The sequence below is a fragment of the Tyto alba genome, unplaced genomic scaffold, assembly GCF_018691265.1.
Source record: "Tyto alba isolate M040663 unplaced genomic scaffold, T.alba_DEE_v4.0 Super-Scaffold_33, whole genome shotgun sequence".
NCBI lineage: Eukaryota > Metazoa > Chordata > Aves > Strigiformes > Tytonidae > Tyto > Tyto alba.
The window spans coordinates 12,028,143-12,271,935 of record NW_024881308.1 but is presented as its reverse complement, the minus strand read 5'-3'; the positions used below and the strand labels follow the sequence as shown (position 1 = coordinate 12,271,935).

General features: G+C 38.8%; 6 protein-coding genes across 9 annotated transcripts; 3 read left to right on the top strand and 3 right to left on the bottom strand.

Moving 5' to 3' along the window:
- The first annotated feature begins 1,260 nt into the window (after positions 1-1,260).
- APCDD1L (APC down-regulated 1 like) lies at positions 1,261-20,003 on the top strand. Its single transcript, XM_042800755.1, has 4 exons — positions 1,261-1,904; positions 14,240-14,369; positions 14,915-15,473; positions 17,904-20,003. Exons 1-4 carry the CDS (start codon positions 1,868-1,870, stop codon positions 18,666-18,668), a joined length of 1,491 nt encoding a protein of 496 aa, XP_042656689.1. The 5' UTR covers positions 1,261-1,867; the 3' UTR covers positions 18,669-20,003.
- Positions 20,004-21,057: 1,054 nt separating this feature from the next.
- VAPB (VAMP associated protein B and C) lies at positions 21,058-60,952 on the bottom strand. The gene is made up of 6 exons (XM_042800756.1): positions 60,625-60,952; positions 44,260-44,412; positions 36,290-36,393; positions 34,122-34,202; positions 32,362-32,538; positions 21,058-30,197 (listed from the first exon to the last, which is right to left on the bottom strand). The coding sequence occupies exons 1-6, from the start codon at positions 60,680-60,682 to the stop codon at positions 30,039-30,041; spliced, it is 732 nt and encodes a 243-aa protein (XP_042656690.1). The 5' UTR covers positions 60,683-60,952; the 3' UTR covers positions 21,058-30,038.
- A 3,871-nt stretch (positions 60,953-64,823) lies between these two features.
- On the bottom strand, positions 64,824-87,469 carry RAB22A (RAB22A, member RAS oncogene family). Of its 2 annotated transcripts, none has more exons than XM_033010350.2 (7): positions 87,087-87,469; positions 85,136-85,215; positions 79,791-79,872; positions 75,649-75,720; positions 75,380-75,486; positions 73,440-73,549; positions 64,824-72,054 (listed from the first exon to the last, which is right to left on the bottom strand). In XM_033010350.2, the coding sequence occupies exons 1-7, from the start codon at positions 87,120-87,122 to the stop codon at positions 71,957-71,959; spliced, it is 585 nt and encodes a 194-aa protein (XP_032866241.1). In that variant the 5' UTR covers positions 87,123-87,469; the 3' UTR covers positions 64,824-71,956. The 2 variants fall into 2 exon arrangements, with proteins under 2 accessions (XP_032866241.1, XP_032866239.1); XM_033010348.2 differs by lacking the exon at positions 87,087-87,469 and adding an exon at positions 85,570-85,613.
- LOC104364854 (serine/threonine-protein phosphatase 4 regulatory subunit 1) lies at positions 87,436-114,330 on the top strand. 3 transcript variants are annotated; one of them, XM_042801262.1, is made up of 20 exons: positions 87,448-87,535; positions 87,664-87,708; positions 94,299-94,431; positions 94,790-94,896; positions 95,427-95,569; positions 96,092-96,238; positions 98,617-98,724; positions 99,839-99,904; positions 100,498-100,656; positions 101,170-101,363; positions 101,720-102,156; positions 104,017-104,249; positions 105,306-105,398; positions 105,924-106,109; positions 106,441-106,602; positions 107,225-107,325; positions 108,481-108,601; positions 109,304-109,438; positions 110,183-110,324; positions 111,218-114,330. In XM_042801262.1, exons 1-20 carry the CDS (start codon positions 87,529-87,531, stop codon positions 111,370-111,372), a joined length of 2,874 nt encoding a protein of 957 aa, XP_042657196.1. In that variant the 5' UTR covers positions 87,448-87,528; the 3' UTR covers positions 111,373-114,330. The 3 variants fall into 3 exon arrangements, with proteins under 3 accessions (XP_042657197.1, XP_042657196.1, XP_042657198.1); XM_042801263.1 differs by lacking the exon at positions 87,664-87,708 and having other exon boundaries at positions 87,436-87,535; XM_042801264.1 differs by lacking the exons at positions 87,448-87,535; positions 87,664-87,708 and adding an exon at positions 88,610-88,635.
- A 91-nt stretch (positions 114,331-114,421) lies between these two features.
- ANKRD60 (ankyrin repeat domain 60) lies at positions 114,422-121,792 on the top strand. The gene is made up of 3 exons (XM_042801265.1): positions 114,422-115,717; positions 117,144-117,274; positions 119,324-121,792. Exons 1-3 carry the CDS (start codon positions 115,543-115,545, stop codon positions 119,522-119,524), a joined length of 507 nt encoding a protein of 168 aa, XP_042657199.1. The 5' UTR covers positions 114,422-115,542; the 3' UTR covers positions 119,525-121,792.
- An 18,975-nt stretch (positions 121,793-140,767) lies between these two features.
- On the bottom strand, positions 140,768-144,976 carry CUNH20orf85 (chromosome unknown C20orf85 homolog). Its single transcript, XM_009969481.2, has 4 exons — positions 144,915-144,976; positions 144,149-144,230; positions 142,989-143,087; positions 140,768-140,923 (listed from the first exon to the last, which is right to left on the bottom strand). Exons 1-4 carry the CDS (start codon positions 144,974-144,976, stop codon positions 140,768-140,770), a joined length of 399 nt encoding a protein of 132 aa, XP_009967783.2.
- Between the last annotated feature and the right edge of the window lie 98,817 nt (positions 144,977-243,793).

Here is a 243,793-nt window from a genome sequence, read left to right as displayed (position 1 = left end):
TTGCCTATCCATTTGATAATTTATGTATTTGTAAATATAATAAAACCACAGTGGTTTGGACATTTACCGAGAATGACTGGTTTGGGGAATTCGAGAAACAAAAAGAGATAAAAACATCAGCTAGAAAAAGGAGTGCCTGCATTACAAATGGACTTTGTTATTTTTATCTTGGCAAGTATCATTAAACTTTAATTCTTTATGCACCCATGACAGATAAGTTTGTCCCACTTCGCATTAAAGATGTTATACATTATTTCTGACAAAGTAATAAACCCACTGCACTGAGACCTCACCCCTGCACACTGAAGCCTCTGCTCAGCAAGTATGTGACTGTAGAATTAGGCCTCAGCTTCTTCTCCTCATTGCAATCAATGGGATTACTGAGGTGAACTTGGAGCCTAGCTTTTTTTTTTTCCCCCTGGAATTTCTTTTTACCTAGTGAAGCAGCCAGTTTCACTAGGAAAAGTGAGTTTGCAGGGGCCTGGGGTTCTGCTGGGGGCATACATGTATGTTGATTTATTTGATTTGAAAAAAACAAACCTAGTTTTTCAGTCTGGAAAAAGGCACTAAACCTCAACTTTTAGTGCCAACACTGGCACGAGTGTGAGGCTATCAGAGCCATCACGGCTCAGCCTCTTGCCCTCACTGCTTCCGAAGACAACTGAGCCCACACGTTATCCCACCCATGTTGTTTTACTGTGTTTGAAGGTCAGTGAACAGACAGGTTCATTGCTAATCATCAATATAGACAAGGAGAAGCGTTGTTTTGTCCTAGACACGTCTAAGTTCAGATTTCTGCTTACCTTCATGCCAAGAGCAGGTTATCAGCCGTGACTCTGTCCCACAGGCCTTGTTTGGGTAATGGAGAGGGAACTGGCTGTCAGGAGCGCAAGGGCCCTGGGTGAGCTCTGCGTGAGGTAGGGGTTTGGGGCTCGCCTTCAAAGAGTCCTATATTCTTTCAGCGTGGCATGTTGAGAGGGTTTTTAAGGGCTTTAGGCTCTGCAGGGGACACTTCGGTGTCTCATGACCATCCCAGCAGACGAGGCTGAAGATAAAGGAGGGCTGACAGGTCTGAGGCAGCCATGGTCCATGGCAGACGGGGGGGCCTGGCCGTGGGGACACGGGGGTAATCCCCTCACTGCAGAGAGTCACCCCGAGCCCCTACAGTGGCGTCGGAGGGATCCGAGGCAGCCCGGCCGCCTCGGGTCGAGGTGAGGCACGGGTAACCGCCGCCCCGGCCCACCGCGGGGGCCCCGGCGGCGCAGAGCAGCCCGCCGCAGTCATGGCGCCCCGCGGCCAGGGCGGCCGTCGCGGCCGGTCCCTGAGGGAGAAGCGCCGCTCCCTGAGGGGAAAGTGCCGGTCCCCGAGGCGTGGGGTGCTGATCGCGATCGGGGGTGCCGGCCCCGGTCGGCCGGCGGGGCAGCCCTCCTCCTCCTCCCCCTCGTGTGCGATGCGCGGCCGCATGTGGGGCGCAGGCGGCGGAGTCTCCACCTCTTCTGGCAACTTGAACCTGTGGCTGCCAAGCTCCATTAAAGCTATCAGCAGTCGGGGGGGACGCGGTCCACAGCGAAGACGGGGTGGGTTGAGGTGTTTGTTTTGTTTTGTTTTTTTAAATATATATCTTCTCTCCCCCCACCCCCCTTCGTAAGGCTCGGGGCTGAGCAGGACGACCTCTCCGGAGTCTGCCCCGCCGCGCTCAGCCTCCCGCCGGCGGGCTGAAGCCGGGGTCCCGCCGCCGCGGGCACCGGAGCGCCGGAGGCGGCCCATGGCTGCGCCGCCGGGCGCCGCGCCCCGCTGAGCTCCGCGGGCACCGGCGGCCATCCCGCCTCTCCTGCCGCCGGCTGGGCGAGGAAACAGAGCGGCCACCATGGTCCGGTGCTGGTGGCTCGCCGGGCTGCTCGTAGGTAGGTGGCACCGTCGGTCGCTGCCAGTCTGGGGCGGGTGGAGAGGTGGGGGGGAGCGGGTGCGGGAGACGGGGTCGTCCCTTCGGGGGGCTCCCCGCCACCTCCCTCTTCCCTCCGGGCGCTGCGAAGGGAGGATTGGTAGGAGGGTGCAAAGGGATTGTATGGGGAGCGCAAAGAAGTAGCAAGGAGGGTGCAAAGAAATAGCGAGGAGCGTGCAAGGAGCGCGCGAAGAGGGCGCAAGGAAACGGCAGGGAGGGTGCAAGAGGTCTGCAAGGAGGGCGCAGGGAAGTCGCAAGGCGGGTCTCCGGGCGGCCGGCTCTGCGTCGGGGGTCCCCCCGGGGTGTCCGTGTCGGCCCGGGCCTGGCTGGCGGCCGGGCGGGAGGCACCTGGCGCCCGCAGCCCCGCTCCACGCCGCCCGCTCCGGGTGTCCCGGAGCGTCCGCGGAGGAGCCTGGGGCAAGGCTCTCCGCGCTGCTCGGCACCGTCTGTCGCCGTCCCCCTGGGGAGGGGACGGGGTGGGAGAGCCCCGGAGGAAGCCCGGGAGCCGTGGGGATGCTGCCTAGCTGTGGGGCCGGGGAAAGGGGGCACAGCCCCCCCCGCCGAGGGGCTTCCTTGAAACCTTTCCCGTCCCCCTGCTCCGAGCGGCGTGCGGAGGTGCCAGGAGGGCTGGAGGTCCGGTGCTGAGCTGCCCAGTGCGGTGCTGAGCTGAGGCTCAGCCTCTGCCTCCCACCAGAAGCTCCTAGAGCGGTGGGGGTTGCTGTCCCGTCGTCGTTCACCCCCACCCACCCCGAAACCCTGTCGGGCTTCCCTCTGTGCCGCTGCAGCTTGCTTCTGTCCGGAGCGCAGAGCACTCGGAGCGCTGGAGCTGGGTTTAGATCCAGGAAGGACTCAGAGGTGACTTTCAGCGGTGTTTCACCAGGAATTGGGAATTATCCCTGGGAGGATCCGGCACCTGCCCCAGCAAGGGACAACTTTTCACGAGTAGTCTCCTGCTCCGGGGACGTGCCGCCCAGCCCCAGATGTTCAGACTCTCTCTCAGAGCAGCGCAGGCTGCATCTTTGCGGCTCCCTTTCAGAAAGGCGTCTTTCAACCCCGCAGTTCTTGGAGCAGTTTCAGAAGAAAAGGTTCTGGCTTAAGAGACCATATGGGAGAACAAAGACAACAGTGCTGTGAAAAAAGGCAGTGATTCCAGTTTACAACAAAGAGCAGAGCCTGAGGGAGGCTCTTCCATCCTTGGACAGAGTATTTTCCTAGGAAATGCAAGGGAGGCTCTTGGTTGAGACTCTGCACCCCTGAACAGAAGGGGCAGGTAAAAGGCGGGGTGGGAAGGTGCCCCTGAGGCCCCTGTGCAGCCTGGACACTGGAAATCCAGACACCTGGGTTTCTGGCTGCTAGCTTCCTTTCTACCACTTAGTTTACTCATCTGAGGTTTTGGGCAGCAAAATATCACACTGAGTTGCCTCTCTAGCTCAGGGCTTAGTTTAGTGATCATTGCTATGGTATTATGTGTAACAGCTTTTGGACCTTATTGGCATTATGTGTAAAAGACCAGACTACAGAAAGCTCTAAGCAAGGTACTTCTTTAGAGTTCCTTTTCTGTTCTCCTTGTGTAGGGTCTTTGTCATGTTGTTCCCCCAAGATAAGGCTTAACAGGTTAAGAAATATATATTTTCCTTCATCATATATTTTATTAGCTCAAGTTGGTCTGCTCAGAGATCTGACATACTGCGTTATGTAAGATTACTCATGTCTAATTAGAATACTTATTTCTTAAATCTTCATACAATTTATGTTAGTCCAATCTAATTTAAAACCTGTGCTTCTTCCATCTGATGTCAGTGAGAGAATTCCCACTGATTTCAGTAAGAACAGAAGTTGGACCTTAAAATATATATTTAAATAGCTAAGTCTGATCCAGAACTCATTAAAATCAAAGCAAGATTTGCCAGTGATTTCACTGTGAGCAAAACTAGCACACTGTATTTTGCATAAAACTGAACATCAGCACGAGCATGACACCAGTGCATAATTAGTTGAAAAAGCACTTTAGTTAGGTAACTGGATCTGATTTTGGAGTCTCCTCCAGCAAAGAATCACTCATTCCTGGAAGTGTCTCCAGAGACTTGCAGAGTTTTACCTAAGCTTTCATTAAAGTCTTTACATTCCAATAACACCATGCTGATATTTTTCATGTGTAGCTTCTCCTACATGACTTTAACATAAAAGATCTATTCTTGCTTTTAATGTTTATTTTTAAGTTTAAAAATTACAGTGTTGGGGTAAGATAAGATCAACAGTTGCATTCAATTATAAGATTAGGAAGAGAATCCCATAAATGATAGTAGTACATGAAATATAGATATGTGGGTATGTATTTACACATGCATATATATCCACTTACTATTAAATTAACATAATTGTCTTTGGTTCAAATAGTGTTTGGTCAATGTTTACTTAGCTAATTTATTTTTACCAAGTTAGTGGGTTTTATTCTTAATTTCTCAAACTGGCCAGAAAATCAACAAGTAATGTATTATGCCAGATTGTGTGAGATGACTGTATTTGTTCTTTCCATAATTATAGGTTAGCCATGCTTCAAAGTACACGGATATAGATAAAAACAGGGCTGAGATGTAAAAAAAGCACAAGTGAAAAAAATATCCTGTGGTTTCTATATTTTCCCCACAAGCACAAATTGTTGAGTAAGGAGATTTTCAAAAGCCAGAAATTGCTACGAAGAAAACCAAAGCTGGAATCCAATGCTAGGGGAGGCTGCATCTGGCAGAACAAAGTTTGGAAAGAGATTTTGCTTTCAATGGGATCCTGTGTTTCCCCACAACATAGCATATGCCATCTATAAAGACAATGCTTTCATGCATGAGATAGATACAATCACTGCTAAAATCAACCTCAAAATTAGGAAGCACCTACACAATGCTGTTACACAATTCCTTTGGTTTTCTTATTTATTTGCTGAGGAAGATAAACTATGAAGCAAGAGAATTCCTATCCTCATGATTTTAAGATGGTGCATCTCAGATACAGTAATACCAAGAAACTGACAGTAAGAATGTGAGAATTTTAGTGTGTAACCCTTCTTCTGTAGGCTGAGTGCTGCCAGAAACTGAAAATATGATTCATAGAACAGCTCCTTCTCTACCTAGTCAAAATTGTGTAAGAACTGAGGGGTTAGTAATCTGCAATCTGTGGGTTTTTTTTTCCTTTAAGGAGTGAAAAGGTCTTATGCTCTAAAATGAAAAATTAGGAAAGTCCTGTTTCTGTATATTAAGAAACTCTGATGTCTATTTGAAATGCTAAAGCTCTGGTGTGTTAAGGGATAAGAGGGTTGAAATCCATCATTAATTTTGAGTTTTAGCAGGGTGATGGTGTGATGAACATGTCTTTCATACTGATGTTTTCTCATTTTCAGTGGATAGCTTATTAAATCATGATGGTTTTAATTCAGCTGAAACTGAGAATGCTGCAGTGAAGCTCAGCTCCTGTGGCACTGTTAGATAGACATTTGGATCAGTGCAACAGCAGCTCTCGACTTACAACTGGTGTGATGATACATAAGTCGACAGGAGAAGTCTCACCACTGAGTGAAGAGATTTGCTTGAATTTATTTTTTAAAACAATGCTTTAAACTTGAGTGCATCCCTTTGGTCAATCACTGAAAAGGTCCCTTATGGTTTCTACTGGGTTAACAGAAACATGGACAAATGTGTGACATTTTGGCCTTGTCTAAGTTGAAGACAGAGATCCTTGGAAGTGGGCTTTCACCCTGTACTCTGAGATCAATCTATACACCAAGCTTCCCACTGAGACAATTGGATTCACCTTGTTCACACCCTTACCAAATCCACAAGTGCTGGACATGGGCAGGTTATGGCTTTTAAGTGTCTCTTCTCCCCTGTTGATACAAAACCACAATGAGACGTTATTTTTAAAGCTTTTCAGAGACAGAATAATTTTTTCCAGTTAGACTCCCTGGAAAAGGCAGATGAAACTATAAATGACAGCAAAGTTTTGCTGCAGAAAAGCTCCCAAGTTTTGTTAGTTTTGAGTAGCGCGAGTCCCATTATTAGATTATGCAGCATGTAGGTTGAATGTCAACTTTGATTTTAGCATCTGTCCGCAGTGTTTAAGAGAACTGGAACACATCAAAACTTGGCTAATGTTGACAGGCAAAACAGTAGACTGAAATTTCAGGCTATCTAGAAACCACACCCAGACCCCAAAACACATGTTAGAAGTAACTTTAATTCTGTGCTTCAGCTGAACAAGTAACCTTTTTCTGTGGTCACTTGTGATTCTAAGTTAAACATGTGTGCGTATTTCTGGTGTGGGCTATGTATCAATTTTCCACCTTTCTGCAGAGCTTTTTTTCTGAGGATACCTTCCGCTGTGATTGCTTTTGAATGCCCTTCTCATCCTTGGCTTCACAGGAGCCAAGTAGCCTCAGACTATTAGATCCTATTAGATCCTATTTTTATTACTATAAACAGTATCCTTGCAGCAGCGCCAAGAATCCTGTTGTGTTAGGTGCTGAATAAGGAGAGAACAAAAGGATCGTTCTTGCTTTAGCAGGTTTATAATCTAATTTCCTGGATTTAGATTTTTGCTGGTGAGTACTTGACATTGCAGAGACCTACCAGGATTCCCAGCAGTGTCCAGCAGCTTAGTACCTATTGCAGTCATTTATGTTTTTACACACCTAAACGCCTTTGTGCATCTGGCCCCTATTTCTAGTCTCGTGGAAGCCAGGCAGTGATTTCGATGAGCGTGACGGTGGACAATGTGCTTACACAGGACAGCAGCTGTCTCCCGTGGGATCAAGGAACTGGGATGGCTCCATGGCCGTGGGAGACTGAAAGGCCACTCAGAGTATCCCACCGAATCCCTGCCAAGAGCGGGTTATTCCCTGCTGTACTAATGCTTTGTTCAATCCCTCAAAATCCTGCCAAGTAAGTGGACTTGCTCTGCCTACTAGATTGTGCCTCAAGAAGTTCACCCTGATATACAAGCCACATTTTTTCCTCTCCATTCACTCCCAACAGAACCTCTTTATTCACTGCAAGGAATTCCTTCCCTTCCTTGGTGTTTATGCTTTGTGAATATTTATAGGCGGTTATCATGTCTATCTTGCCCCAGCCGTCACTCAGCCGGGTTACATGTACTCTGCTCTTTTAATCTTGCTTTGTAACTCAATCCCTCCCACCCCCTAATAATTTTTTGTTGTTCTACTCTCAACTCCCGCCAGTTCTAGTTGCTCATTTTGCTTTGGGTAAATGCTATATTTATGTTAATATTATGTAGTGGGTGGTCTTTTCTGCACTCATGGTCCATGTGAGTGATTTAGACGTTCAAAATGAGGTTGGCATTTTATAGCCAAGCCATGGCCTGATTACTGGTTCCGCTCTTCAAAGCACTTCAGGAAAAAATATGCTTAGCCATCACTATTAAAAATGGCTGCGATAGCTGCTAATAAAGTGTCTGTGCAGGGGTTCGAGGGAGTTGCCAAAAACTGCATGAGTGCTCTATACATTCGAAATGACAGTGTGACATGAATTTCAAACCATGTGCTGTATTTTCTAATGATTTTCCAGCTCATCCAAATTAAGGAAGATAGATGTAATATTTCCCATTTGGTAAGAATATGAAATCCAGTTAGAATTTAACTGAGTCAGTTAGAATTTAACTGAGTCACAATATTGTTCAGCCTTGGACTGAATTGGTTTTTTCTTTGTTTTTGAAAATAAATGCTTTCCCCCATGAGTTCTTACCAGTCGCTCACCATTGAGGTACCCAGGGGATTAGAGATCATTTCCCTATGGTCTCACCTATCTCACCAAATTAAAAGTTAAACTTTCACCAGTGTTCAAGGAAAAAAGCTCTAGCATTGCCCATCTTTCCTTTGGTTTCTTTTGTTTTTTTGGTTGTATATTTCTTTGTGCCAAACTTACATGGCAATACCGATCAGAGTTTAACACAAGTCAAGATGTGTTAGTGTAGCCTGAACCCATTTGCTTTTTTTCAGTGCTTGCAAATGCTGAAAAAAGAAGGCATGTAGCAATTATCCCATGAGTTCTTACCTCTCCTGATTAACCATCCCTCTCCCTCCAGACCTTGTCCTGTAGGTTTGTGTCCTGTAGTGAATTGTTGCAGAAGCCCATTCTTAGCACTCCTGTCCACTCTCTTGGATGCCCTGGCTGGGCTGCCCGGTGTGGGGCTGGCGGCGGGGCAGGGATCTGAACTAAGGGCTGGTTCCCACATAGCCAGCCACAGTGGTTGGGCCAACTGGGTCATTGGCTATATAGAATTGCTCAGCTATTTTCCAGTAAATCTTTTGACACTGACCAATTTAGCTGTGGAAAAAGCATATGACTCCTCTTTCTGAGTCTGTGCAATATCTTCTGGGAGGTGGGAAGGAGAAACATGAAGTGAAATACCTCCTGTATCTGTCAGGAGAGCAACTATGTGGTGAGCAAAGCTCTGTTGTGTAATTGAAAAGTGTGGCGTCTTGATTAACTGTAGGAGATCTTTTGGGAAGATGTACTCACATCTGCCTCTGGGGCTTTTATTTGGCACCATATGTCCTCTATGCCAACCCTTACATGTCTTGCTTAGTTTACTCCATTTAGAATATCCCATAGCCCGTTTCTCCTTTGTATCCCATTGTTCTCCAAATGGAGTGTTTACTGTCAGTTTATGGGGATGGGCATTTTCTGAGTAAGGTGCTGATGCTGTGTTGGTACGGTCATGGGATCTTTCCTGTTCACAGACTCCAGTAAAAGTGGGATCAAGCCCTGCAATCCCATCCACAGTGTTAGGCCCAGTTTTCTTCTTTGGGGTAAACAGCCAGAGAGGGCAGTTTTAAGAAGCCATTTTATTTAAATGTAGTTTATACTGAAGATCTTTGAGGTGCAGGAAGGAATACCTTCTCCCTTCTCCCCTTCCCTGCCACACATCCCATGTGTCTTGTCTTCTATTGCTGGACATGACCCTTACAGGAGAAATAAATGATTCCATGATTCCAAGAACAAAATACTTACTTCTCTAGTGCCTTATAAACCTCCAGCCAACTCACCACAAGTGCATCACTGTTTTAATTGTGGATATGACAGTATCTGAATCTGTTTGCCAGTGTGTTGAAAGTATGTGATGAAGGTTATGTTTTGAAAATTTCTCTAAAATCATGAGCTGCTTGGGAGTCTTGAGTCAGCTGAGTTGCCTCTTAGGATCTGCAGAATTTCATATATGATTATACTCTGTTATGTACAGGAAACTCAAGGTGATGCTCTGCAATGATAGCTAACAGGTAATACATTTATTGTGCCATCCTCAAAAGAATAATTGAGAAACATCTAGTGAATTTGAAGCATTTTACAAATAGCATACGCTGAGCATCAGACTGGTGAAACAGCTATATGTAATTATACCCGTTTTACAGACTAATAAGGGATGAATAATAGAAATACTTTTCCAGAAGCCAAACAGTATTCCAGTGAAAGCACTGGCATCCTCCCTCAACCACTTGACCACATTCTGGCTTCAATTCAGGGAGGCATTACTAATCAGGAAAAATGCTCATGCACTGGCTTAATTTCAAGCACATGCTTAAGTTTCACTGAAACCAATTGGACTTAAGCATGTGCTTAAGTCCTGTCCTGAACTGGGTTCAGTTTGCAGATAGGCAAAATGCAAAGTTCTGCTGTGATACAGTTTTCCACCCCCAGTGTGTTATATTTAAGTTTTATAACTTTATAATATTATAATATAAACTGTATTGTTCTCTTGGGAGTGCCTTACTCTGAATTAAAAGCACCACTAACTTAACCTCCACACAAATGCAAGAAAAATTGATTTGCTAAATACAAACATTTTCTTTGCTTTTAAAAGAATGCCTATTCCTTTAGTGGCTAACCCAAAATCCATTCTGCATGGTCTCAGGCGAGAAAAATGCTGAAGAAACACTGTTTTGCTCTGTTAATTGAGTCTGTGTGGCTAAGTATAATTCTCTATTATATTGATATGCTTCTTATAGTCCATTTCATTCCAGTCTGAACATTCCTCAGAAAATATCAAAGCTTTTATGTCATCTCTAAATGAAGAAATGTGTAATGCTCCATGACTTCAGGCACTGATCTTATCCCTGTGAATGGGTGACTAACTGAAACATTAGAATTATAAATGGGAATAATAAATTCTGGCCATAGGAGGCAATAACATGTAACAGATTAAGCAATCTAGCTCTGGAGAAGAGTTGATCTACAGTAACTAATTTGGTGCAAGCTGTAATATATGCATTTTCTCCTACATTTTTAAGGAAACACATGTGTGACTCAAGCTTGCTTTTTTCCAAAGTCAGTCTGCTTGGAGGAGCACAAGATTTGTTTCCAACAAGGCATATTACAGTATTTCTCTCCTGGTTGGTATTTTTTTCCTTTAAAAGTGAGAAGTGGGTCTGAATCCGGACCATACAGAAGTTATGTAGCACAACCCCACTGGCAGGCTCTCATTTTCAGGCTTGGCCATTGCCTGGGAATCTTCCATCTTAATTTTACCAACAAATTGCTCTGCAGAGCATTTCCAGTTTTGCCTTTCTATCATTTGATGCTGTGGGTCTGATTTTTCTGAAAGTTGCTTATACAAATGAATATATAGAATAGTTTGTCAGTATTTGCTACTGCTATGGTCTCAAGCCTTGATCCAGTTTCTGCTGATTGCAGCGATCAGCCGCCGTTCCTGGTTACTGACATTCCTAAATGCGTGAGTGCTTGTGCAGCCCCATTGCTCGGAGACTTTGGGCCAGTATTTTGGATGCAGCACACACCGAAAAGCTGGAAGAAGATACTGTTTTGTCTAGCTGCTGTACTGAGGAGCTCTCTGGAAACGCTTGTGGTTAATCGATACAGACGGATGGGATAACGAGTGAGTGGAAGAGATCACAGTTGGGGATTTTTTTAGATTTTCCAATGAATGAGTATTTTTGTCTTGAAGATGAATTGTGAATAATTCCTTCCTCCTGCCCAAAAACTCTGTAAAGCAGTTAATTTGCGTCTCTCTTAAGACGGAGAGAGGAGCTGCTCTGATGTGCTTCACCAGAGGCTGAGTAACGTAGTGACATATGAGTGACAGCTACTTTATGCTGCTCTTGGAATAGAGATGTGCCCTAACTACAGATTTTAGGTCTGGAACGGAACTTTTTCAGCTTGAAAGGATGTTTGTATCTGGTGGGGCTGCGCTGGAGTATTTGAGGGAGAAAAGCAGCCACAAAATTTGGACACAAGCCAATAGCTTTTGTTTTGAGGATGCATCCAGCTTGGAGTCTTGTGTACAGTTAAGTAAGACAAAATCCCTAGGAATTCCCATCATGTCAAATATTTACATTCTGGAGGCTTTTTCTTTTTCTTTTTTCCCATGGAGTTTGATCCTGATTATAAAAATTCCCTCTTCTATTGAATGTGTCAAAATGTAGTGATTGCGTTGCCAAAGTGTCTGTGCTCTCAAACAATGTAGACTTTTAGTATTTCTGCCAAAAGTAGCACTAAGGGTTCAGTCAAATATTGAAGCTTCTGCTTCAATAAACACACATAGCGCACAGTTAGCGAGTTGAGAATGGGGCTATGTTCTGTGCTGTTATGTCGGTATAGCCATGGTCTACACCGATACCTCTAGAGTCTTTCTGTGGTTATGAGCAAGAGCAAATCTGACCCTTATAGTCCATTACCTCTAATACAAATACAGTTATTTTTTAGTTTACTGTATTCTCTAGGATAACGATTTCATGTTTTTCTTAACTGTAACTCAGTTTGGCCTGTCCTTGTACCGATGGCGCTCCAAAAGCTTTGCCAGTGATTAGGCCCCTTGGTAGAGCAGTCAGATGAAACTTGGCATATTCTGCAGGTGAGAATTAAAAAAAAAATGGGAGTAAGGAGCACATGGGATTAAATTTGCCCAAGGCCACACAGCAAAGTCATGGCAGAACTGGGGTTGAGGACACAGAGCCCCAACTCCTAATGGGCTCCACTAAATGGGAACCCATGGGGCAGCCTGAGTAGATGCTGCAGCTGCCAAATGGAAGGTTTAACTAATAGGAATGGGTTTTGTCATCCAGTATTTTCCCATTTTCACATGAAGACTCGAACTGCTTTTTTTAGGAAGCAATAGTTCAAGCAATTGTGAAGGAGCTGGCTATGCCTGCTCGCCACATCCAGCCCTTAAAGATGATAAAACCAGTACAACTGTGAGTCTGCTCCAAAAAGAGCCCTTAACACTAATAATGCGTCTTTCCAGCTAGTTTATGCACTCCAGTGCATGGTGAGGTAACAGAAAATCCACGGCTGGTTTCACTGGCCTTTGGGTAGGTAGGCTGCTTCTGTTGTTGCTCTCCTGCTTCACTGGGGGCTTCACTTTCCATGTGGTTATTCCCTTTGTGGGAGTTTCAGGGTTTGCGTGCTTAAATTGACACAAATATATTTTAAGGACCCTGTTACTGTGATGTGTAAAACCTTTGGAAATGGTAGCGCCATAGTGAACCGACTGAATTTGTCCATCAGACGTTAAGTCTTAAGTTATATATGACCAGATTAGTAATAAAATACTGTTTGAGTGGGAATCTGTCTGCATTGTCCCATGTTCAGGAGCCTCTGAACTGCACAGCAGATGTTTAATTACTGAGTTCCCATTTGACTTGGTCTAGGGCTTATATTTGTGGCAAACTAGGCTGCAGATTTGTAACAGGGATTTTAACCCTCTGTGTGTGTGTAGGATGTGTCGATGCCAGGGATGAGAGATTTTTGTCTTGAAATAAATGGGCTGTGAGAATTGGGGGAGCCTCCCTGGCAGACCCCAGCCGTGAATCTCACCCTGAGTGTTTATATGTGTGTTATATCCTGGGCCAGTGAGCTAGGGAATGTGACTGTTGTTGCTCAGCAGCTCGTAGTCTCACCCGTGGTTTGCAGCAGATCCGTACACATGAGCTTCATCTGCAAACACTTCTTGTTAGGAAGGTGATTGCACTCTCCAAGCCAGGCTTGGCCCTTCACAATCTCACCCATCACTTCTCTGATGTGCAGCCAGATGGTTGGGGTTTCTTTTCCCAGTGACAGGTCTGGTTTAGGCAAATCTCCCAGTAAAGACCACGGGATGGTTCAGGCTGTATAGAAGGACGTCTGTGGCACACAGGAACTAAGACAAGCAGATGTGACTCTGTATCTTGATCTCCCCGAGTGAGGCACAGGGTGTGCAAACATTTAGCATCCTCACTCTGTGGGAAGGTAATACACACACGTTAGGGCTTTCCATCTGCTAGGCAGGCTGGAAAGCAACATGTACCCTGACCATTGGCGTGTAGTGAATAAAAGTGGGCTTGAAAATTTCCAGCACACTACCGGGTAAATCGCAAAGCAGAGCTGGGCTTGGGACCCCCGGCCGGCCTGGGCTGGGCCCAGCACCGCCAGGCCGAGGGGCCGGGCCCGGCCGCTCGGCGAGAGCAGAACACTGGTGGGGTTTCAGAAGGAGCTTCACTGAGCCCCCGTTTCGTGGTGTTAGAAAGAGGTAAATCCCAAGTTTCTTACTGAAGCAAACTTGCGATGAGTGTAACAGACGTTTTGCTTAAGTAAAGAGTGAATAATATATAGGAATATACATGTATATGTGTGCATGCAAAGGTCTTCAGGATTTAGCTGAGTGTTCACACATTCCCTAAGCCAATAACATCCGTTGTTATGGGAAATGAGGTAAGTGACAGAATTACTGTCCTTATGGCGGGCGACAGGCGAGTCTAATGTTCCCATGCTGTAATTCCCTGTTTCAGTTACTGCTTCAACAATAGCTTGAGAGAGAGAGAACATGAACAAAGAGCACTCAGTTTTATTTGAAGATTTCATCTAAAAAATAGTTGGATTCAGATGAAACTCGAGTTGGAAAACAGTACAATAAAAAAAATCTGTATCCTTAACTAAGAGTTTGCTCCTCAGCTAACACTTTAAAGGTTTCATTCTCTAGCTAGCCCTAGTTAATGCAGCCAAAGGTGGTTGAAATGGCGTTTGAGATGTTTTTCTGCGCCGATGCAGCGGTCCCGAAACGCAGGTGCCGAGCACAGGGCAGGGCCCGAGCTGTACCTGCGGGTACCCGGCAGAGCCTCCGCACCCCGCGGGGCGGGGCAGCGCGGCTCTCCGCGGGGGATTTGGCGGGGCGCGTAACCCCCCTCTCAGCCGCTGCCTTGCGGGAGGAGACCCGCAGCGCGGAGAAACCTGCTGCCAGGGTGTGTGTAAGTAATGCTGAAGTGCTGACAGCCTTCCCCCCCCCCCGCTTCTCTCCCCCGCGCAGCCTGCGCGGCCGCGGAGCCGCCCCTGCGCTGGGAGCCGCGGTGCCGGCAGCAGCTCCGCCACCTGCAGGACGGCGCCAGGATCGCGGCGCGGCTGCCCCCCCGCCTGGAGGGACGCTGGGTCTCCACCGGGTAAGGCACCCCCCGGGAACGCACCCCCAGAGCCCCAGCCCCCCAGCACTGCTCCTGCACCACCACCCACCCTCCCACCCCCCCCTCCGTGCTGGGCTTGGCGGCGTGGAGAAAGCAAATAGCTGAGCGACAAAAAGCCTGTTCCCTTCTCCCCGCTCCCCGAGCACCCACCCCCGCCTGGAGGGAGGCCTGAGGGCCCCCCCACCCCTGGGTGCCCTTAGAGCCTCACGCCTCTCTGCCCCATGAGGGTGCAGCTGATGAGCACACCCTGCTGGGATGGGCAGGGCAGCCTTGATCCCCCCCTGCCCCGGGCGCTCTTCTCCCCGGGGAATGGCACAAAGGGTAAGATCCTCTGTCTGACACTGTCACGTTCAGGTAGCCCAGATCTTAAAATCACCCAAGGGTGGCCACCGGGTGTGGGAGACTGTTGCCCACGATGCTGCTCCCACCCGTGCTCGCCCCTCTGCTCCACCCTGGGGGAGGGATTTCACCCCGCGCCCCCCAGCCGCGCGCTGCGGGCGGCTCAGGACTGCTTTCCTCCCCAGGTGCGAGGTGCGGCCGGGACCCGAGTTCCTCACCCGATCCTACCTCTTCTACGCCAACCGCCTCTTCAAGGCTTACCAGTTCTACTACTGGGACCCCTCGTGCCGCGACCCTTCCTACTCACTGGTCATCAAGGGCAAGCTCCGGCTGCGCCAGGCCTCCTGGATCACCCGCGGGGCCACTGAGGCCGACTACCACCTCCACAAAGTCGGCATTGTTTTCCACAGCCAGAAGGCCATGCGGGAGGTGGCCTCCTGGATCAACCAGACCTCTGGCGAGGGCTGCAGCGGGTTCCTGCCCCCGGGCCGCACCTGGGCTCCCGGAGCCCTCTACGAACTGCTGAGCGCCAAGACCGAGCGCGACTGCACCGCCGCCTTGGGCTTCGCCATGCACGAGCTCAGCCTGGTGCGGGTGGAGAAGCACTACCAGCCCTTGCTGCAGCCGCAGCAGAGTGGGAGCCGGCTGGTGGAGGAGCTGTACCTGGGGGACATTCACACCGAGTGGGTGGAGAGGCTCCACTACCGACCCACCGGTTATCAGCGACCTATGCAGAGCGCCGTGGTAAGGACATCTTTACAGGGTCCCCTCGTCGGTTCACAGGCTTTGCCAAACATTTATTAAAATACCACCTGCCTGCACTTAACCCCCTCTTGCCCTAAGGACATGCGGATGAGGAGGTGCGGGGCTGTAGGTGCCCCAGCGTGCTCTGCAGCACATGGGATTCACCCTCTCCCCTACCAAGAGAGTGGGGCTGGGGTGGGTGAAAGCTCAGCAAAACCAACATCAGAACGTTGGCATGGGCCGGGAGTTAATGGCTTTTCTTTGGCTCTGTGTTTTCCTAGGAAATGCAGTTTCCTGGTTTCCTGCACCAAAGGCAGTGAAGGCTTTGGGCTGCACGTCATTAGAAACTGCCTGCTCTGTCGTTTGTCTTCCTCCCCCTCTCTTTCGCTTTGTCATGTCCTCCAGGTTGAGAAAGGAGCGAGGAAGCAACATCTGCCATTAAATCGTTAGTCCTTGGCGTAATGCCATTAGAAGAGGAAGTTGCTCTGAATACAATTACGTTATAACACAGAAATCAAACTTTGATTTTGACATAAATAAAACTGAGAAGGAGACCTGGTTGCCTTATATTGTATTTTAGATTTTATTTTGCCGCAGGTTAGTTTATTCCCAGGAAAGCACGTTTCTATCTGAATCGTAGCTAATCAATTCAGAACTGATACACAGTGAGATGGGGTGAAAAAACCTCCCTGAACTTTACCAGGTAGAACTGAATTAACTGGAAAAAAAAATTTTGGGGGCAACATTTCCCCACACCCCAAACTACACCAATTGAATTCTGAAAAACACAGAGCAACACTCCTCTCCCCCTTGAAAGCAACATTCTTAAATTGGTTAAACTTGTGTTATCTTGGGCCAAAACCATATATATGAGCAAAACCAGATGGTAAACATAAACACTTTTAAAAGTTAATTTAAACCCAAACCTAAAGATACTGAAATTCACTCTCTGAATATAGCACTGTAATTAATCAGCTAACAGCTCTCCAATGGACCAGCACATGATGTCACCACTTGGCGATAATTAGAAGCTGCCATACATTAGAAATAACTTCACACGACTGGTTTAAGCAAGTAAGATTTTTGGCTCCATGTCTATAGTGATAATTTTATTGGGCCTAGGATTTTTCTTCTTTTTTTCTTTTCTCTGAACTAACATCCATTTGCCTGTGCTGGTGAGTTACACAGCTATGTTAGGAATTATTTTTTAACCCTCTATGAAAATATCACTCCTTTTCCCTTAAATTTATATCTGTTTTAAAGAAACCCATTCTCCCCAAATTACCTTTCATTATCAAAGAATTTCCTGTCTGAGGAGAGCATATATATTTGCCAACTTCTGGGATTATTTAGCCATAATGTACTGTGTACTGTCAGCACTCATTAACGTGACAGTAGCAGTAAAGCAAGCTGAAAATGACTAAATTACAGTAGACTCCAATCAACTTGCATGTAAATTACCCACCCTATGGTTAACTACTGAGTTATTTAACCTCGTTGCATACGACAGCTCAGTAAAGATTAGCTTGTGTTCTAGAAAACGATATAATGTTCAAACCCTGGTTATTTAAAAGTAAATCAGTTGTGATATATGAAGTATAAGAAAAAGTTCCACGCTACACAAACCCCCCTCCTGGCACTGGATCAGCCGCGGGACCGGTTTGACTCAGAGCCCCGCACGAAGCACAGGCGGAGCGGCAAAGGTCGGCTCCTCGTTTTGCAGCGGGTCCTTTTCTTCTCGGTCTCCGGTGCGGTGCCCGTTCCGGCTGCTGGGCAGACCCGCCGCCTCCCTCCCGCCCGGCAGTGACCCACTCACGCAGCCGCGGGAGCGTGGCCGTGGGCGCCGTGCGGCCGCGCCGGGCCGGGGGCGAGGGGGCAGCAGAAGGTGCTTTTGGCCGTCCCGGGGAGGCTGCCATCAGCGCGGTGTGGCGCGGCCGTGGAAGCCTCCCCCGCGGTAAGGCTTCACGGCCTTTTCCATTGCCAAAAAGGCGGCGTTGTTTCTTCTGAACCGGGGCAGAGATGCGCTGGTGTAGCTGACGTCTTCCAGCACTCATCATCCTCACCCGTGGGTGCGTGCAGCAGCTTCTAGTGGAAAACTCGCGAGGGAACAACCGGGCTGGCCTGAGGGAGCGTCCCGTGCCCTTGGAGCAGCTCTGCCCTCGCCCTGCCCTGCCTGCAGCCTTTCCTCGGCGCCCCGGCACAGGGCAGAGCGCAGCCGCAGGGCTCAGACCTCTCTGTCCTTCCCAGCCGACCAGAATAGCAAAGAGCCAGGGCAGCGCTTTACCTCACTTAATCTGCTTGGGTGTCTTGGGCCAAGCTCACTGCCGTTGAACACCCTGGTGCGGAAGAGGGGAGTTGGAGCTTTTTAAATATTCCAAAAGTGTTTTTTGCTTGTCGGTTTACATAAACGTTGTTTTTTGTCTTCTGCAGCACCACGTTCATCCTTGCCCAGCCTGTGGGATTATATACAGAGCCGACGAGCACCACCCACCCATACTGCCCGTCAGAGCTCAGCTGCCAATGCAGCTCAGCGGCAGCTGGGTGAGCACCCACTGCGAGGTCCGGCCGGCGGTGCTTTTCCTTACCAGGTACTTCATATTCCATGGTAACAACCACACCTGGGAAGGTTATTATTATCACTACTCCGACCCACTCTGCAAACAGCCAACTTTCACCATCTACGCATCTGGGCATTACAGCCAAGGCATCCCCTCCTCCAAAGTGAGAGGCGGCACAGAGCTGGCTTTTAAAGTCACCCAGGCTCGGGTGACACCAATGGACCAGGTGACGGTGATGATGCTGAACTCGTCAGAACCTGGAAGTTGTGGGCTGGCAAGCTCCTGGAGTGCTGGGGTGGAGCAGGATATAACACCCACGAATGGATGTTTGGCTCTGGGCATCAAGCTGCCCCACACAGAGTATGAGCTGTTCAAAACGGAACAAGACACGAAAGACCGCAGCCTGCTGTACATTGGCGAAAGGCCCACGGACGGATCCAGTCCCGACAGTCCTGACAAGCGACCCACGTCGTATCAGGCACCTCTGATTCAGTGTGCTGGAGCATCAGGGGAATTTTCTAACTATGTTAGTCTAAAATACTCGGGAAGAAAGGATGCTAATGGGAATGAAGCACTAAAACCCCTGCCTGTGGCCTTTTTGTTGTTTATAGCACTTCTGTTTTTAAGATGGGACTAGTTATCTATTCAGGTACAGCACAGAATTCAGATAGTCTTGGTGCTAGCGTGATTTTTATATCCTTCGGTGAGCACATCTGGAATCAGTTTTGCTCAGATTTGGAAACACTTTTTAAAAACACCCAACTAGTGAGGACAAGGAGATATGCCTGACTACATTCTGTTTGTCCTGTGGCTATATTGCCTAATCTCCCCTCTTTGCATACAAATTTAATGTAGTGACATGGATGCGGTGCACATTGCAATAGATAATTTAGCAATATGAGGGGGGAAGAAAGCAACATCAATTACAGTTGCTGCTTTGAGCTTTTGACATTGCTAAGATTTAATCAAGAGCTTGATTCAGATGTAATTCAAACATCCGAAGTGTCAGCTGCTGAGTTTCTTTGGGGTTAAGCTCCCTCCCATCATACATACTCCTTATTGCTGTTCTTGCAAATTTAATCTGCAGAGTCAGTCAGCAATAAACAGTCAGCAAGTGTTCTTGATAAGGGCACAGTTAATCATGCCCTTCTCAGTTTACAGACATTTTCTGCAGTTTTCATCTGTATGTACACACACAAAGATGCAACGTACAATCTTTCACTTACGTACGTACAACAAGCCGCCCTCCCGGAGCATTCCCTCGGCAGACTGTTACGCCTGACCCTGGTCACAGAAGAAGATCCAGTAAATGGAAAATGCTTCTGTGCACAACTGCTCCGACCTCCAGCATTACCTGCCTGCAGGCGCTGCATCCTTGCTGCATTATTCTGGCTTCTCCAGTGCAGTACTGGCCTGCGCTTCGGCACGTGTCAGCACCAGCCCCGTGCCGCTGCCCGCCGTGGCCGGCAGGCACAGGCAGTGCCGGGCAGTCGCAGCTCCCACTCGCCACCCACCCAGCGAAGCAGAAGATCACTTACAAAGTCTTCTCGGGCCATCTGTTTTCTCTGTCTCCTTTTTCGTGAGCGTACTGCCATACCAGTTGTTAATCCAGCTCTTTCAATCCAAATGTCACTTCCAGCCTCATTCCTACGAAGATGTTTTATAAATCAGCCTGTAGTGAACAATGCGCTGAGGAGACACTCGAGTCAGACAGCAGTCAGGTCACGCTGATTTCTACTGACGAGAAGGACAAACTAAGAAATTATATTCCCTGTCTGCTGCAGCTAAGAAGCATATAACTTACTCAGTGAAGCCCTCCTCCCAGTAGCTAAATCCTCTCCAAATAAGCCTATATATCTTACTCACAAAGGATATTTTATTAAACCAGCTATGCAATAGCTACCTTCTTAATGCTGTATTTACGAACTTGCAGCTTGTACTTAAATAAATTATGGGTTTTATAACATAAAAATACTTTTGGGGGATCTGTACATTAATAATTCAAGCGAGATGCTTATTAAATGCATACAATTGTGACATAAATGTTGTCAGCATGTTCACATGTTGCAGGCATGATCAAATATTAATCACACACATAAACAGTTACACTTTTAAGATGATACACAAAAAGGCCAAGCTTGGCTTCATCACCTTCCTTTCCTTCTGCAGTCAGTGGAGAAGGAGCCTTCTCCAGGGTTTAGCTCAGCAGGCAAAATACCTCCCTGTTTCTAAGGGTGGATGTGTTTTGTTGCCTGCTACTGCGTGGAGATCCATGGGCAAACGTTTGAAGAACGGGAAGTGCATCTTGGAGAACGTGACGTCTCCTTTGGGATGTCCCAGTTGTGATCTGTGGATCAGGGCAGGTCTGGGGTGGCACAGCTGCACCCCATGTAAACCCTACACGTGGCAGAACGTTTTTGTCAGCAGAGCAGTTTCCCATCTCCTGCTAGAGCGGTCACACAGGGCAGCTGAGAAGAGCCCGTGGCTCAAAGCGGCAAAGCTGCACATTTTTGCGGGACCCAGAGGTGTCCATGGCAAGGACTGGGAAAAGCCTTGTGCTGTCTTTGGAGGGTGGGTGGAGGAAGGGGGAGGGAATTCCTGCCCTACATTTACCCCCAAGAATGAGATTTGTGTGCAGATACTTTTTTTTTTTTTTCATTTACATAGTATGGAAACGTATTAAACTTAGCAAGTGTTGCGATACCGCATAGTGTAAAAACTCCTCAGTGACCAGAGATCCTTTCGAGGTGGTGATGGGGTTAACATGACATAACGGGTTAAAAGACAACATCCCATACTTCTGCAACGCATGCAAGGAGCACTCCAGAAAGCGCCCGCCTCCTCCCGTAGCAGCTCAGCTGCAGCACTGGAGGCTTTGACACAGCTCCCCAGCTCTGCTCGACGGACGGGCTGTGCTGGCTGAACCTCCCTAGGAAACCCTCATCAGTCAGGAGCCTCTTTGTGCTTTGTTTCCCTCCCCCTCCACCTTAAGTATACTTCTGAAAGAAAAGTCATGAAAAAAACTATTTGCATAAATATCATAACTTTTATTGTTCTGTTCACAGTTTTTGGAGAAACATTCCTAAATTACACAAGTTATTCTCTCTCAAGAATTTGTGCCTTTTTCCAATTTGAATTTGCTTGGCTTCGATTGCCAGTCAGTGATTCTTGGTGGGTCACTCTCTTTAAGATCTGAGAGCTGCAGTGTTCAGTATTTTCTCCCTGTGAAGGTACTTGTGCACTGTAATCAAGACATTCTCAATTTTGGTAGATAAACTCAGCGAACTGAGTTTTCTCTCACCTTCTCTAAGGCATTTTCACACTCCACCAGTAATTTCTGAATCTTTTTTTCCATCCATTCCAATTACTCAGCTTCTCTTTTAAAATGTAAATATCCAAACTGCATCCCAAATTCCCAACTCTCACAGCTGAGACATACTGAAGTATAATCACTTACTGCTAACGGTAATTAAAACCAAGAACACGTTCTTACTCACTAGGCTTTTACCCTGGGACTGCACTGGGAACACGTGGAGCTCTTACTTTGGTCCTAGGTATGGGTATTTTTGTCATGTTACCACTTTAGCAGTAGTGATTCTGTACCTATTTTCAGCAGTGATCTGGAACCACTGCACCCTATCGGGTCCCAGCAGAACCCTTCTCTGAGCATCCCCCTTTTCATTTTGGTTCTCTTTGAACGACCACTTCTGAAATGTGTGACTCTCAGAAAACACCAAGCTTTGCAGGGGCCTAGATCTACTCAGTTCACTCTAATCCCAAAGAAAACTAAAAAACAAGACAGAATGAAATGACTTCCATTACGCTCCTTCGTTAACATTCATCTCCCTTTGCATCCCTTCCCCCAGGTGTCAGCTCGCCACATCACCAGGCTCACCCGGCCCTCTGCCACCCTTCTCAGCAGCAGGTCAGAGGCTGCCCCAGGCACCTCCCTTAGAAACACTCCTACACAGTTTCTAGACCTACTGAATTTAAAAATGTTAATTTTTAATATTAAGCATTGCTAATGAATGACATCACCTTTCCACTTCTCTTACATCATCACTCGCAGTTTTACCACCTGCATCTAGTAACAGTCCTTATCCTACCACAAACATTTCCTCTGAACTTCTGCTCTTTATCACCCTCTCCAAGCACTCCAACCTGTACATTTTCCTTTTCCTTTGGCTATTGCTTTCCTTATTAATTTTCTACACTTCATAACTCTCATTTTGAGTTGACTGCTGTCTGATTCCCTTTTTCTTATTTGTTTTATATTACTTTCCATCTAATTTTTCCCTTCATTTCATCACTGAAACGGGATGGGCAGTTAGCCAAAGTTGTCCCCCTTCTCGATTGAAAAATTACTGTGTTTTTGGCCATTTAATACCTTTCACTTAAAAAACTGCCAATTCTGATTCACTTTTCTATCTAATTTCTTCTTCACTACCAGATTTGATAAGAAATTTGCTCAGCTATGCCCTTTTGAAACAGCAATTACATTTATTAGCAGTTTGCATGGCTGTATGCCTAGCTTGAATGTAATCAGGATTCCAGCTTCTAGTTCTGCAATCCATTTATCTTTATCTGACATAAGACAAAAAAGGAAATAACCTTATGTTTCATGTCTAACACCGCATTAGGAAAACAGGTCTAGGACACAGATGATGAACATTAGTCCCAACTACTGGATTCCTTTCAATTGTGAAATAAATATGTACTTTTGTATTGTACCTGTGAAGAAAAAGCAAGTGAACATGAGCTGGCAGGTTATTACCAGCTGAAAGTCAATGGCAACAGGCACATGTGTCTTGGAAAACTCTTCCCCATTCACTTACTATATAATACTTTCCAAAAGTTTAATCGTTTTTTAACCACTCCAGAAAGCGGAGAAAAATAAAATAAATTGCAAACACCCTGAATACGTTTACTAGCTTCCTGCACTAAGTCTGAGCATGAAGTCTTTTGTACCTTCTTTAATATCATAAGATACTCAGACAAGTTGCCTTTGCAATTTTTTGCTTCTCGAGCAGGCAGAAAAAATTTAAAGCATGAGCTGGGTTTGCTGGACACAGTCATGGGTCTGATCTCTTCACAGCTCAATTAGAAGTAACTTATTTTTCCAATCAGTCATCTTCATGTTCCCCTGCTTAAAATAGCTTAGAATGTATTTTGCATTCTAGATTTCCCAAACAATTCTTAAAACTGACAACACACAAAAAAGTTGTAAAACACTAGGATATATGAACAGCATTGAGCTAGTTCTTTTGATAAACAACCCGTACTGAATATAAAAGCCTGTTATTTACTATAAATAAATATGCTGCATCGAACAGCAGAAGAAAAGCTGCAGACAGGAAGGAGATGGTTGACATGACTCACTGCTCCAAACTCTACATAGAGCAAAGAAAAAGGAGGAACAAATTTGATCGAAGAGGAAGGAGAAAGGTGAGTTGTTACCCGGGACAGGAAAAGGCCCCCGGGACCAGAGCAGACATCTGTCAGGGAACGCTCTGCAAGGGAGCTCCCGTGGGCCCAAAGTCTGGGACAGGCAGTGGGGGAAGAGCAAGACTGGAAGGGCGAGGGGAAGAGACTGACGTGGAAAATAAACAGGCAGCAGAGAAGAAGAAACATTTAAAGATGCTCAGCTGAACATTGGTTTCTTTGCCAAGGAACAGTGAAGGAACGAGGATGACTTGGATTGAACCAAAGGGCTGGGGGAGGGAACAGAGCAAGATTTGACAGCTCAGGCAGAATAGATCAGAAAATAAATTGGGCAGGAGAGTCTGCAGCCTTCACAGAACACTCTTTTGGGCTCAGAACTGAAGCAAAAATTCCTGGCTCCAATCACACTTCTCTGTGGCCTCCCAGTGAAATGTGAAAACAAAAATTGCTGCTTCAGCTCAGTTACTCCCCACATTGGATGCTTATGTCAAGAACGGGTGTCCATATGCAGAGGAAGAGGATTCAATGCTGACACACATGCAGGTTGCACCTAATACCACGATGCCATTTGTAAAGTTCAACTTTAAAAAACCTAATTATACACATCTTAAGAGAACTTAAGTTTCTGTAAGGTCAGGCACACAAAGGTGGGAAGTTTTAGACAACTTCAGGGCAGCCTTTGCTCACTTTCTGACTCTCTACTGAAGGCTTGATCAGATACTGCAACGTACTCACAAAAAGTGGCCAAACTAACAGTGCACAGACTTGGTTTTGCCATTTCCTAACTTCTGAGTGCTTGACTTTGTACAGCCTTAATAAAGGTCTTTTAAAAGTAGTTGTGTGTCGATAATTGTGTGTGGGAATCTTGCCAACTCAAACATGAGGGAGTTCAAGAGGCTTTTCTAATCTTGTGAGTTTATCCACTGAAGAAAAAGATTTGATTAAAAAAAATGAAGTACAGCTAAGCTGGAAACAATACTTTACTATGGGCTATTCCTCAGTTCTTCATAGGCACTTCAAAATCTTGGAAAAAAAAAACCCCACAAAATTAGGAACTTATTAAATAAGAATGAAATGTACTGATGCAGAAACATAAACAGAAATGCCAGATGTATAATGTCAACTTGTAATATGCGGCTTCAATTAATTCTTCTTAATTCATTTGTTTTCTTAACTTCTTTTATTCTGCCATCTGGAAAAGGCCATTTTCTAATGACAGATCATAAGAGAAAAGATCCAAAGTTCAAGTTTGCTTCAAGGAAAAGCAGCTTTGTTTCTGTGCTCACAGACTCTATGTTCATTTTTGTACTTTCACTCACGCAGAAGCTCCACGACAAACTTCGGCCTGGACTGGAAGGCAAAAAGATCTACATGGAAGTTTAGTAAAGTTTTCAGAAGTTTTACTCTTCAAAGTACAATTGTGAAAGCAGTTCTGTAAAAGGAAACGAAGCCACAGGAAACAGCAGAGTAAATGACAGGTATACAGTTATTCTGGAAGTGTGCAAGTGCGTGCTTATTAAAGTATTACATATAAGAGATTTCTGCCTGGCTCTTACTTGTGTTATTTTAAAAAATAATCTACATTTAACCGGTAAAAAAAAAATCAACCCATTAATAAAACAAACAAATTTTATAGTCAAGCAGATTTGAGTAGTGGAAACACACAATTACTTTGTCCTCTAAACCTAATCAAAATAAAAGTTAATAACAGCACAATGAGTAATGTCACTTTTGCACTGACACCCATTAGACAAAGCGATTCAGTATACACGAAGCTGTCAGCATAATATAAAGAAATCTTAATTGGACGTGGTCAAAGGATCAGCATTGCCCTGCTTCAACAATAAATCCCACTATTTATCTAACTGTAACGGATGATTTATACTAGCATTGTGTCCCATTGTCAGCTTTTAATGAAGTACAGCTAGAGAACTGCTAGGTTTCACTATATGAACACGCAGCCTTGCTCAGTAGTTGCTTTTCTTTCTAAACTGACTAAACATTGGTTTATACAAATATTTTCTACTTAGCGAATTAGATCTGTAGACATATATCTGATTATGAAGAATAGTAACTTCCACACACGATACTGAACTAGCTTTACTCCTGTACAGATTACTTTATTCTTTTTAATGTTTCTGACTCAAAAAAAAAAAAAAAAATATTCTCCAATATATACCCTGCAATTCACACACCACCTATCTGTCCCTTCCGAACTTGCTCACTTGAAGATTTGAGTAAGGGATGCTAACCTATTTTCAAACAATGCAAAAGGGGCTCTTCAACCCCAAGCTGCTCTAGTACTGCTGTGAAGTACTATTGCAGCTGTAACGCAGCCACAACAAACATGAAATTCAGAGTGCTTGTTTTACATGTTCTTTAATTTCAAACAGAGGGATTTTTGGTTGTGTTTTTTTCTCAGTTACTTTATATAGAAAACAGAACTCAGGATATGGCATTTCAGGACATCATGTAGAGCAAGAAAAGTATAGTTTCAAAAACTCCGAATACTACACTTAGTCACTACTGTGTCTGATAATTATGGAAGTGTTCCAATTAAGAGGAGTGTCATACACATTTTCTGAAGAAAAGGAAAGACAGTTTTCTTTCATTAGGCAGCTGCAACACCAAGTATCTTAAGACAATAACAATCCATTTTTGTGTGCATACCACTATGTAAATATGCTGACTGCTAAGTCAGGATTATAATAAGAACTGTAAGTTTCCATGTGCAGTGAATAGAAACCCTTTATAGTTTATTGGTGAGAAGAAACTAGCGATTTGCAAAGTGAGGTTTCAACTTTATCTCACTAACAGCATTTCAGGACAAAAAAAGTAACAAGGAATACCACCATTAAGCTATTACAATCCTGTATTTTTAGAAAATTACATTATGGTACATCAATCCCTCTCAACATGACACACATGGTATTATCTTGCTCTTCAATCCCTAAGGCTATTCCACAGTAACGAGAAACTGGGTCCCTAGCTTGCATATGCAATTGTTCCAGTTGTGCATTCACAGCTGACAACTGCCAATGCAGAGCAACAGTTATGATCATTCAAGCATGGAATACTTGCTTTAAGATGTGGATAGCTACATGAAAATAGTAGAAACCATTTTCCATTCATTTCCCAGTACTAGTCTTCAAGACATTTTAGGTATCTATTTATGCCAAATTTGTCCAAAAAGTGCAGAGAGGAGTGTAAAGCTCCACAAAAGACTACCTAAGCAGCCTCTACTGGCTCTTACAAAAATTAACAGTAAGTGTATATGCAAGTGGGCATCTTAAAATAACAGTCAGGACAATAATTAGATTAAGTAATAACTTGATTTCTACTATCATGTATCAATTACAGTTTTCTAATATCTGATGTTGTGTGAGGACACCAGATAATAATCGTATTTAGAAACTCTATGTTTCATGCATAACTACCTAAGATATACAATGCCCTCCAGAATAACTCGCTTTCTATGAATACTTCATGAAAACATTCTCTGGTGTCATCATGTAAGGAACAATTTACAAAAGATCCAGGTGGCTTAAGAACATCCATCCAATATATTTTTGCCATGTATCTACAGACTGGCCTTTTAGGAACCTTGGAAGAAAAAACATCCTTATATTTCTTTTTACTGCATATGAAAGAAGGGTCTGGTCGAAAATACAGGTAATAAGGAATCCAACTGATCAGTCATTTTATTTTAAGCTCAGCAAAAGCAAAGCACTACCCAGATAATTCAGTGCTGCTGTCTATTCAGGCTGTAGTCAGAAATGGTTAGGAAAGACCTCAAAATTTTGTTAAGTTTCAAAATATAAGCAGTTAATTTACAGCCTTTTTTAGGACTGATGGTGTGGGTCAGCCCCAACTGCAGGTTACAGTTGTTACCAACAGATCCTTAACTAACTAAGGTCCTCTGTTTGTTGGTCTCCTTGATTAAGCGTTTGTAAGACATCTAGCAAAGCATGAGTGTTTTCTGGGACCTCTTTATAATCCTAGCATGGAAACAACAGGAATAACTTTGCTCACAATGATTTAAAGTTATCACAGATCACTAAGAAGTGACTACTGAACACTGGATGGAGGACAGACATTCTGCCAGCTTTCCCCTTCATCTCGGAGCTGCCTGTGCCAGCAAAGTCAACTGTGGTAGCTAACAGTGTGTGTAAAATTTGCCTGGAACATTACTGCAGATATACTGACAAGAGACCAGTTTAAAGCTTCAATCCTCTCCCTTTCCTCTGCAAAGACAGGGATTTTATTTATTTTTTGTTGTTACATTTTTTTGAGGCTGTTTTTCAGCCAAACAAAGGGGTCTCAAAAAAAAAAAAAAAAAAAAGAAATCTCAAAAGATCAAGATATTTACAGCCTCTCAAAAAAACCAAAACCAACCCATACTGCACAGCTCAGTCTCCCTTTAGTAAAGGTTTTCTCAAATATATTCTTCAAAGCCAATATAATGAATTTTGCAAAATCAGTTACAACCTTGTCTTTCTGAAAAGATTCTTTTAAAATGTTTCATGTAGAAGTTTTCATTAGCTTCTACTGCCCAGAAAGTATCTTTTTCTTGATCGGCTCTGCCCAATTTGTCACACTGAACTCACTGCTTCATTCTTTCCAGCTCATCTCCCATCTTCTGTGCCTTTTACAGGCATACCTCAATAGCTTTCCCACTACCACTCTGAGCAGACAAGGCAGTAGCACTTTAAAATGCTAAAGATACACCTCTCATTTCTGTTGAATCTTTAAGAGGTACTTCCAGAGTTGCGTTCATAAGCTGAACACACCAGTTCAGATTTTTTTCCCTCAATTTTCTTATTAAACCTCACGTAAAATTTCCACTTATTTGTACTTGCAAAGCAGGAAACCCTTGAGACACAAGTGGAACAAATATAAAGGTCAACGAGTGTAGCAGACAGGCTGCAGCCCAAACAGCTTTCTCAAAAAATCACAGGAATAAGAAAGGAATGAAAGAAGTCACGTAGAATAGGTATCTTAATCCTGAAAGGTGCTACAAAAACTTTTGTCACCAAGGGCTTTTGGACCTACCATCCAAGAATACAGGAATTTACTTGCTCAAAAGCTATTTCATCTACTGAAATTCAACATGTTGAAACACACTGAGTTTATGTATTTTGTACTAAAAATATGCACAGAAAGAAAATTACCTTAACCTTACTTTCAACATGGTATCAAGCATCTCAACTACTGAACCCAACTAAACTGAAAAATAGGAAGTTACCTTGTACCTCAGCAGTCAGCATGGTTACTCTGAACAACACTTACGTATATCAGGCTCATGATGGGGTTGTTTGGATCGATTTTAAAACTAGGCTGGAAAAAAAAAATTCATCTTGAAACAAGGCTGCAAGTTTCCTTATGCCATAAACAAAGTTGACAGAGAATATTGTTTCCTCCTCGCTCTAAAACTGTGAGAACATGACAAAAGTAACAAAGGAAACATTAATTTGGGGGCTTTATTTAATTTTTCTTTTCTTTTTTTTTTTTTTTTCTTCTTTTTTTTTTTTTTTAAGATGCTACATAGTCAAACAGGATTGGTCTTTTACGGCATAGGACTAGTTTACTACTAATATTTTTTCCCCTAAATAGACTTATTTACATACAAAAACAGTTTCCTGACCACTGTTTCTCCAATGCTCAGATGATCAAAACTCCCAACAATTGTGTAGTGCCCAAAACACCAGGAGGCAGAAGAATCTCGCATCACTACAGCAGCAAATTTTTAGTTTTAGTCACTGGCTTTAAACAGGTGCCTTTTCATACCATATAGTATTAGTCAATTTCATGACAATAAGGAAACATGAGATGAAATACATTAAATAAGTTAAATATGCATTAAACATCTCTGAATAACATTTTAATTCAACTAAATGAACCAACAGCAATGTAGCTTGGTCCCTTTATGAGAACAAGGCATTGACCTTTATTCCAAATGAGCATCATACCAGTCAATATGTGCCTCTTAACGATGCCTAGCACATTCAGCATTGCCACATACAATTCTTTTCGGCTTCTCACTATTCATTTAAGTGCCAAGAAATTGATAACTTGCACAGAGTTGAAGACACTGACAGAAACTGTTAAATTTATGAGCAGAATGGTGGATTAACGTATTTTACAGGTTATCAACACCTCCTGCCTAACCCAGCTCCAAACATCCAATAGGGCCAGCTCCAGCAGTGGAGGAATAGTTTTTTCTGTTTTTCCTTTTTTTTTTTCTTTTTTTTTTTAAAAAGGTAATCCAGCAACATGTACCAGGGTCTAAGAATGTTTAAAATGACATATACAATATTCCATTGTAGTGTTAAATCATGATTTTCTCCCCCTCTCCATCACTGAAGCATATTCTCTTTCATTTATTCACTCATACATTTTAAACTTTCTAGATTATGTTACATAGTATTTGTGCAGGGGTAATTTAAAGGCAAGACCTGTGAGATGTCATACATTTTTTTTTTTTTTTTAACATTGTTATGAATAAATTTAATCCAATGATATGGCAGAACCATCAAACCAATTTACAATTTCCAGCATGCTGCCTCTACAAGGCTATTTTTCCTATAATTACACCAAAGACAAAGAACAAAACCACCAAAGCAAGTAGTCTGGAGCTGAGCCCTTCGTCCTTGACAACAGCTGCAGAAGCAGATATTGGGTTGTTTGTCTGGGGTGCCTTCCTCATCCGCAGTCCATCTTCTTCCTAAAGGAAGATATACTGATCATTTCCACTGACAAAAAAGCTTTAAACATTCATCCTTACAATATTTATTTCAGGTGGGCATAATAAAATAGGTGAAAACTAATTTACAGCTAATTTAGAGCTCTATTTCCTAGATAATCCTGAGAAGGAAAGGGTGGTGAGGTAGAAGGATTCTGTATCTACTTGATTAGCAGAGCAAGAGCTACATGCTCTTGAAAGTTTTCTCCTGTTGACTAAGACAACAGGGGAAGCAATGAGAAAGCCTGCAAGAACACTTGTCCAAAGTCTGGAGAAAGCTCCAGAAGTTGAAAAACACTGACAGAGGGAATGGCACGAAGATGCTTTTCTTGCTCTGTAAGCAAATACAGTGCTGTTGGGGAAAACGCTTTTCAATATAACTAAGAAGGGTTGTGAAAAACATGCAACCTGAAGGCAGTTATACTCATCATTCCCCTAGTTAGATGTCACGAGCAAATTTCATCAGCATTTGAAGGGAAATCGATTTCCTCTATCATATTAATGCTGACAATTTGACATGAAACTAATGGTAATAATTAGGACATTTTCTTGGTATGAGTTTGACAGCTCTCGATTCAAAGATGTATGAGACAACAGATAAAACAACATCATAACACCAGATATTATAATTTCAAGTGGAAACAATGTTCCCCACATCTTGATCTAACCTATCGTGCAGCACAACTGTGTGTTAGCACACTCCATTCCACACACACACACAGCACTTTAGGAGGTGGTAAAGTGAGCCTTCTGGGACCTAACTTGTACACAGCTGAAGCAACAATGTTAGACTTTTTTATGTAATACAGTATTATAGTGCAAAAGCATAAGATACTGAAGCAAAAGCCTCCCTTCCAAACATAAAAAAATACTCAAGAAATAAAATTGTAATAAAAATCACTGCAGCCTTAAAAATTGTCAGTTAAGTGAAATTCAAAAGGCTCAGTGTATGTCAGTGTTCTCACTTTTGAATTTAAAGGGGCACTTAAGGTTCTGGAGGAAAACTTTTTAAAAAAATTATTTATTAAAGACACAGTCTACCTGATACCTCACTACTGTTATAAGTCTAGACGGGGACAAGTGACTTGTAAACAATAAAAGGTTGTTTACCCATATAGCAATTTTATTGCTAGAAACAACACATCTTCAATATTTTGACTTCCTTTTGACAGTGACTCTAGCCTGACACATACAGCACCTGGTGGCTGGCAGTAGCTTAACATTGTTTTCTGAGGTTTACAGATGTTTCTAACACTCCACAAAGGGAACAAACAGCTCACCATTTCAAGATGTTACTGTGAGACATTATCTCAATTACAGGTATCTCCTGTAGCATGTTTATTCAAGACTGATTTGCAAAAAAATAAAATCATGTAATACTTATAGTATTGTAAGATGCTGGCAAAGCAAGAACACACAGAGAAGTTAAGGTTGTATCTCAGCTGTATAATTATGTTATTTCTATAGGCAAAACAAAACTGGTTTACAAACGTTTAAAGAATTTCTTTGTGCATCAGCCAGCCAAGCAGCATCAGAGCTGATAGAAAAGAGTTCCTTTTGCTGGGCTTCAATAGTCACAAATTCAAAATTTTCATTGGCGCTGTTAGCCGTGAAACTAAACATGTACAACAAATAAAACTATTGCAGAAAGAGTTTTTCAGCAGGGTGACAAAGGCTTCTCAATTACTTGATTTCACAGTGATGTGGTGAATATGACAGGAAGCGTATTTCCTACTATCTGTCTTATTTTGGTCATTTCAACTGCGTATTAAAGGTGCAATCACTAAAACCCTCAGAATTTTCACAACATTGCCCTCCTGCTCCCATCAGTTTGGGAGAACAGGGCCAAATCCGACACTGAATGCTTAATTCAGACTAAGAGAATTAGGTGGGAAAAGAAACAAAGAGAGGGAGTTCATTACTTTGGGTTGCTATCCAATCAGTTTCTCTGGCTGCACGACTTGTACACTCCTTTCAAAGGAAGCATTGATTTCATCACTTTTTCTCAGTTTATGGAGAGAAACCTAAATTATCTTTTAATTTATAGACAATATAAAAATATTGTGCCAAGGTCAGGTAGTGGAACCCTTAAGTTGGAAGCTCCTTTTTCAGGAAAGGGGTAAATCTGCAAAAATATTATCTTTACCTTAAACTGTTTATTCTCCTCCCGTAACCTCTGAACTTCTACTTGAAGTCTCTTATAGTCTTCCATTACTTTCTTAACTTCAGTGTCATCCAAAGAAGAACTTATTGATTTAGACATTACAGAGGAATCTGTCTTTGTTGCAGTTGTGGATACAATTTTATTTATTTCTATGTCATGCTGTTAAAAAAGGATAGAGCGACTTTTGGTTAGGTATTAACACCACACACCTGATATGTAGGAGAATCAGGTAAAATTGTCTGTGCACACCTGAAACACGCCTGTATCAAAAGAAATAAACAACTTTTTTTTTTTCCTGTAACCTTTAATTCTCCTTTCTGTTTCACAGAAAACATCAATCAGATCAGCAGCAGTAACTGCAGACAGAATGACCTCGACTTTTCAGTCCTTGCATACATAGACAAGGAAATATCCTTAGGCCGTGTTCCCCAACATGAATGGGAACTTATTTACTCACAGTCTGCTTATGGAGTATTAGTGCTCTCCTCACCTTTCCCTCCCCAAGCACAACACGAGCTGCTACTCCAGGAACCGGGGTATTGTCCAGAATTACCCACCTGCTCTGCTGCAGTTCCCTCTCTCCTCACTCCCCACAGCTGGCTATCACCTCTCCATCTTTCTGCACTTCTGTGGTGATGGAGGAACTTGCAACCCAAGTTAGGAAACTAGCTGCAGACCTCAAACCCTCCTCGCTTTCCTGACTTTGGATCCTCTTCATGCTCTGCACTTTAGCATGCAAAGGGCCTGGCTCTCATAAAAAACAAACCACTCTCTCCCCACCCAAACTGCCAACAAAGTCTTAACATGAAGATTTTGTTTATATGCATAAAGCAACAGGATCTTGTTACTACTTGTGCTTTGTTTTGCCCTAATGCATTTTAGGGATTATGGAAAAAGTTACGACTAAACAATAGCTGTTAGGTTTCATTTAATTCAGATTTCTTCCTTCCTCTCATCACACCTTTAAACTGGAAACACAGAAAGTACCCTGGCCTCAAACAAAAGCACCTACTTTTAAAGGAAATGCTTGCTGTCTGAAGCGCGTAGAAAGACATAGTGAGACTACAACAGTGACATTATAACAATACATAACCATAATTACAAGCTGTCCAGTGCAAGGCAGAATTGTGCCTCCAGTGCCTGCATACTAGGAAACATTTTTCAGTTTATTCAATCCACTGTCAGTTCTACATTTGACACTACATACTTCCACTAGAAATGAATGCGCTCGTTAGCCTAACAAAAAAGGATCCCACAGTATTATAGCTGATAATTGCAATATAACCCCTAACTGCATTTGTGTCTTCCTTACTAGCTTTCTATCAATTTACTTGCTAAAATCAGTGTTTTATCAAGGAAGCAAAGGGGAGCACTGAACACTTGTATTGCTGACTGGTTTAACTGCTTCAGTATAAACTCTGAGCTTTGTGACCATCACCATTTTTCAAATTTTTTAAAAATATTCTTTATCCTGTGATCCTTCACTAAATGAAAGCAGGTCAACTCAAAGACTTCTTTGGGCCTGTGTTGCACTTACATTGTTCAAATTAACTACTAGGTACATTAAGCATCTCTAGGATCTTAAATAGTTTATATTGTGTTTTCAAAGGGTGATGCCATCCAGGCAGTGAAACAGAGGGCTCTGTCTTTTGCTCGCATAGCTGTCTGTATAAACATGCCATTTTACATGATTTATGATGGTATTAAGTTAAAACACTCAATATACATCTCAAAATACTCACAGGCTTATCATTTTCCGCTGGTAGCTCAAACACACACCTAAGTTTTGAATCCATGAGTTCTTCTGGTTTTGCTTCTTTCCACTGGAATAATTTAATATTAAACATATTAGTGTAATAAGGAAGATGGAAAAGGCAGTGTAGTATGTAAACAAATCACATCATCTTACTCAGGAAAAACCCCACAGGTGTTTATCATGTTATGGTTAATCACATACATGATGAAAAATGAAACCAAATACGTAACTGAGTGGTATCAAAGAAGAACAAGGTACTATGAAGAACATAATTCTAAATAATCTGAAATTTACACAGGTAATTTATGAGAGAACTGGGAATTGTGTTAGAGTAATTAGTAGAGATAGGGGGAGCCATGGTCCTGATAAAAAAAAAAAAAAAAAGGTGCATTCAAATAAAGGGAGAAGTAACAAAAACCCAAATGAGTAACAATGTTAATTCTGAAGTCTTTATGCAGTGGAGATCCTATTCAAGCTTTTCAGATTTCACATGAGGTTTTCTTCCTGACTAGTATAAACTACAGGACTGTTTTTCCCCCTCATTTTCCACCTCCTTGTTTTTCAGCATCAATGTATAAACAATAACAGATGTGCTACATACAGAAAGGGATAGCTTCCCCTCTCATCTTTCTCAGCTATCCCCTCTCATCTTTCTCTCTCTCTCCAACTAGGGAGTCTGCCATAAAAAAGTTTCCTTCCAATATCTTTAATAGGGATTAACAGTTACAAATATTTGCTCGATGCCAGTGGTAACCCTGAACTGAAAAGACTGATTTATGGTAGTGATATACTGCAAGACGTGTCCACATTTAAGTCCTAGAGTTCTCACATGGTTCTCTTCACCATGACCATACTTCTGGTAGCATGGTATTGCTCAGCGTATCTCAAGCAGTTGACAAATTATGGCTAAGCCCTGTGCAACCTGAAGAAGTATTTGACTCATCCTAAATAGCTGAATTGTACTTCAGCTCTTCTGTGGTTGAAGTCAGTATTCTATTTCGAGCTTGCTGGCTGCCTGTGAAGTGTTGAAAGCTTTATAGTACTCCAGTAATTTGTCTCACCTGTTTATCCAGAATAGGAAGAGATTTGGAGTGTGGTAACAAAAACTGAGAACCGATCAAGTGTTATAGGAAAAGAAATCACATTGGTCTGGAGAGCTTTGGAAAACTGAAAGGGCCATCTAGGCTCTAAAAAACATTCTTTGATAGCAGAATAACATTTTTTGTGGTACAAAGTTACTCATAAAAATTAAAGAATTAGAAAGGAAGGCAGACTGGCTTATCTTTCTAGTGATGCAGACATTTTATTACTATTGGTGTTCCTCCCACTGGATCTTACTTTGAGGCCATTAAACAAATACAGTTCCACAAATCTCTTTCAGAAGGGAAATTCTTAACCCTGCAGAATGCCACAGATTTAAAAAGCTATTCAGAAGATCCATATTGTAAAGACTACTGTAAAAAAGCCATGATAGGTACTCGGAGTTTTTTGGGGTTGTTTTTTTTGTTTCTAAGTAATACGCATACATACAAACACACACAAGCCCCATACTTTAGAGTAATTGCCTTTTTAAATTTTTTATTGGGTGCTCAATAGTTACTGAGTATTCTCCCAACCTAACAAGAGCTGGACTACAGAAAGCTTCCTTGTGCTTTCTTGCAGTAGCAAATCTTGATGTATAGGAAAGCCACCAGTTGATATACTGGTTTGGTCCTTTTCACATCTTAATGTAGCCTGATATCTTATTTTTATGTCTTTTGTCCTTCTTGCTTCAACAACTACATGCTTCTGTTACTCTCATTTGTAAACCACAGGACAAAATCTGTGAGGGACTTTCATTTACCTAAACCACAACAGAAAAATACAGTACTTGTAAATCAAAGATTACAACTACTTAACATTTGTTTCATGGATTGGTATCCCATTACTGACAGCAGCATCCTAAAGAAGCAACCACAACTGTGTCTTTCAGTGCAAGATTCCTGGGGCTCAAAATAAACAGAAGACACCTTGACACGCAGAGATGGAAATCTGGCAAAGCTTGCAAGGATCATTCCAGTGTGGTTTGACAACAGCCCTTAAGTAACACAGTAAATGGTCTTATAAAATTATACAATCAGAAAGAAATCTGTTTTAATTCATTTCAATACTTACTACTGCTTCCATATCTGAAGTATCAGCTGGAGCAAACATAGATTGAACCATAAACTTGTGTTTACTTTTCTCATTAGGGTCATAGTCAAAAGGCTGTAGCATCACTGAAAGAAAAACCCCAAAACACATTATGTTAACATTGCTCTGATGCATAGTCATGCACTGATGATATAGTTACCACGTTTGAGAAATACAAACAGTAAGATGGTTTCAAGCTGTATGTCCGTTTTGACCAAAGCAGCAGCTGGGATCAGGAAGCTCACTTTAAAACTAAATTTTAGAAGATGAACAGACTTCTTCAGTCTATCTAGGTTTTTGTGAGAATTTTGGAAATGTTGATCACTGTACAATATTCCATACACAACTATGGCAAGACAATAATAGTAATCTACAGTAAATAAGATAATTTACGTATCTTTTGGGACAGAGGGAAAAATTCTCAAAGAAAGCATCTTTCTTCCTTCCTCTATCCTTGGGGCAGAAGTAACAAGCTGGCATTTTGATTAGCTGCACACACAGCACTGCTGACGGTTCCTGAGAAAAGCTACAGAGGCAAAGTCAAACAATTTAAACCTTGATGTTTAAGTCTCAGGATGGAAATTTCCTCTACAAAGTTCAAGAGCCTCATGGTATTTGTTTTATCAAGTACAAGTATTTCTCTTCCAAAAATAAGTTGCTGAAAGTTTGTTACCAATTTGTAGCTGAAGTTTATAGTTAAATCCTATATAAACTTTGCCTCTGAAAGGTATGCAAGAAATGCATTTCTCTCCATTCAAAAAACAAAAAACAAACAAAAAAAAAATAAATGAATCACAAACATTCCAGAATTTACTTATGCAGAAAATGACTGTGTTCAGGGGGCAGAGAACAAGGAACAGCAGGTCCAGGGAATCTGTGTACTTAACATTTTAAAAAATTTATTTAATATTAGGATTTTCCATGTCTTTTCTTTTTGGGTAAAGTACTAACACATTTAAGTAACTTGAAGAGGGAGAGTTATGTATTTAATTTACACGGAATAGTCTTTAATCACAGTGGCCACTTAGAACCCCTACGTTTTGCAAATGACACCTGTGTGCCACCTACTGTGACATTAACAAACCTAGGTTTGGCTTCAACACGAGACAGAACATATGTGAAAATAAGCAAAGCAGTTTACACAAACATGTTATTAGATACTGCAAAAAGCTACCACCCCCTCCAATTTAAAATTAAGCTTGCATAGCTACTTTAGTCCCTCAATTCTATCACTAAGAAGAGAAGCAGTTCAAGAATTAGGATTACTTTTAAGTACTAGTGCTGTTAACATTATGTGCCCAAATTCATACGCGCTAATTGCACGGGTTTGTCATTTGAAAGTGATAACTAAAGATTGCATTTATTGCAAACGAAGGGAAGTCAAAGCAATTTGCCTCCTTCAATGAGCCAAATATTATATGGCTGTGCCATCTTTATTATGCACACAATCTGTGGCTATCAACAACCACATGTCTTTTAAAGCCAGAAGAGAAGGAAGATGGCAAATTCTCTCAGACAAGGTGCTTTAAAAATTGTTACACATTTTCAACTCATCTTGCAGTAATCAAATACTAGCCCAAAACAAATGTTTGCAAATTAATAGCCTACTTCTGAAACTATTTTTCCTAACACAAGTGATTGTACTGTGAAAGCACATGTATTTCAACATTGCATGACACATCACTGAAAAGCCGCTGCGTAATTTTTTCTCCCCTGTAGCAGACACCTAAATTATTTCAAATCTACATAATGCATAAGATCCAACTGGGTAGTCAAAACTATCCACCGTTTATGGAACTTCTCCAGATCTGCAGTTTTATCAGTTTGCCTTGCTCAGTGCAACTATAAGCTCATTTGAAAATCATTATTTCCCAAGTGATAGTGCTGAAGCCATTCGCAAACACCAAACGATCACTGCTCTGAATTCCATTCACTGAATCATAAGAGCAAGCAGCTAGAGAGGGCTTGACAGTACAAGCGTTGTTAGCACTTGTATTTTTAGATCAATACATGAAAAGCCACACTGACACAAATTATTCACCAAATGTCTTGTAAGCCAGATGGGAAGCCCAAAAATATGTACTTTGTTCAGGAGGAAACTAAACCATTTCAACATTTATTCACATGCTATTGGGGGTTTCTGTCAAAGATCAGTTCCATGTAACTGCCCTAATTGCTAGAGAATTTGCTGTGAACGAGGCTCCTTTGTTTTGACTGGCAATTCCATACCTTATGCAAAAGCATATTCCTACAAAATGCCTTATCAAATCAGTCATCTCATCCGGTCAAAAGTTTCTGACCAGCTTTCATCAGAACCCAGAGAAACAAAATGATCTTCAAGTTTATTAGCACCAGCATCCTTTAGGCAGATACGTATTTCAACCACTTTCTAAACTGATCATCCTACAGCTAAAGGACCATAAATATTGTGTCACAAGCAAAAACTGCAAAGTCATTTAGAGATCAATGGAATGAGGAGTAATGCAAGTTATATTTGTTAGTCCTCCTGAGTCTCTCAAAATTCAAACATGAAGGATTGACCCTATATACATCCTGTTTTGAAGTGTTTCCAAAGAAATGGACACCAGTTCTCATACGTTACTGCTATACCCCCACAATTTTACACAAGACCCTCTGTAGGTAGCAAAGGAGAAGCGGTGACCACCTCATATGCTCCTTCCTTTCCCTAGAACAGTTTACTGCAAAGTTAATAACAATGTCAGAAGCATTATACTCTTCTGGTTTTCCTGAACTGAACCTGCTTTCTCAAGGAACAGAGGAAATGTTAAGCAAGGAACATGGAAGGAGACAAAACTCTACCCATAACACCTGCTAGGATCTAGCACTCCCTTCCAAGAGCAGAAGGAACAGAAAAGTCTCCCCACTCAGATAGTCAGCAACCTTTCTCTAGTTTCCATCTGAGTTTATTAATGGCCTGTTTACTTGATCCTGTACCAATACTGCCCTTATGCTTAAATATCAAAGAAGGGGAAGAGTCATTTACTTCTAGTGTACTCCAAGACATCAATCATGGTAACTCTTGGCCTTCTGGCAAACTAAATAAGCCAGACTCGGTGGGTCCTCTCTGGGCCAGGATCCCCATTCATTCTCTGCACCTGTTCTGGCCTGAACTGCTCTATATGAGCTACTCTAATTATACATCCAGGATTTTTTACTAGTGCCTTGGACAATAGCATTTATACCCTCTTCTCTTCCATTATCCAGCCTGTTTGCACATATTACATTTGCCTTTTTCACAGGCACATTATGTCAGCATCTTGGTCACCCTTGCCAGCTCCCTTCATTTAACAAGCTTGCAATTACAGCAGGAATATTTTATTCTCCAAGTATGCGAGTCTGCTGTTTTTCTGATGAAACTTATCCTGTTTCTCTTACTGTAGCCTTCAAGGACACCCAGTTCTGCTGCATATCTTCAGCCTCCCAACTCTAATATCAGCAGCAGCATTTTTAGCGTACTTTTTGTGCCAGAATTGCTTATAAAAACATTAAACAAGACTAGTACTAAGAATCATTCTCAAGAAATGTCACTAGTAACTTCCTACTATTACATTTCCATCCACCACATCACTGTTTACTCTTAAGTAGCCCATTCAATAGTCTGTGAATCTGTTTTTCTTTTCTAGCTTTATTGATAGTTTTCCCAAATGACACTGTATGATTTTTTTTTATGGCCTGGATAGATCAAATCTACCACCCTTATGTCACCTTCACATAAAACACCCCAACCAGCTACAAGGGCAGGCCTCAAGATCACTGTGCAATTTGATCAGCTCTGCTAGAGGTAAGCAAAGGACACTTGCATCTACAGAAACAGGCAGAATTCACTGCACCACTTCACATTTGTTCCATGTTTACATAGTTCTTTCTGTAAATATTTCAATAATGCTAAAAAATGTTGAATCTGTGAAGATAGATTCTTCTAAAGCAAGCAGACAAAACCAACCCAAAACCTGGTAGTCACTACGTAGTCCTGGGAGGCCCAGGGAAACAGCGTGCAGCAGTGACGTTGCCTTGGGAGAGTCGGGGGCTGCAGCAGTGGATGGGACACGATCGGTGTCTTAGCAAAAGGGGCAGACCCACGGCACCCAAAGAGAAGAGCAGCTGCAGAAGAACCCTCCAGAAGGCAATGCAAACTGCCTTTTCAAAGTCAGGCAAGTTTACAAAAGACTAAAAATCCCCCACGAGGATATTTGACAGCAACCTAAGGATAACATCAGCTTCTCCCCATTTTTAGGAAGCATGTTCAGACTGCTCCCTTCAGCAGGACAGTGTGTGCAGATGGTACCATCGGTACTTCCTCTCTCCCCCCATTACACACCTATCTGCAGACTCATCAGCATCTGCTTTTTTTTTTTTTTTCCACTTTCTCTTTGTAACCCATTCATGCCTTTTAGTTTGATTTCAATCTCTCAGAAGCCACAAAATTAGGTATGTTTGTTGAAATAAGACAAGTTTAACAAAACCAGAATGTGTGCAAATACTCTTCAAAGTATTTCAGACCAAATGCAATGAAATCAAATGACAGTGCACTCATACACTTCCCGACAGTTACATAAACTCAGCTGTTAAAATTACATGCCATTATATAACAGGTGAAAACAGGGGCTACAAACCTGACACCGCAGCAAGCAGCACATGCTGACAGGGCCTTAAATGCTGATATTGAGGAAAAGCTGTGATGTGGCAGAAGAAGCCAGTATTTGAGACTCCACTATAACAAAGCAAGTTTACTCTTGTAGCATTTTATATGCTTTAAATGAGCCATCATACTAGTATGAAATAAACGGAAATAATGTTCTGACTTCTGTCTCTATTTTAGGGCAGAATATCTTCTCATGTACTTACATCAAAACAGCACAGATTTAGTTTCACAGGAGTGTAACAAAGGCATCCAGTTACTATAGGTGCAAGGAAGGTAAGGCTGCCCCAAACTCAGCTTTGGTCAGTAATATTCTGAGAAATTAATAAATTGTTCCAGAGCTTCATGCCACTATACTTAGTCAGTGATCTTTTGGAGAGACAAGGTGCAGCACCACCAAGCTGCTGTGGTAAAGCCAGTCAGTAATTCGTAAGAGGGCAGATGACAAAATACAGCCCAATTAGTTTAAGTGTCCGGAAGTTATTACTGAATTAACCATATTCTAATAACTTCCCATCAGTAGTATAGATTTGGAAGAATTTGGGGGTTGGAACTAGATGATCTTTAGGTCCCTCTGAACCCAAACCATCCTATGATTCTATGATTTCAAGTCCTATTTATTCAAGTCTTATTTTTATGCCCTGTGCAAGACTTGAATTACATGACTGAAAAATAACTGATTCAGAGACAAAGCAACAAATTCTATTTATTTTTCATTTCATTAACTCCAAAATCAGTCCTCTGTTCTTAAGCAATACTACTCCAAAGCAAAAGTTAAAGACATCTCCCCACTTTCTGTGAATTCAAACCCAACTCTGTTCTGTAAGTTAATGAAAGTCCCCTCCTTGATCCCCCTATCCAAAAGATCCCTTATGCTAATCAGAACAAAAGACATTGTCATCTTCTAGTCCAAAATGAAGTCCCATGCACGGTTTAAAGGACCCAATAGAAGTGCAGTATATACAGCTCTACTAAAGAGAAACTCAACCACAGCACAAGGGGTTCAGCTTAGAACATTTTAGGAAATAAAGAATTAACATAACTCCAGAATTCTGTAACACATCCACCTATAAATTTACCTTAATATCTCACCTAAAGAACAATGAATGTATACTTCTTGCATTTTAAAATACAATGTTAATGTAACGGCTGGCAATTTAGGATCATTATTTATTATTACAAAGCTATTATCAGCATGAAAATATGCAGAACACAAATGTGAGCTTGTGATTAAATATACCATAGACATTTGCAAAACTAACTGAATCATAAATCACTACAAATAAAGTTATCGGGAAAGGGAAATTTTTCAAAGCTATGTAAGCAAGAGCAAAGCATAGCTTAGGGTTAGTAAAGTATCCTATTATGAGAGATTGCTGTAAGTCAAGTCTTGGACTAGATCCATATTCCAGCTGGTATGCTGCTGGGAAGAGTCGGGCTGGAAAAGCAAGTAAGATGTAGGCATGCTGGTAGCATAACATAAGATGGTTCATACAACACTCGCCTATACTACATTTTGCTCAAGGTAGAGAGAAAGGTCACTGTTAGCAGAAGTTTAAGAAAACACTCAATGTTGAGATGAAGACATTTAAAAAAGTATGGTATGTGCCTGCAAAGGAAGCGAGCTTTTAATTTTGAAAGTTCATCGAAAGATGAAAAGAATCCACATCTTTATAGCATGAAGATAATTTGTAGCTAGAAACCATGCTAATTTTCATTATCACTTCATTGATTTCTATGCATTTAATATGCTCGCCTGCAGCTAGTATAGATGACAGACAGCATTACTTTGGAATTGTCCTGAGTTTTTAAAATCTCAATTCCCCTCTAGAGAGCTTTTTCATTTACATATTAGTCATGTCAGAGCTTACTGGATACATGCTAGCCTTCTCCTGAAGCAGAAGTGCTTTACCTGCCCCACCTGTAGCTACCACATTGCACTGGTTATCTCCTCACTGTGACATTCCCCAGACATTAACTCCAAGCGAGGCACAATTCTGCAATCCTATGAACACTCCATTTGACACAATAGAAATCCCAAAGACAACAGATCAATGAGTGTGCAAATGTTGGCATGTATAAGAAGACTTACAGGATTAGAGTCTCTTAACGTTACAGTGCAAAGTATTTTGGGGATCAATTTTTATTTTGTTGAATTAAGTTCTCCAAGAGTGAGGTGTTAACATATTTTACATTTTAATAAGTAAAAAAACAAAGTCTTAATTTTTACGTTTTGATTTTTTTTTTTTTAAGTAAAAAGCAGTAGTTTTAGCTCCCAAAATTTTTTATTCCAGGCTAGAAAAGTTTGGTAAGAGACTAATGGCAAACCATATAACCTATCAGTAAGTAATTTTTTTTTACTGTGCCAATATGAAAATCTAATATAAATAATAAAAAATAATAAAACAAAGCTGCATGTTCACAGAAATGCTTTTCTTAACTAAAAGGTCAGACTTTATTCATGAAGGATGCTACTACTACATGCTTTGATAGAATTATTTGTTCAAAACATGGATCGGAGAAGTCAAAAAGAAAATACACTGCTTTCAAGCATGTATCATCAGCAAGTTAATAATATACAGACATTCTGTTTATGGGAAATACTCAGCTCTTTATGTTTTCAAAGTAAGCCACTCCTTTACTTTTCCATTACCAAACTTAGGCAAGTCAAGAGCTACTGACTCATTAAGAGAAAATCATTAACTTTTCCTATGGAACAGCAAAGATTTAGTCACTTGACATTTCTAACACCAAAGTATGTTGCATCTTCAAGGAACACAAAACAAGCACAGTTTGAAAGTGTTTTTGTTATTGGTTATATTAGGCAGTTTGGCAACAGCCAACACCAGTCTAACCCAGTATGGCTGCAGTCTGTTCAGTTTTATTCTTCCCTTGATGTGCCTGTCCAAGCACTTTGACCCTGCAGTGAGCTGGTTCAGGAAGTTAAGCTGGCAAAAAACCTAACCTTACAAAAATAATCACATGGTGAGGGCAGGGCAGCAGCTGAAATGGTTTGGATAGGCTGGCCAAGGCTGCTAATGAACTATATCAGTCATTTATGTATTTCTCCCTTTTTTTTTCCTCCACAACAAGATGTAAAACCAAACCTGTTACTACTGGACCAGGAATAAGGGAAATAAGGATATAGGAAATGGCTGCTTATCCATGGAATCACCACCTCTTGCTTTCACAAACATTCAACAAAATACTTTCAAATCTGAAAGCATTCCAAGAAATAATTGATTAGAAGCAGCTATTTTCAATCTCAAAAAAACCTGCTTGAATGACTTACCAGAAACATTAATTGATGTTCCTGCATCAATAATTCCACTGTTAGGCCTTACACAGTATCTACGTGGTGCTGTGGTCTTAACTTTGAAGCACACATTTCTGTCTGTAGGATTGCCAAGTTTCAGGTTTGTAGTGACAACATCTGTGAAAGGACCTGAGGAAGAGAGCAAAAGCAGACTTGAAATCACACAGAAAGTATTTTTCAAGCAGAGGCTAAGCAGGCTCTAAATCTCTGTTCACAGATCTTTTAAAGTAATTCGATGTTCGATTTCCATCTATGGCACACACAGATAATTGTGCACACAAAGCTGAGGATGCAGTGAGGCCTTGGAGCATTGTGATGTGCAGCATGCTTCGACACTCACAGCTCAACAGCTGAAGTTGATCATTAATAGCAAAACAAAAAGGAGGAAATCATTTATACATGGTGCCAACACAACAACATGGCATTCAAACGATGCCAAATTCTCTGCTGTTATCTCAGTTACTCCATTCTAACTACTGAATCCCAGTAAACCCAGGCTTACAGATACCATATATACCTATGTTATAGATGATAAATAGGGGAGTACAGTACAGTATGTTAACTAGAAAGGGAATAACAAAAAAACTGTCTACTACAGATTTATCTGCATATGCAAGCTGTACCTCCACAGAAGCAGGATTCCACTAGGTATTTAGAAATGCCTTACCATAACCAGCAAGATAAACATTCAGTGTGCATCCCCCTTTTCCTACCAAGTCTTAGTTATTTATTTATTTTTAAAATAATTCTCTTGGCTACTAGAAATGATAAACCAGGATAAACCTTCACAAAATTGCCTACCTCACCCAAGAGAGGAAATAGCCATGTGGAAACAGGAAAATTCTTGGATGCTGAGAGCACTAGCAAAGATGTCTACATTAGGAAAGCCAGAATCAAACCATTGTTAAGTTCTGCAACACCAAGTGCAGGCAAATCAATTTCTCACAGGCTCACTATCTAGTTTAAACTGCCAAAATCCCTCAGGTTAGAGGAAAGGCTAGTTACTAATTTTCTACAAGACACTGATAAATCAGACAGGTAGCATGCAACTGCAGTGCTTGCTCAGATGATAAAGAAGCAAGATTAAACAAAATATAACCACACTTTGATCAACTGTCTTCTGCATAAAAGGAATTAATTTGATTCCTGAATAAAATATCTTCATCTATCCTCAGGAGTAAAAGCAAATTGGTCAAAAAAAGCATTGAACCTTTCCTTGCAGAAATGACAGCCCTAAAATTTAAAAAGAATGAATGATGATGATGATAAAAATACCAGCAACATTACACCATCGTCCTCCTGCAGCATGGTTAGCTTAAAATAATTTAAGGTTGCTTCTTTTTCTACAAATTTATCACAAAAATATTTCTCCTAAGATGACATTTAATATAGATGTAAAAGTATTACAGTCCTGCAACCTTATCCTTGATCCAATTTGTTTTAAGTAATTAGAATGGGGGGGAAAAAAACCCAAAACAATCACATGCACACAAAAAAACAACCAGACAATGATGTAGCACCATTTCTATGTGCACTCTGAACAAGCCAGCTTTGCATTTATGATGCAACCCGGTAGCAAGCAAGCAAGCAAGCAAATACACAAATAAATAAATAAATAAATAAAATCAAAGCAATAAAATTTTCAGATCCCCTAAAAAAGATTTCACTAAACCTGTGCCTGGTGAAACACTGAGATTTGAAAGAAAATGAAACACAGCTGTCAAGTTTTCTCTGTGTTCTGCATGCAGAGAGAGACTTTAACGGAAAATAACTGGGCAGAAGCAGCCACGAGTTGTTAAATAAGTTAAACAAGCCAAACTATCAGAAAGATCCAGCAAACATCTAGGTGTGTAAAGACAGTAGCAGATCTTCAAGATAGCTTTAACGGGGAGAAGCCTAACATTTCAGAAAAAATTACTTGATGCCTAAGCATTAAGAATGTGTCTTTAGTAAAGAACTACAGCTTGAGCTATTCCCGCACAGAGAGAGGGTCGTCTGTACAAAGCCTGACATATGCAGCTGCATCCTCAACAGTGCTTTACTAGTCTGCATGCTGGGATAGATTTCCTGTGGGAAATACCATGTTTTTACTTGGCTGATCCATGAATGCATGCGGGATTTGTGTGCCCCAGCACAGAGCTGCTGTTTGTAATAGTAATACGACAACAATTCTGTGTGTAAAATAATTTCCAAATGGTGTTACTTATTGCTAACATAGACCATACCAAAATATTTGGCAGCAAAACCTTTCAGCAGACGGAATTAATTTCTTCTTGTGTGCTTGATGTTTCCTCTTCTTTTCTGTCCGCTAAACTTTAAACAGTTTCTTTAGATACATTTTCCCCAAATTACAGGTTTTACAGATCAGCCAGCACAACTGTACTAGAAGCCTGACGCCTGCTTTCAGCAACCTTGTGCGCAGGCATACAACTTATGGCACTGCTGTTCAAACACTGTATGAAAGCAGAACAGAGCAGGCAAATGCAGGATTAAAGTGCTATTATAGGTGTTTTGAAGCATGTAAAAAAGGAAATAGACAACAGAGTATTACTCAGGGGTAATTAGGGCATGGCAGTGAAATATTATCAGTTTGGTTGGCCTGCCTTTTAAGAGCAAGGCCCATGAACTGTCAACTCAGGCTGAAATGAAACCTTGATAGCCTATTGTTAGATTACTATAGCCTTGGTTAGACATTTTTGGGGGAGGTTGGGGTATGTGTGGGAACTGATCCCAGGATAAACACAAGCTAATTCTGTACTGGACATACAACTTTGCTTTCCAGCGTCTGGATTTGAGTACTGCAGGTAAGGTTACCTTGGGTATTAACAGTCTTACAAGACACACATCTACCCTGGTGCTTCATTTTTCAATGTAAGGCATTAGGACTCTGGGAATCATACTCACAGATACAGTAAGATAAAACGCTCTATACTTTTTTCCAATGCCTTCGTCCTCACTGCATGTGGATGGACTATTCATAATAGTATATGCAATATCTGGATAATGCCTGTACCTCTCTAAGGTGGGCTATGAGTGCAATTACAATCAGACTGGTGCATCTGGATGGTACTTGAAATAAAAAAAAGCAGCAAGTTAACTCTGTAGTGAAGACTGACCCTTACTGTGTGCTTAAACCAAAGCCACACTCTTAAAAACCACAACCTTTATTTCATAATGTTCAAAACAAAATAATGTATTTTTGATTGCTCTTAATATTTCTATATAATTAAAACTTATACTAAGGTGGTATGCTTTCCAAATAACAATTCACACTTGTTAGGGAAAAAAAAAAAAAAAAAGAACTATTTTTCTCCCGTGTTTTCAAAGATCATGAGAAAAATGCCACTGGTGTCATTCCAAGGACAAAGTTATGGGAAACTCAGGGTCTGCACATGCATTATCTGACATGGGGTTGTCATGGGAGCAAGCTGTCTAGAAGGAAGAATGTAGTAAATTGAACTTGGCAGTGAAAGTTTGGAATATTCCACAAGGGCCTGATGACTTTTTCCTGCCAGTTAGAATAAAGTCAACTTGTGTTAATGCAAACTGGGCATCTAGTGACATGCAAACTAGCAGTACTACTTAAAGAAAACATCACCTCATATACTCATGCAACAAAAACCAGTAAGAGGTATCATGGTTTTTCATAAGGCCACTTTTCAGCAGGGTTAGTTTCAAACTACAGCTGTAGCTTTCCACACAGGAGCTATGCATACAACTCTTCACATTTGAAGATCACAGCATTATCTCAGAATTTGCCATGCTCCATTTCCTATTCAAACACCAGTGCTGTATCAATCTTTTTCCTAAGAGTGCCATTCTGCAGTGTACTGCAATATAATATCCCAGATCATTTTAGTAATAATACAAAAGCCTGAGAATTAGGCCAAAAGAACATGATGTCAACTCTATTTAAATTTTAAATAATTCTCATTGCAATAAAAATTGCCTGTAATTGTACCAATAAGTCCAGGGTGATCACTTTTTGATCAGCACAGTACTTGCTGTAAAGCTTACTGCCACTCACTACTCACAGTAACTACATTACGCAGCTACAGCATTTGTACTGATTCTTAATATAATTGTTCTCACCTTAACTAAAATTTCATGCTTTAGTATGGCAAATAAACAATCCTCATACACATGCGCTTTCAACACAACAAGAACACCACTGCAGCACTGTTTGGCATGTGAAAGAAGTTAGCACAAGTATCAGCAGACATAAAGCTTTGATGGCACAGGCTCAGGCAGGAACATTCAAACCAAACAGGCAGTCCTCTGCAGATTTGTACGTGCAAATACTACTACATCTTTATAATTAACTACATGCATTATAGGTGGGCCACAGTCCCAGGGTTGCTTTATTTCTGCAATGTTCTGTCTCACTGCTGAGAGGGGAGGTGATCTGACCTCTCATCTCTACCTACTGCTCGTGCTAGCTGCACACTGTTCATCTGCTTGTGCTGAGCTGAGCCAGGGAGTTGCTTGGGCTGAAAATTAATCCACTTGCAAGACAGGGAGGGGGCAGTGGGGAAGAGAAAAAGGAGAATCAGTTTTCAGCCAGATGAAGCAGCACTCAGACACTGGCATCAGGGAAACTGCATCTTTCTGCACAGCGTTCTGCCAAATTAAGGCAACAAGGTCTCATATTTAATAGGTTAAAACTAGCACATCTGGGCTTATGCACTGCAGTCACACTTGTAGTGTTCAAAGTAATTAAGGCACATGCCTAATTTTTTTGTGTTTAAATCTAATGCAAATTCTCATCTGTTTAAAGCCAGACATCCCCTAAAAAATTTAGTGAACTGGTGCTTATTAGAGCAAAAGCACTACAGGAGAACATGATATAATCATAGTCATATTAAGCTGTCAACCATTGATAAACAAGACTAAGAATAAATTCTCATCAAGCTGCCCATGTTATTCCCAGAATGTTTTAGATGCACTTTCATCATCTTTCCCTAAACAACTTTTCTATTAACTCAGCACCACAGACACGTATCCAAAAGCAATTGGGAACAGGCTGAAATGCAGGCAGAGCTTCTACTGAGTCAACCCCCCTTGTACTGCCTTTGTGGAAAGCAGTGGAATGTGACAGTAGGAGGGGAAGGATGTATTTCACCATGGTTTAATCCCATCGATGTGTCAGATGAAAGTCATTAATCACCTGACATATTAATCAGCCATAGAAAGGTAACCAAGGAATCTTTAATAAGGGAAATGATGGAAAGCAGTAGAGGGGAAACTTAAATTGTTTTGTGGCTATTCTCAAGAGCTCAAATCTTACACATTGATGTGTCTGACTAGTAGATGTCCACAAGGCGCAATAATTTATCCAGTGAAAGAGCCAAGTTGACCCTGCATGTGTGAGATGGGGGGGAGTCAGTGGGGTGGTGTGAATGTGATACTTCAGGCTCCTTTCCTCATCACACACACCACACTGGCTCCTGCTCCCACAGCATGAAGAGCCTCCCCACCAGCTTGGTCAGCCCCTCAAACCGGGGATGCACCTCTCTCTGCTCTATCACGTATAAACCTACTGCAGCGTCCCAGCAGGAGTGCATTAGCAACACCAGCAAAACCATCACCACCCAAGAACAGAGTCATCTCTCCATGTGAATGTTTCATCCTTTCTCCGTACAACTTTTCTTATCATCATATCCAAGTTGTTTCTCAGTTCCTTCGCCATGCCTCTGACAGTACCCAATTTATTTCCAATTATTAGGTACTCTGACAGTACCCAATTATTTCCACAATTTCTCCTGGCTTTGGGGGTGTCTATCAGCAATAAAGGAATCAATAACAGGTGTAGAACTTGACTTACTGTACAATTCTTTTTAAAGTTATATGTAAAGTTGATGACCTTTTTTAGATAAATAATAAAATGAAAAAAGCAGAAATGTCAAGCAAGACATCTTGAGCTATCAGCCAGGTGCCTGTGAATCAAGAACACCCAAGATCCAATTAAACTCTCCCACCATCTTACTTGTCTTTAGACAAATCACTTAAGGGCTTGATCTTCTGCTAGTAAGAGCTGTAAGAGTTGCTAGCAACTCCAAAACAGAAGCAGGTTTGAACCCTTACAGTTTTCCTCTCTGTGAAGTCAGGAGAATACTTATCTAATTACAGATTCTTGTGAAGATTAATGTTTTAAAAAGCACTGTATGCCAAGTTTTAATCATCATCATCATCATCTGGCTCTGGAGACATTCATAATTAAGTGAGAATCCACAACTTCTGAAATCAAATAAGTCAAAGAATGACAAACAAGAAGTGCCTGTGTTCCATAAACATCTGATTTAGCAAGTAACTCACTGAGAGGACGCAACAACCCCAAATTAGGTAATTATTTTTAAGAAAAACTTAGGCTGATCTTAATCCTTGTGTAAACTACTCACAAATGGTTCCATTTCAGCTCAGATTTCAAATGGAAGTAGCCAGAAAACCCCACCCCCGTGGAATCAATTTCTTCACTCCTACCACAACTACCCTAACATGAAGATCCCTTGAAGCAAAGTAGCTGGAAGGAAGTGGTCATTTCCACTTCTGTGTCAAGCAGTAGAAGCCTTGATGAAAAAACTATTACAAAAATAGAAGTGCCATCCAAATCACTCCCCATGATGTATCAGATGCAGTGGAGTAACTTTTTTTTTAAAAAAATATGTAATCAATAAAATTATCTAAGGGGAAAAAAAAGATGATGTAGAAAACCAACAAAATTACATGATCCAGATGCCAAAGTTGGAGCAAGGTTGCCAGCAAATGACTCCATTCGGATGGATTAATCACTGTCCTTCTCTGGCCTATTTTGGCACAAACTATTTTTTGCCAGAGCACGCTTCACACTTAATGGGGAAAAAAAAAAAAAAAACAAACAAGAAAAAACAAATAAGACTGAAGACTATTTTCAGTGTATCTATTAGTATGTAATTTTTTGTCATCTTTTATTCCTCAGAGGATCATTAACAGTTTGACTTCACAGTTATAAGGACTGAGAGGCCACACATAAGCTTGCCAAGAGAAATGGAAGAATATGCCCTGCAAGTCATTTTGGTACCAGTGTCATTTGTTTTTTCCAACTGATCTCTCCAGAGTTTTATTACACCCAAACATTACTTACAGCAATCTTCAGCAACAAAATTGCACAACATGAAATATTTTCTCTACATCCTAAACTTAAAGCAGTTTTCCACACGATTGCATAAACAAGAGACTGATAGCGGAGCTGGCTAGCTTTTAGAGGTATATCTCTGTTTCAGCTATGCTTTCATATCCTTTTAGAACTGAATGCCAAACATATTGTATTACTGTGTTCATTCCACTCACAAATATCGCATGTACTAACTCTCTCCAGGTATGAAAACAGCTCAGAAAATAGTGGCATACTTCCTTTTGATAGTGGAATAGTAGCTACATATCTTTCAATAACCATGACATAGTAAGACCTACTTATAATCAGATACCTACTTATTCTACATGGCTAGAAGCCTCATTCATGGGGATTGCTGGGTGGATATTGAAAGAATACCGAAACAAAGCACAGGCCCCTAGGGAGAGTGGGGATGAGGCAGCAGAGAGCAGAGCGCAGCATGGTGATGGCCTGATGTGCAAGCTTCCCTGGAAAAACCAATGCTAAAGACTGAACATAAAGTGTCTCCCTGGAAGAAGCACTGTGATTTTAATCACCATCCCAAACCACACTTCTTCCTGGTCTAATTCCATCACTAATTTCCATTTCAGATGCACATTAATACGGTAGGGAAGGAGCAACTTAACTACTCTAATTTTATGCTCATATATACTCGGGAATTTGATGTGTAACTTAAATAGCAACTGAGCAAATATTTTAAGTGCAAAACTATGCATAAATTGCAAATACCAGAAGAAATATGCAAAATTAGAGATTTTGGGATGCACAGTGAGTAGTTTTTCTAGTAAGTAAAAAAAAAAAAAGTAGTAAGAAACTAATTATAGCTACAAATAAGGAAGAAATCTTGAATTTGACAAGATACATTTCTGGGGAACCACTTGAAAACTATCCTATTTATTGTGCTTCCAGAATCAAAGGAAAAAAAAAATACCAAACCAAACCAAATCAGCAATTTAGTCAGAAGCAGTGAGAAAACTTAGTAAGGGAAAAAAATACCTGACAGCTCATACTGTCTGGCATAGAACAAGATAAGAAATGTGAAGTTGTATTCTCCAAACCTAAACTTCTGTAAGCATTATCTGCACCACCATATGATGCCAGTAATCATCGTGTAAAAACAGCTACACAAAAAAAATATAAAATGTTACTGCTGTTACGCCTTCGTTCTTAGTCTGGTGAAAATGTAGGAAGGCCAGAAGACATTGCAAACCAGAGGAAATTATGCATGCACATATTTTGAAAAGATGCAAAATACATTGTTAATTCACATATCACAAGAAGCAGCAGTTGCAAATATAAACAGGCAACAGTGGCAGTCCAAACATGAAACTGCATACGGGAGGGCTCGACTCCTGCTTGTGAGAAACATTAGAAGCACCAGTAAGGATGAAGTAACTGGTGAGACAAAAAGGAGCAATCATGGGAAAAACAAAAAAGTGCAATTTTTTTTCTGAAAGAATTACATAGTCATTTGACATGCCTTCTATAAGCACAACTAACTTGAATTAGGTCTTTAAGATTGTTTGCAAAAACATAAGGTTTGGCTCCACAGTGAGCCCCACACCTACACAATGTTATAATTTGCAACGTAAGTAACTGGATCACCAGGCAAACCTCCCCCTTCTCTATTTTTTCCATCCCCTGTGGAAACCAACCAGGGAAACAGGATTAAATTTAGAACGATAAAATCTTTAATCCATAGCACCATGGTATGAGGGACTTCATTTACAGCTCAGAGAACCAGACACTAAAGTAGTTTAGTAAAGAGATTATTTTCATAAAGTATTTATAATAATGTGGGATAAAGTACTGCAGGCGGCAGGAGTACCCAATCTGTACAAATGTTTTTGAGGCTGGAAGAATTACAGTTGAAGTAAGGAATTTACAGAACACCTATAATACAGAAAGGATAGACTCAGTCTGGATTGTCTTGCTAGTGTAAACACTCAATCACTTCAATCCATGTGCATTTTAATCCTGCATTGAATTAAACATGGCAATGGTGATTTGCTTTGCATACATTTTCAATGACAGCAAGATTGTGACAGCTGTTCCAGACTGATGGCACAAATACCTCTTTATGAAAGGTTGCCTAGCAGGCCAAGTCTTAAATTCAACAACATCCCAGACATCTCAGAAAATATCCTATATGCCTCTACAGACATCTCAGCCTACAAAGCAGGTATGAAGGGATTTATATATTGAAGAAATATTGGGTCAAGCACCAGAGGAAGAGCCTTGGCATAGTCTGGCCCCTAGCTTAGATAAACTGGTATTTAAATATTCACATATGTACGTAAAATAGGCTTCCTTTCTGCCTCTGGTCATCACACAGGAAGACAATCAAAGGAGGCTTCAATGTTACTTGGGGTAGGAACTGTCACACCAGTGTCTCAGCCCCTCATTCAGTGAGGAGAGGTCTAACTGGGAAAGAGTTCCTGACCTAACCAGATTCTCACTTAAATCAGTGAGGATTTACTGGGAGTAAAAAAAAGAAACGGCTTGCAGCAGCATGATGCTAATGTTAAAGATCACATTCTCTACACATACAAAGATGAAATTTAAGTCTGAAACAACAGCTGTTACCACAAACAAAACTGTTGCAAACATCATCAATAAAGCTTTCAAAGCCAACCAACTACACTGACAGAAAAAGTAAAAAGGCTGTTATTGTACCAACTATGAAATGCATTCAGTAGTTATTAGTCGTTCCCAGCAGGGAGCAAACATAAGACCAATATGGTAACAAGATAGTAGAAAATGAGTGTGACTGCAAGATGTGGGCAGAATTAGCAAGGGTCATTTGATTCCTGCATTGTCTCCAGCTAGGCAGAAAACGATGTTCAGAGGCACTCTAAAAGCACAAAACAAGACCAACCCTTGGTCACGCAGTTTTCTACAAAAATTGCATAATAACATATGTAGAAGTTGCTCATTTGATGCAATCAATACCTTCCAGAGCTGCATGCACACAACAAATTAAACTTCCTTTAAAATTGGATATTTGTTCATAGATATAAGCTGACCTGCGCTTATAAAGTTGGATCATTCGCTGTGGTGATGATGCCTTTTTTCCAGTTGAGTTTCAAAACAGATCTGACAATCTGTGTAAAGGTTTATATCCTGATTTTTACAAAATTAGAAAATCACATTTTCTGTACTGGAGTGCAATTAAGCAAAACTGAGCCTTGTATTCAAAGGTAGCTAGGCTATTTTAAAAGTAAAACATTGCATGATTACTGTTAAGTTTTTAATTTATAAAACCTGTGAAGTGAGGAGAAAAAAGGAAACAATTTCATTTCCAATGAGAAGAAACTATCGGAAACTCCTGTGCAAATTTCTATTCTAGATTCCTCTTTCATGGGTGGTAAGACACTGCACATGGCATGCAGGGTAGCAGCTGGTAAATACAATTTACTGCTAAGCATCTGTGTGAACCTGCACCCACTATGATACATTACCTGCGTCTGTATGTTGACATGATAGCCCCGATCCTAGGACTTACGAGAGCCACCCCTGACCTTACGCTTATGTATCTATTTTCAATATAGTTTGTTATCAGATATATTTTCTGAAGTGATGAATAGGACATGTCCCATAAACCAAATCAGACTGGCAGTCTGCCACCCTGATAAGCTTTAAATAACAAACTCGACAAACTTTTTCACGTATCATTGCAATGGTTCCATAGCTCAAAGTGAGCTGAAAATCGCTGCACAAACATGAGATTCCCAAGGAACAGGAAATTATGAATGTATGTGTTGCATTCCTTAAAACAAAGGCAAGCAGTCGATCATATTAAAATCACAAAATCCCCACAAAACTAAGAGAAGTAACCGCCAAATAACAGTTGCTCATGCTGATTTATCACTGTATTAGGACCTTCCTTGAAACAGTAATACTTCGATCCCATTAGTGCTTGTTACTTCACCTGCAATTTTTAAAACCTATGCAGTACAAAATTGTTAAAAAGCCCTTAACCCATAAATCCCATTGGCCAAAGCCTTCAAGCAGATTGTGAGATTTCTGGAAATAGTCTTGGGAGACCTAAATACATTCAATAAATTTAATTGAAAATGAAGCTAAACCTTCTTGACTGCTTCGCACATCTCAAGTAATTGTTATTTGGCTCCCTAACCATCCTATTCAAAGTTTCAAATTTCTGTTAGCCCCCACACATATAATTCCTCCCCCCCTTCCCAGTGGAGCTGTTAGTGCCATGTCTCTAGTGTACAGGACTATCTTCATCTTATTCCACCTTTCAAAAAATGAGATATTACATGAGACACTCACAATGCATCACTATCTTGCTTTTATCTTCAGCTCCCTTCCTCCAAACACCGCTCTTTTGCAGTAAAGAGTCTATGTAAAGCCATGAAGTAATTATAAAACTAATGGCACAGGTGAAATCAGAATAATTCAGTGAGATGCAGCAAGTCTGTACAGCTATAATGAGCACTGAATAGAATAAGCTGTTGATTTTTAGACAAGTTGCAAGAATACCGAGCCTAACATGAACTGCAAATATTTAAGTGTCACCAGAAAATTACTAATTTTGTTTGATAGTTGGGCTATATACTTAGATTTAGGAAGACCTCCTGTTATTTAAATATTATGTCTTCTTTTTAACTGGATAACTTGATAATCAAATTTAAGTAAGTAGAGAGATGTGAAGGTTTACTCATATTTAATGCAGTAACAATACTTTTACTAGGAATCAGGCTAGACAAAGGGAAGCACAGACTGATACATTTTCCAGCAGAAAACTAGGTAGCCATTGACACAGCAGCCTTCAAAAGAAATCCTAGTACTGACTGCTATTATGCTGTGAATACCAAGAAGGCTCTAATAGTTTAAAGAAAAGAGCATATAAATTTTCAGCTTAAAAGATGCTTATTAATTATACTAAACAGGCAACTTCTCACAACACTGCCAGTATTTTACATTCTTAAACACAGCCTGTTCCAGTGGCAGTGACTAGAAATCCCTATTTATCCAATACAGAACAGAATGAGCACAGAGTCAAATCCCTCCAAATACCTTCAGTGCCGGAGTGCTTCAATCATTACAGACCAGTCATGACAGGGACAAAGATGTAACTAGACAGTTTAGTTGCAGTGTCTAAGTCCTTAACCTCTCTTCTGAGACTTGACAACTGCAGGTTCAGTAAAGCCTAATCTTACGTCCCAAACGTTACTGAACTGCTGGACTGAAGCGCCTTAGCCTGATATCCCGTAAGAACTGGATATTCATGTCAGATATAAGAGGTTTTGCACGCCTACACTGCAATGAACAGATCTGACTATAGTTTACACAGACTTACCCGAAGGAGCACAAATGATCTTGCTTGGGAGTGGCAGCCACCTAACCACAGTAATGCAGGTTACACAAGCTGCATGGGTCTGTGGCTGAACACTAAATATTTCACTCACTGCGCTGCAGATGTACTGTTGGACTGAGCACATCTATTCGGGCTGAGCCCATACCTTTGGACTGCAGCTCCGATGTACCCAGGGGATTCACCTGAGCCAGTGACAGGTGATATCTTGGAAACAACACTGCTAGGCCTCAGGCCAGGTCTGAATCAGTACTATTAGGACTGGAGAGTATTGGCTATTCTGGTTTATTATTGTGCCCTTTGCAGAAAGAAAAAGTTACACAGTGACATATTGCATACATGCAGGTGCAAAATCATATACTGGGAAGAGGAAACAGCATTTCCAATTGGCAGCAACTTCCACGGTTTTGCGAAGAATTAATCCTGCGTTTGGCAGTACTGCTATTGGCCACTTGGGGAGCACTGCAACAGAGTGCTGAGTCATAAGTCCAGCCTAACCTGTAGCAAACCTCTAAAAACGTTGCTGAAATGTACCTCAGCCTAAGCCACGTCCGTTTTTCTGTGTCCCCTACTAAGCACCGCTCCTCTGATGGTGTGCATCTGCAAAGAATGCAGCAACATTTCAAACACCTAAAAGCCCAGGCAAGTTCTAAAATAAGTTATACTCTAACAAAAATTTCACTTGCTGACATTAAACAAATGATCTCTATTCCAGATGGGCACATTATGCTGAAATGACAGATCGGCCTCACTGGGTAGCCATCCTGTGAAAGGCACGAGGCACTGCCCTACAGCACAACTGTGGCACTGTAATTAACAGCTGTATCAAAAAGCACCTAGCAAAAGGGAGCAGCATTACACACCCTTGTCTAAATTTAAATTTAGTAGTTCCTAAAGTCAGAGCCTTAAATATTGTAATCTAACTAATTCTTGGCAGATTGTTGGATGTTATCTCCTAGATTAAAAAAAAAAAATATATATATATATATATAAACGGAAATGTTGTCATTTATAACAATAACACTCTTTTTCACCATTCATTACCAATAAAGTCAGAGTAATAAACCTTTAGTTCAGTGCTTTCTCACCTAGGCTGCAAGTCTGCAACAACCAAGAAATAGAGGAAGTCACTGGCAAGACAGTAAAGCTCCTATTTCAAATGGCATCAAAGACCAGGGCAAGGAAATGGGCACCTCCGGCCACATAATGGTGTCCTGCCTCCCACTATTCACAGCTGCATCTCAGCACAGCACATGCTGATACTATTTTGGTGCACGTGTGTTATGGTGTAGGAGATGCGAGGCGGGGAGGAAAGACAACCCCTGCTCATGTTCACATGCTGTGAAAAAAAATTCCTGCATGAAAAACTCCTTTGATATTTTTGCAAACAAGACACAAACAGTATTTTAAAACAGAGTGCCAAACGAATTTAGAAAATTCACTGTGAACCAAGGGGCTGCCAAAGCTTCTTAAAATAGGTCTTTCAACCCTTTACCAGTGAAGGCGCTGGCTAAGAGAGAGATGGCTGCGACCCCATAGTGACTGGGGCATGTTAAAGAACAAATCCTCATTTTTGTATCTTATTCCCCATATAATTTTGTAAACATCGTACCTCCCACTAGATTTTATATCTAAGAGCTATACAGAGCACTTTAACAGCATCAGAGCTAACTATTTTCTGCTTTTCCTACCTGTCTGCATTTTGACTAGGACCTTTATCCATTCCCAATGATTGAAAAACTTGGTTTACACTCCTCCTTCATTGACATTGCTGCCCTACATTAAGCACCAGATCTTTCAGCGCACACCAGCGAGGAAGCACAACTGTACCAGTTAGCAGTGCTACTGACCTCTGTCAGTTTGCATCTACTCATACAGTGCAAAGCAACACTCTGGAAATAAATGCAACTATTTACAAAGGTGAGAAGATGATTACTGCCATATTACCAGGCAATATGCCACCACAAAACCAGTAGGACAAGAAATGCTTAGAGCAGTGTTTACTTCATGAATACTTCAAATTGGCCTTTCCTGAATGAAGGACAGTGGTCAGCACTGCTTGTTAGAAAGGACTGTAAGAATTTATTGCCAAGGCATATGAATGCTATCCATAGCATTAAGTCTGTTTGAACATTAATATTTAAGCATACTTTTAAACTAAGCCATTTAATAGCTGCAGTGAGTCAAGTAACATTTTATGTTATAAGGAATATACGCTGCTGGCTAACGACCTGGCAACCAAAATCTATATGGTTAGTTGATATAACTTCAACAGTTACTGATTATTTAGCCCAGAATCCAAACTGAATGCCAGGCAGACTGACAAGTTATCTTTATTTCAACAAAAAACAGAGTTTGGCTGGGTTTATACCTGCCTGTGGTGAAGTAAAAGAAAAACCCACCAAACCCTGAATCACAATTATGTCTCATTAGTAAGTCAGTGCCAATTAAGGCCCCACTTTTTGCCCACCTGAGTTTGGATTTGCTTGCTTGTTGAAAGCAGTATTATTCAGAACAAGAGCTGATTTTCATCTAATCATACTTAACATAAAGAATGTTAAGACAGTAGTTTCCTTCTTAAGCACGTTTGATACTGCTGCCATAACAACATGCAAATACTTCAGCTTACAACAAAGATATATTCATTCGATCCAGTGTTCATTACCATGCTTTTTGATAAGCCCACTTTATATTATTACATCCGATATATATATATTGTGAAAAACAGGTAAAGACTTCGCCTACATTTTAAAGTGTAGATGAAAGCTTTTTAAAGAAGTATTATTTTTACCAGAAGCCAGTAAATAAATCACTATTTTTATAAAAAGCATATTTGCCAGATATTCAAATGAACCTATAAATCACCTCTGACTCCAGTAGCATAAATAAACTTGCAAAATGCTTATTTGTAATCCCAGAATATTGTGTTACAGTACTGCTGTCAGGCTACAAGTCAGGAATTTCAACGCTATCAAAAATCCAAACCCATTCACGATTTTTATTTAAAAAAAGGATGGATTTTCACACAAGCAGAGTATTCCCGACTAATTTCTCTAAATGACTTGTCGAATTATACTAACAACATGAAAAAGCCACGGAGCGCTGCCCAGCACCTGGCCAGGGGCCCTGTGTTTTCTGTCAGATCCGGGCCGAGCCGCCCGCACACACTCCGGGTGCCCCACGCCCCGGCTGCGTGACAGCGCGGGGAGGTCTCGCCTCCCCCCCGCCACAGGGCCGGGGGGCTCGCAGCCTGCCCCGGCATCAGCCCAAAAAGCCGCCCCCCCTTCTCCTGCCACCGCACCTCCGCGGAGGCCGAGGGCTGCTCCCGCCGTCTCGGGTATTTCCCCCCTCCCGGGCGGCCCCTCGGGGTGTGTGTGGGGGTGGGAAGGATCGGGCGCTGCCCGCAGCCCCCGGCGGGGGAAGGTCAGCGTGAGGAGAAAGGGGCTTTTCCAGGTCGGGCTGCCCCGCTACGGGCTGGAGAAAGCGGCGGCCGGGACACCCCCTCCCCCCCCCGCTCTCCCCTCAGGCCGCCCTCGGCCCTGCAGCAGCCGCCCGCGGCGCGGGTGGGGGCGGGAGGCGCAGCCGCGGCGGGGGGCAGGCCCGGCGGGGACCCCCGCGCCCCGCTGCGGCCCCGGGGGGCTGAAACGAACAACGGGCACCTCCTCACCCCGCGGCAGGCGGGAGAGGCCCGGCAGGGCGTGGGGGCGGCGGCGGCGCTGAAGGACATTTTAGCGGCTGGTGCCCAGCCCCGGCCCCCGGAAAATGGCTGCCGCTGGAGCGGGGCCGGAGAGCGGCCGCGCCGCCGGCCCAGCACGGGGAGGCAGCGGTGGGGATGGCGGTGGCCGCCTCGTACCTTTGAATTTGAGCTCGTGCTGCGGTTCGAGGCTGAGGACCTGCTCCGCTTTCGCCATGTTCCTCCTCCTCGGCAGCAGTGGCGGCACCAGGCGGAGAGAGGAAGGGACGGGGAGGGAGGGGAAGGGGAGAGGGAGGGGAGGAGGGAAGGCAGGCGGGCGGGCGGGGGACGGACACGCCCGACCGGTTTATTCACCCCCCGGAGCGTCTAAGGGAGAGGCGCTGCGGGCGGCGGAGCAGGGCCGGGCCGGGCGGGCGGCGGCTCGGGGGTTTCGCAGCGCGCACGCTGCCCGGGCAGGGACGCGGGGAGAGGGCGGGAGGCGGGAACGGGGGCGGGATGATGCAGCACGGAGGGGCCCGGGAGAGGCGGTGGCTGACGTCTGCCGCCCGCCCCCCGCCGCGGCTGAGGGGGCCGGCCCGGGCCCGCCGCCCGACTGCTTCTGGCGCAGGCGGGCTCCTCACCTCTTCTGGGCGCTCCTCGGGCTCGGGCCGCCTCCCCACACCGGTAACCTGATGGGTGAGGAAGAGGTCTAATTAATATTCATGAAGTCTAATCATCATTGAAAATCATGATTGATAATAAATGCCGTTTTATCCGGGAGCTGCCTGTTATTTTAGGCCGTGACTCGGTCTGTGTCGCCGCAGGGCTGCCCGGGGAAGGGAACGGCAGCCCCTGAGGCGGGCACAGCTGCCCGGGACCTTCCGGCGGGAAACGGGGGGGGACCCACAGCCAGGGCTGGGCGGGGTGGCCGGGGCCTCAGGCTTCCCGGTGTAGAACGACAGCCTGGGGCCACGGTGGTGTGATTGCAAGGCTGAAAAACGGCCACCACAGGACCAGGAAATCCTGGTAACTGGCATCAAGCCACAGGAAATACTTACTTTTTAATAAATAAGAGTTTCAGGCCATTTTAGTGATTTTAAGATACCCAATACCTCCCCCCCTTCTTAAGTAAACTGTAATTAAAGTTTTGGTGTGTTATGTTGGGGTTGGTTGGGGGCAGTTCTGTATTGTGTATGGTTTCTCAGTTTTTGTTCCTTGTTTTGGTGTGTTTTTTTTTTTTGTCTAAATATCACGATTTTTTTTTTTTTTTTAAATTTCGAGGTTAGTCTTAACATAAAAGACTTTATCGATAGCCTTAGGCCAGTGTAGTTACAATAGCAGTATCCTCCCCAGTTGTTTTAAACATTCTCAGTTGTTCTTAAATTATAAACCATTGCTGTAACCAAAGTCAGCAGTAGGTAATAATGAAGCAGGAGTTTAGGATGACCATGTTACCAGCAGAAAGGTGCTGGTCTTAAAAGCTGGTAATTTATATACAGCAGAAAGTACTCATTAAGCAACTGGACTTTAGGCATACAGGACTTCAGGAGGAGATGCCCTTTGCAGAGATTAAAACCAAGTGTTTAAAAACAATCAGCTTCCAAAGAACAGCAACTGAAAGTATTGAGTTATGTTGAGTAAGTCCAAATCAGGGCTGATTAGCAAGGAGGTAAGAGGTGAGTAAAAATACGGTAAAACATTGTGAAAATTCATTTCATCACACCAGTACCATCTGTGTGATACCGTGTGCCTCACACAAGTTCCTTATCCCATTGTTTTACATTGTAGTTGCCCAAAATGGATAAGATATCTAAAAAGATCTGGAATTCCTAAGAAGGTTCCTCTAGTTTCTGGCAGTAAAAGCAATGGCAAATGACTGATGTATATGTTAAAATTAACACCACTAAACAGGATGATGACATTCAATGCTCTACGCACATCTGTAGTATTTATACATCTCAACACTTCAGCTGCTCTTGTCCATGATAATCCATTTTCCAGCTTGTCTGCTTAACCACCTCCCATCCTGCTTTGGCTTTTGTTTTTGTTCTGAGATGTCTTTCATTCCATGCCAAAACAAAACAAACCCATGTACATATTTAATATAACTCTTCGCTTTGCATAATACAAGTGAAACCTGCTAACTCCTTCTAGCCATTACATCAGGAATAATTTTTAAAAGCTTCAGCAATGTACAGCAACACACTCAAATAACGTACTGCTGTTTTTCCTTAAATTCCTTCTCTCTTAGAGAAAAGATGGTCACATAAGGTTATCAAGGAGTGTATTTTCTTTTCCAGGTCCCTGCTATTCTACTTTACGTAGTTAATTAGATTTGGAGCCTAGAATGTTCTTGGCTGACTATTTCTGCTAGTTGTGAGGATTTAATTTATAGCATAAACTATGGATTATGTCATAACATTTTACTAGATCTCCATATCAGAAGAGCGTTGAGTTTACTTACGCTTTGGAGCGCTGTTTTCTTTGGCTTGTATTCTGGAAAGGTTATCTTCTTTCACTTAATCTCTTAGGTTTTATTTTTATAAACAGACTCTCTCAATGAGCTAGGCATTCTCAGTCAAGTAATTAGTAGAAAAGACAAGCTTTATACATACCTGCGAGTTAATTGGAAACTAATGGTGAGGAATAAGACAGAGGAAACTTTATACAATATATAGTCATACATAATAAAAAACCCTAAAGTAAACAACTGTTCAGTGTTGCTGCCCAGAGCTTTCCAAGTTCTACTTTTCCTGAAAGAAGTACAAAGAACACCCTTAAGCATTTGATGATCCACATCTTAAAAGGGTTTGCCAAGTTGTATCATCTTACCACAACTGGCAGCTCTGAACTTACCTGTTTGTATTTGAAGGGCTCACCCACGTTTTCATCCAGGCTGAAGTTTTTAAAGCAGAGCATTGCTTAAGTTGAAAATTTATGAAGTGTCATTAATGTAGGTTGTCACGTTTTTGCTATATGTAAATAATGTGTACCTTCAATATTGTGCATATCAGATTAATTGAAATGGCCATGCATGAAGGCCACCTGCAATATTACGTCTTTATCAATTACATAAAAAAACCTCACTTTATTAACAATTCAGTCACAACTAGACTAGAATGCAACCTGTGGCCAAGCTGAGTTCTTGATAACAGGAGAAAACAGGGATGAACACTACAGGGCAACTCTGAAGAACACCTGAAGGCTTTGTACTGGAGCAATTTTGAAGAACAGTTTAAGCTGTTATAACACTTTTACCATAAAAGTTATGAAAGACTTGATCCAACTAAAACACCATCTCATATTGTGTGTGTGTAAATTAGGTGGTTTAGTTATCTAGATTCCCTATGCAAACACATGTAAAATGTGTTTTTATCTCTATTCTAGCATGCTCCTTGTGTTTACCCTTTTTATGCTCACTCCAAGGCACATTCATACAAGCATATGTGACACTCCTCAAAAGCAGTTTTCACACATTTAAAAGGATAAGTTATAAATAGCAGGTACTGAACAATAAATTTAAGTTATTCCAGGTCTCTGTTATCTTCTTAACAGTATGTCTTTCCTGCATATGAACTGCAGCCAGTTGCTTAGTAGCAACTTTTATCCAACATTTTCAGGTAAAATAGCTGTATCAGAAACAGAACTTTTTTGCTTATTTACAGTTTTGAAGGCTGCTATTAACTGAACATGTTAGACTTGCATCACACATTGAAGCAAGAAAACTACATCTTTTAAGCATCACATAAGACAAGTGAGACGACTGTAGCCAACCCCCTATTTTTGTGCTCTACATAACCACCAAAGCAGTGGTTTAAAAAAAGCAAGTTACCAACCAGCTGTTAATTCTTAATAATTAAGAAAGGATCTCTTCCCAGCATGACAGGCCCCCACAATGCTATGCAGATGTTAAAAGCACTTTACAGTTTTGATTGACAGAAACCTGGCCTAAGCAGTCAAGAATTTTACATTTCATGCAGTCTGAGCTAAAAGCAATGTATTAAATAACTTGATCCTGGTAGAATTTGTCAGGCCTTGCACTGGTTGACAAGACTGTGTGTGGCCTGCAGTTTCTCAGACATCATGCTGCAAAGAAAGGAAGCATTACACAAAAGCTGCATTCTCTCTGCTGTTTTTCCTCATCCCTTCTTTGTACAAGTTCGTCTTCTGCCTTTGTCTGTGTATACATAAAGCAGGGAAAAGCTTCAGTTTCTGAATGACTGGTAGTCAGTACATTTGGAAAACAGCTATTTGAATCTTCCCTGAGAGTCACTTCTGCTATGTTATTGCTTACATTCCTCTTCTATAATTCTCTTTCTATAGAGACTATTTTTGAAGATGTTGAGAATTGTGGAAGCATTTATAAACAAGCCAGCACATTTATAAACAAAGCTTTTTATTAATAAAATGTTTACACCTTTTTTTTTTTTTTTTGCACAATACATCAGACTGGTAGTGATTTAGCATGTTATTACACTATAAAAGTTTATTATGAATGCTTAGGCTGAAAAGGCTGTTTACATTATGCCAAATCAACATTTCTTTATTTGCATTCTATGCACTATATGGGAGTGTAACAATTCAAACAAAAAGGAGAGAACAAAAGCCTGGTTTTCCTCATTAGCATCTACAAACCAACAATACAGACGAACCTGTACACACTCTCAGGACCAGCCCAAGAGAAGACTAAAAAAAGTCTCAAAACATTCATAAGCTTGGGAATTCATCACTACAATATTTCATCACTAGTAATCTGACTACATTTCATGCAGTGAAGCGATGGTTGTAAATTTGTGCAGTTTACAGTGCTGCAAATGCTCTGTAACTTTGAGCGGCTTAAGTTTCTTTTAATAAGAGATACTGTAATAAGAAGGCACAGACCTTTCAACCTTTGTTACAGGTTAACCCAATCCTTTAATGAAAAGGCAGAATGTTCTTAAGAGGGACAAGAATTGATACAAAGGTTAACCTCCACGCTTAATTTTACAGGCAAACATTTATTACACTGCAAGAGCTATATGCATATCAGGTTATTTTTGTGCCCTGAATACACAAATGGAAAAGTTTCCTATTTAGAAGAAACCTTCAGAATGATTTATTTTTCTCTTCATTGTACTGGGGATGGGGGATACAAGGGGGAAGACTGCCAGGAAGTCTTAGGTGTCTAACAGCTACAGAAACACCGTGTCTTAAATCAATTCACTGTGTCACAATCTCAATGTTGGATACACAATATTCAGAAACAGGAAGTACAAAAAGAAGAAGTTAAAATATAGAAGAGTTTACGCCATGTTACTAGAGCCTTATAATAATTTGCTCCCCCCAGGTGAATGTGCTTTTAGCCTTTGTTATGTGGTATAATACAGTAGCAGTACATGTCTCAGCTCCTATGTTTTCATAACAGTTTCATAAGGCTGTACTAATGAATTACCATTTTGTTTACAAACATTTGCCACTGTGACAGATACTTCTAGAACCTTTGAGGAGAAAAACACACTCACCACCTGTTCTTGGCTAAATCCCATAAGGAAACAAAGAACAAATTGTCAAGAAAACATAATAGATTTAATAGGAAATATATACTGTAACATGAGTAAAAGTGAGGCAAGATAGTAGCAGTGAATCTATCTAGGTGTCAGAGTTACAGCATACCCAAGTGCAACAACTGGATGGAGTATCACACACAGATGAAGAGTATGACAGAAAGAGTGGTCTGTATCCTTCAACATTTGAAAAAGAAGTAGCAGTTGGTTTGTTCAATACTACATATGTGAAAACTAGCACAGAAATGAAGCAAAGAAAAAAAACCCCAACCTTAGAAGAGTACCTTCACAAAGGTAATTAGCTCCTTGAATAAAATTCATTGCTAGTGTTTAAGTAAGAATTTAACAATCCCAACTTGCAGGATGATGTAATGGGAAAAGCAGAATTGTCTCTTCTAAGAAATTTTTATCCTAGACCGAGCACAGTTTCAGCAAATGCTGTCCAAATTTTTAGGAGACAAATCATCCTACTACTGCCTTGATTTTCCAGGTAAACCAGGAAGCACGAAATAACTCTAAGCCACTAGAACTTTTCTAAGTATTTCTAAATATCTGTTTATAGCATGTACACTCTGACAACACTATGTTAAAAACTCGGGACTGGGTGGGGGGAAATGGGAGAGGGAAGGAGGAAAAACCTGACCCTAGGATCATTTTGACATGTCAGAGACTAAGCCCATCAGTACTCCTGGGTTTCAGGAGAGTCCTATATCCCTTGAAAGACTTGTTATCTGTGACACTTTATAGATAAAATTTGGTAGTGCTTGCTTAATTTTTCCAAGTCATGCATTTTTTATTCTAACTGACCAATAAAGGATTTGCATTCAAACTTTTCAGACCTCCAAAATATCAGAAGGGATTTTTTAGAAACAAACACTGATGTCAGAAGGCCTAATAATTTTAGGATAATACATTTTGGCACCTGTTTTCTTGCATGACAAACAAAGATGTGGTTTCAGAAGTGTTTCTTTGACAAGATGGAGCCATACAACTCTGAAAAAGATAGCTGACATTACTTTTTTTTATACTAGAACCTGCATTTATATCTTAGATTGGTAACCCACACCAACATCTTATTTCCGCAAGTCTTCTGTCACCTACCATTACCAGGGCTGTGATCTATTAATAGGAATGTGATCTGAACATAACATGTTAACAGTTTTCTTTACAGAATTTTGTGCAGAACTTTTAGGAGCTTAATTTCAAGCACACAATTCTCCTGCTTCAAGTAACTGACCTGTGGCATACAAACAGTCTCAGGTCACTGTAAAATGACTTCTTGTTAAAAAAGTTAAGAAAGTTTGTCCTTCTCTCTTATCCATGAACAAAAGAATTTTTTTTAGAGGCTTAAAGTGTTTAAGAGAGATACATGAAGCTTTTTAGAAAATGAATAGGCAGTGTAGAAGCTTAAGTCAGTAAATTATTCAGGTTCTCCTTATGTTTGAGATGATTTTTTTTTTCTACTTGTTTGTAGCTATTGCTGTTTTTAAGTGAGGTTTGCTACAGGGTGACTAGCTACACAGCTCAGCCAGCTTCTGTCCTGTAAATCATCAATTCCCAAGATAGTCTTCGCAGACTGCTGACATAGCACACCACAAATAGACTACACCATCCTTAATAAACACTATAGACTATTTCACAAGAAAGTCAATCAAACATCACGGCTAAAGCTTTCTTTTCCAACTAATACTCAATATGTTATACTGGAAATTTACACTAATGGTAAAGAATAACTCAGGATTATCATTGTAACAAAAATCTTGTTGAGGCCAACTTAAACCATTCAATATATTCAGCCTGAATTATTTTGGTAATTAAAATGAAGCTTTAACCGTGAATGCAGACAGCTCCCAATGAATCCCACATCTCCCAGCCAGGTTTAAACTTCCAAATCAATAAGCAGGCGTTGTCTCCGCTCCTCTAACTTTCTTCCCAAGCATGTAAATAATCTTTCTTGAGCAGGCCAGAAGCATTAAATTGGTATTATGTACACCAACAAATCAAAGACTAAAGTCTGCATAAAACACCCCTCTATACTATTAACTGTCTGTTCCTGTAGCACTTAAAGGGTCTCACTGATGTCAATAGGGATTTCAAGTGCAATGACCTGTTTTGTTTCAACACCGACCTAATAACAAACACTTCCTTGGCAACAGCAGAAGTTGTTAGAATCGTCTTACAACTTTTCAAAGCACCTATAACAATTTTTAGTAGTCTGACCACTAGATGCTTCTGTTATTAAACATAAGCTTCCAGATTTCACCTACTTAGGCATTCAGTATGCCAGTTTTCATCATGTATATAAAACATACTACAAAACTACCTACAGCACAGATCAAGAGTCTGGCAAGTTAGCTAAGACTGTTGTAATTTAGAGAGTCAGATGAAGACACCCTCCAAAACTTAGGGAGCACATTTAAGTTGCTCCAAAACTTAAAGAACTAAACCTTTATCAAATGTTTTTTTACAAATCTGTAGCTTCTGTGGGAAAGAACTGGTGTTTTTTAGAAGCTGAAACAGTCATATTTTGTCAGTTAAAAAAAACGCTCTGTATCAATGCAATGACATGCACCTCATTACATTTTTATGTATATGATACTTTACCCTTCCAAACTTGTTTTGCAGCAATTAATTCCCTTTGAGAGTATCTGAAAGTCTAGTCTCTATGATGAACTCCATTCATTAAAAAGAAAGGCATAGTGGAATAAAACTTCAGTCCTGAGCTTTTTCAACAACTTCTTAAGAGAAAAAAGTTATTAAAAATTTAGCTGGAATGGTCAAACATAAGCACTCCAAACACTCAAAGGCTAATGTATCTCCAAATAGAGAAGCTATGTTAGGAGAAAATATAATCAATTTCAGCAAGCCTAGTGCAAGATGAAAGCAGATGGTCTAACAAATTATTAATACAGAAGAAACCATTTTCCTCCAACAAAAATGAAACAATGAACATGTGCATCTCATCCAGGGAAGACTGCATTCTGGCTTTCAACTAGGGCCAACTGATCAATAAACAGTTATCTTGGCTCAAAAGAACTTACATCAACAGTCTGTCATTTTAAATAGGTATGTGTTAAAAAGCAGCCTCACTCCAGTATTTGTAGTTTGGACAATCTGAAATACTGGCTATTTACATGTTTTTATTAACTGCAGTAATCCAAGATCAGAACTGCAAAAAGGGTATTAAGTATGCTCACATTCCACTCAGACTGATAACAAAAGGAGTCTGAGGCATTAAGACTTAGATACATTTGAGATGGGCTAGATTGTTGCTGCTTCTTTAGTGTTCTGGGGTGGGGTTTTTTGTTTAAGTGTAATTTTGATGTACAGCAAATAAGTGAAGAGAGATCAGAAAGCAGTTCATAAAGATTTGCTAAGATATATGGATCTCTCCCCCCTGAGTGGAGAGAACGATATTCACAATACTAGCCTCTCAGTCTTGCCTTGAGTCCAACATTTTCTTCTCAAGTCAATAGATCTTGGATAAATACTACTAAATCATTTTTGTTATCCCACTGAAAAATAGATTTAAGCTATATTTTTACCACATGCTAACAGGCAATAACTTTCATTTAGGAAGTCTGAAATTCCTTTTTGTACTAATCTACATAAAAGATATTCCCAAAATCTGAGACTTTCCTTCTCCTTCTGTGATCTTTGCAAGTTCAAGAATTTCCAGATTTATTACTAACCAACTGTAATAAAAGCAGTATATTGTGTATCACAGTAAGATACTAAAGCACCTGGTATCTTGGTACAGAATAGACTTTCTGAAGCACTGTGAAAACAAAATATTTAAAAAACCTAGTTGAATTCCATAATCACACAATTTGTTATTTAAAAATTTGCTGGGAGCAAGAATTGAGATATTTCAAAGAAATTGGGGATTTCCATGACTGCCACTGTGGAAGTTCTACATTTAATTGCTAACCTGCTTTTTTAAAATTAAAAATACGCCCAAGAGCAAGCTTATTCTGTGCTTTCTTTACTAATTATATTTCTATCAAGCATTTTGTAAGAGCACTAAAGTTTTCTGTTCATAATTTATTTGCATGAGTGACAGAAAAAATAAATCATAAATCAGGCTGAACACCAAACACAAATCAGTCTCTACTATGACATTCTTTGTTAAGGACCAATGTTTCAAAGGGGCTTCAAACAGCCTTTGGTTGATGAAGATATACTTCTTGGGCTCTCTATAAGCATGGTAGCCTGTAGAACTGTGGCAAAGAAGGACTAATTGACAATGTAGGGTAAATAAAAGGCATGATAAAAATGTAGGCACCAAATTTCATTAAAACATACTGACCCATTCAAAATCTCTCTGTGATAGTTCACCTGTTTTGCTCCAGAACAGCTCTACAGTAATTTTCACTAACACAAACTAATCTGAAGTACAAGTTCTTTCATTTCTTACCAACTCTACCTCATTTCCTTCAGAGAAAATACTTGAGATGATAGAAAACCAGATTATAAACAAATAATAAGTATCATCAACATGACCTCATTTTGATACTAAAGCTGAACAGCGTATTTTAGTACATACTTGAGTCTATTAAGCTCTTTTTCTTCAAAAGTATAGTTTCTCACTAGTGCTGGTAGGAAACAAAAAGTAAAAATAAATAAAGTATCACAAATGGGTATGGTCAACCTATAGTTTAATTGAAAGCATACTAAACCCAATACAGAAGAAGCTAAACACTGATTTGCTAAAAACCCTCACAAATGAAAAGCCCAGGAGCTAAGAGGTAACGATCTACATTACCACGTCTCTTTAAGGTTACTTCCTATTTATATTTTTGTGCCCGAAACAGGAAAGATTGGGTGCACTAGATGAAAACTTGTTCAACAGACAGACCTCATGCTGTATCAACAGCATTCTCTATTTGTCCTTTCAAATGTGATTGAAAGAGAAAGAATTTCAGTCTGCCTCTGGATGAACTCACAGTGACAATACCTGAAATGCAGGAAGAAAACCTGATGGAGATTCCCCAGGAGTTTATCCATAGGTGTGGAATGGAAAGAGTGTATAAGATTGCCTTTTTTTTTTTTTTTTTTTAACTGTTTTTACATAATTTATAATACTTTAAACACTGGTCTCATAAATACAATATGAACACTTTACACATGCCAAGCAATTAAAACCTTTCCCCAAAAACTTTTAGGTCTTATCAGAACCACTGGCAACATCTGTTTACAGCATCTGTTTTTAGTCAGTAACCACTTAATTTAGTCAGAACTACAAGTAGGTTTTCTTCAACCAACAGCTTAACATTAAAAAACTTGTACGAACAAAAAGATGCCTATAAGTATATCAGTTTGCCTTAAAGTGATTAAAGTCAGCATGAAAAAAAGATTGTCTGTGATTTAAGATCTGTTGCTCGTGTCCCCACCCCCGGTGCATATCATCTTTAAATAAAAAGTGCAAATGGGATTTGGGGACTGGATGGACTGATTTGCCTATTTGTCTTCAGTTGCTTATTCTGTAGCTACCTCACATCAACTGTCCCATTGTACTCTGGATTAGCTACAATTTAAAATAAGGCTCACTGAAGAAAAGGAAGAAATGGCATCTAACTTCCAGACTTCTCCCACCCCTAAGTCCCACAAAAGTGCTCATCTCCCTTTTTACAAAAACACCCCCAAAATCTTGATTATAAAACTACTAAACATTTCAGTTCTACCATCCATATAGTCACCTTCCTTTCAAGCAAGGCCAAAAAAGTGATGATGGATTCCCTTTGAATGCAAGAGATACTACACTTTTTGTAAGTAAACAGGCTGACATTACAATTGCAGTCTTTTCTGCGAGTGTACAGATGTCAGATGAACTGGTCCATTTTTGTGGGACCTCGGGTGTATGAACACCAGCAGATAAAGATCTAAGACCGATAATATAAACCCAACGTGAACTATTAACTTCCAAGACCACCTACTGTATAAACAAGTCTGATTTTCTAAGGGATCAGTCAACAGCAGCTGCGCTTTGTCACCGATGGCTGTCTTCTAAGTTTGAAGCCCTTACCACTAGACGGGGGGTTGGTGTCAGTTGATGGAATTCTGCGACCTACAAGGAAGCAGAAAAAAAATTTACAGCAAACATTATACTTGAAACTGATTCTAAGCATTCAGTATATGTTTTGTATACAAAATTGTGTCTTCAGTTAGTCATACGTCACTAGTGACAACACTCCTGCATAACAGAAGGATGGCAGTTAACAGTCTATACTATGTCTGTAAGAGGTATGGCTCCACAAAAGAAGAACAGAGGCAGTTTTAAGCTAATTTTGCAGTGTTTACACTTCAGGCTAATATAGACTCGGGAAAGCTAAGCTATAAAAGCACCCTGAAAACATACTTTGCAGGATGCAATACCATCTGGAATATCTTCATAAAGAACTACCATCTTGACCTGCATTTCCACAGTACATCACCTGCACCAGGCTTAGCACAGAAGTGGTTATAAAGATAGCTGCTTTAGTCATCTAATCAGTCTTTAACACTGACTACACCTGGTTGAGTATTCTTCTCTGAAAAGGATTTATGATTCTTTTTTCCACAGTTTATTCAAGATCAATTTTAGAGAGCAACTATTAAGTCAGTAAATCAGGAAGCTAATCTACAGCACATACTTTCTACATCAGCTTCAATAAATTCAACTGCTTATAAGGACCCTATTTTTTTTTTTCTTAAGTCTAATGGTTCTGTAAGTTATTCAAAGCTAAACTGCAGAGCACACACAGGAACAACTGCTGTTTGTCCTCTTTTCAAACAGGCTGACATACCTGCACACAGGTGCTGCTGCCTGAAACATATCCTGCAAATAATATTGCATGGAATTCACTGTGGAGTACTGTCTGCTTTTCATTCACACAAAAAAAAATTGTCATTGTCATATCCACCATGAATGAGAGAGAAAAGATTTGCAATTTAATTAAGAAAACCCAAGCTATCATAAAAATATTTGTGGAAAATCTGTACACAATAGTAGCTATTTCCCATTCAGTAATCTTGCATTTATGAATTCTTTTGTTTTGAAAATGCCCTGTTTTAGACTAAGTACAAACACTAAGAGTGAGAACTTAATTCCTTTTCTCAGTTGTATAAAGTTTCCATCTTCCTCATGTCATTTCCTTTCCCTTCATAACCTTGGAAGTACCAATTGAAACATTCAACAACAGATATAGTAAGATGACACTGACTTCTGACATGAGTGCCCTGCTTGCTATTTATCCCACAGCATCACAGTAAGCTTAAAATCTCTAGAAGGAATGTTTAGGTCATTAGATGACCAAAAATTTATGCGGCTCATTTTGCAGTTTGTATTTACGTCTGATTGTAACAAATTTAAGTCCATATACTCTCACCTAAATAGCACAAAAGTAATACATTGATCAAATTTCTACTTGAACTTCTTCCAGAAGAAAGCACATTAACTGTTTAAATACTTACTAATTTCTATAAAGAGTTCATTAATGTTTATTGCATTTTTCGCACTTGTCTCTACAAATATTGCATGAATGGAATCTGCATAGTCTTTAGCATCTTTTTCCATGACTTCTCTGGAAAAACAAAGCAAAGAAAAAACTGTGAATGCAAAAAAAAAAAAAAAACTGATCAAAATCTTAAGTGATAGATTAAGCTTTTAAGTGTCTCATCAAATGAGTATTTTGTATTTTACCTGTCATCACAGTGCTCCCTCATCCTGAAGTTGATGCTCATTCTTTACTCTATGCTGTCTCCCTACCTTGAGGTATGAGCACCACTGAAGCACAATCATAAACTAAACAAGGTTTTAAGCCATCTGACATTACAGTAGAGTTTGTTTCTTGAGTGCTCTAAGTGTAGGTCTGCAATCAATCATTAGGGGGTACTTGATTCTTCACATACACAACAGTTTATGATGTAGTGAAAAGATCCTAAAGCATTAGTTCCATTAATCCAGTGGATTTCCAACAGGTCTTTACAAAACCAAGTATCTCACAACACTGCAGAAATCATTAGTGTCGCATTTATTTTACATGAAGACATAGCTATAAACAGGAACATATTTAGACTGAGCACACAACAGAGCCAAGAAGGGAAGTTATTCTGCACCCCTCAATTGGCAAGTTGATAATGAAGTGAGTTTCCATAAACAACATGGAAAAAAACCAAACCCCAATAGGTAGAGACAGGACTGGACTATACATTGTATCACTTTACATATAATTTCTAGAAAACACAGGCTACTTGCAGTAACAAAGCATTTAGGGTATCAAAAGCACATACTTTGAATCAGTGACTCAAATATTGCCTCTGACTAAAGTACATGGAATCTTGCTCATTAGCTTGAATAACAATGTTTACATAATTTATGATGACACCTAAGCACCAAGAAATAAGCATGTGAGTCTTAAGAATACAAATACAAGGCATGTAGTATAAGTCATTTTCTCATAAGAGACATGCTACTTCTAACAAAAGTTACTATAGCTCACTAGATAACTGCTATATATTAATGATTTGTAAAACTAGACTAAGAACCAACTTTGCAGTGGTTCTTTTAACACATAACCATCCGTCTCCTTTGAGACAACAGCTGTGGTACCTTTTCCAATGAAATCTAAAACCAAGAAGTTTGCATATACGTTCTTTCTGACTTTTGGCTAATTTAACCAGGACATAAACAAAGAAGGGCTTCTTTTGTTTTTAGTACACGCCTTCTAGAAAGCTTGGCTGTTCATAAAGCTTCTGAAGTGCTTTTCCCACTCCCTGCAACTATTTCAGCCACAGCCAATTCCATCCCAGTATTTAAGTAGGGAAGGAAGGCACCTGAACAAGCAAGTCAGAAAAACCTACACAATGCTTTCCAACAGGCTGGATGTTTTTCCTAACAAAATGAGGTGCTACAGACTGACAGGGGTACTTCTTATGAAGTGAGGTAAACAGCTTGTATTACACTGTCGTTTCACAGGCAGTTTAGGCTTGTGTAACTTGGCACTGCCACCAGAAAAGGTAATCCTGTCGCCCTGTAAACTGCTCATTCCTAACCCTGCTATCCCACCTCTGTTATGCCAGCAAACGCTCATGGTGTGAGAAAGGTAAATACACTTGGATCAGTTTTCTTTTTTTCAAATGGTTAGTTTTTATCTGGATCCATTTCACAGCCCGATTTACTACCCAATCACACATGTACTCACACCAACACAGGGGACAAAGTGGGCAAGATTGTCCAAGGGCACATTAACCAAATCTTCTGACAGCTGAAACAGCTCAGACCCCTTGTGAAACTACAATGCTAGTGTAAAATAGCTTAAATTGCTCTATGCCTTTCACCTGCTTTGAAATCTTAAAATATTTAGCACTATGAACCTAAGTGAAAACCTGCAAACTGTCAATGGTTTTTTTACCTTACATCATTAAGATCACACTTATTTCCTGCAATAGCTACAACAATGTTTGGAGGTCCATGCTGTCGAAGCTCTTTAACCCAGTTCTTTAATGTTGAGAAAGTTTCCTGATGTGGAGAAAAAACAAAAACAAAAACAAAACAAAAAAAAAAAAAACAACAAACAAACAAACAAAAAAAAAAAACAGAAGGAATTACAAGTCAGAACTGTCCCACGACACAAAAAAATCCTCTGAAATTGTAATGCTGGGTCAAGATTAAATTTCTTACCTCTTTTGTGATGTCATACACTATAATGGCTGCTGCTGACCCTCTGTAATACATTGGGGCCAAAGCACGAAACTGAAAGACAGACATGACACATTATGGATCTGATCTCCCACTGACCTCCATGATTTCCTTATTAGTATTATTATTGAAAAAAGTGAAAACTAGCTTTAAAGTTCACATTAGTGGAAAACATTCCTTTACAATTACAGAGAGACTGTGCAGTAGAGTACGTAAACTTCTATGAAAGTACTGTTTTACAAAGTCCAACCAATAAATAGGGATCAGTAGTACTGCAAAAAACAGAAAGCCAAACTTCACTTATTTTGACTAGAAATGAATCTCTCATTTATAACACTGTAGATTATAAACAAACACAAACCTGCAGGATAGATGCTCAACTTTAAACACTGAGCAACGGGAAAATAGTCACAGTTGAACTCACTTCTTCCTTTAAGACACTCATGCTTTTGGACAAAAAGTAATTTCATAGCACATATTACCACTGATCTGAAATATTCAGAAGTTGGTGTCAATCTCTAGCCCCATGAATCAGTCGTGGCACTCTTAAATGCTAGAAATGTTGGTTTCTTCATATTCTAACCTACGGCTTTAGGGATTTTCCTTAATATTTTCCTCAAAAGTTAGAAGCCTGTTTAAAAACTGCAAAAGCCCACAACCATGTGACCTGCTGCAAACTGAGCTTTAAGGAACACACTAGATAGTAAAAGGCTGCAGTAATTTTATTGTAATTTTCAGAATTAAATCTACAGCAGGCATATTTGGTTGGTTGTGCATTTCAGGCTATAACCCAGGCCTGCACCTTTGCATGTGCAGAGTGTTATGAATCCAGGACTGAAAAAAGTGATAGAGGACACGATTAAGTTGCATCAAGAATATCAAACAAGCATTCTTAGAAACAGTGTGATATTCTGTCAATTCAGAAAGCACCAGACAACTAATCTAGCAACCAAAACTGTTAATGAAAACATGAAGTAAACTGCATGTACTGCTTTGATGTAAGCACATGTGACTTAGAGCTTTTGTGCATCTTACTACTCAGGGTAAAAATCATGAATAAAATACAGTTTTTCATAAAGGCTTATTTGGTTCTAATAAAATACCAATTTCCTTTTGCTTAGCACAGTTCAACTGAGAGCAATATTATAAATCATAAAAATCTTGCTATAAAGCAAAATTCCAGACCATTTACATTTGGCACTCAAATTCTGTTTTGAAAATAGGATTTTGAACACAAAGTTCAGAATATAAAAATATTTAATAATGGGAAAGGGAAGCATGGGCAGGCATTCAGTTCATGTTGGGCCATAATCCCTCTCTTCCTCCTAAGTACTAAAATGTAAAGGAAAACATATTTGGTAAACCACCACTTGGACTGGTTGCAACCTGGCTTTTTGACTATTTGACTATTTACATTGGGAATAAACCAACTTTCACTCACTGATTTTCTATCACTCATTTCCTGCCTGCTAACACTTAGATACTTTTTTCCACTTAAGAGCAGTCAACAGATAAAATACATTAACAAAACAGATGTTACCAGAAACACTGAATTTTCCTTTTGCTATTTTTCCAAAGACTTCAGCTTGCCTTCCAGCCTCCAATTGGTGTTTTGACAGAATTATTAAGATGACATAATGTAATTATCCAGAGACACTGTCAAAATTTTAGGTAAAAAGGCAAAAATCCTAATTGCTACAAGTAGTCTCCTATCAACTTTACTCAATGTAGAAGAAATGAGAGAAGAAATAAGGCATGTGTGTGTAGGTAAATGAGCTGTGTGAAGGGAAGTAGTGCACGTTTCCACCCTTGGAGTGAAGCTAGCCAGCTACTCCCTGAAGCCAAGGGGTTGCCTAGTGTAGCATAGAACTATTGGATGCTGGGCTTTTGAAGTGGAAAACAGCAAATGCTCCTCAAGAAGCCAGGACTATGAATTCTGTGCATTACACATTATGGCTCAGCACAGACATTTTAGTTCCAAGAATGGTATGGACATTTTTGGTATTCCAGATCACTATGGAGGAGATTCCTTTCACAATTCATTATTAGATGTGTCACATGACCGGAAAACTGTGCTACAGATTTCTGGGCAAGGCAGGTATACAGACCATTTGTGACTAGCAGTTAAGTGATAGTGCTGTTCTGTTTTGGAGAAAGAAACATCCATGAAGATAACAGCATAATTTCAAAGTAAATATCCCTGCTCCCATTTCACTGGTTTCCTTGGATATATGGGGACCTCACAATGACTTCTCTCAGGTGTGGAACATAAGCTTCACAGATACCACAGCTCTTGATTCAGAGCCCAGGTAAGGCATTTTTGATTTCAATAAATATATCATGCAACTCGTATGAAAGAAAATTAAAGAGGTATCACTCAGTCTAAAAACAGAAAGACAAGAAACATACTAGTCACATACAGAGATGTTTCCTCAGATTGTAGTTTGCTGAATCTAAATTACGGCATTCTCCTATTGCTTGCAAACACAGTTAAAGTGAACAGAATGGAATGCTAATATGTAACGGATGTTTCCTGCCAAGTTGTGGCAGGCATGTTTAGAAAGCTTTCCATTTAAGAGTAGCAGCTTCTCAAAATTCATACTCTACCTCTCAGAAGGCTCACATTCCAGCATTAACGTTTCAGAATGGGCTAGGATATTCACTTAGGGCAAACTATTTACAGCAAATGCTGATGGACTTCTAGTAATGGGAAGACTTTGATATTTCTGGTAACATGGATACTATTGGACATATCTCTGGGACACAGCCCTGCCAACATAAGTTTGCTTTACATGGTGCTGCTGGAAAGAAATAAATTGTCATTCAAAATCCAGAGCACGAAAATGCAATACAAATATACCTGAGTTACCTTCTAGCCATCGAGGTGATTATAAAGCTAAAAAGCTAGCAAGTCAGTTCCACCAGGACTCCAAAAGGTCAAATGACTCTCAACAGGGATGACTGAGCCTTTAAGGGGTTTTTAAATTTGTTTTCTTGGGGCAAGTTTTTTGTTTGTTTGTTTTGGTGGTAGTGGTGAGGGGTTTTTAGTTGTTCTGTTTGAGGATTTTTTTGATTGGGCTCTCCTTTTCTTGAGCCAATTATGAAAAATATTATAGCTGCATTTGCCATGTATTATCCTAAAGTAATAACCCAACCTGATCAAACTGACTCTTACTGGGGACAGCTCAGTGTCTACCTTTGTTACAGTTAGCTCACATCCTAAATAAACTCATCATGAGTAATTGATAGTTGCCAGTAGTTAACAGTCAAGACACTGAAAGAATAAGCACTATTATCACAGCTACTATAATTTCTACCACACCACTTCTACTAGTAATCCATAAACAAGCAAGTGAACTAGCATAGTCTTCCTTTTAAATTCTAAGTAAAAATCATGCAAATTAATTAACTGCAATTTCATTTGACTAGTCATTTTCTTGAAAGATTTTGTTGCCTCCCTTCAGAACTATGTATGCTGCAGAGAGCAAAACCCCAAGCTAACAAATCAAAATTGAAATTTCAAAACAGATTTCTTGACATAGCTTCTAACACTATGAGATTTGAGAAGTAAAACTTTACAAAATAATAAAAGGTCAGTTATCACCCATAACACTGCCTGAAACACTGCTTTTGAAAGCCTAAACCCACGTCCTACTCACAGGATGTGCTAGCAATTGTATGTTTTTCCAGAATCAGGGCCTTACTTGTACTCTAAAACACGATCATGCATTTCACTTTGATTCTCATGTTGCTGGTTGCACTGCCTGAAAATACTGCAGTTGAATTTTTAAAACTCAACTAGAAATGGTGCTAAACACAGCTGCTGGCTTCCCCCTCACCATGTTTTCTTTTGAAATGGCATTCCCTGTCAGTGAATCTAAACCCAATATTTTGTTTTATAAGCTCCTCTTCTTAGATAATCATCCTTAACTTTGTACTTTAACCATGATAACAAGGAAAAATAAACACATTTACAGCACCCATACCTTGATAGATGCCTGAATAGAAACCAATGTTCTGATACACATTTGTAAAACCAGATCACATTGTGACTTCCATGGGCAGGGCTGAAAAGCAACCCAAACTCTAGCCAGACTATCACCACAGATACTGATTCTACTTACTCGCTCCTGTCCAGCTGTATCCCAAATTAGGAATTTATGCAGCTCATTTTGATACTGTACAGTCTTGGTCATAAATGAGGCTCTGGAAAAACAAAATACAGCTTATGCTTTTCAGAATGCAAATATGTTCTTATTATCACCATGAACTTTTAAAAAATGTTTATGTTCCAATAAAAGTGCTTTCCCCACCCACACATGCAAAAAAAGATTTTCATACATAAAGGCTGAAATGAATGAGGCAATGGGTCTCAGAGGATGAAATTTCCTTTCAGAGGATGAAATTCAACTAACAAAACAGAAGGAACATGAATGCAAATAGGCTTTTATTGTTCATAAGGTTTTGATAATAATAAAGGATGTATGACCACAAAAATCTGGAAGGTTAGCCTTTTTAACAACATTCTTCCTAAACTGAGGAATCGTCACAGCAAATCACTGTATACCAGAAGCTTCCAGGGGGAAAGAGATCAAATCCTTCCCCTTTGCACCAGCTTTTTCTATCTCTGTACTATCATTCAGATAAACACTGGCAAGTCCATACTTGGGAATAAAATATGGGAGATTGATATCACTCTTGGTAGGTGTTAAGAGGACAGAGAAATCAATGATGAGTACCTTGCTTGTTGTCCACACTCTGTACAGCTCCCAAATCCTGTCTATCATTATATACTTCAGCCTGCAGAGGCTCTTGCACTTCCAGAAGACAAGCAAAAAAATCTCTTCCTATGCTCCAGCTGCCCACTTGCCCCTCTCAACTTCTAGATGTTTTACAGTGAAACATTGTAAGGCACTTTTGTGCTTTACTTGATCTGCTTTACATGAATCATTGTATTTCCCAAAAGAACAGGAATTCAGAGATATCTTTTACAAGAGGGAGTTCTTTGCTCTACCTATTACCCGTAAGCACATTTTTAGTAGGAAAGCCACATGCTGAATTAAAATCCTTGTAGAATTGGAACTATAGATGCCATATTTATTTTAAGCATATGAGATCTTATATTATTATCTTAAACACCTTCTGTATGCTTAATTCCTGTCACTTGGCAATACTGCAGACTTCCAATCTTGCTCTACTGTCAGTTTTGGAGAGGATGCAGGATAGGATCCTGGAGGTGGCCTGTACTGGAGCTTTTTACAGTACACATTAAGCTTGCTGTAGATTCTGAGTCAGAGAACAAGAGTCTTTTAGCATGAACAACAACGTTAAATACCTGAGTCCAAGACTCTGAACTTCAATTTATCTTAGAACTTAAGTATCACCAGGGCATAAATTTTAATTACGTCTGCGACACTTTTGTAGTTAATATAACCAGAGTCTTTGCACATGTTTCAATGTTATAGGAAGACAAAACAGTTATCTACATTTAAAAAAAAAGGAAAGGGATAAATTACACAAGCTCCAAAGTTAGTTACTCTTAAGAATCCAAACATAAGGTTGCAGCATCCCTAAAAATCAAGGGTGTAACTGTAATGCATTTCACAGTTAACCAGATGATGTATTTTAGTAACAGAAAATAGCGATAGGAGTATGCGTTGTAAAGCACAGCAAAGACTCCACTCCCTTAAGACTGCTGCAAATTAAGCATCAATGCTGAACGCTCTGACCAACATGGAAACAATTTCCTAAACCATAGATTCTCACTGAAAATTTGTCTTACTTGGTTCTATAAACCAAAATATTACTGTGCAGTCAATTTGAACTGAACAGCTGCATTGCTTTAATTCACATCACAACAAACATCCCAAACAGTATCTGACAATAAAAGTTAAATGCTTCTTGAAATTATTTGACAAGTGAAAGCTTCCATTGTGACAGATGTCAATTCAAAAAAAAAAAAAAAAAAAAAAAAAAAAAGAACAAAGAACAAGCAGCTCAGACAAACCACTTTCAGGTCAACAAAAGCCTCTGAACTAGAGCTATCCTCAACAACTCCTAGTAAGAAAACAGGCATTATCCCTGCTAAATTTCCTAGCTGCTTCTCCCAGCCAAGCATGCAGTATAATTACATGAACAAGATGCACCTGAAAGTAGTTTTATACTCATTCATAATTCCTTTTTGATGCTATAATGAACAACTAGATATCCTGCAGTACCTAGAGATGCTGGTCAGGCAAAGGAGAACGTGTCCTCAGCACCAACAGGACAGAAGTTGCAGAATTCTGACAGAGTTTCTACATCTGCTCATGTTTGAGCCTGAATGATGACCATTCATGACAAAGTACGATTGCTCAGATAATTCCAAAAGGAATGGAAACAGCGCATGAAACACAAGATTGTTTCATGAACTCAAAAACCCAAGAGTAAACGTAGTAACATTCTCAGCTTTAGTTTTTTAATATGCTCAAAACTTCTCTCTAATCCTTACTTTGTTCTTTCCACCTCCTATTCTCAATTATTGTCCTTGTTTTGGCAGGGTTAGAACTAATTGTTTGTGGGTTTGGTTTTTTTTTTCCTTCCTTCTTAGTATCTAGAACAGTGCTGTGTTTTGGATTTAGTATGGGATTTGGTATGAGAAGAATGTTGATAATACACTAGTGTTTTTAGTTGTTGCTAAGAAATCAAGGACTTTTCAACTTCTTGTGTCCTGCTAGTGCGCAGGTACACAAGAAGCAGGGAGGAGAGACAGTCAAAACAACAGACCCAAATTGGCAAATGGAATATTCCATATCATAGAATATCACGCTCAGTATATAGATAAGGGTTGATCACTCAGGTTTTCATTATGGTGGTTTCAGGATTCTCACTTCTCTGGGATCACTGGCTGGTAACAGCCTGGGCATCAGTCAGCAGGTGTTGAGCAATCACATTGTGCATTACTCATCTGTATTTTTTATTATTATTTTTATTTTATTTCAATTATTCATTTGTTTTTCTTTCAACCTACAAGTCTCTTTACCCTTAACACTACAACTCTCTCCCCCATTTCCTGGGAGTGGGGCAGTGTATGCAAGCAGCTGCATGGCATTCGGCTGCCAGCTGGGTTTAAATCACATCAATTAGGAAATAAGATCTAGAAAAAGTTTTAAAATTAATTTACTTAAAATGTTGGGATTGTATCTTGTTGGAGCTTCACACAATCCCTACATTTGGGCAAGTTTTGATTCATTTATTATTATAGCAAACTACCAAGATAGCAAGTCCTCAAACCAATGAATGACTTTAAGAGTGCTAAAAGATAGGTTTTTAATCTGTCACTTCAAGAAAGCATACTAACCCCAGTACTGTCATTCAACCCATGAAGACAAATTCTATTCTACACATTAGTCTCATTACCACAATGGCTAGGATCTTCTAATAGCACCTTAAGTTACTACATAGTATCTGTTACAGACACTCCCCTGGGAAGACACACCTGTGATCTCCTTGGGTTCCTGCCTTCAAACAGATAGGGGCTACATTGGAGAGAGTAGAAAAGAAGAAATCAACCCATTAACCACACAGACAGAAAACAACCAGATTAAAAGAAACTGACTTTGGAGGGAAGATAACAAGACTTGATGAAGTTCACTCCAGTCTCAGCCTTTCCCTGCCAGGAAAAAAAATAAAAAACAAACAAAAAAAACACCACAAAACCTGTCAAGCACAGTATTTTAGAATTTAGACTCTGAAAGCAGACTCGAAGAGGCTGCAGTTCACATGTGATCGAAGACATCATGTAAATTGCATACTGGAATATATACTCAAATGTTTAATCCATGTCATCTAGATGTGTGGTAACATGCCAAACTACAGAACAGAGCATCCCAACTGAATAAATAGGCATCTCTCACAATTGGAAAACCTAAGTCTGCATTACCATACCTGGTCACCTACTATTTAAGCAGACTTCTATCTCCCTTTTTTCCACCTCCTCTCCCCCAGGAACTGCATGCATGAACACAATGGCTAAATTTGGGCCACTGTAGGTATGATCTGTATTAGCCAACTATCTAACAGACTCTGTTTTTAAAAGTATGTGGATGATAAGTAATGAAGATGGATAACCAATCTCTCAAACACCTTACGTAGGAAGAAAAGCAACTGGATCTTTCAGTAGTGTTCATCTGAAGAATTTTTGCTTGCAGTTGATATCACTATGGGCAGTAGGTCTGAACTTTCTATACAAACTGAACTTAAACACTTAAGACAACCTGCCCTCCTAACTTAAGCAAACAGCAATGTAACTACTATCCACACATTAGTTTCATAGTCCTCCAGAAGAGAACCTCTACTCTAGTTAATTTGTCAGTAACTAAGAATGTTCAGCCCTTGAAGATCTAAGAAAAACTACTTCGTAATACATCTCAAAGGCTACCTTTGTTAACAGGGAAATTTAAACAAAAGCATACTTCTTACAGAATATTTTGCAATTTGGTACCAGTATTTACACTCAGAAAAAGAGGTAAGGGGCATAGGGGGCAGAGACAGAGAGATACCATAGGAACCACATATTTTTAGAACAGGATGAGACACAGCTGATCATTATCAGCAGGATCATTTTTGGTCAAAGCTGTAGTACAGCATGTGTGACACCTGAGACAGGAAGCCACAGTGACAACCCCACCCACACTTCCCAGCATCAAGTGAAGTCATGTCCTCCTGTAGAAAATTGCTTCTGAGCAAAGGAGCCCGTAAGACACTTGCAAAACAGAAAAGATGGTAAAAGAAACAAAAAGATCCGACCACTCCAAGAATTCCTGATGCTTGCTCTTCTTTCTACCCATTGGAAGATTTGAGCTCAGTAACACTGCTACTCTGAGGCTCAAATTTCAAATATCCTTACCTGTGAGACCAATTCCATTAACAATATAATGTTACTTTTGTGTGTGTATTGCATATAGATGTAGAACATTAGAACTAATTCACAAAGAGAAGTACAACCTGAATTAGTACGTTAACTACCTTCAAAAACATAGGAGACTTGTTATTGTACTTGACTCTAAAAAAGAAAAAAAAACCCACAACTTAATCATGTAGCTGCATAATAATTAGACTCTGAAATTTAAGAGTAGTGCATAACAAAAGTATGTTGTTCCTTTAACAGAAGCATCTATAGTGTCATTTGTTTATAACCCAGGACTCCCAGCAGGATTTTGTTAGCTTACATTAACAATACACGTTAGGTCCCGATCTTACCTACAAAAATGGAAGCTGCAGGAGTGCCTAATACACTTCTACATTTCCTAAGATAAATCATGAGCTAATTAAGGCTACAGTCGTGTTTATTACCACATTTAGCTGCCACACATGGAGAATCCCCAAGTGATCTATTCAGAAGGTACAAATATATATTCATATAATTCAGTTTTATTCTTGAGTAAGTCATGTTTATTTTGAGTAAGTCTTATTTTACTTTGTTTCTTACCCTATTGTTGGGTTGATGTTGGGATCAAAGCTATCTTCTACAAATCTCCACACAATACTTGATTTGCCCACACCAGTGTCCTAAAAAAACAACAGAAACAGTTGAAAGAGACATTAGTTACTATGAACAGATGACTCCTTTTGTCCTCAAATCTTGCAATACACTGTGCATGAATAACATGTTCCTGCAGAGACTCTCCAAGAAGTTAGATTCTGAAATACTTCAGGTATTATATTTATTTAGTAGAAAAATGAAAGGTCTCTGATACATTACAATTTTCTAAACAAAACTGTTAAGATGTTTTTATGAAGGACTATAAAAATCTGCACTCGTGCCTATTACCCGTTATTGAAGCTTTCTTCCCTTCCCCCCCCCCCCCCCCCAGCTATGTATAAATTGCATTTAAACAGGAGTAGGGAAAAACTGTTTATCACTTTTAGTAAAATATACAGCAATTGAGTGTGGTACTCCATCTTTGCAAGCCAATGGAGCATATGAAATTATACAAGTGTGACACATGCATTTCAACCTCTGACTAATACCGTCCCACCCTGCTTAATGAAAGACTTGAAATTTATTCTGTGACACACCTGAAACATGTTTCTAATGCAACTCTACAGAGCTATAAATGGTAAAAGGGGAAACATAACATGAAAATTCCGGTTTATGTATGTATGTGCAACACTGACTCCATAGTTTAAAAAGAGATGTATAGAAGGCATATTTAAGAGTGACATAACTCAACAAACTATCAGCAGCAAAACTGTTCTCAGTAGCAGTGGGACATTTTAAATTTTAATTAAGAAAGGTGAAGACATTTTTTTTGCCTTACATCTCCAGAGTCATCAAAGCTTTAAGGAAAAAAAAAAAAAAATACTTAGAAACTACTTCACTGAAAATGAAGATTTACAACATTCATGCATTTTCCTGAATCTTCTGAATACTGTAATAAATTTAGGCACATTATGTATGCTTGTGTTTATCTTTTCAAGCTGTTGTCCCCTCAAGAAAAAGTGTATTATCTCAGCTCTGTATTTCATGTTTGCAGTCTCAGTAAACAGAGCAATCTTAAAAAAGAGAAACATAAAAGCTGTCCCTGACACCGGAAGTTCAAGGACCAGTTTCTCTGGGTGCTTATTCTTCTCTTACATGACAAAAGATTTCTCAGGTTGGAGGAACACAAACAGAACCTAGTAGTTACCCCAAATGCCTTCATAATACCAAAAGCACAGAAACACATAATTCTTCCCTCTGAAAGGCAATGTGGCCATTTAGAAGCAGAAAACAAATCTGCCAGTCATACTCTGTGCAACACAGAATTTAGACACAGGTGGAGACAGCTGAGGCTCTGCAGCAAAGCCCTCAGACCAAGCCAAGCCAACATATAGTTTTATAATCTTGACTTTTTTTTCAAACTTCTACTTCACTTTGCTTGATATCGCCTTATTCCACCACCTGCAACACTTTAGCCACTTTCAAAACCTACGTATGATATTAAAAAAAAAAAGTTTAAGCCCCTCCCCCTCAAGTTTGATTTCAGGTGCTTTTATTTATTTACTACATGAACTCCAGGCCCGGCGCAGTTTGCGACTAAAAGGGAAGCATACGCTGGCTATACGTGCTTCCTCTCTTCTGTTTTTTAAGGAAAGGCGCCGGAAAAAAAGGAGCACTGTTTACATCTGGAGAACGCCTCCCGCCGTTGAGGGGAAGGTCCTTCCGGCCGCCCGGTCCCTTCAGGTGCCCGGGGTCGACCAGCAGCTCCGGCGGGGGCGAGGCCCACCCTCCGCCCAGGGGAGCACCCCCTCCTCAGAGCCTCTCCGCAGCTCACGCAAAGATCCTCCACCACCAGAGCCAGCCTTTCAAGCCAGTGCCTCAGCACTACTCCCTCCCTCCCTCCCTCCCGCCGCCCCCAGCCCGCGCCAGGGCCCCGCGGAGAGCCGGCCGCGCTTACCCCCAGGAGGCAAACTTTCAGCTCCCTCAGAGCCATGGCCAGGCAGACTGCGCCTTCAACGAGCACTCGAGACGCGGCCCAGAACGACCATAGCCCTTCCCGAGGCACGCGCACGCCCGAGGCCTGCGGGGGCAGCCCCCTGTCTCCCCCACGCCGTGGTTACCAGTAAACCTTCCTCCTCAGGCTCCGCGGACGCGCCGCCATCTTGGGCGGCCCGCCGGAGTCACCTGACCACACCCCCCGCCCAGCCGCGGTTGTCTTCCCTCTCCGGCGGCGACAGCGAGTGCTGAGGGGCGATTCTCTCACCCCAGGCAGCGCCTGTTTGTTAAACTGGTCGCGTTTCGGCTGCGTGAGGGTTGACCCGGGGGCAGGAAGTACTGGCGGCTCCTCCCTTTGCCCTCCCGCTCCCCTCCTCCTCCTGCTCGCCCATGTCCATTCCAAGATGGCCGGTAAGTGGGGCCGGCGGGCGGGCTGGCGGGCGGGGGGTGCTGGGGCGGCTCACCCGGGGCCGCCGCCGTCCTCGCCACAGCCTTCCGCAACCAACCCCCCGCTATCTCTCTTCTGTTTTTGTTTGTAGGGATCCCTTTGTATTTTGTGGATTTGCAGGATGACTTAGATGATTGTGAGTAACTGTTTTTTATTTTTCTGCTCCCTGTTTAGGCCCTCCCTCGCTCTCTCACCCCAGGGTCTCTCTTTCGCCCTCCTTCTCTCTCTACGTTTTTATCCAGGTTAGGGCGAGGGAAGGACTTTAGGGCTTTTTGTTCCTCTAGGAGAAGGCATACAGGGCGTTAGGGCTCGGGAGTTAGGAGTGTATTTGTGGGTCTGTAGGAGCGCGGCTCTGATGGGGGAATCGGGCTCGTTTCCTCCCTCAGCCGTGGGCCCTCGCCTCACCTGGCGTGTTCTACGGGCCATTAGGTGCCGGCTGACGGCGTCGAGCTGCCGAAAGATCCGCAGCCTCCTAGAACGGAGTTCTGAGGGGCAGCCGCTGTCCGGCCGGGGAAGGGGGACCCGCGGGCGGGAGGCAGGCCCCGGGCGGCCTCTGGGAACCGGCCTGCCGAGGGACCATCCTCGCTTCAAACGGCCGCTGAACTGTTGGATTTAGTGTAAGCAGCACCTCCAACAATGGCCCGCGGTGAATCTCTGGGAGAGGAAAACGGGTCTGGCCGGCGGTGGTTCAGGGGATTAGCTGCGTTGTTGTTTGTGGAAATCAGTCTGGAGTAGCCGAGGGATTTCCTAGCTGTGGTAGCTCAAACGGGGGAGACTTTTAAACGCTTTAGAGGCTGTGGAGGACGCCGTATGTTTTGCTGTTCCGCATCCCTGCGGCACAAGCTCGGCGGGACGCGGCTGAGGTGGCTGTGTGCGCACCTTGGAAGCGGGAATGAAAAAAAAAAAAAAAACCGCCCATGTACGTACTCCGGTTGGCGAACACAAGCCGGTGGTTTTAGGTTAAGTACTGTGTGGTAGGTCCTAGACCGGGCAACAGCTCCACCTCAAGCTGGTGTAGACCAGAGTTGTGTTGCAGGAGTAGAGCTGAACACCAGACAACTTGGTAAGAGCTGTTACTTGAAATAAATCTTTGACCAATAATTATATGAACTTGTATCACTTTAGAAAGCAGGTGTATACGTGAGGTGGTTTCGTTGGCGCTTTGGATGCTGGATTGGCTTTTTTATTAAAAAAATGAAAACTGCTGCTTAACTTTGTTTCTTGTTAGAGATTCTTTTTGTTTACCACAAGATCATTATTGTTTAATAGTATGTGAAAAACAGATGCCTTCTCAATTTGGCATGAATAAGCTAGTTTAGGGAAAAGGTGGTCTTCACAACCACTAGGGGAAATGTTAAAGTGAGCTCTAAAGTATTTTACTGGAAGGATGTGTAGGGACATTGCCTCTGTGGACAGGAGGTCGTTCTGTAGCGTTTTGTTAGCTGCTGCTCCTAAGTGTTGTTCTCGGTCTTAGAGGTTTCTGCATTTCACAAGTAGGTAGCAGAAAAAAAGTTTTTATTTTATTTGAGTTTTAGAAAGAAAAGTTTGGAGTCTTTTGTGATGTAAGTGATATATAATTGATAAGATTGTGTTTGTAAGAGTTCTTAGTTCATTCTATGTTTTTATTTTTGTGTATTTGAAAATATTTTTAACGTTTGTCTTAGATAAATTGTAACTCTGTGAGTCGTAATTAATTTAAAACTAATTAAAAAACATCCTTGTAAATACTGTTACCTCTTTGAAAAGCTAAAAATCTGTGTGGAGGATAGTACTTGAAATACACATCTGTAATACGTAGGGGTTTAAAATTTCAATAACACTGTAGGAAGTTGATGAAAAAGAGGTACTGAAGGTTATTGCTTGCTGCAGTAAGTAAATGTAAGAAGTTTGTAAGCATCAACTTAGATGACAAAAAAGCATGTGTGAAGTAGGATTTAAGTAAGAAGGATGTAAGCACACCAAAATGTATCAGCTAATGCTGATTAAAAGGCTGTTTTGCAGTGACTTGCTCTAGCAGAAGAGCTGAAACAGTTGTTGCTGTAGTACCTTATTTAAGAGTTGAAAATATCGTTCTCTGCTCTAATTTAAAAACAACAAAAAAAAACCCTTAAAAACACAAACAAAACCCTTGATAGCTCTAATGAATGGTTAGCTGTTTGAATTGATCCGGGGTTTCTGAATTGTTCCCAGTTCCCTTTCCAATTTTTTCTTTCTGTAATAAGAAAAAAAAAGCTAAACCAAAACAACACTAAACCCAAAACTAGTGTGTCATTTGAGTTCTGTTTGCTGAGTGTGTAAAGTGCAAGCAGTGGAAATAAGTTCAAACTTCCTGTAGTGTTCTGTGATGGGCCTTGGCCTTGAACCAAGGGTGACCATCACTAGGAGTTAAATGTTCCTTCTCCACTAGTGTTCAGTCTTTGGCTCTTCTGTTGAGACTAAGTAATGGATTTGTCTGGTAAGTAGATTACAGAGCTCAATGCTTGTAGGCAAAACTAGTTTGAGTCATGAAGTTAAATAATAAGCAATAATAAATAAACTTTTTATATAGGTCACTTAAAATTTGTGTTAAAAATAATCAATTGCAGGATGAGCATGTAAATAAATGTGCATTTTAGAGCATTGTTGAAATCTTATTTTAACATTTTAAAATATTAAGTTCATTAATTTGATAATGCATTTAGAATTACAGCATTGAAAGCTGTTTTTGTTACAGCAATAACATTCAGGTGTCTCATTTAGCCTGAGATACAGTTATGCTAATTTAGTGACTAGCAAAGAGTTCATGGTGCATTTTAGGAAAATCTCAGTGAAATCACTGGAACTGGATTTCTTACTCTTTAGACTAAAATGCTGAAATTCTGTTATACACATTAATGATTATTTCCATTGAAACAAGCAGAGGGTCTGGGGGATTCCTCTGAATATGGGGAAAAGCTGTAGTAAAATCTGCCTAAATTCATTGAGTACAGTTTGAAACTTGTTTTTTTGTAAGGTGAGATATTGGATCATCTGAAAAATAATTAGCATAATTATGTTCTTTTTACAATAAGGAGAATGTATTTTTTAAATTATTTTCCTAAAAAAAGCAGGAGGGAAACCCACTTCCTTGAGCTCACAGAAGCATTGCACTCTTCATTAGTATTTACTGTTTTGTATTGGAAAAGGTGGATCATGATACTAGCTAATGATGTTGAATTGCCTAGTTAAATCCTGTGACCCTGTAGGTGTTCTTACAGGCTCTAAGCAGCTTTTGAGACTAGGTCAAGTAAAGGCATGATAAACTCAAGTTCAGCTGTGAATACTGTTGCATTTATTCTTGTTTATAGGTGGTCAGATTTCAAGCTTGCTTGTTTAATATCATTAGAGGGAAAAATGCTGAGTATTTGATTCACCTATGAAATAATATTAGACAAGTTAAGAAATACTGGTTAGTTATTTTTCTGAAAATTAGTTTATAGTACTCTGGTGTATTCAGAGACTTGTAAGTGACTGACTTTTTGTAAGTGGCTATGATTTTATGGAAAAAGAAAATTAAAATTCTTGAGAGAAGACAAAATGGATTCTGCCATGACTATTCCTTACTTATGTGTACTGAGAGTGTGTGGAAAAAATTTTAGGTATTTAACTCTCTTGATCCTGAACTTAAGTAGTTTGTTCTGTTTTCCCTCTGGTCCTAGAAGCACTGGTGTGTGCTTAGCTAATTTAAATGAATAATAGGACTACTCCAAGTAGTAAAATTAATCATGTTCATCATGTTTACAAAATTAGTCCCAGGTGTAGTGTTGTAGTCAAATTTAGAATTGACCCTGAATTCATTGTCATTTGAATTGGTAGGAATTCTGAAATATTTGAAGTGAACTGATGAGAGCCTTCATTCTTAAACTGTTTCTTAAATCAAGAACAGGTGGGCACTAGATAATGGCAAGTATATTGATTTTTTTTTTTTTAAGCCCTAATAAATCTTACTTTGTATAACAGGTGGCTAGCCTCAAAAATTAGCTACTGAAAGAATGTCTGATCTGTGTGGATTTTAAAATACTTGTATATTATAATTGCATAGATATAGGATGGTCAGAGCTGGGTTTGGATATGGAGAGTTTGTTGCAACCTCAGAAGGGAAATCCGCAATCCTACCGAGGCTCTATAACTTCCTGTGAGGTTTCTTTTGAAGTGGCAAATCCTGGATGCTAACATCTTCAGCGTGGTAGGGAAACTAGCCCTAGAGCATGTGGACAGATCAATCCCAGACAGATCTGTGCAATGTAAATGATACATTCTTGTGCAGGCAAATGTTTTGAACCTAACAGAACTTAAAAATATATAAAGAGCAGCTACTAGAAATAATGATGACCAGCTGAATGGAAACAAGGGTGTCAGTACAAGACATAGTCATTATAACAGCCATGAATAATTAGCATATGCATATGTTTCTGATCAGGTAGCTGTGGTTCACTTGTAGTACCTGTATCTACATTTGAGATGTGAACATTTATTCTAATCCCACAGTTTTCTTCTGTTTGAATCCCATTTAAGTTGTTGGTCAGAGCACGTTGTCTGCAAGAGCAGCAGAATTCAGAGTTGCTCTAGTCTTTTAATTCAGCTTCCTTGGAGACTGTGTGCCTTCATAAACTAATCTGCTTTTTATTTTTTTCCCTGAAGACCCAGGTATAATATTTTGCTCCAAATATGTTCAGTTGATTTCTTATTTAAATGAGCTGTATATCTGAGAATGTTTTGGCTCATTAAATAATTAGAAAGCAGAGTTTTGTTTGTCAAATGAGAATTTTTCTGTAGGAAAAAAGCTGAGGCTTGATACTTCTCAGTAATAGAGAATTTTTTAACATAAGTGATTTAAAATGGGTATTAGTGTAGTTTAGAGCCAAAGTTCATTGTGCTGGGTCTCAGATTAAGGTATAATTTAGGGAAGGGTGTTTTTAATACAAAACTGGTAGAGTAAAAGTGAGGGAAGATCTGAAGCTTGATTATCCTGATTAAGGTACAGCCACTTCCAATCCTGAAGAAATTGTTATATCAGAGATCATGGGATTATGTATACACATAATTTAACTGACTGGCAGTTTCAGAATTTGTTATGAAATAATACAGACCTTCCTTTGAGATGTGCAAAAGCTTTGTACTGATTGGGGTGATGTATTGGGAAGGACTGTAATTTTTATTTATTTTTTTAATTAAACCAAAATACTGAAGATAGGGATTATATAGTATTTTGCATACACATTTCTTAATCTTCAAAGTGTGTCAGTGGGAAAGGATATTCCTGTTCTTCCCACTTTACAAACAGGAGAAACTGTTGCTATAAATGAAACTAGTCCTGGTTTGCTTTTAATTACTTAGCCAAAACTGTTGGTTTTTAATATGGAGGCACCATGTAAGTTGCCTGGAGACAGAAGATCTTTGCCGTAGAGGTATAACCTAGAGTGCCTAGATTATAGTCTCATAGGCACAATTTCAAATACAACCTATTTGACTTGTCATTGTCCTTTCAAGTTATTACTAGTTTTGTGCTTTCTATACTGATGTAAATACCTAATATTGTGTCCTGCCAAGTCAGAAACTGGTTGGTTGTCTTCAGTGGCTGTCCCGCTCAGCACATGCTGGTTTGAGAGACTACTACTTGCATGTGAACAGCTGCATAGGAACAATTTTCATGTACTTAAGTATCATCATATTTGCTATATTTGAACAAAGTACGCATAAATCTAGGAGTGGTTGGTTAGGAAAGATGTAAACCCAGAGCAGGAATATCAGCTACCTAGTGCAGTTATTTCTGTATGTGGTTGCTGAATGTGTTCCTATATCCATTGCTGAAATGAGATAATTTGTGAAAGATTGATGTGTTGCAGCGATGTTATTTCACTGTCTTTGTTTTAAGGATGAAGGATTTTTTAAAAAAAAATAATGTTTTGGCATCAAAGTTATCATATTCTCTCTCCTCTTCACGGTCTTACCTTTTGCCTGTAATCTGTAGTCAGGAGCATGTTACTGGACTACGTGACTATAAGACTTGATGAGGCAAAAATTAACAGTTAATATGGTAATATTTGGTTAAAAGTCTGAAGCTGCAAATACAAGAAAGATTTAGAACAGAGTAGCTTTACATGGGGGAATCTGTAGTTAATAGGTCTGCAGTAGGGAGCGCTCAGTATGTTCACAATCAAGGTAAAGTCAAAGTTTTTCCCAAAACTACCAGTCTGGTGTATGGGACCTAGTGACTACGGTGAGAAGAATGTACCTTGGTAACTTTGAAACAGACCCAAGAATTTGCTGATTTTTAAACAGTTTGGGAATTTGTCATTGTTAAAATTTCATTTTCTTTTAATGGGATTTATTTTCCTTCTGAGTGTGTCAGTTTGCGGCATGCAGTTTAGTCAGCTGAGCCCTCTTAACTCACAGTGCATGTAGTTAGTCCATGCAAATGTTAAAGTAAAATGTGTTAAAAGCTGAGGATTTTATTAAGGTTGAAATGAATTAAATTTCAAAGCTTGAATTTACAGGCTCATATACAAGGGTTGCTGTTGAGTTCATTAGGTACAATTTAAGATTATTTTTTTGTAAGCTCTTTCCAGTGACATGCAGATACTTTGAAGAATAGCTCTAAAAAGAAATAGTTATTGGTATCTTGTATTTTACACTGTAACATCTCTTGCTGAATCTTGACTTTTTTTCTTTTTTGTTTTTTTTGGGTTACTCTTCCTGTCTTTCAAGTTGGGTTTGAAGATTATGGACCAGACTGTGATAGCATGAGGATAACGGCATTCTTGGATATTCCTGGACAGGATAACTTAACTCCACTGGCTCGTCTAGAAAAATATGCCTTCAGTGATAATATATTTAACAGGTGAGGGTACAACGGCTATACTTGATGATTAATTGAGTCTGATAACATTGTGAATGTTAAGGTGCTGCTAGTTCTGTTATTATTCTCCTAAGTACATGCCTGGTATTATTTCTGTTTGAGTAACTTCTGTATAACATTTCCATAAGAGGAGGTTTTCATGCCTTGTTGTCCGAGTAAGATCTCTCGACTCTATCTTTGTTTTGTTGGGATGTGGAGAAACTATATAACTGGTATGTCTGAATGTTCAGAGAAGAGCTTGATCTTTTTTAAGGTACTCATCTACATTTGATAAGTTCCACTTGCATTCCATTTACATGTTGTCAGGATAAAGGCAATTAATATGTTGTTCACTCCACAGGCAAATTATTGCCAGAGGTCTTTTGGATGTCTTTCGAGATTTCAGTAATAATGAAGAAGACTTTCTGACTGTAATGGAAATAGTGGTCAGGCTCTCTGAAGATGCAGGTTTGGAACTTTGTTTTAAATTTTTGTAACTTATTTTACATAAGCTGCAATATTTCGAAGACAGTAACTTTAATTTTTGAGAAGGCAGTGAGTGAACTAAAGAAATTAAGTCATCTAACAACAATATGTGTCAGTGGAAACAGGATTTTTTGTTTTTGCAGTGTTTTGTATGGTAGGTGCGTGAATGAAATGCCCTTACTTAGTAAAGGGCCCAAAGTAGTATTTTTTTTCAGGGAATTCTGAACATGTGGTGTATGTGGTGATCAAGTTTTCTAGCTTATACTTCCATTTTTATCTGATATATTTGGGAACTGATCCCAAGTCTCTGGACTGTGATGATGTATGTAAAGCTGTTCTATTTTATTCAGCTTTCCTTTAAGAACAGGAAATCTCAGTGGTGATATTTTTTTTTGAGTATTTTCAATTCCCTCTGTTGTGGAAACATTAAAAAAATGCTACTTTTTTTCTTAAGGTACTTGATCTTAATTTGGTATTTACTGATGTAGTTTTGACTTTCTTTTTATTACTAGAACCAACTGTACGTACAGAGCTGATGGAACAAATACCTCCTATTGCTATTTTTCTTCATGAAAGTCGACCAAAATTCCCAACAGCATTTTTTGAATACCTTATGCCCATAGTAGTGAGATACCTCACAGATGTTAACAATCAGGTAGGAAAAACAGACAACATCAATTGAATCATTGGAAAAGTCTGTGTGGTTCAGTGAATTTAAGGCATGAGGAAGAGATAAGAGGAAATTCCGTGTTGATTAATACCTAGCTTTTATGGAATGCTTTCTGTTTGTTGGTTTTAGCCCACTTTGCTAGGGAGGTCTGAATTTTCTGTATGCTTTCCTTAGCCAATAATGGGAAACTTAGAGGATTTGCCTGGCAGCATACTGACACAGTCTGTTACGGGAACATAAAAGTTCCTGTAACTTAAAAGTCATGTCTTCTACTTCATCTTTTGGTTTCTCATCAGAATTTGATGAAACGCAATCTAATGATTTTATTGAACTTTAGTATTTATTACTAATTCTGTATGATGTTAGAACAGAGAGGTTCCTTCTGTGTGTTTTTTTTTTTTTTTAACTTATATGTGTGTGTTCATTGAAAACATGCCTTTTGTGGTTCTTGTATCAGTAAATGCTGTTTTTATAGTGATGTACTTTTTTGTTTGTTCATGTTACTAGGTTAGAAAAGCAGGTCAAGAAGCACTGTTTATACTGCTAGAACAGGATCTTGTTGCTCAGAGTGACATTGAAAATAAGGTGTGTCCGATTCTGTTGGACCTTTCTGCTCCTGACAGTGATGATGAGTACAAGGTGGAAGCTGTGAATGTAAGTGAATTTGGAAGGAATCTTCCTTTTTTCATTTCTTGTCATTTTTGTTCTTTATCTTTTGGCAATACTCATGTAAAGCTCTTTTAGAGTATAACAACTTTGTGTGAGATTTTTTCATGAGCATAAAACTGAGAAAATAAAAATTGTACTTGCATTCGGAATGTCCCTAGAGCTTCACATTAATCATTGAACTTAAACTTTCTATACCATCACTATTTCAGTTTGTTTTATTCCTTCTCTATTTGTTAGTTGCTCTGTTGTGAATTGAGAACCTGATGATGTGATACAGTTGAAGCTTAAGTGTACTAAGCTGTTAAGCCTTGAATGTGTAGGTTTCTTTGTGATTTGTAATGTTGAGCACCATTGAAACAATGTGAATATTCAAAGAATTGGAACAGGCTCAGGACTTTATACACTGTTCTGAGAGGTTAAAAATTATCTTATTTGAATTCAAGAAGAAAGCAAGGTTGTCTTGAGTACTGTTGTACCTAGTACTATTTATTAATGCCTATGAGTGTAGAAGTACTTTGGGTTATCTTTCTCTAGGTCCTGTACTTTTTGTGTGATGAAGTAGTCTGGGCTTCTGCATCAATTAAGTGCTTGAGGAATCTTTTTGAAATAGCACTGCATGAAAGTTGAGCTATAAAGTACAGTGATTTAGAACAAGAATGTTGTTATATGCTTAAAAATGTAAAGTATCAGATCTTCAAACTCAGAAGTTTTTCCCAAAATGATGAGGGGCTTTTTCCTATAGGTGATTGGTGTTGTATTGAGTACTTGAATTGAGTATTAACAAGAGCTACTACTCTGTTTGTATTAAGATGAGGTCTAGGAATAGTCCTGGCAATAAATAAAATAAGCAATCAAACCTTTTGTGTTTATTCATTAACATATTTGAATTTTTAGTGTAATACAGCAGGTATTTAATTTTTATTCTGAATTTTTGAAAAGATCAGGTTTAAGAAGACCATATTTATAATTCTGGATGCTAAATGATTGTCAAAATGATAGCCTAGTAACTTTAAAATGCAGTTGGTTCTTGGCAGCCTGGTTTTAATTCTTAAGATTGTTACGTTCTCCAGCAGTTTCTTTAAATTTACTCTACCAGGCTTTACAATAATGTTGTAAAAGAATGAATGATGACCTGATCTTAATTCCTAAGGATTTTGAAACAAACATTCCATGTTCACTTTCAAGAAATCAGTTAACTCCACAGAAAAGTGCTGGTGTGTAATTACATTTCAGCATGGATATCTGACACTTGACCTGTAAAACAGTTCTACCGGCTAGATTTTCCTCTTCCTTGTTTGGGAGTTGGGTATTGCTCAAGCAGTTTTCCAGGGTGACATATGAGCACCAGATGCTTTTTAGGAGTTTGAAAATTTGTGGGAAAGGCCTTGAATGGTGCTTATTTAGCATTCTATTAGGAAGGCAAATGTTTCTACAAATAAATCTTGGTTTTGTGGAGGTTAAAAGCTTCAATTAATCTGGAAGAATAAAATGAGTGTTGTTAATCAGACAACACTTACGTAAGCATTAAACTCCTGGTGCTGCAGGCAGAACGGTTGAGTAGAGAGGTGCAAAGGAGCCCTTTCCTTTTTACTGTTGTAAATATAAGTTATAGCAAGGTATCCCATAAAGTGGGAGCTGAAAGGAAACCTACAATCCAGAGCACCTAATTTTCACAGCAGAAACATGGTTTGTAATGGTAGTTGAAACTAACAGTTCCCGGAGAAAACTAAATTAATGAGCATGTTACTAACTTCAGTTAGGCTGCAATTTTTAACTCCTAAAATTTGAGGATGATTCCTCTAAAGTGAGCATTAGCTCACATATGTAACTAGTTTGTCTGATAGTCTCCTTTCTCTCCTGTTGTATGGCAAACTTTAATCACGTTGTCTGAGCCTATAAAGACCTGGGACTGTGCTTGTTTAACTATCTGAACAGCCTTGTTAAAGCCAAGGCAGCTTACTTGCATGCTTAAGCTTGAGATATTTCTAATATGCTTAAAGATTGTGATTTTTTTGTATGCTGGCTAGTGCAGTGGAACTTTTTGTCTTCTCCGTACAAAATGCCAGAGCATTGTAAAAGCCCTTGAAAATCCATTAATTAATAAAAGTCTATTTACCTGTATGAAAAAAGACAATTATGTGCAGAAATGTTACGTTCAGGCACAGTGGCATAGAGTGATTTTAAATAAAAACTATAGTTGTGTCTCAAATAAGAGGTGCATGGAAAGACAAATAATGTGTAATAGTTAAATCTATTTTGATGCTAGTTGCTCTCGCTCTCAGAAGTAATTTTTAGGAGAATATTTGGCTGTGCTCACAAGCTTTATAATTTTTCTTGGGTATATCCCCTTCTTGATTTTTTAGATAATATGTAAAATGGCTTCTATGTTGAGCAGAACTACAGTTGAGCACATGCTGCTTCCTCGCTTCTGTGAACTGTGCAGTGATGGGAAGTTGTTTCAAGTCCGAAAGGTTGGTGTGTTTTCAACCCTAAAACACTTAAAAATTAATTTGCATGTTGCTGTTCAAGTGCATTCCTGAATAATTTAGTCATAACTTTAGCTGATGAACTTTGAAAGTGTATGGAAGAGCAATTTTAATTTATTGACATGGTTCTAGTTCCTGTAGTTCAGTAAGAAAATAGATAAGTCCTTAGGGAATAACTTTAGTGTAGCAGTTAAACTGATCTTGCACATTTTAAGTTTTGCACAACCTTTTTTTTTAAGCCACTGTGCTTGGTTATAGGATGCAAACAAGTTGTCTGATCTCCACCATTTTATTTCAATATCAGAAATTCAGAAGCAAGATACTTGAGATCCTTCCTTTTAAAAAATGAAAAAAATCGGGTATTATTGGAAGGAGAAATCCTAAAAGTGTAAGACTCATTTTAATTCATGTCAGACTACAAAAGGAAACTTGTAGCATAAGAAGTCTTAAAATACTTGACTAGACTTTAGGGTCATGCAGAGCTTCATCTCGGTCCTTAACATAAGCTGCACTTGTTTGAATTTGAGCTCTGTTATAGCCTTCTCAATAAGCATATAGAATGAATATATCTTACATTAACACAATTCTATCTTAATTGATTTCCGTTTTTGGCAACATTTTTTTCCACCATGAGGCAATGTCCCTTTTCCCTTTGATAGTGTTGGTAATGTACTGTAAATGGCACCAACTTGAGACCGTGATTAAACTTTGCTTCAGCAAAGTACTTAAGCCGGTCTCAGCCATATCAAAGATAGTTCTGTCAGTACACCTAAGTCCTGACCCTAGTATCATATTTTAGTTTGCTTCGGCTTTGACAGCTGCTGTTCAAAGTAATTTAAGCTTTCAATTAGTCTTATTAGTCCCTTTTAATGATTACTGAAGTAGATGATGCTCTTCATGCAGAAAGCTTTATTGCTTACTCTAATGAGTCTTTGTTCAGGATGAGTTAATATTACAGGATGTAGTTACATGGCTGAAATTTGAACAGTCAAACATGTGCAATTGTTACATGGGATAAATAATGCATGGTGAAGTTGATAATAAAACTAATGCACTTGAAAGAGCCAGAATGTTATTCATGACTCTTTTGATTTTTTAGATTTGTGCAGCTAATTTTGGTGACATTTGTAATGCAGTTGGGCAAGAAGCCACAGAAAGACTGCTGGTATGTAAAAATGAAAATCCATTCTCAAGACTTGTATTTCTTGGTTCAAAAGGTTTAATAATGAGTTCATTTAGTGTCTTCTCTGTAAATCTGTATGCATGCTTTTTTTTTTTTTTTTTTTTAAATTGATTTGGTAAAGGTTTTGGTTGAAATTATACAGCAAAACTGGGAATGAATAGAAGTGGAAAGTTCTTGTTTAGCAAAAGATTTTTTTTTTTAGTTGACAGCATATATATATATACACACATACACTCCTGCACACTTCAGAATTACTGAGTCTTTTTCCCTGAATTTAGATGATCAGTCAAGTTACACTTTCAGGAAAAATAGGCCACTTAATAATCCTTCCTGTTTTTTCCTAGTGCATATAGTTATTTATAAAATGCAAATTAAGTAAATGACAGACAGATAGTTTTCCAATTTCTTCAATTAATACAGGTTTTTAATCTGTTTCCATTTCTTCTATTGTTCACTTATTCTAGTTTCCCCTGATTTATCACTGTCTCCAGTTTCCAAACACATACCTTGATAGTGAGTTGCTGTAATCTTTGTTTAGTTTTTAATTAGTCTTAGTTTCTGCTTATTTTTGGCAGATTCCCAAGTTCTTTGAACTCTGTTCTGATAGTGTTTGGGGAATGAGAAAAGCTTGTGCTGAGTGCTTTATGGCAGTGTCTTATACCACGTCCCCAGAAGTTCGCAGAAGCAAACTATCCCCGCTGTTTATCAGTCTTATTAGTGACACTTGCAGATGGGTAAGTAACTCACTCTGGAATTGATGCATCTTCCCAGGCAGATCATACACAAATAATGGGCAAGTCAGAAGTGCACTGTAAAAGTTTTCTAAACTGAATTTGCTGGGATTAGAGTCTAATCTACTAAAATCTAATCTTCTCTAAGATACTATCCTATTTTTCCTCTGTTATTACCTCGAATTTCTAAAAATAATTTTTTTTTGTAAGTGTAAACACTCTTCTCAGAATAGGTTGCTTGTGTTAAAGGTATTGGTTGAAGTAGTAGACAGTGATGTCCTTCAAATTTATAACTTCAAAAAAAATTTCCTTACTGTGATTGTAGATACATGCTGAATATTCTAACACTCTTTGCTTAGGTGTCACTTATTTTGCAAGTGATAATATACGGTATTAAATGAAGCTGTTATAGTAAGAGTCAATTGGGTCTTACTAAAAAATTGAACGAAATTTTTATTTTTCAGCATTAATTCTGTGGGAGTTGCATGAATGATGACTGGCTTTATACTATCACAGGTTCGTCAGGCTGCTTTTCAGTCTCTTGGCCCATTTATTTCTACCTTTGCAAACCCTTCAAGTGCTGGTCTTTACATTCGAGAAGATGGGACGCTGAGTATCCGACCATCAGCACAAGATGTGAATTCCAGTTCCTGTCAGCCAAGCCACAGCATAACTTTAGTGTCTTCCAGTACAAATGCTACATTGTCCAGGTAAAATCGTGGGAAAGATGTGGTGTAATGGAAGGGGGAAGAAGGAAGATAATTTTTTTAGTTCCTGTTCAGGGCTAAAAATGTCAATTTGAGAATATAGTTCCAGAAAAGGTACGAAGAGTGAGGTTAAGCATGTGTCTGAGTGGCCACATTATTGAAAAATTCACTTGGATGGCTTCACAGGAGGGTAAAAGGAAAACTGGTGAAAAAGCATAGTTGTAACATTGATTCTGTTGTTCTGCAGAAAAATTAAATTTCTGTAGTTATTGCTGTCTTTTTATGAAGTATTTCACTGAAAAGTATTGTTACAGAGTACTTCAGGTTTTATTTGGATAATTGTGTGTGTCTGTTACCAGTTCAGAACAACCAGTGGAAATCAAGCCAGAATCATCGACTGAGGAGACTTCAGCTGAAGTTAGTACAAAGCTCTCAGTTGAGAACCTAAATAAAGATACACAGGAAGAAAGTTCAGAGTGTTGTACCAATCCTGGAGAAGATGTGTCTCAGTTGTCTCAGGGTGACCGAGTTGCTGCTAGTGTCGTAGAAGTCACTAAGGACAGCAGTTTTCCTGGAACGGGCTCAAGGCTACAGTCTGCTGAGGATGTATTTAATACTTTTCTGTACTGGCGCCCTCCTCTGCCTGATATAAGTCAGGATCTGGAGTTGCTTCAGTTCAAGACTGAAAAGCACAAAGACAGCTGCTCTGTGCCATGTAATAACTGTGTTGCTAGTAGTGAAATAAAAAAAGTTCTAGAAAGCTTACAGGAGCACATAGATGATCCAGATGTTCAAGGTGAGACTCTAACAATAAAATCGTGTTTTCTCTGAGCATGTTTTCTCTTGGCCTTTACAAAACCCTTGACTGCATTTTAATTGGCTTGGTGCTCACAAGGTGATGAGTAGTAAATTATAGCAGAAAGTTCATTCAACAGCCTTTTTCACAAGACCCGAGTTACTTCTCGAACAGCTGGGGAAGTGTTCCTAGGTCCTGTTCACATGAGGAATAAATGGGATCTAACTACAAAAGGGAAAAGAATTTACTAACACTTGTTAAAACCGTTGTTAAGAACTATAAATATTGTGGGTTTAGGGATAGATCTACCTGTTAGAAGCTGAATTTGTCTAATATTTGGTTGAGTGAGAATGGCCCTAATTTCAAGTCAGCTTTCCTTAGCTCCTCATACAAGCCTATTGATGAACATAGTGAAGTGATGATAGTCTGATAGTGAGAAGTGTATGTGTTTCCAGGGCCAAATCCTTCTTGACAAGCCTGTCATCCATAGTTAACTTGGTTCCTTGTTCCACCAAGTCTCTTGAGTACTCTAGTGAATTAACAGTTTTCATCTGCCCATTTATTCATACCTTCTCTGCATGCAAAGTCAGATCTGCAGGAACCGCAGCATTGTTTGGATTCTTTGCTGGAGTAGTAAGCCAACTGGCAGCGTGGCATATTTAGGTCTCTCCCCATGGCCTTTCGGAAAGGTACCAGGAAAATAAAAAATTTTTCATGTGTGAGGCAAAGGATCAGAAAAAAAGGGAAGGATTTAAAAGAGGAAGAGGTGAAAAAAATACAATTTAAAGCAGTAAAGGAAAAAGTGGAAATCAAAATGAACAAATGAAAGGAGGGAAAAGGTGTAAATGAGTGTTGGGGGAAAAAAAAAGTCAGAGTAAAAGGAAAAGCGCAAAAAAAACCATTATGTAGAACTAAGACAAATGGAGAGGTGTTAGCCTGGCAGCTCTACAGTGAGAAATGAAGAGTTTGGAGAAGAATGGGAGAAAACAATGAGGAAGATTGCTGCCATGTACCCCCCTTACGACTTTAGCAGAACAGTTTTGCTTTCTTTCTCAGAATAAGATGTGGATGTTAGTTTCTGTGTTCTTCCCGCTCCGACTGCAACAACACTGATAAATATGCCTGTAATCCATTCTTGTGCCTTGAAGTTGTCCATTCCCCTCTTTTTCAAGATATTCTAGTGTTCTTCACCTTTAAAATATGCTCTGATGTTTCATCTTAAAACTACTTGCTGTGGGATTGTGCAGATATGTCTATCTCATAGTTTCAGCTTTCTGAACTCTTACTAACTTGATGTTTCTAGCAGCAATGTAGCATAATGTGCAAATACAGTTTGTCATAACTTTATTGGTGATACAGTGGTAAACCCAACCTTCTGTTTTCTCTCTACTTCTGCACAATGGTTCAGAGGTGGTTTGACTAATTCCTTCCTCTGGATAAAGTTTTTTCTGAGATGTTTTAAATGTGCTTTAATTCTTCTTCTAAGCAGTTGAATCAAAGAATGTAATAAAATAATTTGTATTAAAATGATTGACAGTATGAAGAATGGGAGGTGAGTCAGTATGCTGTGATACCTCATTACAGGGGATCATTAGAAATATCTTTCAGTAGCAGATATTAGTAGAATGCTTCTGCTGAAAATATTAATACATCCAAATGATTGCTCTTAATTTGCGATGGTTTTGTGGAAGAATAATTGCCATTTCCTTTCTAAGACCAAATGTTTGCTAATATACCATTTCTGTGCAGCTCAGAAGAAAAAAAGCTCTGGATTTCTTTTTATCTTTTTAGATTAATTACAAGTTTAATGCTTTCTAAGTGCAAAAGGGAGACTAAATAGTCGTCTTTTGCTTTATACAGCTCAGGTCCAAGTGTTGTCTGCTGCTCTCAGAGCTGCTCAGTTTGATTCTGTTGGTGACTATGAGACCAAAAAAATGGAAGAAAGCAGTGGCAAACTTCAGAACAAAACTATTTCAGATGAAACAGCTGTTTCAGATACTACCTGCAGCCAGGTGGAGGAAGACAGTCTTTCATCCCCTGCTTCCCAGGATAACATCAGTGACCAGTCTAGCACCAGTATATTGAAAAGCACAGTAAGTATGCATTGTACTCCAGGTCAACTACTGTGTGTGATCATGTAGTCCCTGCCATAATTGACCCACTTACGATCTAAAGCCTTTGAACATTAGTACGCTGTATTTATCATATGCTACTTACTTTAATTAGAAAAGCTATTGAGGGCTATTATTTCTGTTTGCACACGAATTACTGAAGAGATAAAGTTTTACAATAGTCTTGTAGGTTTGTTTTTTTTTTTTCAGTTGGAATGTACCAGCCACAGTCTTGCCTCTTCCTTTAATTAATCTAAAATTAGTTTTTTATCTCCAGACTGGAGGCTGAATCAGGTGGTGACACATACACAGTTCCTGTTTACTATTTCTTAATTATAATGTACAGATAGGAGTAAAAAGAGTTGTTTGCACAATATTTAATGTTGCTGGAGCTAATTGTGAAATATAAAGAAAAGCTCTCCTTGTCTGTGAACAGAAATTGCACATAAGACCTATATGAACAAAAATGTAAAATACTGTGTGAACTTTCAAACTTTGTATGTTCTTGGTCTTTCAAACCTTTTAATTCTTTTGAATCTGTGTTTTGATATTTGGGAAGTGGTGTATGCTTTGTAATTTGGTAGGCTTGGGGATTTCCAGCAGTATGTTCTAAAATAAGGTAAAGCTTTTATGATGGTAATGACTGACTTGGAGCAACTGCTAAACTATCTTGGCATGAATTTAAATTATATTAAACAAGAAGAAAAACTATTTAAGAGTACAGTGAAAGCAACCATTGGAAATCTGTGTGAATGTTTGGTTTATTCTGTTAAATTAGATCGCCTTTTTTTTAGAAGTAAATCTAACTACTGTCCCCTTTGTTACTGCTACAGTCTTAATAGTGTTTGTCTTACTGTACAAGTCTGTTGTCTTTTTCTACTTGTATAAACACACTGAGTAAGGCTTTGCCTATGCAAGGCCTTGTCTGTAAAAGGCTGCTCTGTATCTGAATTGCTTTGTTCTCTAGTGTGATGCTTTGAAATACCCCAGACCAGCAGTAAGTTGAATTCGTTTCACTAGCTGTACATCCTTTTACAGGACTTGGAGGAACAACACAGAGGAACCAGTGTATTTTTAAAGAAAGAACAAGAGAATGATCCACCATTTGAAGATGACAAGTCAAAATTACAGGTGATTAAAATAGCCTCTAACTGCTTTAGTGGAGCACTGGATACAGTTCATCTTATCTTTAATACAGTGATAGCTTTTGCAGTTGATCAGTTGCGGAATATGAAGAAATGCTCTGGGCATTTGAGGAGAACCCTATTTTAAATTAGAAAGCTAGAAAAATTCTCTTGCCATTTTGGCGCATTAGAGGCGATCTGTGCAACCAAGGGAAGCACTGACAATACTGTTTTGTTACTGGATTTACTGCTTGTCTTCAGCAAAGATAACATTTTCAGATTGGATTGATGCACCATGTTGATAAAGTAATAATTACTGCTCATTGCTGACTGCTCTGTCCTCATGAGAGGACAAATAACTATAAGGGGTCATTTACACTTTGTAAAGCTAGCCCACGAGAGGGAGGTCCTGCCACTGTTTGTGCTGTCAGGTGGTTGGTAGCAAGAGAATACTGTAGGACAATAGGTGTATTTTATTTCTTAAGATCTTAAAATAAAGTGTCTGTTGCTGAGGTAATGTCTCTCTCTATAGGATATCATACCTCAACCTTTATTAGACCAGTACTTGTCAATGACTGACCCTGCTCGAGCCCAGACTGTTGATACAGAGATAGCCAAACACTGTGCGTACAGCCTGCCTGGGGTGGCCTTAACACTGGGCAGGCAGAACTGGCACTGCCTGAAAGACACATATGAGACGCTGGCCTCAGATGTACAGGTAAAAAAAAAAAAAAAAAAAAAAAAAAAAAAAAAAAAAAAAAAAAAACAAACAAAAAAAACCAAAACAAACCTCGGAATTTTGAGTAGCTTTTTTGTTCACTTTTTTGCACTGAAGTTATAATATGCTTTCTTACAAGGGATTAAGTGTGCGCTAAAAATACAAAATTCAAGATTTAAATTGGACTTCATAAATAAGATTAACATTTTCTCCTGCTGTTTAACTTAGCCATGTTTCTTCTGCTCTCTCAATCCTCACAAAGGTGTAGTTCAAAAGCTTCTTTATTTTAGTTATGGTGCCTAATCTAGTTCCCTTGTTAAACTGTTCACAGTGGAAGGTACGTCGGACCCTAGCTTTCTCCATCCATGAACTAGCAGTTATTCTGGGGGATCAGCTAACAGCTGCTGATCTGGTGCCAATTTTCAATGGATTCTTGAAAGATCTGGATGAAGTGCGTATTGGTGTGCTCAAACATCTGTATGACTTTCTGAAGGTAGGAGAAAATGCAATTTCTCAAGACAGATATTTTTCTGACTTCATTAAGAGATTTATAGTGACATGTGCAGATATCAATATCTAATTATATGTTCAGTTTTGTGCAATACTGTCATTTTTTGTATGTGTCTAGTGAGGTTTTTTTTAAGGTCTCTCACTTCTCTTCTGTCTCATCACAACAAAATACCAAAACTAAAAACCCTTTGTAAATGTGATTGTAAATGCTCTTAGCTGTTGTAAAGGAACTAGTATTTTGTGCAATCCAGCTGGAAAGTTGTATCATGAGGAACTTGTATCTGGGGCTGGGAGAGAATGAGAGCAGATCTTGGTGGGCTGCTGCATAATAAACACAAATCCTTAGTTTTTGGTTGTTTCCTCATATGCCCAGAAATGGTGCTTTTGACATCCTTGTGGAATTGATGACAATGTGCTTTTTGGGATGTCAGTCTTGTGTGTCCAGGCACTCAGCTGATTGTGTTCAATTTTTAGTGTGTGTCTTGTGAGCGATCACATTCTTTCAAGTAGGAGAATGCACGTAGGTGTGGGTAGAGTAATATACCAGAGAACTGCAAGTAATTAATTTTATCAGGTTTTTTATACTGATAATGTTTTTCCTTTAGTTACTTCATGCAGACAAAAGGCGAGAGTATCTTTACCAACTTCAAGAATTTGTGGTGACTGATAACAGCAGGAACTGGAGATTTCGTTACGAGCTGGCAGAGTATGTAATTTTGTGAATTTGTGATTCTTAATCTATATTACTAACATAGAAATAGGTAATTCTATTCAGAAGTTAGCACGCCCCAATTAGGAGCTAAAAGATTACAACCATTCTTTATTAAGCAACAAAACTTAAAAGCCACTGGCTCTTTGGGCTTTTTTGGTTTTGGGGTCTTTTTTGGGAAGTTGTATTGTAATCAAGTGTGACTGAAACTTAAATGCCTGTAATGATACCGACGTGGAGATTGGTTTGCTTGCAGTTTATGAATTATGACAATCAGATAGAATACTATTCAGTGAGGCTTCAGATTTTATTAAGTTCTAGACTGCTTTGTAAAAATCAGTGAAATGTATGTACAAACTAATTTTTCTAACGTGTATGAAAGAAAAATTATTTCTTAGTTTATTCATTTGGTATTTCCATATGACTGGGTGTATAAAGGAGATAGAGTAATATCTCACAGTTCTTTTTTTCTACAAGCCCAGTTGATATTTGAAGCACCCAAAGAATGGTCATAGGCATAGTTTGCAGCTAAAATCTGACCTTTGTATTTATCTCATTGCTGTGTTTGGGCTGTTGAGGATTTACTCTCCCTTTGTAATTTGGCACAGCAAACTAAATCTCATTCCAGTGCAGGGAAGTTGTGCGGCAGTTCCCTGACATCTAGTGGAGAGCTGTCGCTTTGTGGCTGGGTTGTGCACGGCTGCTGGTAACACACTGGCAGTGGTGTGGCTAGAATGAGTTCTGTGCAGTTCCAAGATATAAACTGTTTTCTGAAATGTAGATTTCTACACCAGAGTAAATATTTGATTTTTACTTGCTGAGATTGTACAGGATTATTGGTCTGAAATTGCAAAGAAACTTCTCATTGTACTTCTGTTTGTAGCTTTTGTTATTATTTGGAATCATTCTGACTCATTGGTACATCTAGTTTAGATAAAAGTTTCTCTTTGACTCCCTGATGGAGTAAAGCATGTGCCTCTAATACATGTGTGCACCTTCATAAAGTAGAGAAGAGCAAACTGTTAAGTGCTTTGTAATAACTATGATATTTTCCAGACTCCAAATTGATCCTTCCTTATGTTTAACAGATGGTATAATCGGAACAGGTTAGTGTTGCACTTGCTAGAGTTAATCACTTTCTTTGTGTTCCAGGCAGCTGATCCTGATACTGGAACTCTACAATCCCAATGATGTCTATGACTACTTGAGACATATTGCACTAACTCTCTGCTCGGATAAAGTTTCAGAAGTTCGGTGGATCTCCTTCAAACTGGTAGGAGATTTAGTTCACTTCCTGGAAGGAGTGGAGGAAAATGATCCTTGAGTGTGATACCTGAAATAGCTGTTTTCTTTCAGACAAGTAGGGTGAATACAGATACGTTTTGATAAACATGGTGAACAGTATGGAAAAAAGTGAAATGAAAACTTTGTAAAATTTTGACTTGTCAGAATTCCACTGATATTAATGTCTTTCTCTGTTGGTTGTATGTGAATGATAAATGTATTTTCAACTGGATGACAACCAGGTTGTAGAAGATTTGGGACCTCTTCTTCCAGTTTGTGGAGGGGGGAAGAATTACCTATCTTCCCTCAAAATTGATTTAATTTGTTATGAACTTCATGATAATGCCATCATCCCATAGATGTCCTGAATGAGTAGAAAGATTCCTTCAATCTCTTTTTCTTAATGGCGCCGTGCAAAGGGGCATTATTTTAATGGCTGTTGTAATTTCTTCTAGTGTTTTTTGTTTCACCTGAACAAACAGCTTTTTTAGAGTTTATGCTTTCTTTTCTCCATAATAAGCACGGTAATTTACTAAATCCTGCAAGTGTGTCTAATTACACTGAGATTTTGTTGCCCTTTGTAGGATTCAAATGAGATTATGCTTTTTTACCTTTTTAAGGGTTACAACTGAAGTCTTATCTCTTCTTTTTTATCTCTCATTTTTCCCTTCCCCTTTCCTTTGCTTCACAGGTTGTAGCAATACTACAGAAGTTCTATGCAAACAATGCAAATGCATTGGGATTAAATTTCATTAATGAACTTGTAGTACGGTTTCGTCACTGCTCCAAGTGGGTTGGAAGACAAGCTTTTGCCTTCATTTGTCAGGTTGGAAAGTTATTTCTCTATATTTCTGTGTACAGTTAATTTGGTGCCAGTTTGGGGCTTTTCAGTAATGTGGGCAAAACTGAAATTTGGACTTGCAATTTTTTGGTCATTTTATGGGATCTGTTATTTTGTGGGTTGATAGTGGCAGAATCGGTCTCGTCTCAGTACTACCATATGGCTATCCAGTTTTGAAGCTGGGATCCTTGTTCTGGTCTGTCCCTCCACCTGAAATAACTGATCCTTGTACTTTCTGGTATCCCAAGAGCAAAGTCAAGAATGAAGTCCTAGACGGAGATGCATTTTGTAATACTTTGACATGCTAGGATAAAGGTTCACAAGAGCTCTTGAAACTGTCAGTGGGTGCTAGATACCAGGAACCTGTTCCCTTTTTATGTCCACTTACCCAATCCCCTCCAAACCAAAAATGCTTACTTCGGTAGCCGTGAGGAGCAAGGGTTGCATGTTGAAGGGCAAAAGGATGATGACCGGCAAGAGAACTGTATTTCCTACAATATAGCTGAAAGCAAGCTACCTGCTCTTGTTGGGTCACCTGCAGATGATCTTTAGAGTGGGAAGACATGTTTTCATTAACAGTATGTCAAAGGTTGTACTTATTTCATCAGCACAGGGTGTATTTGTTCAGTGTTAAGCACTGAGCAAATTAAGGACAAGAGGGAAAGGAATGGCAAACAGTGTATTTTTAACATAAACCTTGCTTTCTTGTGTTCTGTGTTTATCCTGTAGGCCGTAGTAGAAGAAGAATGTATGCCTGTTGACCAATTTGTTGAACACCTGCTCCCCAGTCTCTTAAGCCTAGCTTCAGATCCTGTGCCCAATGTGAGGGTTCTGCTTGCCAAGGCGCTGAGGCAGACCTTGCTGGAGAAAGGTGGGCTCCTTAACTGCCTTGGGGTGAGCGGCCCGGGGAATGCTGTTCGTGCCTCTGCCGGCCCCATTCGCCCTAAATTGGCTCAACTGGTCAAAGGCCGTTTGGTTCTGGTTTATACTGAGACCAGGATTCTACGTTGCAATCTGCAATACTGCGGTTAAATTCGGGGTCAGAGAGCGCGGGTTTGGGGGCGGGCGCGCGCGCTCCTCAGCGCCGGGCGGGGGCGTGCTCCGGCCGCTAGGGGGCAGGCTCGGCCGGCCTCGCGGAGAGCGGCGGGGGGGGGGGGGCGGTGTCCGGGACCTGCGCGGCGAAGCCGCTTTACTTAAAACGCCGCATTAGATTATTTTGCTTTATTTCATACCTTTATGTTAATGTAGTCGTCGTTGCGGTCCTTCAGGTGGAGTGTTGTACCGTTTTCTGAGAAGGTTTGCACTGTCGCTTCAGTCTTAAGCTAGCAGTTGTACTAGCAAAGAATTTTGTGTGCTGCTGCAGTTCCCTGTATTCCTTAGTAACAAAAACATCAGTTGATTTCTGATTAATCAGAAGAAGATGCACAGAAATATGCTATCTCTTTTCCGAGTGAAGTATGGAGAATGTTTTGTAGTGCATTGTACAGTGGCAGCTTCCTGAGCTTGCTTTTACTTGTTGATACGTTTACATTTAGGGCTCAGCAAAATAATTTCTCATAGAAATACTTAAGTACCTAATAAGATGAGTAAGAAGTCGCATAGTTCTCTTTCTCTGTCAGCTTCCTTAGCTTCCTGTAGCTTCTCTAAGGAGCTTATAAATTGGACGAGATACTCCAATGTTTTTGGCATCCTCTGTATTTCTTTTTCTTTGGGGTTTATTCTTTTGGCTTTGATTAAAATTGTCTTTTTCTTCTCTTATTCTAGCTTATTTTAAAAGTGTTGGCAATCCTCATCTGGAAGCTGCTGAAGAGACCATTCTAGCCCTGCAGTCTGACAGAGATCAGGATGTGTCCTTCTTTGCCACCATAAAACTGAAACAGGGTAATATGAACAATACTACCATTGAAAAACAAAACTAATGTCTTGTTCTGCAGTAGACACTGAACATCAGAACGGTTATTCACCTTATCTTCGTGGTTAGTATGAATAATGTGGACAAATAAGAAGGTTTTTGTTACTTGTTTGAGATGGAAAGGGTTTATTGAAAACTGTTAAAATCTTCATTTCATGACCCTGTTTCATCTACAGCTGTGTGTCTGATATGCATGAGTATTTCATTTTGGTTTTTTTCTTTGTAAAGGTGGGTGATAACTCTGATCTCACCTGCAGTTAAGTATTGTATGTGAAGTCTTACACCACACTCAGTGTTCAGTTCATATGTCATTTTTTAACAAAACATTGCCAGTAGTAGACCAGTATGCTATAAGTTTGAAATGGTTTCTAAATCTTGAAACCTGATTATAGCAAACTTACATGAAGATATTATTTCCTCGCTTTTATTGTTGTTTTTTTATTGTTTCAAGTATTGCATTTTAACTGAAAAAAAGTGTGTATATATGTGAATAGTTTTGAAATTTAACAAAAAATTATGAAGAAAATTCTGTAGCAGTGGGGGAAAACTCAAAAATAATTTCATTTTATAATGTAGTTACTTTACTAGAATTAAGGCATGGTTCATTTTTACTTAATGTTATATTTTTCAAAGCATGGAAGGCTTAAGATTCTTTGTATATTTTGACTTTTGTATTAATTTGTTGTTTCTGAGCTATACCCTTACAGGTGTTAACATGTCTGTTCTCATCGCTGCTGGCTCTTGCAGTGGTAGGTAGATTATAAATTTTACAAACTGTGAATTACTTATTCTGCCCCAGCAAAGTTCACTTCATTTAAGGGATTCTGTTCCTGCACCATGTGCTGTGTCTGTAGAAGGGTATTACAGAATTTTACAGACTTAAGTTTTTGTTTTACATACACACCTCACTTTAAAAAACACTTTTTAACTGGTCCAGTGTTCAAATCCCAACCAGCCCACTACTTTGTTCCTAAGAAACAAAGGACCTCTAAATTCTGAAAAACCCCAAATAACAAATGCTCAAGGGAAAGGTGGTGATGCAGTTTGCTCTACAACTTCTGTTAATTGATAAGGGCTGGGGCAAACAACAAATGAAGGTTACTGAGATGCTGAAGTAGGAAGTTTTGGAAGAAATTAAAAACATACATATAGAACAAATTTCCGATAATAAAATCAGATAGCTTCTGACCAGTGAAATTTATAAAGGTAATGCTTTTTGGTGGATCCTGTTTTCCGCTGTGTCCCAAATCTACAGATAATGTGGGGCCTGGGAAAAAAGTCTTTTTTTTTTCTAGATTGTGGATTGGAACTTTGTCCTGTTCAAAAACTAATGCTTGAATACTAAAGAAATGGTTTAATAACAGTTAACTTTCTCTCTGTGAACACAATACTTCATCACAAATAGACCTGTGTAAGTATTCCCCCTTATTTCACTGTTGTATTAGTAAGTAGTTCACACAGGTGAAGGTTTTTACAGAAATAACTTCTTTTTTGAGTTGTTTAAATCTGGTTTGTCTGCAATACAGCAAGGAGGTTCCTCAGCTGGGTTCTGTATTTTTGGAGGGCTCAGTTTTGTATAAGTTTAGCTAGTCTTGTATTATAATATGTACAGTATTTGTAATAAATTGTTTTCTTGTGAGATCACAAAATGCATTTTTGGAAGTTACAGGCAGAAATATAGCACTGCTATTACAGCAAACAGTATAAACTCTGTAAATTCTGCAACACTCTACATTTAATTTTTTACAATCTTTTTATAATTTAAAGCAAAGGCTTCTTCAGTACAGACTTTTTATGATTGCAATTTCTTAACAAAAAGATCCCTCGAGTTATTTTTTTTTTTCTAGTTCTACTATCTTTTTCTAATGCTGGCATTATACTGGTATTTTCTAACAGTTCAAATTTTCTAAGGCCTTTCTGACAAGGTTTTACTTCTGTTTTTATTATCAGTTCATTAAATTTCTCAGCACTGAAAAAATTTTTTTAAGTGTGTGCATATGTAAGTATGTTTGAAATGTACTGTATATAAATTAAATACTTTGAACATTAACCCAACCAGGTTTTCTGTTTGTCAGATAATGTTAGTTACAATAGTTGCAATAATCCACTGGAAAACACAAGCTTCCATATGTTTTAGCATGTTTGGTTAGTGTTCACTAAGTTTTTAATTAGAATATGTGTAAACAGTAAGGCACTGCCTATAGAAGTTCACGAAAAAGCTAAACAAAGTTCTTTGTTTTTAACAATATTTTGGTACCTCTCTGGCTCCAGAAATCATTTTTGCTTTAAGTGATATGATTTCAGTAGAGCAGTTAAAAACTTTTGATAAAACTCTACAGTTGCATGCACTAATGGGGGACACTGTAGTTTTGGGGTGGGTTTTTTTGTAGACAATGTGCTGTTCTATTAAACAGATTTACCCTCTACAAGGTTTGTCTTTTAGTTTTAAACTAGAAATTATTTCAGCATGACTAAAGACCGCACTTTACGTCTTGTACTAGACAAATGTATGCAATGATGAGTAAAGCGGTGTGTTCACATAAAATTCTCTGGGTTGTTTAAATTATGCAAAAATATGTATTTTAAAAGCCAGGTGGAGCAAAGTTTAGGTAGTTGATCCACTTCCACAACAGCAGTAAGAACATCACTTTTAAACATTTCTAGCTAAGGGACATGAAAATAATGTTAGTGGGTGCAATGTTGCTTGGATGCTGTAGGAAATTGTCAAGCACTTGTTATCCAAAGCATGTTAGTCATGTTGCTAAGAATTCAGGCTCACTGGTATCTCGTGTTCGAGACACGCTGGCACGGGTCAGGATGCTGCCCAGTGGTGGTTGTGTCTGTGCACAGTGTTGTTTAGAACCCAACTAAGTGGGGACACTCTGGAAGTGTCATTTGTCAGAATAGAGAATCTATGTAACTTTGTATTTATCTCAATAAATCCTGTGACTGTTTTATAAACCAACTTGTGGTAACTGACTTTTGTCATAGGTGGGATGTGAGTGTATTCTTTCAGTTAATGAATCATCTCCCTAGCGTGAGCACTGTCATCTGTCAAACCACAGTTGAGTGTGGAATTCATCATACGGTGTAGTAAAAATTCCATTAGATGTCCAGAGATTTGAAGTATCTCTTCCTGCACTTTTTCCTTGAAGTGAGCATGCCAAAAGTGCTTCAAAACTAAAATCATTGTGTCAGAACTGAAACTCTTAACAAGATGTATTTTAAATGAAGAGAACTTGTGTGTTCAGGGTGAGACTGGCATTCAGATCTTTATCTTAAAGCCTTCCCTCTCCAAACTTCAGCCTGGAAGGACATTCTGGACTGTTTCAGTGTGGTGTTGCTCTTGGACGTCCAACATTAATGGACCCTGTGCAGTTATTAGGTCTTGGGGAGGAGGAAAGAATAGGCGACACCTGGCTGGTTGGTTTTGTTTCCAGTTTCAGGAGTCTTCTATATCTTCTACTGCTGGAGTCACCCTTTTGGCTGTTTCAGACACTCACTGGCTGCTCCATCCTGTGCTCTAGAACTTCTGCCAACTGCTGCAAAAGAATACCTGAGCTCCCCTCTCTTTTCTCTGCAGGACTTTAGCTGATGCAAGTGATGAGAATAAACAGTCCCCACACCCCCCTGGTAAAGCTTACCCACGTGCTTTGAGTGAGGGCACAAGACCCCTGTGTGGTAAACTGGAAACACAAACAGCCATATAATCTTTTTATTACATGTTAGATGAAACGCATAGATTGAAATCTAGACCGCAGCAAAGAAAACAACAACATAAAACGCAGGCAACTTAGGGTATTTATTCGAGTTATACTTACTTGGAGAAACTAAGTAGTATGTCATCTTAGTGAAAAATCTAAAGATGGGCAGGAACAAGAACCTGTAACCCCTCTGGTGCATGACTTCCTGCGGTGCGCTCTGGTAAGTTCATAAAGGCTGTTCCATCGCACATGCAGACTAGTTCTGTGATGTCAGTTTATGCTGCTTGGATACTGTAATGTGCTTATGATACACAGGAAGATCTGTACTTGGAGGGCTTCAGTGTTAAAAGGGGAATGTGTAGGGGAAGGAGGAATTAATACCAGATCTAGACCCCTGCCCTTATAAAGATTCCAAGTTTTTTCTAAGAGGCAAGTCTCATGAACTCTTCCTCATCAGGAATCACTTCCTCACCATGCCGTCCTCGCCCCTGCGGACCTTTCGTGTCCAGCTCCATCTAGCTGAAACTAATGAGGTTTTTTCACTGCCTCAATGTCAGAATGACTTGACTGTGAAGAAGCTTAAGTCCCACTTAGAATTGTTGACTGGGATCCCCCTTCATTTCCAGCGGCTTCACTACCTGGATGAAGGTGAGAAGCTAACCTCTCGGATTCTTGGAGATTATTTGTAGTATCTCTTTACCTGTTAGTTATAGCTACGTTTAGGTCCTGGATGAAGTTCTGCTTTCCTCTTTTTACTGTACTGCACTTGGAATTTAGCTCTTGACTTAATGCTTAACTTTGCTTCCTACTCATTAAAAGTAACGGTCTAGTCAACAGAGTCTCTCTGGATTAGGGATTGCAAATACTGACATCTAAATTCCTGCTTAGCCTTGTCAACAGCCAATGCCAGTGCCTGGCTGGTTCACCTCAGCCCAGAACAGCTCTGCCAAGCCTCTGGTTGACCTCTTCACAGTTAAATTGTGTGGAGCCATGGGTTCTCCCATTACATCAGCTGTGTGTGGTGTTGGAGTACTCTGCAGGTAACAGAGACAGCCCCTGAAACTTGTTTAAACCTGCTAGTTAAAACAAAATAACTTCCTATTATCTGCTTTCTCAGATCAAACAAATGTGAATTAGAATAAAGACACCATGTATGTATGGATACATTTAAGTATGTGTCCTGGTTTGGGCTGAAATAGAGTTAATATTCCTTTTCAGGGACTAGATGAGTGCTGTGTTTTGGATTTAGCTTTGGGTTTGGTATGGGAAAAATACTGATAGCACACTGATGTTTTCAGCTGCTACCGAGACTGCAAGGACTCTCCGACTCCCCATGTCCTGCCCGTGCGCAAGGGCACAGGGAGCAGGGAGGGAGCACGGACAGAGCACCAGACCCAAATTGGCCAGTGAAATATTCCATATCATGGAATGTCATGCTCACTATATAAAGGAGGGGTGGTGGGGAAGGAGCTCTCTCTCTCTCGCTCGCTTCCGGGATTGCGATTGTGGGATCTTGGTATCTCGGGGTCGCTGGCCGGGAACGGGCTGGGGATTGGTCAGCGGGTGGGGAGCAATTACGCTGTACATTGCCTGTTTATATATTTCCTTTTTTTCGTATCATCATCATTATTCTCGTTTTATTACCATTATTAAACTGTTCTTATCTCAGCCTGTGAGTCTCCCTTCACCCCTCTAATTCCCTCCCCCGTTCCCAGGTGGCGAGGGGGAAAGGAGGGTGACCACCTGCAGTGGTTGGTTGCCGACCAGGCTCAAACCACGACAGGGTTTTTCCTACAGCCTTGTCACTTGCCATGTTAACTGCAGCGTGCTGTGGTTACAACCACCTTAGCCCAAGCACACTATGCTGTGGGCTTTTCTAGGCTGGGAGTGTGTCTGTGTATTCATAGCTTTAGCACGATGGGACCCGAGGTGACCTTGATGCATTATGGTAATAAAATCAGAGAACACCAGCATGGCTAAAAGAATTCAGTCACCATCTAACTTTTTTTTTAAAACTGGTTGTTCTGTTCTCTGAGGATACATTGACTTGCTTTTCTTTTCTAACTCCCTACAGTAGATCTGCCAGATGAGTCTACGTTTAAGGACAATGAGATTGTCCCTGGTGGAAGGATTATCATGCACATCTGGAGACAAGATGGCTGGGGGCATCTTGTGGCAGCTGCTGCAGAAGGAGAGACTGTGAAGGTTGATTCCATTACTTCTGTGAATGGGTGGGGTACTGGAAGTGGAAAAGCTAAAAGCTTTTTGCTGAAGGTCTAGGTACTCTTATAGAGCAAATGGTGGGGAAGTCTTTAATGGAAGAGACTTGCCATCGAAATTAAGTAGGTTAGTTGTACTGGCAACAGTTCACAATGAAAGTGGTAATTTCAAGGGAAGCTGGTAGTCCAGAACCAAGGAGTCAATCTCTAATGCAGTCTGTTCAATTTAGAAATAAGACTGCTTTTTGCTGTTACTAGTAAACAGCATATCCACTTGGAGTGCAAGTTCTTTTCATTGTTTTATAACTTTCTGTAGCACTGATGTGAGAATACTTTCAGATTACTTTTCTTGTTCCTGCTTATCCTGATGTCTGAAAAATGTTTGCATTTTTTTATTTAGCTGCCTGCCATTTTATTCTTCTGATGTGTTCTCAACAAAAGATACTTAATCCCAGTGTTTTTCATGTAGATAGGAGAAATTATACATAGCATTTAAACAGGGCCTTTTTCTTGAATATCTTAAAAAAATCATTAGGAGATTGGGATTATCTGTTCTTGGGTATTCTGGTGAGGCTGAGTGACTCGCCTGTTGTTATGGGAATCAGAGGCAGAAACTCTGTTTCACAGTCCATCCTCCTCTGGCCAGACTGACTCGAGAGTAAGAATGGGACTCAATACCCAACTACCAAAATCAAAAATCAGAAGGCATTTCCTTTCTCATCCACTTTATCTGGCTCTATCTTACAGACCGTCTTGAGTTTGCAATTCTGTCAAGTCTGATTAGTAAGAAAGCTTTGATTTTGATAGAAGAAATAGTTTCTGTGGTGCTTTGATAGAGGGCATGCTGCTTTCTTGATTTAGGACTGAAATGTTGTCTCAGCAGAAGCACAAGGTACTCAAGCTGATTTGTACTGTAAACCTTCAGGCCTGAACAGATGTGTTCATGAAATATCCTTTGGCACCTTTCGTAAAGAACCATTATCTGCATTGCCCTGGCCAAATTCCAAGCGGGCTAATCACATTCTGTTCCTCTGTGTTTCCCTCACCCCTGCAAATGGACACTGCAGGGTTCTTCGCTTACTTTCCTTAACTGTTGTGTAGTGTTGTGGTTCATTGGCAAGCAGCTGTTCTGCCCTGTGCCACAAATGGCTTGCATTTTCCTATTTGGTTTGGTTTTCCCCCCATGTTTTGAGTTTCCTGTGTATCAAAGATTCTTCCTACTCAGTGTAGAGCAAGAAATAGAAGGATGTGCCACAGAGACAAATGGTCTCCTTTGAAATTAAAGGTGTATTGTCAAAGAGCCCCACAAAAAGCTTGCTGACAGTTGATTTTTTCAAATGAAAGAAACCCTTCTTTTAAAGAAATAACGATACAGCTGTTCTAACAATGTGCTTCCACTTACTAGATGGAAAACCATGGTGCACTGTGGAAGATGTAGCCCAACATGGAAATGGTTTCTCAGGAAGAACAGCAGCATGAGGCACCTGAAAATTGTTCCTAAGAGGCTTCTCAGCAGCACTTTAGAACTGATGTGTTTGGATTTATTACCAAAAAAAGCTCCTTCTGGGAAAGAATGTGCTACCGGATTGTTTCCTGGGGCAGCTTAGGTTTACGAGTTGCCTGCTGGAATTGAGGCACAAAGTCTCATCTGCCTTCTAAGGAACCCAGACTAACATGGCCAGTGCTGTCTTTCTTCGTCCTCTTTCCCCAAAAGCTCAGGTCAGATTCCAACAAATTTAAGAGGAGGACAAGGGTCGCACAGAAACATTTTCTAGCAGATTGTGGTGCTTAATAACTACATACGAAAGGAAAATCCAAATTATTGTTCCCTCTAAGGAATGGCTATGAAAAAATATCATTAGGTAGTAGAGAATCAAGATGGGGCAGAAGAATAAGAAACAACCAGGTCTTATTTAGCCGATGATTTATGCAGTGTGCAAGCACCCCCTAAGTACACATATGAGACTTTGTTGATACCTAAAAGAATCAGGCTACACTTCTGAAAGAGACTAAAAGGTTTGTGTTTATTCTGCAGCTAGTCCATCTGGGAGTTACAGAGGACTTTGTGGGCACCACGCCATATGCAGAGTTACTGGGACCAGAGCAGAAGAAGGAATGGGTAGCACACCGAGCTTTCGTGGCACTGTTTATTGCCAGCCACAGAGGTCATGTTGAAACTGTCAAGTTTCTCCTGAGACACGGTAATATTCTTAAACCAATTCTTCTCTGGGTGTAACTGAGCAGCATACCACCTTCCTGCTTACCCAGGCCACAGAATTTTACCCAAATGGCCTCAGATATTTTGTATTTGAGGTGGAGAATGCATTCAGCACCTCAGTTCTGACGTACACTTGGAGACAACAAACACTTGCTAAGTGTAATGACTTTTGGTGTTAGAGAAATTCATATTGGAAAACAAGATTCTGATTTTTTACTTCCCTATCTGAGTCTCATTTATTTATGGCCCCTTTCTTATAAAAAATAACCATTTCTAGATAATCAGTCCTGTGCAGTGCTATATCAGACACTGAAATGCAAGAAGAGTTGTAAGTACTAGTTCTATGGCTCTGACATTTGGGCGCTTTTGTTGCTTTGCAGCTAAATAAGCCTTCTTTCCCCAGAAATCTGCATTTGCACAATGGACAGTCCTTTGGGTCAGCTGAGGTCACTTGATTGTCCTTAATGAAAGGACATTTGTTAGTGAAAGGACATTTGTTAACCGCTTTTTTTTATTCAGTCACTGAAAGCCAGCTCTGAGGAGGAAATCCCACCTTGTCTGACAGTGCTCCCTCCAGTCCAGGTTTGTGAGTCTGGCCCCCTCAAAGTTCGTTTCTGTTAAAGGATGTTGTCCTTTCCCTCTATGTGAGAGCTCCCAGTGCCAAAACATTGGCAATGCCAAATATTAGCAATGTTCCCCCAAACAGAACAAAGAATATCCAGTTGCTGTGTGTGAATTAAAGGCAGGAGCATATCTTCGCGAGACAGGTTTGTTAATTCCACTGATTAGACGTGACTAAAATAAACTGCATCTGTCTTCAGAAAAAGATTGTGCACTGTGGCCCGCAGGTGGCATTACCTCCTTTCGTATGCCTTGTCACGCTGGGCCTGTGTATGGTTCTTCGCAGGTGCGGATTTGCATTCCAGAACCCCGCTGGGAAGGACTGCCCTTCACAGCGCTGCTGTCGCGGGCCAGCGCGCCTGCATTGAGCTGCTCCTCAGCCACGGGGCACGACCTCTCAGCCCGGACGGCGAGGGACAAACGGCGCTGAGCCTTGCCCGGCAGTGGGGCCAGAGGCAGAGCGAACGCGCCATGGTTGGCTTCCAGCGGAGGAAGAGCCCCCCTGGCACTGTGCCACCCTCCAGCGCTGCGCGCCGGGCCTTGCGGCAGATGTCTGGTCCCACGTCCTAAAATACACACGGACTAACTCGGTTCTGGCAAATTTCAAGGGACGGGCAGTAACTTTCCCATAGACCAACGCTTCAAATATAGGTCACTGGGTGGGATTTGTAGGTTTTAGTTATGAAATAAACTCATGTTCTGGTGATGCTGCAGCTGAGATGACAACCAGCTTGACAGGACAGTTCTCAAACACGCTTTTAATTTGTAGCTTAAGTATTTACAATGCTGTTCCCTAGCCAAACTGGCCATTTAGTTAATATGTTTTGTAGGAAAGCTTGAGCCTGTCTGCAAGTTCTCTTTGGAATGCTCCTTGCTAGGGTAATTTCCTAATAGCTGGCACCAGACCAGGGCGATACAGTTTAATGGGTATTTCAGGGGACTGGAAATCCCTAGATCTTTAATCCAGTTCTGGCCCTGACTGACTTTATTGCCTCTGGCACATCAGTTAAGGGTTATTTTATAAGTAGGGCAGTTTGTCTGCCATGGGAGAGTGCAGGCAAAGTTGATGTGCATGTAAGTGGCTAATTATGATTGCCCAGTGCTTGCTTAGTGTCTCCAACATGTTAAGCCTCAGGGCTTTGAAGGTTGGGGTTTTCTGAAGCCACTGGTGGGGCAAAGTGACTTGCCCATCTGCTTTCAAAGTTTTGTAGTATCCCACATTCCTTAGACACTTTAAAAGTACTGCTGATGGTCTCTTTATGCCTCTGATGGTAGAAGGAAGCTGAGCTTCTGGTCGGTTTCCTGAGGGCTTATTAAGGACTTGGTGCTCAATTTTGAGCAGTTTTCATTGTTTTGCGTAAAGAGACATTTTTCCAAACAGCTTGGCATTTCTATTTAACCACAGAAGAGGTGGCTCTCAGTGGGAACTGAATGCTCCTGAGAACTTGGCCCACTGCCTTTTTGCTTGCAAAGACCCATGTGTAGCCAGGAGACTCTACAAATAACTAACTTTGAGTTTTTCTTGTTTCCTTGTGTCAAAGCATTTTCTTTAACTGATACCAGGATTGATTGCTACCTAAATATCCAGGTAATTAGTAAATTTTGGTCTCAATATTTAAGTTTGTGTTTCAGATCTGTGCCTGGGAGTAGCCATATCCATCCAGAACGTGATAAAAATCAGCATCTTGTTGTGCAGCATTGTCTTCTATGAATAGGTGAAATAAGGATCAGAAAGATGTTGGCTGTGAACTTGGATACCTTTAATTTATGTTCCTTAGGGGAGGGATTGTGGCTAATGATGTGAACTAAGAATTGACTTGAGTGCTCTGCTTCCAATTTGGCTTTGTGTGCACTGAATAAATGGAGGCAAGTTACACAGACCTAGTCCTGGAGCAAGGGTTGCAGAGCAGGACAGTGTACTACCCAAGCAAATGTACCTGATGTTTAAGAAAAAAAACAACAAAAAAACAAAACAAAAACAAAACAAAACAAAAAAAACAACAGGGGATCTGAATAATGTTCCCATATATGTTTCTTGTCAGATAGTCCCAGACAGAACTATGGAGGGTTGCTCTGGATAAGCACGGTAAGTGTGACATGGCAGGTATCCAGACATGTGGCTGCCTAGCTCAAAGATCGTTTAGTCTGTCCAGGGAATTGCTCGCAATCCTCAGCTTCCTGGAAGTAAGTCCCTAAGCCTACTTTCCATGTTAGTAAAGTTAAAATACTACCTGGAATGCTTTAAAAATGCAGCTGCATCCCCTATAAGCACTTGTCTGCCTCAGTCAGGGTGGAGGGTTGGATGGGTGCCTAGTCTGAAAGCAGGGCTTTGCGCCTGCCTTGGATGTTCCCTGCCACCGGACTGTGTGCTCTCATGAGAACAGTGTGTGTGAACCAGGAGTGGAGGCTGAGAAATGAAACCCACAGATTCAATCTCTAGAGCAATCCACTAAAAATACCCCTTTGTTTCAGCTTTCTTTTTTGTAAACTGAAAGAGCTTTGGGGTGATTGTTTTAGTTCGTTGATATTGCTTCCCTGGCCTTCAGTTTAAAAGTTTGCAACCTGAAGTGAAAATCCCAAGTTGCTGTTTTGAATGGCCTGAAGTTACACGCCAGGAGTGGGAAGGGGCTGCAGCCAGTAGGAGAGTGCACTCGGGCAGCGGGGCCTCCAGAGCTGGCTGCGGGACACGTGTGCCCTCTCGTCCTTGGGCCTGTGTCATGTTCACCATTCCTGCATGAAGAATAGCCCTCTGCTTTTCTTGAGCCACACCACCTCAGTTGCATCCAGTTGTGACGATAATTAACCCAGAGATTCCAAGGCAGCAGCCTTGTATTCCTTCTGAATTGGTAATTGTACTTAAAGTCTCTCCAATCTAAGATGATAAATACCTCTTATCTTTCAATTCCTTATTTTAATCAAGTAATAAAGCAAGGTTCAGAGCTTCAGGCTGCAGCAAGTGCCGCTTCTGAAGCCAGTTACTAGGAGTCCAGAGGACACATAGCAATGCCTACACATGCTGACATCAGTCTGAATAAATGATCACAGAATGCTTCCAGTTTGAGGGGACGCTTTCGTGGTATCATTTAAAGAAAGTTCACTTGAATAGGTTTTATGCTGATTGTTAATTCCATGTGACTTAAATATATAGCTATTTAATAACTGCTTAGGAGAATTGAGAGGATCACACATTTTATCAAAGGGATGAGTAGACAAGATATAAAAAGATGGTGCTTCTGGTATTTTGCTGAGCAGCTGAATATTGCAAGCAGGATTATACAGAAAAGTCCTTAGAAATCCTTTATTCTTTCTTTCTATTGTCTGTCTAGACTGTCTAATCTGTACCCAAACTTCTAGAAATGGGGGGAGGATTTGTAGTTGCCTTCAGACAGTGTGCAGCATGCTGCATATCTGAGAAAGAACAGGAAGTGTCATTTGGAGAGAACTGGGTAACCTCAGGACAAGGATGTGAGGAATGGCAGGAAATTTTGTACTATGTTATTATGTAGTCAGGGACAAATATGAAATATTTTTTGCTGGAAGCTGGAGACTCATCCTTTGGAAAGAACAGAAGTCACCAATGTGTTGCAGCTGGGAGATGTTTTTGTGTGTACCCATCCAAAATTTTATTGGGACAAATTAGTATAGAATTAATGTCTGGGTGAGAGAAGCCCTGGAACAATGTGTGCTGTTCTGGTTAGGTGAGAAAGGTGAACTCAAGCTAGACGAGACCCCTCAATTAATCAGGGGAAAGGGAAGAGTTCCTCTTCCTGAGAGAGCCAGGAGAGTGGGGCACAGCTTTCTGTGGTCCCAACAGAAAGGACCATACAAGGACAGTATTGCTCTTTATCAAAGATGATAAATGCCAGGGAGGTAAATAAGATATTTACACCAGGGGAAACTTCTGGGATAACAAGACCAGAAATCAGAATATGTTTTGCAGCTCTCGTTAGGGAGGAGTAGGGCAAAGACCTAACCAAATATGTGTGCCTTTAAGAACACTGGTGGCAGCGCTGTGGGATGCTGATTTTATTTGTTGCAACATTGTATTTGTTGTTTAAGGTTTCTATTCCAAAGATTAAAAATTGGATGTAGACAAAGCAGATAATATTGCCTGTGTTAAAGTAACCAGCTGTGCTGTAGTGTGCACCAGAAATAAACATCAGGGGAGCCAGCAGACCGAGATGCAGAGCCCAGAAAGAAATGTGACTGTTGAAGAGATTGAGGCTCTGGATTCCTGAAATCCATGCTTAGCTCTGCCACTGATTCAGATGCAATCTTGAGAACTTGATTTCTGTCTTGCATAGTATCAGGAATCCCTGCAAATGTTGTTTCTCTATTGCACTGGTGTGCAAAAGTCTGTTTCTAGAAGGGATGCTGTAATAACAATCTTTGCAAAGAAAGGGAACAAACAGGCAAACGAGATCTGTGCATTTTGCATTGCAACCGTTTTTTTCTCTTCTCTATGCTACAGCACAGGGAAAGGATCAGACTCCAGAAGACTTTAGTGAGAGCTTGTTAATGATCTTTGGGTTCCTCAGATAAAGAAACAGGGAGATCATTAGGGAGAAGAAAATGCACAAAAAATGTCTTGAGTCTAATTATGCCCAGGGCAGGACCAGTGTCACAACTGTCTCCTAATATTAAGAAATCCAAAGCAACTCTCTTGGAAGGACTGTGGTTCCCCTGGATGCAAAAGGCAGTAACTTAAGTAAAGATGACAAGCACAGGAATAATTCATCACACTTTATCATTATCAGCTTCCCCCCCTTTCCTTGCCTGGGCTGACTCCCAGTATTGCTTATTGCTCACAGCTGACTGCTGTTTCCCCAGAGCCTTGAGAAAACGAAGGCTCAGCAAGCCTTGAAAGAGTGACTGCTGCTATTGAGAAATAGTCACTGTAGCCAGGGAGAGCCTTGGAGGTCTCTGAACTGTCACCTTTCATGCTTTCAAACATTAAATGCTCCTCAACCCTCTCCCCTTTCTCTAGAAATGCTTCTAATTTCACCTGAGTTACACCCCAAACTTGCTTATGTTTACTTAGTTCCTCTGAGTGCCTCCCACATGGATGCTGCAGGAGAGGCTTGGTGCTGTTGTCAGAAGTGAGATGCTGTGAGGAATGCCTAGAGGTGAACGGATGGCTCTATAAAGGAGTAGAAGTATAGCAGAGTTTGTTTGTAGGATTAATTTTCAGGAATCTTGCTGCTTCATATACCAGGGCCCCCAGGTAAATGATATGTCTCCCTGGACCAAGAGCTGTGCTTCGCTTTAGGCAGCAGACAAGCCTCTCCCTCTACTCCCAGTTTATAGCCCTGAAACTTCTTTGGTATTAAAGTTTCTTTCAATTAAGACAGAGAGGTCATTTCTTTAAAAATGGGCCATTTATTGATGGAACTTCCCTACCTGTGGGGATATGGTCCCCTCCAGACTCAGACAACACCTGAGTAGAGTTCTCTGCTCATGTGTCTTACCAACACTCCTGGAAGCCTAACACCACTGTTGATCTTGTCTTACTTGTGAAATACAGCCTACAGCAGACCTCCCTATGGAAACTGAATATTGGAACTCTAGAGCAAAGACCTGTCATTACTTTGGCATTGCACAAATAACTTGTTAGCTCAGTGAATTTTTAAATAGAGAAAAAGATCAAGCTTCTTGTTATACCTGTTCCATATTTATCAATAGACAACAGTAATGCAGAACGCTGTAGCAATCTTTACATTCATTTCTGAAAGTGAATCAAATGAACAGAAATTGTTAAATGCCAGAGTACAATGTAGCTTATAAAACTCAACAGACACCAGGAAACTTGTACTGATTGGGCTCTTAGATGTTGTTTTCCTATTGCTTAGGAAAGAGAATTGTAGTCAGCTTGCAATCTCCCCGACATTGTTCGTGAAGGAAGCAGACAAAAAGTACCAACGAAACAGAAGGGCTGCAATTTAGTTAATTTTATGCAAAACACAATCAGCATTCAAACTGGGAGTTACCAAGCAGAAATGTATTGATAGAGAAGCCAAAATATTCTCTGTGCATAAATGGCAAAACAGTAAAACAAAATTTCAGAGACTCCTGCAACTCATGTAACTGGAGGCCAGAGAAGATGCAAGGGTGAAGTTTGACACTATCAGAGTGAAAAGGAGTTCGGAGAGGCCATGGCTGAATCCCTGACACCCTAAGCCATGCCTCAGTATGGTATGAACCAGGACAGCTCTGGTGTGACAGAAGACCTTGTATCGGTAAGGAAAAATAGAAACAACTTTTTCAGAAGAGTGATTAGGAGAGAGGGTGGTTGCTTATAAAAGATGGTTGGAAAGGATCTGTGCTAGAGGAAAGAGAAGAAAGTGCAATAAGGAGGTAGTAAAGGACAGAGAGAATGGAAAGAGCTGCAGATCAGCTGGGGAAAGTAATTATGAAGGTGACAGCTGTGCAGGGATCTGCCTTCTAGTCCTGGAGACCCCTGAACTGATGATGGTGCACATTGATGTCCCATTTTGTGTTTTACTTGGCATGACAGACTCCTCTTGGCACTGAAGTTAACTAAGTGGACACAAAATAATTTTGTGCAGAACAACGTGCACTACTCTTTCCCAAACCTCATGCAGCCCACTGAAATTTTCTGATTAATCAGTCTTTGTGCCTCAAATCCCTAAAGGCTCCGGTCCAGTGTGTGTAGTCTCTCTGTCTACAGCATAACCTCTGTCTATAGCAGAACCCATGCATGCATGGTTTCTCTGCCTTCATTTTTTTGAATTTGCAGTGCTTCTTGAGTTGTAACCACCAACTGTGTTCAAAGGCAACCAGAAGTTGGTTGTGAACCATGTCTGAGGATCATGCTGACCATTAACATTTAGAAAGGATAGCGGTTTGCAGAGGGAAGCCAAAAGCTATTCACTTTCTACTATGCTTCCAGCATCCCGTTTAGGTTGGTTTAATGCCTAACCTAGGCTGCAATTGAGGTTAGTGCTTTGGTTTTCCTTCAGGTTCCCGTTCTCCATACACTGTTCTGTTTGCAACATTTGCTTGACATGACTGTCTGGTATGGTCCAATGGTGTTTTGCTAGAATTCCTGTGTGTACAGAAGCTAATAAAGGAACTGTCAACTCAGAAAGCCCATCTTAAAATATGGTCCTACTGGCTCGGGATAAGAAGCACAGAGATCCCTTGCCCAAGCCTCTTCCGTGGAATTTGTGACGCTATTTCAATTCCTTTGGTTTCCAGTAACCAAACAGCCATTGGGGTCAAGCAAAAGTCAAGGTATAAAAAATGATTTCCATGGGCCTCCTTACCTCTAAGCTGGCTATGTGTTAGAGGAATGATCTGCACTATAGCAGTTGTCTTATACCTCTTGATGAGTGTTTGTATGCGTAATTCAAATGTGTATGTGTGTTTGAATTCCAGTTTGTATTGATTGAATTGGTCTCTGATAATAAACAGTATAAATAAATCAGATAGGAGTTAAAGCATTGGTGTGCTGTATGGGGGGGCGGGAAATTAAATTCAGTGCAGTGACCTTGAGCAGAATGTAATTTCAAAAGTGCCTTAAATATGCTGATGACATAAAATAAGGCTGGGGAAGTTGGAGGGGCAGGAGGATAGGGGACAGAGGAACAAAACAAACTCATTCAAAATGATTTGGATTTATCAGGATTACAGGCAGATAAGTGGCTTATGCAGTTTATTGTAGGGAAGTGTGAGGTAATGAGGCCAGGGACCAAAAGTAATCAGGCTCCAGTCAGAGTGAGAGCAGTGTGGAATAAAGATCAGAGCGTGATGAAAAGGGCACATGCAGCACTGGGGACAGTCTTGTCTAAGGTGAATAGCTGTCTTGGTGCTTCTCTTCTTACAGAGCTCAGCTCTACAGCTGCGCTCGCTGCACAGCTGAGAAATGGCTCATCCTGCTAAGGAGCTTCCTGGTCAGCATGGTCAAGCCAGGAACTGGCTTGTAAATAGGAGCTGGGTTTAAAATGATCTTTCTCTCTGAAGATCTCTGCGTGCAGTTGTACCTCTTTCTGGGAGCAAACCAAGTAAAGCAGAGAGGAAGATGGAGGGAATATAGCCATGCCAGCATGAATCAGAGGGACAGAGTCAGGCCTTATCTGTTGGTGTAAAAACATGAAGGAATCCTTTCATGCTGGTTTGACCAAGCAACAATCCTTCAGAGGCTTTAAGACGTGTGTCTGCTAGTTGCAGATGAATAGAGGAGAATTCAGCTTTTGATGTTATAGGAAACATGATCTGTAACTGAGCTGCCTAATAGTCTATCACACCAAATTTAGACTAGAAAAATTTGAAAATGTGTTGTTTCAGACTAATGAGCACCCTGCTGGGCCACAGTAAAGCAAAGAGAAATTGGTGATTCTTTCCAGTTGGCTAATCTGGAGGTAGATTCCATGGGTTTGAAAGTACTTGTTTTCTTCTGGTTTTCTTTTGTTCTTTTTAGTTCTAATTTTCATTTTTTAAATGTTTCATTTGTCCCCTAAATTGTAAGCTTTAGATTTTTCTCAGTAGTGGCCAAGTAGCTTTGGAACCCAATCAAAGGCAGAAATAATAAAAAGGAGAACTCTCTGTATTGAAGTCTGTTGAGGTCCTCGCAGCTTTTTTTATTCTGTTAGATAACATATTAACTGCCCCTGTTTAAAAATGCTTTCTCAAACTTGAGCCATATCTTTAAACATCATTTTTACACTTATTTTTCACACAACAAGTTAGATATTTGAAAATATAATCTTCCCGGTTTACCTTTTACTGCCCCATTTTATTTATGCCCAGAAAAATTCCCAATAGTTGATAATTTCCAGTATTTTAACACCTAGAGCATATCAATATCACATAGAATTCTCTTTTTCTTTGAGTCCTCCCTGTTTGGTGCTGCATTAGATGGATACCTATTATTGACTAGAAGCCATAGCTGGGGCAGTGAGGAGATACAGGGAAAACTGAACTGGGAAGGACAGAAGCTAAGACAAGTCACAAATGATAACATGAGCTTATAACCTAGTCTTTATGTCATATCAGGATTGAGTCATGAATGGGAACTGGTGAAAGAATTCTTGGGGAAATAGGAGATATACTTGGAATTTTTCCTTTTCTGAGTCTCTTCAGGCTTTTGTGGCCTCTGATTAACATACTGACCAGTTCAGTGTCCTTGCCTGGGATACTGGAAGCATGCTAGATGTGCTTTGAGATGCCCTCTACCCCCACCCACAAACATATATCTTCCTGTGATTGCTTATGTTGTGGTAGTAATAGTAACAAAAGCTAAATGATCTCCATGTTCTTGTACCCCATGTTTCTGTTCTCCATTGGCTCTCTACAGCAAATGGTCAGTGTTAGTTAGAATCTGCATCCTTGGAGTTCTGTTGTCAGTCTGCACTGTTGTCATACACTTAGCTAATACCCTCTAGTAATTTTATTGCTTATTCACATGCACACTTAATGTCCTTAGTCATTAGACTGAAAAATGTTAACCTTGTCATAGTTAGTGACTGGAAGTAGAAAAGTCCATTTAATTCTCAGAGGAATGAATTCTAATTTTCTGCTTGTCAGAAACTGACATTTTACATATTTTTCTCTTTTTTTCCACCAGTTTAGTGCTAAATTTAAATGTGTGTGTCATAGGAATAGACCTTTTGTCTGTGCTAAACACCCCAAAAGCTTTGGCGGGTATCCAATGTATGAGACTCTTGACCAATAGCTGCTACTAGAGCTCATTTCATGCACTGAAGAGAATGGGAGGTGAGAATGAAAAGTTAGAGATACGAGGTCATTGCAGAGGGCACATTAGCTTTGCATGTCAGAATGCATATTTTTTTCCCCTAGAAAATATGGATGAAAAGCAGCTCATCTGGAATAAAACATCCAATGAAGAAATAAATTATGTTAATCGAGCAAGCTAGTACTAATATTTGTCATTAAGATGTGACACCTTCTATTTAATGTCACAAACTACTGGGAGACTGAAAAATGTGCTGGTTGGAGGGCACGTTGTCTGCAGATACTGAGTTCACTGTTCTATGAAAAGGAATAACTTGTGTCTTGAAAAGTAGATGGCTTTTATGGCGAAGAGAAATAATCCTCCCACAGATTACAGCTGTTCACTGCATTGTTGTGCTGGTGGTCTTATCTCATCAGTGGATATTTTATAAGGTTCTTGTTTTGTTTTGTTTTGTTTTGTTTTTTGATACATTTCCATAAGGCTGTTCTGAGGAGGACATTGTGTGCTGGGAGCTGGAAGTATTTTGAGAAAGAGACACCACTACAAACAACTCTGAGTCTAAATTGCAAAGATGGAGGAAGTAAAAATGAGGGATGGTTATTTTGCTTTTTGCAGATGGGAACTGAAGCAGGGGAAGGTGACTGTTGTGGCCAAAGTCACCCTGGGAGTCAGTGGAATCACATCCTGATCTTTGAAGTCCAATTCCAGTATTTTTACCATATATTGTCTTTCTGTTCCCTTGCTGCTGAATGTAGATTTAATATGCACATGTGTAATGAGCCAAACATGTTCTGCATATGTTTAGCCAAATTCTGACCTTAGGGACATGAGGCAAGCTCTCCCTGATCTAGTTAGGAGTGCTTTCATGGCTGGGCTCAACCCAAGGAGTGCAAAACAGTGTTGCCATTTAGTTTATGAAACTAAAGTTACTCCTGAATTTGAAGTTCAATTCATCCACCTGTTTGGTGTTTTAACAAACTCAAGCTTCTCTGTGAGGCCTGGAGACGGGTTGGCAGGCCAGTGGATAATAAACTGCATGGCTGATTGTCTGGCTTCTTGTATTGTGTGCACACCAGATGCTGATTAATGATTAGCATGTAACAAATTAATAAATCAATACCATAAACAAATAACCCATCCATTACAGTGGCCTGTCAAGTCTGTCCCTCCTCTGGGTGTGGAGAGAGAGACTTGCAGGCATTACACTCTTCACTGTATGTAAATGCCTCTGGACTATGTGCTCTTTTGACACCTTGCAGATATGACGTACAGATGAGATCAATTATATTCCATAGGCAATTTGATATGTGCTGAAAAAAACATTTGAAGTTTTTTTCTTAGTTTTGCTCTATGCAGATGTTGTTGAAGGCAAGGGTGAGTGGTCAGCACAGTAAATATGGGCTCAGGAGGAACAAGTTCAATATGATGTCTTCCTGTACAGCCCTGGTGTCTTGCCTTGAAGGGGTTATCCACACTGCCTAATTTCACACAACTACCTTTGAAATCTAAAGATAAGATCTTATTGCCCAAGCTCCCTCTGTAGCTTTGTGGAGAAAGCAAATATCCTGTAGAGTATCATTTAAAGGTCTGAATTTGGACTTCAGTCCTGAATCATGATCAGAGAAATTTAAAGCTAATCCATGTGAAATATCAGACATCACTGATCTTCGTATCTCTGAGCCAGAATTAAGCAACAAATTGAGTTACTCTGTTGTCATCAATAGGCTGTTAGAAGCACAAAAACTTTTCTGCATCTGGCCTTATTTTTCAGAAATAAAAACCATCTAAAGGTGGTGTGATACATATGGAATACAGCTAATTAATGCCCTTGTAACAGTCAAAGAGAGATTCAGACAGAATTCAGAGGTGGTTTCTGAACCTGTACAAACACTTTCATATCCAGAATGGGATAGGGAAGTAAATAAATTGCTGATTGGCTTGGCTGATTTTTCCATTCTCCTTACTTGGGAAGTGTGTATATACTTCTGTGCAGTTCTCTGGGCATGATTTATATATTCAAATAAATAACAAGTATATGTGTTCGTAATTAGAAGGGACAATAAAGAAAAGCAGTTGATGAAATTGAATTATGCATAATAAAACTGTAATTTTATAGAGAAGTCTGTAGTCATCAGGAAAGAAAGTGAAGCTTACTTGTTTTATTAGTGTTACGAGACACCTGAGCTGGAACTACAGTCTTATAAGCTTTAATATTTTATGATGTCTCATTGTATTACAAAGAATTTATTTTCTAACTCTTTATTTCACCCATTTGTGGACCTTTCCTAAAGCAGCATATCCTGCCCTGCACTCTAATCTTACTCGTTTCCTATCCTTTTATGCTATTCTGGCTCTGCAGGCCCTGGGTCAGCTGTTGTCTAGGCTTAATTTAAGGAGCATTTGTGATTAAATATGGCTGTAAATCTATTCCCCGCGTTTTGGACAGATATGATCCTGCCTCATGTGGCAACTTGATTAGAGGATCTGGGAGTCAGCTGAAGTCTAAATTCAGAACTGTTAGAAGCACAGACCCGGGCGAGTTCACAATCCGGTCCAGTGCTGCCAGATAGCAGGTCTGATGTATTTTATGTCAGGTGTCCAAAACCCACCAGGTTTAGGTGAGACCAGAGGAACAGAACAACCTTTTGGAACCTGAGGTATAGGACAAACTGCAAACTGGCTGACAGGTGGCCTTATGGGGACCATTCAGCTGGCATAGGTTTACAAGGTAACTGTGTATTTATCTACTTCTTCATATTAAAAAATGTGAAAATCATCAGTACAGGGCCCTTCTTGAAAATAGAAAAAGATTTGGCTTGCTAGGTTTGAAGACCCTTTCTCATATTCAGATGCTTTTATCACATCCATGACTACTATCTGCGTGTGCATTATTCAGCTCCAAAACAACTATAGCAACACTGTCAAGTATACACATTAAATGAATATAAAATACCTTCCAAATAATTGCAGTATTTATTTAATCTGGTGTCTTCTGTGTTCCACAAAACCTAAACAGATTGTTAACTCCAGCAGAACCAGTAAAGTAAAGAGTCAGGGCCTATCTTGTGATGCTCTATGCTGTGAGGAAAGAGCAGGGGTTGTCAGAGTTCTCCTTCTTTCCAGTCCCTGGTCCAGCAGCACCACTGCTCATACACGCTCATTTTTCATGTGGCAGAAGCAGCAGGGCCAGCTTGACTTCTCAGGACTTGTGCTTAAGCAGGAAGGGCTATTTTGTTGCTCCTAAGGATGTGTTGCCACAGACAACTTGCAACTTTGCCTGTGACTGCAGCCAAGGAGGAAATTAGGTAGAGGACATCTCAAGTGAACCAATAAACTGTGTCCCTCCATGCTTTCTCTCCAGCCTGTCAGCTGTATCTTGGCTTCTACTAAGAGACTGTAAATATGTGGGGTTTGTTCATTAGGCAAGTATAATGCTAAGATGGAAGCTGTAATGCACATGATGGCGAGCACAAGAAATTACTACAGCATTCATTTAAACAAAGGACATGACTGTGCTCTGGCAATAAGAGCATAATGGCTGCTTAATTTTTCCAGACAGGGACTGTAGCTCACTGGGGTTTTTTTGGGCTCTTGCTTTGTTTTTGTTTTTGCTCCAGCTTTTAAGGATGAGAATGTTGTGTCTGACGCATGTCAGCAAGCAAAGGAGATTCACGAGCATAGCTGGGTTCATCTTGCTCCCCGGTGAGGCATAAAAGCATTAACCGTCTCTCACTTCAGGAGGAGAAGCAGGGGGGGCTGTTTTCAGCCTGTGAGAAGTGAGAAGGCATTGTCAGGTTTAGGTCAGGCTGGAGCACAGGGCTGCGTGGCGCTCTCAGCAGGACAGATTAGCTGGGTGTCACCCGGCAGCCTGGAGGCATTATTTGGAAAAGGCAAGAGACAGAAGTGTGTGCGTGCGGGGTGTGGGAGGTGACGGCTGCCATGTCTTGTTTTGGTGCAAGGCTGTTCTCTAAAACAATGATCTTTCTGGAAAGCAGACTCAGAAAAACTGTTTGAATAAAGAGCCTTTATCAAGGAAGCAGAGAGAGAAAATGGCCCCTTCTATATGCCCTATAATAGATCTCTAAATAATGCTGTTACTGGAGCTGTTAAAAACATTGCCTAACAAGAGTCCTGCCTAGCCACATTTAATCCCAATCTGGTACCTGTAAAACCGGATCCTGCAATCAATGGCAGTCAGTGAAGCTGGTGTCGGCAGAGCCACCTAACTGAAAAGGACTGTAGAGGGAGGAATGAATATTCTTTCTGTTCTGTTTATTTCTTCATGGTTGCACCTATGTTTGTGTTTTGAAGTTCTCAGGTTTATTTCAATCTTTAGTGAATGTTTAGTTTATTTCACTTTAGTGACTCAGATAAAGCATGGAGGGGGAAAATATGAGAGGAAGGGCCAAATTCAAAGTTGAGTTAAACTTGGGCAAAGTACACAACTTGCAATCAGAAGGTGTAATTTACATTAATAAAAACACATTGTACTGACTAATCACTTCAAAATTTTGTTCAGATTTCAACATAGCTATGTAACCACAGTGTACACCTCACCTAAAACAAGATGCATAAGGTTATCACATGATAACCTCATCGCACAAAGAAACAGTAGAGACCTAGTGAGCTGCCTGACAATAAAAATGGTAAAACTCCATTATTATAATTCATTTCCTGGACTTCAGGTTTGCTGATATAATCCCTTCTCTCCATTCCAAAACAATTAAATAAATAAATAAATACAAACTTGAAAATCCCTAAACCAGTATCTTACCTCATTATTGCAGTAAGTGTGCAATGGACATTGGATGGCTATAGATTTAAGGTCCTTTGATTTAGAGTGAATTCAGACCAAGCCTCAACAACTTCAGTCAGGTAAACTTAGTTTTTGCATGTATCTGATCTGAAGTTGGATAGGCAGCCAAGTATTCAAAGATTTGGGTGCCAGAGGGCTTTAGATATGCTTCAGTATAGTTTCTAGTGCAACACTGAAAATGCCTGAGGAATGTAAGGAACTTGGTGATGCTGCTGTCTTCTGGGTCTTACAGAGACACACAAAGTAGGACTGGAAGGAATTTTGAATTATCTTCCATTTTAGCCCTCTGCCTGTGGCAACATCAGTTTACACCTGTGCCATGTAATATCTTTATCCTGATTATTTTAAAAAATAAACCTAGTATTTTAAATATATTTATTTATTATGGATCATTTTAAATTATGAAGAAATTAAGAAAAAAAAAGTTTGTTACTAAGAAATGAAGAACTTAATATTTACTGAAATAAAAAAAAGAAATGCAACACTTGTGTGAAACATGATTACCTTTTTCTCAGCTATCATTAAAATCCTGAGCTTTTTGTTACTGACACAAGTCAGGAGTAATAAACTTAAATGACAGGTAATTATCCTCAGAGATACTCTCTAAAAAGGATACTTTAACGTATTGTACTGTAATGAACCTAGCACATCTCTTCCATAAAATGTAACATCTATTATGCATTTCCAAAGAGTAGGAAGTGTGCTTATTCTAAGCTCAATTTTTTCATATGCTCTCGTATCCCAAAAAAAAAAAAAAAAAAACCACACAAGAAGTAACAACCAGCCTTTGATGTATAATTTCCTGTGCTGTTGCTAAACACACAGTGAATTTTTTGTACTTTCAGAAGGTTTACTAAGGCTGTGTAATGTTACTTTTGAGATCAATGTACTGATTTAAGAATAACTACAGCATTAAAAGCTGGAAAAATCTTACACTGAGGATCAGACATAATTATGTTCTGAAGAATACATTGCCTCGTGTCCAGCTACAACTCTGCATGTTTCAGTAAATACAGCTGCATTTGCTTAAATGATAAGAAATTAAATTAACCTGCTATATTTACATTTATACTTATGAGATGGTCTGACCCTACCTCACCCTTCTCTGAACATCTGGTGGACTGCCTCCCTAAATGCCGAGATGCTGTCCATAAGCTACCGTGTTGCACGGTGGCCATCTGAAGCTGTGGCTGTTCATGGATAGCGCAGAGGAAAATGCAGATGCTTCAGAACACTCTTCATGAACACAACCTCCAGTTTCTCTACAAGCCTTGTGCTAGATGTCCAGTGGTTTACCACCATCCTGGGATGGTTTGGGACATTTCATACTCTGTCACAGCCTGTTAAACCCAGTGATCAGACTGAGAAGTGTGTCTTTCTTCAAAGGTGGCAATACTACATCTTTCTACACTGAGATGAATAGCTGCCCTGTAGTACTCTTCGGGTTATATCAGAGAATTTCCAGTTGGAAACCCAGGTGGAAATAAATCCACCACTGAGTCATACAGGAAAGAGCATTCTTTTAATCTCTTTGAACTGTTCTCTGCATAACAGAGAAAGTCTTGAGACGTGTGTGAGCAGCCTGAAACCCTAAGGTCAAAATTATCTCCAATTCATCTGACAAAAAGGATGACTCTTTCCACTGTTTGTTTCACTGGTGCAACATGAATCAGATTTGTGTTGCTTTCACTAAGTTTCTGGGTTTGTTTTGGATTTATTTCTCAATGCTGCTGGTCTTTTCCATGTATGACAGAGCAGACCTAAGGGGCAATGTTTTGTTCACTGGCAACCTGATGAGTTTCACAGCACAACGGTATCATTTTCCAGCACAGTTAAATTTATTACACTGTGGTCCTTTGAAATGGTTTGACAGGCTTTCAACTAGTTAAATAACAATTTGATGGGATGTGAAAACCACAGGCATCAGGAAGAAGGTAATATTCTGTGAGTGGGCCTTATCTCTCTTGCTACACTGACACTTATGGTTTCAAGGGGAACTAAATACAACACATTTAGGAACCTAATGCAAGAAGTGACCTGGGTTGGGCCTCCTGTGGGAGTAGAGATTTCTGGTCTAGTTGCCAATGACTATGTTAGACTAGTGTTTGTCTCTTTGGTACTTTGTAGAATGTGGAAACCACGAGGAATCCTTCACTAAATGGGGAAATAAGGTTTGTGAATGGGCAGCCTTAGGTCTCTGAAAAGAAAAGAGAATATCTACCTCCTCTGTTTTGTAAGGCAAATGGTCTCAGAATTAAAGTTACTTCAGGCTGACAGAGTAGCCAATAGCAGGAACTGGAGATAGTAATTTTTGCAGAAACTTACAGGTGCAGTGGGTATCCATTAGGATAGTCACAGCATGTAACTTTGTAGAAATGTCTCATGCAGAATAGTGAATACATTTATTCTCTAGGCAGACATCTTTTACAGTCACTAGATCAATTGGTTATGCACATGCTGTGGTTGCTTTTCATTTTGCTTCCTTCAAAATGTATACCAACACTTGTATGGTGACTGCAATTTGAGTAGTGGTACTTATTCAGAATCACCATTTCACTATCATCTAATCAAAAATCTTTATTCTCTGATGCAAAATGCATTTTAAATAAATAATAATCTTTCAACTCTGAGCTGCCAGTAAAATATCTTATATTAATGAAATTACAAATAGCAAGTGCCAGTTCTATGCCAGTTCTAACAGCACAGAAAAGAACACATTGTGAAGGAAAATGCACCAGGTTTTTGTCACCCAATTTTGTTGTTTATAAAGCAAGTGCTTGTGAGAAAGATAATTCTGATTTCATAGTTCTTCAACTTAAATACAACTGTCATTTAAGACTCTACTATTATTTCATCACACACTCAGGGAAGTATATGCAGGCACACATGCATGGTGGTAAAAGATGTATGGATGAACAATTTTCATGTCTTTCTGTGGTGACTGTGTATCACTGAGATTTTTGCATATGTAATTCTTAAAATATCATCCATAGTTCCTCTTTAAAATGAGCCTATTATCAAAGAACTAGCTTATCTGAAAACAATAGTCAAAAGACAAGAAAGCTTCAAGTTTCTGAAAAATTTTAGTCAACTAAGAAGGAATTGATATGCATACCACTTCGCTAATGTGAACCTTAGACCAGCAAAAGCTTTATGAAAGACTACACCGAATGAAATTTAGATTGATGCACAGAATACATCTAAATACACTTGCATCTTGTTTTCAAATTTTGGTTAAAAATAAACTGCATAATTTTTTATGTATGTTTAGAAACATCCCATTCTGCTCTGACTTGCACAGAAGCAGAGGTCTAAGACTTTTACATAGAATTAAAATTGTCTTGACTTTTGCTGTATTTTTAAAGTGATTTAATTTTGTTTTGATGCATTTGCCCAGTGTGTGCACTGAGTTTACTAACACTGTCCTGACCTTGGAGATGGTGTGATATTTTACAGTGTGCAGTGACATTTATGTGCCCAACTTGGCTTCAATAAATAGGTTAATATCTGCAAATTAAATGCCAGGTTTGAAAAATTACAGGGTGATTTAATAATTCTGTATTGGCCTTTTGGATTCACAACTGGGGCAATTGACTGGGCAGTCCTTTGTCAGCTGCAAATCCACAATTTCTATGCAATTTTTTCAGGTATAAAGGGTCAAACTAAAAGTGTTGGGAAAAGAAATAGTCAGGTTTATAGTTTCACATATTCTTCAATGCCAAAATCCCAAATATGTGGATCAATTAACAACTGACAGATTTATGCTAAAGGAATGGGTTCAAATTTTAGACATACTCCTTACACGTCCCAATTAGGCTATATTACAGTATCTCCTGAATAAAGGTCCCTTAAATGATGGAAAGTACAATAAAAAAACCTTACTGTTAATACAGAGTTAATATTCAGACATTGTGAATAAGATTCAGAAATGTCCAACTGTAGATTCTGGACAAAGAATTTATTTTGTTTTTCAAAATCAAACAATGACTCATGTGGATTTGGATCTCACTTCATAAAAACACCTACTGGATATTAGGTGCCAGCTTTGGTTCTTTAATATAACATTTTTAAAGAACAGTGGTCTGGAAGCTCTCCTTTTTTTTGACCTAAATTCATGTAATTTTGTTGCTACTAAATTACATATTAATCTTTACTATACCTGTTCATATAAATCAGACAAGAGTAAGAGGACCTATATGTGACCTTAAAATAAACTGTAAGACCATGTGATTAAAATAGATGCAAACCTAGGAATCACAAGAAAGCACACTGATTTAAAATATTGTTCTTACAATTATCTTGCTTGTCTAGAGAACCATTTACACATATTGTAGTTAATAGCTAAACTGCAATTTATCTTAAATTTCCAGAGTCTGATTCAAAGTTATTCTGTATTCTGTTTTTTAAGTAATGTGTCTGAAGTTACTTCTGCTGTGTATTCTCATTCGTGGATAATCTTTCCAAAGGATATGAGTCACTTCTTCATTATTTGTAAAGAATATGGAAAAAGTAAAATATTATTTTGTGGGCATTTGGAACTGATGTAAAAAAAAAAAAAAAAAAAAGGTGGGATGTTGATCATTGTGAGTCATTTCTTGGGAAGAAGTAAAGAACAAACACTAGCTGCTGACCTACTGCTATGAAAGCCAAGGATTTACTGCTGACTCAAGAAGTAGATATTGATAGATGCAGAATACAAAGAAGATCTTGCAGCAGGATTAAAAAGGAAAGTCTTTCCTCTTTAAGTAATAAGAAGTTATATGGAGCTGCCTGTGTTGACTTCTTGGAGGTTGTTATTTGTTTAAACAATCTTCTAGTTTAAACATGTTTGCCAATTAGAACTATATTCTACAGATCGTTGTTACAACTAAATGAGTCTTATTCTGTTTCCAAAAATCCTGGCAAATCTTTAGGTCCAGTGCAAGACTGAACTCCATAGGACTGAGGTAGCTACACTAGTAACTCCCAGTGCAGTCCCCTACTGTTTCAGAGTCTTTCACTAGCCCCATATTTTGGCGTAAGTATTGGTATAAACAAAACTGAAGCAACATAAATACTTTGTAACACATTTTCATTCTGATCAACTATTTGAAAAAAAACCACAAAACAAAGCAAATAAGCCCCAAACCAAAACAAAACCCTCCCATTTTGCTATTTTGTTACCAAAACTATTTTTTGAAAGTCACTTTGTATCACTGTGGCCTTTGAAGACTTTATGCCAATCAAGCAGCTGCACTGGAAACTACTGACTTACTTATGTGTGTAACTACACAAACTACCTGTAAAGCATGCACAACATAAAAGACAATGCATTTAATAATTATGACTTGACTACACTTACGATTTGCCTGGTTTTTTTTTCAGCCTTCAGTGAACACACTATGATGAAGGCTGATAATTACCTTTTCTGCAGGTATTTTTCATTTGTTTGTTTGTTTGTTTGTTGTGTTTTGTTTTTTAATGAGGAAAGCTTCTTTCAAAATGCAAAGATGCAGTTCCAGGGCAACCTTAGCCAATTTAAGTCATACCTGCTACTCTTCTCTGCCCCTTCTCATTCTTTCTGTACAAAAGATACGGTTTTGTGCTAGCACAGGCACTTGAGCAACTCAGTAATGGGCCAGTGCAGGGTGCTGATTGAAAACTAATCCTGAACACAGATTCCAGTACTGGTAAGTGATGAATTGGGAATGAGCAGCAGAGTAGGATTGCCAGGAACATGGCAATCTGTATTTATGTTTGAAAAAGCTGCTATGAAACTGAGTCTGAATGGAGGCTTTTATAAAGAAATAATTATAAAAATGTGCTCTGTCATTACAAAATGACAGTTTTTTAAAGACTTCCAATAAATATTTTAAAATCATAGTCTTACTAATGCTAATAAAAGTAGTGCCTGCTCTGTGATCTTTATATGAGTTTATTCATTGCTATTTCTAAGTAGACCTGAAGCAGTAGTAACAGCTTGGATGCCACAGATTTCAAAAAATCAGTAACAAGTAAAATGCTACAGTAAAATATTTGCACTTTAACCAAATGATTGTGTAACAGTCCAACAGTCCACTATAGAATGTCAACTTAAGGATGCAAATAGATCTATGTGTATGTATTAATGTCAGTCAGAGGGCTCACATGGCCACTTCAAATCCTTAAAAAAAGTACCTTTGCAGCTTTGGATTTGAAAACCATGTTCAAGTTCCAACCCCGGAACAGCTGATCTCCAGCCAATAAATCCCTGGGTAGTCTTAGGTACTGGAGGAGAAGGAGCCACCTGGAATAAACATAACATGTAGAATTCAATGATGAAAAGGTTTTTGTTTGTAATTTCTTTCATACAACATCTTTTGTGCTGTAGTGTGGATGGAAACAATAACTTACAAAAAATTATGGGTTTAAATGCAATTTGTTGAATTAATACCCTGAACACACACTGACATTAATGGAAGGAAATAAGAACTTCAAAAGATGGCCCAGTTGCATGCAAGTTTGATTTATAATACAGGATAGTTTATAATTTTAAGTGTCATTGGAATAATTTAAGTCCCATTCTATAGCAAGGCACACAGAAAGCTGTGCAGCTATGGAATATTTTGGGGACCAAATGCTAAAGATATTACTGACCAATCTGGCTTTTGCATCAAGACTTATTCATTCCACCTTCTTTCCACTTTAAAAGATGGGTAAGCATCAAGTTAATCTGCAACTAATCTAGCTAAAAAGAAAACAAAAGTCAACAGTCTCTGTTCACTGACTGCTGTGCTTACTTTGGCTGATCCATCTCAATTGGGCACATTATATCATTTTAGCATCTGGGGACTTAGAGAAATACACAGCAAGAGAACAATGTTTCAGTTCTCTTGCCAGAGTTGCTTCACTTTGTTCTTCAGCCAAGATTAGAAAATGTTTATGATATTTAGGTGGAGCTGTTCCTCTGAAAAGATAATTTTTATGGCCAAAAGTGCCACCCACTGAGCAGGACAATGAAGGAAATCATGTCCCACTTATGATCTGGGGGAAGGGACTATGAAGAAGCAATTATTAATTTAACCTAGAGAGAAAAACAGATATGATGACTGTTACCATGAAGGTAAACGTGCAGAAAGACACATAATTCTGAGTGGGGATTTAAGAAACTTCACTCTGAATATGTAAAGGGTGACCTAAATCACAGCTAATCCTTATCTTTCTTAGCAAATAAAGATTCTGAGGTGAAATTGAAAGTATGATCCCTGTTTCAGTATGCACCAGGCTATGCATATTACTTTAGCAGCTGATAACTGTGCAATTTGTTAACACGTATACACCCTCACTGTTCTGAAGCAGAGGTAGACTTGACTGAAATTGGAGGCTTGAGACAAAACTGAAGAACAAGTAGCACTAATGGCAGAAATGCTGCCATTTCATTTCTCTGCCACACTGAGCAGTAGCTGTTAATTTTTGTTTCAATTTAATCTCAGTAAAAGCTTTTAGTACTTCCTCACCTTCTTTCCCCACCCTTGGAATCCTTTGAAAGAAAACTAGTTCAGCAAGTAGGAATTTCCAATCTCTTTTGTTTCCTTAATCTTCTCCAAGTGGACTAACCCTCCTTTCTGTTAGCATATCCTGTTTCCCCTCTTATGAATAAGTTCCTCTCCCAATGCCACTGATTTAGCTGGCTGCATAGCTATCCTATTCAATCATTATTCTGATACTGTATATTTATAAATCAAACTATCAGTCACATTCCACTCTCATTTCCAGCTGTTTGACAACTTTTAGACTCTGAGTATGTGAATATAAATCATATAATACAAAATCAGATAGTTATGAAATGGCTCATTAGAATTGGCTTCTTACTAATTTGTGCCACTAAAAAAGACAGTGGCATTGTCTCTGCCATAAAGAAGACTGTCTTAAATAGCTAGAAAAATTACTGCATTGTAACCAATAGTTAAGGCTGAGAAATAAGGTTATGCTAAGCCTTGAAATAAGACGTGTATGTATATTTGAGCCATGAATGGTCACCAGTCATAAATGGCTCTGTGAGCACTCTTCTGTACTAAACTGTACAGTTGACTGTTCTGTTACTAGATGTCACAGAGGAGTGCACAGAGGAGGTGCTTTACAGAAAGATGATTATGTACAGTGAAAGCTCTGTGAACTAACAACCATATCCAAAGGGCAATCCTTGTCTTAAATGAATGCTTTTAAAGCATTGCTCAGGTTGCAAATACTTTGCAATTTACTTTGACCTTTAGTTAAAGTCCCACCTTTACAAGACAACTGATTTTTAGAGCTTGTGTGGTTTCTTAAGACAGATATTGCTGTACTGCAATTTAAAAATCGAATTTTCTAACCTTAATGTATTTTTCCACAGGTGTCACAGGTTGAACTTGCAGATGTTCTGGAAGCTGTATCTTGGGCTTTGTATTTTCTTTCTTTTCATCTTCAATCAACTAAAACCAAAACATTAAAAATTGGACTCTATCTTTTGAAATATGCTGTAATATCTGATACCTACACCATCCCCCTCAATGTTGCATCTGAACTCCCTGTTCTTTCCATCTAAAACAAGACTATTTATTGTAGTGCTTTGGAAATTATGATAATGTATTTTTTGGTTTCAGAAAGTGATGCAATTCTGAATTTCAGAAGAAAGGCTAAATTTTGATGAGTGATTATAACTCTCTTAACTACATCACTGGTTCAAAAGGGGCTAGAAATGTATCTTATATATATCTTATATGACCACAAAACAATGATAAATGAATGCTACATACACATGTTCACCAATAGTAATAATGCATAATTAGTCAGCTTTTTAGCTTTAGATCTATTAGTACTGTGCAAAGGTGGTATGCATGACAGACCATAGTTATCAAGGATGGATGTTGAAGCTTAGAGGACCAAAGTTTTCAAAGATGCTAACTTGGATGCCTACAGGGATTTTCAGTAAATCCTAGAACAGAGTAAGTACTTCTAGCCCCATGGAAAGTACATTTATAACTATTCAGGGGCTGAATCAATCCTGTTCTTTAGCAACAAAATACTGTGATTCCAAATGTAACATTATGTGCTACTATGTTCTAATATCCAAACATCACTGAGAATAGACATCTCTCCAAATATTTTCGTTTGTTGTAAATTCCCCCACTGAAAATTTAATTAGCCAGAACCTTTTCCCCTAGATTTTTAAACTACCATATGGATAGACAAAGGGGAAATATTTTCCTGTCAGTGTGCATCTAGTACTTGTTAACACTATTGGGAGTCATGTTTCTCAAGAGCAATATATCAGAATATGCATAGCATATAAATAACCACTTGCTGTATTTTATTCAGAGGACAACTGAAACTTTGAACCTATCTTAACAGTAGTGCACTTGTTACCTTGGAACCTAGCTTTGTAAAGCATACTCAGTACTCTTCTAGTCTGCTGTGCTTTCATAATTTTGTGTCCAGATAAATTTGTGTACAAGTAAATTTCATGTGTTGTTTATATACCACTAAATTTTACCTTCTTGGGAGGTGTTTTCAAGAATCCCCATTTGTGAGACCACCTTCTTGAAGCTTCTAGTTCACTTTCAATGTATTCTTTCCTGAAACAGAGAAATATTTAAGATGACTTTGGAAGCTTTCATTAAAAAAAACCCAACATGTAAAGCCAACAAGCCAACTACTAATGTCACAAAGCACAGCACTTGAGCATGAATCTTTAGACCTTTACCTCAAACCAGCAGGTTTATGTATGAATCAGCAATTGTCTGACTTGGAGGTAACGGGGAAATATTTTCAATAGGTTGGACATGAAACACTAGGTGTGAATGCACTCCCTTGCAAATTACGTTTATGTTAGGAATTGAGGAGGTCAAATTTGCTATGACACATTTTTTGAAAAACTTGAAAATGAAGCACCAATGTCCTTTCATACATACTTTCTGTCCTGGCCCTACTCCCCCTTATTCCTCACAGGCAGCGGGAGCACGGGCTGCTTGGGGCCTGGCACTTGCTCCTTCACCTGTCTGACTCTGTGGTATGACACCAGACGCTAATAAAAACTTTGGGCATTTTTTGCAGACGGCAGGCCCCTGAATGAACACACACACTTCATGAGAACATGTGAAGTGAACGTATGGACAAATCCCTTCAGTCTGAGAGCAGGCCCTGAGTGCGGAGCTGCCGGGGGAGGCTGCCTTGGCTGGGAGGGGAAGGAGGCGGCCGGGGGGGCAGCGACAGAGGAGGCCCGGGGCCGTCGGCTACGAGGACAGCGCTGGGGCCGTTACCAGCAGTTGTCCCGCGCCACGAAGTTGCAGGCCTGTGCCTGGTCGGTGCGCCGGTGCGCCATGTCCGCCGGAGGGGAGCGGCCGGGCCGGGGCCGGGGCCGGACGTTGCTGGGCGGTGGCCGCGGAGGAGGCGCCGGTGCCGCCGCTGACGGCTGCAAAAGGGCGGGAAGGGCCGGCGCGCGCTCCCTCAGGCGCTGCTTTTTTTCCCCGGCGGCCGCTCCTCGACTGCTTTGTCCCTCCGCCGTCACCCTCCCGGAGGGGTGCTGTAGCCGTGTCTCAGGTGAAAGGGTAGAAAAGGCCGCTCTGTGCTTTCTTTAGGTCCCTAAGGAAACTACAGGTGCACTTGCTGTTGTCAGTAATTTTTTTGGGGGGGTGTCTTTCAGTGTTTGATGTTTTTAAAATACTCTTCAGTAGCAATACATGTTTGGATCAAGCTGATGAAAAGCTGTTACCTTGCTCAAGGAGTTAGCCATATTTCAGAGGCAGGAGTGTTGTCTAACTTACTGATCAACTAGGCTCCCCTTAGCAGAAAACACAGTTGACACCTTTGTGGATACTGAGTTGTTAATCATTTATTTTAAACCTGGACAAGCAAGTTGTTCAACAGCCTAAAACTTGCAGTATTTTCAATCACTTGTAATGGATGTGAAAAATGGTTGAAGGATGATGGCTCTTTATTCTGATAAGAATCAGCTTGTTAATGTGTCCAAAGCTCAGACCGTACGTGCTATGATGGGTGTTTGCTTCTGTTGCCCAGTTTTTTTAACCTGCTATCTCCAGTTCTTGGGTCCTCTTGATATACACCAAAATTATCTTCTGCTAATTGAAGTGGGAAATAACATCAGTCTTATGACATACAGTATCCTTCTGATCTCTTTTTCTGGTGGATATTCTTTACAAACTACATGCTAATATTAGAAGTTCTGAGAAAGACCTCAACATACGTTATGAGTTACATGTGAGAACCCCCAAAATATTTATAGCTTGTAAAAAGTTCACTGTGTTCCAATATATTAATATTTTTGGCTCTCCATCAATTTTTTGGTAATTTTATTTTCTTGCAGTTGCTTTATAAAACATTTCAACAATGAATGTAGCCAACTGGCTCTTTGCCCTTATGGGTTTAAATAGTTCCCTGACCCCTTTGTTTTTGTCTGGAAACTGACTTGTGCAAACACACTGTAAATAGTTAATGTGACTTTTTTACACCATTGGACAGTTATTATCCTTATTATAAAATAAATACAGAAAGGTTTTGACCTAAGCTGAGTGGTTTATAGGTAGTGTGTTTGAATGCTTAATTGCTAGCTTATTTATTTATTTATTTATTTATTTATTTATTTATTTATTTATTTATTTATTTATTTATTTATTTAATAGAGCAAAGGATCTAAAGGCCTTAAATATTTGAGTACAAGAAGCCTGTACATACATTCATTTGTCATTTTAGTATTAAGAACCCGTTTTTGACTAAGAGGAGAAAAAACCTTCTGTAGTCCTAAAATAGCAATTAATACTGCTTTTCTGGGTCTCTAAAAATTATTATCAACAAATAGAATATTTCACTTAGATGCCATTTCTTGATTCTCTAATTGATAATTAGACTAGCAATTAAATCAGCTGGGTCTCCTATCACACCCATAAATGCTTACTCATTGTCCTACTTAATTAACTCTGGCTGCTTAGTCACATTTATCTCAGGAGCCCTCTTATTACAGCCTTGATGCTTTCTGTGAAAAGAATAATTTGTTGATGAAAACAATCAGATTTGTAGTTTACTATGTGTCAGGATTTAAACCGCAGTAGCGTTTGTCAAGAGAGAATGAAACTTCTTATACTAACATTGTGAAAATAGGACTTTTGAATATTCAGTCTTTCTCTTTTTGTACTTAACTGAATTATTTTTTCAGATGAGGGAATGCAGTAAATGAGTAGTTCATTTTTAGCTCTTACTAGATTCTTATGAGCACAGGAGAATATTAGAATTGCACTTGCACTATGAGAAAAGAAGTGAAATAAGACTTTAATGAGCTAATAACTATATTGAATGACTTAGGGATGCAGGTCCATTGAGATTCAGAAGTCATTTGATTGAAGTCTGGATCTTGTACTACATACAGCAGCATTTGTCATCCCATGACTAACCTTGAAGTAGATACTACATCACTGACGATACGTGTTTAAATAGAATCAAGTCTAACTACTCGGTGCCTCCAAGCAACATTCACATCGTTTAAGATGGGTAAATTCTAACCTGGATACGGCCATAAGTGCCAAAATCCTAATGATTCTTGGCCTCTTCCAGTTAGGAACTACCCAATTACTAAGCTGCTCAGTAGAGTTGCTGTTGATCAAGTGGCAATTGTTTGAGAATTCACAACTGTTCTTCAAGAATTTACAACCTGTGTATAACTTGAGAGTTGCAGATTAGTATCTTGAGTTTCAGATATTCTTTCGCCTGCATAAGGCATCACCCTACCACTGGGGAAGTAGTTTCAGTCTTGTTTACGTGTTTTGTGTTTTTTTTTTTTTTTTTTTTTTTTTTTTTAACAGACCCCATACTCCCTTCTCCCAACAGATAGTAAACGTGATTGTGCTGCTATGTTTTGGTGCAAGTTGGGGTACTGCTATGGTTTAAAACTAACCAAGTGGAAAACAAGATGCTTTGACACAAATACAATTTTCTGTGTACCTGTACAAATGCTTCCACCAGGACGTGATGGGGCAATGCATGAGGATTTGGTGGAGGGCAGTGCTAGATGATAATGCTAGGTCTGAGTTTTTACAAAGTTGCAGCCTCAAAATGTTGTGTTGACACAAATACAGGTGGTACTGCTCTGCGAAATAGGTCAGGGAACCAAACTGACTTAAATAGACTCTGCAGAAAGAGAAAGTCAGATCACAGTTTTAATCTGTTTCACAGCACAGTTCCACAAGCAGTTGTGCTTCTGCAATCAAGGCAACAGACAGAATGGAGACAGGAAAAGGTGATGCGTGAGCTGAATTGAACAACTCAGGGTAGGTGGATATCTTAAACCTCTACTTCTGCAAAAGACTTTGTATAATGCAATAATGGCTTTGTTAATGTCATTCACGGTCTTCAAGTTTTGAGTTAATTTTTGGTTTCTGGAAATCTCATGTGTCTACCCTGCTTATTTATGGAGAAGTGTCCAAATTAGCACACAATAGCTTTCTGTGTGATAATCTTTGAAGCTATTTGGAAGGAACAAACCTGTTCTCTTTTGGAGTCTAAGTAAATATTTGTAAGTGCTGTTTATGAGCATCTCCATTCCCACTGAATATGCTGAGATTTGATTCTAGGTGGTAGTTGGGCTCAAGTCCTAAAGATGCAGGTATAAAATACCTTATGCTTTACAGTACTGTAAACTAGCTATCCTGTAATTTTCAGATTCAGTTACAAGGCCAGACCTAGATCATGTCCCTGATTCCAGCATTGTTATCAACTATGCAGGTTTTTATTGCGCGTAATGTTTTTGCTGGTGGAGACTAGAGTCTTCTGCCTTTTATCAGAGAATGGGTAGGAAAATTAAAGGAAAAACTTATTTTTTTTTTGTTGTGAAGGGTATTTTGAGTGCTTTTATATTTGCTAGTTTTTAGGCCATAAATTAATATTTTATATTATTAATCATAGAATGGCAATTAGATTGAAATCCTTGATCTCTTTATGAAGAGCTCTGCATTGTTCAAGTTGGACATTTGCTTCCCCAAAAAAGACAGGTGAGAATCCTCTCTGAGAAGTATGGATTGGTGTAAAAAAAAAAAAAGAAACAAACCACCAAACCCAAAACAAAACAACTATTGCTATTTTCCTGCCCTACATACATGCAAGGTAAGCATAGGCAGAGCTGGCTTGGGGCACTACAGCATGTAATACTGTGTCTGAGCAGGACAGTCCTGAGAAACTAATCTGCTTGGTTGGTCTTAAAGCAAGGTCTTAGCCGTGTGAGGACTGTCTCAGATTTTGGTAGACCCGGGTGTGTAGCAGCATAAAAATACTTGCGAGACTCTTCATCCACCTCTGTCCTCATTCTGTGTTATAACAGTGTACTTTATTATAAACCGTAGTAACTGCCATAGTCAATGGGAAAACAACAATGCAAATGAAAAAGTATGACTGTTTTGCACCACTGTGATCTAAAATCTTCCACATTGAGAAGCATTTGTCACTAAATGAATCTTTGAATTGTGTACTTGTTTTCTGAACACTTTTGAGACAACTAGCAACTTTAAAGATCTGGTATAACAAATACATTTTCTAATTAAGAGATGGGCATTACAGATAGTAATTTTTTCTTCATGGAAACAGCTATAGCACAGGGGGCTGTGAAACTTCTATTTCATTGTGTTCTGCTGGGATAGATGTTTGCAAATGCTGTTTTCTATCTGAGAAGTTCAGACAGTGCAATGTAATACATGTGCTATGAATAGCACATGCTAGTGATTTGGGGAGTTGTCCCAGAGCTGTGTTGCTAACTAGTATGTGACCAGTAAGTCCCATACGTTCCTGCTGTGCTACGGCTTTTGCTGGATGTCTGGCAGCTCTGTAGAGGCAACTATCAGTGCTCTGACTAGGCTGTTTGATGGCTGGAAAAGTAGAACAAATGCTCGGCACTGATGGTAGATAATAGCAGTGAGGGAGGGGAGAATGCTAATGTCCTTAAGGAAACCCACAATTGTGTATACCAGTCCAGGTTCTCTGGTTTTGCTTCTGAAGGCTTGTACTTCATACTCTAAGCACTGCCATCTTCACATCTAAAAACTTGAAAACCAGCTTCATTATTTTCTGTCAGCTACACTGAGCTTGCTTCTTCCCCTCTAATGTCAGCAATGTCAGAACTGAAAACGAAGCTGCTGAGGTGTTTGTATATCCATTTGTGTATCGATGCTTAGGCTCTTGCACTGAAAATGTTTACCAAAAAATATTAATTAGTACTGGCAGTTCTGTGCTTGCTGCTCCATGATTTGCAATATTAGGTGTGGAAGTCTAATAGAGGAGATTGTAAACACAACTTCAGTGTCTTGTGCTAATGTTTCTAAATAACATTTCAGATGTAGGCAGTCTGAGTGCTTTGTTATGATTACTGTGATTTAAGTAAACAAAGTCCCATTGACATTATAGACTCTGGCTTGACTCCAAAAAAACCTGCTAAAGTCTATCACAGCAAGAATATGTTAATTGGAGCTCCTGAATTTCCATTTATGAAAGAAACCCAATGGCCTGGTTAGAACCATTTTATGTTGTAAGAAAATTTAGATCTGTCATCTTATTGTGGCTGTAATTATCTAGTGACTTTTGAACAGTGAGTGGTATGTCTGTTTTTCCAACAATAATATGTTTTCTATCCATAAAATGGCACTTACAGCTACAGTCTTAGGCAGATTTCTGTGCTTAAAAGGCATGAACAATCTTAATTGAATGTAGATACCATTCAGTATTTCCTGAAGTTTTATTTGGTTTTGAGCAGATTCATTGCTTTTTTGTTCAAACTAATGATTTACATGAGATACTTCTTTATGTTACATCTGATGGATACACATATATTTGCATTGTACCTGGTGGAATAAGTATACATGTCTTCCAAGGAAAATTATTTCTGCTACTGAAATGGTGGGCTTTGTCACTTTCAAATTGGAGGACATGTTTGCATTAAAATTCTTCATTAACAGGCATTGTCTCCGAGTGCTACTCCACAGCTCCAGTTGCAGGGAGTTTGCGGACTGCTGCCTTATTGAAGTTTCAAAGACCATGGAACATGGCCACCACTCCTGGCCTGCTCAGTGTAAAAATTTCTTGTAAATACCAATGTGCAACACTTACCAGAACTCTTCTGCTGTTACATGTTGGAGCACCTAGCACAATATGAATTAAAGATGAAGGAAAAGACCTAATTTTAAATTTTGTTACATTGTATAGTCTGAAATCAAACTCTTCATGGTCTTTAAAAGTATTTTTTTGTTTCAATACAGTGCATGTTTCAAATCAGAAAGAGTAGCCTTTTTTCCTTTTGCATGAAAGGCAGGGGGTCTAGGACATTTTAATAGCTTTCATATCCTACTCTGGAAATATATTATTGCAGCACAATAGTTTCTTTGCATGAGAATTGCTTAAATGACTCAAAATGGATTGAAAAATATATTTCAAGTTTTAATTTTATGCACAGAACATTAATGAGCTGTGCCCCTTAGAGACTTGCTGTCAGTTTAACATATTCACAATAATCTCAACACAGATGTTATTCCATCTAAATCCTTTTAGAGGGAAGAAACTAGTAATTTTTCCTTGGAGAACATCAGAAAATATGTTATTGTTGAAATTACATTTTGATCCCTGAATGCTATGTAAAATATCATTGCTAGGAAGAATAAGTAGTACATTGTTTCTGAGGTAAAATGCATGTGAAACTTTTCTGAGCCTCCTGTAAATTTTAAAACAAGTGAATGTTTTGTTAGTCCCTTGCAATTTTGCTTCCCTTGAGGGTGATTGTAGGTAATGATGGATATCAGCATCTAATTGTATTCCAATTTGAGAGTATTTGTTATTAGTTCAGATTTCTCCATTTGCAGCTGTAAAATGATGAAGTTATTGTCTTTCATATACATTTCCCTGTGCATTCTCTGAACACATGCATTAAAATACTTTCTAGAAAATAAGTGCATACTTACAATAACAGTTTTTTGTTGGAGAATACTTAAAGTACTCTTTCTGTTTTATGTTCTGTGATAGGCCTATGTTTTGTTTTTTCTACTTGATGCACTCCTGTTGTACTCTGCTTGCTTAGGCTTACCTGAGTACAGCTCTGACAGTGAAGTTATGCCAATGCTATAAAAGTGGTAAGGATGTAAATACTTTGTAAATATATGTTGCCCAGTATTGGAGGAACTCTTTCTTTTCCACTTAATCTTAACCGAGGTTGATCTTCGGTGGAGAAACTGTAACTAGTGACCTGGGTAGATCCCAGCTATATATAAGTGGTGCATAGGTAATGTGAAAGAGCATATTTAGGAAAGTGTTGGATGATTCAAAGCAATGGTTCTACAGTTTTCCAAGATTTCTAAGAACTCTTTTAGAACTGCATAAATACAAGAATAATGCTTACAGTTGTTGATAGTGGAATACACAGTGCGTCACCAGTTCTATACAAAGATAACTGGTTAGAATAAATCCCATCAGATTTTTTGGAAGTCTTTTGGAAGACGAGGGGGATGAAAGATGGGGGTGCAGTTGTCCATTACAAAAAGCAGAAGTATTACCAGTTCCATTCAAAGAAGTGTTCCAACATCTTGGGAAAGAACTGAAGTTCCCACAGCCATTTTGTGAGGACTATTGACAGCAATAAACGTTGCAGTTATGTAACCGGTGAAGTGAGATCTCGGTTTCAAGGCTGAAGTCTATTTTATGAGCTTTGATGCACAAAATGGCAGGGGATGATGACTTGCTGAAACTTCAGGATAGTGCAATGGAATATTCTTTATGAAAATGTATTTTGCAAAAGCAATTATCTTGATGTGAAATAGCTGTTCTTTCCTCCACTTTGCTGCTAGGAATGTTAAAGGGAACATGACTGTTAATATGATGATATAAAATACCTGCAAAAATGTAAGCAAACACAAAAGAATGTCAGATAAAATTTCTAAACACAAATGATGGGTTTAAATAGAATATATGTTATTTAAAATTAAAAATTAATCAGAATCCAATTCACATGTAAAGGTAATTTATATAATCCTACCACTAAATTTTTCAAACTACTAATGCATTTTTTGTTTGAACTTGTAAATGTAAAATTTTGACAGGTATTTAAATATTAATAGAAACTTGTTCTAGATAGGTGAATATAAAATATTCTTTTGCATTTTTAAAGAACAAGGAACACAATCATTTGCCTACTCTTGTAGCAGATTGGTTTAAGTGTGTATTAATTATAGTAAAGGTATGTGTCACTTGTTTTGGGCTCATTTTATAGGGGTTGATAGATTTGTCTCTCTTGGTCACTCTTCATCTTTTGTTTACCTGAATTTTTGTGTAGTTGAAAGGATATGTACATCTTAGGTGGGAATGAATGAAGTACATGGAACTTCTAGGTATATAGTAAATATTTCTAAACAAGTATGAAGATACTTCTAGTCTTTAAATATTTTTGTATCAATTAAATCTATAAAATTTCACAGAATTCCTTAAATTGTTTCTTTTAAGATTAGGAGATAGTTTAAAAAAATCCCAAGCAGCAAGCACACCATAAGTGGAAAATGGCAAACATAAGCATTAGAATGTTTTTCTCTTTTTCTTAATGACCTCTCAGTAAATAATTTTAAAACTATTGACAAAACATGATTACATAATCACTAACATTATTCAAACCACAAGTAATTAGGAAATTAATCAGAAAGAAAGCAAAACACCAACTGGATGTATACTCAACACTTCCAATAGAAGAATATTAAAATAGTGTCTTGGTATTCAGAAGAATTTTAAGACTATTGATACAATGTTTTTCTAATACATGTCTGCAGATTGTGAATACAATTAATATATTGCAAGTGTGAGGAAAGCTCAATTATTTCTAGGAACATTCTATGCTGCTTTTCTATTAACACCTACAATAGCAATGTACTGGCCATATCTCTTTCTTTATCAGCCCACTCTGATAGCTGTGGAGTTACATTGAGATAACACCAGAACAAGAAGTTCAAGAGATTTAATGCAGTGAAGTTGTATGTTCAAGCAGTGAAATGTGTTCAGCGATTAAGTTGGAATGACATACTGTATTTACTGAGCTGTTGGCTGAGAATGGTGAAGGCTTGGGATTTTGGATCTGTTAATGCATTGTGATAAAGTAAACATCTAATGCAGAACGCTTCATTCCTTGTGGAGTTGACTAAAAATGGAGTCAAATTCATCACTGACTGGTGAATTCACCAGTGAAAAAGATCGAGCTTTCAGTAACAGCTGGACAACTTCTGTAGGTTTTCATGGGTATGACTTGTGTGAATTTTTCTAGGATTGATAATGTTAAGTTAAAACTTTCAGGTACTTTGAAAGATTGAACATGTTATAAGTGACAAAATTATATCAGTAAACATTGAAATAATTCTAGCATGCAAAGTTTGCTTCATATTTTTGTTTCTGTAGGCAGATCATAATCTTATGTGAAATTTGTGACTTGCAAGAAGAATTTAAGCTCCTGGGGCTTCCTGATCTTGCCTGTTGTTCTCTGTGTGGTTTAAATAAATCTATAGGTTTTCTGGCTCTCAACTGTAGTAGGTGAGCAATGGCACGGTCTTTTGCAAATACCACCGATGCTATCAGAATGAAATATTACATTTAATAAATTATATGGGTCTCTCATTTCCCTTTTTTCTTTCTGGCTTTCATTAACCAGTGAACAGTTTTGGTGTCTTCCATGCTGCCTGGAATTTTAGTGATTCTGGAAGATATTTTGCTGTTCTCATACCCTTTATATTTGCTTCATGTCTGCAAGATTTATTTGCACTCACAGCAGCTAGTAATGCTGACTGAAGGACATAGGTTTTGGTATGTCCAGAACTGTGCTGAGACATCTTGATTTCTGGAGCAGGATATAAAATTGCTCTCCTGCTTGAAAGGTGGGCCCCAGGCAGAAAGGGTCTAGTTTGGGCATTGCTATGGCATTAGGCTCTAGTCTTATACCAGGTCCATTTCTTATGTTGATGCATGTTCATCTGCCACTTGGCAAACACTTCTCAATCTATCCTGTTTAAATTTCTGGGAATGTCGTGGTTCCATGCACTAACTTAATCTAAATCTTCCTTGAAAAATTGCGCTGCTTATCTTATTATAAGAACTAAAAATCATATAGATTTGATAGATAAATTACTCTCAATTAACTTACCAAGAAGTCATTGAGCCTATTTTATGAAATTAAACCAATTTCATTCTAGCCTCTAAATCTATAAAGCATTCTTTTAAAGTGACCATTATTTTCATTGTTTTAACAATATGAATTTAAGTAGCCAGTCTCATTCTGTATTTTTCCTTTACACACATAAAAAGCCTCATATGGGTTCAGTCTGGTATAGCAAGTTCAAACATAATCACCTGCAGCATGTAAACCTCTGCAGTCAGTAACGAGGGAATATTTATCCTAGGTAGAGTGCTTTTATGAGACCTCCATACAGCCTGAGTTCAGCTTGATTTATGTAGGACTGATGAGCTTTTTGGCCTTGAGCTAACCTTTTCAGACAGCAAACTAAGGACCTAAGACAAAATTTAATGCTGTATATTGCTGTCTGTGGAACTGCCTCTGATAGGAGATGTTTCATCTTATAGAAGGAAAACGTCATAATCAGTTGGCTAAATTTTAAATGTAACCTCCAGAGGGCCTCTGAACTACTAAAAGGAGACCATGGAACCAACTAAATCGGTTTGTGTGTAATGCAGGAGTAGGAATTACCTGTACCCTGCTGTATTACATTGCCTGTCTTTACTGCTTCCTCTTCAGATTCTGAGCCAGAGTATAGCTTCAAGAAGTAAAGCTGGTATCTGGTTTGTTTCAGTACATCTCCACCACTTCTGTTGGGCTGATGGGATTTTTATTACATTACATAAATTTAAATTTTTCAATGCCTGCACTTATGAAATAAAGTACTGCTTTGTTTTTCCATTAATTAACCTACTGGATTCTTCTTTTGGTCTGGGAGCAGGACACAGTTTGATCAACTTAAATGATGGGAAAGAAAATAGCTTTGTGTTGTAATATTGTTAGTGAGATATCTATCAGATACAACAGGCTCAGTTTAAACTCCCAAAAGAAAGCACTGGAAGCAAAATTGTATTTAAATTCCCTTGGAAAAACGTCAATTACACTGTGCTATGAGGTCTTCCCAGAGAGAAGACTAATGCCTTATGCTGAGAAGACAGTAAATTTTTGCAGTGTTTTGGTCCCAGGTACTGAAAGGTGATTATCTCTGTGCTTAAGGAGAATGTTTTCCGTCTCATGGTAAAAATGTCCAAGTCATTTTCCCACAGATAGCCACAACTTTATTAGCTCTGTAAGGTCAGCTTCCGGAGATCTGTTTTCCCCTCTGACCACAACAGCTATGTTTGAATCTCTCTACTACTAAGCTTGAGGGAATCTTACTGCTTCTAATATATGGATGGATACTCATATTAAGGAGATAGATACTCCCAGAAATAAAAATTTTAACTTCTTCATTATGTACTTTTAAGTGTTACTGACTATAAAAAGTTTAGTATTGTGGGAAGATGTTTCCTCCAAAAACATGATGATTTTATTTATCATTACTTAAGGAAACAAAAAGGCCCTTTCTAGCTATGTGAAATGGCCATATACATCTCAAAAAATGTTGTCATATTTCTGCATTGTGCAAAATAGAGGGTGATTTTAGCAATTAGTGTTAGCTCTGTACCTTAGCTGATAAAAACTGTAGACTGGTCTGTGATCATCTTTGGAATGATGTGCTGTGAAAGATGCTTCTATTTCAAAAAAATATTCTTTATATTAATGTCTGGAAGGTTCTTAGGATAAGTCCCTTCCTGGAGAATGTAATTCAGTTCCTCAATAGAATACAAAGCCCTGCCTGGAAAATGAAATACCATTTCTCTGTAGAATACAAAGAAAAAGAAATGCCTTCAGCAGCAATCTTTTTTTTTTTTTTTTTTTTTTTAATAATAGCTGTGTGAGGTCATGGGATTTAAAATATTTACACTGTCATGCTTTCAAAATATGATGAACCTAGACATACTTAGTTGCATTCAAAAGGCTCAATATTTAGACATATGCTCTATAGGTAACGTTGCCATAGTGAAGAATGGCTGTACAGTGACTGTAGGAGAAAAAATAATGCATAAATCATTTTAGTATTGATACTGGGAAAATACTTGATTTTGATATTGAATTTAGGTTAGGAATTTGCTGCTTTTGTTTATCCTGAAAGTAAAAAGTATTTTTTTTTTCCTTTACAAATTTGGAAAAGGGTTTATTGTTATCAATTACTTTATTCAAGGTTTGACAGCTTTCTTTGATCCCATTTGCTGCTCCTTATGCAAACTGCACCTTTAAACACAACCTGAACAGGTTCTTTCCTGTAAGGAAAGTGAGTGTTTAACTAGGTGCTGTAACAAGATATATGCAATAAAAAAAGGCAAATGATGAATCATCTTAATGTAGCTATAAACTTTGGTTTAATAGATCTTCAACTAACTCAGGTTATGACATATAATTTAACACATATGTATCCCAATTCAATGAAAACCTCTTTCAGTAGCATGTTAAATTGTACCCACTCATGCAGGCTTGCACATTAAAGTAATTATGGGGGAGGGGGGAATTATAAGAACAGAAAGAAAGTTTACTCTTCCTCTTTATAGTGAAAACAAATGTGTTTTTCTACAGAATCTGCCAAGCCTGTGTTTTAATGATTTAACAGATGGAGTTGGCACATGTGAACCTGGAAGATGCATCTGTCTGATTTTTCCAGTCTGAGGATTTTTTAACTGCATTAATGGCACAGACGATGGTAAAATATCACCTCCCCAGGCTGCTTTGCTCTCCTAACACATAATGTCTTTTAAGGAAAAAAAAAAGTGATAGGAGACTGGGGTGAGGAAAAGGCCAGAGAAATGAGGATTTGAAAAGTTTAATATTTTCTGTCTTCACTGCATTAGGCTTTTAAGCCTTTTTCTTACAATTTCATGTGTGTGTGGTGTGGAAACAGAAATTCTACCCAGGCAGCATTATCTATGATCTCAGGGTTCTGTTAATTAATTGCTCTAAATAAAGAATATTTAAATAAGGAGAGAAATAACCACTACCATTTTGTCCTTTGTAATTTAAATGACTGAGTGTTGCATTTCCAACGTGATAATTTTACTTTTTTTGTTAGTTCTTGCAAAGGTTCTGCTCATGTATAACTTCAGATTTAGAAATCTCATTTAGTCACTCGTATTGTTCATTCGAGCAGGCGTGCAGGTGCTTAACCATTTTAACTGTTTGGAACGAAGGCCCTAATTTGAATTTCTTTATTTTAGAGTGGAATCCGTAACACTCACATGCACTTTCTACTGAAACTGATTATATGACTACCTGTGTAAAGATCCTGAAGGCTATTGCTTAAATGCCTAAGTAGTGTATAGGAGTATACTAAATTATAGGCTCATACTTCTGCTTCTATCTGCGTTTCCAGATATCTCTATAAGAAAGTCCCTCTTCTAAGGGAAGTATTGTCCAAGGGTGAGATCAGTACTTATTCATGTAAGCTATCCAGCTGGTTGAACTAACACTACAGATAAGTGCTTGCTAGGATATGGAAGGGATCCTCATTCTGTTTTTAAATAAAAATGTTGTGATAAAATTAAATTAATTTGCATTGGGCTGTGAACCATCCAGTACTTACTTTAACACCACCATACCTTTTGGTTCACTTCAGCTTTACTTTACTACTTCTGAGAAAGAAGAAGATATAAAGAGGAACAACTCTCATTGTTAATGCAATTAGCATAGATTTTCTGTCCAACATACCAAAAAAATTTAAAATAACAATGAAAAGGGCAGAAAAACTATTGCAAATGCTCTAGATCTTTTTTTTTTTTTTTTCTGGAGGAAAAGGTCCAGTCATACAGCTGTACCTCAGAAACGACTGCATAGTCACGTGCTTCACTTGTGTGTGGAAACAGATATAGATACAGAAATAATACAATAGGATTTACTAATTGGTCTAATGAGAGAACATACCTCTGCCTATGAACTTTGCCTTGACAATGTTATTAGATGGTTATGGTTAAAATATCAGTACCAAAAATGTACAGTTACATGCATTTGCACTTCAGAAAACCTATTCGAAGTTGATGCAGGTGCCCCCCCTGCACTTTCTGGTAAAATGTAAGCTCTGATCACATGAGGGAGGTAGACCCTTATGGTTCTACAACTGTTTTGTTTGCTATCTTCCATCTCTGTAGTACTTCAGTCTTGATGCTACAGACCTGTTTGAGACCGTTAAATTATTGAGACATATTTTTATGTAAACTTATTTGTTGAGACTGCTTTTCCATTTCCTGATATTTTGTATAGCTTACATTACCTCATTTTATGTGTCTAAAGATGAGATATGTAGATGAAGTGAACTACTCGTACATTCCATTTGTTGTAGGCTATCAATCATTGTAGGATTCACCAGCCTTTGGAGGTGCCTGTTTCGTTTGACAATGACAGCTTAGGCAGCCAAGTTCAAATAAATTCATAGCTTCTGGTTGAAGTTAGGTGTCCTTACCATTACTTTTGCTATCTATCATTTAAAGTAAGTATATAAATAGGAGGGTTTCAAAATGCCTTTGCACAGTCATAAAAAAAAGACTTGAGCCAGTGCAGAATCAAACACACTTATTTCAATAGTCTTATCCTGATTCATGTAGATATAAACAAAAACAGAATAAGTGTTTCATTTTTAGTGAATCAGAGAAGAGTGCTAAGAAACTACTTTATTCAGAAATACTTGAGTCCTGAAAAGAAGGTGCCAATATTCTGTAAACCTAGGACACTGAAAATATCATTGCATTAACCATAGCAAATATCACTAGAATTGTTTGTTTTCTTGATGCCCTTTTGTATTTTAACAAATGGCTGTAATAATTTTCTTCATAATTTTAAGGTTTGATTAATCAGTTCATTGTGTTCTTTCTTCAGAATAAAACCTGTTACTGATATTCCTTGGTATGAGTGACATATGGGTTCTAGCTGGAATGATAGAACTTCCTTTAATTTAGCAAAACAAAAATATGCTTGGCACTGTTCTTTGCTACTATTCCAGCCAAATTTCATTTGCAAGAGTGATGTGGCTTTTTTGTTATTGGCTATGGTGACTATATTTCATCTGGATGAGATTTTTTCATGTTTGTGAGGTGCAGTCCACAGGGTGCTAGCAACAAAGACAAAGGTGACATTTCTCTTGCACTGCTGTTTTCTGCCAAAGTTTTTAATTTTTCATCTCAAGTCAGCCAACAAGTAGAAAAGGATGGAAATATCTGAAAACATGAAAATACCCTAAGCTGAATGAGTTCTTTTCTTCCTTTTTATGTTTTCCTTCAAGTTTTCTGGTAGGTATTTTTCTTTTAAAAATTCTGTTGGTATTTTTTTCTAAGATAATCTCATAAAACACTCTAAGGTAAAATCTATGCTAGGGGAGATTGCCTTCAAATGCAGCAATGGAAATTATATACATTGGCAGTAGAAAGAGGAAAAATGTGCCTTCTAAAGGTAAAGCTCACTCAAAGTCTGTTCCCTACCAAGCCAGCTGTAACCACTCAAACTCTGGTTACAATAACAGTTTCAGTGATGATGACTGAACAGGCCTATCTTCATAGGCACTAGGCATTTTGATCTACTCTAGTATCGTCTTCTTTATGATATTAAAGAACTGGAAAGCATGTGAATATAACTGACTTGTTGAGCAGTCTTTTTTCTTACCTAGTCTTTCAAACCAAGTCTTGACAGTATACCAGAAACTGAATTTATAAGACAGAATGAAAGAACAGATACAAATGTGAGACATTTTTGATGAACAACTTCCAAATGGAATGAAAACATTACAGTGCTTAGATTTTTTTCTACTAATCCCATCATCCATTCAAGTCAATGATACTTTCTATTGATAAATCCATCAGTATCTCCTGCACCTTCTAGATCAACAGTAGCTTTCTACTGTGTAACTGAGATGAATTCCATCCTTCAGAGTAAATAATTTCTCCTTTATTGAGGGTTGTTCTTATTTAAAAATATTAACTGCATCATGCAAGCAAGGTATAGAATGTACACATTTAATGTCTAAGATGGAGTTAAAACCTGCATAGAATAAAGGTGGCTGCCTCCTAACTCTAAATTGCCTTGTTTGGAACTTATAAGCATGACATGTGAATGCCTGCAAGCTGTTGTGCTCAATGCCATTAATTCCTAGAAAATAAATAAAAGCTAAAATTGAATGTACCATAAAGAAAAAAATCATGAGGATATTTTTATACTGGCAATCATGATTATTGGTAGTTCTGATCATCAGAACTTCTTTGCATGTTTTTTTTCCTCTACCTGTGTCCTGTATAAGGAGAGGCTATACTGCTAATTTTAAGAAGCTTCTGAGATCGTGATTCTGTATCAGTGTATGTGTGCATATGTTTGTGGTGGTGGTTGTTGTTGAGAAACTGTACTCAAGCATGGATTTAGATTTTTTTTTTTAGTAATCTGTTTATTAATTTTCTTCCAAGGAATAGAACAATTTGTGCAGAAAAAAAAAAGGTTAGTCAGTGAGCAAACATAACCACCAGCTTCCACGATCTTATAAACCTCCAGTAATTTAACAAAACAAACAGAATGATGAAGTGGCAAAACCAAGTTTAAAGTGAATAATATTATGTCCATATATAGCCCACACTTAAAGGATTTTTTTTTTTTTAAATAGCTTACATTAGCTTTAAAGTAATCTATTATTCAAGAATTAAAATATAAAAATTAATAAAAATTCTTAAAACATTCTGCTTCCTATCCCCAGTTTCAAATTTTTGATAAAATTATGCTTTAGTCTCACAGACAGCAATTCTTCTGTGTAATCTGGAAAGAAAAGAACATGTCTAGAGAGAAGAGAGTGTTCTCTCTTTGCCATCTAAGTTTATCTGGAAATAATGATGGGATACTTTGGAGGGTTTATGTTCTGTTCGAAGTGATTGTTTGCAGTGGGAAGTTAGAGCATGCTAGGCAGGAAAATCATGTTGAACTGGGCCTTAACTTCTCAGCGTTGTCCTTTTTATTTTCCAGTAACCAGAAATATGCTTTGAAAACTACAAAAACAATGACATGACTGAATAGTATTATTCAGGACTTCACGTACAGGCCAAATGAATACTACTTTCTAGAAATCTAGACTTGTTGGTAAACCTCTCCTGTTCACAAAACAAATGCTATAGTTTTAGAGTTAACTGAATACCTGTTTGCCCATCCCTCCATGTGAACCCTGCTCCAGATGGCTGTGCCTACATAATCACTTTTTGCTTTTCTCTACTGGGAGTGTTGATTTTTATCAGTCTTACTAAACTGGCCTTTAAGGCAGTTTCTTAGTAATTCACAGTAAACAGCCTTAGTAAGTCTTGCTTTGGTCCTGTAGCACCTGCAGTCCTAACCTGTTACAGGTGTCACCAGCAAAGCATGATACTGTATTTTCTAACCTAAAGCAAATAATTAGAAATCCGTACGCAAGGTAACTCACCAAATAATAACACCTGCCATGGATGTGGCAAATCTGTTGCACAGACAGAACATTAGCTTTGAATATAAAGTGCTTGTAAACTAGGGAAGTAATGTATAAAGACAAGTTACAAAAGATCTTCCAAAAGTTTCTTTGCTATTTGTCTCTAGTCCCCACTGTAATGTGGAAATTTAGAAAGTGTACAAGTCAGGTGTTTTGTTTTTGTTTCTGTTTGTTTTTTTTTTTTTTTTTTTTTTTAATATATTTTTTCAGGGTTTCCTTTGCTTGGCATCTCTTTACATTTGTGTTTTGAATGGAAGAGTTGTCTTGCACCTAGGTCATGGTTTTAGTTCCCATGAGTCTAGCTCAGGGAACATGACATCTCTTCAGAGCCTAGGCAGTGAATTGCTGTAGTAGTCTGATTAAATTATTTAAGGTTTTGTTCCTCTCTGTAAGAGAGAGTGTATAACAATACTTCCACATCATTTATCTGATAAGTTCTTAGGTATTTGGGACAGGAACTCTGTCTCAATCTGTGTTTTATAAAATCTGAGACTCAAGAAATCTGGTTTCAGAGGGGACATTTGGGTATTACTGTATAGTACTGATAATCAATAACAAATAAACCAGGCACTCAATTTTCCAATCCTCACAGTCCCTACAACTAGAGTGTTTGCAGTTTCTTGTTCTAGCAGCCAGGCTATAGTGAGCCACAGCTGTTTATTCTGGTTCAAAGATTTTTGTTGTCTGATTTGGCAGAGCAGACCAGGTAATCGGGAAAACACTTGATAATCCTCAGAATATTGGATATTTTCCTGTCATAGGAAATTAGTTTTTCTTTTAAATAGTATGGTAGTTACAGTAGAAAACTACTGTTTGTGACAGCTTTGAGAATTGACACCAATGCAAGATAAACTTAGTTTTCATCAGTATTTGTAAAAGTATATTAAAACACAGGCACTGTGACTGGAAATGCCTTATGGCAGCTTACATAAGTTGCTAGTGAAAGAATATAAGATGGTCAGACTGACCCAATCTATGAAAGTCTTTCATCAGTAATTTGAATAGGATTTGTCTTTCACTGTAATCAACAAGCAAAATAAAAGAGTCAGCTAATAGAATCTTTTAGTAATAAAGTGTAATTGATATAAGAGAAATGAACACTTTCATTGTGATGATGTTGGTTGTCATCTCTGTAGTGCTAAATGCTCTGAGAGAAGACAAATACTCTCTGCAGCACAAAGTATGTGACTGAGTGCCTTTAAAGAATAGAAAGTGCTAAATGACCTTTCATGACTTTAATCACTTGACTGAGTAGAAAATTTTTTAATGAAGGTCATATGACTGGAAAAATATCACAGATTATAGTGTAAGTAACACATTCTTGACTCTTACGTTTTCCTCTTGACTAGGGTCTTTTCCAAAAATGTTCTTTGCAACCAGTGTCTTTTTCTTTGGAAGATAATACTTTAGCACAATAATAGTAACAGAATCCTAATGTACTATGTGGTGTCAGATGGTGAAGACTGGTGATTCTTTTAAGCAGTGGTTGGTGTAAAAAATAAGAATTTAAAGACTTTCTCTGTGTTGATTATTTTTATAGTTTTGTTTCAATGACTTTAATCCTGTTCCCACTGTATAAAATAAATGACTGGTATAATTACTAGTGCTTCTAAAGGCTGGTTGTGGCCTTTAGAAACCAGGCCAGAGAAAATAGAGTCAGTTTGACTGTACACTTCTTTTTAAAAATGTAGTGTCTTTATTGGATTTCCTTGTGAAGTAGTCAGGAACTGTAATCCAATTACATCTAGACCTTACACTTAGGTTACTTACCCCTATAATGACAATAATTATCCCTTATAATGACAGTAAGAAGCCTCCTGGGTGATATTTTTGTGGGCATGAATTGGGTGAGTGTCTGGTCCCCATTTAAAACAAATATATATGGGAGGAAAAAAAAACAAGTATCTCAGGAGATTAAGCTTTCATAAGAATCTGGGACGGAGCCATATAATAAATTTTAGGCAGATGACCTATTGAAGACAGTTGGAAGGAGAGTAGAGCTTAGAGGTTTGGCCTGACATCCAAGTAGAGTTGCTTGGTGTAATCCTATAGGGACTAAGTGATTACTTACAAGAGTATTCTGGACTGAAGAAAGAATATGATATATTGAAATTATGTTAATATTTTTGTTTTGGAAGATTAGTTGCACATGAAGACCTTTGCCCTCTCCTCTGCAACTATAAAGTTGAAAGCAAGTTTATTCAACTGAACCATGGTTGTTTTTCAGTTGTTTTATAGAAAAGTAGGGAATTGTCCACTAGTGTCAAGAAGAAGATAACCAGGAGTAAAAGATAAATCACAAGTTAAATATTCAAGAGTAAAAGGTCTAAGGCAGAATGACATTCAGTTTTCAGAGGTGGCTGAGCTACTTTTTGTGCAGCTCTGCAACTAGAAATACTGGGGATTGTAGTGCTGAGACTAAATTGTCTGCTGGTACACCCTTCCAACTCTGCTTTTCCTGGGCATACTGGCAAGAGTCAGTGTTGGTAATTTCTGAATTTTTGTTCAGTTCTGTGGTACATGTGTGCCTGTACTCTCCTTATGGTCTGCTATTTTCTGATATTCTGAGGACTCTGTTTACATTTACACTAGCTCATTTCAGAAGACTACCTTTACATATATTTTAAGACTCCTTATACTGTAATTTGAGAGTTGCTTTGTTGTTCCTTTTCTAATTGGTGCAATGAAAGCAGTCTTCAGAGACATCAATATTAAACATCAGAAGACAGTTTTCTAAGTAGAGCATGCATCCAATGAGCCATGTGAGAGAGTTGCAGGGAAATAGGTCTATGCTGGCATTAAAAAATAAAAACAGCCCGCCTTGTTTGAACAGAGAGACAAATGAAACATTTGCATCCTTGGTAATTTGGATGCTGGCAAAGAAGCCTTGTTTGTCAGTCCTTTGACTTCAGACACTGTCATATAATTTTCACTCAGAAGAATATGTACCAAAGAAAAAGGAAGGCAAAGTATGTTTATTATTTCTTTACAGGTTCAGCAGGAAGCCAGTGATTTGTTATTCAGACACATCACATTGTTATGCTACACAATGCAATACCATGAAGTGTGATAGGTCATGAAAGATGAAAATGTCTCTGTGGGACAATCACTCTCAGGGTATTCATCTATCAGCTTGTATCGTGCTTTTCCAAGTCAAATCAGAGCAGCAGAAATCCCAACATCTGTGTTGCGTGCTCTTACTTTTTACAAATCAAATATAAACATAAACAGTAGGAGTCCTGTTCCTAAGATGAAATATATAAGCTTTGTCACAGTGTCATTAATATTTTGTGTTTCTCAGCACATGCTGACTGTTTCTCTGTGATGCTTGGGATTTGGGCTTCAGAGGAGCTTGTGCAAATGTTGCCTTCAGTTTCTGTGCTATGTAAATTCATTCCTTTTGCATCACTTTTTTTCTATCCAATTTTATTATCATTTGTAGTTTCCAGTGGACCCAGGCTGGAAGTAAAATGCAACTGGAGAAGTTATGTTTCCATCTGATTCTGCACAAAAGGCATGCATACACATGAATTTTACAGATTCAGCACAAACCGTGAGGCCTTGAAATTCACTTAAGTAGGCCCAAGTCACATATTTGCACAAAGCTCTGTAGGATTTAGTAAAGTCTTTTTACTCTGAGTTTGTCACCTAATTTGGAAGTTTAATTACACTCGTGAAACTGCTGAGGTTCTAATTCACTATGTTTCCTTAGCTGCAGGTGAGGCAAGAGAAGATGGCAGAAAATTGTGTTAAGGAGACTTTTAATTAATATGCTAGGAGATCTTCCTGTGTTTTTTCCTATGACAGCTTGTCTGCCAGTTTACATTCCTGAGCTTCAAGTATCACTCCAAGCTAGACATCTCTTGAAACCTGACTCATTTATTCCGTTCCTACTCATCACATTTTGGTGAGGAGGCTAGGTTCACATCTAACTGTAGTCTGTTCAGGAAAAAGCTAGAGGAGTACACAATTTTCATGTGTTTTCTCTGAGGGGTGAAAATCTGCCCTGCAAACTGGAAATTTTCTGATAGAGCACAATTTGTTCAAATCTCAGGGTTCTGCAAATGATGAGCATGAGAAGAATGCGAGAGAAGAAAACAATACAAAATTCTCACTTGTGAAAACTGCCCTGTGGTGCTAGAGTGAAGCAGAAAGTTCTTAATGCAAATTAAAATCAGGTCCTAAAGCCATATCGAGTTTTCAAACTAATTTTCTGTTGCCAAATCCTTGCTGGTGCTGGTTTCCATTTCACTGTTAAATCTGAATCTAAATATAAGCTCTTTTTCTATTAAATTGTGCACTCTTGACTTTTCACAAGAATTTTAAAACTGACTTTTACTTGTGTTGGAGTAATATCTGAGAACACCTAGCAGTTATTCAGGATTGTATTGTCCTAGATGGCTCACGAACACAAGTGTCAGCTCTTGTTCTAAATAATTTACTTTGGCATTATGCACAATCAACTGGTTATATTTGGCTATATTCTGTGGAACCATTTCAGCCCATTAAATGTAATGTTATAGAAAACTGACTGTGCCAGTTTCTGGATTCAAACTTGGTTAGAAGTTGTGGTATGGATGACTCTGAAGTATATATTTTTTACTTTAATTTCAAGATGATATCAACATACTGTGTTGATATCATATTTTTTCTATACTCGAGGATTTGCTCAAATCTTAACCACTTGAAATCATGGGGTGGTAGTTTTTTTAGTTTACCTTTTAAACTAAGTTTCTAGCCTTTTTGGTTATTGAGAAACTGGAAATTCAGAGTGAAAGAAACATAACATTGTCTTAATTATTTTAATAAAACCTGATTGTCCCAAACATCATTACTTCTGAATAAATAGAAGAGCTTGAGAAAATCCTAGTGTTTTGTGTAAGAACGTCTTCAGATTCAGAAAGAGACTGTTGAATTAAATTCAGCCTGGAGTAGGTATGGAGTAGATTCCTGCAGAATGTATTTGTATCAGTATGTGTACTTGAACAAGCATGTAAATGGGGTGGAGGCTCCATTTAGCTAGCTGTCTCCACACAGGTGAATTTTACCTAGCCTGTGTGTTATCCCAGAAGATAGCAACAGCTGGTGATGTTACATCATAAGATGGAAAGTAACTTCAGAGACTCAAATTCACTCTCCATCTTCAAAGCCAGATATGTAAGGCAGATGAGGGAATGGCAGATTGCTACAAATTAGTCTTTGATTAATGTCTCCTGGGCTGTTCAAATGATTTTATAGTTTTTACTAAATACAAACTCCCTGTGCTTCATTGATGAGAACAGCATGTATCTTATTTTTATACCCAGATATCACTGAGAGCTAATGCCACCTGGCATAGATGCTGTCTTGAAGCTTTTCTTCAGTTCATTGAAGACTTGATTTTGCAGCTGCTTTAAGTCCCTCCCCCACCTCCATTTGTCTGCAAACTGATTCTATAAACTTTCTTATGAACTGGAGAAAGCAACGCTCCCAAAAGGAATAAGATGGCATTTCATGTGAGACAAGCCCTCAGTAAAATCTGGGAAGGAGCAGAACCTAGAGGTTTCTCTTTGACTCTTCACATCTTGTTCTGCAGCTTCAAAAACAATGTTCGGGAGATGATGATGTTACATGCTCTTCTGACTTCGCTGGGAGGAGTTGGTGTAGTTCTGAAAGGAATTGTGGTTACCTTTGAATTACAGGATTGGTTTATTCTACAGAAATTATTTTCTTGAGGTAGCAGCTAGGACTAGGGAGATAAAAAATTACACATACTTCTTCAAATTGTGCTATTTCATCTTTTTGGCTTGTTAGATGATTTCTCCTATGGGCCCTTTTACTTATATCACTGTTTCCTTAGCTGTGGGGCCAGGCTATTGTGTTCAGCTTGGTCACCTTTTCACATTATCATAGTAACAGCAGTGCCACTGGAATAAGCTGATGGTGTTTTGATAATAGCTGCACTCTTCCACATCTCACCTGAAGGCTGGACAAATAAAATGGCATTAATAGCATTATCTGATGCAAAATAACAGTTGAACACCAAGTGGAATCTCTCTTGAATTATCAGTTTGTGCAATTGTGTTGCAGCTATTATGGGAAAAACCACAAGGATTTTCTGTAGGCAACGTGAACAAGGGTGGGTCTTAAATTTTGCCTTCAGGCATAGTCCAAGAAATGGTCTGCCACTAAGAAATAGAGGTCAGTATAAGAACTGGAGTGAAACATGAAGGCTAAATTAAGAGAAAGATCCATGGGCAAATAACAACACTACTCTGACTATCTGATGAAAAAAGACAGAAACATGCCTACATGCACACATTTGCCTGAAGACTTGCTTTTTTGATCTGTGCAGTGTTTCGAAGAGAATCTTCAGTTCTCCTAGGAAACCATTATTAGGCTAATTGAAATGCTACTTTGTACAGTTAAAAGCAACAAATGCCATGATACATCCTTAAAAGCCTTTCAAACAGTTGCATGACATTCCTGCTAGGAAATAAGGTATAGTATATATAATAATTTCAAACAGCATGAAATAAAGTATAAACGTTTCCAAAGCCAACAGACTTTTCTTGTATTTTACACAGAATATTTTAATGATTTTTACAGTGTTGACCATCAAGATGAGGGTAGAAGTAGGAATTGGTCCCCGATTAGTGACTTTTTTTTCCAGGGAGTATTTAGCAAAGGGAATTATTTTCTTCTCTTTAGAGAGAAAACGGTTTACAGAATAGTTGCTATCACTGCTAGTGTATTCCTGTCAATTGAGATAATGTTTTATCTTCTGATTGAATAAGCACATAGAACTAATAATATTTTTAATCTTTATGCAGCAATTTTTCTTGAACATTTTACTCATTCACACCAAGCAGCAAGATTCTCTAGTGCATATGTATACTTTAGTGGAAGATAATAGATGCATGTGTTAGAACTAAATTTGGCCAACAGGGAACTTTATTGAAGGGGCTGATTCTTTTTTTCTAGCAATAACTGAAAAATACTTCTAACAGTAGCTTGATATGTTTGCTCTCATGGTGGTACAGGATCTTAAAGGCTCAGTTCACTGTTTCAGTGAACACTGGATCAAGCTTGAATTGATTTCTTTGTTTCTATGTGATTTTTTACTCCCCTTTTTTGTCAGCTGCATTCAGATATCCAAGAACTCTTTTGCAAAAGTTATGAATGACTTCAGTTGTTGCGCTCCCACACTCAAATCATTATTTCTCCTGTGTAATACTGTAAAAAAAAAAAAAAAAAAAAAGTAAGAGGACATTTCAAGTTGTTCTACACATTATTGCTGACCATATATACTGCTCTGTATGGCATACTGGAAATTAAAAATATGCCCTTATTTCCTTTGTGTGTTTTATACTTACATAGGATGCAACTTTAGTGCCACTCTGTCAGGTATGTAATGTTGTCACCTTCTTTAAAACAGCTAGATTATGTTCCGGCTGTAGATGAATGTTGAATGGACTATTTCAGAATTACAATGTGATAGTTGTTCTGTGAGCATGGTCATCCTTTACTGTGTTGATTGGTCTGGTTTAGCTACAAACATTAGCTTTTTGTAGTTACAAGTGAGCTTCCATTCAGGAAATAAATTATATGACTTCATTAATATCCTATAACAGTTTTATATTAATCATGGAAAAAATAAATAAAACCATTTTTATCTTCTGGCCTCAAGCATGTCAGCAAACAGAACTAAATGTGTGGTAAGCTGGGATGTTGGGCATGCTACCATTTTGAAAAGATTAGGACAATGAAAGTGCTTCCCTATTAAATTTAGACTATTTCCAGTACATATGCTTATTTAAATAAGTATTAAGCCAGATTCTTGGCTGATGCCAGTCAATATAGTTCCTTAGCAACATGAGAATTTACCCAGCACAGCATCTGGCACAGCAGTGTCTATCACATAACATCACATGAAGTCCTTTGGAAAATGAAGACTAATTTACAGGGGCTACAGTGTCTGTAAGTCTGACTCTGGACATAAACATAGCAGGCAGTTGTCATTAGAGGATGACTGTTGGAACAAAAATGATCAAGACCCACTTGGAGGTGTGTAAAGGCTCAATTGCTGCTGCTAAGGGAGAATTTGGGGTTTGTAGACTGCAGACTACAACCCCTCTGAATTGTGTTAGAGGTGATTAGAGTAAGCTTTTTGCCTTAGCACCTTCTTTCTTATTGTGGGATTGGAATGACATTGTCCTTCCCTCTTGAGACCATTTGGCTTGCTCTATGAATAAATCGTGAGCCTACTTTGAAAATTAATGTATTTACTCGCCTAGAAAGTAGGAGCTTTTGCTTAATGGCTTGAAAATAGAAACATGTTTTAATGAAATTGGGTCCATTTTCTCCTACAGATGGTGCTATTTTCCCATGAAAAATCTTAAAAGTTTGAAAAGTCAAATGACTTCAACGCAAATTCATTTTTAGCCCAAAGAAAAAAACTGAGGGTGTTGCAAGGACTATTAAACAGAATATGAAGCCATATTGCTGTGGAAGTGGATGAAAATCAAATGGAAGCTCCCCAAAGCAGTCCCTCTCAATTTTGCCCCATCAGCCTCTCAATCTGAGCTATGAGATACTGTCATGTACTGGAATAGATTCATATAGTGCTGGGATTTGTTTCTGTGAAACCAAGTTTTATTATTAAGGGTTCACACATGCAAACAAGTGGAAAATATGGCTTCCAGAACTTTCCAAGTCTGTATGTTTCTGGATCTAATTTATCCATCCTTCTTTGTCATGGCTCACACTTTTATTGTTTTTGAAATATCCTATAGTCAAAACAGAGGAGTTACTGGAGGCATCTTAAGTGTTCATTCACCAACCCAGGAACTAAATAAATGTTTCGAGATGCAACTTCTGTGTATTAAATATAGTAGACAGAGACCCTGTATACTGACAGTTTCAGAAGTCTTGTGCTGCTCAGTCCTTTACACTCTTCTGACACTACCTCACAGGATTTAGGTGATGGTCAGACTGATAATCTGTTCTGAATGATGCATTCTTACTACCTTTTTCTTTTCCTGTTGACAGATCTTTGGTTCAGTCTGTTTCCCTTAGAAAAATGTCTACAGTTATTTCTAACACAGAATGCAAATTGACTGATCCAACTTGTTTCATGAGACTGTGACTGCTGGTATCTGTGTTAGGTATAAAATTATACCTGAAGACACTCCTTGTAATAACAACCTGTTGCCCCAATTATGCCACTCAGTACTTTTTAATTTCTATCTTGTCTTGAGTACAAGTGGAATTTACAATCTCCTAATTTGCTGCTCATACAGAGAGCCATTACATGGGGGGAAAAAAAGAATTTGATGCCTGTATTAAAAAGCCCCAAAAAAGCATTTGTAGATTTAAAGTCGAAGTAAATTTTAAAAAGGCAGCAACAGCCCATATTGTGTTTTCTGTCACTTTCTGAAAATCCCATTCTTGGTGTGTGCTATGAGCAGGTCTGGTTGCTGCTGATTCAGGCTCAGACTGAATCAGAAATTTGTCAGGAGAAATTTCCAATACAGAACCTGAAATGTCAACAAGGCAGCACTGATATTGGGAGGAGTTGTCCTTCTCTGAAATCACACAGTGGGAGAGCAGAAAGGAAATCACATTTCTCTTCATTCCAAACCAGTGAGGGTTTTGTTTCGTTTGTTCGAGTTTTTGGTTTTTTTTTTTTTTTTTTTTTTTTTTTTAACTAAATGTGTGTCATGGGCTGGCAAAGGTTGAATGTAACCCTCTGTAAAGACAGTCGCTGCTGGAAACAGGCTGCCGCCAGCAGAGTGTGTGACCAAAACAATACAGTTTTCTTTCTTTTTTTTTCCTCTTTTCAGAACAACTCCTAGATGTTCTGTATACTGGCAGGCAGGAGGAAAAGAGACAGATGGTGTGACAGTGGGAGAACAGTCTATTTTAGCACTAATAAAAATGGGACTTGAGATCCATGTGCAGCAGAGAAATTATAAACTGGGAATGCCAGTGATAAAGCAAGACAAGTGGTGACTTTTCAGTGTTGTAGAGTTACACTGTAATGTCTTTTCTTTTGCACTTGAAATTTATAGTTTTAGTTTCTCCTCCTGCAGAAGATGAATCAAACCAATGATGGTCCTGATATACAGTTTAACCTCCTATTTTGAATAATATTGAGCAAAATATAATTTGGTTAGAGAAAGTAAAATATTTTCACGTTCAAAAAGGCTTTTTTCACCTGTGGCATTCCTACAACAGTTTGTTTTGCACATTTCTTATTAAGTATAAAAAAAAGGAATAAAAATGGATGTTCCTCCCATTCTGTGAACTCTAATGAGTTCATGCCAGTTCACCTGTGTTGTGGGTGTAGTTGTCACTGGGCTTGTGCAGCTCTGAGGAGATAATAATAGCTGGAAAGGAGAGTCCTTTGCAATTCCTGTGGACATTCTCACTGTATAGATATGTGTTTGATCTGAGGTATTTCCCCTTTACCATTAGTATGTATTTTATTGTGAGGGGGGATGAATGAGACTGTAGCATGGGCTCTTGTGGAAGGAAAATAATGAGATTTCTTGATTAGTCAGTCATGAGGTCTCACCTCTTCCTTTGTACTCAGTACATATGCAGGTTCATATAGCCCTGGGGATTTTATATCAGTCTGCAAAGTTGGTAGCCATAACTGCTGGAGGGAATGATGGTTGTCAAAACGAAATTAAGCTTCCTCTTGGGAGAGCTTTTACAGGTCAGCATAGCTGGGCTTGTCTTAACTTTTTTCTTTGAAGGAACTCACTTTAAACTTTCCTGAAATGAGTGCATCTGGCAAGAGGGAAGGAGGTAATGATGTACACCAGTAAGACTAGATGAGCTGCTAAGAAAGTACTCACTTCCGTTGGCTGATACCAACAATCTGTCTATCTTCTCATTGGTAGGAAGGAAAAATATTTCCCCTCTTTTGAAATATAAACACAGCTAATTCCCTATAGCTATCACTTGACATCTTGCAGATCTGACATCTGCAAACTGCTTTAATATTTGGGATCCCTCTCACAAATGTATAGCACTTCCAACTTACTGAAGTGCCAGGCCTTCAGTTGATAGAATAAGTTGTTTCCAGACTTGCTAAAGATAAAATTGTCTAATTAAGCCATCTTTTCTGTTTGCTTCTGATTTAGCTCTCATACTATTACTAACAAACATCTGAGAAAAAAACTACTGTCACTTTTCTACACTTTTCTCAAAAGTGTGATCATTTGAAAAGAAATATCTGACTTTTATGGACAGTCCCGTCAGGCTCAGCAAAATCTGAGATGCTGACAAAACCAGAATGGATATTCCTATAAGGGTTATCTCTGACATGATTCTGCCATGATTTGCCTGCAGAGATCCTGCAGGCAAAATTTCCTGCACTTTTAGAAATTTCGTGCACTGCTCTAGTAACTGAGTTGTAAGAACAGATGTGTGCTGTATACCACTGCTCCCAAACTGTCCTGCTTCTTTGAGGATGGAAGAGGGGGATATAAAAGAAATAGAGTGCAAGGAAGGAAGCAACAGAAGCCCAATTCAACTCTCATGAAACTCTACAGAAATTTTTCCAGCATGTTCATGGGAACTGAATTAAGTTGTTGGTGAGAAGCCATGTCCAAAAAAACTCCAGACCTCCTCTTCTATTCTACATCTGCACTGGATCTGTTGAATTTATTAGGAATAAAATTCTAGCTTACAGCATGTGGAAAATAGAGGGGGTGAAGGTTATGAGAAAACCCCAACTTATTGATGTGGGAGTGGAAAAGTCCCGCAAAATAAACTGTTTCAAATATACTAAAAATGTACCCCCCCCCAAGCTCACAAAGCCTTCCTGCATTCATAGTCACTGACTTCATCAGTTTCACAGCATTACTTTTCAATCAGCAAACATCATAAAAACAGGAAGGCAGATTTATGGCTGTTTATTAGCCAGCACCATTACTCTATTTACTGTAGTGTGAAAAAGGAAATCAGGGAAAAGTGCTATAAATCTCAGTGACTGCAACCCAGATGCATTTATTTACTTACTGGATACTTCACTAGTAGCTTAGCAGATGCCTGCTAGTTTACACATATATTTTGAGCATATCAGCAGAATGCTCTAGAGGGATGGGTGTTAAAATTCTGCTGGGGTCTGTTGTGGGCACTGCTAGGAAGAAGCTAGTGAAATGTGTTCAGTTTAAGTAACTAAAGTAGTTACTGAAGAAACACCAATGTGTTAACCAATCACTGCTGATTCAAAGGGGAGTGTTGTTATGAATATATAATTATAAAAATATAAATATATAATCTTGCAACAACAGGAAGATGAAGATCTAGTTATTAAAATAATAGGGATAAAAGCAAAATACCTGTCTTGTTAACATTAAGACATTCTCTGTTCAAAGAGGAACCACAATCCTTGATGTAAAGTCCTGGAGCTATAATATTCCACTCTCTGTGTAGGGTGAATGCTGTCAGATATAGAGTTCTGTTTCCTGCAGGCTGGGCCCAAAGGTTGTATTTTACTGTTGTAGATATAATTGTAATTTATCCCAAGACAGTAGGTTGTCTGACCCTGGATGACCTATTTCTATCTGCAGTCAGAAGAAATGTTAACTGTGAACATAGTTGTGTTCAAATGTGCATAAATGCACAAGTGACTTCTTTACAGAACACTTCTACATTGTTCTATGCAAAGGCGCTCTTATTTAAAAGAAAAACCACTACTTGACATCAGAAAATGTTGCATTGGATAGGCCTATTCTTTACATCTTCATTATTTAGAATAATCTAATTAATGAATGGAAGTTGAACTGAGTGTGTTTAGGCCTTAAATGTGTCTGAAAGATCTATTTCATTTGTTAACTTTTCAATAAAAGCACTGCTTATTTTACTTTATTCAATTCAGATTTGTGGCCAAATGCAAAAGGCTGGATCTAGATTTGTGTTTAAAGTCCAAATGTATTTTTCCTAAGGGGAAATCATTAATCCATTCAAGCCACTTGAAGTATTTCCATTGATGTTTAGTGAATCAGGAAATAAGTTCATCCTAAAACCCAAAGGGTGTGACATATCTATAAATCTTCGGTTTTAATTGTTACTATTGTTTTTTTCTACTTACTATTGGCTTACTCTTAATGTTGTTTCTAAAATGAACAGTAAAATGTAAAGAGTATAAATTATAAATGAACAGTTTCAATGAGGCTGTTGATTGCAATGACTGAAATCTAATTAAGCAGTTTAAGATCTAAGTGATATTATTATTAAAGAATTATGTTAACAGAGCATTTGATCAGCCTCTTAATTTGTTTTATGCGAATTATACTTATGAGATAATGTGATTCCAAGTGACACACAGATCAATTCTTTTTCTTTCATCTTTTTTTTAGAGAAAACTAATATGCTATATTTAAATTGAAATAAATTGATAGAGAAGTCTCAAGGAAACAAAAGTACTATTTTGGCATCTTAACTTACTTTAGCTGATTTCATGTAAATACTAGCACTGACTACTTTCTTCAGTTTTGACATGATTCTATACGGAGTACTTTTAAAACAGAAACAGAAATGTGTGTGCAGATGGATGTACACAGATACACATACATTTCTACACAGGTATGCTGGTTTGTTATGGTGACAAGCTTATTACCACTAGCCAGTGAAATGGTTTTGTTTCACACTACCTTTTTGCCTGTGAAATCACTGTAAACATCTAATTTGCATGCATATATTTTTTTTCTTTAAAATACAGTGCAGTGTGTTTTTAAACCGTTGAGAGTCTATTGGGATGCATGCTTATTTAATTTACAAGTACAGTTTGTACAAATGTATGAACAGATTGGATTGCTTCCTGTGTGATGCAGCTAAGTAGCAATCATGGGGACAATGTGCTAGATAAGTATATCCCTTATTTTTGGAAATGGGGTCTATGCTTGGTGACTCTCTGGGATTCAGTCTTGGTACGGTTCTAATTAACATTTGTACTCCTCCTCACTCTCTGAATTCCACCAGTCCTGTTCTCCTCAGCTGTCAAGTATTAGGTGAACATCACCTGCAGAGTCAATACACAGTTCAGCATATCTGGGATAATCACACATTACACTTTCATCCTGTTGTACACAGATGTTGCCTAGCTTAGATTTCCCTAATTTCACTGTAAATGTATCTCTATAAGCAACCTTTCCAGCACCTCAGTGCCTGCTCCCCTTGCCTTGGATGCTGCAGTGCTCTTTTAAAGTTTAACAATGTTTGTGTCCAGAGAATGTGAGTCCTGTCCTGTGTGCCACAGAGGGTTTGGAGGCATGTTGGTAGGCCTCCAAAGATGAGTGCACAATTGAAGGAAAAGAAGAAGAGAAAAATGAGAAGGTTAATTCTAAATACAATTGGACACCAAGAATTAGTGAAATACTATATTTTCATATTGGGTTGCTTTGATTTTTACTTTGAAATTCTTTAAGTTTGATCTTTGATTACTATGAAAGGAAATCAGGCAGGATTATTAACATTTCCATTAAAATTTCAGTGTGGTGTAACAGTTTGTTTGAAACCAACTGTTATATTTCAGTGTACAGCCTGATGAGTACCCTGGGGAAATGGGGAAAATTCCATGGAGACAGTCCTGTTTCCAGGTTATATATCTTGCTCCTTGGTCGCTGCTGGATTGACACTATTTTGGGTGAAAGGCCCAGATGACCCATGTAACAGCATTGCCATTATCCTGTCTACCCCTCACTGCCTCGCTCCCATAGACATATCTGGGATTCCTGAATCAGCTTCTGGAATCCTCCTGATAAAAAGCGCTAGTTCTGGGGCTGCCTATGCCCTCCCAGTTTGTGGACATCCAGTCATTTTGATTTAATTGAGGTATTATTTCAAGGAGTTGTAGTAAATGGTCCCTGCCACACTTTTATTTTTAAACTTTCAAAACAGGATGGAGAGGGAGGGAGCAAATCATGGCGAAGATTGAGATATGATGCATTTAAAGGGAAGGATTGAAGGTGCTAACCACTGCAGAGGAAAGAGAGCCGTGAATCAGAAAATGACAAAGAAAGGAAGTGTGACTGGTTGATTTAACCTTTTGATGTGCTATTACTTTGTGTACATTAGGACTCTCATATGCTATAACCAAACCCTTATGCCTAACTCTCTGCCCTTTCAAATTCGTTGTGCCTGTTCTCATATGGTTCATTTTGCATCATTCCTTGAAGACAATCTCTAATGAGCCAAAATGTGCTATATTGTTTTTGAACACAATCTCGGTTTTCTTTTTATGTCAAGAAGGATGGAAAATTAACTTTGCTCTTGAACTGGTTCAAAATCTTCCTCCCACACTGTGGAGCCTGGATGTGGTGTTGGAAGATACTATTTTCTGGCTGCAAGCATCAAAGTGAGATCCAAAGGGCAAGCATCTTCAAATATTTAACTACTAATAATCTGGTTCATAAAACTGACTGGGTGTTTATGGAAGACAGCATTGCTACTTTATGCTATTGATCTAACAGATGCAGTTAATCCTGTATTTTTAGAATATAAAAATGTGCAAAAGTCATTCTGGATAGATAAAAAGAAATACTCAACTCAGCAAAGTGCTTTTAAATGTTGATGTCTCAGCAGCCTTACTATCTGTCATAAGCTTTTTTTTCTTTATATCTTAAATTTAATCAATACTTTTTGAGGTTATGATCAAGTAGCATAAAACATTTTACAAATTCTATTTGCATGTGATATATTTTGTGTTCTCCGAAGGTTCTGTGTCTAATAGGTGATCTAGCAGGCAGCATTATTAACTACTGACAGATATGGCTTAAATCTAAAGGTGAATGATCACTTTTGGTGTTTCAAGTTTTAAGCATTAAACATGCTTTTAAAGAGATTCAATTTTCACTGGTCAGAACTGAGTTCTTTCCAGAAATCAGGCAACGACTGAGGCCCCCAAATCAACTTTTTCACTGGAAATCACATGAGTTCCATAAGAATTTTAAGGTTTACTGTTTCTTAAACACCTTGAGATACTTAAGTCCAGGTACAATCGAGGAATAATTGTTTTATTAGTATGCAAAGTGACATGTTGATAGGTAGCTACCTCCTGAATGGTGATTTCAAATAATAAACCATGGTTATCCAGAGCTCCAAGGCACTGATTCTTTGAAAGGGCTTTCAATATTGTGGGAGTAGAATGACAGGGGGATGATTGCAGCTGATTAATACTGAGCTACTAATCTGTACATTCTTTTGTTCTTGACAAACAGTATAAATTAAATCCTATGGAAGAAGGGGCCATCCTTAAATTTGAGGCCAATAGAGAGCCTGATCGAGTAGGATATTGCTCCACCGTGTTCCCTGCCTTTTCTTCCTTCAGCATCTCCCAGCTTCAGAGACACACTCCACCTCTCTTCCAGCAGCCTATAAGGGGGAAACTTGTCTATGCACTGTATGTAGACTGTAGGAGATATCCATTTTGTAAAAAGCAGAGTATGTAATTAGGTAAAATGAGCAATGTGTGAGAAGAAGGAACTAGAATTACCTTTGTTTACTGTCTATGCAGACAGCATGTGATGTCCCCACTCTCATTAAAAAAACACATGGAAGACTAATGAAATATCTAGCCTTACACAGTCCTAGAGTAAGATTTAACTATTTCCACTCTTTCTATACTTCTTGTTTCAACTAATGTTATCTTGGAGATCATAGGTAAAACAGTAATTTGTACAAGAAAAAGAACAATCCCCAATATGACTACAGTACAGCTTGAACTTTTAGTTTTTGTTTTTAACAGAAGTATCAGTCAGCTACACAATCCCTCTCCATTTTTCTTCCCTCTAAAGGTCAGATACCACTTCCTCTTCATTATGTTCGTTGGCTTTTATGCAAGCAGCTTCTGCTTGAAAATTTTCATGTATCACTCATACATCTGTAGGGCGAAACATCTCTCCTAGGCATCTATCACTCGCTTGTAGATGACACATAGTCATAAATGTGACCTATTTCATATTAACAATCAATTTCCCTTCATTGTCACCACCAGGATATGTTCTACCATTTCACTTTCCTTGTCAGAAGTGTAGACTTAGGGGTCAGATTGAAGATTCTTTGAAGTTAAAAGGATGATTGTTTCATTCCATGCATCACTGAATTCTGTCAATTTTATTTTAATGCTGGGGAAAAATGCCCAAACATTGCTTTCTGGCAGAGAATAATAGAACACAGTCATACTTAAGTATCAGACTTTGTATGCAATCTTGGTAAAATTGTTTCCATAATGCAAAGAGTGTTATATGAATCTCATAAATTTCAAGGCATAATAACATGTTATTGGAGTTCTTTGTGGGATTTCAGTGCTTTGTGTCTTTTATATTACTTGAATTATGGTGTTGAATCGCGGAAAAATTAATAAAAAAATCCATTTTAAAAAGAGATATACTCCTGCATGTTACAGAAGTCTGAATAGTATGCATAAACCTACCATGTTCCTGACATCTGTTTGAGTTGTTGAGCAAAACAGTCTGTGTTCACATTTTAGGAGACACAATAATTCACCGAAAGGTGCAATCTGTCTTTGGAGAACCCACAGGTTTGTCACTGAATTTCATTATCAATATGAGGCATTTTTGTGTGGAAAAAAAAGTGCCTTGAGCAGAACTGTCTCTAAGAAGAGGAGGATAATCTCCAGAATAAAGATGCTTCTCTATGTTATAAAGTCCTCAACAGTTGAGTGGATTTAGCTGTAGTGTGTATTAGATTAGAATTTATTTTTATTTTGGAATTTTAAATTCCTCTTCCCTCCTCTACTCCAACCCCTACCCCCCTGATATCAGTTTCTCTCAAAGTAATTGAGAATAATTTTTACTACGTATTCTAGATTTATCTGAACACAGGTAATGTAGAGAATCAGTCCATCTAAATTTGCCTAACTGGAATGTCTTATTTTCCTTTTGCTTTATTCTGTGTAGATAAACATGCACAAGTTTATTTGGAGTATATTTTTCTCATCGTAAAAACTGTACCGATTTAATGTTGTTGTCTGGGATGTCATGTGTCATTGGCATAATAAATATTGTATTTTTTCAAAGAAAAGTGGAAACAGAAAGTCCCGTTTCTAGAGCAGCAAAAGATTACCTTCGCAAATTCTCATGCAGAGAAATTTCAGAGGTTGGGAAATACACTTTCCATTCTTCACCTCTACTCCTTGTGCAACACAGATATAGTCTAACATGATTACTCATGCTGTGTGCTACCCTCATGATTTGTTCCACCATGTTCCACTGGACTTCTCAAGGGCTAATATACCATTCAGACTGAGTTAGCACACCAGAAACTGGTCCTAAACAGAAATATTATTCTTAGGTTTGGCAGTCTTTTTATTGGAAAATCTGAATTAGAATCTCCTGAAGTATTGTGAATATAAAAATATTGTGAAGTATAAAATATTGTGAAGTATAAAAATTTGCATTGCTTCCTGCTTCTGACAGCATTGAGATGGTTACTAGCATGTCCTGAAGTATTATACTCTTAGTTTTTATTTCTTTTTAGCTTTGACCTTGAGAAGACCTTATGAATCACTTTGTTTTCAATTCCATGAATTCATCTTTAAACTATGAAACAATAAACAGTGTGGCAAAGGACAGTACATTTGAGAGACGAAACAAAAGCAAAAAAACCTAACAGTGCTGGAAGCAGCAAAGCAGCCATAGAAGTGTTTCATCAGCAATGAGACTAGAAAAAATGCCTAACATTGTTAACTTTCTGAAATCAAAATAAAGGGAAGGAAACACTTCTAAACCTATAAAAAATATTGAAGAGTCTTCTTAGGCTACCTGCAGATATTCTGAACTTCCTAGACCTAATGTGGAAAGAGAGTCACCTGGAGAGCTGAGAGACCTAGAATACCTTACATTTCTACACTTGCACTACTGCACATTTGATTATTTGTTTTAATTGACTAAAAGCTTACTTGTGTTTCTGACCTAAAGATCTCAGAGCAGACACCATGGTGTATGAGTTTGTAACTCTAATTTATATTTGAAATCAAAATTTATATAGGAGACTGAGATAATTATTTTTGAAGAATCAGAGAGAAAGTTTATGTGAAATGATTTTGAATATCTATTGAGTTTTCATTAGCATTTTCTTGCACTGCCAGCCTAAGGCACAACAGAATTATCTTAAATTGCAAATGTTCAGGCTAGTGAATTTTAGCATTGAGAGACTACCTCTAAAGCAAGAACTATCAACTGTCTGGACATAAAATTCTGAAGAATTTGTGCTCTTGCCTGAGAGGTACTTCCTATTTTCATGGGACAGTTTGGAGAAACTGAAGAGGACTTTGGCCTTTTGAGGAAGGATATTATCCTTTGTGCTGTACACTAACAACGTATCCACAGAGAATGTGAAAGCAAATAGAACATAGGGATGAAGAGAAAAAATTCAGATCATGGTAAAAGTGATGTGTCTGCCATTGTTATTCCATGTATACTAGAATATTATATATTAAGTCTGGGCTATAGGCCCTTCTTCTAAAGCCAAAACTACTGTTAATTCTTCTTAAAATTACAATGTTCCTAATCAATATATGTTTTGCATTTCAGTGTTTTTCTAGCTATGGGAGCAGTATAACTGCAATAGTTGGCTGAATTTCTTTTTATTTTAAAAGGCAGAATAAATCATGATTATTCTCTTAACATATTCATTGAAGAATTAGCACAACTCTAACAAAAAGTTGTGATCAATCATATTTATTTTCCACTGTTTTAAATATATAAAATTGAAATCTTTCACCATGATTTACAGTCACATGAAGTGGACAGTTAATAGGTACTCATAACTGCCCTTCTTTCCATAGTCCTTGAAAAGGGTAAAGCCAATAACTTAAACTTTATCTGTGCAGCAATAAATCTTGGAAATGAAGCACAAAGGCTGAGGAATAAAGCACTTCTTATCTCATGAAAGGCTTTACGTATTGATCTTTACATAGATGTAAAAGTCTGCACTCTTCTTATACTAGTCCCTATTTCCTTTGTGCACTGGTATTTTAGTAGCCAATGTGAAATTCAGACAAGTGTTAATGTGAATTAAGTATGAAATTATGAGTTGAAAGCAACTACTTTAAAGTGTGGAGTTTATCACCAAGTACTTAATTCCCAGAATGTTCTTTGGCTCCAGACATTGCGGAAACACTGTGGTGTGCTTTGGATGATGTTTTTAGGCAAACATTTTACTTCTGCTTAGGCTGATGTGGCTATTACTAAATCATGAAAGAGTGGAAAGAATAGATTCCCACTTGTTCTCCTGTTTGATCTTGCTCAGACTGTAAGTCTATCTGCATTGCAGGGGAACTGAGACTATGACAGAATGTTTTGCATCATGATTTTGGAGCATTATTTACTATCCAGGGTTGCTTCTGGATGCATGAGAACAAGTGCTTTGCCTTGTGCAAAGAGATGTAGCAGGTTCCCCTCCTCACTGAAAGAAACAGAGGAGGAGGGCAAAGCTCTGAGCTGCAGATTGTTCTATACTGACTGTGCAGAGGCTACAGGTTTTCTACTGAGAGGGTACTGTGGTGTGTGCTAAAAGTGGGAGAGTTATAGTTATCTTCTCTCTTCCTTTCAGTGATACTTTACACTCAGGAAGAGACTAGGGAAACAATAGCAATAAGTAGCTGAGTAATCTTAGTAATATTAACAGAAATGACCACTCACCTCATGTAAGTTTTTGGATAATTAAGATACAAAGTAAATATAAACATAGACTCAAACCAATAGTGATTAGACTGTGTTTGTATTTGAGGACACTTTGACAGCTAAAGATCACGATGATCTTTATGGTTTCATGATTTTCTAGATATGGTGAATGTCTTTTACTTTGTTAAAGGAAAAACAACAAAAAGGGAAAACGAAACAAAGCTGACACCATAAACTGAATAATCTTTTGAAATGTAAAGATATGAGAACTTAAGCATCAAAATTGAAGGCATGTATTTAAAGTTAGCAGATGTATTCACTGGCTAATGAATCAAAATCAAGAATACATCAGAACTTGTTTTATCTTAATGTGGTTGGTTGAGGGTCTTGGTCTGTAGGTGCAAATAAGTATTAGAATGTGTCTGCAACTTGCAGTGTGCCATGCAGTGCATATTTTACCACATCCAGATGATTCAGTGAAGCTCTGAGATAAAACCAGATTTTCTGACTGCAAGCATTTTGTAAAATTTATGAATCCATCATGATATTAGAGCCATAGTCATAGGTGAGACCCAGGTGTAAGTGGATGACCTCTGCTTTCATGTTAGTGTGTGGTTATATAAATAGCGGGGAAATTTTGTCTCATTTATAGGGTAAATCGGGCAGGAGACATAGCAGACAATAATACATCAGAGGGCGAAAATGTAAGAGTGTGAGTTTGGACTGGTGTTTAACAAAATGTTTGTAAATTATGTGAATGACTCCATCCCTGATACGTTTGCACCTGTGCTTTTGCCAGAGTTGGTGCAAATGGGGATGGTCCCTTTCTCCATCATGGTTTTAATGGAACCTGCCCAGTCAATGAGGCCAGAGCTGCTGAGCAACTGGTCAGAGCGATGCCTGAGTAAGGGAGACCTGCATGAACAAACCGGTGAGGGAGTTGACATCCATTCGGAATGAGACACTACAGACATTACAAGTTTTGTGGTTTTCTTTGCAGATACCACAGAGACCAGTACTGCCCGCCACATTGTAATTCTGATACTCTAAGATCTTTTATGGTGGTGTGTTTGCAGGAGTGTTTATGACTCAGTTTTACCTGTAGACTCTCTGATGTCTTTGATAAACTGCAGAATAATACTGTGCTACAAAAGGAGGTGTAAACTAGGTGCAGTTGGAGAAGTACATGTATGTTGCACTATAGCATGAGGAATCTGTGACACACAGAAAAGTTTAAAATCTTTTTTTAATATTCTTTCTTCTTAAGCCACCCACTCTATTATCTTAGGCTCTGCTAAAATAGTATGCAATCTATCATATTTATCAGGTATGCAATGGGCCAACATTTTAAAGCCTTTTAAAATTCTGTAAAATCTTTGCGAGAACATTGTTATCTGAAAGTCATGCATACATGACACGGAGGCATCTTTAGACACAAACTGACTCATACCCTGAAATCCTTCACCTTTACTCCAGCAAAGCTGCCACTGAGGTCAGAAACCAGTGAGCAGTTAGTATGCGCCTCAGTTTTGTCTCATTATTGTTTCTAGGTGCATCTGTTTCAGGTTTAAACACACAATAAACATTACAGTCTGAAAGTTTATATAGCTTCAAATGGATATACATGCAAAATCTGTGAGTCTTTAAGGGTCTGCTTTCAGTGTGTACTCAAATACAAACAGATGTCTACTATATTTTTGATGTGGATAAGTTTAAGGACATGTAGCTCTTCTAATTGTTCAATTCACAGTATTTATTTATACTTGCATAATTCTTACTGGATTTCCATGTTCTAGCAGTGTTTGTAGTGAAATGTGGTTTCTACTATTCTGTGTCATCCCAGAATAAGACTATCACATCTGACTCTTGACTAAATAACAGGAGTGATAAATGTTATATAAACTTAGTTGTGCTTATGGATTTGGGTATTCAGCTGTTGTGAGCGACTAAGATGGGATTCTTCAACATGTATTCCTAGTTCAACTGAAGATGTATCTCAATGCTTCATTATTAGGATTCAATCAAACTATTTTGGGTAACTTCATTCATTGTCTTTTTCTTCATTCATTCTGTCTTATTCTTTCACCTTCAGGAAAATCTCTGAACTGTTCAGATTGTGAATTTGCCATCTCAGCTGTCTTTGCTCTTTCCTGATGCTTTGTGCTCTGAATTGGGTCACATGCAATTTTGCAGTAGTACAATAGTCCTTTTATGTGAGAAGCATTCCTCCTCAACTTGCTGCCTCTGCATCTTCAATCTTAAGACTAAGAATAGAAGATGCACTAAAAGTAAGGCAAGATTCCTATCTTTAGCTAAAGATTTCAAGATGGAACATTCATACTACTTTTGCCAAAATCTGCAAAACTTGCTTCAAGTTCCCTGGTTCTGAAGAATTTAAGCAGACACTTAAGCTTCAAAACCCAGATACAACTCACCCATCATGTATTGTTTTCTGTGGCAGTGGAGAAACTGGTGTTAAAAGATGCTCCAACCTCAGTTACTGTACAAATACTGTTACTAAATCTAGAGAACAAACTTACTTTTCCCGTGGCAGCTAAAAGTTTTGCAATTTATTATAATGTGAGGGGACAGCATGCCAGATGAAACCACAAATAAATTAATTATAATGCTAATACTAGAAGTGTACTATTATACTGTGATGACTATGGCCATCTAGTACAATACATACTTCTGACAGTGTCCAGTTCAACATGACAAAGTTGCAAGGAAACCCTACAGCAGACAATCCTGGAATTATACACTCAAAAGGGACCACCTGTCCCAACCTCAGGTATGTAGAGGCTAGATTATACCCTCAAGCAAGATATCTTTATCTGTCATTTTTCCTCTTTAGAAAGATTGAAGTACAAGATTTTCAACTCTACTAGATCTCACTCTGCAGTGTATTTCTGAAGAGTTTGACTACTGCTTTACTTGCTTATTGCAAGGAGCAGACTGAAGAACCAGATGATACATGTCAGAAAAACCAAGACCCTCATCTTATCACTTTGCAACAAGAAATATTGCTGATTTCCCTCTGAATGTTTAAGAAGCTATTGCAAAATATGTCCAGCATAGACTGCTCCTCTAAAAGTCTGGGTACTATCCAGGATCAGACTCAGCAATGTCAGTATGCAAAAAGACAGGCTTATCTTCAGGAAGTGCAGAAATGAGGCATCCTAGAAATCTTATGTAGTAAGCCAGTCTATGGGAAACTCAGATAAACTATGAAGAATGAAGATGTTCAGACAAGTTGTATAAAGTTTTAGTCCATTGCTAAATTATGATAATTCCTTTCCAAACCTTAGGAGAGACATTGCAAATAAACCTGTGCCTTTTGCTAAAAGTGTGACCAATGTCATACCCGTTAGACAACAGAAAATAGCAGATACTACATGAGGGCAAAAAGGCATAAACACAAGAAAGTCAGTCTCTAAAACATGGCAGTGATCATATGGTTGGACTAATCAAGGGCTTTGAACAGTAATGTTGACTTGAAATCTTTTACTGATGCAAATAATAGGCTGTCTTAGCCAGTCTTTGATTATAGAACTAGTAGGCTAGCTTTCCAGTTTCTGCTTTCAGCTTGTGAAATTTGAACAGCTGAGGATCTAGACAAGGACTGGTAAAGAAAAAATGCACAGCCTTTTAGCATTGTCTGCTTGTTTTACAATTCAGAACTGCACAGTGATACACAGTCTGCAGTGCTGATGGATGCAGATGCACACATAACATCAGATGCACGTGTTTATGTTGCCTTGGGTACAAAGCACTCAACCCTCTTTTTCAGTCATGTTTTTAAAAAAGTACCCATTAAATCTTCTTTTTCTCTGAGTAAAAGATAATTTTGATTTCTCTCTGCCACATTCAAAAATTAACTTTAAACAACGTTACAGAAATGAGGAAAACTCCTTACCTTCTTGCTTATATACAGTGAACGTTTTCTTGAGGAATCGGATGTATAGAAGCTTTTACAACAGGCATGAAACAACTTATGACAGAATAACAAGCTGCCCTGGGCCATCACGGCAGCTGGCAGAGTGAGTCATTGCTTCTGGCCCTGTAATGCAGACCTTGCGTGTCTGGGAAATAATGCCCAGCCAAGTGTGATTGCAAGCTATTATTAAGGCTTTATTTGTGAAATTGGTGTAGTTGAGGTCAAACATCTTTCTCTCTATTTTCATATAGTGCTTTTAGACAGCTTTTAATAACGATTCCATTATACACCTACTACAAAGATATTTTACCTCTTATACAAATTGCTGGTTAATTACTGAGTTGTTTTTCACATCTGATTCTGCTTTTGAGTAAGAGAGTATGACATCGAGCCAGAAGCAACACTGACTGCAGAAAAGACAGGGAGTTTGAGCTTTAAACTGAAAATGAGTACAAGAATTTCTGAAACTGACAAATGCGGCCTGAGAGTTACTGTAGATACTGAAAATGTGTTGTCTAGAAAGTGAAATTATTTAGAAACACTGTTTTACCTGTAGGTTTCTAGGCAATGTGTTTTGTTATGTATGATTCCTTAAAATTTTTTAGGTCCATTTTATGTGATAAAGAGGTAGAGAATTGTTTTATTTGTAATATCAACCAATTCAGAATTATTCTCTGATTTATGGGCCATGTAATGTCTTGACATACCCAATAACCCAGAAGATAATAGCAACATTTATTTTTTAAACCTTGAAAAGAAACAGGCTGAACTGTATTGGAGATGTCCCATATTTGGCCAGAGTTCCAGGGAACATGTAGTACTTTGACAAGCTTTTTTTGCAAAGAGAATGGATTTAAATGAGTTGTCCTTGATGATTTTTGGATATTAGCATGTTGGGCTACACACTTCATCTCATTTCTGGTATCTAACATGGAAAGAAAAGAACACAGATTACTGCATAGTCAGTTGGGAAAAGTAGACTCATATTTTAGGGTTTCTAACTTAACAAGTGGAGCTTCAATAAAGCAATTTAGGAAATGGAGTCCCGACTCTGCTTCCTAATGTAATGCCTCAAATCAGACAATATAGATATCCTCTTACATGAACTTATGACAATGCCTGCATCATCAGTCTTCCTTTTCATCTTCCTTCTTCCTGCAGAAGCCCATCTATCATGCATATGAGCACTGTATTTAGGGGAAAACAGAATACTGTGGTCTGAGGAGTTGTAGGATCCTTTTCTGTTTTTTGTTTCCCAGTAGTATGGTACACTGAAGCTTGTGAAAAGCTTTCTTTATAGAATATATAGTCAGAAGGCCTTTACCTTGCTGGAGCCCCCAGACTCTCTGTAGTTTATGGATTTTATGCTTCGGCTATTCCACTGAAAGAATGGTGGCAGATAAACAGTGATGAAAATGTCCAGATATTTGAAAGGGATTTTTGTCACCAATGAGTCATTTGCCATTGGAGAGAAAGGTGCACATAGAAATGCAAGCAAATTGTGTGTGTAGTTACTTATATCTCTATACATAAAACCTGCCTGAAAATCTTCACAGAAGCAAAGTTCTTTGTTAAGCCTAAAAATTAATGCATGTTAATCTTCAAGAAGTAGTTATTATACAGAAGGGATTTCAGGTCCAGGTAGGTAATCTGATGCGGTTGGAAGAGGAACATTTCCTCAAAGAGGTCAAAGATAGTGTTCAAGTTAGCATGAAAAAGCTGTTTCTCAGTGGGCTAAAACATTTGTGATCCATTCAGGATTATGCATGTTTTCTAGAAGGCAGTCAACTTGACTTGAGATATTGTGCTTGTACTTAAAGATTGGCTGGTGCTACTACATGAGTGGAAGAGCCATGCCAAAGGTAGCCCTCAGCTGACTGCAGATAGTTGGAATTGATTTTTTTTTTTTTTTTTTTTTCAGTTATAAGTACTTGGGAAAAATCTTAATACTTTATGCTTTTTCTTCTAAGAAAGGTTTTTAAAAAGAAAAATATATTGTCAATAATAGGATTCTAAGTGGAAAACTAAGGACTGTGATGTTCCTGCAGCTATCATCACTATATTATGCATCACCTTGCCCTCTTCAACATTTTCTTTTTATACCACTCCTCTGAGATAGAGAGGACCTGTCACCTCTTGTCTTATAGTTCTAGAAACGAGGCACAGAAACTTGTACGCTCTCAGGAACACTGACTAGTTTTCTAGTTTTAGTTCTGGGTTTTCTAGTGACTCTGACTAGGGTGGTTTTAGATATTCTCTTCCCAGCTCTCTTTCTGTTCGGTAGCCCAAAGCTACCATGATGAAATTGGACTGAAAGTGAAAAACCACCCTGCTCCACACTTTAAGCTGATACACCAGACTATAAACAGAGGTGGATGAGGTGGTGTCCTTACTTTTGGACTGGTTTCTTAAGTTCAAGGGCAGATCACTGGGAACAGTGCTATTTTCAGGCATCCCTGGGATTACTGTCACAGACACCTTATCTGGTCTGAACTCTTTCTCCAGATGTTCTTATTTCTTTTCTTTGACTATAGAGGGAATCTGCACAATAGGCACTGACTTTTAGACAGGACTAGTTAAGAGAAATACTTCCCTCCCTTATTCCCTGTCTAAACATCATAGTACCTTGTGTAGCTGGCCCTAATAGATGTATTTCAGTCACAGAGGAAATCTGAGGCAAAATTGGGATTTGAATCCTAAGTCTTCCAAACACTCAAACTGACAAAGTGTAAAGCATCATAATTCTCAGCTCATTGGAGCTTATATCGACATCCTCTGTAAAGCCAATAAGAATATTAATGTGAGTAAAATCTGTAGGATTAAGTCCTGAATTTCTGTTCAGTCTGAATTCTTACTGTTACAAAAATGTTGATAAGTCCTTGAAAGAACTGAGCCGAGTTGTAGCAAGGCACTGGCAAACATTTTAGAAAAGCATGTTATGGTAGTAACCTTGTACAGCAATACTGACTTACAGTACTTAACAACATTACCTGCCAGAGAAAACTTGGCAAATCTTCTAATTTGGTCAGTGAACATTGCTCAGGAGAAAATTAATTTGTGAGAAATTCATAGCTCAGCAGGAAGCACTCTTGGTCCTTCAGCTTTGCACTCAGGAAGGGAAATATTCAAATACATAAAATAAACTCAGCATTTTATATTTACAACAAGAGGAAAGGGACTCAGAAGGTCTCTTACAGTGCTAGTAATTATCTGTCACTTGATTTTTCACATATCACTGCTTAGGTAATAGTTCTTGTAAAAATGCTGAGAAGACTTTTATATCACTGAAACTATTGTCTCTATCTCAGCTTTAGACTTGTAAATTATGAAAGAATTGGGTTCTCAGTGTTTGCCAGGCAAAGTTGGAATCAGTGTCAATTCATTTAGCCCCTCAATATCTCTCTGAAGTATGGTTTACCATTTTGCTGGTGAAATTAATGAAAGAGAGAAATCTAAATTCTTACCTCTGCATAAATCCATTCATGCTGGAATGGATCATCCCAGCAGGATTGTTCTTAAATTATTAAGTTGTTCTCAAATGATTCTTAGAAAAATTCCTAAGGTCACACAACAAGGATGCGATGGCTTCAGTGCAATGCAGTTAATGAAAATAACCAATGGAGATGCACAAGCCACAGCTGGTATTGCAAGGCTTAAGGCTTCCAAAATCCAAATCTTTTGTTAACCCTTTCTTATTTTAAAATCTCATAACCTGTTTTGCGGTTCTGGAAGGATTCAAACTTGTAATGAAATCCTGTTTTCCTCCTCCATTTGTGTTCATCCTCTTTTCTTCAGTGGTAGTACTTCTTCCTGGCTTCGGCTGAGTTGTCTATATTTTGTTCTGAAAGCCTTTCGTTTGGCTCCTAATCATGTCTGATGTGCATGAGCTACATTCTCTATCAATTCTTTTCCAACTCTACTGAACTCTGTTGAAGTAAGATTAGATGAAAATTTGGCCTTCCATCAGGAGAAACTTTAATTAACAAGTTGTTTAAAGGCTAAACTGAACAAACAAAATGAAGAAGATTCTGTGGGATAAAGATCTGGTTAAAAAAAAAAAAACCAAACAAACCAAAACACAACAGATTTGTCTCTTCCTTCAAATTGGAACAAGAAGGGCTAGGTAGATCACAATTTTGGCTGTATTTGCAGTTAAGAACCTCAATGCTTTGAACTTAAGTCCTTTGAAAAACCATCAGAGTGCTGCCTCATAGAGCTCTAACAAAAAATAAAACCTAAGTATCTGAGTTATACCAGCCTTCTGCAGAGAGGGGTGGTTTGCCTTAAACAGAGACCTATTATGATGTCTTAAAACCTTTTGGTGACTGCAAGGAAATAAAAACCAAAACAAAACCGAAACACCCCCCCCCCCCCCCCCAACCCAGAACACATTGTTCAGAGGTATTTCCATCCATACTAAATGCCTCAGCTACCACTGTGCTCAAGGAATCTTTGAGTTTTCAATGTCTTTGTACTCATAGAATTATCTTGCACTAATGAAACAATATGTAAGTTGTTGTTCCAAAATCCCTGGACCCAACTCCAGATTCATCATGTGGACTTGAAAAAGCCAGCACACTTTGGAGTTACAAAAATAGTACTGGATTATTTATTTATATAGCACCCATAAATTTGCAGGTTGGTTTACACTGCAAAAATAAGTTCTAGTGCCTGGATGGGTAATGCCACAATGATTTTTGGCTGCTAGGTTTAAATAAAAAGAAAAATTGTAGTAAATTCTGAGAATTAACAAAAAAAAAATATTCTCATAATGAATCTCTTCCATCCTCTGTATTTTAAATATTTCTACAATGAATTAATTTAATCTCTAACCTAAATAAAATACAGAGAAAAATTGCCCCAATATCTCCTAAAAAAAGAATTAAACTAGCACACTGGAAGCATAGACCTCAACCATCTGTTGCTGGGTTGTTGAATCAATGTCAAACTCAGCAGCATATGAAAGAGTGACGTACAGTACAGTCTATGGAACAGGGCAGATATTTTTGGTGACATCTGGATGCTTTTTATCTACTACACAAACAAGGATTTTGGGGACAACAAACTCTTAATCATAGGCACTTAAAATATCTACAGAAACAGAAAAAGCCTGATGGTGTTTGCTCCCCAGGCTACGTATTTCTTTCTTTGCAAAAAGGCCTACTCTTTGAGGAGGCAGACAGTTATAACAGGATATATAATTTCTTTACTTCCTCAATTCTTATTTCTGTTGCACATTTTCTTAATGAGTTTGAGCGAGGTGACCAACCCCACACATCTTTTCATTGAGTGACTAAATCACTTTGGGTTTAGCAGCTTGTCCCTGACATCGATGATCAGCACCCCTGCTGACAGCCATGTAAAATATTTACACCTTATGGTTATAGCTCCAGTGGAAGAAAAAACAAAAGTGAAGCACCGTTGAATGAAATTTGGAGACTTGGTATTGAAGTATACAATGGTCATATTTAATCTTCTTACAGCTGACACCTGCTAAAAATTTACTGTTCCAGTGGGATTGGTGGTAGTTCTGTGCTGACTATATTGGTGTAACAGTGACAAAATTCCAGTGATTTCATTGGAGACATCTATAATAAAAGTTTTTCATAGCTTTAAAATTTTACTTTGGGGTGGGTGAAGGTTGTGTGCTTTTGTTCATCTTTTTTTCACGGTGACATAATTATCAGTCATAGTCCATGTGAGAAAGCAATCCAAACACCTGCAAACAAAGGAAGTGGTTTCCATACATTGTACATGAGAGTTCTCAGAATAGCTCCTTTACTATTATTCAGCTGTCACTTCAGTTAGGTTTGAATTTACAGAAAAGAAAGAGACATCTGGTTCTTACTTTGAGTTCTCCATGGGAAACACAATAGCAATGATTTCACTGAAGGCTGTCTACCAGTTAGTGATGATGGGACTATTTTGGATTTAACTGTAAAGTGGATGCTTTTTTTCTTCAGGTAGTGGTGTCTCAGATTTTGGTGTACATTTCTTGTCCTGTCCAGGTTCACTGTATCGAAGAAATTGAATGAAGAGTTCAGCCAAGAAACTTAAAATACTGTGGGTTTTTTAAACTTCAGTCAGGTCTCTATTGCCTGTAACTGAGATCATTAAAAGGTACACATTGGATGGTTTTCCATTAATCATTTTTAAGACCTGACTCTAGTTGTGGTCTCATTTAATACAAATATAATTTCAGTGGCCTTAATGAAATCACAAAAATCAGAATAGGTGTTTTCATCTTTTTTCCTGATTGCAAGTGTGATGTGGTGTTCCCATAAGTTACCATCACCTCTTACAGACCTGATTTTTTGTCCATTTCTATTTTCTCAGTGTGATTTTAGTTAATCAAGAGGTTAATTAGGAAGTGACTTGTAGAGGGCATGAGTATTCAGGTCTTAGTGAACCTGCTGGAAGGTAAGCTCATCTGTTTGTAGGAGTTAAGTTCATTTTCAGGTCAAAGATGAGAATTTAAAATCAAAAAGTAAACATATGTTTTTAAGACCTTGTGGAAACACAAGAACAGACGAACAGCTGTACTGTATCAGCTCAAGTGCCCATCAATCCCATTATCCACTCTCTGCCAATGGCAGTAGCAGATGCCAAGGCAGTGGTACTTTGTTGGGATGCCTCCTGTATGAATAACTTCACCATGGATATTAGTATTTTCTGTACTGATTTATATTAACAGGCATGACCATGCTCGAGCTGCACAGGTACCTCTAACAGAAACTCAGATAGAAGAAGATATGTTTTTGTTGTTTGTTGTAGATAGAGATCAGTGGCAGGGGAAGTGAAGTGACGAGACAGGAATTCTGTTTGTGAAGGAGTGAGTTGAAACCAGTTCTTCAGTCTCAGTCGGATATTTATGCTGTGAATACAGCTTTTCCTCCCTCATGGGACTTTGGTTTTGCCAGAATAAAAAATGAGTCAGGAACCTCAGGAATTGGTCCAATGGAATGAATATAACTGACATTTGACGATCAATTTGACCTTTAACAGTTTTTCATGTTACTAACATAAAATAATTGCTCACAAGGCTCTGAACAAGGCCAGTCTAAAACCCCCTTCACTCTGAATCATTCTTTATTCTCTTCTTGGAAGTGTTGCTCCTTTGTTGATATCTGAGGGTTTGTGCTGGTATGAAAATAATGATGATAAAAATGATATGATTCAGGGGTAAAACATTGTGTCAGTCAAATTGGGTTCTGAGTGGTTAGTAGGAAGAATTAGTAATTCTTTATGATAATGTCCTGGGCAATTAAATACTGTGAGAATGATGGACTTTGAATGGCTGATCTGAATTGTATCATTCTGCATTCTCTGGACAACAGAAATTATAAGGAAGAAATTGTTCAATTTTCAAAATGTATTTTAAATAAATAGGCATTGAAATCAATAGTGAATACTGTTGCTTGTATGTCTAGTATTTGTATTTAGGAACTCACTGACTGAGATCCTATTGTGATTTTAGGAGTGGCAAGGTGTTAGATTTAAAATACACTGGACTTTACATAAAGATTGCTATTTGATCAAACTGATCAGGTATATACATCCCGGAAGCACATCATTATATTAAAACATTAAAACACAGAAACTTTTTTTTTTTTTAATTGCTTTGATCAATTTTCTTTTCTTGCAACCCAGACTCTACTCCTGACAAAGCATATGCTTAAATTTACATACATGACCTGTATTGACTTCAATGGGATTATTCACATCCATAATGTTAGGATCTGTATCTATAAGATCTGTTTGAGCTAGCTTTATTTTATGTGCCATTCATGCAATCTATTGGATCAGGAAAATTAAAAAAAAAAAATTAAAAAATCAGCACTTACAGCCCTTAAGTGGTTGAAATAAGTCATATTCTCCTCTTATTTATGTATCTGTACAACTATGCTTGCACATGCAATTACTGGGGATGTAAATGAGGCCAAGATCAAGCCCAGATAGTTGCCACTTGAAAGAGGATATTGCTTCTGCTCTGTGGATAGTAGATTTCCCTTTCCTATATCGATTTTGTCATTTAGACTATAATCCTTTCTTGTGACCTTTTAACAGACATTGACTTCTTAGGGAGGTGTATTACAGCCTAGATGGAGAAATGTATTTTCCTCAAAGCTGTTACCTGAACATGTTTGTCTATTACAGTCTTTGTCATATGTTGATACAAATACAGTTTCGCCTCCTCATTTGAATATACTGCAACTCAATCAGCGATGTTCCCTCTACATTCTTAACATCATCTGCCCCAAATGTGGGTGTGTAAATAAACAGTCACAGTGGACCCATGATCCTGTACCTTAAAATATCTTAAGCTTCGAATTCCATCCCTTGCTTTCAAAACTTCTGACAGGTGACTTCTCATCCCCCTGTTCTCTGAATTCCTCCATCTTTGTTTCCTTACTTCTCTCCTTCATGTAGAGGTCTATCCATCTAGCTTCATGGAAGATCTTTCTTTTATTATTGTTTTATTCTTTTCAAACTCTGGCTATTCCTCACCATGACAATCCCTAGGAAACAATTATCTGCCAGTGTCATTTAAAAGCAGTACCTCTGTGTACCATGGTGTAATACTTGGGATAAGGAAGGATGTCCTATTACAATAAATTATGTTGTCTCTCTGTCTTCTGCTGAGCAAGCTTAACCTTCACTTTTCATGATTATCTTGGATCATACTTCATACTATGTTGGTAGGGGCTATTTTAGTCTACGTGTTCTCTGATTTTGTGGCTGTCCTCATCTCATCTCATCCAAGACAAGAAGTTGCTATCCTTATAGGTGATACTCGATATTAACTAATGCTTAAAAGAATCAAAATAACAATCGCATTATTGTTCATTGTTTTGTAAAAGTACACCAAACTGCACAGAGCAGGCACAAGACAAAAATTATTAATATTGTATGTTCCTTGTAATATGGTACTTAAACATGCTTTTGGTGTAAGGCTCTGTCTTGTCTATTCAGTCCTAGTTTCCATTTTTCCCCAGAAAATCTTTGGAACGATGGTCTGTTTGCACAGGATGCTTCCTCTCTTCTGACTGACTTCAAAGAGATAGGCTGTGCTTTATGAGTCTCCCATTTGTACAGCATCAATTTTGGATGAGTAACTGGTGGAGTTTTTCTGGAAATATTGCTTGTATTTGCAAGAAGTAGAATTTACAGCCTCAAGCCTAATTTCCAAATTTAAATTAAGTGGAGACCGTTTCTTATGCTTGATAGCCACATTTCTCCACCTGGCTTACAGTTTAGTTCTTTTGATTTTGTATGTGTACCCGGACAGCATCAGTGAAAAAAACATGCATTTGCAAAAGACTAATTGAACATGTTAATCAGTTATATCTGCAAAAGTGGATATAAAATGTTGGAAACTGGCAGAAAAATTCATTCAAAATCTCTCAAAAGAAAAGAAGATAGTTAACATGTTTCATTAAAAACTAGAAAATGGATGAATATATAAAGGAGTGGGTTTAAAAATGAAGCCGTGCACAGGTGTCATAATGAATTAAAGCATGTGTCTTCACTTACCAAGTGGACGGTGACCTATTACCATGTGAGCAGAAATGTATACAGACTCTTAATGTAAAGTATGATCAGTGTGTCCAGTGCTACCTAAAAAAATCAGACCTCCTTTTAGTGTTTTGTACAGATTGTCTAAGTGAGAGAAGCCTGATTGATTTCGAACCCCTTGTACATGTGCAGTAGAATTGATATGAACTCATGTTGTTTACATGTCTGGATTTCCAGACATCTGGCAACAGGGTTGGAGCTAAAGCTTTGGTGTTGCTACTGCCAAGCATTTAGAAATCTAAGACAAATATCCAAAATTTTCAATTTCTATGGGAAAAGAATATCCAGGAGAGACCCAGACGTACACTATCCCTACCTATGTGAATTGCACTGTAGAATGGATATTATAAGTGAAATTGAGATGCTTATGTCTTTGACAACAACTGTGTGTACTGAAAGCTTGACTGGTGAGCAGAACTGTATGGTACAACTAGTTTATTGACAGCAATTATTTTCTGTGGGAATTCTGGAGGGTTTTTTGTGACTGTACTCATTTTACAGTTACAGTATGTATTTAGTGTGATTCCATGGATCGTCTCTTCAGTGCTTTTGACTTCAAGAAAAAAACAACCAACCAAACAAATTCTGAAGCCCTTTTAAAAATGAAATTTATTATATTTAAAAATATTTTCAACTTTGATACTGAAACTAAAATTTTCATTTGAAACTGAGTTCTGTTCATTACTACAAACAACATATTCATGGAAAGAAAGAAAACTGCAGACTAACACAATCATTCCAGCAGAATGTCTTTGTTTTGGCAAAGGAATGTAGATCAATTCTACCATTTGGATTTTGAAATTGAAAGGGATTTGAATTAAATATTGAAGGTAAACTGTAAAAGTTAAACTGTGAGAGTCTTATGCAGCTAACTGTGGGATTCTTATACAACTTTGTTGGGCACATTCACATTGAATTCAGTGAATGAAAACTGACTGAAGACCCCAGGATATGATCTCATGTTATGAAGATATGTTTGTTTTGTTTTGTTTTGTTTTGTTTTTTTTTTTTTTTAATTATAGGCTGTTTGTTAAATCCCTTATAGTCCTCCTCAATAAAAGAACTGCCACGAGACCTGTCTGGCCATCTGGATGTATCTGGCATAAAAATATTTTTCTTTGCTCTGGATTTGCAGGCTGCATTTGGTAGATTGTGTTGTAGGGATATTGCAGTTTTCTTTATTTTCTGTCAGCTGCAGATTTTAGTCAAGAGTTTAAAGTTGCTGCAGATTATGGAAAGGTCATTGGTTTTTAAATACTTGGTGACTTTAATTCTTCCACAGTTCATTTATGTGAGTAGAGAAAGAAAAGAGATAGACCTGCAATTAGATTTCAGGGTTCACAAATTCAGCTTTGTTATTGCAAGACTGTTTACTGTGATCAAGCCAGGTGCCTCAAAACAATCTGAGGCATGAAGCAGTTTCTTCACTTTACAGGATTGTTTTCAGAGTATCTACTTGTGCTTATTTCTGTATTATCTGGTATTCTCTATAGGACAGAAAGTTCACCCCTGAAATGTGTAAAATATTAAATTAAAATTAGCAGTCTCTCTTCATAGTTTGTCTCATATTTTATCACAATTTTCCCAAGGTGGTTTCCCCTGTAAGGCTGTGGTTTAGGTGTTCACACTTTTCTAAGGGAGTCTTCTTCAAAAAAACGAAAGACCTCAAACATTTTATGGCATGCTTTGCCTTTGAGAAGTATGTAACCTACCAATGTCTGTTGTGACACAAGTTAGTCTCTTCCTGGCAAGATGACATTTCTTTGCCAATGGAAGTTACTGTTTCAGGATTTGTAGTGTGGAATGAAAAGCAAAGTGAATCCTCCCATCCTGCTCTTGTAGCCCCATCATGGATTTTCTTTTTATTGCTCCATAAGATTTAAGATTTTTTTTATGACCATGTTCTAGCCTCGTTTTTTGTTTCAAGTTTGATGACTCCCGTTTTCTCTTTCTCACCTGGCTGCTTGTCTTTAATATCTGGATATTGGTTTTCTGTAGTATTTCCAACATAACTTCATTTTAGCATGCAACAGTTACTGTAATTCATTCTTCCAATTCTAGGCATACTCAGTGACCCACACCCATCTCTTACTTCCTTATTTCAGCAGAAAACTAGCCAGTACCAGCAAAATCAGTATCAGCAGGTCATAGTACAGAAACAGGAAGGCTGCGACACTTTTTTATATAAGTAATGTCATTGCTTCCTATACTCTCTGTGAGGACATTCAAAACCACAGTTTAAAGGTTACATTCCATTTTATCAAGTTTCATGGATCTGTGCAACACAGAAGAAAGGTTCTGTAGGCAGAAGTAAATCAGTTTGAGCTTATTCACTTGCAGAAGCCCTTGGTTGCCTTTATTGACCAGATAAAACTGAGTACATGCAGCAGTTCTGTGGTATGTTTGCTAGAGTGTGTTTTTAAAAAGGTATGGTTCCATGAAGTAATTTATTTATGAAATCCACAAGGCTTCCCAAGGCCTGAAGCAGCAGGACAATAATGATTAATGAAGGCAGACAGCATGTGGCTTTGAGTCCCAGCATAGCTCACATAATAGGAGTGTTCTTCAGACTGCATGGGAAGCAAGGAGAAATGATCTGCTGAGACACAGTATTTTGATTCTAAATATTCTACCATACTTATGATATGTGCTGCATTTGTAAATTACATCTAGGATGATTATATGTGAATAGATTTTCTTATGAGCTACAGTAAAATGAGAAATACAGCTTTCTATGAGTAGTGAAATCTTTATTGTATGATCAACATATAGATGTAAAATGAGAAAGTTGTTATTGTTCCGTCAATATATAGCTCTGAAGGTTTGTATAGGAGCTATGTACTATCACTGTATCTGTTATAGAAGATCTGGAGACCCGAAGTGGCCTCTGGCACGAGGAATTGTGAAATATAAAATGAGAGTAAATCTTCATCTTGAAGAACAGGCATTCAGAGCAGCACATCAGAATGAAGTGATGATCCAAAGATTATACAGAGGAATGATGGCAGGCGAAGGATTAGAATCCAACTGTGTTGACAACAGTGCTAGCCACATTGCTTTTCTATAGGACTTTGGTCTTTCTTTGTCAGTGATGCAGCTGCTTTGTTCTGAAGAGACAATGTGCATTAACAGAAGTGCTGTCTCCTTTAATGGTCTGTCACACACGCAGGAGTACTAAGGCAGTGCAAAGTCTTTGCAAAGCTGAGGCACAGCTGCTCTTCATAACCAGATATGCAGTTGTTAGACAGGAATGTGCTTCATAGCCAAATGAGGAGGTTTTTGTGTGAGGGAATGACTCAGAATGCACAGACCCACAGTTATGTGTTTCCAGTGGACAGAAACTACTTCAGTAGAGATGTTCTCTTTGGATGGAGTGTTGGCTGTGTGCTATGGTAGATGTGGTGGTTTCCCATGTCCCCATAACATGAGGACAGAATACTGTACTTATAATCCCTATTTGTTGAAGATTTGTAGAGGTGTATGTTGCACAAAATGGATTTCCAACTTTCCCACTTTTGTGTTTATTGAGCTTTTATTTCTGCTGAGTTGAGTAGTTCCCACTGTAAGACGAGAGATGTCTGTTCTCAGTCTAGGTGCACAAATACCACAATGCAGAGTCATGGAAAAAACACCTCTAAAACTATTTTCCAACTCTCACAGGAGGAAAGCTACCTCTGATCCTGAATAGCACCAGAATATTTTACATGCTGAGCTGGATAGTATACATAGTATACTGCTAACCATGATATTTCAACCTAAATTTCTCAGCTGAAAGACTATGGTGACATTATTGGGCTAGTTCAACAATAAGCTCTGTTAATGGCAAAGAAATATGAAGAAAAATATAAGAAGGAGGATTTAATATTCAGAAGATGTAAGCTCATTCACAACAGACATGCCAGGTTCTGGCTCTTCATTCTTGGTCACTCTCTCATTTGATGTATTCCTGAGCAAACATGATGATGTGTATGTAAACATTTACGATTATCTATGTATTTAATAGCTATTCAGTGTGAAGTCTCATATCACTACTCTTTTTTATTTTTTGACTTGCTATAGCTAATGGTAATTCCACCAGATTTGTGCAAAAATAAGTGAAATTATCTTTGAGCATGGAACTGACATCTCTGGATGCCAAAACAGTTATTGTTTTATGTGAGAAATCAAAGTGTGACGAAAAATTATTTATTTTCTCTTTGCTCCTCTGTCATTAAAGCTCATTGAAAACTAAAAAAAAAAGTAGAATGTATTGTCAAGAACTGTTATTCTTGGATTTTAGAATTGCAATAAATCAGTGTCACATGACAAAAGGAAAAACTATTTCCTCATCAAAATGATGCCTACTGGGAAGAACACTTTGCAGAGAAAGTCCTCTAAATATATGGAAGTGAAACTTGTTCCTCAGAACAATCTAGCTTAGTTTGCACATCACATCCACTCATCTAAAGAAATCCACAGGCAGAACAAAATGTTGGGATACCCAGTGGTAGGTACTGTGAAGTAAACAGCTCTGTCTCACAACATTTGCAACCTCAAAAGCAATGTGATCTCATTACAGAACATTTTATCCCGTTGTTGCAATGCATTTTTTTTTTTTCTGGCTGCTGAGATCCAGCATCTGCACCTTTGAGGATGTACTAGGGCAGGCTGATTCCTGCATTTTCATAGCTCTGTGACTTGACCATCAATTTTTGGCTCCTTTTTTTGTGCCCCCAACAGAGTGCAAAGGGTATGCAGAAACTCAACCTCCTTTAATTTCTTACTGCAGATTATAGGATAAGTGTAATTGAGAGGATTTATAAATGAGTGTAGCCACTCAAGTCACAGGTCATTTTAGTAACTAGCTATGATATACTGCAAGTACAAAATAACTCTTTTTTTAAGGATTTATTTTAAAACACAGAGACTAAGATTGTCAACCTTATCATGGCATAAAGAGAGAAGGAGTAAGTTTTGACTCTGCTGTCCTATCTTGGGACCTTCCTTTTAAGGAGAAAAATGGACTGAGAAGACAGAAGTATGTGCTTCACAACGAAAAAAGCCCTCATGTGAGTCATGAAAGCGAGCCAAGTAAAATGAGGATAGAACTGAGGGAGAGGTTAGGGACATACCTGCTATAATGCAAGGTTAGTGCCTTCAGTTGCTTGCCCATTGAGCTCCAATGAATTTATTTATGCTGCTGCCTTCCTATCAGAAAGGTACCACCCTTGAGAACTCATGGACCTCCCAAACCCTCCTGTCTGGCCCCAGGGGTGATGTCATGGGGTCCATGCCAGACTCTCCAAAAAGTTCCATCTCCAGGAGGGACAAGAGGATGTAGGCTTTCCCAGCTGACAAAGAAAGGATAACAATCAAAAGTACTGGTGATCTTGTAGCAGTGATCTTGATAGTAAAAGCTGAGTTCTCAACAGTATCTTAGGTGAGGTAAATGTAAAGAAAGCATTGAATAGAGAGCAATGTGAGGTATTTTGTAGATTTTTATAGGGATTTCCTTTAGAAAATGAACACTGTTCTGAGCAAATTATTCCAAGCCATCACTATTCCTAGTTCTTCCTCCACAGATTTCTTTTCTCAAACTCCTACTCCTTATTTTGTTAGAAAAGTAGAATTTAACTGCTAGGCCATTGTGTTCTTCAAAATGAGTCAATTCTGCCATATCCAACAGAGTTCAGTTTGAGTTTAGCTTCTGACTAAGATGAAGTACAATTAAAATGGGAAAAGTGGCACAGTGCTTAATACAGTGTCTGCTAATTGCTCCAGTACTTTCATTTATTGTGACAGCTCTCCATGATGCATTATCACTCTGGTGGGTTCCCCCACCATCACCTTTAGCAGCTTTTGCTTAGATTAGTTTCTGAGTGTTGTTGCACATTGGTGTGCTGAGCACTTGGCACACTTTGCAACTATTAAGTCTTGAGTTTGCTACTGTTAGAGTTCATGTTTGATCTTCTGCCTCTTGTAATCACAGGAGGTAACATGGCTTCATTGCTGCTTTCCTTTTCCCATTTCCCCCTCTTCTTTCTCTCTCCTAATACATTGTAAACAGATTGTTACAGCCTGAGTGAACTGCAGTGCTGCAGAGTATGAGGCAGGAGGGCTAGTGTCATGGAAGTAAAACAAAGGGAGAAAAAAACTAAGAAAGCAAAGCTAAATATTACCTAATGCACTACTTACAGAATAAAGGTGTTGGTATTCTTGAAAAGATATGATTTATAGAATGTGTAAAATCTATAAAGTCTACTAGGACACTGACTTTGCAAATTATATTTGCACTTTGCAAGTGCTGCACTTACCTACTCTCTGCCAGGTGCTATGCTGCCAACAATTGCCTGAGGAGTGCAAAGTTCCTTTGTATTAGGTTCAGTGGGAGCAGAGGATAATTTTGCACTGAAAGGAAACAGAACACTAAGAATTGAGTGGGCAAAAACCTGTTCTCCACTACACTCAAGAAAACAGGTTTAAATGAAACTAAGGTGGGAACTGTATACAGAGGTGCTGTTTGCAGCATTATTAGTGAAGCACTGCTTGGTGTGTATGACCCCATCAATGCCTACTCATCACAGGAATCATATCTGGCCTCTTTACACAGAGCTTTAGGGTCACATTCAAGTGCTTAAAGAAACAGATGAAGAAACTTGATGGATTCTGAAATTTATTTTGAAGGCAGCGTGAGGCAGGTACAGAGAGAGGTATTTTTGACACTGTAGCTAGGTACTCACCTGAACCTTTACACATACATGTGTATGCCTGCAGCTCTGGCTTGCAGTCTTTTAGCTCAGCAGTAGAGATTCAGAATTTCTAATTTGGAGATTGGAGGTCATAGTGATGTTTGAGATAAGGGATGCTATGCCTGGCCATGTATTTTCCTGTTATATCTCATCTTGCTGAGGAAAATAGCAAAACACTGAAAATGCTGGCAAGTCCTCCTCTACACTTTTGGTTTTGATTCCCATGGGAAAAAAATACTGTTTCTTGTCAAAACCAAACACACATGACAGTTGAATATAGTCAAAATTAAAAATGAAGATTCCTTGATGACCCTGTATTTTTCTTTTTTTCCAGGTTCATCATTTGATTCTCTACATTCTTTACAATTTCTGGATTTTGTTTCCATTCTTATTTTTTGTGTACCACAGTTTCCTTTTTTTTTTCTTCTACAACCTTCCTGAACTCATTTTTCTTCATTGTTCTCCATTCTGCATCTTTCCATTATGACCTGCATCATTTGTTTCAGTCACTGTTGTATTTCTCATCTGCTCTTCTCACTGAATATGAAGTCATCCTTAGACTTCCAGTATTTAAGATCTGGGTTGGAATTGCAAAATGTAAATTTGAAATTGAAATTTGCCAAAGTTCAGAATATTCAAACGTGGAAGGAGACAGGGGTCTAATTTCAAGGAATGCCTGAGTGTACTGTGCTCCTGTGTAGTGAAACCAATTCTTGTCTTTGTGTTTTCATTAACATTCATAAATGAAACAAAGTAAAATGGAGAGTTAAGGGATTATGAAGGTAAAAGTGCTTAACTTATTTCTTTAGATCATCCAGGAAATCTGAAACTAGACCTTCTGAATCCCATTCTAGTATTTTAGTCACTTCTTTCTTTCCTCTTTGGATCTGAGATTCTGTGTCAAACTTCCCTCCTTCCTACTCTCATCTGGGCTAAGGAATCAGATAATCATATGCTACTCTTGAAAATGTACCCTTCTTGAAATTTATGGTGAAACTTGCATTAGGTCCAGGAATTAACTCTGCATTTCTTATGGAGAGATCAGTAATCTCAGGATCTGATTAGAAGAAAAAATGTTGTTTAATGAAACCATGAGCTGAAAGAGCCCCTCATCCTGTGGGCAAGACCAGCTGTAGAGCCAAAGGGTCTATCCCTCACTTTAGGAAGATACCAAAGCAAACTCTGGTGTGTTTCTGCTGATTTTTGTGCTTAAAATTCACTCTCCATTAACAATTCATTGGATAAAGCTGTCTGCCCACATAAGTGCCTGAATCAAATAATTATTCCTACACAGATTACAAATTTAAAATCAGAGAAGCAGGCATTCTGTCAATGGTTAAATGACTTATTTGACAGTAGGCCATTCTTTTAAGAATAAAATGCTCAGAAAGAAATGAGTGGGCTCAAAGGGAGGCTAAGGCTATACATGATGCCAACAAGTACACATGGTTCTCACATAAATATGTCCGTAGTAGTTACTCCTAATATTTTGTTGAATGATAGGTCATAAACTTCCGACACTAAAAGTGCAGAGATAATGAAACAAAGGGAGTTTCAGAAATGGAACGAAAGCCAGGGCATTTTTCCAATTCATTTTTTGAATTTACAGAGCTATATTTCTCTTTGTTTGTAGTTCAAATTCTCAAGCTTGCCAGATTTGTGAATAAGAATCTTTTGTCCTTGTCCAGTAATATCTCAATAATATGTCGAAAGAGCAGGAATGGAAAGCATTAATATTCTATTGATAACAGAAGAAGGGCTGGGTTAACACAAAGACATGATGTTAGGAGTTTTGGTGACATGATCCACTTCCAGAAGGAAATTCAAGAGGCAAGTTATTTAAGCACACATCTAAAATATCAAGGGTATACTGCTTTTAGACAAGAATGAGAATGCAGAGGCAATAGATAGTTGTGCTGCTGCCACTGTATCTGAACCATGGAAATATGCTAATTCCAGGGCCAGAATTTACATAAAGACTTGTATTCCATTTAGGAACCCATATAGATGTCCAGATTTTTAAAAGAGTGCATGTCAGTAAATGCTGGCTTTATCAGATAGCATGAAGCATTCTTGGAAATTTGGCTGTCCTGTAGGTGTTTGAAAGGGAGATGAGCTCTTTGGAAAGATCTGTACATGTGTGCATTGTAAAAAGCACCTCTGCTTCTTTTATTTCTCTTTAATTTCATTTTTATTTTCCTTCTCTTGCCAGAGATAGGGCACCATTTGTTTGCAAAAATAGTTGAGCAGATTCTAGGCTAGTTGAATTGTATGTTATTTTCTCTGAATCATACTTTTACTCTTCTCTTGCATTATGAATCTTCATATCTCTCTGGCACTGACATGACCTGTATTAAGATAGCATCAGGAAAACCTTTTATTCTCTCATAGGAAGGCAGTAGGACAGAGTGTTTCTGTCACCATCTTAGTCTGAACCACAGAATGTATGTGATTTGCCCAAAGTAGAGAAATGAACTCACGTGTATTTCAGCAACTAAATTATGGGTTATTTGTCCTCTCTGAAGATTATATTGGCTGAGAAGGATAGGAAAGACTTTCAACCTGGTCACTGTACATAAAATCCACTGTATATTGCTCCACTAATCTGCTGTGAAATCGCAGAGATAGAATTAAAATATTGGTCTCTAAAATAATTTCAAATACCAAAACTATAAAATTCAGCCCTGGTAAACTGTGTGGCTGTCACTCAGTTTGGCTGAGCACTGTCCTCTCTCAAAACACAGCCTAGGCTCGTCAGGACAGTCATTGCTCACTGCCCACGTGGCGGCAACCTCGGCAGGTACGTGAGCCCATTGCTGACTGTTAGTCAGCCCCTGCACGGGACCGTCTTCACTTGGCTTCTTCCAAAATCCTGGGGTTTATGAAGGAGCTTGAGAATGTGCAAAGGTCCATCTAGAGGAATGACATTTTGTCTGGATGTAAGCTTCCTTATCATATCAGAGCTGCTACAGCTGCATTAGGCTTTTGAGGTCTTTAACTCAGCTGCATTTTCTTGCTTTGTGAACTGGCAGTTTAAAAAATACTTTGTAAATTGTGAAGAAGGGGACAAATCCAACTTCACTCTTTCCCTAACTATATTAATCTCTGATATCCAAGCAACCTGAATTCTCATTTATTTTTCAACCCTGTGTCCTCTTATTGTGTCTTCTTGTTAAGGCATAATATTTGCTAGTTATAGGACTCTTTTCTTTCCCTTTTTGCATCTCCTTTATTTGGCTGAACATACATCTTTCAGCACAACCACAGTGTTTGTGCTGGCTTTGCACCACACAGTGGGTATCTGTTCTCAGAAACTCCTATTCAGAGAGATTTATCTTTCCCATGCTTCTTCCTATGTGCTGTTTTCATGTGGTACCATCCTCTCTGACAAGAGTATCTCTGTTTTACTATGTCAATGCCACCTTTGCCTTTGTCTTTAACAAGGCCATGGCTTTACCAGAGCAGGAGGGAAAGTGTACAGAGAAATGGAGGGGAAGTAAGGGAAAACCAAATGTGAGTTTGGGAGAACACTCTTCTGAACAGATCCTTCATTACTGCTAGTAGAGAATGTGGTCTATCTGATAGCAATGCCTGGTTTGCCTTGTTTCTAGTGGGTAGTCCTTTTGAGGTGAGTCATAAAACTCTCTCAGGCAGCAGTAACAGTGAAATGATAATAATGGGAAACTATAGAAGACAAGTAATATTTTGGAACTGGCCCACCTAAATATCATTTGTTCCAGATGTTCAGAATAATCCATTCTTTAACTGTTGTGACATTTATTATGAAAGTTGACGATAATGATGAATGGTATTTTTGCTCTATTGGGCAAGGCTTTAAAAAAGGTAAATAATTTTCCATGTTTTCAATTAGTAAGTGCCAAATTTAAGAGACCCTTAAAAGACTTGTTTCTCAGAGGTTCATGCTTTGCGCCTTCTGAAATTGCAGTCCAAATCTCCCCGTTTTTTAGGGAGATGAAGACTTCCCAGTTACAGTTCAAATATGGAACATTAACACCTGAGAAGAAATACCATCAACTCTCAAAAACTTCTCTCCTCAAATGTGTTCATAGACTGAAGCTATATAAAGTCATGCCTTGTTATTGTGGGTGCATGTACTGAAAGTTTTCTTGGAAGTATAGGTAGTGCCACAGAATTTATCGAAGTATTTCACACAAAGTTAAAAACAAAAGGGTAGAGAAACCTAACAGGTATAAATTAGATCTTACATGGTTTGCAGGTGTAATGCTCAGGCAAAACCACAAACTATAAATACAGCAAAACTTCCCAGAACTTTGTTTTTGTTAAAAAGAGCTCCAAATTCATCATTATGATGTAGGCTGTTAGTTTTTTAACCTTTTTTTCTTTTTTTCAGAGTCCTTCTTTGCAGATCTGAATTCTTCTTTCATGAAAGCACAAGGCTTGGCTCTTAGTTCCATATGTCTTTATAAGCCCACACCCTGAGCACAAAATAGTGTTGAAGATCACTCCCTTGTCTTATCCTGCCAAACACAAGCTTTAAAGAGGTTTGGGATACGGATGTTCTTTTGTCCTGCTCAACAGACCCCTGACTGAGATAATATCCTTAGGGTTATAAAGTATTATTGAAAGGAAGCACAAGAACACTGTGCTCTAGTTCTCCTGCATGTGGTTTTAATTATAGATTCTCATGAATCCTTTTCATACCTTGCTCTTAAAATTTTTTCTTGAAATCTCTTTCACTCTGTAATGATTCTGTTCAAATGAGTTACTAAAACACTATAAGGAACTATCTGGACAGAACTAAGGGATCTTAATACTACCTTTCATTTTCTTGTTTCTAATTCAACCTGACAAACTATGCAGAGTACCTTGAAAAACTGGGGCCTCTTCCTCATGAAAGCATCTATAAATTAAAAGCAAAGGAGTTTGAACTGCTGTTCATCATCCTAAATCCAATGGCTGAATTTATATACCAAACAAAACACTATCATCATCTTATACAATGTTTGGGAAAAATGTAGGTTTCAGGATTATTTTTTGTTTAATAATAGCAGCACTTCATGTCTTTTAAATAAATATTTATGCAAGCATGCACTGTAAAACAAGATAACCTCGGATCTGAGGCCCTTCAGGGAATTTTCTCGCATTTTTTAAGATGATTTTTTTTTTCAGCTGTTCTATAAATATTAACCATTGAGGTAGTTAAGAATCTAAAAAGTATTTCTGAATACAGAGAGGAGATCAGTTTCCTTTTTATAGATATGATCTTACTCAGTGCAAGCTACACTTGCGCATCTAGGACTAGAATCTAGTCCGCTAGAAAGTAGAGGTAAATTGAGTCTTAAGTAAAAACAAAATGTGCATTGACAAATATGCTGTAGAACATGCATTTCTGAAACGCTTATAAGCAGGATAAGTTTCAACCCGAGACTCCCTTCAGGTGTCTCAGAAGTTTCTGGTATGCTGGCACTATAAAGATATTAGAAAAATTATGCTTAAAAATTGGATGCCAGCAAGGTATTAGTTTTATGCAAACAGTCCCCCACTCTCTCCCCATGCCCCTTAAACTTTTAAGTACTGATTTGGTTTTCTATCTTTTTGGTGATCAGACTCCATTAAAAGACTTGGTCTTGCCAATAAAAGACCGGTTGACTGTTCATAACAGTGATTACTGCCATATTCCAATCCACATTTTTCCAAACAACTTGTGTGCCTTCAGTACCTGCTTTTACAGGCATTTATTATGTTAACAGTTAAATCCAGGGTCCAGATATTTCAGGATGAAGAGTGGCAATTTCAGAACAGTCAAAAGAAGTTATGCTTCCAGCTGAAACTGAATTAGATTATTTGAGAAACAAATATAAGCAGATAACCATTGTGCAAATCTTGCCCAGAGGGGTGAAGACACTAGCCCATGGTTTGGAAGTTCAACTCTGTTTTCACACAGGAAAACAGAGGAAAAATCCGGAGTGCCCAGTTAGTCTCTCGATTTCAATTTAACTTTTTGTAAAATGGGATAATAGAAGTGCTGACTACTTCAGGTGACAGGAGAACTGCAGAGGAGAGTGAAGGACTGTAGAAATACCTGAGAGACTTTGTAGTCTAATCTTTCCTAGAAGTGACACCTCTTCCATAATGCTGGTGACCATCACTTATTGAAGACAAAATCATCTTTGGCAGCCCTGCTAAAAAGAGTATCTTGTTTCATTTGAACGCAAGTGCCTTCTTAACTTCCCCACTCCCTGTAGTCTTCCTATGATAATATTGTATGTTTTTCCAGACTGATGTATTCTGTGGTATTAGAAGCTATGTGTAACAGCACTGGTGGGCAGCACATAAATCTGTGTATTTTCTGGATAAAATAGACCGTGCTGTTTGTTTGAATCTTGTCACAGTTCATTATTACATACATAAGATTGTTTTAGAGTAGTATCAGAAGCAGAGACCTGAGATCAAATTCTGTTGTAGTAGGTTCTGTAAAGATCAAGCCCAGAAAGGTATATTCTGTTTAATAAACAGGAAGAGGTGAAGAAAACCACAATAATTGCATATGTAAAGGAAGGAACAGAACACACAGAGATTATGGCTTGGTTTCTCTAAATTATTTTGACACCTACCTCTTGTGGATTGATACTTGTTTTTGTGTAATACATTAAAATTTATGGAGTGAAAACAGAAGCTGGAACCCTAGATGGAAAGTAGCTGCCTAGATAACTTGTCCAAAACTTTATTGGAAACTGAGGCTAGAAACTGAACAAAATTCAGTTGAAATTTAGACATTAATCACAAGGCTCTTCCCTTGTAGTGTATGGCATTTTAGGTATATTAGCTGGGCACCACAGACAAAAATAACACTTCTGCAGCACAGCCAAGGAAGAGATGGTTTAACATTAGGCCACCTTAAATTCTGGGTGGTCCTGTGAGCCACATGCACATATGATCAGAGAATTTACCATCCTCATGCTCCAAGACCATATGTTGGGATATAAATGTCTTTGTGGACAGACTGTTAAGATATCTCATTTGAAGACACTGAGGGTCCCAGAGCCTGCACTTAAGATAGCACTGGCTTTAGAGCCAAATCTTAGGAGTTGTTACCTTTGCTTCAGGCATAGAGGACCCATTTTAGTAAGTTTTAAATTTTGTACGGCAATTAAGTGTTGTTTATAATCTCATGTCTATAAAATATATCTGTAGCTGTTAGCTATTTGAGAGAATTATGTTGTCAACATTACAAAACTATTAATTATCCTGAATTAGTACATGCCTCTGGAATGTAGAATAAATGAACATGAGGGCTTGTCAGACTGCAGTAAACTCTTGTGTGGCTCATTGGTAGCTAGCTGAGGAAAAGTCTTATGCACCAGAATTTAAACGCTAGGGTAACCTGTAATGTTAATTAATATGTCTTCTTTTGCCTGATTTTATTTTAAATTTTCTGTTATTAATTGATAAAAAAACAGATTTTGGTAAAGTTTTTGAAAGCTGGGGGATACGTTCTGGCATATGCTGCTTTTTGATTAATTATTTTCTATTCTCTGCAGCTTTTCATAATTTCATATAACAGCAACTGTGTTCCAGGAGAGCACTAAGAAAAGTAATTCACACCTATGACTTGAGGACTATTCTCATCAATTCTTGAGCAGTTTTACCACAGTTGTTTCTACAAGCCTTAACTAAGTTGAAGGCTTTATTTCTATTGTAGTAGCTTTTATCAAAACCCATAAGTCTCTAACATTACAGTTCCTCGCCTAACTGTTCCAGCATTATTGAATAGCTTACTCTTAGTCCTATTCCTGCAATTGAACTTATTTGCAGAGATAAAATGGCTTGTTAAATAAAATAAATTCAAAAGTATTCTTATCTACTACCAATTCAGATGTAGTAAAATCAAAATAAATTGAAGTTCTACAAATTTATTTTGCACTCATTAAAGAAATTTTCATCTGATACAGTCATTGCAAAATGCTATGTTCCTCTGAAAGACTAAGAGAGAAATTAGTGCATGCAAAATAGCCTAAAACATCCACTGTAGTCAGTAAAACCGTTAAACTGAGTTGTGTAAAATTTGGTTTTCATAGTTGGCTGGCTTTATACGTGCTTTTTTCAGTTTTTATGTGAGTTGTGGTTTTGACTCTGTTTAGAACTGGGCCAGAACCACAACTATGGATCCAAATACCCATAACTCTTGGCCCAGATCTGAATTTTTCATCCTGAGCTCATCTCTGATTCAAAACAAACTCCCAAATTATAGGCAAAATTTTATCAAAACCACTAAGGCTCACTGGTCAGAGTGCCAAACCACAGTTCAGCCCAGGTTTGTTTGAAAATGGCTTAAAACTGGTCACAGATTCAGTTGAATATGATCCAAAGTTGGATCAAAATATTTAGAAACTTCAGCAAATCTATGCAGAACTCACCATTTGCAATAAAACTGAAATTGAGCGAATATTGTGAGGTCTTATTTTTTTTTCTGTGGACATTTCATGCAGTCCTGCAAGCCCATCATGAGAATGGCACTGGTTCAGAGGAACAGGTAGTTTGGAGAACTTGTGTGCTTGAGAGTAATTCTTAAAGAGCCAAAAGAAATGACAGAAATGTATCAGTTTCCTCTCTTACGTTTTTTCCATTTTTAATGGAGTTGCTCTTGTTCTGTTCTGTATTCTGCACAATTAAAATAAAAGCCTTTGAAGTGTCTGAATTTGCATATTTTATTTTTTCCAGAGACTCTGTCACAGCCTCTTATACAAGTGATAGCATTAAATTGGAGCAGCACTATGAATTCCAGGAAGCAAGTAATCTTCATTAAGCTTGTTTATTTGCTGGAGCTCCATTAAATTAAGAATCCTTATCAGGATAAGTCTGCACTGATGAAACTAACTTGACTGTCTGAAGGATTGGTTCCCTACCTGACACCTTGGTGTCCTGGACTCTAATCATGTGTTTGGCAAACCCAGCAGATAATTCAAAACTGATATTTAACCTATTGTACATGAACAGTCTTTATAGTAATATTACACAGTCTCCATTTTACAGACTAAGAAAAGGGGGTACAAAATGGGGCATAACTTAAAACAGGTCAAAGGAAACCTCTGACAGTTTGAAAACTAGCATACATCCCTGTCCACTGGGTCTGAGTACGCTGACTTGATTTTAAGGCACTTCTGCTGTGGTAATTGCAGGTGTAATTTTGGCTCAAGTTTGCAATCCAGTGTGAGGTAAGAGTGCTTCTGAGTTTTCATGAGCCTTGTCCTCTGTACTGTTCAGGCCTTAATAGACCCATTTATTTCCACATGTGACTGTGTGAATATAAGGGCTGTTGTTACACATGGATACACCTGAGAGCATGAGTTTTAACTACCACAGGATGAGACTTGTTGGCCCAAAAAAGTCCTTGCAGGCCAGTATTCTTAAACAAAGCACATAGAAATTTATCTTAACTCAAAAAGACCCCTTGATTCATTACAGGACAAAGGTTCATCATTCAAATACATCTGAATAATTTATTCAAATCTATTTCTAGTCAGAGAATTGGGACACAGTGAATGAAATTGCATTCCATTGAATTCAATGGAATCAAAACTCCTAAATGATTTTAGAAAAGACAAGATTTTATTCATGCATTAGTCAATGAATCACTTAGTAAACACATAGGCTGCTATTTAATTTTCACTTTCTAGTCATTCGTGGGCTTACCTGTAAAGATCTGGGACTCCTAGGCAAGAGAGCTTGTATTTCAGTTTTCTGTTGCACTTAAAGGATGCATCAGGATGCTCCGTGCTTCTTTTGCAGCTAAAATGTCTATAATCTCCAGTGTCAGCAATGTCTGTTGTACATGTAGAACATTCTGATCTTAAGTGTTTCTCTGCTGCCAAGGTGATACTTCCAAACATTAAGACCTATGAAAGAATGACCTTAAATGTCTAGCTAAATCTAGTTTTACTCTGATTTCAGTGTGGCAGTTACAGAGCTTGATTAACAGGTGCCATTTTCACATATTTTTTCTAGCCCCAAAGCATATTTATATATAATAGAGATGTTTGTCTTTAGCTGTCAATATCAAAATAAAACTAAATCTCATTTGAGAAAAATTATTTTGTATTAAGAAGCTCTCCCCCTGCTCTCATGGTTTCCAAACAGAAGACTTATTTTGTTTATTCAAGTTTTATGTTAAGCATTACCTAAAACATTTGTTAATTGTGAAAGTCTCAAAGTGTTGACCACTTAGGAAATCAGTGCATTCTAATGAAAGTTTTGCAAATGTTACAAAAGTTTCTCATTATGAATTCTTAAGTAGTAGTGGTGATGCAGTGAAAATGCAATTCCTGTTATTTTATCATCATATAATTTGCACTGTGTTATTCCTCTTGGGTCTAGGAAATGCTGCTAAGGCTATGAAAAAGAAGGAAAATATTTCACATGCTGTGAACATTTGAGATTGGAGAATGGGCACCCTTAAAATCAGAAGCAAAAGAGAAAGATTAATCAATTCTTAATTACACAAATGGCAGGACTCCAGTCTAATACCTTGAGAAGGAGCTCATAAAACATGAAACGAAATTTAATTTCTCACTAGGTGTATTTAATGATGACTGTAAGTCACTGGTGAGGTTTCTTCTCCAAATTCTTTAGGCAGAAATTTACACTTTTTGAAATACCAATGAAAACAATTTTGATGTTTTTAAATTCTGCTGCATTGCAACACAAATATTTGGAAATATTAACCTCTCTGAAAGGGTAATTGTTGTGGTGAGTTGGACACATTATCAGCCACAGATTGGAAGCCTTCAAAAGAGGGCTTCTCTTAAAAGATAGTTGTGCTATCACTTAATTAACCCAATGGCATTTGATTCCAGCAAAGCTGTTCTGCTACATAATGACAGGAAAAATGAGATATTAGTGAAGATCTGGGAAGAGATGAATAGACATCTGCTTATATTTGCCCTCCTGGCATGACCCATCAGGTTGCTCTTTAGGACTAGAATTAAAAATGCAGGGAATTGAAGATTTTAATGGAAAAAACCTCATCTCCTAATTGAAAATGTAGAAAGGCTTAATGGAGAGAGGCTGAACTTATAAATGCTTGCGGTTTGTGTTGCTATTGCAGGAGCTCTGTCTGTGTGTGCTTGTGTGTATGTACCGATTGTAAATATATATCTGCTTTTGCAGTGACAGACTATTTTAAGGTGGCTCAAACAGTTACTGGTACCAAACTGCTTGATAATGAATGTCTGGAAAACTGTGATGACAGATCAAAGGATCAGCATTTTAGGTTTCCATTCCTGATGTATCTAGTTTAGACTGACTGTAAATAAAGTTCTAGTCAAGTTTCAAATGAGCAAGGCAGGGTCTTGCAGGGTAGGGTAGCATTATCTTAGAAATACTGCTGAAACATCCTTCTGAAGAGGCTTATTATCTGTGTGAATTGTGGAGAGATTTGTAAGCCTTGATTTTTAGTGAAAATTGCCTAAAGCAATATTAATTGAATATGCATCTTTCTGATAAACATACTGTACTTGTTGTCATCAACATGACAACAAACGAGCATGGAAAAATAAAATCCCTGAGCAAGAGGCAGATTTGCTGATGAGAAATTCTACTGAGAAGTATGGAGCTTGCCATTCCATTTTGTAAACAACTGCACCCATGTGGCTGCATCAGACGGACACTGTTTATGTGCAGTGGTGGTTGGGTTCTGCATTTGTGTCACAATGAAAGATGTAAGAAGATGAAAAGTGATTGAAACAAAATGAATATGCAAAAAAAAAGGAGGAATCTGATTCAAAGGAGAGCAGTAAGTTAGGAAATGACATCCTGTCTGATATATGCTCTTGCATTTTTGGGATGCTTGACCCACTCTGCTGCTAGGTTCCCTGCATTGCAAGGTGAGCATACAGCCTGCAAACAGCCTCAAACACTGTGGACGTGTTGTCTCCTACTTACAAAAAAACAAATGCTTCAGTGTGAAATCAGAATATTCCTTCTATGAGTACTTTGCTTTACAAAGTGTACAACAAATTCTGTATAGAGAAACTTGGTGTCAGATTAAACCACAGTCCAGACTATGCTTCTGTATGGACCAGCAGTTACAAACTACAGTGAATGTGATATAAAAGAGGAGAGCAATCCCAAACTGGTATCTCCTCTATGCTTTCTTTGACTGTTTTTCCTTTTGCTTTATTTAGATCACCATATCTTGTTTTTTCCATTAACAGCTGTTTTGGAATTTTAGACATTAGATGATTGTGCTGGTAACGGAGCTTGTTCCGTGAACAGCTTCCTCTTGCATTTTCTCCTGTGGCAAACACTCAGAGGAGCTAGTGTCATTCCAGCAGGCACTGGTCTTAACCAGTCCTCCCAGAAACAATGCTGCTAGATATTGCCAGATGATTTCACTGGTGCTTTGGTGAGTGAGAGGTTTGGCCAGGGTTGAGGGATTAGATTGAGAGGTTGAAGAGGGGAAGGCAGGAAATACTTAAATTAGCTTTTGCTACTGAAGAAGCTGTAACATAGCAGTGCACTCTGAGATGTTCATAATAACACTAAAGCAACAAGGACTCAGCAAAAAAAAAGAAAAATGACAAATGCACTTGTCAGTATGAATTCAACTCCAGGTTTAACTAATTGCACACGGTACTGTAGGCAAAATAATTTCAGCATGTTTCAGGCCTTCAACATTTTATCATGACTTTCCCAGACACCACAGATTCGTTCCTGTTTGCACAGAGAAGTGTGCCATTTGGTCAAACTTGTGTCATTCAGGGGCATAGTGGTGAAATACACTCCTGTGGTACCTGTGTATCAAAAGCATCTTTCAGATTTAGGGGTTTATTCTTGAACTTGCTCTGTGAAAGGAGATATACAAGAATCTGTTGCCAGCAATAAACTAGATTTTTTGAGAACAAGCCCAGACTGGCAGGAAATCGATTAACTGGATTGTGACATATTGAAAACAGCAACAATCCAAGGTGCCTAATGCCAAAACTTCATCCATTCATATGTATGAGTTATATTAATGTGGCTGGTTTAGATCTGATGACTTTTTTTCTTTTTCTGCTCTGGCAATGCAAGCATGCAAAGGTATCCTAATGTTAAAGACAATCTGGCTCCTACATTTTGGATGAATCTGTAAAAGGATACCTATGAAACTCATATGGGGAAAAAAAAGGTAGATTTCATCTGGAATAGCATATTTTCCCCCTTCCAATTGGTAGAAAATAAGACAGGACTAATAGATCATTGTAAGGAATTAGGGTATTTGTCTCAACAGATTTCAAGTGAAGAATTTAATTCTCTCACTAGAGTGATAACTCAAGACCTTCTATTTGGATGGACAGACACTTGTGGGTTGAACCTAAAAAAATGCACCTGAAGTCTGATGTAGAACAGTGATTTACAGCAATTAATTGGTCACCAGTTGTTCTTAACTATGTAACGAGTCTTTGTGAAGGACTGGTTAGAGGGACAGGAGTTTTGGGTTGTGGTTTAATGGTATGGATTAGTAGCAGTCTGTTAGAGTTTATTTCCTGTTTAGGCAGGTTTTTTTCTAGTTTCTTTTCTCATATACATGGTTTTCACTCAGCACAGCTTGTATCATCTGTTGCGGGTTCGTTTTCATCTAGTTGTAGAGAAGATCTTTTATTACGTATTCCCTTGCTATAAGGACCTTTCTTCAGGGTTTCTAAGCCGTATGATATTTCTTCAGGGTTTCTAAGCTGTATGAAATATGGAGCTGAAGAGAATGCTCTTATAAAGGTTTATGTTTTGTGTTCCTTTAAATTTGCAGGGGTTTGGTTGCACTGGTCTTCCACGTAATTTTCTAGAAAGTATATAATAATTTGGAAATAAGGATAGAGAAATTCAAGCCTAAACATTGCAGTTGAATGATGTCTATACCTACTAACACCATGATAACTAGAGTGAATTTGAAGGATCTATTTCTCCCTGTTCCTTCTGCCTTTGTACAGATGTGTATACTGTAAAAGTTATTTATAGGATTCATTTAAATTCCACATTTTTTCCCAGCACATTTTCCACCTTCTTTTTCACAGTACTTACTTGTAAAATCAATACTCTCAAACAGCTTTCTTTTTAAGCTCCCCCTACCTTCTTTTAGAGCTATCTTAGAGGGCTCCATGTGTTTCCATGGAGCCACTTTTTAAGCATATAGAAACAAACTCAAGCACAAAACTTCATTTTTAAGGAAAGCCAGTGCTGTTGCATACTACAAAGAGCCTAATCACACTAATCACACTTGCCTTCTGCAGGTGCAAAGTTTAAAATGAAATTGTCACTATTCAAAACACCTGGTACATATTGTTTTCCAGATATGTTATGTAGTTATACACAATAATCTAGGTAAAATATCCTGTGAAAAGGACTTCTTAGTCTGCTACAGATTTGGTTTTAATACCTCTCTTCTTTTATAAGCTATTCCACAACATCTAAATAACAGTATTATTATTACTATTTAAGCAGCTAAGCACACATTAATGTCTATAGCTACAGGTTTCTATGTCCATGCTTAAGCAATTTAACAGTCTTCAGGGTTTAGAACTGCTCAGCAGCCTGTAGGATTCACTGAGCAGATGCAAATGTAAAGATGCTGGTAAGAATGGGACCTGAGGCCTCAGAGAAATGTTTTCAAGTATTTTAAATCTAAACAAGTAAAAATAAAAACATAGAGGCCCATCCAGACAAACCTCACTTATATTATAGCAGCACTAAGAAAAAGCTAACTATGGGCAACTAGCATGCAAAATACCAAAATTCCACAAAGGTCTAATTTTAGCTTCTGCTGAAACCATTGTTTGAGCTAGCTGACAAGCCTACATCCCATTTATGCTGGTTAGTGCTTTTGATTGCATATTTCAAAGTAGTGCTAAGAAGATTTACAGAAGTGCTCTCTTTCTTTCTGAGTTTCCCCTCACTTGTCTGCTTCTTGCACTGACACAGATACTTGGAGTTGGCATGCTCTGCATAGGTGTTATCATTCCTCTCCTTATAACTCTTGAGCTGTTGTGGTATAGTGAGTTCTAATCAAGTCCCTCATGGTTCTATGACTTTTCCTGTTTTGATAATCTAGACAGGTTGGGTACCATAAACAAGATATGAAATTAGTGTTTCACAGAGCTGGGACACTTGGGCTGGGCCTGCTGAGTTCTGTCTTTCGCTGTCTTTTGGCTCAGCTTTTAAAAAGGCAGCAGCATGAACAGCTTTGAGTTTGCATTCAGAACCAGATCTTCTATGTTCCTCCTTTCTAAAGCTTTCCATTTCTGTAATGTCTTTTATCCAGAATCTCTAAATTCTTTGCAAAAATCAGTGAATTAAACCTCACAGCCAACCTGTGATATAGAGAAATGGGAGATCTACTACTATTTGTGACAGAATAACTGAATTTCAGAAATAGAACGAAAGAGCCCTTCTCTTTCTAGGCCTAATACTTTTGATCAAGTGCAACAGAGGAGCAAACTGAGGCACAGAGTAGGGTTTGCTGCAGTGCCATCTTGGGATACCTCTAGCACAGCCAGAGAGAGCCTCTGATTCCTTACAGCATTTGAGCTATTACTTCAGCTTAAATTTGACCTTAAGCTATTAGTTTAGTTAACATGGAATGAATACTGACAGCCAATACCCAGTTCTTTAGAAAGGGGCAAACCGATCTCCTAATGCATCTGGCAAGTCATGCAGCAATGACCTGTGTGCACTAGCAACCAGTTGCCATCATGCAGCATGCAATTTGATTATCTGTGTTAGTTATGTAGTCTGAACACAAATCAAGAGCCACAGACATACACATATTTGACTATCAATTTCTTTAAGCTTTTGTTCCTGGAACCTTTGGTTTATCCTACTGGCAACCAATGACAACTTGAGCGCTTTCAGTTCTGAAGTCCCTTGTGACAAGTTCACAAGTGCCTTGTGAGGTTAGGTGCAAATGAACATGGCAAAATATATTTTGCAACTGAGAATGTTCTGCAAATATAGTTAGTTTTATTCCTTTCATAACTTTGCAAAAATGTATTTTATATTAGCATTTTACAGGTGGTGCTGTCTCTAAAAAAATTAATCAAAATGCTAAAATGAGTGTTCAGCAATGCCCATCTCAACATCTAGCAATTTTTAAATTGAAATTCATTCTATATTTGTAGGTAGGTATCTTTCCTTTTACATGGCAATACCCATTCATTATCAAAGAGGCAAAATTGCAGCAAATGGGTTAAGTTTTTGAATGTGCCCAAAACACAAAGAACAGAAGTTTATTCAGTGGCTTGTTTGCTGCCTTGAATTAGGGTTTCTTATACTCCTTTCACAGTACTTGGGAACCCCCACACACATCTAAAGTCAGATTTTCTGTATTCCCTGTTCAGACCCCAGAACAAGCAGCCAAAACTGTTACTACTGAAATGGCTAATGGCAGAGAAGAAGTTTATCTGGCATTTAAATGTGAGCTGAGCTGATTTTAAAATCCCTACAGATCAAAAGCATATGAGGAAAAAGTACCTAAAGCTGGAAAAACAATGAGGTAGACATCAGAACATTCATTAAAATTACATGAATATTAATTATGAAGGATAAATTATATTTGGAGGTTTCTCTGCAGAGACATTTAGTCTAAATACAGTGGACAAGATTCTTAACTGATGTTCCTCTGTTGAAAGACAGTGGAACTGAGTCAATTTACACTTACTTAAGGCTTGGCCTCTTCTATTCAGAAATTCCCACACAATTGAGAAACAGTTACAAAAATGAATTTGACTCGTAACAGAATCAAGATTTCTCTTTTGATTTCAGATTTACCAAAACAGTGGCTTGACAGTTGCTTCAGTTCACTATAGATATATGAGCTATATTCACAGTTGTTTCCTCAGTGTGGGTTTAATTTCAACAATTCTGGAATTCAGAGCTTGTCAAACTCCTTTGTGATTGACGTAATCTTTCACAGAAGGATCTCATTGATTTATAGCTGAGATATTGACATTTTCTTCAAAATCTTTTATATTTTTCATAGTTGACACTCTTAGTTTTAAATTCCACACAGTTCCTTTTCTAATGCCCCTACCAAGAAAAGAGAGTTGTGGGGTTTTTACAACTGTTTATAGCCATAACATTGGGAAAACTTCAAAGCACAGAGAAGTGATTATGCTTGGACTTTTTTCTTTTTTGATTTTTTTTTTTCTCCCCTATTTCAAACTGTATTTATATTTGACTCTGATTCTCATGTTACTTTCTCTTTCAAGCTGCCAAAAGTCTTCAACTGTGATGCTGGAGATTAAATGGCAAATTTCTGGCAAACATCACAGAGCTTTGTTTTCAATGAAGAATCAAATCTAGCCTCTGATTAACAGGAGAATTATTTTACTTGCACTATCATTTATGCTCATAGTTCTTGGATTTGTTGTCATTTGCACATGGAAACATAATATTTGCATATGAAAATAGTGCATTTGAGTGTCTTGTGCTTTCAAAACAATACACAAGGTACAATACCCTCAGTGGTCTAAAGAACAAACACATAGAAACAGACTAGTAGCTAGTGAAGATAAGAATGACAGGATGATTATGGCAAATACTCTGATGGATTCAAGAACATTATTTTAAATATCTGTTGTCAGCAGGGTCAGCAATAAAATCCCTAAATGCTCTTCCACTGGACCCAGTCCACCCCTCACATAGTTTTATCTGGGAGGAGAGAGAACTGACACTGAACTGACAGCCTGGCTGGGCATCAAAGTCTTTTGCAACAGTCCTGCTGATTGTGCAGATTCAAAGAATTAATTACTTTGCATTTGTTAAAATCAAACCAAGATATGACATTAATGCGAACAGGAAAGAGGAAAGCAGATGATACTAGGATCTGTGGACATCAGCACTGATGTTAGTTACCCCACACTGCAGGAGATGTTCCCCTAAAGTCTCTTAAAAGCGTACACAGATTGTATATAGAATGCCTTTGTAAAGGAGGCTTTGATCTCTTGAATGAAGCTGACCTGCTTGCTGTGTGGAAACACAAGACATGAGACATCAGAGACAGATGATATTTAGGAAATGGACTCTTAGAGCAGAAAAACTAGGGTGCACACAGATGTGCCTAAATGTGCCAGAAGTCTGCCTAAGACAAAAGCGGAGCTCCACGTATCTTTCCATTAAGATGTATTGAAATATTGGTGGTCTGGGTCTTCTTTTCCTTTTTATAACAGAGGGTGTGGACAAACTTTTCTGCTTGCTTCCCTCTTTCCCTGTCCTCATGACCTTGACAGGAACCTTATTACAGGGAGAATTCTGAAGGAAAATTCATGTAGAACATAGTACCAGGCTCAGAGGAGATCTTGGGTAAGCTGGTCCCTGGGCAGTTTAGCTTGAATTATTTTGCAAGGAGCAGGTTTGGTGTGGACCAAAGTGGTAAGGCACTATAGTCACTAACTGATCGATGTTCATGTTAAAGTCGTCTTAGCAGCTTCTGGCTCTACTCAGTAAATGCCCCCCAAGTAGATTTTAATACAGCTATAGTTACAGAAAGGCATCAGCCTGGATACATCCCTTTCAGTCCTCTCAGTCTCAAGCAGCCTGGAAAAGCCCTCAGACTGCCTTTTCTGTATATACAACACCACAGGCCACAAAACGCTTTCCAACAGCTTGTACCACACTTAAGATCAATAGTGAAAGAGCAAAAGCCACAAACTCTGATGTGCCTCAGGAAGGGAGTAGAGGAGATCAAGGGCATTGCCAATGTGAATGAAATCTACATGAAAGAGCCTCCCTCATTGCACTGCTTTCATGGATTAAAGGAACAATTGAGCAGAAGAATGAAAAGGCGGTGCCAAGAGGAAGAGAAAATATGGAGGAGGGAAGCTGGGTTTCTCTGGTTAAACCATTCTAGTCACGTTCTTGGCGCACAAGCAGAAAAGCACAGCTGCTTTACATCTGCTACAGAGCACTGGAACTGAACAGGCACTAATATAAGTATTCTCAGCCTGTTCAGATGAGTTTTTTGTTTGCTCTGGTATGGATACAATACTTTTTGTAATTAGTAACATGGAAAACTATTTTCTAATGCCACTGCAATAACTGATTTAGCTTATAAATGTTTTCTTTTAAAGGTCAGGCCTGCAGGGACTTACAAAGGCTGATTTTGTCACTAGCATGTCAGACCTGATGCCCACCCTGGGAGACACAACAACAACTGTATTACACAATTTAAATGTTTTATGCTTAAATCCATGAAAAACACAGACAATTTTCTTTCATGTAGCACCCTGATTACATTTCACGCAGTAAATCTCCCCAAGCATTTTAAGGCTTTGTGCCTAAAGTGAGGCCCACATCCCTGGATAGCAACGCAATACAAAGAAAATAATACAAAATTTATTTTCCTGCTTTATTGTCTTCGAAGCATATTTTGAGTATGGCACTGAAGTTAAACCTTCAGTTTAGCTAACATGAGGAAAGTGCATAGAAATGCAATGTGAAGAAATCTTAAATCCCAGCTCAGTAATATTTGTTTGATCCTATCCAACACCCAGCAACATCCAGGAGGTAACAGTAACTAATAAACATATAAATTGATGCAATTGGCTTAAATTAAGCCATTCACCGACACTAGTGTTAGAGAGATCATATGTTTCAAAGTCAGTTTCATTCTTTGTGTGCAAGTGAAGCTTCAGCTTGTGTTGATAAGTATTTTGCTTGCATGAGTTATGTGAATCGACTTTTAAAGATGAGGAAAATACCAAAACAAAGAGAGATTGTGTTACACGAATTGAAGCCTGAGACAGACTTGAAGCACAGCTACCAGGAAGAGTTTGACTCTGGGATTCTAGACTCACTGCTATGAGAAATAGCAGCTTTGGGTCTTACATCCCCTGCTACTCCTGTAATTTAGTAAGGTTCTTTTAGCTTCATATTAGATGATAATACACCTATGTGGGTGACAACAAGAACTTCAACTGTGATAATTATAGCTGAGCACAGCAGTGCATTCTTCAGCTTAGCTACACACTAGGAATGTGTATTCGTGAGTGTCATATGGCTGTCTGCATTGCTCAGATACAAGTACTGGTGGATGCCTGAGTCTTTCAGACAAGCATATGAAAAAAAATGACATTTCCCAATGGCCTTATGAATATTTAAAAGTGGAAGACCATATTGCTGACATTACCTGGAGTAGCAGACTAGTGTTTAGTTTTAGGATTTGGAACATGTTTTGGGGCTCTGTGTGTGTGTCTAGGTACAGTTAATATCCAGATAGAACTGTAAAGCAGGGAATTCTGATCTGTGGAGCAACTTTCTGTGTTTGTTGTAGCTTTAACTGCATTTAAGCCATATGCCTTGTGCAGCATGTTGAACAAACACCTTTTTTTATAATTCTTATATCTCAGGGGAAACACTGACAGGACCATGGCAAATTGCTCTTTCAACTAAATGTTGGTGAAGACGCTGCTATGGATCAGTCTTTTGGAAAAGATTCAATGCCACTGTCTAGACAGAGGCACGAAACAAGGGCTCCCTTTCCCCCCGTCCCCTTGGAGCCTCATCACAGGGCTGTGTAAGTCTGCTAATTAAACTGGAGTTTTGCACTTCACCCTTAGGAGTTTCTTACTTAAAAAATGTAGGTCATTTGATTGATGTGTATTCTTCAGCATTCTAATCTCCAGTGAGAAAATTATGAAAAACAAGCTGTGCTGCATGCAGACAAAACTGAGGACTACACAGAAACCGAATGTTTTATTACATAAAAGTTTTAATAAGCCATAAGCCACCAATCCCCCACTAGGAGGAGTAGTGCAGCAAGCCACACTTTTGCTGTGGTTGAAAGACTGCTGTTATTTGCTGGATAACTTACACTCATTCTGATGGAAAACCAGATTTCAAGTAGCATGTGTGTTTCACTGGTGGTCTATGGCATTGGGCCCACTAAAGAAATGAAGAAAGGAAGGCTAATGCCTGGGCATAGGAGGGTGCTGATTGGGAAATGGAGATCAGAATTGGAAGTGATGTCTTACTCAGGGCTGGACCCAGACACAGACTGTCCAGTCGTTCTGAGAAACAGGAGGAAGGTCAATGGAATGTTTCTAAGAATCAGGTAATATCCAAGAATTGATTGTCTTTACAGATTTAGGGACAACCCATTATATGTCAGTTCAGGGCAGAACACAGCAGCACTGGTAGAATCATGCACTAATGTGCCCTTGGTTTAGAGGATGTTGATGGTGGCCTATTCATATCCTGACCGTTCAGACACTCCCAACGAGAAGAATTAGGAGAGGGGGACTCAAGCACTGTCTTCTGTCAGAGATCTCTTAATGTCAGAATGAGATGCCCAAGTAGGATTCTTCATTTTTTCCGCTGAGACATTGCTATATTTTAAGTCAGGAATGGGACTGCTGAATGTGTTCTAAAAGCTGGAGGAAACTACCATTAAAAATGATACAGTTTCTATCTTCTCTACTCAGCAGAGACAGCTGGAACTTCTAACTCAAGGTCTGATTGATCATGAGGCACATTCATCCTTTAGCACTGATAGAAAGGACGTATTTGTCTTAATCCTTTCCTTAGCTACCAAATATAGACACTCCTGTACTCACTGATGCACAAGCAGTAAAGCAGCAGAGAGGTCAGGGAAACCAATATGGGAATATACACTTTTAACTAACTATTTCAGTGAGAAGCTTCCCTCAGAGAGTATTATACAATCAGTAGTAAACTAACATTATTTTCTTTTCTGTCATGGGGATATTGATCACCTGGATGCTACATAACCAATATCGTATTAAGCTAAGGACCCCAAAGATTAATTGAGCTATCTCAGTTTTTTTCAAGGTAGCTTAGGGGAAGTATCTAGTGAAATGCTCAGTGGATACTGGCAGGCACTCAGGAGAACTGATAAGCCACAAGTGTAGGAAAATAAAGGGAACAAAATGACTTGCCCAGTGACTTTTGCACACCAAGACTTTTGCTTGTGCATTCTCAGTGTCTGCAAACAAGTATGTATTGCTCACATACCTATGCAGTCCACAAGATCCTGGTCTGAACAGTATGTGAACAGCATTAGAACTTCCCCTTGCATTTGGTAGCCATGTTCCAGTGATCAGTCTAATTTGCTCTATTACAGTATTGACTACCCAGTGGTCAACGTGTTCAGATGTTACTGTTGGTTTGGGATGCTTTCATTTGTGAATGCTCATTTTTCCATACTATATCTAGGCCTGATTTTCAGAAAATAAAAGTTAGGCATTTTGTGAAAAGAAGAGAGTCTCAACTCACCCCAGACTGTATACTCAGAAATAAACTGTGAGTCACTTAAAAATTTAATTTAGTATTTTTATAGGAGAATTTTTTTAATCTAACAATATTTGTATTATTAAATTTATACCAAATGTGTATTTGGAAGTATTTCTTGCTGAGCAGTATAGAGACATCTTGGGTGTCACTGTAAATTAATGAGCGTCTGTTTTTCATTGTAGTGAGAAAGCTGTGAGAAAGCCTCCAAGTGAGACTATTTACCATTAAGAATTAAGCATCTACGGTGAAGTGTGATACAGGGTTCTCTGAATGTTTCCTCCTGAGTCACTCCATGCCTGGAGGTTTAATCTCTAACAGGTCTTTTCCTTCTTTTGTTGCCAAAACACAAAATTACTTGCAAGGTAGATTTTATTCTGGAAATGTGTTTCTAAGGAAGGTTTCTAAGGTGTTATAATAAGGTGCTGCAGTAGTTTGTGGACTGTTTAGGGCTAGTCTTAAAACTTCTGAAGAAAGTTGAAAAAAGAAAACAAGGACAGTAAGGAAAAACCTCTTTTCTCTGCATATTCTGCTGCTTCTTCACCTTTTCTTGGGACACTTTGTCTGCATCTATATATTTAGTGTGTATTTCATAGTGGTATGAAGAAGAGTTATAAAATTATTTGTATTAGTCAATGAGCTGTGTGTCTTCTGGGAACGTATAAATCCTGGCTTTCAGTCTGTCCTAGTGCAGGGTTAAAAAACAAATGCAACCTGGCTCCAAACAAACCTAAGACCTGGGTGTGTTCATGAACACTGGTTCTCTATGACCTTCCTTTCATTTGCTGAAATCTCTGTGCCCTTCTTTTACTCTTCTGTAGACCTTATCTAATATTTCTCTTCTTTACTGGAGTAATACCTCCTTGGAAGGTTTAGTCGAATAATGTTTGAAAAGTGTTTGAGATCCTTGAGGAAAGGTCGTCACTGCAAGGAGCTGAGTTCTAGTGACACGACTGCAAAATTAAAAAAAAAAGAAAAAAAAAAGGTAGAACTATGGCACAGCTAAAAATAGGGACTGAAATTCCTCTTCATTCTCAAGCCATATAAGGATCTATGCATAGCTATGTAAGGCAGGATCTTCATGCAAAAAGAGATGAAGTTTTGGCTGATTTAACATGGGAAGCATTGTGTTCATATGTTTCCTCTGTAGAGTTAAATCATAATTTTAAAGCTGTCAGAAGGCCCTTCTTTAAATTAGAGTAATTTATTGCTGTATGTGCCCAAGAACAGCTACAAATGTAAACACAGGCACTCCCTTGGCTGTATCCACTGCACTTTTCCAGATCACTTCCAAGTGGAAAAGAAGTCTGACAAAGAATGAAGCAAAATTTCTCCACCACTCACAATCAAAGGATTAAACCTTTAAATGGTGACACCAGAATCTGGTCTTTGTCTAGAATTTCCAGTGACACTGCTGGCAGTTCCAGTCAGGGATGACATGCAGGAAAAATGCATTGCTCTTCTGCAGAAATCTCCTTGCTAATAAACTCATCTGCACATATGTGCACACATGCTCACACACATACAGAGGTATATATAGGCCATTTCACACTCTAAAATTAGTAATTATGTAAAATGATATATGCAATAACTTGATACTCTCAGTGCCTTTGTGGCAGCACATTCTTAAAGAAATACCTGTGTGATATATTGATGATATGGCTTGAATTTTCATTTGACAGAATGGTGAGTGAACTTGACCTGGCAAATTCTGTATGACTGTGAGGTAGCAAGCCCTGCAAATCTAAAATGGAACACACCCATTTCAGGCTTCTCTACAGTGATTCTAAGATTCTCATCTAGTGATACAGGATTCCCTATTTTTTAGCAGTGTTGGATAGAAAAGGTGCCCCAAGATGCTGAGGAAGAGAAGGAGAATGTCAGTTAAATACAGGCTCCTGCTGTTGGCAAAGAAACATTGGAGAATCTGATTCATGTAACTCTCATGAACTTGAAGGTTTTGTTTATACCTGTTCTGTGCCTGATTTGTATTTGGACTCCTGCTCAAACCACCATCACATAATCTCTTTTTTGCAACCCAATTTGTTCTCAAGTGCAAAACAAATAAACAAATAAACAATACCCTCAAACAAAACACAACTTTATTTCTTGTTTATGTGCACTACTTCCTCCTTGATTCTTTCTTTGTACATTTTGAAAAAAAATGAGTACTAGACCCCATACAGGCTAGTCTGCTGGATTCTATAGGTTTTCGTGCACTGCTCACATTTCCTGTCTATCTTTTGTGTCATCTCTTTTCATTGCTGCTTTAGATTAGCCACAACACAGAGCCATTTATGGTTGTCATATGTTATGTATCAGGCTTAATTGCTCGACCTGCCTTTCATCATCTCATCATATTTCACAAGCCACAACTAACTATGATTCTTTTGAGGTGCCCAGCTTGCCTTTACTTGCTACTTAGCCTTACACATCCATATGGTTCAACTTGGTTTTCAAAGATCTTTCCCATTTTGCTACTTTGACACAACAAACCAAGAGCTATTTTGGATAGTTTGTTTGCTGTGGCATGTATGTTTACCTATATATTAGAATTTAATATTGAAGAGTAAAAGGCAGCTGGTAGATCTGGAGCATTGCGGAAAATTGTGCTACAACAGGCTGATCTGAAACCTTGTATTTGTGTATTATTGACATAATTTCTGTTTACGTCCTGTCTTTCTCTGGTCTGTGCAGTGATGATGCCTTGTCCCTTGGGGAATTTTACTGCCCTCTTTCTTTTCTATTAAGAACATTTTCTTAATTTGGTGCCTTAATTTTAAACTGCTATGCTTTCTGCTGTGTATTGTGTTCCAAGGCTGGGAATGATTCCCAAAGCTATATTTTCATGGCATGCTTTGCATCTCCATTAAAATCAATGGGAACATTTTAGAGAGGCTGAGGGCAGAATTCCTTTTAATAGATTTTTTTGTCTGAGATATTTTAGAATATGGTGACATCTCTTTCACTCTGAACTTTTCTCTCTTCTACACTGTCTTCTGTGCATATATCCTTCTCACATCTTTATTCCTTTAATCTGTTTACCATTTTTATTACCTTCCTTTCTTTTTTCCAGAAGTCCCTGAAAAGTGTGAGAATTAAAAATGCATACACTGTGCTAATGTAGTTACCCTCAGACTCGATGAAGAGTGATTTCTTTTACACACATTTCTGTGGGTATATATAGTTATGTCTAACATAGAGAAAACATGCCATCATGAGTCTACTTAGTCCTTCGTACTTCTTGCCAGAGGTGTATTGCCCAGTGTTACACTTTTTCTGTTTTATAGGTTGTCTTGTGGAAAATCTCTGATTTGGCTTTAGTGAGAGTCTTGTAAATTAATATATTGTGTGGTTATTTTTTTAATTATTTCCTATTTTCTTTTTTCCCTCCCACTTGAAAAGTTGCTTACCACCACCACCACCACTTAAATATACAGTCATGCATCTTAAATAATTCTTCCCTTTCTGTGCACAACTCCCATTCAGTACTTGTAGATGGTCACTTTTTCTCTCTTCTGCACAGATAGGCTATACTTAATTGCCTTACATATACTATTTTAAGTTTGTCTTTCTGTTTGCCTGCCTCTGTGGCTGTGCTATGCTAATTACCATTTGATTTGTTAGAAATTACCTGAATTATGCATAAGAAAATATTTGAGGAAAAGTTCTGTGTTGCTTATTTGTTCAATATGATGTTATCCCACAACTTTAAAAAGTATCTGTGTAAACTGAAGATGAAAGCAGAGTCTTTTGAGTTTGGGGATCATATAGATTTTAAAGCCATAAAAATCAAACTGATCTTCTCAACTGACTCACACAAATGGACCCAGACATTCCTGCATAAAGCTACCAGCACAGGCTTGAACTAAAGCTGTCTTTTTATACTGCCTTGACATCAAGAACAGATGTATATCATGGGTGAGCATGATAGTCTGAAAGACAATCAAAGGATGTTTCTTCCTAGGAAATATTTCCTTCTCTACTATTGGACCCTTAGGGATTGCTGTGTTGGCAGTAAGGGTACATTAGAACCAGACTAGAGCAAAGAAAGTGGTAAGTGTAGCTAAAAAATGGAAGGCTACAGGAAGGAGCAGCAGGATATGAAGTTTTCTGTAGTGTTGTCTTTACTTCTCTACATATAGTCTTAGTAGGAGGAGGCAAAATACTAGATGTGATACATAAGCTTACACTGGGGATATGCAGACTTTTTTCAATATTTGCTCTGTGTTTGTACTTCATGAATTTTCCCTCCCTAGTCTCTCCAATCCATTGCTCCATGTACTCCCAACTCACACTGAACAGGTGAAACCTGGTATTTCCCCAAATTAAAGCACTTCTCCAGCATTTGTGTGGGCAAATCATTCAGGAATGTTTGCAGGAGGGAATGTTAAAGATCATGACTGAATCAAAGTGGGATCTGGATCCCAGTAGAATCTGAGCACCAGATTTTCCAGCATACCCAGCTGAAAATACAGAACAGGGAGAGGAATGTTAAAATAAACTTGTTCAGCTAAAGATGGCACTTTGGGCTTCTACCTGCAGCCTCTAAACCTCTCTTCCACTGTAGTCTAAATTTGCTGTACAAGGGAATGTTTTAAATGAAAGCAAAGGAGTAGTTAAATTTTCCAAGGCAATCTTGTCTTTCTCTCCTTTGAGGATGCCAAACTGATGACAAGTACAGCACTATTTGTATATGTATATTTAAAGTTGACTTAATTAATGAAACCCATGGAGTCTAACCCCTAATCTTATTACAAATGTCAGATGCACAGAGACAAGAAGCTGGTTTATATTTGAAGAATATAGAAATGAAAGGATTGCTTTCAAATTTATTTTTAAGTTGGTAAAATATTTGTGTGCCCATAATGTCCACTTAATTTTGGAGTTTGGTCCATAAGGAATGCTGGGACAGAATTAAAAGTAAATGTAGTAAAGGATGGCATTTGTGGTTTTGTTTGTTTGCTTGCTTGCACCTTGGGGCTGCCCACCAGTCGGCTCTAGATACTTTACCTTTTCTAATAACATTTTCATATTTATAGACCCTGGTCTTCTCAAGATGCTTGGAAATATGGCCTTTGTGAAATATTTGCAGTTTTGATATGATATAACCAAGGGATAAAAATAGCCAGTGATGTGGAGAAAAGGAGAATATAGGGGTTTGAATATTTCACTAATTTCTTAAGGAAATCTGGAAAACATCTGCCTCTGCTGTTTGTTTATCTGTTGCTTTGCTTTTAATTATGTCCACCTCTTTTTAATGGAACATAAACTACCATTTCACAACTTTACATGATAGACCAATCCATAGACAACTGCCGTAACATTTGCAGTACCCTGGGCTTGGCCTTCTCTTTCTTCTACATGTATTCTTTGCAAACATTTCAAAGCTAAATATTGATTAAAAACAGTTTAAGGAATAAACACAAGCAGTTTCAGTGAACAGGCACATTAAATACAATTGTGGAGGTCAAAAAAAAAATGTTTAGTTTCCATATACTTTTTCTGATTTATGGAAGGTGAAGAATCAAGGTTCATACTGAGACTTGTATTCATGGCTACTGTTCTCACTTGTATGATACTGAACGTGTGGTCTCTGCTAGCTGTGTATTTACAGTCAGGGAGCAAGTGATACCTGGAACCCTTTTCATTTCCACAGCATGACAACAAGAAAACAATTGGGATTTTTTTCCATGAATAGGGGAATACTGGTAAGCCAAAAATATGGCAAAGCAGATGGGAAAATGTTGATCTGAAGTGCCGCTCATTGGCACTGCGGAAGTCTTTCAGCCGAGATCACAGCATATTGGAAATTTCTGTTAGATGACTGAAGAATAAGTTACAGATAAGCGACATATGTAGACATCTGTAACAAGGGACATACACTATTTTAGGGCTACTAATAATGATGCAGATTGTTCTAGAACAAAGCCAAGACTGATCTGTGCCTTGGCCTGGTTAGAGACAGGAATTTGTTCAGTAAATCCTTCTATAATGTCTTTGTGCACAAGCTATTTTCTTCAATTCTTTGCAAGGCCGAGGGTTTGTCTAATTGGTAGAACTTGAAAAATGTTTTTTTCCAGTCCCTGCACACTTACATGTGTCATTGCAAGTGTAGGAAAAAATGAACCCACCTGCTTTCTGAAGCTGATGCAGAGAGATATGAGATTATCAGTGACATCTATTGTTCTTTCAACTAAAGAATTAACACAATTGCCTTTTAGCCCTGACAAGCCTAGCTGCAGAAATCTGAAGAACATTTGCTACAGTACAAGCTGAGAAGAGTAGTTGAGACAGTGTTGACTACTGTAGAAGATGCCATATTTCAAATAAGGGTGACCAAGTCCTTTCTTCATTTTCCTTTTTTTCAGAAATCACTGAGACTTCATGGATGTAGCAACAAAGCAAAGAGCAAAGTAAAACTCACTGTGTGCATAATTTTTCCACTAGTATGCTTAATGCTGTCACAGAGGTGTCTTACACCACAGACACAGAGAGTGCTCAGATGCTGTTCCTACCATACTGTAAATCCAGTCTTCTTATAATATTCTCTTATTATGATAAACAAGAAATAAACACAAGATAAACAAGCAACCTGTAGTGCAATTTTCAAACTGAAAGTGAATAATCATGTGGAACAATGAGACAGGTTTCAATCATGACATCTCAACTTACTTTTTGGGCATTACTGTACGTCAAAGTCCCTAAAATATGAAGAAAAAAAAAAAGGTGCAAGTGGAGGATGAAAATGCTGAGAGCAGAGGAGGACTCATTAAATTGTATAAATAACTGTTTCCACAGTCTGACTCTTGTGAATCTCTACTTCCATTAAAAATATTTTTTATTAAATAAAAGTGAGGAAATGTTACTAAATGTCTGTGGAACAGAGACTAACATGACAGGTTAGGAAGGGATACATGCTTTAGAAGTGACTGCTATTTCCAAAGCATTCAGTGTGTAAACATTTGAGCATGTTTGACTCTGGTGTTCAAATAACCAAGAAAAAAGGGAAGGGATATGTGTGAATTTGTACCTAACAAATCAGGCAGAAGACTAACCATGTCAGGATACAGTTAGTTTAAAAAATAACTAAGGATCTTATGACACCCTTATGGCCAGAATGAAGAAAATTTTTTTCAAAACTGATCAAAAAGCGAGTAAAAGTGGAAAGCTGAAAGATGAAATTTAAGCAAAAAAAAAGGAATAAAGTGATTGGGAAGGAACCTCTTCTGGTAAAAAAAAAGAAGATTTTTCAGGAAACTGTTGATAGATTTCTTATTTCTCAGCAGCTAAGCTGCTTGTATACCTGTCTTCTGAATAACACCTAGAACATGCACAGTCAGAACAAAACCATTATTTTGCTACAGTTGGCTCTACTATAAACACTTTAATTTGCAAAAAGAATTACTTTCACCTGGGAGTTTCTGGAACTGAGCTCTGAATTCTGGACAAAGGTTGTTCTGGATCATTGTCACTCCCAGAAAACATTCTGCAGAGTTAAAATTATTTCAATTTGGCTTGTTCCCACAATGCAAATTATCCACCTGTGCATTACTGTGAAGAATTTTTTCTGAATCATCTCTTCCTATGTGTCTAATATTGATTTAATTGTGGGTTTTGGCATTACTTAAAAGCTTGAAGTGTTTTTAATAGATAAAATATGTTGTGTCCGTTATTTGTGTCAGCACTCCCTGGGGAACCTCACTATTCAGAATGTTTTCTTAGAGGCATATACATACACATACCCTTGCAGACGTCAGTTCAAGCACTGCACCCAGGGAATAATGACTAACAGACTTCAGACAATGAAGAATATAATTTAAAATCCAAAACTGGATTATAGAAACCCTTCTTATTCTTTGTAGATTTCTGCAACAAATGAACTCTCTTTGCTATTTCTAAATATCTAATCATATTCATATTTATATGGGTTAGTCCCCAAGACCACAAGCAATGCAGATTGGAAAGGAAGTTGTGGAGCTCCCATCTCCAATCTCATCTGAATTTTTAAATAGTGATGCTTGTATAGCATGAGGACAATATCTCAGCTAATTCAAGTAACTTATTTAAGAAGGTATTTGAAGTCAGTAGAGATTTTCTCCTTTTAGACAAACCATTCTGCACTGGGGTGCATTAAAAATTATTTTGGAGCATGAGTCACACTATTTATTCATGGTATACTATGGATATTTTTAATTTCCTCGGTGAAAGTTTATAGGAAAGAAGAAGTACTGTGTATTTTTGTTGTTCCATTTTCCTGATCATTCTGTGTCCCATTAAGTCCACTTCTCTACGAAAAGCAACATATAATTTTGATTAGATTTTCAGCTTTAATACATGTTTTTCCTTCTACCATGCATCATTTATGGACAATATCTATTTTAGGTCACTTAAAAATTGTTACCTCAACTTGATGATAGATGTTTCTTCCTATTAAATGCTTAAATTCCCCAGCTCAGCCTCTTGACGTGAGCTTGTTAGATAAGGAATTCTCACAACTGGAGCTTCATGCTACGTGCTGCCACACAAAACAGATGCTTGCAGAAAAAGGCAGCAGTAAACGAATGTAGTGTACTAAAGAGAATGGTGCTGGGAAGGATGCATGATTACTCATGATTACTCTCAACTTTTCACCCTCTCATCAGCACTGCCACACCTCCCACTCCCTTTGGCTTTTCCAGGGGAAGGCCTTTACTTTCCTCTTCTGTTGGCCTAATGTGTTATTTTCCTTTTCTCCACAGCACGGTGTTCGTTTTTTCCCCTAGTGATTCTGAGCCCTTTTTCAGATACTGATTATTTACTTGTTATATTCTCTTTGTCACAGCTGGGCTTTGTATGTCAGTTCAGTGCTGATGATAAGTGCCAGACAGCCAGAGAGACAGCAGTAAAGTATTTATATAGAGACCAAGTAAAGCAGAGTGTGGTGGGTTAGTGGTGTCAAGAGTGGATGATGGTACACCAGTGGCAAACACACCATTCATGAAGCTCAGAAAGAACCTCGAGATGTTAGGACAGACTCAACTTTCAGTTAATACCTGGAGCTACTAAACTGATTCAAATGCAATTACTTCAGATTTAGAAATGATGTGAGGATGACCTGGGCTTCTGAATCAATAATGGCTGACTCAGGTGGCTGACAGCAGTTAATATACAATAATAGTGATTATCCCAGAGGATTTGAATCCTGAAAAATAAAAGTGTGAGGGGAAGGGCTCTGGACTAGCCCCTAAATGAAGTGTCTTTTTGGCTGCATGAGCTGTCAGAGTTAATAAAGTTGAACCTGTTTTTTGGGGTGAGCTCAGTAATTTCACATCTGGGATACAGGGGATGTTCCACACTCTGCTAGTCTGTTTTTGTGCAACATGGAGTGAAATTACAGACTTTGATTCAGCATTAACCTTCTATTTTTACTTGGGTATGTTGCATTTTGGCCTTTTGCCTTTTTATTCCCTTAAACAAATATGTTTTTAAAGGCATGGAGATTTCTCATAATCCTCATTATTTATTTACTCTATTTTTTTTCTTCAAAGGTTTTATTGTTTTGCAGCCTGCAAATAAATTCTGAAACTAAATAAACTACCAGGAAGTAACAATTTTGCCATAAAACTCTAGCTGAACTATAGTTTTATGTTAAAGATATGCAAATGATACAGATGTTAACGTTAAAATACACCTCAGCATGATTACCAGCATAGATATATAATGGTTATGGTCTGACAGGTTTAACTTATTAAACTCTAGCTTTATGTTAATAATATAGGATATGCAGATTCCCTTCTCTTCCCTTGATTTTACTACAATATCTGCCACTCATTTATGGCTCTATGGTAGAGTGTGAGATGCCTTGCCCCTGTCCCAGTGCCTCTTTACCTCATTACACACTCATCATCTGCCCAGGCTAACGTGTATCATGAATTTAGGAAAATAATCCAGTTCAGACATATGAAAGTTTTCAGGACCTGATCTGGTAGCATGCTGTTAAACTGAGATCTGAGAAGTTCACATGCAGTTCTGAATGTCTTACTCTGCTGGAGCAGGATCACTGCAGTGTGTGATCTGACCCTGTCCCTCCCTGCCTCCTGCGGCATGAAAAACCATCTGAGGGGTTTATTTACCACAGCTGCCCATGAAAGCTGGTTTAAAATCAACATTCAGAGAACAAGCCATGGGGTTCCAATGCAGTACAGAATTTACCAGAGGGGAGAGTATTGCTCTTGGACTATGAAAACAACCATTCTGTTTAGCAAAAGATTTTGAAGTGTGTTTTTTTTCCAATAGGATATGACAGCAAGGCCTTTTTAAATTCTCGGAGACAGGCAGATAGACACAGGCCCCAGAGTAGACAACAGTCTGTGTATTTTACTGAGGATGGGGCGATGTGAGTTTTAGCCCCCTGTGTAGTGTTATTTTAGATTTGGAATTGCAGCTTCTTCAGCTATCTCCATATCTTGCATGAAGAAACATTGTTGTTCAAACTGACATATTTCTTCAAAAACTTCTAGTTTTTGTAAAAGGTTTCATGGGAAACCAGCTCTCTCTTATATCCAGTGACCCAGAGAAGTTGCTGTATATACGCACCTTGTCAAACAAATATGGAAATGCAGATGGCTTGGGACATGTAGGAGACTAACATAAATGGTGAGAAACAGAAATCACCCAACACTAGATCAGGGATTTGTGAAAACTCTAACGGCATCTTTGGTTTTTAGAATATTTTTCCACCTCTCCTCTGGGGGAACCTTGGACCTCTGAGTGAATTTATGGCTGTATTTATTTTCCCTACATTAATTCTGTGCGACTATTTTGTATTCTGTAGAGGTGTGTTGCTGTTTTCTGCTGCAGCTGAGTTTTCTGTAAGAGCTATCTTGCTTTAACCATGTTATCCTACATTCACTTTTATTCTTTTTTTTTTTTTTTTTTTTTTTTTTTTTTTTTTTTTTTAAATATATATAGATTCCTCCTTTCTCTTTTGACTCATTTGGTTCATTTCCAAGGCATCCTGTTTATTTTTCCGGCTATTTATTTTTAATATGTGTTATCTGACCTTTTCTGTCTGCTCTTTTGGGGATGTATACAAAGATCTTCTTTTATTTGCATTTGCTTTTCCTTCTCCTCTCCACGGCACCTAATGTTTGCCAGTGGAACCCAAGAGCAGGAAATGGGAATAAAAATCCACAAGCCCACAGAAGTTGATAACAAGCAAAGTTCATTTTCATCGTGCAGGTGTGGAATGCTTCAAGTCACTGAGATATGTAGAAATACAAGGGCTAGTATCCCAGGAACTCCCTGACACAGCTCTGGGAACAGACTGCAGCTACGGGAAACTTGTTTGAAAACAACATTCTCCCCTGTGGTTTCTTTGTGCAAGATAGCCATCAGTAAGGCAGTAAACGAAGCAGAATAAGGTACTGCCTTTCCTGGGAGAACGGTCTACAGGGATTTATTGTGAATGGGAGTCAGAGTGTGGTGCTACTTCAGCCATTTTATTTCAGCAATGTACTTGTAGAGGAGATCAGGGAACTTTTGTTCCTGAGAACATTTTTTCTGTGGTCGTGGAGGTTAGCTCTTCCCTTTTACATGCTCTCTTTTAAGAGAAAGCTCTTGAGATTCTGACAATGCCTCTGAGCTAATTGTGGTTTGGCAAAGTGATGTTCATCTGAGATGGCTACTTCCAGAAGAACAGGTATCTGGAGCTGGCAAGAGATAGCAGTCAACTTTATCAGGCTGAAGCACAGAACACTAAGGCAGGTTTATCACAAAAATCAATACCACAAGCTATTGGTCTTCCACCATTTACTCTCCATGGCTGCAAAAGCCTTGGTTGTCTCCAAAGTTACTGTCATGGACCTATACTAGCACCTGACATTATTGTAAGGAAAAAATATTACAGGCTATAATTTGCAGTAGAGCTTCCTGCTTGCAGGAACCACTGGCTTCATTTGGTGAAGATGAAAGGCATCTTTTGCTCCCAAAAGGATCAAATACCTAAGCTGTCAGCAAGTTTACCCTAGCCTGGCCCACCTGGAAAATGAGTTGGTGTTGACAAGTTCTTACATTTTGGCAAGCAGACATGCCTGAAGCTCTCTTCTGAGATGTTCTTTGTTATCCTGATTTGCTTCTTGCATTTCTGATTTGCCCGTTACAACACTACTTCTGTGTGTATGTATGTGTGTCGACATGTGATGTGGGGAAGTCTCTCCTTAGCCTTTGCAAAAGATCCACTGTTCTGTGAGTGCTAATCTCATACCAGGCCCAAAGAAACCAAAGGCTTGCTTTCAAACAAGCTTCCTGTAGCTCCAGTCTATTCCCACTAGACTTTAATTTTCTGCCCTTTGTTTCACATCTTGCTTTGATGATGCACTATTCAGTTATGGAACACTCCCCTTTCCCTTAAGCTTTGGGCAAATCCAGAACAAGGCTTGATGCTGAAGCCTGAATCATGGACACATGGAAATGAAATGAAGCTGCATCAGGGGAAGTTCTGATTGGACATTAAGAAAATGTTTTTCACTGACTGGGTGGTCACTCACTGAAACAGGTTCCCCAGGGAAGTCATGACACCAAGCCTGTCAGGGTTCAAGGAGCATCTCAGCAACAGTCTTAGTCACATGGTTTAGTTTTAGGTAGTTCTTCAAGGAGCAGGGAGTTGGATTTGATGATCTTACGGGTCCCTTCCAACTTGAGATATTCTATGTTTATGTGCTGTGTATAACTACAGCACTAAATAGGAGCCCACGGTTCCAGGGCAATGCAAGGGGTGGTCTTCTCAAAAGCAGATTGACGAGAGTACTTGCCATGTATGTGACAATTCTCAAGGCAGAAGACTCATAGGAAAATCAGCTCTGTTGATGCTGGCCCAAATCCACATGCCAAAGCATTTCTCTGAAGAGAATACACCCTTTTTAAAACATGCATGTTATGAACAATGTTTGCTTTTTAAAAAGCACAATGGGAGGCAGCCCATCCTGGTGGCTTGGGTTGCATTGAAGATCTGGTAGAAGGGAGGTTTGGAACACTGTCTGAGTGCAGGATAACAGATTGTGTGATTTAACAGAAGTTCACAATATTACGCTTCACTTCCTCACCCCCTCCCCCCTCATTTTTGCTATTCCGATAGTCGAAGGTGGAGACAGAGTACAGCTGGGCCATGACTCTTTTCAACAAGATGAGGTCTTAATCTTAGGAAGAGGAAGACTCAAAGTGTCTTGATGACTGTGTCCTGTCCTTTCCACATTTTTTCTTCTGCTGATTTGCTTTGATTATGGTAAGACTACAGGAAAGGAATAGTGAGAATAACTCATTACTGTTATTTCAGCTGGATTAAGAAAATACAGAATAAAATGATTTGGAAAGTAAAGTTCTGTAAATTCACACGGTATCATTTTAAATATGTGAAATATTTTTACTAGAATGGTTTTGTTTGTATTCCCTCCTTCAGATGTATTGATATGGAAGAACACTGTTGAATCTACATCAATTGTGACTGAGATTTCAAGTATCACATTCCTGATTTCCTGCTATTAGTCCTTCATTTTTGCTTTTATGTGATTTTGGTGCCAGGTGGTTCTATCAGGACCTATGATTTTTGACTTCTGATCTAATATTTTTAAAAAATCTAATACCCTGATTGGGGACCTTTTATTTCCAGGTTTTAGGATCAAACCCACTGTAGCTGGAAGATAGAGTATTTAATCTTTATTTGTACTTGTCATAGTACTTAGAAACTCAGATTAATACTGTAATATCTTTTCTGTAGCATATATTGATACATTTCAGCCCTGAAACTGAAGCATTTGTGATTTTCCGCTGTATGTCTTTTAATGAAGTCTTATTGTTTTTGGAGGAAATCTTTTTTTTTTAAAGGAAAGTATAACTTGGTTCAAAATGTCTTTTTTTTCCCCACTGAAGAACTGTGTTACTGGAAGATCTGTGAGGAGCCATGACCTTTCAATCACTGCCATTGGCATCAGTCCCTCAATAAGGGAAGCCAGGAACAAACACTTTTGAGGGGGGGTGTCTGTTCATCTCCTCTGGTTCAGGCAGCCTCCAGAAGGCTGCAACATGGGCTGCAGGAAGCAGAACTACTTCATAAGAGGAATCTCTTTCCTTTTTAAATCTCCTTAAGGAGTTTTCTGAGGCTGGGAAAAATATCTCACATTGGTACCTGGTTCTACATAAATCTATATGAATGACTTATTACTGTTGGAATCAGATTCAATATTTTTACCTTGAGGTAAAACTTTCATTGTCTTTATATAAGCATTCCTTGCATAAATAGCAGGGAAAGTGGCACATCTTATTCACTGCAAGCTTTGCTTAACCTTTGCATACCATGTTTCTCCTCAGTTTATTGTATGAGTGCTTTCCTGTCAACTTCAAATCCAGTACATAGAAAATACTTTATGTTTAATTTAATTACTTACATTGTTGCCAAAATTAATTTCTGTTAGCTGTATATATCTTACTATGAATGATAAAATATGTGGTAGATACAGCAAAATTTATCCCAGTCCCGTTCTTACATCTCTGTAGACAGAGATTAAATCTTTGGCATGCAGGTTATTGGTGATGAGTTTACTGTAGTTACTGATTGGATTTTGAATTACTGAATAAATTCTTTGCTTGTATATTCTCCTCCTTTCCCCTAACTTCCAGGGCTAGTCACTGACATAAATAAGAGGATGTTGTCTTAATATGGTACTGATTTCAGTCCTGAGCAGACATGTTTCTCTAGTGACCACTTCATGTCACTGAGATTTCAGACATTCCTAAGGAAGTGTGTGGCATGTGTGAGAAATGGATGCAGCTGATTGGGAGAAAGCTCTGTGCTAAACACTTCCTTTTGAGCTGCTTCATTTTTGCCCTGTTTCTTCTCCAAATCTCTCCCTTTGGGGTCATGCACAGACCCTTGCATATAGTAACACAGGTTGTTCACTAATGTAAAGAAGAGAGAACCAAGCTGAACTATGATTTGAGAGCTTTTCTGCTTGCACCTGAGTGCTTGTGTTGATTTATCCAGAAATTTGGCAATAGTTGCTGTTAAATAAAATGGCTCAATTGCCTGCAATTGAAACAAGTTGTTGGGGTTTGGGTGGAACTAGCCTCTAGAAAATAATTTGCAGGGATGTTGTGAATGCCTGGCCATGTTGCATAGTCTCAGAAGCAGCTGGTCACTGAGCCAGGAGGGTGCTTGACCTTTGGATTCTCAGCCACCTAAACTTGAGTTTGGGACAGGACATATTTTTAAGAGAGATGTTGTAGTTCAAACTGGAGTTAATTCAGGGAATTCCTACAGTGTGGGGAGGTCTAGGTGGTTACTTCTGGCCTGGTTGCTCACTTGGCAAACCAAAATCAGGTACCTACTTGTTAAAGAGGTTCAGTAAATATTTGCCAACGATGATGTGGACAGTATTTCTCGCCTTGGGATAAACAGATGGATGGGATTAATTTTGAATTCTCTTATGGATCTCTTTCTCTGTGCCCCTATGAATCCATGGCAACTTCTGGTCTAGACCATGATTGAGCAGATGAGAGTTTGAGCAGCTGCAAATGGAAAAATGTAAGGCAAGATTGAAGGGAACATGGAGGAATTCTTATACCTGAGTATCTGATCAACGTTGACTGTTGGGTATCTCAAAAACATAGTCAGGGGAAGAGATAACCAATGCTGAGGATGAGCTGGTGATTTGACATAGCAAAAATAAATTTCAACACAGGAAATCTTGCCGTGCACTGCTTTCCTATGTTGAAAAGATGGAGGTTTGTCAGCAGAATGTTTTAAGTTACTTGACAGGATTAATATTCCACACTAAATAAATGAAGGTGTTTGACAAAATACAGTTCGTCCTAATCATTTTTTGACAGAATATATTTTACCCATATAGGGGCTTTAGCAGAATTGTCAGTGATGTCTCATGATAGATGGCAATGTGAAGAGTTGTAAGAGACTGACTATTTAAAAAAGGACCAGACAACTTAGTGCTCTGGCAGTCTATTTGACTCTGAGTGGGTGGTTGGAAAGGGACGGGGGATGGGTGATCCTCTAATGGGAATTTAATCATATACCTTCTAGAAATAATGGGAATCCAGAGATGATTAAGGAAGAGATGAAAAAGAAAAAGCATTTTGGAGAAATTTCCTCACAGAGAGAATGATTCATTTTGGACTGTGCTGTCAAAAGGCAGCTATGGAAACTGCAGCTGTGGATGTATTAAATAGGAGTCAGGCAGGTGCTTACTGGAAAAAATGTTATGGATGGAAACAGGCACCAGGAGGAGTGGGAGGAATCTGCAGAGCCAGCTTCCGGTTTTTAGTTACAGCAGAATAAATGTGTTATTCTGCATTTGCATTGCAGATACACAACAGTTCTCAGTCTGAGCAGATGCTTGGCTGCCATGGATTTTCATGAACACGTGTCCAAGGGGCCATTCTCACCTTCTACTAACATTTTTTAAAAGGAAGAGGTGTATTAAATGCCAGGATGAAAGGAAAAGTTTCAGGATGGAAAAGGTTGAGCAATGGTGGTGTAATAGAAAGCAAATTTTGGCCCACATTAATTTCCTCCAAGAGGGCTGTTTTTTCCATTAGTACTTCTAGCGCTAAAGAGTATCTCTGACATATGACAATATATCAAAAGTTTAGCCCTACAGAGAAAGGCATAGAGTGATGAAGAGCTATATTAAATGTTGGGGAGGAAAGCAGGAAACAGCAAAGAGGACGGCTTTGAGTATTTAGGAAGAGAAGCTGAAAGGGTTCAAAAAGTTGCAGCCTGTTATTGGTGCCATCGTGACTTCAAAAAGAGAGTCTGATGTTCTTCATCAAGGGACTTGTTGAGATGTGAGTCTGTAGTGAAACTGAAAAAGAAGCTTCCAAGAATGCTGCTTACCCAAACCTTCTTGTTTCCCTTAGCTCTCACACTTCCTTTTTCATCTCTGTCCTGGCCTTTTGGATTCAGATTTCATGTAATTGCAGATGTTGCCATTGGTTTCTGTGAAGTCACTCCTATTTATGCCAGAATTTGCAGAGAAGGAAAAGTCACTGATCATAAGGAGAGACAGCATATAAGTGTAAACCCCTAGAGACATTCGCTGAGGCTGTACTGCTTTCTTTCCTGAATCTCCAGTGTGAGTCCACTGACTCAGGGATAGCATCTGGATGCCTCTGGGTCATAATTTGAAAGCAGTTTCCAGTTTACCTCAGTGCAGCTCCATTACACCCCAATTTCTCTGTGTTGTCCCACTGCCCTGCCTGCACACCAACAAACACAAAGATAGCTACAAAATGCAGCTGTAATAACAAAAGCCTCAAGGTTATTTCAGAAGTGCAGGAACCAGACTCTCAGCTGGTTCCAATCAATGCAGATCAGTTCACTGCACTGGAGAGACACCAATTTTACACTGGCTGAAGATTTGTCCCTGAGATTTCTTTTTGCAAATGGCACAGGGAGGAAGTTGCTGGAGAAGGCTGAGGTAAAAAACATCCAATTTTGTTTTGGGAGAGTTTAAGACTTGCTGACTCAAATGCCAACCGTCAGTTTGTTATCTCCTGAATCCTGGGGATACAATTTGCTAGGTAAAAACCACATCTGTTCTTCAGTTCAGTTTCACCTCTTTGAAAGCATGTCCAAGCTACCTTCCTAAATGCTTCCATAAAATTAGGTTTTAGTTACATATGTCTCATTGTGTATTGCATGTTTCCATGGCACACAGATTTGCCAGATAAAGCAATCTGCAGCCCATTTAGTTTATCTTAAAGCCTTTTAAATCTGTCTCCTCTAAGCTTGAAATTCTCTCATTCAGGCATCCAGTGTTGTTGAAATCCCTATGCCAATAATTCTTAATGACGTGTGTGTCTAGCCAGAGTAATTCTCCTCATTCAATTTGCAATTTTCCAAGTCAATCCTTTCAGCATTGTGACTGTAGCCATTTATTTTGCATTCTGAGACATGCAGCTCTCTTAAACAGAATGATCCTGACTTTATAGGCAAAATGGTGTCTTATAATGAAGGGCAACCAAACTTAAAATTTGTTTTGGAAAGCAGTGATAGTATTATCTTTGCTTGCTTGCTCTTCTGGGCTTGAAGCTAACTCACATCTATGTACACAAGCATTCAAAGTCTTTCCTTAGTATTTGACATAAAGGACAAAAGCAGAACCGTTTCCCATTTGGCAGCATATTTTGTCTCTACTCTCGTTCAAAGAGCATGTTGGAGTAAGGATTGTATCTTATGTCATTTCCCATGCTTGGGAGCTAATGCCTGCAGTAACCAATAGAAACTCTACTGTTAAAATCTAGAATCCTGGTTTATAGAAGCAGCATACCTAGGACATCCTGATGGAAAGAAAGAGGGCCTTTGTAGTGCTTAATGGCCAACCTCAGCCATCTATTGATATCTCAGTGACGGGCTCAGGAGAGAAATTTTGCAGCTGCTAT

Bases quoted from the DNA above. Each gene is read 5' to 3' on its own strand.
- CUNH20orf85 (XM_009969481.2), bottom strand. From the start codon at position 144,976: ATGGCGCACCGGCGCACCGACCAGGCACAGGCCTGCAACTTCGTGGCG. The intron at 144,231-144,914 runs GTAACGGCCCCA...TCTCTGTTTCAG, and splicing joins GTGGCGCGGGACAACTGCTG to GAAAGAATACATTGAAAGTG. The intron at 140,924-142,988 runs GTTAGAAAATTC...TGTTTATTCCAG, and splicing joins CTGTGGAAAAATACATTAAG to GTGGCTCCTTCTCCTCCAGT.
- VAPB (XM_042800756.1), bottom strand. From the start codon at position 60,682: ATGGCGAAAGCGGAGCAGGTCCTCAGCCTCGAACCGCAGCACGAGCTC. The intron at 32,539-34,121 runs GTGAGTATTTTG...CTTTTTTAACAG, and splicing joins CAGCGGAAAATGATAAGCCT to CATGACATAGAAATAAATAA. The intron at 30,198-32,361 runs GTAAAGATAATA...ATCTTCCTTTAG, and splicing joins AGGAGAATAAACAGTTTAAG to GAAGAAGATGGACTGCGGAT.
- RAB22A (XM_033010348.2), bottom strand. From the start codon at position 85,608: ATGGAGTACCACACTCAATTGCTGTATATTTTACTAAAA. The intron at 79,873-85,135 runs GTAAGAAACAAA...TTGTTTTTCCAG, and splicing joins AACATCAACCCAACAATAGG to AGCCTCATTTATGACCAAGA. The intron at 72,055-73,439 runs GTAAGTATTTAA...GCTTCCTTGTAG, and splicing joins TGAACTCTTTATAGAAATTA to GTCGCAGAATTCCATCAACT.
- APCDD1L (XM_042800755.1), top strand. From the start codon at position 1,868: ATGGTCCGGTGCTGGTGGCTCGCCGGGCTGCTCGTAG. The intron at 1,905-14,239 runs GTAGGTGGCACC...TCCCCCGCGCAG, and splicing joins GCTCGCCGGGCTGCTCGTAG to CCTGCGCGGCCGCGGAGCCG. The intron at 15,474-17,903 runs GTAAGGACATCT...TGTCTTCTGCAG, and splicing joins GACCTATGCAGAGCGCCGTG to CACCACGTTCATCCTTGCCC.
- ANKRD60 (XM_042801265.1), top strand. From the start codon at position 115,543: ATGCCGTCCTCGCCCCTGCGGACCTTTCGTGTCCAGCTCCATCTAGCT. The intron at 115,718-117,143 runs GTGAGAAGCTAA...AACTCCCTACAG, and splicing joins GCTTCACTACCTGGATGAAG to TAGATCTGCCAGATGAGTCT. The intron at 117,275-119,323 runs GTTGATTCCATT...TTTATTCTGCAG, and splicing joins CAGAAGGAGAGACTGTGAAG to CTAGTCCATCTGGGAGTTAC.
- LOC104364854 (XM_042801262.1), top strand. The intron at 87,709-94,298 runs GTGAGTAACTGT...CTGTCTTTCAAG, and splicing joins GCAGGATGACTTAGATGATT to TTGGGTTTGAAGATTATGGA. The intron at 98,725-99,838 runs GTTGGTGTGTTT...TTGATTTTTTAG, and splicing joins AGTTGTTTCAAGTCCGAAAG to ATTTGTGCAGCTAATTTTGG.